General features: G+C 40.2%; 11 protein-coding genes across 17 annotated transcripts; 6 read left to right on the top strand and 5 right to left on the bottom strand.

Annotated features, from left to right (window-relative positions):
- Positions 1-46975: 46975 nt before the first annotated feature.
- Positions 46976-115870, bottom strand: LOC137273394 (histone-lysine N-methyltransferase EHMT2-like). 4 transcript variants are annotated; one of them, XM_067806044.1, is made up of 27 exons: positions 115610-115870; positions 93205-94467; positions 87736-87757; positions 87011-87058; positions 86156-86212; positions 84027-84125; positions 83189-83730; positions 81850-81981; positions 77019-77162; positions 76553-76752; positions 75885-76000; positions 75387-75453; positions 74540-74622; positions 73551-73780; positions 72537-72638; positions 71107-71211; positions 70227-70342; positions 69570-69608; positions 68295-68358; positions 67274-67377; positions 67005-67149; positions 65843-65920; positions 63665-63780; positions 63052-63138; positions 62845-62923; positions 62519-62694; positions 46976-50596 (listed from the first exon to the last, which is right to left on the bottom strand). In XM_067806044.1, the coding sequence occupies exons 1-27, from the start codon at positions 115616-115618 to the stop codon at positions 50437-50439; spliced, it is 4383 nt and encodes a 1460-aa protein (XP_067662145.1). In that variant the 5' UTR covers positions 115619-115870; the 3' UTR covers positions 46976-50436. The 4 variants fall into 4 exon arrangements, with proteins under 4 accessions (XP_067662145.1, XP_067662144.1, XP_067662147.1 ...); XM_067806043.1 differs by lacking the exon at positions 115610-115870 and adding an exon at positions 114450-114492; XM_067806046.1 differs by lacking the exon at positions 115610-115870 and adding an exon at positions 98323-98393.
- Positions 115871-138193: 22323 nt separating this feature from the next.
- LOC137273397 (vitelline envelope sperm lysin receptor-like) lies at positions 138194-146261 on the bottom strand. 2 transcript variants are annotated; one of them, XM_067806050.1, is made up of 10 exons: positions 146117-146261; positions 144876-144933; positions 144500-144539; positions 143606-143787; positions 143065-143219; positions 141903-142048; positions 141311-141392; positions 139991-140144; positions 138742-138790; positions 138194-138577 (listed from the first exon to the last, which is right to left on the bottom strand). In XM_067806050.1, the coding sequence occupies exons 2-10, from the start codon at positions 144930-144932 to the stop codon at positions 138243-138245; spliced, it is 1200 nt and encodes a 399-aa protein (XP_067662151.1). In that variant the 5' UTR covers position 144933; positions 146117-146261; the 3' UTR covers positions 138194-138242. The 2 variants fall into 2 exon arrangements, with proteins under 2 accessions (XP_067662151.1, XP_067662150.1); XM_067806049.1 differs by having other exon boundaries at positions 146121-146258.
- Positions 146262-152268: 6007 nt separating this feature from the next.
- LOC137273396 (ankyrin-1-like) lies at positions 152269-157049 on the top strand. Its single transcript, XM_067806047.1, has 2 exons — positions 152269-152343; positions 154610-157049. The coding sequence occupies exons 1-2, from the start codon at positions 152320-152322 to the stop codon at positions 156128-156130; spliced, it is 1545 nt and encodes a 514-aa protein (XP_067662148.1). The 5' UTR covers positions 152269-152319; the 3' UTR covers positions 156131-157049.
- A 4008-nt stretch (positions 157050-161057) lies between these two features.
- Positions 161058-181825, top strand: LOC137273389 (uncharacterized). Its single transcript, XM_067806018.1, has 14 exons — positions 161058-161138; positions 163745-163820; positions 165585-165796; positions 167792-167993; positions 168093-168242; positions 168709-168851; positions 169217-169442; positions 170630-170767; positions 172281-172427; positions 174630-174739; positions 175778-175976; positions 176689-176823; positions 179681-179851; positions 181481-181825. Exons 1-14 carry the CDS (start codon positions 161058-161060, stop codon positions 181753-181755), a joined length of 2265 nt encoding a protein of 754 aa, XP_067662119.1. The 3' UTR covers positions 181756-181825.
- Positions 181826-183608: 1783 nt separating this feature from the next.
- Positions 183609-190512, bottom strand: LOC137273390 (dehydrogenase/reductase SDR family member 11-like). Its single transcript, XM_067806020.1, has 7 exons — positions 190312-190512; positions 189390-189599; positions 187238-187332; positions 186944-187073; positions 186069-186158; positions 185243-185308; positions 183609-183896 (listed from the first exon to the last, which is right to left on the bottom strand). Exons 1-7 carry the CDS (start codon positions 190441-190443, stop codon positions 183855-183857), a joined length of 765 nt encoding a protein of 254 aa, XP_067662121.1. The 5' UTR covers positions 190444-190512; the 3' UTR covers positions 183609-183854.
- Positions 190513-192709: 2197 nt separating this feature from the next.
- Positions 192710-197346, top strand: LOC137272346 (thrombospondin-1-like). Its single transcript, XM_067804715.1, has 5 exons — positions 192710-192779; positions 195927-195949; positions 196186-196359; positions 196802-196999; positions 197116-197346. Exons 1-5 carry the CDS (start codon positions 192718-192720, stop codon positions 197265-197267), a joined length of 609 nt encoding a protein of 202 aa, XP_067660816.1. The 5' UTR covers positions 192710-192717; the 3' UTR covers positions 197268-197346.
- Positions 197347-203023: 5677 nt separating this feature from the next.
- LOC137272347 (properdin-like) lies at positions 203024-205112 on the top strand. Its single transcript, XM_067804716.1, has 5 exons — positions 203024-203085; positions 203910-203932; positions 204180-204353; positions 204574-204771; positions 204881-205112. Exons 1-5 carry the CDS (start codon positions 203024-203026, stop codon positions 205030-205032), a joined length of 609 nt encoding a protein of 202 aa, XP_067660817.1. The 3' UTR covers positions 205033-205112.
- Positions 205113-211309: 6197 nt separating this feature from the next.
- On the top strand, positions 211310-213285 carry LOC137271639 (properdin-like). Its single transcript, XM_067804075.1, has 4 exons — positions 211310-211397; positions 212364-212537; positions 212758-212955; positions 213051-213285. Exons 1-4 carry the CDS (start codon positions 211310-211312, stop codon positions 213200-213202), a joined length of 612 nt encoding a protein of 203 aa, XP_067660176.1. The 3' UTR covers positions 213203-213285.
- Positions 213286-217853: 4568 nt separating this feature from the next.
- On the bottom strand, positions 217854-219911 carry LOC137272345 (properdin-like). Its single transcript, XM_067804714.1, has 5 exons — positions 219833-219911; positions 219043-219065; positions 218602-218775; positions 218195-218392; positions 217854-218085 (listed from the first exon to the last, which is right to left on the bottom strand). Exons 1-5 carry the CDS (start codon positions 219892-219894, stop codon positions 217934-217936), a joined length of 609 nt encoding a protein of 202 aa, XP_067660815.1. The 5' UTR covers positions 219895-219911; the 3' UTR covers positions 217854-217933.
- A 5075-nt stretch (positions 219912-224986) lies between these two features.
- LOC137272344 (L-proline trans-4-hydroxylase-like) lies at positions 224987-231792 on the top strand. Of its 3 annotated transcripts, XM_067804712.1 has the most exons (10): positions 224987-225064; positions 225185-225230; positions 226799-226880; positions 227235-227316; positions 227677-227787; positions 228374-228465; positions 229169-229259; positions 230155-230284; positions 230422-230573; positions 231547-231790. In XM_067804712.1, the coding sequence occupies exons 2-10, from the start codon at positions 225218-225220 to the stop codon at positions 231646-231648; spliced, it is 855 nt and encodes a 284-aa protein (XP_067660813.1). In that variant the 5' UTR covers positions 224987-225064; positions 225185-225217; the 3' UTR covers positions 231649-231790. The 3 variants fall into 3 exon arrangements, with proteins under 3 accessions (XP_067660813.1, XP_067660814.1, XP_067660812.1); XM_067804713.1 differs by having other exon boundaries at positions 225026-225230; positions 231547-231791; XM_067804711.1 differs by lacking the exons at positions 224987-225064; positions 225185-225230 and adding an exon at positions 225493-225631 and having other exon boundaries at positions 231547-231792.
- Positions 231793-239784: 7992 nt separating this feature from the next.
- Positions 239785-262357, bottom strand: LOC137273388 (sulfhydryl oxidase 2-like). Its single transcript, XM_067806017.1, has 10 exons — positions 262055-262357; positions 259942-260042; positions 255873-256033; positions 249174-249264; positions 247135-247271; positions 245601-245825; positions 244517-244646; positions 241813-241929; positions 241177-241312; positions 239785-240670 (listed from the first exon to the last, which is right to left on the bottom strand). Exons 1-10 carry the CDS (start codon positions 262287-262289, stop codon positions 239985-239987), a joined length of 2019 nt encoding a protein of 672 aa, XP_067662118.1. The 5' UTR covers positions 262290-262357; the 3' UTR covers positions 239785-239984.
- Positions 262358-288358: the final 26001 nt, after the last annotated feature.

The raw sequence follows: 288358 nt of genomic DNA, 5'->3' as shown, positions 1-288358 counted from the left end.
TGTCCTGCAATGCAGTGTTTATCTGTGTGATATGGATGTCCTGCAATGCAATGTTTATCTGTGTGATATGGATGTCCTGCAATGCAATGTTTATTTGTGTGATATGGATGTCCTGCAATGCAGTGTCTATCTGTGTGATATGGATGTCCTACAATGCAATGTTCATCTGTGTGATATGGATATCCTGCAATGCAATGTTCATCTGTGTGATATGGGTGTGCTGCAATGCAATGTTTATCTGTGTGATGTGGATGTCCTGCAATGCAATGTTTATCTGTGTGATATGGATGTCCTGCAATGCAATGTTCATCTGTGTGATCTGGATGTCCTGCAATGCAGTGTTGATCTGTGTGATGTGGATGTCCTGCAATGCAATGTTTATCTGTGTGATATGGATGTCCTACAATGTAATGTTTATCTGTGTGATATGGATGTCCTGCAATGCAATGTTCATCTGTGTGATCTGGATGTCCTGCAATGCAGTGTTGATCTGTGTGATGTGGATGTCCTGCAATGCAGTGTTTATCTGTGTGATATGGATGTCCTACAATGTAATGTTTATATGTGTGATGTGGATGTCCTGCAATGCAATGTTTATCTGTGTGATGTGGATGTCCTGCAATGCAATGTCTATCTGTGTGATATGGATGTCCTGCAATGCAATGTTCATCTGTGTGATGTGGATGTCCTGCAATGCAATGTTCATCTGTGTGATATGGGTGTCCTGCAATGCAATGTTTATCTGTGTGATGTGGATCTCCTGCAATGCAATGTTTATCTGTGTGATATGGATGTCCTGCAATGCAATGTTTATCTGTGTGATGTGGATCTCCTGCAATGCAATGTTTATCTGTGTGATATGGATGTCCTGCAATGCAATGTTTATCTGTGTGGTGTGGATGTCCTGCAATGCAATGTTTATCTGTGTGATGTGGATGTCCTGCAATGCAATGTTCATCTGTGTGATATGGATGTCCTACAATGTAATGTTCATCTGTGTGATATGGATGTCCTACAATGTAATGTTAATCTGTCTGATATGGATGTCCTACAATGTAATGTTTATTTGTGTGATCTGGATGTCCTACAAAGTAATGTTTATCTGTGTGATGTGGATGTCCTGCAATGCAATGTTTATCTGTGTGATATGGATGTCCTACAATGTAATGTTTATCTGTGTGATGTGGATGTCCTACAATGTAATGTTTATATGTGTGATATGGATGTCCTGCAATGCAATGTTTATCTGTGTGATGTGGATGTCCTGCAATGCAATGTTTATCTGTGTGATATGGATGTCCTGCAATGCAATGTTCATCTGTGTGATGTGGATATCCTGCAATGCAATGTTCATCTGTGTGATGTGGATGTCCTGCAATGCAATGTTTATCTGTGTGATATGGATGTCCTGCAATGCAATGTTTATCTGTGTGATGTGGATGTCCTGCAATGCAATGTTTATCTGTGTGATATGGATGTCCTGCAATGCAATGTTCATCTGTGTGATATGGATGTCCTCCAATGCAATGTTTATCTGTGTGATATGGATGTCCTGTAATGTAATGTTTATATGTGTGATGTGGATGTCCTGCAATGCAATGTTCATCTGTGTGATATGAATATCCTGCAATGTAATGGTTATATGTGTGATATGGATGTCCTCCAATGCAATGTTTATCTGTGTGATATGGATGTCCTACAATGTAATGGTTATATGTGTGATATGGATGTCCTGCAATGCAATGTTTATCTTTCTGATATGGATCTCCTGCAATGCAATGTTTATATGTGTGATATGGAGCTCCTGCAATGCAATGTTTATCTGTGTGATATGGATCTCCTGCAATGCAATGTTTTTCTGTGTGATGTGGATCTCCTGCAATGTAATGTTTATATGTGTGATATGGATGTCCTCCAATGTAATGTTCATCTTTGTGATATGGATCTCCTGCAATGCAATGTTTATCTGTGTGATATGGATGTCCTGCAATGCAATGTTCATCTGTGTGATATGGATGTCCTGCAATGCAATGTTCATCTGTGTGATGTGGATGTCCTGCAATGCAGTGTTTATCTGTGTGATATGGATGTCCTGCAATGCAATGTTTATCTGTGTGATATGGATGTCCTGCAATGCAATGTTCATCTGTGTGATATGGATGTCCTGCAATGCAGTGTCTATCTGTGTGATATGGATGTCCTACAATGCAATGTTCATCTGTGTGATATGGATATCCTGCAATGCAATGTTCATCTGTGTGATATGGATGTCCTGCAATGCCATGTTTATCTGTGTGATGTGGATGTCCTGCAATGCAATGTTCATCTGTGTGATATAGATGTCCTGCAATGCAATGTTCATCTGTGTGATGTGGATGTCCTGCAATGCAGTGTTTATCTGTGTGATATGGATCTCCTGCAATGCAATCTTTTCTGTGTGATATGGATGTCCTGCAATGCAATGTTTATCTGTGTGATATGGATGTCCTGCAATGCAGTGTCTATCTGTGTGATATGGATGTCCTACAATGCAATGTTCATCTGTGTGATATGGATGTCCTGCAATGCAATGTTCATCTGTGTGATATTGATGTCCTGCAATGCAATGTTTATCTGTGTGATGTGGATGTCCTGCAATGCAATGTTTATCTGTGTGATATGGATGTCCTGCAATGCAATGTTCATCTGTGTGATATGGATGTCCTGCAATGCAGTGTTTATCTGTGTGATGTGGATGTCCTGCAATGCAATGTCTATCTGTGTGATATGGATGTCCTGTAATGCAATGTTTATCTGTGTGATGTGGATGTCCTGCAATGCAATGTTCATCTGTGTGATGTGGATGTCCTGCAATGCAATGTTTATCTGTGTGATGTGGATGTCCTGCAATGCAATGTTTATCTGTGTGATATGGATGTCCTGCAATGCAATGTTCATCTGTGTGATATGGATGTCCTCCAATGCAATGTTTATCTGTGTGATATGGATGTCCTGTAATGTAATGTTTATATGTGTGATGTGGATGTCCTGCAATGCAATGTTCATCTGTGTGATATGAATATCCTGCAATGTAATGGTTATATGTGTGATATGGATGTCCTCCAATGCAATGTTTATCTGTGTGATATGGATGTCCTACAATGTAATGGTTATATGTGTGATATGGATGTCCTGCAATGCAATGTTTATCTTTCTGATATGGATCTCCTGCAATGCAATGTTTATATGTGTGATATGGAGCTCCTGCAATGCAATGTTTATCTGTGTGATATGGATCTCCTGCAATGCAATGTTTTTCTGTGTGATGTGGATCTCCTGCAATGTAATGTTTATATGTGTGATATGGATGTCCTCCAATGCAATGTTCATCTTTGTGATATGGATCTCCTGCAATGCAATGTTTATCTGTGTGATATGGATGTCCTGCAATGCAATGTTCATCTGTGTGATATGGATGTCCTGCAATGCAATGTTCATCTGTGTGATGTGGATGTCCTGCAATGCAGTGTTTATCTGTGTGATATGGATGTCCTGCAATGCAATGTTTATCTGTGTGATATGGATGTCCTGCAATGCAATGTTCATCTGTGTGATATGGATGTCCTGCAATGCAGTGTCTATCTGTGTGATATGGATGTCCTACAATGCAATGTTCATCTGTGTGATATGGATATCCTGCAATGCAATGTTCATCTGTGTGATATGGATGTCCTGCAATGCCATGTTTATCTGTGTGATGTGGATGTCCTGCAATGCAATGTTCATCTGTGTGATATAGATGTCCTGCAATGCAATGTTCATCTGTGTGATGTGGATGTCCTGCAATGCAGTGTTTATCTGTGTGATATGGATCTCCTGCAATGCAATCTTTTCTGTGTGATATGGATGTCCTGCAATGCAATGTTTATCTGTGTGATATGGATGTCCTGCAATGCAGTGTCTATCTGTGTGATATGGATGTCCTACAATGCAATGTTCATCTGTGTGATATGGATGTCCTGCAATGCAATGTTCATCTGTGTGATATTGATGTCCTGCAATGCAATGTTTATCTGTGTGATGTGGATGTCCTGCAATGCAATGTTTATCTGTGTGATATGGATGTCCTGCAATGCAATGTTCATCTGTGTGATATGGATGTCCTGCAATGCAGTGTTTATCTGTGTGATGTGGATGTCCTGCAATGCAATGTCTATCTGTGTGATATGGATGTCCTGTAATGCAATGTTTATCTGTGTGATGTGGATGTCCTGCAATGCAATGTTCATCTGTGTGATGTGGATGTCCTGCAATGCAATGTTTATCTGTGCGATATGGATGTCCTGCAATGCAATGTTTATCTGTGTGATGTGGATGTCCTGCAATGCAATGTTTATCTGTGTGATATGGATGTCCTGCAATGCAATGTTCATCTGTGTGATATGGATGTCCTGCAATGCAATGTTTATCTGTGTGATGTGGATGTCCTGTAATGTAATGTTTATCTGTGTGATGTGGATCTCCTGCAATGCAATGTTTATCTGTGTGATGTGGATGTCCTGCAATGCAATGTCTATCTGTGTGATATGGATGTCCTGCAATGCAATGTTCATCTGTGTGGTGTGGATGTCCTGCATTGCAATGTTCATCTGTGTGATGTGGATGTCCTGCAATGCAGTGTTTATCTGTGTGATGTGGATGTCCTGCAATGCAATGTTTATCTGTGTGATATGGATGTCCTGCAATGGAATGTTCATCTGTGTGATATGGATGTCCTGCAATGCAGTGTTTATATGTGTGATATGGATGTCCTGCAATGCAATGTTCATCTGTGTGATATGAATATCCTGCAATGTAATGGTTATATGTGTGATATGGATGTCCTGCAATGCAATGTTTATCTGTGTGATATGGATGTCCTACAATGTAATGGTTATATGTGTGATATGGATGTCCTGCAATGCAATGTTTATCTGTGTGATATGGATCTCCTGCAATGCAATGTTTATATGTGTGATATGGATCTCCTGCAATGCAATGTTTATCTGTGTGATATGGATCTCCTGCAATGCAATGTTTTTCTGTGTGATGTGGATCTCCTGCAATGTAATGTTTATATGTGTGATATGGATGTCCTGCAATGTAATGTTCATCTTTGTGATATGGATCTCCTGCAATGCAATGTTTATCTGTGTGATATGGATGTCCTGCAATGCAATGTTCATCTGTGTGATGTGGATGTCCTGCAATGCAGTGTTTATCTGTGTGATATGGATGTCCTGCAATGCAATGTTTATCTGTGTGATATGGATGTCCTGCAATGCAATGTTCATCTGTGTGAAATGGATGTCCTGCAATGCAGTGTCTATCTGTGTGATATGGATGTCCTACAATGCAATGTTCAACTGTGTGATATGGATGTCCTACAATGCAATGTTCATCTGTGTGATATGGATATCCTGCAATGCAATGTTCATCTGTGTGATATGGATGTCCTGCAATGCAATGTTTATCTGTGTGATGTGGATGTCCTGCAATGCAATGTTCATCTGTGTGAAATGGATGTCCTGCAATGCAATGTTCATCTGTGTGATGTGGATGTCCTGCAATGCAGTGTTTATCTGTGTGATATGGATCTCCTGCAATGCAATGTTTATCTGTGTGATATGGATGTCCTGCAATGCAATGTTTATCTGTGTGATATGGATGTCCTCCAATGTAATGTTCATCTTTGTGATATGGATCTCCTGCAATGCAATGTTTATCTGTGTGATATGGATGTCCTGCAATGCAATGTTCATCTGTGTGATATGGATGTCCTGCAATGCAATGTTCATCTGTGTGATGTGGATGTCCTGCAATGCAGTGTTTATCTGTGTGATATGGATGTCCTGCAATGCAATGTTTATCTGTGTGATATGGATGTCCTGCAATGCAATGTTCATCTGTGTGATATGGATGTCCTGCAATGCAGTGTCTATCTGTGTGATATGGATGTCCTACAATGCAATGTTCATCTGTGTGATATGGATATCCTGCAATGCAATGTTCATCTGTGTGATATGGATGTCCTGCAATGCCATGTTTATCTGTGTGATGTGGATGTCCTGCAATGCAATGTTCATCTGTGTGATATAGATGTCCTGCAATGCAATGTTCATCTGTGTGATGTGGATGTCCTGCAATGCAGTGTTTATCTGTGTGATATGGATCTCCTGCAATGCAATCTTTTCTGTGTGATATGGATGTCCTGCAATGCAATGTTTATCTGTGTGATATGGATGTCCTGCAATGCAGTGTCTATCTGTGTGATATGGATGTCCTACAATGCAATGTTCATCTGTGTGATATGGATGTCCTGCAATGCAATGTTCATCTGTGTGATATTGATGTCCTGCAATGCAATGTTTATCTGTGTGATGTGGATGTCCTGCAATGCAATGTTTATCTGTGTGATATGGATGTCCTGCAATGCAATGTTCATCTGTGTGATATGGATGTCCTGCAATGCAGTGTTTATCTGTGTGATGTGGATGTCCTGCAATGCAATGTCTATCTGTGTGATATGGATGTCCTGTAATGCAATGTTTATCTGTGTGATGTGGATGTCCTGCAATGCAATGTTCATCTGTGTGATGTGGATGTCCTGCAATGCAATGTTTATCTGTGCGATATGGATGTCCTGCAATGCAATGTTTATCTGTGTGATGTGGATGTCCTACAATGTAATGTTTATCTGTGTGATATGGATGTCCTGCAATGCAATGTTCATCTGTGTGATATGGATGTCCTGCAATGCAATGTTTATCTGTGTGATGTGGATGTCCTGTAATGTAATGTTTATCTGTGTGATGTGGATCTCCTGCAATGCAATGTTTATCTGTGTGATGTGGATGTCCTGCAATGCAATGTCTATCTGTGTGATATGGATGTCCTGCAATGCAATGTTCATCTGTGTGGTATGGATGTCCTGCATTGCAATGTTCATCTGTGTGATGTGGATGTCCTGCAATGCAGTGTTTATCTGTGTGATGTGGATGTCCTGCAATGCAATGTTTATCTGTGTGATATGGATGTCCTGCAATGGAATGTTCATCTGTGTGATATGGATGTCCTGCAATGCAGTGTTTATATGTGTGATATGGATGTCCTGCAATGCAATGTTCATCTGTGTGATATGAATATCCTGCAATGTAATGGTTATATGTGTGATATGGATGTCCTGCAATGCAATGTTTATCTGTGTGATATGGATGTCCTACAATGTAATGGTTATATGTGTGATATGGATGTCCTGCAATGCAATGTTTATCTGTGTGATATGGATCTCCTGCAATGCAATGTTTATATGTGTGATATGGATCTCCTGCAATGCAATGTTTATCTGTGTGATATGGATCTCCTGCAATGCAATGTTTTTCTGTGTGATGTGGATCTCCTGCAATGTAATGTTTATATGTGTGATATGGATGTCCTGCAATGTAATGTTCATCTTTGTGATATGGATCTCCTGCAATGCAATGTTTATCTGTGTGATATGGATGTCCTGCAATGCAATGTTCATCTGTGTGATGTGGATGTCCTGCAATGCAGTGTTTATCTGTGTGATATGGATGTCCTGCAATGCAATGTTTATCTGTGTGATATGGATGTCCTGCAATGCAATGTTCATCTGTGTGAAATGGATGTCCTGCAATGCAGTGTCTATCTGTGTGATATGGATGTCCTACAATGCAATGTTCATCTGTGTGATATGGATGTCCTACAATGCAATGTTCATCTGTGTGATATGGATATCCTGCAATGCAATGTTCATCTGTGTGATGTGGATGTCCTGCAATGCAATGTTTATCTGTGTGATGTGGATGTCCTGCAATGCAATGTTCATCTGTGTGAAATGGATGTCCTGCAATGCAATGTTCATCTGTGTGATGTGGATGTCCTGCAATGCAGTGTTTATCTGTGTGATATGGATCTCCTGCAATGCAATGTTTATCTGTGTGATATGGATGTCCTGCAATGCAATGTTTATCTGTGTGATATGGATGTCCTGCAATGCAGTGTCTATCTGTGTGATATGGATGTCCTACAATGCAGTGTTCATCTGTGTGATATGGATGTCCTGCAATGCAATGTTCATCTGTGTGATATGGATGTCCTGCAATGCAATGTTTATCTGTGTGATGTGGATGTCCTGCAATGCAATGTTTATCTGTGTGATATGGATGTCCTGCAATGCAATGTTCATCTGTGTGATATGGATGTCCTGCAATGCAGTGTTGATCTGTGAGATGTGGATGTCCTGCAGTGCAATGTTTATCTGTGTGATATGGATCTCCTGCAATGCAATGTTTATCTGTGTGATAAGGATGTCCTACAATGTAATGTTTATCTGTGTGATGTGGATGTCCTGCAATGTAATGTTTATCTGTGTGATATGGATGTCCTACAGTGTAATGTTTATATGTGTGATACGGATGTCCTGCAATGCAATGTTTATCTGTGTGATGTGGATGTCCTACAATCTAATGTTTATCTGTGTGATATGGATGTCCTGCAATGTAATGTTTATATGTGTGATGTGGATCTCCTGCAATGCAATGTTTATCTGTGTGATATGGATGTCCTACAATGTAATGTTTATATGTGTGATGTGGATGTCCTGCAATGCAATGTTTATCTGTGTGATGTGGATGTCCTGCAATGCAATGTCTATCTGTGTGATATGGATGTCCTGCAATGCAATGTTTATCTGTGTGATGTGGATGTCCTGCAATGCAATGTTTATCTGTGTGATATGGATGAAATGCAATGGAATGTTTATCTGTGTGATGTGGATGTCCTGCAATGCAATGTTTATCTGTGTGATATGGATGTCCTGCAATGCAGTGTTTATCTGTGTGATGTGGATCTCCTGCAATGCAATGTTTATCTGTGTGATATGGATGTCCTGCAATGCAATGTTTATCTGTGTGGTGTGGATGTCCTGCAATGCAATGTTTATCTGTGTGATGTGGATGTCCTGCAATGCAATGTTCATCTGTGTGATATGGATGTCCTACAATGTAATGTTTATCTGTGTGATATGGATGTCCTACAATGTAATGTTTATCTGTCTGATATGGATGTCCTACAATGTAATGTTTATCTGTGTGATCTGGATGTCCTACAATGTAATGTTTATCTGTGTGATGTGGATGTCCTGCAATGCAATGTTTATCTGTGTGATATGGATGTCCTACAATGTAATGTTTATCTGTGTGATGTGGATGTCCTACAATGTAATGTTTATATGTGTGATATGGATGTCCTGCAATGCAATGTTTATCTGTGTGATATGGATGTCCTGCAATGCCTTGTTTATCTGTGTGATGTGGATGTCCTGCAATGCGATGTTTATCTGTGTGATTTGGATGTCCTGCAATGCAATGTTTGTCTGTGTGATATGGATGTCCTGCAATGCAATGTTTATCTGTGTGATATGGATGTCCTGTAATGTAATGTTTATCTGTGTGGTGTGGATCTCCTGCAATGCAATGTTTATCTGTGTGAAATTTATGTCCTACAATGTAATGTCTATCTGTGTGATGTGGATGTCCTGCAATGCAATGTTCATCTGTGTGGTGTGGATGTCCTGCATTGCAATGTTCATCTGTGTGATCTGGATGTCCTGCAATGCAATGTTTATCTGTGTGATGTGGATGTCCTGCAATGCAATGTTTATCTGTGTGATATGGATGTCCTGCAATGTAATGTTCATCTGTGTGATATGGATGTCCTGCATTGCAGTGTTTATATGTGTGATGTGGATGTCCTGCAATGCAATGTTCATCTGTGTGATATGAATATCCTGCAGTGTAATGGTTATATGTGTGATATGGATGTCCTCCAATGCAATGTTTATCTGTGTGATATGGATGTCATTCAATGTAATGGTTGTATGTGTGATATGGATGTCCTGCAATGCAATGTTCATCTTTGTGATATGGATCTCCTGCAATGCAATGTTTATATGTGTGATATGGATCTCCTGCAATGCAATGTTGATCTGTGTGATATGGATCTCCTGCAATGCAATGTTTTTCTGTGTGATGTGGATCTCCTGCAATGTAATGTTTATATGTGTGATATGGATGTCCTGCAATGTAATGTTCATCTTTGTGATATGGATCTCCTGCAACACAATGTTTATCTGTGTGATATGCATGTCCTGCAATGCAATGTTCATCTGTGTGATATGGATGTCCTGCAATGCAATGTTCATCTGTGTGATGTGGATGTCCTGCAATGCAGTGTTTATCTGTGTGATATGGATGTCCTGCAATGCAATGTTTATCTGTGTAATATGAAAGTCCTGCAATGCAATGTTCATCTGTGTGATATGGATGTCCTGCAATGCAGTGTCTATCTGTGTGATATGGATGTCCTACAATGCAATGTTCATCTGTGTGATATGGATATCCTGCAATGCCATGTTCATCTGTGTGATATGGATGTCCTGCAATGCAATGTTTATCTTTTTGATGTGGATGTCCTGCAATGCAATGTTTATCTGTGTGATATGGATGTCCTGCAATGCAATGTTCATCTGTGTGATATGGATGTCCTGCAATGCTGTGTTTATCTGTGTGATGTGGATGTCCTGCAATGCAATGTTCATCTGTGTGATATGGATCTCCTGCAATGCAATGTTTATCTGTGTGATAAGGATGTCCTGCAATGTAATGTTTATCTGTGTGATGTGGATGTCCTGCAATGTAATGTTTATCTGTGTGATATGGATGTCCTACAATGTAATGTTTATATGTGTGATATGGATGTCCTGCAATGCAATGGTTATCTGTGTGATGTGGATGTATTACAATGTAATGTTTTTCTGTGTGATATGGATGTCCTGCAATGGAATGTTCACATGTGTGATATGGATGTCCTGCAATGCAGTGTTTATCAGTGTGATGTGGATCTCCTGCAATGCAATGTTTATCTGTGTGATATGGATGTCCTGCAATGCAATGTTTATCTGTGTGATATGAATGTCCTGCAATGCAATGTTTATCTGTGTGATGTGGATGTCCTGCAATGTAATGTTTATCTGTGTGATGTGGATGTCCTGCAATGCAATGTTTATCTGTGTGATATGGATGTCCTACAATGTAATGTTTATATGTGTGATATGGATGTCCTGCAATGCAATGTTTATCTGTGTGATGTGGATGTCCTGCAATGCAATGTTCATCTGTGTGATATGGATGTCCTGCAATGCAATGTTCGTCTGTGTGATGTGGATCTCCTGCAATGCAATGTTTATCTGTGTGATATGGATGTCCTGCAATGCAGTGTTTATCTTTGTGATGTGGATCTCCTGCAATGCAATGTTTATCTGTGTGATATGGATGTCCTGCAATGCAATGTTTATCTGTGTGATATCAATGTCCTGCAATGCAATGTTTGTCTGTGTGATGTGGATGTCCTGCAATGCAATGTTCATCTGTGTGATATGGATGTCCTACAATGTAATGTTTATCTGTGTGATATGGATGTCCTACAATGTAATGTTTATCTGTCTGATATGGATGTCCTACAATGTAATGTTTATCTGTGTGATGTGGATGTCCTACAATGTAATGTTTATCTGTGTGATGTGGATGTCCTGCAATGCAATGTTTATCTGTGTGATATGGATGTCCTACAATGTAATGTTTATCTGTGTGATGTGGATGTCCTACAATGTAATGTTTATATGTGTGATATGGATGTCCTGCAATGCAATGTTTATCTGTGTGATGTGGATCTCCTGCAATGCAATGTCTATCTGTGTGATATGGATGTCCTGCAATGCAATGTTTATCTGTGTGATATGGATGTCCTGCAATGCAATGTTCATCTGTGTGATGTGGATGTCCTGCAATGCAATGTTTATCTGTGTGATATGGATGTCCTGCAATGCAATGTTTATCTGTGTGATATGGATGTCCTGCAATGCAATGTTTATCTGTGTGATATGGATGTCCTGCAATGCAATGTTTATCTGTGTGATATGGATGTCCTGCAATGCAATGTTTATCTGTGTGATATGGATGTCCTGTAATGTAATGTTTATCTGTGTGATGTGGATCTCCTGCAATGCAATGTTTATCTGTGTGATGTGGATGTCCTGCAATGCAGTGTTTATATGTGTGATATGGATGTCCTGCAATGGAATGTTCATCTGTGTGATATGAATATCCTGCAATGCAATGTTCATCTGTGTGATATGGATGTCCTGCAATGCAATGTTTATCTGTGTGATGTGGATCTCCTGCAATGCAATGTTTATCTGTGTGATGTGGATGTCCTGCAATGGAATGTCTATCTGTGTGATATGGATGTCCTGCAATGCAATGTTCATCTGTGTGGTGTGGATGTCCTGCATTGCAATGTTCATCTGTGTGACGTGGATGTCCTGCAATGCAATGTTTCTCTGTGTCATATGGATGTCCTGCAATGCATTGTTCATCTGTGTGATATGGATGTCCTGCAATGCAGTTTTGATCTGTGTGATGTGGATGTCCTGCAATGCAATGTCTATCTGTGTGATATGGATGTCCTGCAATGCAATGTTCATCTGTGTGATGTGGATGTCCTGCAATGCAGTGTTGATCTGTGTGATATGGATGTCCTGCAATATGATATTTATCTCTGTGTTGTGGATGTCCTACAATGTAATGTTTATATGTGTGATGTGGATGTCCTGCAATGCAATGTTTATCTGTGTGATGTGGATATCCTGCAATGCAATGTTCATCTTTGTGATATGGATCTCCTGCAATGCAATGTTTATCTGTGTGATGTGGATGTCCTGCAATGCAGTGTTGATCTGTGTGATATGGATGTCCTGCAATGCAATGTTTATCTGTGTGATATGGATGTCCTGCAATGCAATGTTTATCTGTGTGATATGGATGTCCTGCAATGCAATGTTTATCTGTGTGATATGGATGTCCTGCAATGCAATGTTTATCTGTGTGATATGGATGTCCTGCAATGCAATGTTTATCTGTGTGATATGGATGTCCTGTAATGTAATGTTTATCTGTGTGATGTGGATCTCCTGCAATGCAATGTTTATCTGTGTGATGTGGATGTCCTGCAATGCAATGTCTATCTGTGTGATATGGATGTCCTGCAATGCAATGTTCATCTGTGTGGTGTGGATGTCCTGCATTGCAATGTTCATCTGTGTGATCTGGATGTCCTGCAATGCAGTGTTTATCTGTGTGATGTGGATGTCCTGCAATGCAATGTTTATCTGTGTGATATGGATGTCCTGCATTGCAATGTTCATCTGTGTGATATGGATGTCCTGCAATGCAGTGTTTACATGTGTGATATGGATGTCCTGCAATGGAATGTTCATCTGTGTGACATGGATGTCCTGCAATGCAGTGTTTATATGTGTGATATGGATGTCCTGCAATGCAATGTTCATCTGTGTGATATGAATATCCTGCAATGCAATGTTCATCTGTGTGATATGGATGTCCTGCAATGCAATGTTTTTCTGTGTGATGTTGATGTCCTGCAATGCAATGTTTCTCTGTGTCATATGGATGTCCTGCAATGCATTGTTCATCTGTGTGATATGGATGTCCTGCAATGCAGTTTTGATCTGTGTGATGTGGATGTCCTGCAATGCAATGTCTATCTGTGTGATGTGGATGTCCTGCAATGCAATGTTCATCTGTGTGATGTGGATGTCCTGCAATGCAGTGTTGATCTGTGTGATATGGATGTCCTGCAATATAATATTTATCTCTGTGATGTGGATGTCCTACAATGTAATGTTTATATGTGTGATGTGGATGTCCTGCAATGCAATGTTTATCTGTGTGATATGGATATCCTGCAATGCAATGTTCATCTTTGTGATATGGATCTCCTGCAATGCAATGTTTATCTGTGTGATGTGGATGTCCTGCAATGCAGTGTTGATCTGTGTGATATGGATGTCCTGCAATGCAATGTTTATCTGTGTGATATGGATGTCCTGCAATGCAATGTTTATCTGTGTGATATGGATGTCCTACAATGTAATGTTTATCTGTGTGATATGGATGTCCTGCAATGTAATGTTTTTATGTGTGATGTGGATGTCCTGCAATGCAATGTTTATCTGTGTGATATGGATGTCCTACAATGTAATGTTTATATGTGTGATGTGGATGTCCTGCAATGCAATGTTTATCTGTGTGATGTGGATGTCCTGCAATGCAATGTTTATCTGTGTGATATGGATGTCCTGCAATGCAATGTTTATCTGTGCGATGTGGATGTCCTGCAATGCAATGTTCATCTGTGTGATGTGGATGTCCTGCAATGCAATGTTTATCTGTGTGATGTGGATGTCCTGCAATGCAATGTTTATCTGTGTGATGTGGATCTCCTGCAATGCAATGTTTATCTGTGTGATGTGGATGTCCTGCAATGCAGTGTTTTTCTGTGTGATGTGGATCTCCTGCAATGCAATGTTTTTCTGTGTGATATGGATGTCCTGCAATGCAATGTTCATCTGTGTGATATGGATGTCCTGCAATGCAATGTTTATCTGTGTGATGTAGATGTCCTGCAATGCAATGTTCATCTGTGTGATATGGATGTCCTGCAATGCAATGTTTATCTGTGTGATATGGATGTCCTACAATGTAATGTTTATCTGTGTGATATGGATGTCCTGCAATGTAATGTTCATCTGTGTAATATGGATCTCCTGCAATGCAATGTTTATCTGTGTGATATGGATCTCCTGCAATGCAATGTTCATCTGTGTGATGTGGATCTCCTGCAATGTAATGTTCATATGTGTGATATGGATGTCCTGTAGTGTAATGTTTATCTGTGTGATATGGATCTCCTGCAATGCAATGTTCATATGTGTGATGTGGATCTCCGGCAATGTAATGTTCATATGTGTGATATGGATGTCCTGCAATGCAATGTTTATCTGTGTGATGTGGATGTCCTGCAAAGCAATGTTCATCTGTGTGATATGGATGTCCTGCAATGCAATGTTCATCTTTGTGATATGGATGTCCTACAATGCAATGTTTATCTGTGTGGTGTGGATGTCCTGCATTGCAATGTTCATCTGTGTGATCTGGATGTCCTGCAATGCAGTGTTTATCTGTGTGATGTGGATGTCCTGCAATGCAATGTTTATCTGTGTGATATGGATGTCCTGCAATGGAATGTTCATCTGTGTGATATGGATGTCCTGCAATGCAGTGTTTATATGTGTGATATGGATGTCCTGCAATGGAATGTTCATCTGTGTGATATGGATGTCCTGCAATGCAGTGTTTATATGTGTGATATGGATGTCCTGCAATGCAATGTTCATCTGTGTGATATGAATATCCTGCAATGCAATGTTCATCTGTGTGATATGGATGTCCTGCAATGCAATGTTTATCTGTGTGATGTGGGTGTCCTGCAATGCAATGTTTCTCTGTGTGATATGGATGTCCTGCAATGCATTGTTCATCTGTGTGATATGGATGTCCTGCAATGCAGTTTTGATCTGTGTGATGTGGATGTCCTTCAATGCAATGTCTATCTGTGTGATATGGATGTCCTGCAATGCAATGTTCATCTGTGTGATGTGGATGTCCTGCAATGCAGTGTTGATCTGTGTGATATGGATGTCCTGCAATATAATATTTATCTCTGTGATGTGGATGTCCTACAATGTAATGTTTATATGTGTGATGTGGATGTCCTGCAATGCAATGTTTATCTGTGTGATATGGATATCCTGCAATGCAATGTTCATCTTTGTGATATGGATCTCCTGCAATGCAATGTTTATCTGTGTGATGTGGATGTCCTGCAATGCAGTGTTATTTTGTGTGATATGGATGTCCTGCAATGCAATGTTTATCTGTGTGATATGGATGTCCTGCAATGCAGTGTTTATCTGTGTGATTTGGATGTCCTACAATGTAATGTTTATCTGTGTGATATGGATGTCCTGCAATGTAATGTTTATATGTGTGATGTGGATGTCCTGCAATGCAATGTTTATCTGTGTGATATGGATGTCCTACAATGTAATGTTTATATGTGTGATGTGGATGTCCTGCAATGCAATGTTTATCTGTGTGATGTGGATGTCCTGCAATGCAATGTTTATCTGTGTGATATGGATGTCCTGCAATGCAATGTTCATCTGTGTGATATGAATATCCTGCAATGCAATGTTCATCTGTGTGATGTGGATGTCCTGCAATATAATATTTATCTCTGTGATGTGGATGTCCTGCAATGCAATGTTTATCTGTGTGATGTGGATGTCCTGCAATGCAATGTTTATCTGTGTGATATGGATGTCCTGCAATGCAATGTTTATCTGTGTGATATGGATGTCCTGCAATGCAATGTTCATCTGTGTGATATGGATGTCCTGCAATGCAATGTTTATCTGTGTGATGTAGATGTCCTGCAATGCAATGTTCATCTGTGTGATATGGATGTCCTGCAATGCAATGTTTATCTGTGTGATATGGATGTCCTACAATGTAATGTTTATATGTGTGATATGGATGTCCTGTAATGCAATGTTTATCTGTGTGATGAGGATGTCCTACAATGTATTGTTTATATGTGTGATATGGATGTCCTGCAATGTAATGTTCATCTGTGTGATATGGATCTCCTGCAATGCAATGTTTATCTGTGTGATATGGATCTCCTGCAATGGAATGTTCATCTGTGTGATGTGGATCTCCTGCAATGTAATGTTCATATGTGTGATATGGATGTCCTGTAGTGTAATGTTTATCTGTGTGATATGGATCTCCTCCAATGCAATGTTCATATGTGTGATGTGGATCTCCTGCAATGTAATGTTCATATGTGTGATATGGATGTCCTGCAATGCAATGTTTATCTGTGTGATGTGGATGTCCTGCAAAGCAATGTTCATCTGTGTGATATGGATGTCCTGCAATGCAATGTTCATCTTTGTGATATGGATGTCCTACAATGTATTGTTTATCTGTGTGATTTGGATGTCCTGCAATGTAATGTTCACCTTTGTGATATGGATCTCCTGCAATGCAATGTTCATCTGTGTGATTTGGATCTCCTGCAATGCAATGTTTATCTGTGTGATATGGATCTCCTGCAATGCAATGTTTATCTGTGTGATGTGGATCTCCTGCAATGTAATGTTTATATGTGTGATATGGATGTCCTGCAATGCAATGTTCATCTTTGTGATATGGATCTCCTGCAATGCAATGTTTATCTGTGTGATGTGGATGTCCTGCAATGCAATGTTTATCTGTGTGATATGGATGTCCTACAATGTAATGTTTATCTGTGTGATGTGGATGTCCTGCAATGTAATGTTCATCTTTGTGATATGGATGTCCTGCAATGCAATGTTTATCTGTGTGATGTGGATGTCCTCCAATGCAATGTTCATCTGTGTGATATGGATGTCCTGCAATGCAATGTTTATCTGTGTGATATGGATGTCCTGGAATGCAATGTTTATGTGTGTGATGTGGATCTCCTGCAGTGCAATGTTTTTCTGTGTGATATGGATGTCCTGCAATGCAATGTTCATCTGTGTGATATGGATGTCCTGCAATGCAATGTTTATCTGTGTGATGTGGATGTCCTACAATGCAGTGTTGATCTGTGTGATATGGATGTCCTACAATGTAATGTTTATCTGTGTGATGTGGATGTCCTACAATGTAATGTTTATATGTGTGATGTGGATGTCCTACAATGCAATGTTTATCTGTGTGATGTGGATGTCCTACAATGCAATGTTTATCTGTGTGATATGGATGTCCTACAATGTAATGTTTATCTGTGTGATATGGATGTCCTACAATGTAATGTTTATCTGTGTGATCTGGATGTCCTACAATGTAATGTTTATCTGTGTGATGTGGATGTCCTGCAATGCAATGTTTATCTGTGTGATATGGATGTCCTACAATGTAATGTTTATCTGTGTGATATGGATGTCCTACAATGTAATGTTTATATGTGTGATATGGATGTCCTGCAATGCAATTTTTTTCTGTGTGATGTGTATGTCCTGCAATGCACTGTTGATCTGTGTGATATGGATGTCCTGCAATATAATATTTATCTCTGTGATGTGGATGTCCTACAATGTAATGTTTATATGTGTGATGTGGATGTCCTGCAATGCAATGTTTATCTGTGTGATATGGATATCCTGCAATGCAATGTTCATCTTTGTGATATGGATCTCCTGCAATGCAATGTTTATCTGTGTGATGTGGATGTCCTGCAATGCAGTGTTGATCTGTGTGATATGGATGTCCTGCAATGCAATGTGTATCTGTGTGATATGGATGTCCTGCAATGCAATGTTTATCTGTGTGATATGGATGTCCTGCAATGCAATGTTCATCTGTGTGATATGGATGTCCTGCAATGCAATGTTTATCTGTGTGATATGGATGTCCTGCAATGCAATGTTTATCTGTGTGATATGGATGTCCTGTAGTGTAATGTTTATCTGTGTGATGTGGATGTCCTGCAATGCAATGTTTATCTGTGTGATGTGGATGTCCTGCAATGCAATGTCTATCTGTGTGATATGGATGTCCTGCAATGCAATGTTCATCTGTGTGGTGTGGATGTCCTGCATTGCAATGTTCATCTGTGTGATCTGGATGTCCTGCAATGCAGTGTTTATCTGTGTGATGTGAATGTCCTGCAATGCAATGTTTATCTGTGTGATATGGATGTCCTGCAATGGAATGTTCATCTGTGTGATATGGATGTCCTGCAATGCAGTGTTTATCTGTGTGATATGGATGTCCTGCAATGGAATGTTCATCTGTGTGATATGGATGTCCTGCAATGCAGTGTTTATATGTGTGATCTGGATGTCCTGCAATGCAATGTTCATCTGTGTGATATGAATATCCTGCAATGCAATGTTCATCTGTGTGATATGGATGTCCTGCAATGCAATGTTTATCTGTGTGATGTGGATGTCCTGCAATGCAATGTTTCTCTGTGTCATATGGATGTCCTGCAATGCATTGTTCATTTGTGTGATATGGATGTCCTGCAATGCAGTTTTGATCTGTGTGATGTGGATGTCCTGCAATGCAATGTCTATCTGTGTGATATGGATGTCCTGCAATGCAAAGTTCATCTGTGTGATGTGGATGTCCTGCAATGCAGTGTTGATCTGTGTGATATGGATGTCCTGCAATAAAATATTTATCTCTGTGATGTGGATGTCCTACAATGTAATGTTTATATGTGTGATGTGGATGTCCTGCAATGCAATGTTTATCTGTGTGATGTGGATGTCCTGCAAAGCAATGTTCATCTGTGTGATATGGATGTCCTGCAATGCAATGTTCATCTTTGTGATATGGATGTCCTACAATGCAATGTTTATCTGTGTGGTGTGGATGTCCTGCATTGCAATGTTCATCTGTGTGATCTGGATGTCCTGCAATGCAGTGTTTATCTGTGTGATGTGGATGTCCTGCAATGCAATGTTTATCTGTGTGATATGGATGTCCTGCAATGGAAGGTTCATCTGTGTGATATGGATGTCCTGCAATGCAGTGTTTATATGTGTGATATGGATGTCCTGCAATGGAATGTTCATATGTGTGATATGGATGTCCTGCAATGCAGTGTTTATATGTGTGATATGGATGTCCTGCAATGCAATGTTCATCTGTGTGATGTGGATCTCCTGCAATGTAATGTTCATATGTGTGATATGGATGTCCTGTAGTGTAATGTTTATCTGTGTGATATGGATCTCCTCCAATGCAATGTTCATATGTGTGATGTGGATCTCCTGCAATGTAATGTTCATATGTGTGATCTGGATGTCCTGCAATGCAATGTTTATCTGTGTGATGTGGATGTCCTGCAAAGCAATGTTCATCTGTGTGATATGGATGTCCTGCAATGCAATGTTCATCTTTGTGATATGGATGTCCTACAATGTAATGTTTATCTGTGTGATTTGGATGTCCTGCAATGTAATGTTCACCTTTGTGATATGGATCTCCTGCAATGCAATGTTCATCTGTGTGATATGGATCTCCTGCAATGCAATGTTTATCTGTGTGATGTGGATCTCCTGCAATGTAATGTTTATATGTGTGATATGGATGTCCTGCAATGCAATGTTCATCTTTGTGATATGGATCTCCTGCAATGCAATGTTTATCTGTGTGATGTGGATGTCCTGCAATGCAATGTTTATCTGTGTGATATGGATGTCCTACAATGTAATGTTTATCTGTGTGATGTGGATGTCCTGCAATGTAATGTTCATCTTTGTGATATGGATGTCCTGCAATGCAATGTTTATCTGTGTGATGTGGATGTCCTCCAATGCAATGTTCATCTGTGTGATATGGATGTCCTGCAATGCAATGTTTATCTGTGTGATATGGATGTCCTGGAATGCAATGTTTATGTGTGTGATGTGGATCTCCTGCAGTGCAATGTTTTTCTGTGTGATATGGATGTCCTGCAGTGCAATGTTCATCTGTGTGATATGGATGTCCTGCAATGCAATGTTTATCTGTGTGATGTGGATGTCCTACAATGCAGTGTTGATCTGTGTGATATGGATGTCCTACAATGTAATGTTTATCTGTGTGATAAGGATGTCCTGCAATAAATGTTTATATGTGTGATGTGGATGTCCTGCAATGCAATGTTTATCTGTGTGATATGGATGTCCTACAATGTAATGTTTATCTGTGTGATATGGATGTCCTACAATGTAATGTTTATCTGTGTGACATGGATGTCCTACAATGTAATGTTTATCTGTGTGATCTGGATGTCCTACAATGTAATGTTTATCTGTGTGATGTGGATGTCCTGCAATGCAATGTTTATCTGTGTGATATGGATGTCCTACAATGTAATGTTTATCTGTGTGATATGGATGTCCTACAATGTAATGTTTATATGTGTGATATGGATGTCCTGCAATGCAATTTTTTTCTGTGTGATGTGTATGTCCTGCAATGCAGTGTTGATCTGTGTGATATGGATGTCCTGCAATATAATATTTATCTCTGTGATGTGGATGTCCTACAATGTAATGTTTATATGTGTGATGTGGATGTCCTGCAATGCAATGTTTATCTGTGTGATATCGATATCCTGCAATGCAATGTTCATCTTTGTGATATGGATCTCCTGCAATGCAATGTTTATCTGTGTGATGTGGATGTCCTGCAATGCAGTGTTGATCTGTGTGATATGGATGTCCTGCAATGCAATGTGTATCTGTGTGATATGGATGTCCTGCAATGCAATGTTTATCTGTGTGATATGGATGTCCTGCAATGCAATGTTCATCTGTGTGATATGGATGTCCTGCAATGCAATGTTTATCTGTGTGATATGGATGTCCTGCAATGCAATGTTTATCTGTGTGATATGGATGTCCTGTAATGTAATGTTTATCTGTGTGATGTGGATGTCCTGCAATGCAATGTTTATCTGTGTGATGTGGATGTCCTGCAATGCAATGTCTATCTGTGTGATATGGATGTCCTGCAATGCAATGTTCATCTGTGTGGTGTGGATGTCCTGCATTGCAATGTTCATCTGTGTGATCTGGATGTCCTGCAATGCAGTGTTTATCTGTGTGATGTGAATGTCCTGCAATGCAATGTTTATCTGTGTGATATGGATGTCCTGCAATGGAATGTTCATCTGTGTGATATGGATGTCCTGCAATGCAGTGTTTATCTGTGTGATATGGATGTCCTGCAATGGAATGTTCATCTGTGTGATATGGATGTCCTGCAATGCAGTGTTTATATGTGTGATATGGATGTCCTGCAATGCAATGTTCATCTGTGTGATATGAATATCCTGCAATGCAATGTTCATCTGTGTGATATGGATGTCCTGCAATGCAATGTTTATCTGTGTGATGTGGATGTCCTGCAATGCAATGTTTCTCTGTGTCATATGGATTTCCTGCAATGCATTGTTCATCTGTGTGATATGGATGTCCTGCAATGCAGTTTTGATCTGTGTGATGTGGATGTCCTGCAATGCAATGTCTATCTGTGTGATATGGATGTCCTGCAATGCAAAGTTCATCTGTGTGATGTGGATGTCCTGCAATGCAGTGTTGATCTGTGTGATATGGATGTCCTGCAATAAAATATTTATCTCTGTGATGTGGATGTCCTACAATGTAATGTTTATATGTGTGATGTGGATGTCCTGCAATGCAATGTTTATCTGTGTCATATGGATATCCTGCAATGCAATGTTCATCTTTGTGATATGGATCTCCTGCAATGCAATGTTTATCTGTGTGATGTGGATGTCCTGCAATGCAGTGTTGATCTGTGTGATATGGATGTCCTGCAATGCAATGTTTATCTGTGTGATGTGGATGTCCTGCAATGCAATGTTTATCTGTGTGATATGGATGTCCTACAATGTAATGTTTATCTGTGTGATATGGATGTCCTGCAATGTAATGTTTATATGTGTGATGTGGATGTCCTGCAATGCAATGTTTATCTGTGTGATATGGATGTCCTACAATGTAATGTTTATATGTGTGATGTGGATGTCCTGCAATGCAATGTTTATCTGTGTGATGTGGATGTCCTGCAATGCAATGTTTATCTGTGTGATATGGATGTCCTGCAATGCAATGTTTATCTGTGCGATGTGGATGTCCTGCAATGCAATGTTCATTTGTGTGATGTGGATGTCCTGCAATGCAATGTTTATCTGTGTGATGTGGATGTCCTGCAATGCAATGTTTATCTGTGTGATGTGGATCTCCTGCAATGCAATGTTTATCTGTGTGATATGGATGTCCTGCAATGCAGTGTTTTTCTGTGTGATGTGGATCTCCTGCAATGCACTGTTTATCTGTGTGATATGGATGTCCTGCAATGCAATGTTCATCTGTGTGATATGGATGTCCTGCAATGCAATGTTTATCTGTGTGATGTACATGTCCTGCAATGCAATGTTCATCTGTGTGATATGGATGTCCTGCAATGCAATGTTTATCTGTGTGATATGGATGTCCTACAATGTTATGTATATATGTGTGATATGGATGTCCTGTAATGCAATGTTTATCTGTGTGATATGGATGTCCTACAATGTATTGTTTATATGTGTGATATGGATGTCCTGCAATGTAATGTTCATCTGTGTGATATTGATCTCCTGCAATGCAATGTTTATCTGTGTGATATGGATCTCCTGCAATGCAATGTTCATCTGTGTGATGTGGATCTCCTGCAATGTAATGTTCATATGTGTGATATGGATGTCCTGTAGTGTAGTGTTCATCTGTGTGATATGGATCTCCTGCAATGCAATGTTCATATGTGTGATGTGGATCTCCTGCAATGTAATGTTCATATGTGTGATATGGATGTCCTGCAATGCAATGTTTATCTGTGTGATGTGGATGTCCTGCAAAGCAATGTTCATCTGTGTGATATGGATGTCCTGCAATGCAATGTTCATCTTTGTGATATGGATGTCCTACAATGCAATGTTTATCTGTGTGGTGTGGATGTCCTGCATTGCAATGTTCATCTGTGTGATCTGGATGTCCTGCAATGCAGTGTTTATCTGTGTGATGTGGATGTCCTGCAATGCAATGTTTATCTGTGTGATATGGATGTCCTGCAATGGAATGTTCATCTGTGTGATATGGATGTCCTGCAATGCAGTGTTTATCTGTGTGATATGGATGTCCTGCAATGGAATGTTTATCTGTGTGATATGTATGTCCTGCAATGCAGTGTTTATATGTGTGATATGGATGTCCTGCAATGCAATGTTCATCTGTGTGATATGAATATCCTGCAATGCAATGTTCATCTGTGTGATATGGATGTCCTGCAATGCAATGTTTATCTGTGTGATGTGGGTGTCCTGCAATGCAATGTTTCTCTGTGTCATATGGATGTCCTGCAATGCATTGTTCATCTGTGTGATATGGATGTCCTGCAATGCAGTTTTGATCTGTGTGATGTGGATGTCCTGCAATGCAATGTCTATCTGTGTGATATGGATGTCCTGCAATGCAATGTTCATCTGTGTGATGTGGATGTCCTGCAATGCAGTGTTGATCTGTGTGATCTGGATGTCCTGCAATATAATATTTATCTCTGTGATGTGGATGTCCTACAATGTAATGTTTATATGTGTGATGTGGATGTCCTGCAATGCAATGTTTATCTGTGTGATATGGATATCCTGCAATGCAATGTTCATCTTTGTGATATGGATCTCCTGCAATGCAATGTTTATCTGTGTGATGTGGATGTCCTGCAATGCAGTGTTGATCTGTGTGATATGGATGTCCTGCAATGCAATGTTTATCTGTGTGATATGGATGTCCTACAATGTAATGTTTATCTGTGTGATATGGATGTCCTACAATGTAATGTTTATATGTGTGATGTGGATGTCCTGCAATGCAATGTTTATCTGTGTGATATGGATGTCCTACAATGTAATGTTTATCTGTGTGATATGGATGTCCTACAATGTAATGTTTATATGTGTGATGTGGATGTCCTGCAATGCAATGTTTATCTGTGTGATATGGATGTCCTACAGTGTAATGTTTATATGTGTGATGTGGATGTCCTGCAATGCAATGTTTATCTGTGTGATGTGGATGTCCTGCAATGCAATGTTTATCTGTGTGATATGGATGTCCTGCAATGCAATGTTTATCTGTGCGATGTGGATGTCCTGCAATGCAATGTTCATCTGTGTGATGTGGATGTCCTGCAATGCAATGTTTATCTGTGTGATGTGGATGTCCTGCAATGCAATGTTTATCTGTGTGATGTGGATCTCCTGCAATGCAATGTTTATCTGTGTGATATGGCTGTCCTGCAATGCAGTGTTTTTCTGTGTGATGTGGATCTCCTGCAATGCAATGTTTATCTGTGTGATATGGATGTCCTGCAATGCAATGTTCATCTGTGTGATATGGATGTCCTGCAATGCAATGTTTATCTGTGTGATCTGGATGTCCTGCAATGCAATGTTCATCTGTGTGATATGGATGTCCTGCAATGCAATGTTTATCTGTGTGATATGGATGTCCTACAATGTAATGTTTATATGTGTGATATGGATGTCCTGTAATGCAATGTTTATCTGTGTGATATGGATGTCCTACAATGTATTGTTTACATGTGTGATATGGATGTCCTGCAATGCAATGTTCATCTGTGTGATATGGATCTCCTGCAATGCAATGTTTATCTGTGTGATATGGATCTCCTGCAATGCAATGTTCATCTGTGTGATGTGAATCTCCTGCAATGTAATGTTCATATGTGTGATATAGATGTCCTGTAGTGTAATGTTTATCTGTGTGATATGGATCTCCTCCAATGCAATGTTTATCTGTGTGATGTGGATCTCCTGCAATGTAATGTTCATATGTGTGATGTGGATGTCCTGCAATGCAATGTTTATCTGTGTGATGTGGATGTCCTGCAAAGCAATGTTCATCTGTGTGATATGGATGTCCTACAATGTAATGTTTATCTGTGTGATTTGGATGTCCTGCAATGTAATGTTCACCTTTGTGATATGGATCTCCTGCAATGCAATGTTCATCTGTGTGATATGGATCTCCTGCAATGCAATGTTCATCTGTGTGATATGGATCTCCTGCAATGCAATGTTTATCTGTGTGATGTGGATCTCCTGCAATGTAATGTTTATATGTGTGATATGGATGTCCTGCAATGCAATGTTCATCTTTGTGATATGGATCTCCTGCAATGCAATGTTTATCTGTGTGATGTGGATGTCCTGCAATGCAATGTTTATCTGTGTGATATGGATGTCCTGCAATGGAATGTTTATCTGTGTGATATGTATGTCCTGCAATGCAGTGTTTATATGTGTGATATGGATGTCCTGCAATGCAATGTTCATCTGTGTGATATGAATATCCTGCAATGCAATGTTCATCTGTGTGATATGGATGTCCTGCAATGCAATGTTTATCTGTGTGATGTGGGTGTCCTGCAATGCAATGTTTCTCTGTGTCATATGGATGTCCTGCAATGCATTGTTCATCTGTGTGATATGGATGTCCTGCAATGCAGTTTTGATCTGTGTGATGTGGATGTCCTGCAATGCAATGTCTATCTGTGTGATATGGATGTCCTGCAATGCAATGTTCATCTGTGTGATGTGGATGTCCTGCAATGCAGTGTTGATCTGTGTGATCTGGATGTCCTGCAATATAATATTTATCTCTGTGATGTGGATGTCCTACAATGTAATGTTTATATGTGTGATGTGGATGTCCTGCAATGCAATGTTTATCTGTGTGATATGGATATCCTGCAATGCAATGTTCATCTTTGTGATATGGATCTCCTGCAATGCAATGTTTATCTGTGTGATGTGGATGTCCTGCAATGCAGTGTTGATCTGTGTGATATGGATGTCCTGCAATGCAATGTTTATCTGTGTGATATGGATGTCCTACAATGTAATGTTTATCTGTGTGATATGGATGTCCTACAATGTAATGTTTATATGTGTGATGTGGATGTCCTGCAATGCAATGTTTATCTGTGTGATATGGATGTCCTACAATGTAATGTTTATCTGTGTGATATGGATGTCCTACAATGTAATGTTTATATGTGTGATGTGGATGTCCTGCAATGCAATGTTTATCTGTGTGATATGGATGTCCTACAGTGTAATGTTTATATGTGTGATGTGGATGTCCTGCAATGCAATGTTTATCTGTGTGATGTGGATGTCCTGCAATGCAATGTTTATCTGTGTGATATGGATGTCCTGCAATGCAATGTTTATCTGTGCGATGTGGATGTCCTGCAATGCAATGTTCATCTGTGTGATGTGGATGTCCTGCAATGCAATGTTTATCTGTGTGATGTGGATGTCCTGCAATGCAATGTTTATCTGTGTGATGTGGATCTCCTGCAATGCAATGTTTATCTGTGTGATATGGCTGTCCTGCAATGCAGTGTTTTTCTGTGTGATGTGGATCTCCTGCAATGCAATGTTTATCTGTGTGATATGGATGTCCTGCAATGCAATGTTCATCTGTGTGGTGTGGATGTCCTGCAATGCAATGTTTATCTGTGTGATCTGGATGTCCTGCAATGCAATGTTCATCTGTGTGATATGGATGTCCTGCAATGCAATGTTTATCTGTGTGATATGGATGTCCTACAATGTAATGTTTATATGTGTGATATGGATGTCCTGTAATGCAATGTTTATCTGTGTGATATGGATGTCCTACAATGTATTGTTTACATGTGTGATATGGATGTCCTGCAATGCAATGTTCATCTGTGTGATATGGATCTCCTGCAATGCAATGTTTATCTGTGTGATATGGATCTCCTGCAATGCAATGTTCATCTGTGTGATGTGAATCTCCTTCAATGTAATGTTCATATGTGTGATATAGATGTCCTGTAGTGTAATGTTTATCTGTGTGATATGGATCTCCTCCAATGCAATGTTTATCTGTGTGATGTGGATCTCCTGCAATGTAATGTTCATATGTGTGATGTGGATGTCCTGCAATGCAATGTTTATCTGTGTGATGTGGATGTCCTGCAAAGCAATGTTCATCTGTGTGATATGGATGTCCTACAATGTAATGTTTATCTGTGTGATTTGGATGTCCTGCAATGTAATGTTCACCTTTGTGATATGGATCTCCTGCAATGCAATGTTCATCTGTGTGATATGGATCTCCTGCAATGCAATGTTCATCTGTGTGATATGGATCTCCTGCAATGCAATGTTTATCTGTGTGATGTGGATCTCCTGCAATGTAATGTTTATATGTGTGATATGGATGTCCTGCAATGCAATGTTCATCTTTGTGATATGGATCTCCTGCAATGCAATGTTTATCTGTGTGATGTGGATGTCCTGCAATGCAATGTTTATCTGTGTGATATGGATGTCCTACAATGTAATGTTTATCTGTGTGATGTGGATGTCCTGCAATGTAATGTTCATCTTTGTGATATGGATGTCCTGCAATGCAATGTTTATCTGTGTGATGTGGATGTCCTCCAATGCAATGTTCATCTGTGTGATATGGATGTCCTGCAATGCAATGTTTATCTGTGTGATATGGATGTCCTGCAATGCAATGTTTATGTGTGTGATGTGGATCTCCTGCAGTGCAATGTTTTTCTGTGTGATATGGATGTCCTGCAATGCAATGTTCATCTGTGTGATATGGATGTCCTGCAATGCAATGTTTATCTGTGTGATGTGGATGTCCTGCAATGCAGTGTTGATCTGTGTGATATGGATGTCCTACAATGTAATGTTTATCTGTGTGATATGGATGTCCTGCAATGTAATGTTTATCTGTGTGATATGGATGTCCTGCAATGTAATGTTTATATGTGTGATGTGGATGTCCTGCAATGCAATGTTTATCTGTGTGATATGGATGTCCTACAATGTAATGTTTATATGTGTGATGTGGATGTCCTGCAATGCAATGTTTATCTGTGTGATGTGGATGTCCTGCAATGCAATGTTTATCTGTGTGATATGGATGTCCTGCAATGCAATGTTTATCTGTGCGATGTGGATGTCCTGCAATGCAATGTTCATCTGTGTGATGTGGATGTCCTGCAATGCAATGTTTATCTGTGTGATGTGGATGTCCTGCAATGCAATGTTTATCTGTGTGATGTGGATCTCCTGCAATGCAATGTTTATCTGTGTGATATGGATGTCCTGCAATGCAGTGTTTTTCTGTGTGATGTGGATCTCCTGCAATGCAATGTTTATCTGTGTGATATGGATGTCCTGCAATGCAATGTTCATCTGTGTGATATGGATGTCCTACAATGCAATGTTTATCTGTGTGATGTAGATGTCCTGCAATGCAATGTTCATCTGTGTGATGTGGATGTCCTGCAATGCAATGTTTATCTGTGTGATATGGATGTCCTACAATGTAATGTTTATATGTGTGATATGGATGTCCTGTAATGCAATGTTTATCTGTGTGATATGGATGTCCTACAATGTATTGTTTATATGTGTGATATGGATGTCCTGCAATGTAATGTTCATCTGTGTGATATGGATCTCCTGCAATGCAATGTTTATCTGTGTGATATGGATCTCCTGCAATGCAATGTTTATCTGTGTGATGTGGATCTCCTGCAATGTAATGTTCATATGTGTGATATGGATGTCCTGTAGTGCAATGTTTATCTGTGTGATATGGATCTCCTCCAATGCAATGTTCATATGTGTGATGTGGATCTCCTGCAATGTAATGTTCATATGTGTGATATGGATGTCCTGCAATGCAATGTTTATCTGTGTGATGTGGATGTCCTGCAAAGCAATGTTCATCTGTGTGATATGGATGTCCTGCAATGCAATGTTCATCTTTGTGATATGGATGTCCTACAATGTAATGTTTATCTGTGTGATTTGGATGTCCTGCAATGTAATGTTCACCTTTGTGATATGGATCTCCTGCAATGCAATGTTCATCTGTGTGATATGGATGTCCTGCAATGCAGTGTTTATCTGTGTGATGTGGATCTCCTGCAATGCAATGTTTATCTGTGTGATGTGGATCTCCTGCAATGTAATGTTTATATGTGTGATATGGATGTCCTGCAATGCAATGTTCATCTTTGTGATATGGATCTCCTGCAATGCAATGTTTATCTGTGTGATGTGGATGTCCTGCAATGCAATGTTTATCTGTGTGATATGGATGTCCTACAATGTAATGTTTATCTGTGTGATGTGGACGTCCTGCAATGTAATGTTCATCTTTGTGATATGGATGTCCTGCAATGCAATGTTTATCTGTGTGATGTGGATGTCCTCCAATGCAATGTTCATCTGTGTGATATGGATGTCCTGCAATGCAATGTTTATCTGTGTGATATGGATGTCCTGGAATGCAATGTTTATGTGTGTGATGTGGATCTCCTGCAGTGCAATGTTTTTCTGTGTGATATGGATGTCCTGCAATGCAATGTTTATCTGTGTGATGTGGATGTCCTACAATGCAGTGTTGATCTGTGTGATATGGATGTCCTACAATGTAATGTTTATCTGTGTGATATGGATGTCCTACAATGTAATGTTTATATGTGTGATGTGGATGTCCTGCAATGCAATGTTTATCTGTGTGATATGGATGTCCTACAATGTAATGTTTATCTGTGTGATATGGATGTCCTACAATGCAATGTTTATCTGTGTGATATGGATGTCCTACAATGTAATGTTTATCTGTGTGATCTGGATGTCCTACAATGTAATGTTTATCTGTGTGATGTGGATGTCCTGCAATGCAATGTTTATCTGTGTGATATGGATGTCCTACAATGTAATGTTTATCTGTGTGATATGGATGTCCTACAATGTAATGTTTATATGTGTGATATGGATGTCCTGCAATGCAATTTTTTTCTGTGTGATGTGGATGTCCTGCAATGCAATGTTCATCTGTGTGATATGGATGTCCTGCAATGCAATGTTTATCTGTGTGATGTGGATGTCCAGCAATGCAATGTTCATCTGTGTGATGTGGATGTCCTGCAATGCAATGTTTATATGTGTGATATGGATGTCCTGCAATGCAATGTTTATCTGTGTGATATGGATGTCCTGCAATGCAATGTTTATCTGTGTGATGTGGATGTCCTGCAATGCAATGTTTATCTGTGTGATTTTAATGTCCTGCAATTTAATGTCTATCTGTGTGATATGGATGTCCTGCAATGCAATGTTTATCTGTGTGATATGGATGTCCTACAATGTAATGTTTATCTGTGTGATATGGATGTCCTGCAATGTAATGTTTATATGTGTGATGTGGATGTCCTTCAATGCAATGTTTATCTGTGTGATATGGATGTCCTACAATGTAATGTTTATATGTGTGATGTGGATGTCCTGCAATGCAATGTTTATCTGTGTGATGTGGATGTCCTGCAATGCAATGTTTATCTGTGTGATATGGATGTCCTGCAATGCAATGTTTATCTGTGCGATGTGGATGTCCTGCAATGCAATGTTCATATGTGTGATGTGGATGTCCTGCAATGCAATGTTTATCTGTGTGATGTGGATGTCCTGCAATGCAATGTTTATCTGTGTGATGTGGATCTCCTGCAATGCAATGTTTATCTGTGTGATATGGATGTCCTGCAATGCAGTGTTTTTCTGTGTGATGTGGATCTCCTGCAATGCAATGTTTATCTGTGTGATGTGGATGTCCTGCAATGCAATGTTCATCTGTGTGATATGGATGTCCTGCAATGCAATGTTTATCTGTGTGATGTAGATGTCCTGCAATGCAATGTTCATCTGTGTGATATGGATGTCCTGCAATGCAATGTTTATCTGTGTGATATGGATGTCCTACAATGTAATGTTTATTTGTGTGATATGGATGTCCTGTAATGCAATGTTTATCTGTGTGATATGGATGTCCTACAATGTATTGTTTATATGTGTGATATGGATGTCCTGCAATGTAATGTTCATCTGTGTGATATGGATGTCCTGCAATGCAATGTTTATCTGTGTGATGTGGATGTCCTGCAAAGCAATGTTCATCTGTGTGATATGGATGTCCTGCAATGCAATGTTCATCTTTGTGATATGGATGTCCTACAATGTAATGTTTATCTGTGTGATTTGGATGTCCTGCAATGTAATGTTCACCTTTGTGATATGGATCTCCTGCAATGCAATGTTCATCTGTGTGATATGGATCTCCTGCAATGCAATGTTTATCTGTGTGATATGGATCTCCTGCAATGCAATGTTTATCTGTGTGATGTGGATGTCCTGCAATGTAATGTTTATATGTGTGATATGGATGTCCTGCAATGCAATGTTCATCTTTGTGATATGGATCTCCTGCAATGCAATGTTTATCTGTGTGATGTGGATGTCCTGCAATGCAATGTTTATCTGTGTGATATGGATGTCCTACAATGTAATGTTTATCTGTGTGATGTGGATGTCCTGCAATGTAATGTTCATCTTTGTGATATGGATGTCCTGCAATGCAATGTTTGTCTGTGTGATGTGGATGTCCTCCAATGCAATGTTCATCTGTGTGATGTGGATGTCCTGCAATGCAATGTTTATCTGTGTGATATGGATGTCCTGGAATGCAATGTTTATGTGTGTGATGTGGATGTCCTGCAGTGCAATGTTTTTCTGTGTGATATGGATGTCCTGCAATGCAATGTTCATCTGTGTGATATGGATGTCCTGCAATGCAATGTTTATCTGTGTGATGTGGATGTCCTACAATGCAGTGTTGATCTGTGTGATATGGATGTCCTACAATGTAATGTTTATCTGTGTGATATGGATGTCCTGGAATGCAATGTTTATGTGTGTGATGTGGATCTCCTGCAGTGCAGTGTTTTTCTGTGTGATATGGATGTCCTGCAATGCAATGTTCATCTGTGTGATATGGATGTCCTGCAATGCAATGTTTATCTGTGTGATGTGGATGTCCTACAATGCAGTGTTGATCTGTGTGATATGGATGTCCTACAATGTAATGTTTATCTGTGTGATATAGATGTCCTACAATGTAATGTTTATATGTGTGATGTGGATGTCCTGCAATGCAATGTTTATCTGTGTGATATGGATGTCCTACAATGTAATGTTTATCTGTGTGATATGGATGTCCTACAATGTAATGTTTGTCTGTGTGATATGGATGTCCTACAATGTAATGTTTATCTGTGTGATCTGGATGTCCTACAATGTAATGTTTATCTGTGTGATGTGGATGTCCTGGAATGCAATGTTTATCTGTGTCATATGGATGTCCTACAATGTAATGTTTATCTGTGTGATATGGATGTCCTACAATGTAATGTTTATATGTGTGATATGGATGTCCTGCAATGCAATTTTTTTCTGTGTGATGTGGATGTCCTGCAATGCAATGTTCATCTGTGTGATATGGATGTCCTGCAATGCAATGTTTATCTTTGTGATGTGGATGTCCAGCAATGCAATGTTCATCTGTGTGATGTGGATGTCCTGCAATGCAATGTTTATCTGTGAGATGTGGATGTCCTGCAATGCAATGTTTATCTGTGTGATGTGGATGTCCTGCAATGCAATGTTTATCTGTGTGATATGGATGTCCTGCAATGCATTGTCTATCTGTGTGATATGGATGTCCTGCAATGCAATGTTTATCTGTGTGATATGGATGTCCTGCAATGCAATGTTTATCTGTGTGATGTGGATCTCCTGCAATGCAATGTTTATCTGTGTGATGTGGATGTCCTGCAATGGAATGTCTATCTGTGTGATATGGATGTCCTGCAATGCAATGTTCATCTGTGTGGTGTGGATGTCCTGCATTGCAATGTTCATCTGTGTGATCTGGATGTCCTGCAATGCAGTGTCTATCTGTGTGATGTGGATGTCCTGCAATGCAATGTTTATCTGTGTGATATGGATGTCCTGCAATGCAATGTTCATCTGTGTGATGTGGATGTCCTGCAATGCAATGTTTATCTGTGTGATATGGATGTCCTGCAATGCAATGTCTATCTGTGTGATATGGATGTCCTGCAATGCAATGTTCATCTGTGTGATGTGGATGTCCTGCAATGCAATGTTTATCTGTGTGATGTGGATGTCCTGCAATGCAATCTTCATCTGTGTGATATGGATGTCCTGCAATGCAATGTTCATCTGTGTGATATGGATGTCCTGCAATGCAGTTTTGATCTGTGTGATGTGGATGTCCTGCAATGCAATGTTTATCTGTTTGATATGGATGTCCTGCAATGCAATGTTCATCTGTGTGGTGTGGATGTCCTGCAATGCAGTGTTGATCTGTGTGATGTGGATGTCCTGCAATGTAATGTTTATCTGTGTGATGTGGATGTCCTACAATGTAATGTTTGTATGTGTGATATGGATGTCCTGCAATGTAATGTTTATCTGTGTGACATGGACGTCCTGCAATGGAATGTTTATCTGTGTGATGTGGATGTCCTACAATGTAATGTTTATCTGTGTGATGTGGATGTCCTGCAATGTAATGTTTGTCTGTGTGATATGGATGTCCTGCAATGCAATGTTCATCTGTGTGGTGTGGATGTCCTGCATTGCAATGTTCATCTGTGTGATCTGGATGTCCTGCAATGCAATGTTTATCTGTGTGATGTGGATGTCCTGCAATGCAATGTTTATCTGTGTGATATGGATGTCCTGCAATGCAATGTCTATCTGTGTGATATGGATGTCCTGCAATGCAATGTTCATCTGTGTGATGTGGATGTCCTGCAATGCAATGTTTATCTGTGTGATGTGGATCTCCTGCAATGCAATGTTCATCTGTGTGATATGGATGTCCTGCAATGCAATGTTCATCTGTGTGATATGGATGTCCTGCAATGCAGTTTTGATCTGTGTGATGTGGATGTCCTGCAATGCAATGTTTATCTGTGTGATCTGGATGTCCTGCAATGCAATGTTCATCTGTGTGGTGTGGATGTCCTGCAATGCAGTGTTGATCTGTGTGATATGGATGTCCTGCAATGTAATGTTTATCTGTGTGATGTGGATGTCCTACAATGTAATGTTTGTATGTGTGATATGGATGTCCTGCAATGTAATGTTTATCTGTGTGACATGGATGTCCTGCAATGGAATGTTTATCTGTGTGATGTGGATGTCCTACAATGTAATGTTTATCTGTGTGATGTGGATGTCCTGCAATGTAATGTTTATCTGTGTGATATGGATGTCCTACAATGTAATGTTTAAATGTGTGATATGGATGTTCTGCAATGCAATGTTTACCTGTGTGATGTCGATGTCCTACAATGTAATGTTTATCTGTGTGATATGGATGTCCTACAATGTAATGTTTATATGTGTGATGTGGATGTCCTGCAATGTAATGTTTATCTGTGTGATATGGATGTCCTACAATGCAATGTTTATCTGTGTGATATGGATGTCCTGCAATGCAATGTTTATCTGTGTGATATGGATGTCCTACAATGCAATGTTTGTCTGTGTGATGTGGATGTCCTTCAATGCAATGTTCATCTGTGTGATATGGATGTCCTGCAATGCAATGTTTATCTGTGTGATATGGATGTCCTACAATGTAATGTTTATATGTGTGATATGGATGTCCTGCAATGTAATGTTCATCTTTGTGATATGGATCTCCTGCAATGCAATGTTTATCTGTGTGATATGGATCTCCTGCAATGCAATGCTCATCTGTGTGATGTGGATCTCCTGCAATGTAATGTTCATATGTGTGATATGGATGTCCTGCAATGCAATGTTTATCTGTGTGATGTGGATCTCCTGCAATGCAATGTTCATATGTGTGATGTGTATCTCCTGCAATGTAATGTTCATATGTGTGATATGGATGTCCTGCAATGCAATGTTTATCTGTGTGATGTGGATGTCCTGCAATGCAATATCTATCTGTGTGATATGGATGTCTTGCAATGCAATGTTTATCTGTGTGATGTGGATGTCCTGCAATGCAATGTTCATCTGTTTGATATGGATGTCCTGCAATGCAATGTCTATCTGTGTGATATGGATGTCCTGCAATGCAATGTTTATCTGTGTGATGTGGATCTCCTGCAATGCAATGTTTATCTGTGTGATGTGGATGTCCTGCAATGCAATGTTTATCTGTGTGATGTGGATCTCCTGCAATGCAATGTTTATCTGTGTGATATGGATGTCCTACAATGTAATGTTTATCTGTGTGATGTGGATGTCCTGCAATGCAATGTTCATCTGTGTGATATGGATGTCCTGCAATGCAATGTTTATCTGTGTGATATGGATGTCCTACAATGTAATGTTAATATGTGTGATATGGATGTCCTGCAATGCAGTGTTTATCTGTGTGATGTGGATGTCCTGCAATGCAATGTTTATCTGTGTGATATGGATGTCCTGCAATGGAATGTTCATCTGTGTGATATGGATGTCCTGCAATGCAGTGTTTATATGTGTGATATGGATGTCCTGCAATGCAATGTTCATCTGTGTGATATGGATGTCCTGCAATGCAATGTTTGTCTGTGTGATATGGATGTCCTACAATGCAATGTTCATCTGTGTGATATGGATGTCCTGCAATGGAATGTTCATCTGTGTGATATGGATGTCCTGCAATGCAGTGTTTATATGTGTGATATGGATGTCCTGCAATGCAATGTTCATCTGTGTGATATGGATGTCCTGCAATGCAATGTTCATCTGTGTGATGTGGATGTCCTGCAATGCAATGTTTATCTGTGTGATGTGGATGTCCTGCAATTCAATGTTCATCTGTGTGATATGGATGTCCTGCAATGCAATGTTCATCTGTGTGATATGGATGTCCTGCAATGCAATGTTTATCTGTGTGATGTGGATGTCCTGCAATGCAATGTCTATCTGTGTGATATGGATGTCCTGCAATGCAATGTTCATCTGTGTGGTGTGGATGTCCTGCAATGCAGTGTTGATCTGTGTGATATGGATGTCCTGCAATGTAATGTTTATCTGTGTGATGTGGATATCCTACAATGTAATGTTTGTATGTGTGATATGGATGTCCTGCAATGCAATGTTTATCTGTGTGATATGGATGTCCTACAGTGTAATGTTTATATGTGTGATATGGATGTCCTGCAATGCAATGTTTACCTGTGTGATGTGGATGTCCTACAATGTAATGTTTTTCTGTGTGATATGGATGTCCTACAATGTAATGTTTATATGTGTGATGTGGATGTCCTGCAATGCAATGTTTATCTGTGTGATATGGATGTCCTACAATGTAGTGTTTATATGTGTGATGTGGATGTCCTGCAATGGAATGTTTATCTGTGTGATGTGGATGTCCTGCAATGCAATGTCTATCTGTGTGATATGGATGTCCTGCAATGCAGTGTTTATCTGTGTGATGTGGATGTCCTGCAATGCAATGTTCATCTGTTTGATATGGATGTCCTGCAATGCAATGTTTATCTGTGTGATATGGATGTCCTGCAATGCAATGTTTATCTGTGTGATGTGGATCTCCTGCAATGCAATGTTTATCTGTGTGATATGGATGTCCTGCAATGCAATGTTTATCTGTGTGATGTGGATCTCCTGCAATGCAATGTTTATCTGTGTGATATGGATGTCCTGCAATGCAATGTTTATCTGTGTGATATGGATGTCCTGCAATGTAATGTTTATATGTGTGATATGGATGTCCTGCAATGTAGTGTTCATCTTTGTGATATGGATCTCCTGCAATGCAATGTTTATCTGTGTGATATGGATCTCCTGCAATGCAATGTTCATCTGTGTGATGTGGATGTCCTGCAATGTAATGTTCATATGTGTGATATGGATGTCCTGCAATGCAATGTTTATCTGTGTGATGTGGATCTCCTGCAATGCAATGTTCATATGTGTGATGTGTATCTCCTGCAATGTAATGTTCATATGTGTGATATGGATGTCCTGCAATGCAATGTTTATCTGTGTGATGTGGATGTCCTGCAATGCAATATCTATCTGTGTGATATGGATGTCCTGCAATGCAATGTTTATCTGTGTGATGTGGATGTCCTGCAATGCAATGTTCATCTGTTTGATATGGATGTCCTGCAATGCAATGTTTATCTGTGTGATATGGATGTCCTGCAATGCAATGTTTATCTGTGTGATGTGGATCTCCTGCAATGCAATGTTTATCTGTGTGATGTGGATGTCCTGCAATGCAATGTTTATCTGTGTGATGTGGATGTCCTGCAATGCAATGTTTATCTGTGTGATATGGATGTCCTGCAATGCAATGTTTATCTGTGTGATGTGGATGTCCTACAATGTAATGTTAATATGTGTGATATGGATGTCCTGCAATGTAATGTTCATCTTTGTGATATGGATCTCCTGCAATGCAATGTTTATCTGTGTGATATGGATCTCCTGCAATGCAATGTTCATCTGTGTGATGTGGATCTCCTGCAATGTAATGTTCATATGTGTGACATGGATGTCCTGCAATGCAATGTTTATCTGTGTGATGTGGATCTCCTGCAATGCAATGTTCATATGTGTGATGTGGATGTCCTGCAATGCAATGTTCATATGTGTGATATGGATGTCCTACAATGTAATGTTTATATGTGTGATATGGATGTCCTGCAATGTAATGTTCATCTGTGTGATCTGGATGTCCTGCAGTGTAATGTTCATCTTTGTGATATGGATGTCCTGCAATGTAATATTGATCTGTATTGAATGTTCGTCTTGCAATGTATAAAATGTTGATCTGTGGTTGTTTTGAAATAGTATATTGTGTAATGTGATTTATTGGAGCTGTTTGTCTTGCACTTGCAGAGTAATGTTCGTGTGTTTAAGATGATATTCTTTCAGTGTGCAATCTTGTGTGTATGTCTGTGTATGTGTGTGTGTATGTGTGTGTGTGTGTGTGTGAGAGAGAGAGAGAGAGAGAGAGAGAGACACGAATGCCTGTTGTTTGTCTATTCGCTGGAAAGAACAAAGCTTAAAATGTAACGCATTTATAATAGTTTCCATAATGTGACACAGAAACGTGAATAACCATTTGGAAGATTCCCTTGAAAATAAGCTGGCAATTTTATACTAAGTGAGATTTATTGGTTTTCCGTTTGTCATTTAAGGATACTATGAGGATAATGTTTCTCGTTACCTAAACAAGGGAATGCTCTAAGACCTAATCTCAGCCTGCAAACTCAATAAAAACCCTGGCGGGTTACAATGAGATTGTCATTGTTGTCCTAGAAGCTCGTAGAGGGTACAGGACAGCAGACCTCGCTGGACCCGCAGATCACAAACTCCAGTGACGATGACAAGTGGCCATTGTGACAAGTAGAACGTGCTTTCTATGCACCTTCAGTGTCAGCGCCTGCATTTGTTAACATCAGCAATACGTGTCTGGACCAAGTCTACTCTGTAAGCCATGATCCAGGCAGCGAGACTGACATAAGGCAACATGCCTTCAATATGCATTTCTCATATATTAGGTCATTTACGTAATATATAATTCTCTTGGATCTGCAAACAGCTATTGCAATAGCTGAATGCAGATGACGAACAATTTCACATCCCCTGATGTAAATTGTTTCTGATTGAGAAAGAATACTTTATGAAGTATTTTGGAGACAATGGTGTCAGAACTGATTTTGTTTTAGAAACAACACAACATACTGTGGTGAACCGATTGGCATCAGTTTATACGAGACACAACAGAACACGTTGTCCTGTACGACTGGTTTGGTGGTATTCTGTAACTAATGGTACAGTATAGTTGTCCAGCACGACTAGTCTGGTGGCATTCTGTAGCAAGACGTTGCTCAGTATATTTGTTCTGTACGACAGGTCTGGTGGCATTCTGTAACAGCCAGTTGTTCTGTATAGTTGTCCAGAACGAGTCCCCCGACTTTCCATCCACTGCTTGTTTATGGACCTTTTTCAGTTACTGTTGTCTGGTGGAGTTGACGTGCTTAAACCACGTCACAGCCATCATACTATCATTTTTTGTGGGTAGGGCTTTGTTTTTTCTGTTATGATTTCAAAGGATTAATGTTTCACAAAACAACGTCGTAAGTATTTATTGATGTCTTCATCACTCATGGTTTCTCCCTGAAGCTTGGGAGCCATCAATCAAAGGTGAGCTCCTCTTTCATCGCCGAGGAATCTCACAACGATCTGTAGAGTTGATGAATAACAAATGTCATTGAATTCACTTTTTTACAAATAAACTGAAATAAGAGTCCTTCCTTGGCCATCCCTGTGTAGACAGTCAACAGCAGTGTTTTGGCGACATTCAGAAAGATGAAATAACCACCAGCACTGCTTAGCAGAGGATGCAATGTTTCAGATGCATCGTGAGGACTACAGAAGACCTGATGTAGATTAAATATATAGATCCTCTTCATGATGATTTGTGTGGGATGTTCTTTGTTTTGGAGCGAGGTGGCAGAGACTGGTGGTTTGAGATGGGTCCCCAGTTTCCGACCGTCCATTGGAAATAAATAGGTGCCCATTGGGAGACTTGAATGCTTCAGCTTATCGTGTTATAACGCGTCAGGGGAGGAGACCACTTTGATCTTCAAAAACCTGCAAGAAACAACTGTAAAAACTTAAGGTCGTGCAATGAGTTTGTTACCATACAATCAATTTCCGGAAACTTTTTCAGCGTAGTGTGGGTTTATTAAAAGACAAGTGACTGTAATACGCGTTGTACATACCGCTACAAAACACAAGTAGAGTTTCTATATTTCATTTCTCTAAAAGGTATTCGAGAATTAAATACTTAAATAAATTAAATTTCGAACGGCGTATCTACCGTTAACTCATAAACACACCGACAGTCTCTTTACATCTTGTAACAAGACCATTCCACCTAATTTTTATCTTAATCTGTTTATTATATTTATTATACATATCTGTAACACGGGTTGCTCTACACGTTGCTGTTATGGGCAGCCAAGTAATGTGTGATCTGAGAGTACAATAGAGTGGTCATTCATATTGACTACTGGTTCTTTAACTGTAGTGATTTTGTTTCAAGGAGAGATGTATTATGAAAGAATTTTAAGAAGAAAACTAATTTACAAGTTATATTTATTCGAACCTACACATTATGTTCCGAGGAACTGGTCATCTTTGGAAAAACGAAGAAGCTAATACCTTACTGAAGAACTCGTTAACAACAAGAAATTTAAAACAGGAACATTTTAAAATTCATTTCTTGACACTGTTTACATTTGTGACGATTTTTCAAGAGAGTCAAATCCGTCAGCATGGCCGTTTGTTGTTTAAAGCGTCCACTTGTTAGATTGCATATGTGCTTTATTTCCATCACTGGCTCTAGTGTTGCTGGAACAAAGCCGCTTATCTCCCTTCTCAATCACCGGATCTTGAACCTGGTTCTGGTAATGTAGTCTAGAAAATGAATTTTCACAAAGCTATCTTCGATTACTGATGTATTCGTGAATTTGACCAATGTTATATATAGATAGGTTATCACGCGAGTGTGTTTTGGGATGGTTAATATCCTGCATTGGGAATAAACATTGTACTTAGCGAGCCTTGACGATTTATCATACAATGTCATTCTTTAAAATTTTTAAAAATGTGATTTCATTTGCCACAGATCATGAAACTAAACTTCCTGAGATGTGCCAGTATATATATGACGTCACAAATGTGTGCGTATTAATACGTGACGCCACAAGCTCAGTGACGCAGTTTTCTACTGATCACTCATTTGACTGCGTTACGTCATGTAGTTCCCAGTCCGATTATATGTTATAAAGAGCGTATTGTTGTCAACAAATAATAACTAAGTTTGAAAAAAAACACGTGTGGAATTTGGGAAATTTTCAGTTAAACGTTTGAACAACAAATATGATGACAAAGTGTCAAACAGTTCGTTCGAGATTTTCCTGGCTGCAGTCCGAGTCAATGATTGCAAGACGCCTGCGTTTCGGTGCTGGTGAAGTCGTAATCAGTCCCATCTATCATTACGAGACAACAAGTTTCTGTCGTCAAGGCACTCACAGTATCGTAACTACGACCGTCAATCTGGACACGATCGCAGATAGATGGGCGTGACGCCATGTTATTTACAGTGTGAAAGTAGTCCCTAAAATTGGATATGACCTCTCTAATTTGCATCGGTATCCGTATACGACCCCAACGGATACCGAAAATATCCGTTGGTTTTATCCTGCCGAGAACACTACCCATTGTATGATTAATGTTCAGACATGCTCTATCTTTCCCCAAGCAGCCATTCTTAGTTCACTTGATCGCTGTCAGTATCCACTTTGAACTTTGACATATTCCAGAAAAAACGTTTCACATCACGCTGTACAATCCTGTTCGGAATGATGTTAAATGCAGCCGACTCTATCTCATATCAGCAAGAACATGGATTACATGCTAGGATTCAATCATGTACAATGCGGGACGGTAGGGTAGCCTGGCGCTTAAAGCGTTCGCTCGTCAAGCCTATGAACCGGGTTCAGTTTCCCATATAAGTACTATGTGTGAAGCCCATTTCTGGTGTCCACTGCCGTGATATTGTTGGAATATGCAAAACCTGGATATTTTGAAATTTTGCGTTAAATGAAATATTTGTATGGCAACTTCAGTTATTCAACATGACTGTATGCTTGATCTTGGACGACATGAGGTCACAGAGAAACCAACACGAAACCGCATACCTTCAATTAACCATCTCGTACAGGACAGATTAATGATAGGGCGTAGATGAGTCATCAATAGGGCGGGACGTAGAATAATAATTACATTTAATTCCATTTAATTCTTGTGCTGCAGAATATGTAGTCATAACAATCATTTTTTCTCTCCTTTTTCAGGTATCCAAACACAGCTATCACTAAACTGCAAGCATTTTATGTCAAAATATTTGTTTTGATAGCTTGTATCGTGTGCATGTCATTACTGAGCGTTGCATTACTGTGAGGGTAAATTCATTATCATTGTACTGGCCTACTATTCCGTTATCATCCTGAAAACAAGGCGACACTTGCCCACAACAGGGCGGAGTAAAGGAGATGTCGTCAATGTCTCTCCCGTCAATCGGTTAAATGGATGTCCATTGCTGTGTAATTCAAATCTATCCAAGTTGTTAACCTGCCATCCACCTGTTCGCTTGACACTTCAGGGTTGTAAGAGATCCACTTGACAAGTACATAGCCATGCGTGCCGAGCGCGCGACATATGATTAGCGTCGCGGAACATGTCATGTGCATTACTTCACAATGCTTGACACACATGTACCGCGCAGGTGACATTCCCGATTGAATAGAACGCTAACAGTATATGATAGACACACTGACGCACAGGAAGGAGTAGTGTCTTAGGCTGAAACACGTGGAATGTTGAAGTAAATGTAAATCCAGCGTGTCAACAATGCATGTGTATAGCTGGCAATAGTAACGTGTCACGCGTCATGTTAACAACTGTGAAAGTTTTTAAAAAAATGTACAAAAAGGTAAAAACACTTTAGTGTAACCGGTGTTAGCCTCCCGGGTTAGTCATGCAAGTTTCTATACCCTAAATTAAGCAATAAGACACGTAAGTTGGTCTCGACAGTTTGGAACCAGAACTCGTTATTGAACAGACACTAGTCACCGGAAATCTGGTGCCGGAAGTAAGCTCGGACCTGTTTCGCATATCTTACTACCGGGTGTTGCGCCTTGAGGGACTTACAGACCCTGTTCTGTTAGTGTGATGTTTGGCGTGTGTGGGAACAGAGAAACAATTTAGTCATTTGGCACATTCCCATCTCAGCGGTATGAACCGTGTGTTACAAGTGGAGGTATTGTCATATTCAGTTTCCACGGGGGTGGTCCGCAACCGTTAAGAATTACAGGTTCGCTAAGTCAGTATTTAGCGAGTAAGCCAGATAGTTGCAACACTTTATTATTTCGATAGTGTAGAAGGTCTTGCCCAACGTTTATAGCAACAATGGCCGGCCAACAATGTGTAATCCAGGGTAGCTTAATGGTAGCTACGCCACTGACTAAGAACAGACTAGTGAACCAGAAGATGCTATTTCTTTGAAGACACTGCTCTTCCGTCCTCGCAGGCAAAATACCTGTCATTTCGGTGAACATTTTAACTTACATGTTTGTAGCGAGAGAACTGGACTTTACTGGAATTTACACGACCGTATGCTATATGGTGTCCTGTATGCACAGAAGCCTAGTAGGGATGAAGACTCTCGGACCGCCATAACTTCACATCATGAACCTTATAACACGAGAAGAGCATACTCGTGGAAGGAACTCACAAGTTAACAAACAGTTTTCTGTAGTCAGCTTGTTCGAAATGAAATGTTCTGAGTTCGCTGCACACTGCATGGAGGCTACAGATGATGAGAGTCAATATTGCGTAAACATGTTAATGTCCAAGTTTTCAATTATCCTCGACATCTTAGTCAAGTAAAGAAAGTATCACGTGACACTGTCTTCCGGTTAGATGTCGCCATCTTGTCTCAACAAAACTTCCACCTGAAACAAAATCTAAGCAGAAAGTGTTTATTTCCAGGAAACAGACGTGATGTTGGAAGGAGGGCAATTTCCCGTGATCCGATGTTGTTGTGAGACCTGCTACAGCCTATCGCCTTACGTTTTATTCATGAACACGCTTTCTGAAGCCATCAGTTGTTATGAGTTGGGATCAGTCATTACCTCTGCCTGACGAGTGGAGGAAGCGATCGTCTTCATTTTGCTTCATGTTCAGGGAGGGGCTGTTTACGACCGTCACATTCATAATAGATGAAAAATCTGAACTGTTTTCACAGGCTTCAACCTCCTGTAAGTGATGACTTCGTTGTTTCTTGCATGTGTCCTTTTGATGTATTCCTGTTGCAGGACGAAACGTAGATCGGGAGTCAGTTGTTTGCTTGTTTCTTAGCAAAGAGCGTTGTGATGTAATCCTTCGACGAGACTGAAACAGATGTACGTAGATGGAAGATAGCTGTTTGCTACCAAAGGGCGTTGTGATGTAATCCTCAGTGCGAAGCGAGACTGAAGCAAGCCTATGAAGATCGGGAGTTACCCGTTTACCGGTAACGAAACATCAAGACAGGCAAAATGTGCGTAACTGGAGATGTTTGTGCAATTATTACCTGAGTAGAAAGAGATGTAAGACATTAAATGAGACTGGTTTCCGTGATCAGGCCTGTTAACTGAACAAAACACGGACAAACAAGAACCAACATCTTAGTATTAAAAATTATAATCTGTACATTTAAAATTTTAAAGTAGTAGGTTCCACCTTCTACACGTGATATGAGGAATATGCGCTCTATCGTGTCAATACTGAATATCTCCTGTAAGGAATGACCACAATGGCATTTCTTACTCGCGCAAGGTTCTCAAAAAAGAAATGTTTCAGCTAATCATTCCATGAGTCTCAATCGTCATGATCAGCTACAGTGCCTTTACCTGCTAGATAGTCGGTGGCCTGCACGAAAGCCTTGAACAGTCGATGACCTGCACGAAGGCCTTAACTACATGTATATGTACTTGGCAGTCGGCGGTCTGTACGGAAACCTTAAACAGTCCATGGATTGTAAGGGTGTGAGTGAGCGAGTAAGTTAGTTTTACTCCGCAATCAGCAATATTCCAGTTTATGGCGGCGGTCTCTAAATAATCCAGTCTGGACCGGACAAGCCAGTGATCAACAACATGAGCATCGACCTGCGCAATTGGGAACCGATGACGTGTCAACCAGGTCAGCGCGTCTGACCACCCGATCCCGTCAGTCGCCTCTTACGACAAGCACAGTCGCTTTTTATGGCAAGCATGGGTTGCTGAAAGCCGATTCTACCCCGGGACCTTCACGGGCTGTAAGGGTGTCTTAAACTTCTGGACAGTCCATGAACAGTACGGGTGCCTTTAATTGCTGGACAGTCCATTAACTGCTCGGGTCCCTTAAGTAGTCCATGAGCTCTATAAACGACTGAAACTGCTGAGCATTCAAGAACAAACCTACATCCCTTGTGTGTGGATGTATCTAAACGACGCATCTGTGGCGGATGCCTCCGGCCCCACTGAGTGATAATCACATCTCCATTACGCCTCCTCTCGACTCAGGTGTCTGTGATGTCACAGAGCTAGTAACATGTACATCTATTGTTGAAGTCAGACCAGGTAATTACACCAGCCTTACGGAAGACCAACATCCAAGAAGCAATGTCAGATCACATGACACCACGACCAACAGTCTACCAACCTCCCCGATCTTGTCCTCGTTAAAACAAAGATTCCATTATTTCCAGAAATCTGATATGGTAAAGATAAAGGCGTATGTGTGTGGTAACCAGGGTTACGGCATAAACAAAGAAGTCTTGGTATGGCTTTGTTCAAAGGACTACTATGAAGAGCCTCCCGCAACTCGCTACTCGTTATATCACAAGGTGAGCAGAAAATTATATGGAAGAGATCGATTCCCTTGATTACATCATTCCAACACTTTAACGTGATGTGATGAGGCAAACTGATGTTTTCATTTGTTAATGAGATATGTGAGCGTAGGAAAAGTGCGCACTGCTCATTGTTGGTGTGTCATGTGTTGTGTGCCATGGGCCCGTGCAGGTACACTGGGGAATGCGACAATTACCAGATTAGGTTTAAGCAAATGAAAAATATGGTGTAGGTGTTACCATGAATGCAGGACATGACAAGGTAGGACAAAGCTGGCCCGGTGTATATGGTATCAGGGACTAATTCTGTTGCTCTGAAAACCTAATCTAATGTGAAATTTGAAATCCTCAGAATTTTACTTTGGCAACTGAAAATTTAAGACTAGGAATTTTATTCAATTTATGATTAAAGATGTTTAAGAAACGATTCAAATCGTTATTTTTGGTTTGTATGACAAGTGGATAAGCACAATAGTTTGGAACAGTGAATAGGGTTTGCTAACGCGAGGGGCGCTAGCTTAGACCATGCGTTCCTGTTCTCAGCGTTTCATTTAATGGGCATATCCCATTGTAATACAAATAAAGTGATTTGAAATTATGATGCAGGCCACTATGACATGAGGTGCAGTGACTGCAGATTCAAAATTCAGTGTATACTGAGAAGACGGAGGGACATGCTTCATGGAACCATGATGTTAGTTCACTTGATGAGCTGGAGGCCACTGTAACAAGGGGTTGAGTGGCTGAGATTTAAGATTCATCCTTCACTGAGAACACAGGGACACGCTATATGGAACCACGATCTGTATTCACTTGATGAGCTGGAGGCCACTGCGACAAGGGGTGGGGAGACGCAGATTCAAGATTCATCACAGATTAAGAACACAGGTACATGCTACATGGAATCATGATGTTTATTCACTTGATGAGCTTGAGGCCACTACAGAAAAGCAGTAAGATGAGAAATGACAAACAATGATTTCAGTCAAGGAACATTATCTTGAATAATATAATTTCATCATTCTTAAAATATTTCATCATGTTATTGTCCTCCACAATCAGTTGATTTGCAGAGAACCAGCTACACAGAAAAGTAGGAGGTTCTAGCATTGTGTAGTCAGGAAAACCACAGACAACAACAGAAGAAAAAACATACTCAACAGCAAGTATGGCAAATTAGTATCAAAAGATAGTAGTTCTTGAAGTTAATAAAAATAAAATATTCCTAAAATATTTCTCAAAACATGATATTGGATCCTCCTGTTACAATACAGTCAATTACCAATTTTGAGTTCATGTCACTAAAAAATTGTGACTATGGTTAGCTTGGGCTAAGAAACACAGTATCAAGTAAACTATGCATATCATTATACAGAAACACTATGAAATCGCAATGCTGCTGATTATTGTCAATTTTAAAGAAATAATTTTATTGTATAATTTTCTGTGACAAGATTGCATTTGGATGCAATCAATTTCATCCAAATTATGCAAGTTTTTTTTTTAACATCAATGCCATATCATAATACCAATAATTACCAATATTGTTTCAGTTTGAATTCATACACAACTGCTGGTATAAGTCTGGAAAAAAACCCAATGAAAACAGCATGTTCTAGGTGTCAGAGTATATACTGAAGACCAGTAGCAGTACACACCTAAACAAAAAATCTTTTATCAAAATAAAAGAAAAAAAAAAGAAAAAAATAAGCGCCATAAAATATTTGGTTGCAAATGAATGAACACTGTTACTTATGTGCATGATTCCAGCAGGATGTTATCTATGTAAAAATATGACTCAAAAACAATACATCGTTGTCCCTGCACCTCAGGTCTGTGGCAAGAAATCCCTCCTACAAAACTTGCTATGCTGTTGACTATGGAATTCTGTCCCCTGTGTAGATCAAAGCCTCCCAAGAGGGGATGAGGCAACACTAAACAGTATTCCATAATCAGGACGACTTCAAAATAATAGTAGTGACTTTACAATGTCTATTTCAAATATACCAAAACACAACTACAGTGGAAGTATTTCATAGCGCTACGGCCAGATTATTTAAGAAGAATGAAACGGAAAAAGGTCTGGCATTGACTGTTAAGTTCTTACATCAAGAAGTGATTATTCACAATTTGTCAAGGGCTTCATTAAAGAAACCAGTGAGGGGAATAGATGAATCAATAGCAAAGAAGTGAATAAAATCTATTTCTAAAAGCAAAGTAGAGCAGACATGCTTCCCAAACCAATGATAAACACCACTGACGTTACACAGTACCATGTACATACAGGATATATAGAGCTATGTACATCGGCGCCATGCTACACACGTAACATCTGTGCCTACTACACAACTGAGGTATACACGGACTGCAAGGACAGGGCTGCTGATTCCCATCCCACCATCCGCCTCGTTACATACACCTGTACAGAACGTCTCTAAGATGAGTAGTGACAGTGTTACAACATAAGCTGTGATTCTGTGCCCGACTAATTTCATTACTGACAATGAAACTCAAGACTTAAAGCGTGTTTCTTACAGACTTCTAACATATATGAAGAAATCATTTAAAGGAAAACAAAGTGTTTAAAAACCTTCCAATTTGGAATGGCAGAAAAAAAAGTCAATTCTTGAGAGCCAGCTATCATCAGCTAATTCTTGAAAGTCTGTTTCTCATCAAATCTATGAACGCCTTTTACTTGAATTAAAATATGTATAGCAGAATAGAAGTTACTTGTAATAAATTGATACTGGTTTACGTCTGAGACATCTGGTAACCAACTTTGATGTACTTAACACCAACAGATGCAAAGTATATAACATGATAAATATAATAGTAGAAATGTTCACAAGACGCTCTTGCTGTAAGGCAAAAACTGTAGTGACACTTGATGCTGCTATGACATGTTCAAGCACGGTATACCTCATCTTCTCTCAACACACCAAAACACACCAGATGGGACAGTGGAAAAACAGACACTCAGGGGGAAAGGTTCACATCAAAAATCAAATATTTTTGGGTGTATATAGAAATATAATATTCATGTGTCAACTGAAAAGGTGAGTACACCAAAATATACTCAGAGGACTTTCACAATTTAAATCCAACTTCACGAAATTATTCCAAGAACTTGGTCACACATAAGATACCTTGTTGAAGAAACAAGATATCGGCATGAGCTGACCCTTCTAGTTCCTGAGGGTGGGGAGTAGGGCTGGGACAGATCAAAATTTTCTGCCTGATTACCCAACCCCTTACACTACCCAACTCCTTACTACTCTACCCTACCCCCCTACCCATTATGTTAATTCAAAACTTTGTGAGAATTGGCAATATATTCTTCAGCCTAGAGGCTACAATTTTGAGTTTTTCAATATGTTAGCCATGTATTACCCAACTCATTACCCACCCATGCAGGATATCTGGGCTACCCGTCTCTGCCCTAGTGGAGAGTCTGTGACATAGTTTGATAATGTGGGACTTGTCGGGTACCAGCTGAACATGGCTGTGTCAGACAACAGGGTAAATCTACACACTACAAATGTGACATCTTCCCACACTAATGTGTAGGATGTGTGCTTATTGATAGCCCTGCCCAAAACAAGGTTGTAACATTGTAATTTCACTAATTTACATATCAGATTGTTTCGATAAATGACAGTGTTAGGATGAAAGGTGATATGACCACAGACATGAAATAGATGACCAAGTCTGGCTGATGGATGTCAACACAAAGTGGCTTGGTCAGTGACAGATGGAATGTGACACAGCCATTTGGGAGCAGACACCACATCTGTGAACTTGACAACCTATACTTTGAAACAGCCAGGGCCTCTTAGTCACACAGCAACGAAATGGCACATATTTGAAATAAATTACACTGATGTCCCACAACACGACATGTACATAACCATTTCCAGTACGTATGTAATTAACAACACTGTCATCTGAAAAAGCGTGATGAAGCTGGAATCAATCAGCCTATACAATTTGACATTCAGGATGAGAATCTACATAGATGTGTTCCATTCCTACAACACTTAGACTTTAATGGACCATCAACATTCAACATGACATCATGATTGACAGGCACACTGTTACAATGTAATATATCATAACAATGAAATGTACAACATTTGTCTCCTCTCAATGAAACAGTAGTTACAATTGACAAAAGTCGCTATAAGAGCCGTTTTAATCCATGCACATCATACACTCAAGTTCCTTCATACTAAAGATTTAGTACAACACAAAGAATATTATCTGACGAATAAATGCAAAGGAGTATAAACATTAGAGTCTTGACGTTCGCCATTATCTGAACCAAGCATTGAGGGCGACAATTATTAATGTTGACCTTGACCTTAGTTGTCAGGATTGTTTGGGTCTTCCTCGTCGTGTCGGAGGCGATATTCCTGGAGAGTCTTGTGGATGGTCTCAGAGGAGTATTTGCATTTTGGCGACTGACAGGCGCATGTGAACTGTTTCCACTTGATAATCCAAAACTTTTCGCCATAGTCAAATCTGAAAGTAAAAAGCGCCATTGTTAATAGCTGATGTTAAAGTTTAATTATGCCATCATTATTACATAAAAAACAGCTTTAATTATATCTTTCAAAATAGCCATAAAAACTGAAATTACCGTAATTTGAGTTGTTTCTAATGAGTCAAGGTTGAAAAAGGTCTAATAACTTTTTGTTCCTCAGTAATTGAAGTAAAATGCTATTACATTGAGCGTGCTTCACTGTGGGTAGTGATGGTTTCCACACCTGATGTATGATGCAACATGAAAATCCTTGTTAATATATAACCATCAGAAGACGAACATATCAAGCAAATCTACGGCATGACCTTCACACATGACCTTGCTGGCAAAGGTTCATTTGGCTGACTACTTAAGGTTATTTGTCCATGACCTCAACCTTTGACATTTCTGACTGATCATTTGGCTCAATATTGGAAGGTCATTTGTGTGAATCAATCATTATATACCCAATTTATCATCCAGTTTCAATATATTTTAGTCTGATCTTTGACATATTCAATATTGACAGATTGGGAAGTTATTTAACTTGACTTAGATTTCGGGGGCGATGATCTAAACACCATATTTCATACACAGTTAATCAAAAGTAGTTTCAGTTCTGAGTGCTTGTGTTATTTTCAGTACTGCATTACACTGTGACATGAAGGCTGATGATGCAGGTTGTGTTCCTTGTTTAGTACAACATCCACAGCCACTGGTACACTCTCATTTCCCACTCATAATAACCAGCCTTACAACACTCAAGATTGAGACAAATGATTTTTCTAAATGTGGAGCCATCTTCCTAAAATACTTCACAACAATTTGCCTATCTAAAGTAGTTACAAACAAGGTCAAACATTCCATTTGGATTTACCAAAAATACTTCCTTTAAACACATGCCCCTTGGCCCATTACAGGACATGAGGACAGGCCAAGTTCTCGTGTACACTGTTACGGGGCACAGCCAATAACGAACATGCTATTATACACGTAATTTGATAAGTCACTGTCAATTAGTTTTCCTTCATTTTTGGGCACATGGTAATTGCTGCAGTCATTCAAACTTGCTGCTGGCTAGTTTGGCTATTATGCTCTAGTAATGTGTATTTCTCAACCTATTATGTGTTAAGGACTGTCAATTGTTGCCTATGAGGTACAGAGGGAGCACAGAAGTGTAGAGATGACTGGGAGAACTTGTACTTGTAAGGGTATGGAGAGTCTTGGTAATGTGTCTTGGTAGCAGGGAAAGGGTTAATGTTGGCGTCTTGGTAGGGGGAGAGGGTGAATGTTGGCGTCTTGGTAGGTGGAAAGGGTGAATGTTGGTGTGTCATGGCGGGGGAAGAGGTTGGTGTTGGTGTGCCAGGAGGGAGACAGAGTGAATGCTGGTGTGTCTTGGTAGGGTGAGTGAGTGAGTGAGTGAGTGAGTGAGTGAGTGAGTTTAGTTTTACGCCGCACTTAGCAATATTCCAGCTATATGGCGACGGTCTGTAAATAATCGAGTCTGGACCAGACAATCCAGTGATCAACAACATGAGCATCGATCTGCGCAATGGGGAACCGATGACATGTGTCAACCAAGTCAGCTAGTCTGACCACCCGATCCCGTTAGTCGCCTCTTACAACAAGCATAGTCACCTTTTATGGCAAGCATGGGTTGCTGAAGGCCTATTCTACCCCGTGACCTTCACGGGTCGTCTTGGTAGGGAGGAGAGGGTAAATGTTGGTGTGTTGGTGGGGAAAGGGGATGAAATTTGGTGTGTCAGGAGAGAAGGGATGAATTTTGGTGTGTCAGCACAGAATGGGAATGAATCTTAGTGTGTAACAGGGGAAAGGAGTGAGTGTTGGTGTGTCTGAGGGGAGAAGGGATGAACGCTGGTGTGTAAGTGGGGAGGAGTGATGAATGCTGGTGTGTAAGTGGGGAGAGGGGATAAATGCTGGTGTGTGAAGGGGGGAGGGGATGAATGCTGGTGTGTAAGTGGGGAGAGGGGATAAATGCTGGTGTGTAAGGGGGGGAGGGAGAAGGGATGAATGCTGGTGTGAATGCTGGTGTCATGGTTGCAAGAGGGATGAATGTTGGTGTGTCGGGAAGAGGGAGTGAATGTTGGGGGTCAGGTATAGGAGAGTATGACATCAAAACAACCCAAAAAACATACATATAAAAAAATAACAACTAATGATTGATAAACATTCCAGACGTAGGAACATGCCAGTGAATGGACATAAGCATGAAAAAACGTTTACAGGATGTGTTTGAAACTGGTTCTCTGAAGACATAGACATTGAAAGGAGGGGGCATTTATCCTTTCTCTCTGGTGCCTGAAGGGTGATATGGATGACCTAGAATATACATGATTGTTGTCAAACATCTTCCCTGAAAATACTGGTAAGCGACCAGGGAATCAATGCCCTGGCAGTCTTAGCTGTGGAAGTACTGCTAAATGGTGGATGTGACTGAATGTTTTACATTCCCTCAGAAAAGAATGCAATAACACAGGATTAATTCAGCTGATCAGAATGCATGAATTACATAGAACACAACTAAATCCTACTCGTATATAATACTTGCACACTTTCCCAAATTACTCCAAAGCAGAATATCATTCAAATCAACTCCTGGTTATTCATGCCATGTTCAGGTGTGTAAGCCATCACACGTACTCATTTCTGTCACGAAAAAATTGCAGAACACAATTCTACTCTCAATGGACATAAGGCAAAAATTTCAAAGATCTCTAAATCAGCTTAATTTGGCCATCAACTCAATCATCTTTAAAAAGAAATCCTCCCAGATGCCCTATCTGCTAGCATTAACACGCGCACACACCGCAAAACATGGCAAAGGATCAACTATCACCTACATTTGGATGAAAGTGTTTCAGGAGTTTTATTTTAATTAACAACTGTCACCATCTGACAGTGTCTCTGGGGACCACAACAACTTATCTCACAGAAAAGTTCACTTCAAACATGTTTCATAGAGTCAGTAACTTCCACAAAAACTGGCGAAATATCACAGTAGTTGCCAAGCTCTGAAATGGCAGGCCAAGCAGCAAAGAATTAATTAATCAAATTGCATTTCATCTTGCAGTCCCCAAGAAATTTCCTGTTGATTTTTAGATGGCACACCAACTAAAATCTCATCAAACAGTTTCTTCACTCTTGTGTGAGGGAGGCATTTCACATGCCTTTCATCATTAGCTTAGCATCCACTTACATTATTACTCTGCAAAGCACCAATAACAGGTCCACAGCCAGTGAGAACTCTGCACACCTTTGGCTGGACTGTCTACAGCTTGATGCGGTGTACTGTCTGCAGTTTGGTGACAAGTACATGTACACCTGCTATTTGATGACTAAGTACACTTACATTCTCAGAATATTGATGCACTGTACACCTCTCCAACTGTCTGCTGACAAGTACACCTCCATTATTAGCAGCTTGATGTACTGTACAAATGTTTAGCTGTCTGTTGTTTGGTGACAAGTACATCTACATTCTCAACAGCCTGATGTACTGTAATCTACATAAGTGCCTGCCACCCATTGTAGCTGGATTTGATCATCCCACTTAAGTGAGTGAGTGAGTGAGTTTAGTTTAATGTCACACCCTGCAATATTCCAGCTATATGGCGGCAGTCTGTAAATAATTAAGTCTGGACCAGACAGTCCAGTGATCAACAATGTGAGCATCGATCTGCGCAACTGGAAACCAATGACGTGTCAACCAAGTCAGTGAGCCTGACCACCCGATCCTGTCAGTCGCCTTTCCTGGCTTGCATGGGTTGCTGAAGGCCTATTCTACCCCGCGATCTTCAAGGGCCTCATCCCACCCAAACTGCTGTAGCAAATAATTCATGAATGACTGAATGCCACATTTGTGGCATCCACACTTTTTGCCTTGTTGCAGGCAGCAAAAGAATTCAATTTACTGTTACACAGCAATCTATGAGGGTACTAAGTACTAAGTACTAAGCCCTAGCACAAAGGACGCACAGTATAAAGTATTCATAAGAATACTTCCCATGTTGACAGCCAGCCTTTGAATCAAATACACAGCCAGGCAGCACATTAGTGCAGGTGTCAAAGTGACTTGCAGGGGCTTAGCTAACATTATAAAAAATATAGCCAAGACTTACACATGATTGTTGCTAAAAAGCTTAAGCAAGCCCTCAATACTACATAAATATAAAGCTTTGCAACTTATCAAGCCAACACAAAAAAATCTGGCTGACTAACATCTGACATGGTATTTTCTACTCATGATAATGGATAAAACCGGCTACCATACAGTCAATCTCCTATGTTTAAATCCGACACCATTCTTGCTGGTACTGTGCCATCTTTGAGCGAAGCAGAGTTGTCACCAGATAGAGATGTGGGGAATCAAACACTCAGCTTCGGCATGATGAGCAGGAGCTGTAACCACTTGGCTACCTGACTGCCCCACTGCTTGTTCTGAACAGGCATATGAAAAGGAGCAGGTGAGACCGAAAAAAATATGTGAGCTGAGGATACCTAAAGCAAACATCCCTGTTATAATACAACTAATGAGCATCAGTCTGAATGACCAAAGGCCAAAGAAATTCCAAATGGCAGGATGTGATTGAGAGCTGACAATGATAAAAGCTGTTGTAAGGTTGATGTCAACAGTGACTTGTCCCTGGATAGTTATGGCAGGTTGTATTGTCAGCTACTAATGTGCAGAAAGCTGTTACTCAACCTGGATGAACCAATCATGGATATGGCGGTTATCTATGGAGTGATCAGTCATATGTGTATTCTGCATGGTCTGAATTCCTGCTTCCAGGACTAGTGCGAGTGAGTGAGCATGTGTTTATGTTACTTTTAGCAATATTGCAGCAATATTCCGGCAGGGAACACCAAAAATGTTCTTCACAAATCGTTGGGGAATCAAACCTTGGTCTACAGGGTGTTGTGCAGAGACTTTAACCACTACGCTACCCCAGTGCCCGGAGTCGAACAAAATCACAGGTGCCAGGTGGCAACTGGTTGTTGTCCGGATGGGGACAGTGCCAGCACTGCAGCACCACAGCTTTTTAGCCAAGTGAGATAAGAAGCTGTAGACACCATGGGAATTGTAGCAACAGGTGCTTGCTTCTTTTTCAATCTCTTGTTTTTAGGCTTTCTTTTTTTTGGTGCATTTTAATACCCAACGCAAAACACGTTGTGGGGGATGAGAACAGGTTTATGCATGCCAAAATGAGCAACTGTGGAACACTGAGGATCAGCTGAAAACAAATGACCTTTCGAATAGCAATCCTTGCCCCAGCACTTTCAAAAAAAACTTTGATTTGTGAAAACTACTAAATCTCTGCATTATGGCACTACTGACACTGTGACTACTCACATGCAGCAAAGTAAATCTATTAAAGCACTAGCAGATTCTATGACAAAGACATAACCACTGAAGTCAACGTATCCCATACTATTTCCCCATATGGAGGTAAATAGCCTAACACTGACAGGTCCCGACAATCTATATGTTTCTGCCCATCAATATCTCATCATCAATCATGGAAGTTTAAAGACAAATGATTCAGAGTTAATGCTCACTTTCGAAAAGGTACAATATAAACAGATGAGTTACAAGTACTATATCGTACACAAACTGCAGAGATACTCAGCGACCAAACAGATATGTTACACTGACAAGAAAACAGTGGACTGATCAGTGTTTCCGTCATCCGGTATATACTGTATTTTGACAGGTACAAAGTTAGAATATCCAGTAATTTCAAAGGCTGTCAATCACCGTGTCAGGCATATTTTAATATCAATTTTCTAAATACCTCTGTCAGTTTTATTTCTTCATGAAAAACATTAAATCTTCACAATGACATTGAGAAGTTGTCAAATAGCAGTTTGGGAAAACCCCAAGAGACGAATAGCAGCATTGACACTTTACCATTCCCTCTACATTTCAGACTGGTTGTTAGGGTGCAAGGTCTCGCACACTAAGAAAAGCATGATCACTTGACCAGTAATATATACAAATGACCGGTATTTGAAATGCCAGCCAGTCACAATGTCCAGTTATTTAAAAAAATGCCCTCGGACACACTGTTCATCCCCTTCTGTGCAAAACTCGTGAGTGAAGACTGAAGGTGGTCAGATTAATGAGTCTGACTTTCCATTTGCTCTACTGCATTTCTAAAGCAATCCAGCCTTGATTAATGATTAGTAACAGCAGACACCAACAAAAGCTTTTTGTCTGCTGTACAATTGGAACTTCACTGTAAATCTATCTGATGTGGGGCACTGAACCCGTGAAGATCTGGGTTAGAATTGATCTTCAGTGACCCATGCTTGTCAAGAGGCGACTAACAGGATCGGGTGGTGATGCTGCGCAGATCGATGCTCATGCGGTTGATCACTGGATTGTCTGGTCCAGACTCAATTATTTACAGACCATATAGCTGGAATATTGCCGAGTGTGGTGTAAAACTTCAATCACATTGAAACCTGTTGATAATGGCTCAGTTATACAAACTTTGACATAGATAGTTTAATAATTTTTCCATGTAGTTTTTGACAAGGCTTAATGAGGACAAGTGACTCAATTTCTCTGTGCAATTAATAGAAAGCCTGGGTGTCAGGAACATACCTCACCAGCAAGTTTTGAGTTCAGTGGTTTATGATCTACATGAATCAGTAATGGAAAACAGGGCCTGCCCAACACTGTCTAATGAGTGTGTTCAACGTTTCAGACAGAAATACTTGATGGTTGGTTTTGTCCTATTGGAGCAGCCAAGTATAATGACAAAGCCTGACTGGTTAGGGAACAACGTACACGATGATTCACAGCACATTAACATATTCCTGACATGTACTGTTATTATGCAGCACTGATCAGCAACACTGCTAATAACACCTGTCTATTACTGTGTGAAGTGAGGAGTAATGAAAGGCTCCAAACACTGACACTGTGGCTGAATTATGACGACTTGTTGATCTGACAAGGCAGATGCATTAATTCTGTTATCCAGCATATACCAGACTTTGACCAATACAAAGTTTGAACATCTGAAAATTTAAAAGGCTGTTGGTCACTGTATCTGGCAAATTTTAAAACTCTGTCAAGTTTATTTTTCTAAGAAAAAGGTAATGACATGCAGGAGTTGCCAAATAAAAAAATAGCAGTTTTGGGAAATCCCAGGCTACAAATAGTGACGATGCATTGCAGTACCCTCTACAATTCTGATTGGTCATTTGGGTGCAAACTCTCACACACAATGAAAAACAGAATCACTTGACAGATAAAATTTACAAAAGATTGATTTTTGAAATGATAGCAAATCATCATGTCATGAAAAAGATCAGCCGAAACACTGCCTATAAAGGTGGTCAAGAAATAAATGCCTTGTGGTTCTGTTTCAAATATTGTCATGCAGAATCTTTTTGGTCATGATTCAAAAACCAATTTAACTACGAGTAGGAAGTAGTTTTGATCTTTTAACTTGATGAAAACAAACCATAACTTAATTGATTCTCAAAATAACTTTAGACTGTGATGTCACAATTTTAAAAAATGGTGGCGCCCTGTCGTGAAAATCTGCCAGTCTGAGTGTAAATGCTGTTTAGCATTGTTTTCACAGAGTTACAAAATCTAAACTACTTTGTACTGGTAGTAAAATAAGTATTTGATTGATAGACAATAGGATTTTGCATGACATTGCTCATAATATAACAATTTCACTCTTGGAAGCAAAGTGGGTTACAGAATTATTGTCACTTCGAGCACAACCCGAGGAGAAAATGTTACAAGTTGTGCCATGCAAAATCCTTTTCTTCATCAATCATTTACTACAACTAGTAAGTAGTTTTTTGTTGTTTTTTTAATTCAATAAAAACAAATCTAAACAGCATCTTCTCTCTGGGAAGCGAGGTAGGTCTCGAACCAGCTGTCTTAATACATAAAGGTTTCCGAAACACTCGCTTCGCACTCACAAACTACATATTTAGCAGAAACTGAGGAGTCCAGTGGAAATCTGTGCATGGTGACACCATCACCCAAAACCTGAAAGCATTTGACTGCAACACAACAATTTGGCATGTCTTTGCTGATGTCGGGAAATCTGCAAAGTGACGAGTTTGTCACACATTTTATAAACAACTAACCGAAAATCATTCCTCACATGTCATTGCAGGACTTTGCCAACAGAGTTACGTAACCTGTCTGTGGTTTCATTGGCAGGTTAGAGTACAGCTGACGACTTTTTTGCAACTTTTAATGGCCTGGAATGAATAGATCGATCAAGTCTGTCAATCAAAGCTGGCGCATGCGTCGATTTCGGCCAATCAGTAGGCCGGGCACGCATCGTGGATTTGTCAGACTTATTTCTGGGGTCAAACGAAGTCTCCGAAGCGATGACCTTCGAACTATGCCGTTCACACTCGCAATATCTATTGTACATTGCCACGATTTGATGAGTACCTTCAACAAACCTTTTGGGTGAAGACAAAAAAACTGAGATTGATCAAGGAATGCGATAGGCCTCCCTATCAGTTAATTGTCGGCACTGTCGTTCTGGAAACCTACGTCTGCTCGAAGTTGAGAAAGTGCATGAATTTCCACACTTTCGCACATGTGCAAAACCATTACCAATTAGATGACAACAACTGGCACTTTAAGGATTCGCAAGTGTCATAAACACGGATATTTTTTGTAACTATAAAATTGTTTTTGCTTATCGTTTTAGTCAATACTGGGCATTGGTTTGGTTAGACAATAAAGCTGGAACGAGATGGGCGAGAAGGCCGTGACACTATGTAAACAAATCTGATAGCGATCTGATTTCGGTTAGGGACGACCAACATGGCAAAACTTGTTACATTAAAAAACAATGTGATAATATGGTTGCCTTCGATCTTAGATATTCTTAAATTTGTCACACATTTTATGATGTTGTCAAGTTTCAAAAGCACAATCTGAAGGGTTACTGTGCAGTACACTATCTGTTAATAGCGCAAAATATTTGAAGAGTAATATTTTTTTATTCAAAGGAACAGTCAGCAGATGTTTATCACGCAATATCCAAAATATGAAAAGCATTTCAAATGATTGTCTATAAAACCATGCCTTAAATATTTCAGAATTTCCATAAAGAGATGTGGATTGAGACGAAAACTATGTGAGAATAGTCTAGTGACTTTCTAGAATATTGGAGGGAATTAAACCAAACTGTACTTCTTAACTAAGAGAATATTATTTGTTTCTAATTTTTGTTACTACATATTTTTTTCATGTAGGAGTGGTACATTGGTAAACTTTAGGAATAATACAGTCAGTAAAACTGTCATTTTAATTACTTCAATGGAAATGGTAGCAAGATATCTTTTAAGAATCTTGCATCCTTTAGTAAACGTTGAAAGGTAATAAAATAAATAGTAATATAGTCAATTATAAGTATACCTAACTGAGTGACATATTTGATTCATGTGGTTTGAAAGCAGTATCAGGGATACTTAGACAAGACTACAGACATGTCATGGCAGAGCAATAACTTGGCTCTAGTTTCTTGGCTCCTTAGTAACTTAGTTTCTGCTTTCAGATGTTTTTAAGAAACACAGTTGACTATTCATGTATATTGAAACACACACTTAATACAGATTTGATGTGATGCTTCTTGGAAATCACCAGCTCTTGAGGAGGTTACCAATGTTTTATGACTGAGCCAAAATGGTGTTTATCAAGATGGACAAATTGTTCAAGGTATGTTGATGAATGGTTATTTGGAAAATTAGCTTCATTTTAAATTGCACACTGGTTTGCAGGATGTGAATGCTTTAGGGCGTTTTCCTAAAGTTTTGTTATGACTTTTACCACTTTTTCAAACAACTTTAACATGTTTTGATGACATTAGTAAGTATTCCAGAAAAGGAAACAGATCAGATTTCGTGTTATGTCCTCTAGGGATATGGTCTCAGATATAATAAAACAAAGATTACTAGCGTCATTGTTTAAGAAGCAAAGATATACATATGTAATTTTATTATTATTATTTATTTTTATGTACATATGTAATTTTTTTGACAAAATGCTTTGAATTTTGGAGATATCCTTTACACCTTATGTCCATTACTAATTATCTCTGAAGAAACCTAGTTAACTGTTTTGGTAACTGTGGATCCTCTGTTCAGGGATTTTATTGTTTCTGAAAGATGGGTCAGTGTACAGGTGCAGAGTGTATTTTGGATCTTCAGTGTTATGGTGGTGTTATGTACCTGAACATAAACGCTAGCAGTTCATGAAGTCCAGGAATTGTGAAACTTTGTAAATTAGGATTCCACAACAAAGTACACACAGAAAAATAAATTGAATAGGATGATAAAAAAAAATATATTTCCATATATTAAGTGTCATTTTAGGATGGTGTACAGATTTGAAGAGGGAAATTTTATTGAGATTTACTGAAGATTAGCTGCTGAATATTTGCTTCTGAGTATGTTTCTGCTAGTATGGAAATATTTTTCTGGTTTGTTACTCAAAGGTATAAACCCATGCTTTCACATAAGTGACTGAACTAAATTTGAACATCGGATAAGAGATCGAACTGAAGGCTCCTCGCACAGTGTTGACAATCTATTTATAGATACCAAAACGATCTGCAACTTGAATATGTGGTTGTGATCCCGGTTATTATAGAATTACGATGGGAGTCTATAGGTAAAAAAACAAATAACATACTTCAGTTTCACTTCCCTGCTAGTATCTTAGACGGACGTGAAATGCCAGACAGATTAATTATTTCGACACAAAATACGCTTCCAACACTCAGCCGCTGGCCGAGACGATTTTTCATCGGTCATATAACTCATTTTCTCTCCCTAATTAAAGTGTGTTAAATAAGATATATTAAAAATAAAATACGTAAAACTTTCTCCTTTAAATATCATTCACAAACGACGGATACCGAAGTACCAGAAAGAGAATTCATCAACACAGTTCTCAATTACGTACGTTTCGCTGGAGGTGACGCCATTGCCAGAGGTTGTCCCCCCCCCCCCCTACGTCAAAAAACAATGTGGGCGGGGCTTATCGGCCCGGACTGGATCAGTCTATTAACCACATGTTTTCTAAGAATGAATCTGGTGTTCCACCTAACATTAACCATAAGTCTTTCATATGTAATAGTTAAAAGGGTGAGTGAGTGACTTAAGTTTTACGCTGCACTCAGCAATGTTCCAGCTATATGGTGGCGGTCTGGAAATAATCCAGTCTGAACCAGACAATCCAGTGATAAACAACATGAGCATCGATCTGCGCAATTGGGAACCGATGACATGTGTCAATCAAGTCAGCCAGTCTGACCACCCGATCCCATTAGTCGCCTCTTATGACAAGCATAGTCGCCTCTTATGACAAGCATAGTCGCCTCTTATGACAAGCATAGTCGCCTCTTATGACAAGCATAGTCGCCTCTTATGGCAAGCATGGGTTACTGAAGGTCTATTCTACCCTGGGACCTTCATGGGTCTGGTTAAAAGTGTACAAAAAAATGTGAGTTTATTCATTCAAGAGACTAGAAACTACATGCCATATAGAAGGAATATCGCAGAATGTGGTGTTATACAGCAAACAAATACTGAAATAAACAAACCACCATTCTATATCATTGGAAAAGTAGGGCATATTCCATTTTGAGTGTTAGCATACCATTGGCCCCTGCTAATGTATGAGAAAATGTAATATATACATATATATCTATACAAATGAAACATTTCCAAAGGAATGGAATAAATTGTCAATTTTTGCCTTAATTTCTCTTCACCATCTGTTTCTTCTATGGTTGATTAATTTGCATTTATTCATGCTTGTAAATCAAGTGTCCCCTACTGTTTTCTGAACGGAATAAAATCAAGATGCAACAAAAGCCACAGTGGCTGTGCTGACTAACCCGAGTTCCTCGTGAGCTTTGATCTCCCTGGATGAGAAGAAGCAGATGCGAGGGAAGCGCAGGTCTTGATGGTCGACGAACACCTTCACTGGCACTACATTGGGCTCACACAGGTGGTTTATGAAGCGACTGATGTTTCCATACTTCCGGGCATCGATACAGTAGGTTTCACCATCCTGTAACCGGAATTGCTGGCAATTACCATCTGTGTACACACGATGTTCAGATTTTAATAATTATAATTAATTAATTAATAATTATTTTTCTCACATTTCAGAATGGGACAACTAAAGCAGGTCCCTCGGCACCCAGACAGTGTAACCTACCTTGTTATCTAGGTCAAACAAATACGAGTCATCTTCCCTCCTGTCTGCCTCGGAGTCTGAGATGAGTTCACCGATGTATCTGATGGAAACAAGAGCCATGTATCAATAACCACTGACACTGGCAAAGGGAGACAACCTGCATGCAGGCTACTACAAAACAATGGCAAGAGGCTGTACAAGAAGGCTAATAGAACCAATAATACTCACTCGCAAATGAAAGTTCCCTGAGGAATATCAGTGAGAGTTTTTACCCCCCAGCCCCGCCCATTGGTCCGCACAAGCTGTAGTCGGCACCTGCAAACATAACAACTCTGTTACTTGATGCTTGAACATTAGGCAGTGAGTAGTTTGGTTATGCTGTTCCTACTGACAGTTGGTCTGCACTTAGTTTTTCAGGATTTATGTTATAACACAGCTGCCATGTCCCTAATTACAGGTAGTGTTGCGTTGTGATCTTCAACACACAAAAGTGAGGTCAACAGACTCGTTTACAGTACAATACAGTAATGTGATTCAATGTTCTGCTGGGATTTTTACAAGCTGTACATTGTGACAGGCTAGCATTTCAAATTTTGGTCATTTGACAATTTTACTGGTCAAGTGATACTGCTTTTCGTTGCGTCCGAGACACAGCACTCGTAACGACCAATCAGAAATGTAGAGGTTATTGCAACGTGTAAATGTCACTGTTTTTAGCCTGGCTTTTCAAAACTGCTATTTTTTGTTTGACAACACTGTGAAAACGTAATCTTTTATGAGAACAAACGTTATTAACTGAGGTAAATAAGAAAGTTGATTTTAAAAATTTGTTGTGACTCACGTGATGCCATTTTGTACCACCCGGTTGTTGCAGTTGGTCCAACACCGACATGCCTTGTTACATTCAAACAGCAGTGGGGGCTCCACAAGGTTGAAATCTGTTGTCAGATGGCCAAACTGCAACAAATATCACATGTAACGCAATTGCTATCCAGACAAAAGACACATCTACTTCAACAATATCAACTGTTTTTGAGTACTTGTTAGGATTACTATTGTTATCTGTTCTGATTATTATTCGCAGACTAAAATATGTACATACAGCAAAGAGACAGAGATCCTGGCTCAGTTGGACTGGTTAACAGAGTCAGTGAATTTACTGTTAAGCAGCTATTAGCAATTTAGAGATTTTAGCAATATTCCAGCAATATCATGGCAAGGGACACCAGAAATGTGCTTCACACATTGTGCCCATATGGGGGAATTGAACCTGGGTCTTGAGCAAACACCTTATCCATGAGGCTATCCCATCACCCCCTTCACAGTGAAACATAGAAATGTAGTTATAGCCTCTCGAAGGATAATTTTGTAAAATAATATCACTGTTCACTCAGCTGAAGGACACAAAATCTGTAAGACACCCTTTTTGCATTTTGCATTCACACACATAAGATGGTGGAAGTTTTGGGGATAAGTCGCATCACCTTTCTTTTGGAGAAGTACTTTTGGACCTTCTCATAACCAAGAAGGTAGAAGATACCCTGTATCTAATAGTGAGTGAGGGAGTTAGGTCTCACGCCACTTTTAGCAATATTCCAGCAATATCCCAGAAGGGGACACCAGAAATAGGCTTCAAATATTGTACCCATGTTGGGAATCAAACCCAGGTCTTCGGCGTGACGAGCAAATGCTTTAACCACATGGCTACCCTACCTCCCTATCTAGGAGAGATTTGAAACAATAAAGTAATAATGTTTAGATACAAGGGAACAGTTTCCAATACCGGTTTTGAATATCATTGAAAACTGGTACCCAATTAGATTTGGCTTCATTAATTTTTTCGGCGAATTGGGTGTGATGTCTTATTTTGTCATGTAGGTTATAATTATATTTGTAAGTGTTCATTTAGTGCATTATTATCACTGCTGTTATTAAACAAACCACAACATGTCAGGTAGACCACTCTGTGCTGTATGTCCTCAGATCACTGTAGTTAACACTGAAGTTGGTCATTACCAGGCTCAACACAAGACTTTGTCTCAGGATCCCGATAGCACAACCTCTTAAATTTTGCGCAGTGTTGGTCATCATTGAGACATACCAGCAAAAAAAGCTCTAAGTACTTGCTCTAGGTTGAAATTCAACTGTAACTGACTGAAGGGGCTGACCAAGAAGTGTACTTTCTTGAGTATAGTGAGTGAGTTTAGTTTTGCGCCACACTCAGCAATATTTCAGCTATATGGCAGTGGTCTGGAACAGATACTCGAGTGATCAATAACAAAAGCATTGATCTACACAAGTAAATACGTCGACAGCGACCCTTATCGACTGTTCCCGTTAGTTGAATGTGTCGTGTAGGTAACTGTTTCTTTAATCTTAAAAGTCCATTTACTTTCATTATTATCACTGCTGTTATAAAACAAACCACGACATGTCAGGTAGACCACTCTGTGCTGTATGTCCTCAGATCACTGTAGTTAACACTGAAGTTGGTCATTACCAGGCTCAACACAAGACTTTGTCTCAGGATCCCGATAGCACAACCTCTTAAATTTTGCGCAGTGTTGGTCATCACAGAGACATACCAGCACAAGAAGCTCTAAGTATTTGCTCTAGGACCAAGAAGTGTACTTACTTGAGCATAGTGAGTGAGTTTAGTTTTACACCACACTCAGCAATATTCCAGCTAGATTACGGCAGTCTGTAAATAACTAAGTCTGGACCAGATAATCCACACATTAACAGCATAAGCATCGACAACGCAACTGGGATACGATGATGTGTTAACCAAGCCAGGGAGTCTGATCATCCAATCCTGTTAGTTGCCTCATACAACAATATGGCTTACTGAAGATCAATTCTTATCCAGAACCTCACTGGTCTTTTGAGCACAGGGTACAATGAGTAGCAGAATAAGTATCCTCTTTGGCATCCAGACATTTTACAAAAAATGTGTTTTCCAATATGAATGCTAGTTTGCTGAACACATAAATGCTAAATACAGCATGAGTTTTTTTACCTTGTCAAACCAGCACTTGACGCTGCTTCTAGCACACACACAGAACTGGGAGGAGCAGTCATCTTTACACCGACAGCTCTGTAACACAATGTAACACACTGTAACACAATATCACACAATGTAAAACACAAGAAAGGTGGGGTGACATGTCACACATGGAAAAGCAGAAGTAACACAATGTTACATATGAGGGAAGCGGAATAACACAATGTCAAATCAGGAAGGAGGAACAACACGATGTCACACATGAAGAAAGTGGAGTAACAATGCCACACATGAGAGAGGTGGGTTAACACAATCTCACACATGGCAGGTGCAGTAACACAATGTCATACACAATGAAGGTGGAGTAGCGCAATGTCATACACGAGGAAGGTGCAGGAACACAATGTCACACATGAGAAAGGTGGATTAACAAAATGTCATACATGAGAAAGGTGGAGAAACACAATGTCATAAATTAAAAAGGTTGAGTAACAAAATGTCATACATGAGAAAGGTGGAGAAACACAATGTCAAATTAGAAAGGTGGAGTAACAAAATGTCATACACGAGGAAGGTAGAGTATCGCAATGTCATACACGAGGAAGGTGCAGTAACACAATGTCACACACGAGGAAGGTGCAGTAACACAATGTCACACATGAGAAAGGTGCAGTAACACAATGTCACATGAGAAAGGTGGAGTAACAAAATGTCATACATGAGAAAGGTGGAAGAACACAATGTCACATGAGAAAGGTGGAGAAACAAAATGTTACATGAGAAAGATGGAATAACACAATGTCATACACGAGGAAGGTGCAGTAACACAATGTCTCAATTGAGAAAGGTGGAGTAACAAATCACTGTCAAAAAACAAATATGCCTCAGCTAACATGAGATGTCTTATTAACTTTTGTTTTTGGGTGTCCAAAAGTTTGAGACAAACCTTTTCAGTTGGTCTACTGATTTCATATGGCTGTGCAAATAGTTGATTTTGTTTTAGTGAACAATTCATAAGCCTCAAATGAAAATCAAACAGACTGTACACTGAATCCAATAATAAATGGATGAGATAACATTAAGACCGAAGATTCCTTGTATGACTTTGATCTAATGAATCAATCTGCAGCGGATGAAGTCAAAGGTGACTGACTGGGGAATAAGATAGCACATGTACCTGTAAGCTTGTGATGACTCTGTTGATGTTCAGAGGGCTTGTTTCTATGTTCTCAGCAACATACAGGTAGTCTGTTGGAAACTGTTCATCATCTACTGCATTCACGCAAGCAATGGGGTTCTTTTCCCGCCCATAAGAGATGTCCCTGTGAGAAGAAGTGAATTACTGGTTGCTTACAAAAGATTGACATTAATGGGACAAGCAAACTACATGATAACAATGACTGAAAATACTTTATACAGATAAGCACATCCAATGCTGCGTCTCACCTATGAAGCAACTTTTCTGGCCGAGTGAGTTTAGCAGCAAATCCTTTGAGCTGCTTGTTGACTTTCAGCGCCATCCATGTAGAACAGGTCTGATCCGGACAACACTGGAACAACCAAACACACGATGAAAAAAACTTTCCTCTCTTGATTCACTCCAGCAAAATACAAGCGGTGAGGTGAACTGCATATTAGAATATTTTGCTCATATGATGATGTACATGTGTACGCATGTGTGGCTGCTTGTATTAGACCAAACTTCAGCTGGATTTATAATTCTAGTTCACTGAGATACCATCCTTCGGTTAAGGATGAGCCGACCAGCCCTAATTGCACCTAGCGCCTGACAGGGACAAACAAGAAACCATATTTGCATGTATTGTGGTATGACACGGCCAGGGATCAAACGCTCTAACCACTACACCATGGGGCAATAAAAAATGCAAGACAAAAGAGTAATTCATGAGTGCAAAATACTGTAAACAGATGCAGATATCAAGAACTTCAATACAAGAATGGCAACAGATGAAAGTGATTTCAGCTGAAAATCTGCAGAGCATCCTGAAGGTGAAACAATCTACCCAAGAAGTTACAGTTACAGCGGGACCTCAATCTCCTAATATTTTCTCCCCTGATTTAGCCAAATCTCAAGATAGATTGATTAGCATTTAAATTAGCAGATTTTCGCGGATTCACGGAAAATTGGCATCCATGACAATGTTTGATCAAAATATGTAACCTCAAAACTGTAAAAGATGGATCTCAATGTGTTCACTCTGACATTGAGTGTATAGCTTTGGGCTGACCTTAGTAATATTCCATGCACATGAGTGAGAGAGTGATTTCAGTTTTATGCCGCTTTAACAATACTCCAGCAAAATCACAGCTGGGGACGCCTGAAATGGGCTTCACACACTATTCACATGAATGTGAGGGACTTTCCCTATGACTGTGTTTCAGTCACTAATGTGAGGTAATGCTGAGACAAGCACATGATTTTCCACACAAGCACAGGCAGCCATACCGAGAGTGGAGTTTCGTTATTGTTGTTCCTCACTTCTACATCAGCACCACGGGCGAGGAGCAGTCTGGAAACAGCAAAACATTTATAAGGCCTTTTTTACTTACTTGTTTTTTTGTTGTTTTTTTTTTGTTTTTTTATCCATAAACAAAGAGGAAGGCAAAGATATCCAGATCCCTTCCAATGGGGTGGGGAGATATTAAAAACAGGGAATAAAGAGATGTTACATGCACACTTGAGTTACCATATATCATATACCAGGTGAGTGAGTGAGTTAAATTTTACGCCACACTTCGCTATACTCAAGCTATATGGTGGCGGTCTGTAAATAATCCAGTTTGGACCAGACAATCCAGTGATCAACAGCATGAGCATCAATCTGTGCAAGTGGGAACAGATGACATGTACCAACCAAGTCAGCGAGCCTGACCACCCGATCCCGTTAGTGGCCTCTTACGACAAGCATAGACAACTTTTATGGCAATCATGGTTTGCTGAAGGCCTATTCTACCCTAAGACCTTCATGTGTCTATATACCAGGTGCAGCATGGCAGTTGTGCAACCTGTTGCATTACCTTTCTCTCTGTTTCACTCTTTTAGGGAATATTTCACGTTTTTCTCCACTGTCTTTGTTTTCTATCAGGTAGGCGGCATATAAAGGCAAATTTGTTTGCAAAAACAATTGATATTTTTCCCACTTTTTTCACATTTGTTAGCAGATTCGCAATCCAAGTAATAAACAAGATGACAAAGTCATCAATATTCTCCGAAATGGCAAAATACTGTTCATGAATGTCTACTAATTATTGACAGTATGACAATGTTTTTGCGTGCATATGACACAGAAGAAGGAGAGAATTGTAAGGTTTTACAGTTCTGCTCTGGAAAAAAATACTACCACCAAATTCAGTTGAGGTAGAACTTGTTGACATGCAAAAACACAAACAGCAGTGACCTCATGACCCTCCAAATTGGTATGTAATACTTATAGTGGACAGTACCATGTGCGTCCTTGGCAAACTAACATAACGTGTGCTACTGCAAGGCTAGTTTATATTCCTTTCTTGCACAGCTCACTTTGTAAAAGGACATAATGGGTCAAGTAAAGCACGCACTCTTAAAAGCATAGTCAATATTCTTCAATATTTGGTTCTTGTGACCACAAATAATGAATTGAATTCATGAGGGGCTATTTATCAATTCACCAAATATTGGAGTCAACTGCAACAGCATTAGGATGCACAAAGAAATTGAAACATATCAACAATAAGTACTTACACTACACTCTCATAGTGGTTCTGTCGGGCTGCTATGTGTCTGCAAGAGGAAACAATAGTAATTGCATCACATGTACAGATTTACTAAAAAAAAGCAGAAATGTGTAAACTTCTGTAGACTAATGTTTAGTCTCTGAATATATAATTTTGATAGCAACAAACAAACCCAAATAAATTGAAAAGGAGTCCCAGGGAGAAAAGATATTGCTTAATTCAATGCAGAGTTTCGCAGCAGTAGGGAAAATAATGTGGTTCAGGCATTGTGACAGACTGAACCTTCTGGACTGCCATAGCAGCATGATGCCTGTTGGCAATGAAAGTTCAATTCATGCTTAACAATGAGTAAGTGAGTTTGGTTTTACGCCAGAAACACTTTAACCATAGACTACCCCACTGCTCCCCATGCTTAGCAGTGTCTGCAGCCATTGTTACAGCAACACAACGAAAAATAAAAATAAGTCGATATTTCTTGTGCGCCACTGTCTATCCAGAATAACTACAGTTCATGAGGAAAATATGACAGTCCATAAAAACAACCATCAGAATATTTGGCATATGGAAGGCAATCAGTCAACGAGACATTCACTGGAGAGCCTAACTATAATTGCTGACAGTCAGTGGATAAAGATAAAGCAGGAGTCCTGCAAAGCTCACTTACAATGGTCGATCTCCATGTTCATTGGGTGTGTCGAACTCACAGCCTGAATCCAAAAACATCTCTGTAATGGCAACACTACCAGCATAGGCTGCCCAATGTAGGCCTGTGTTCTCCTCCTGTCAACAGTCCACATGGTGACAAGGTTCATATAAGGAGAACCAATGCAAGTCTAGGTCAGTAATACAGTATATCATGAACAGCTTGAAACTCTCCACTTTACGCAGTCTTCGGCCTAAGTCAATGCCAGTGTTTACCCTGGACATGAACATTTTGGAGTTGTCAAGACTCCCTGGTGTCATGAGAGGACATATCAGTCATGGACATGTTTTTGGGAGTCAACTTCACTTTCATCAAAACATCAGCTTAGTTTAATAATGAATAAACACAAGGTAACACACAGGAAAACAATGAACTAGGTAGTTTCAAACAACAGCAAATTACAAGATTAAATTACCTGAAGCTAGGGCCCTGAAGTATTGTAGCAACAATGATGCAGGCTTTTAAATTCAAGGCGCTTTTGACATAATTTGTGCGTCAAATACACCGGTTTTAGCATCAGAGCAAATACTGATGAACCACACAGTCTGTTAAACTAGTCACACTGTAACATTGGCATTTAGTCATAAAAGTGAGAATGGTTTTATACTGATTTTTGTGCAGAAATATCACAGCAGGGAACGCCTGGAATGGACTTCACACACTGTGCACGTGAATCAAACCTGGTTCCTCAGCACGGTAAGTGAATGCCTTAACCACAATTGTACTCCATTCTATAATAAAGCTTGACAACACAGTAATGCAGGTAATGTTTGGGTATATAGTTCAGCACAACAACCCAGCTGACACAGTGGATGAGGTCGGAGTGCCCCCACAAACTTACATTATCCTTGACTGTTGGGTCAGCTCCCTGTGAGATGAGGTACTTGACAGTGGAAGTAAGCTGAGACTCCGCTGCCCAAATGATGGGTGTCCAGCCGCCATCATCCTAAACAGACAAGGTCAGGGGTAACTAAATATGGACAGACTGCTTCCTAGAGAAAGCTTCTACTTTTCAGGAAAATAGTTCAAGTAATTTTGTTTACAGGAACATGATAATTATTCACTTATCAAATAGATAAACAATGAAGCCACTCTTTTATGTTCTTCAGTGGGGTAGAATCAGAAGTGGAATGTTGTTACTAGAGAATAATGTCCTTGATGATGTTACAAGCGATTAAGTCACTGGGTGCTATAAAATTTTGGAATATGTGGTGTAATATGATTTGAATTGAATGTGTTTGGTTTGTCGAGTTAAGCTCACTGGGATGATTGATGTGTTTTTTTCTGTTTTGTTTTTTTTTTTATGCGTAAAAAAAGAGGAAGACAAAGATATCCAGATCCCTTCCAATGGGATATTAAAAACGGAATAAAGAGATGTTACATGCACACTCTAGTTACCATATTAGTTTTACGTTGCACTCAGCACTATTCCAGCTATATGGTGGCGGTCTGTAAATAATCCAGTCTGGACCAGACAATCCAGTGATCAACAGCATGAGCATTGATCTGCGCAACTGGGAACCGATGACACGTGTCAACCAAGTCAGTGAGCCTGACCACCCGATCCCGTTAGTAGCCGCTTACGACAAGCATAGTCGCCTTTTATGGCAAGCATGGGTTCCAACACTTGTCCTTATAATGATACTGATTAATGTGTTCACTCAATGCAAGTGCAACTGATTCATTTGCCCATTCAATCAGTGCCATACAAAACACATGCATATCTTAGATATTGTATCAATACCATCAACTTACAAGAGCTAGCATCATTTTCAAAACAGCTCATTGTCAGTTATGCAAGTTCAATTACAAGGGTTTGATTACAAGTCCCTTCCTACTTCATGTGGTGAAAGGTACTGGTGTTTTTAAGGATACAGAGTAAACATACTTCAGCAACTGGAACATGTGAGCGAGCGAGTTTAGTTTCAAGCCACACTTGCAATATTTCAGCTATATGGCAGCGGTCTGTAAATAATCCAGTCTGGACCAGATAATCCAGTGATCAACAGCACGAACTTCGATCTGCGGAACTGGGAATTAATGTCATGTCAACTAAGTAAGTGAACCTGACTACTGCATTCCGTTTGTCACCTCTTACGATAAGCAGGGGTTACTCAAGGCTAATATTCTAACTCAGACCTTCTCGGGTTACAACTGAAACAAACACTGCACGAAATGCAACAATGTATTTTGATGATCTTGTCTTCCCATGAAATCAGTATGTCAGAAACACAGTTCTAGAGGCCAAAAGCTGACAGTGTAAGCACTAACCTGTGCATTAGGTCCAATCTTGCCACTCTCCAACAGTAATTTGATGACCTCGGTGTGTCCAGCCTTGGCAGCATAGTGGATGCAGGTCATCCCGTCCTCCCCCTGTAGACACACGACCAGGATAGGCACATGTACTACAGTTGGTCACAACAAACATCACCTTGTTATTTGTTTTATGATTAAAGCAGTACTCAGCAATATTCCAGCCATATGGCAACAGTCTGTAAATAATAGTCTACACCTGACAAGGCAGTGATCAACAGCATGGGCATTGATCTGCGCAATGGGGACCTGATGACATGTGTCATTTAAGTCAGAGAGTCTGACCACCAAATCCTGTCACCTCTTACGACAAGCATTGTCACCTTCTGTGGCAAGCATGGGTTGCTGAAGACCTATTCTACCCCGAAGTGAGTTCAAGTCAGACATGTCAGTCTCTGGTTTCCACACTGGCAGGAATTACACGTCTTTAGAGATTTCACATCATTTATGGAATTCTTAATAAGCTGGTCAAATTAATACTGAAATTACTGAGGTGCACTGTTATGCTTTACCAAGGTTCGGTACAATTCAGCTCTGTTCTATAACAATAAATTTGATAAAGCATATACGTTTATGTGGAAAGGCACTTTCGGCTTTGTTGAAATTCCTAGAAAAAAATCTTCTTGGAACTGGGACCTTTACACGAATCGAATTAGCATGAGTTGCCAACCTCTGCAGCACAGAAACGTCGAACATGAAGCTACAAGAAGATGAATTACATGGAATAGGTGTGATATTATTCTTCATGAAAGTAATGTGTGTAAGGTGAGCAAGATGATATTTTTGGTACGAAAATCAAATGTAGCATATTATCAAAGTGAATTTGGGGGTCCCAAACCAAAAACAAAATGTCACAGTATACTGTTTCAGCCCTAGAATTACAATCTGTATAAACATGACTGTAGTTTCACAGAAAATTGCCTTATGAATGAGGAGTTGAACTGAACATAATCCATAAGTAGCTGCACATACCCGGTCATCCACCCTGGCCCCAACCTTCATGAGGTACTGTACAACTTTGGCCTGATTGTGTTCAGCAGCCATCATCAGGGGTGTCTTCAGTGTCTTGTCCTTCAAGTGAGTAGCTGCCCCTGCCTGGATGAGGATGTGGACAATTGCCAGATGACCGCTAGCTGCTGCCCCATGCAGGGCAGTCTCGTCATCATACTCCTCGTACTGATAATTTGGATCCACTCCATCAACTGTAATCAGTAATCCCTTATGCAGAAGAGCAGATCAACGAGCAAGTGAGCTTAGTTTTACGCCACACTCAGCAATATTCTAGCTATATGGTGGTTGTCAGTAAATATTCGACTATGGACCAATCCAGTGATCAACAGCATGAGCATCGATCACAATTGAAAACCAATGACACTTACCACTCATAGTCAGCAAGCCTGACCGATTCGTTAGTTGCCTTTTAAAACAAGTATGGTCAGCGTTTGCGGTAAGCATGGGTTGCTGACGACTTATTCCATCCCGGGTTCCTCATGTTCTACATCTACATACTATTCTTGTAATTTAAAAATATTATGAGCATGATACTATGGTCACTTTACTATCCAAGCTAGGACGATGTCTCGATGACAAAGTGATGCCAATTAGTTTAAGGATCCAAATTTGTAGTTTGACTATAATATTAGTACTTAACCAAATACTTATTCTGAGAAATATAATATTACACAAATCAAGAGTGCTGCTTTAATTTCATTCCAACAGCAAATTTCCAAATCATCAACACTACATTTCTTCTTGATGTCCCTTTTTGGTAAAAATGCATTTAATCAACGAAAATCTATGTTTTTTTGTCAGTACATCCAAATTTTAATGAATTTTCTTCTGAATTTTGCACAATTTCTATTGCAGTCATACTGGTGTAGTTTGACGCTAAAATTCACAGTGACTACAATAAAATCATAGCAGATGATATCTGATGACAGCCCAGTAAAGGTGGCACTCACTCAACATATAGAGTAGTTTCTCCAAGTCTCCCTCATAGGCAGGCATGTACATGCTCCTTGATAAATTCCTGTACTTCTTAGGCCTGAAACAGAATCAAAATAGTTATAGTTTGATAAACAAAACCATTTACAAACATAAAACAAGGAATTAATTAAGCTCTCATCAGTACAAAACAGTGATCCAAGGGAGGTAAAATGTCTGATTGAAGAATTCTACAGTTACCTCCCTTCATCTATAAACTCCACCAACACACCAGTCCCTAAGAACCAATGCATACACACACATATTTAATATCTACATAGCAATATTTCTTTTGAAGAATATTAAACTTACAGGCGGTCCAGAAAGAGCATTACCACCTAGAGCAAATTACCTACCACAAGAGCAAATCTTGTTGCCATGGAAAAGCAAAATTATTTTTTTCAGAAAATAAAAACTACCAAAAGGCACGAGTTCAGATCCAGACCTATCTATGTGTCTATGTGCCAGATTTTGTGCAAAAACCATTGAATGGTTCTAAAGATTTGCTCCAGTAAAGAGCAACAACAACAATTTGATAAAAGAAGTCCAAGTTGTTGCCAGTGCCATGGAAACACCAAAAATATTTTATTTTGAAACCCAAAATTACCAGTAAACTACCAGGCCTATGTTTGGTGAAGAAATATTGAATGATTTTTATGTTCTGCTCAAGAAGAGACAAATTTGTGCGGGCGGAGAAAGTCCATAAAATAATCTTTCTCCACCACTGCAAATAGCTGGGCAGGTTAAAAATGTAACTGTTTTTGTACTTCAGGCTGAATGCTAGCCACTGTGAGCCAATTGTCTCTACACATTATTGACACCAACCTTTCCTCTGTTAGGCTGGCCAGCATCTTCTCCAGTTGGTGATGAGATGGACCTAACGGGAGCCCCTCTGAAGACAGACAAAATACCATGATTAACATTTTATGCAGTATTCCTCTCATGACAATCAGATTACTCAGCCACAGAAACATCCAGCAGGTTTCATTTCAACACATTTTCTTTGCGCAGGAAAGTGTCTAACTGAACTCATAGCTCTTCATCAACGAAGTAATAATCCATATTTTCATCAAGGCTTATCACGGTGATATAATCTTTTTAGCAGAATGGGACACTGGCCTATCTAAGATTAACTAGAATCAAAGCACAGGTCTTTGTGTAAGTAGAACCTTCCTGAAGATACAGTCTTGTGTAAGTGGACCCAACCAACAGATGGAGTACCTATCTGAAGATGAGGTCTTTTGGGACAAAGGACCTAGATCAAGATAAAGGACCTAGATAAGATTAATGCTGAAGATACCTGTGTGTGCGAGCATAACATACCTGAAGATAAGGTCTTTGATGACGGAAGTGTGTGAGTTACAGGTGGTGTTGAATCTGTGTCCTCATTTTCCTTTCCCCTCAGTTGAGGATACACAAATGCTGGCTTCACCTTAGATCTGTAAGCAAATAAAGATCACTTGAATTCAAGCACATGCATTCATGCTGAACGTATGCCAGTGTTGAAAATTCCCCAAAATGTCACCCCGACAACAGGCCTGTCAACTCTTTAAAGTTACCAGTCCAAGTAAAATGCTGCCTGTTAGGAATTTTCTGGACTAACAAAAGCAAAAAGATGGTAAATGTGAGGAAAGACTGCTTGAGTGTCGCCATATTGTCAACTTCAACCAAAGCTGTCACAAGTACATGCCTAATATGGGCTCAGGTTGGATAATTTCGATCACTTAATCAATGGCAAATATGGACAGCATCACAATTATTTTATCAGAAAATGTGAGGAAGAAAAAAAAACTTTGGTCTTACATTAAGTTAGAAATTAGTTTGTACAGTAAAACACAAGTATACAGAGTAAGAGCCTGACCAGCAGGTGAGGTACTATTTAACACTGACCATCTGGCCGCAAAACAGAATGTCCCAACTGTCGAGCATAGGCATATGCCACAAATACATTACAGGCCACAGCCCTCCCCTAGCCAGCGTGCAGCACTCACACTGCCCTCCTTGAAGTGTTCTTGCCCTCTGGAATGGCCATGGGCTGTGGGGTGTCACTGTAGCCCAAGCAGATTTCCACTTGAGATGACTCTTCCCCACAATGAGGACAGTAGTACTTGCCATCTTTCAACACCTGGCACAGTTTGTGGAAACTGTGCACTGACGTACCTCCCTCCTTCCTACACTGGTAAAACTTGCCCTTAAACATCAATTGATCAACATAAAATATTGACAGATTTAGTAATCATATAGGAAACAGATTCATGTGAGTTATTCACATTCAGACTTGAGATTATTGACTTGGGCAAACCTTTCTCTTCTACATAATACTACATGCCATATAAAAGGAATGTTACTGAATGAATCCAATATCCCTTACCTGATTTGAGTTGTATACTACAGTTTCTGCTGCCTGAAATCACACTAGACATTTATGACACTTAAATGTCTACCCAATCAGCTTACCTGTGTACAGAAATGTCCACAGCCTGGGCAGCACTGATGCAACTTGAGCCGTTTGCGATGGGCCTCACACACTGCCATGAAGGGGATCTTGACGGCAGGCCGCACCAACTGGTTGTTGCTTACCTTATTGCAGCAACCCATTACCTACAGCAGAAAAACATCATGCACGTAACACCAAGAACAGCTTAGTCTTTTTTTAAAAAAAATTATGCAGTTTAAGGATTTGTGAAAAATTTAGGTCAGTAGGGAGAAAAAACAACCATGTGGAGATGTTAAGTATATCATGTTGTTCTGAGGACTTGTGTTATTTGCTTAAGTAAAACATAAATGTAATTTTCTGAATAAAATTGATATTTTATACTTATCCTGACTCATGCTTAATTGCTTACTCTCCTCTTCCTGGCAAAGGTAGTGGAACACCTGAAATCTCTTGAAGTTCCCTTCTAAAAGAAGCAGATGTAAAATCCACACTCACCCATGTATTACCTCCCTTGCCACGCACATGGTCAGCTGACTACCATGATACGTCACTCTCTCCTATAATCGCCCGACATGAGAATACTAGAATTCAGCGTGTCTGTGAGGGGCGGCTGTGAGGGCTTTCGCCATGAGTCAGGATAAGTATAAAATATCAATTTCAGTCAGAAAATTACAGAATTCGACGGATATGGTGGTGGGTCAGACCACGATGGATTCTGCCATCTGTTCCAAATTACGTCCAATAATTTCCCCACTAACAGGAACTTGCAACGGTGATAATTCGGTCCTATTCTTCTCATATTCATTGTAGAATCACATCCAGTCGAACTTGTCTTCCTTAGATGGCTTTATTGACTGGCATGTGATAACATCAAAAGTAACTACTTATGCTAGTCTGTTTAAGACGTGTGCATGGACTTTCCACCAAAATATTCCGCAGAACATCTGGCTTCCACAAGTCACGTGATAAATTGGGTGAGTTAAGTCAGTGTCGTCAGGGAACTGTTAGTTGCTGAGCAACGACAAGTGACCCAAACTGATGAATGCCAGAGACCTCCTCTGTGACTTGTAGATAATGGTTGGTAAACACCGTGTTTGACTTCCAAAAGCAGCCCTCCATTATAGTTGATAGCGATCAATTCTAATGTAGCGCTAGTGTAGAGGCCAAGGTTGTGACTTCGTGTAGAGTGGAGGCTTATGGAGGATCCAATCCTGCTGCTTTACATGCTCTAAGTATTAGAGTTCTAATCCACACTGAGATAGTGGTGCGGGATACTTTCGTGAGTGTCTCAGTAAAGATAGGGACAAATAGGCGTTTGCGCTGTTGTCTTCTAGACTTGGTATGTGCAATGTACATTGTCAAAGTCAATGCTCTGACTGGACATAATGATAAATCTTGTGTATCGTGAGGTTCTAAGATTGAAGACAAGGCAGGGATACGGAACTGCCTATCCAGTTAACCTGATTCTTTGCTATGAAATCATTGACCAAAAAATGAGCTGTTTCTTGGTGACTTGTATCAAACTTTATTCGATTTAAGTCTAGACCATGAATTTCTGACATTCTTGCAGCAGTAGCCAGGGCAAGTAAAAATAGTTTTTTTTGAGTCAACATTTCAATTGAAATGTGGTCCGATCAAGTGGTTCATACGCATTACTTGTAAGATGCTGGAGTACAATACTAAGGTCCCATGCTGGAGCTCTAAATCTGTGTTGTTGATCTTCCAACTTGAACGAATGTAGCAAGGCAAGAGGCTCTGGAACTTAAGTCAGCTTGGTCCTCGTTCCCAAGGTGACGACTGAGCTGAGAGCTGCTAAGTATGTAGATAATGTAGAGCCTTTCAGACCCTTAAAGTTAAAATGACGTAAAAAGCATAAACAATCTGCTATTTGAGGATGACTCGCCTTGTTCGACGAAAATCCCTTTTTTCTGTGTATGTCTCAAAACGTTTCCGCTTGTCGACATTAAGTGTGCGAGTGGATTTGGAAGGCTATGGTGACTGCTTTCGCTGCTCTCTCCGAATATCCTCTGCATTTCAAACACGTCTTAACGTATGCATTTGCTTTCTGTGGGGATGGATGAGAAGATTTTTCCACTCTGGTAATTGTAGTGTTGGTTGTCCTAGCTCTTCTATAAGTGTTGGAAACCAATCTCTTGTTGGCCAGTATGGCGCAAACACCCTGTTTGTTTGTCTGATTTTCTCGATAACTTTTGGTAACAATACTGGAGGGGGAAACGCGTACGCATTTATTCCTTCCCATGGAATACTGAAAGCATCCGATCCCAGGCTAAGGGATCTGATACTGCGACACAAAGGTTGTTGTCTGTTTGTTGAATCTTGTTACAAATAGGTCTATTTGCAGTGGACCCGTGAAGGTCCCGGGGTAGAATAGGCCTTCAGCAACCCATGCTTGCCATAAAAGGCGACTATGCTTGTCGTAAGAGGCGACTAACGGGATCGGGTGGTCAGGCTCGCTGACTTGGTTGACACATGTCATCGGTTCCCAATTGCGCAGATCGATGCTCATGTTGTTGATCACTGGATTGTCTGGTCCAGGCTCGATTATTTACAGACCGCCGCCATATAGCTGTAATATTGCTGAGTGCGGCGTAAAACTAAACTCACTCACTCACTATTTGCAGTGATCCGAAAGCTTGACTGATTAGTTGAAACGCTTCCTGATGCAGCATCCATTCTGTTGTAGATGGACGAAGAGGATGAGACAGGGCGTCTGCCATGACTTTGTAGGCTCCTGATATGTGACATGGTTTTACCTTAAGATTCAGACTGTCGACTAACTTGAACACTTGAAACGTTAGGTGCAGTAGAGATAGTGATCTCATTGACCCTTGTTTGTTTATGTCAAAAGCTACTGTTGAGTTGTCTGTGTGGATCATTAATAACTTGTCTCTCAATGCTGTCGACCAGTGGTGGATGGCATGAATGACCACTTTTGTTTGCAGCTGGTTGATGTGAAGAGCCTGTATCTCTTCATTCCAGATTTCTGCTGCTACCTCGTTTCCTAGATGAGCTCCCCATCGTTGTAGAGATGCGTCTACATAGAGGTGGTTGTTGAATATCGGATCTAACATTTAGGTTCCTACAGAGAGAGTAGAGCTTGCATTATCATATCTTGAATCTAGACCCCCCCGGTCCTTCGGAACTACAACCTGATTCAATGTAGTGATGAAACGAATTCCGAGGAATTTGATATCTTGTTGAGGTGCCAGTTCCGACTTTAGGTGATTTACTAACCAACCCAGTTGTATTGGTAGCCTGATTGTGAAGTCTTATTGTAGTCTGAGTTGATTTTTCCGTTGATGCGCTTGTATGCCGTCGTCCAGATAAAAAGCACTGCATAGCTGCCTGAGGTGTAAATAACTGACGATGGGTTTGGTCATCTGTGTAAATAGCATGGGGTTGAAGATATTCCAAACAGTAGGACTGTCCATAGGTAATGCTGGCCTTTGAAAAGGATTAGATTCTCAAGTCATTCGAGCCGAGTTAGTAGCCTGATAGTGAAGTCCAACTGTAGCTCCCATGATGAGCTTGTATGCCGTGAAGATGCATCATTCTTTGTCTTCAGATCATCAACGCTGAACTTGTTGACATTCCAAAACGTCTATTCATAGCTGGCTGGCTGTCCAAACAGAAACTTCACTTCATTGGTGTAATCTCTATGGCGTCTAAACAATCAAATGATGCTGTAGACTGCTAAACTAGTGTGTAAACAACATCTTTCCACCGTTGAATAGCTGTAGGTCAAATGTAGACAACATGGAAAATGGACATCATATTCTGCGCAGGGCGTTGTCTGTTGATCCTTCTTCTAAGTGACAACAATTGACAGGAACATTCATTCTTCCTCATTCGCAGGATTACTGACCTTGAGATGCGAGTCTAAATCAAGCCCGTCCAAATGTCATCTATTTTGAAAGATCGCTGCGGGGACTGCTGTAAGGACTCCTATGAGTGCTGGGTTAGATGGAATCCATGGATAATGAGACTAAGTCCAGACCATTCATGATCCACAATGTGACTTCCGAGTCCGAAAATAGGGCTTCCTCCGGTGACAAATCACGATGTTGTCTAACGATTCCAACTGTGTGAGTCTAAGTCTGAACGGGAGGGTGACTGCATACGACATCTTCTATGAATAGGGGGGGTCTCAGACTAAGTCTCAGTGGATGAAATATGTGTTAGAAAAAGGCACAATAATCACAAATTTAGAAAATAATAATAAACACATACAAGCCAAAAACCACATACTATACAAATTTAGTTAGAAAAACCAAAAGAATGAAAAACTTATCCCCGTGTACGGGACCCCAGGTGCCTCCATCCGCCCTCGTCGGGTGATAGGGAGAGAGTGAAGTATCATGGTGGTCAGCTGACCATGTGCGTGGCAAGGGAGGTAATACATGGGTGAGTGTGAATTTTACACCTGCTTCTTTTAGAAGGGAACTTCAAGAGATTTCAGGTGTTCCACTACCTTTGTCAGGAAGAGGAGAGTAAGCAATTAAGCATGAGTCAGGATAGGGAAAAATAATAGTTTCAGGGAATATTTGAAAGGCATAACATGCTATTTTTCTTTCTTTAAGGTTCACTTTGTTTTTTTATCAGGTTGGCAGCATATAATGGCAAGTTCTTTCAAATAAAAACATATTGATTTTTAAACCCATTTTCTTCACATTGCAGGTCGGAGGATCTGTAAACCAAGCAAAAATACTAATACTACTACTAATAATAATAATAAAAGACCTTCATTATATGCACACATAGATTCATGAAAACTGGACGTATGGTTGCTGATGCGATTGTGACTTTGCAATGTCTGAATGGTGTACTCACCTTGCCATCCACAGAGTCCAGAGCCTGGCAGTACGTGACGCCTGATGTGAGCTTGTTGAAGGAAGCACCATTGATCTTACAGCAGCACAGGGGAATGATGTCCTTGTCTGGGGATAAGCCCATAGCTGATGTCTGGAAGCAACACAAACATACTCCATCTAATATACTGAACAGCAAAAGAAATGCAAATTAAAAAAAAATGAAATCTCATAAAAGTAAGTATTCATTCTTATGTCTTCTATTTAAAAACTTGACAAAAAGAGAGAGTTGCGTTTCTTTTGATATTTAGTATGTGTTTCAGGTCTGACTTTTTCCTTCTGCTTAGGGTATGAGGTACAAAAATAAAACCTATCAGAATACACCAAGCATCTCCTCAGTCTGCACTGTGCACCGCAAAAAAGCAATGAAGCCTTAACATTTAATTTCACAAAATGTTCTCATAAATAATTCCACACAGAAATTGTGTCTTGTAATCAGAAAGTAGCTGTGAGATGAGAACAAAGGCCATGTGTGACATGTAAGAGATGTTCGCCTTCTTGCACCAGTTGCAATTTTAATATAAAAAAATAGCTGCACCAGCCAAATTCAAGTGGCACTGTTCTTATTGCAATATGTAATGAAAGATATATGTTACTGAATTATTCAAAGTATAGAAGAAAAATGAGATGAAATAATTATGCTTGTGATGTTATGATTTATGGTTGATATATTTCTCAAATATTGACTTGCACCTGGTGCAAGTTAGATAAATAACTATGTTGCACTTTGTAAAATTGTGTTGCCCCAGTGCAAGTAACAAAACACTAAAATGTACCAGTTCAGCATTTGAGATATGTATGTATGATACTTGGTGAAGAAACAGTGAACGGTTTTAAAGCTTTCTTCCCCACACAAGATCACTACCGCCATTTCAGGCAGGGTCAAACTTGTTGCCATGGAAACGCTGCAAATACTTAAATGTGAATTCCAAAATTACCAAAATGCACAAGTTCAACACCAGAAATATTGATGTGCCAAGTTTGGTAAAGAAACATTGAATGGTTTCAGAGTTCTGCTCCAGGAAAGAGCACTTCCCCAAAACTGAACTTGCTGCCATGGAAATGCCAAAATATTGTATTCCGAAATCCAAAACTACCAAAGGGTACCAGTACATCACCAGATGTATCGATGTGCAGAGTTTGGTGAACAAATATTGAATGGTTTTAAAGATCTGCCCTGGAAAAAGACAAATGTGCACGCACACACACAGTGCCAGAGTCCATTTTAATACCCCAAGCAAAACGAGTTGTAAGGGATAGAAACATATAAATGACATCATATTCATTAAGAAGTAACTTACAGGACAAGATGGTGGGTGGGATGAGTTATCACATGCAGTTCCATCTTCTGGAGTTTTAGGTGGGGTGACAGGATAACAAAGACCATTGGGTGTGGAGGCCACCTTGGTCTCTCGGCCATGTGGAGCTACAATCTTCTCCCCATTGCAGCAGTCAGCACCACCTTCCTGCTTCACCTGGCCTAACACTGGCATTGTAGTCGCACTTGTAGGACCTCGAGGTGGGAGGTATGATGGGGACCCAGACACCAGCAGGGCACGTAATGCTTCAGAGTTTTTTGGGCCACATGGTTTGGGCACAGAGTTAACACTCTTACTAGCTGCCAACTGGCTGGACAGAAGTGCCAATTGTGAGGATACACATTTCACAGTTTTCCCCATCCCCGGGGTGGGTGTGTCTGTGTTTGGATGACTAGTGGGCGTGCTGGTCACACTTTTCGGTAACAAGGACTTGAGACCAACAGGGGTAGGTTGATGTTCCGACACAATGGTGACGACTGGTGTGATTGGACATTCCACTCCGTCCTCTGTCTTCCTCTTCTTACCTGCAAAACACCATGACAATATTTCCATGTCAGTAGCCTTAATAACCACAGAACCAACACTGAACATAACTACAATCTGGCATGTTCAAGTCACTGCCTTCTTCTGCATGTCCTTGAAATACTATAGCACAATCATGACAACATATATAATACAACACTGATTAGGTCATGAAAATTTACGTTACTTGCCACATGAATGTACACAAATGATGGAAATTTTTCTTTTAAAATTTGATTTGATCCTTAAACACACTGACATTAACTTGATTAAGATGAAGATGTAAGATGAGACAAACCTGACAAGGAGTTGGCTGTTTCACCTGGGTTGGCCGCCTCTGTTGGTATCGTTGTGGTGGTGGTGCTGGTGGTAGTGGTGGCATCACACAGCTCATCTTCTGTAAAACAGCAAAGAATTGGAAATGATGTCGGCAATATTCCGGGGATGTGTGTAAGTGAATAGGTTCCCTGCTTTGGACCTACACCTAACAGTCATCACTACTACATCAGCACAGTAGGTACCATGTTTTCTTGGGTGTAGTGCACTCTTTAATGTGGCGCTCTGTTGGTTTTCTTTTGTTCCTTTTAGAAACCGTGGAAACTGCATTTGCAAATTTCACATCAAATGTGAAAAGACGTAACTTGCAACTTAAGTGATGACTAATATATCACAAATGTAGACTTCTGGGAGTTTTCAAGAAATATGCAGTCATGAGTAAGTGAAGAGTTTTCTACAGTCTGTTTGGGTTCAAATGAAAACAATAAATGCTTAAGTAACTAGAAACAGAGTTAAGTGCACAAAACATTAATAAGACACATAGTTTTGAAACCTCTGTACCCAACAGGATCTGAAATGTGATGTTTTATGATCAATCATGGAAATGGTTGTTTAAGAAACTATCATGTAACATTGTTCTCTTTTCACTCTTCACACCAAGGGGTGACAGGTAGTTGATGGAAGAGCACAAGCACCCACTTCAGGTGCAACTCAGCAAAGCAGTCTACTAGTCAGGACATGGCCGGCTCTGTTCCATCAGCCTTTTGTCACAGCCTCATTGAGAAAATAGTACCACGTGGCATGAACATCTTCAAAGTGAATCTCTTCCATTTTATCTCTTTTAATTCTGATAGAGTGGGAACAAGATTTATCTGTAGTAACACACCTATTCAAAGACAGATCTGAACAAAATTTCAAAGTGGCAACTCGACCACAGGAGCAATGAAACTAAGAAGAGGAAAGAGCACCATAAACCATATCAACATACATCCCAATTACCAAGAGCTGGGACGAAAGTGATTACCAGTGACAGGCTGTTATGTGTCAAATGGTCAATGACAGCTGATTGAGTCCAATATGGGGAGAGAATGTTGGATTGTGCAGCGTGATTGTGTCAACTGGGATCAGAAAATAGTGTTTGAATTTGAAATGTACAGATGTGTGATAATTCAAAAAGTTTAAATAATGGCAATTTAGAAGAACAAAAACCATGTCGGGAATCACAGATTGTCGAATAGTCCAGATGTCAGATTACACTGATTCCACTGCATTGTTTATATTGTTCAACTGCACCATATTTACTGAAAAAAAAACTCATTCCAAAGAAAAATGATGGACATTACTGCTTGACACAGTATTAGATGAACCAGGGCAGTGAACGCGTTTGGAGCAAGTAGGTGGGGCAAGTAATGTGGACGAATACACGGGTAGATTGGCGGTTAAGCACATGCAATACATGCTGACCGTGGTGTAAACTCAATGCAGCTTCTGTTTAACATGCGTCCTGCAGACACCCTTCGCATGAGGAAATTGAATTTGTCAAGTTGTAAGCGACAACCTGTTTCACTCATTTTTCAAATGGAATGTTCTGGAGGGCCTTCTCATATATGCAACCTGGGGTCATTTATCAGGTTGTGGCTCATCTAATACTGGTTAATCAGCAGATATCCATCTGCTTATTCACTCTTCAGTTCTCAAAATCCCGAAACCATTAATAATTTAGCTAAATACTTTTTCCATGTGTTTAAAGAATGAGAACTGTAGACTCAACATTACTGTTAAATAGCATTGAATATTTAATGAATATGCAGAATGAATCATATGGCCTTTAATATGAATAAACATGTCTATAGATACCTGAATTCATTGTATGATGATGACATAGTTGTTCTGTCTGCAAATAATACTAAAATTATTTTTTTGTAAAAGTACTGACTAGCCTTCAGATGAGTGAGTGAGTGAGTATAGTTTTACGCCGCTTTTTAGCAATATTCCAGCGGGGGACACCAGAAAATGGGCTCCACACATTGTACTCATGTGGGGAATTGAACCCGCTAGGCTTTAACCACTAGGCTACCCCACCACCCTCTTCAGGTGCGACTTGACATTATATATAGATGTGCTCTATACTCAAGATAATACACCATGTACCTTGTGTCTTCCTCTTCCTGAGACTCTTTCTGAACTCAACTGATTCTTCCTCCCCATCTGAAGCAACACATCCACATATGATACAGTCAGATTGTGAAATCAGTCATTTTGTGACATGACAAAGAGGGTCAGCCGTTTAGCATCACTTTGTGTCACAATAATCTAATATACTTAGTCATATTATGAAATTTCATTTCTGACATAATCTAGAAAAGTGGATCAAATTTCCACATAATTTATTGTCACTGACAGTCAGGCCTACCATACAAACAGTAAAGAAATCATCAAAACATAACTCATATACACCAAAACAGAACAAAAATCACCAAAAATAGGAAAAGAAACTTCCAAAGCTGCAACAATATCCTTTAAAACCGAAACAAACTCTCTGTAATGGAAAACAAATTGTTTGAAATGGAAACAAAACTTATGTATCAGCTACAACAGTGTCCGAGAACGGTCGTCAAGTGTACAAAACGGGAGTCAATGTCAGCGCATCAAAAAACAGCAACCATAGTATCATGAAATGGCATAAATATTGTCAAAGATGGCATCAAAGGTGGCGGCGAGGGGAGACAAACAAGCTCTTGTCAATAATGTTTTTCATCACCCCGAGTCTTATCTGAGAAATTTGATATTGGGACGCAGTGCATCAACACCCATTGTATTATGCTTCAAACCGATGTTCATACTTCTCAGTGTCAGCGAGCCTGACCACCTGATTCTGTTAGTCGCCTCTTCCTGTTAGTCACCTCTTCCGACAAGCATAGTCGCCTTCTATGGCAAGCAAGACATATTCTATCCCGACCTTCAGAGGCCATACTGATCAAAGTAAGCCTACAACATTCCACTTACCGACACTATCATGCTTATCGCCATCTATGGAATCTGAAGTATCTGCTCCTGAAACAAGGCACCACTGTGCATTATGTGCATACAATGTGATTTGGTTGGTTGGTTTCTTGTTTTATGCCACACTCAGCAATATTTCAGCTATACACCTGAGGCCTGTAAATAATAGAGTCTGGACCAGACAATCCAGTGGTCAACAGCATGACCATCGATCTACACAAGTGGGATACGATGACATGTGGGAAACCAAGTCAGCGAGTCTGACCACCCATTAGTTGGTTGCCTCTTAAGACAAGCATGGGTTAATGAAGGCCTGTTCTTACCTGGATCTTCACAAGTGCTAAGAACATGAACACACAAGAACTTCCAGTGGTTCTCCAAGTGTTTCTGCTGGCACTATTTTACAACTAGACATTGAGACTGGCTTGCATTTCAAATATCAGTCATATGTACATTTTACCCATAAAGTGATCACGCTTTTCATAGAGAGAGACCTTGTACACAAAAAAAACCATTCAAAAATGTAGAGGGTATTACAATTTCAGTCTAGAGTTTTCCAAAACTGTTACTATTTATTTGACAACACCTTGATGTCATTATGAAAACATACTTTTATTCCATGAGAAACAAAACTGACAGAGATAATTAGAAATTTGATTTTGCTATGGTTTCTATCCGAGTTACTAACAGACTACACTTGCCAGTAAACATTGTAAAATCCAACTCACTATCTGACAGATTCCCCTTTGCCTGAAAAGAAAAAAAAGAGAGTATTTTAGCACAAACATGATTACATCGTCAAGACCATGGATACACATTATATATATAGAAACTCAGAGCAAAACCACCTGAAAATTTGGTTCTAATATTTGATCAGTATTGCATTCACATTAGGAGTGAAATGGTACAATGCGGTATTAGTAGAACCGCAGTATTTGGCCTTCGGTTTGGTTTACTGCAATGGAAAAACAATTCGCTATTTTCGGATTTCGTACCATCATGTTAAAAATCTTTTTATAGCTTTTCTAAAAATATATATAGAAATCTTGCTTTTCTCTGTGTTTGACACTGTTTCATTTCATTCAAACTAAACGAAAATTGAATCAGATCACTTCAAGTTCTCACATGTCATTCAAAGTGCGTCATTACACACACAAATAATTACATTTACATAAGAGTATAAATGACCTCACCATGCAGCAGTATATGTGGCTAACCAATTTTATGGTGTTCCCATGCCTTTTGTTTGTACTGTATATACAGAAAACAGCTGGGAATGTTAGCCATCAAAGGGCAGTTTGAAACCGTTAAAAGCCTCTGCTCTTGAAAAATAAACGTGAACATCCCTGGTTATCTGCAATGTAATTCAGTAATTCTTGTGATTTTTGTGTTCCTTTGTGATGATCACTTGCCATTTGCTATCCAGTTCTTACGTGTTGTGTACCTTTATTTTATTTATTTAACATAATTTATGTAATTACAGTTTTGTTCATTCAAAATATCAAAGATTATGATTAAGTTTTAGCATGTTTTTAATCAAAGCAAGGTTAAGTTTGACTGTTGTCAATTTTCTGCATTGTGATCATATCTCATATACCGAACTGAAACAGACCAAACCAAAGGCTATACGTACCGCACCATGGTGAGAGTATAGTGTTTCACCTCAAATTCACATGTAGTGTGACTGAAATGTTCAGACGTACACTGAAAGATTTGACCTAAAACTGTAACATTATTGACTTTTCAATATAATGTCTTTCCACAGTGACAAATTTTGCCAACAGCGCTGAAGGAGTATGAACAGAGATGCTGACAAAATTCGCCAACAGCGCTGAAGGAGTATCAACAGAGATGCTGACAAAATTCGCCAACAGTGCTGAAAGAGTATCAACAGAGATGCTGACAAAATTCGCCAACAGTGCTGAAGGAGTATCAACAGAGATGCTGACAAAATTCGCCAACAGTGCTGAAAGAGTATCAACAGAGATGCTATTACTACTCCAGCTCTGTATTTTGATCAGAAACTGTGTTAGTATTTTGGGGGTCAAAATTAGTATTAACTTTTCCAAAGAATTTTCACATTCAATAAAAATATAAATATATACATATAGATACAGTGTTTCTGGTGCCCTGACGCAGAAAACCTGCATTTTTGATGCACAAATGATCTCAAATACGAATTTCAGTGAATTTAAAAGCTTGTGTCATTGTTAATGCAATGCCTGGGCCCTTAGTTCAGATAATCTTAACTTGTAATTTGCTGTTGATTAAAAAATGATTAGTGTAATGTTTGCCAGTTGACTGTTCGGTGATGATCAAAACCTGCCCTGTCCTACCTTTTTTGTTCTTATTTAACAATCACAGTTGATGTCTTGATGAAAGTTCCAAACAGACGTTGACTCTCAAAAACCTGTCCATGATTCACTCTTGTGACTCCTAAATTTTTAAGTCAAGGGGAAACAATGTAGACCTTCTAAAAAATAGTTACTAACATTGTACGCACCCATATTAGTAGTCAATATCCACATACAGCTTCATACTTTAAAGAATTAGTTGAAATTGATTGTGCATATAGTATGTATGCCGTCTGATAATTGAATCTTTTGGTATTTTAAAAAAAATTCGTATGTTTCAACTGCTATCATAGTAGCATATTATGATATTTTGTGTTGTTTTTTTTGTAACAAATGCAATAAAATCGTGCAAGTTGGTATCGCATCATGCAAATTTCAGAGAGGTCCTTCTAAGACATGCTCTAAAACGAAATAGAACAAGTTCCATATACTGGAAGTCCTGAAGAGAGTGAGTGAATTTAGCTTTTTGTCACACTCCACAATATTCCAGCCATATAGCGGCAGTCTCTAAATAATCGAGTCCGGACCACACAATCCAGTGATCAACAACACTAGCATCGATCTACGCAACTGGGAACCAATATCAAGTGTCAAAGTCAGCAAGCCTGACCACCCAATCTCGTTAGTCGCCTCTTACAACAAGCATGCATGGTTATGGCCATTCTGTTAACAACACAGCTGAATTTACGCCGTAATATTTTTATTCCTCGCATCATGACATACATTCTCTTCCCATAGTGGTTACTTCTCACATCTTCCTACGTAAACCTCTGTTCTAATACGACCCTTTCATGGTGCGAGTGTTCAAGACTCGTGATTGGAGGCAATCAGATTAAGTAGTGCAATCAGCGACCTTGTTTCAAAAGTGATCGTTCGAAAGATCTTGGTAATTTCCAGATGCATCGTGAAAACCTCTTCCTGCGCGTGATACTCAAATGTTTCTTCTAGACAGAACTCAGTCATGTCATATTTGTTTCCCCACATTGTTTGCATTTGTCAAGTTGAATCTAAGTCGATGTAACACGCGTTCTGATTGGACAGAAAAATGGGAGATAAATCTGTTGCCATTTTTTGCCGTTAGGGGGATTTTGTGAGAACCGCGAAATATGGCCGTATTAGAACAAAAGTTCGTAGGAAGATATGACAAGTAACCCCTGTGGGAAGAGAATGGGTTATGGTACTGACGACCTATTCTATCCCGGATCTTCGTGGGTACAAATAATATCAAAACCTCAGCTGCTATGATTCAGGTACACTAATGACTAAGGGTCTATTTGATTATTAGTTGAATGCCTACAACTTCTTTCGCAAAGCTACATGGTCTGTTATACATTATATTGTTGCTTTGCATTCTTGTATGTTTGTAAGTGAAAGTCGTATGTGCCAAGAACATGCATCGATGTTTCCAATAAATTAGTCTGTTCCTACCACTGCAACAAACAATGTACGACTTAAAAGATAATACACATTGTCACTGTGTCAATGGGGATGGTTTCAACATTGTTTTTCATTCTTCTGCTGTATTACTATTCATTAATGTTTATATTTGGAAAACATACAGAGAGCATCATGAACTTACTATAACATTAAGTGGAAATAAATATATACTAAAACATAGATAAACTTTTTCTTGTACTCATATCATGTCACAGCAATATCTCAAGACAGGCTAATAAAAATGAATTATTATTTAACAAATAAACTCCATCCAAATGCACTAGTGTGATGTGATATGTTAATGATATACTGTCTTATTTTACATTAATCTGATTTAATGAGCTTTGGAGAAAGAAGTACCGTTCAGTACAGAATGCAATATGGAATTTGACCTTATAATCCATACAGCACTCCTGTATAACCATCCTAAGTTAACATGGGTATTCAACAAAAACAAGTATCAACTACTGAGATCAGTATTTGACACACAATACAAAACAGCAAGCTTCCACTGAGGTCACATGACAAATATACATTAACATATGAACCCAACTTAATCTAAAATAGAATGTAAGCTACAATAAACAATGACAGGCTGTTCAATACTGAAGCAGGGCTATCAAACACTGATAAACAAAATTCATGTAGAATTCTAGTTTCAGCTTAACAATGAAGAAGCTCTGTGTGACATGCTGAAAACCTACTTGGTTCCAACAACATTTCAAACATGAAAGGCCTAAATGTTTTTGGCACATAAAACTCATAAAAAATAATAAAAGGTTTCTGATGACCATACATACTTACAAAACGATGGATAAGTGGATCTAAGCTTAGATTTGGCCATTTCTTGCCAACATTTTGCGAAATTAACATGAAATGAATGCCTATTTCTTTGTTTCTTGTCTTTACTTTGCCAAGTCCATGAAGACAAACTTGAAAGAGTGTCCAGTCATTCTGAATCTTTTGTGCTACAGAATTAAAAGCAACAACAATGAATGTTTTGCAGTACCATCGGCTTTTGGGAGGACTGTTAGTTAGTGCAAATGTGACTCCTCCAAAAGCCAATACAGAAAACTTCAGCTATCACTTGACTAACTGCCTACATACAAAACACAAAAACTGTCATTTTGAGGCTGTCCTATTCTCTCAACCTTACTTTTCTCTCAGGAGACCCCCAGTACATCTTTGACTACATACAAAACACATCCTTACCTAAGGCTGTAGTACATTCATTACCCAACACTAACAGTGGTTTAACACTGCTTCTGGCAATGTGTCAGCAATATCATGGCCCACAGGCAAGTTAAATCTGACAAGTTAAGTCATCACGAAATTTTGATTAACCCAATATACCCGTAATGCCATTAGAAAAACCACAAATGACTTCCACACTCCAGTCCAAAAACGCTGACCATGTGCAACGCTCGATTCAAAACTGACTGGTGACCTGACATACATGTCACTCCTTCATCCATGAGGGAGACATCCTTTGAACATCCTATGATCCTAAAGGAACATCCTCTGCACTTAAAGGATGATGACTTTCTGTGTCTGTTTGGAAGTGATAAGTCTACCAGACTACCAAGTCAGAATTTTTGTCACCAAGAAATATGATATAACAATTGAAATAACTGAAGTGGAAAGGATCTGTTGTTACAGCACACTTAACACCACTGTGAAGGGAGGGGTTGACATACTACAGGAGTTCAGCTGTAAGCTTTCACATGCAACAGCGCAATACAGAATACCTTGAGACTATGTACTCTAATGTCATTCCTGACTACTTTTATACAACATACAGAAACAGTGATCTTGTTTTTATAAACAACAAATGAATTGTAGCAATTTTCTGAAGACACTACATGTGCATACTAAAATGAAACATGAAAATCACTCTTACCAATTCAACCAGCAATCATTTATCTCGAACTTGGCATTGCTTATAGGACAATACACATCTTGTAGGAAATATCATTCCCTGTCTGCCATTACTAAATGTGTGCAAGAAAGTGAGGTAAACATTTTTTTTTTAGCTCTGATAAAACATGGGTATTAAGGAGAAACACTGCAGAAAAGGAAACCAGGCCTCAAACTTTATGCATAAATATTTGTATAAGGATTAATTTTCAAAAGACACTGCCAGTCCTGTAAAAGAAAGACCAGAGTGTGTGTTGCTTAAGCCTCCATCAGTAACCACGTATATGATTTCTGTTACCGCTGTCAGTCAGTCAGTCAGTCAGTCAGTCAGTCAGTCAGTCACCTATCCTGGACAAGGTAAAGGAAGTGGTGTGGTAGAGTCAGTCATCAACAATCAAAGAGGTATTCACAAACATCAACCTCCTGTAACCACATAATCTCTTTTTTCCAGGGACACAAGGGTCACGAGAGAAAAACACTATTACTCACATCACAATCTTCCTGCTGCCTATTTTGTGATTTCCGCAATGAGTTCAGCAAGTCCATGACACTTTTCCCATGCGGAGAAGTAGAAGTCCTAATTTTTTTCCGAGCGGTTATTTTTGTCTTTGCTGCTGCCTTGAAAGCTAAATGGGAATTCTGTGAGAGAACAGCCATAACGTCAGTGGCACTGCTGTCTCCCTTTGGGGTACATTCCGTGCTGCTGTTGAAGATGTCATCACTGTCAACCCGCTCGTCATCTATATCGTCCAAACTAGCATTGCTGCTCACACTATGGTTACAACTATTGTCTAAACTATCATCCAGTTTCTTTAAATATTTTTTCTTTTTCTTTTGGCCAGGGAAACTGTAGTTTCCTGCCTTAAACTTCCTCTTCTTCTTCGCCTTCATTCCGCTCTTTTCCTCAGTTCGACTTTCCCCAGCAGAGTCATTGTTATTGTTCATGAGATCCTCTTCGCTGCCATCCTTCCTAATGGAATCAGATTCTATAACCTTATCACATTTTAAAGCACTTTCCAGGTCAGCCAGTTTCACTGTTCTATTAGTTATAGGTGCTAAGTTAACAGTCTTTATGGAAGTTTTAGCTGATGATTGAACAGATTTTCGAGCTTTCGGCAATGTTTTTGTAACACTTGGTTTTCCTAAGTCTTTAGACGAATGTGGAACAGTTGAATTGGTTGAAAGCTTCAATGTTATTTCTGAGTCTACCTTTTTCTCCTCAACAACACCATTTGTGAGCTCAGTTCTTTCTGTTTCCACAGCTGCACCATTGTCTGTAGACAAGGTGTCATTTGTGGACTCGGAGCTTTTGGAATCACAGTTTGACAAACAGGATATCCCAGAATCAGTCCCATCATTGACTTCACTCTCAGAATTGATATTAAGCTGCACTTTGTGGAGACTGTTGCCTACTGGACAATTGTGAGGTTTGTCTCCCCCTGGCTGCAGCCTCCCTGGCGACATCTTGGCACGGGGCTCCCTCTTCAACATCTCTTCTTTAGTGGGCTTTGATTGGTCAATGGTACCCACATGATCTATATATGGCGTGCCATTAGTTGGACTTTTTTCAACTTCTTTGGGTTCACTCTCATCTGCAGGATCACTTGTCTTATCAATCCCATCCCCCATCTTCATCCCCACAAAGTTTATCAAAGCAAGATCATCCTCTGATGAGCCATTCAATACATCCTGGCTAACCGTCTCTGCACGTTTCTCATCCAAAGGTACTTCATTCGTTTGTGAGGGAACGTTCTGAAACAGGAAAGTAAAAATAAGAAAATCATAAAACTTTAGTTGAAATATTTTATAAGTGAAATGAAGAGTTTATATTAACTATAGCTCAATGTGATTATTTGCATGAGTATGCAAATGAGCTGACAAGTATTTTAGGTATATTTCGTCAATTTATCAGCCCCCTTGACATTTACTCTATGATGAATCTGCAATGTCGGAAGTAGAGCTGCCGAAGCAACAATTGATTATGGCCAACTTGTAGGAGAAGTCACACTAGATCACACAAGACTGGTCAACCATAGGCAGATGTCATTGTGTAACTGTTCTGAAGGGTGTGATAGGACACCAGAAAAGAAATTTAGGTAGTGCCTTTGTGAAAGTAAGTGTGACGATATGTCTTTATGATCTCATTAAACGCTAAACATTACAACAACCATCACTGCATGAAATTTAGTAAAATTTCATCCGGACCAGTGAATGATAAGTCTAGATTAGTCCTGGTGGCCTGTGAATTGATAGTTAACTAAATCTATGAATGTTGTTTTGGACCAGTAAGTACAGATCATTGTCCACTCACTGGTGCTGTAGTCAAGAGGAACTTCAGCATGTTTCTTTCCCCGAAATATGCAATTTCAATTTATTGTTTAATAAATCAGTAAACACCATTATGCCTATAAACTTGTGGGCTGGATTTCATGAACAGTATCATGACTACAAGAACAGCTCAGCTCTAAGTTTATGCCTTCACTGCAGTATTCCAATACTGTAAACCAACAATCACCATGTTCTTTGATCTGATTGGTTGAAAAGCATGATTGAATGGTATTTGATTCCAGGCAGTACTGCAAGACTATTCGCAGCGTAGTGACACTTACAAATATTGCATACAATTATGCTGTGGTGATGTCAGCAGTGGTGACATCATTCAAATCATTCTGTGACTTAAAGTCCAAATGACATCACAAAAGCAGCAGTTCCAGATGCTACCATGGTAACCAGCTGAAACAGCCAGCTGATGACATTTCACTGCTATACCCACACTTGATGTAAATGAGTGCAGACAGTAACACCTATGTGGTCCTTTTGGTTCACTTTTGTGTTTGAAGCACACCGATATTTCATTTGAAATGCCAAGGTTTCAAATGAAATATTCCCATGCTTCAAATACTCCTTAACATTTGTCAACACATGTTGTTTATCTCCTTAGTCTCACATTCAAAACAATGCTTTCCACTTGCTTTTCAGCTGCCTGACATTCACACTTATCGATGGAAATTTGTGAATGGACAGCAGTCCCTTCAACTCTTGCCTTCATTGCAATATTCGAAACTTTTCCCCTGATTTGATGTGATGAAAAATATCAAAAGTGTATATGAACACTTTCCATCCTTGTTATGAGTGAAATGTACAAGCACAGTGAGTGAGTGGTGAATTGTAACGTTTGCCTATAAAAAAAACTGTATCATCTGTCATATGCTAGGCATGACCTTCAGCTGATATACTTTGTGGAGGCACTTGGTCATGTGCATAGAACTCAGGTCACAAATAATGTAAAGTTAGGCAATGTTGGAGAGTCCTCACATGGGTGACCATGTTTGGCAGCTTGACTCTTTACAGTGTCTAGGATGTCAGTCCTCCACAACGAGGCACATGTGATACATGTGGTCTTACCTTGAGCAATTGGGTTTATTCATAACTTCCTGTTTACCAGGTACCCAATGGGACAAAGTCAGGTGACTATATATAACCCTTTAGTGATTAAAAGGCAGCTTGGGTTATCTATGGTTATATTAATCAGATTGTTTGGGTGCTTTGAGCATGCACTGTGCATGGAGCAATGCCCATGATAAATGGACTATTACTTCTAAGCTCTACAACAAATGTCCCACAGTGGAAGGTATGTCAGTCCGAAAATTAGCATCAATTGCACACTGCTCACTCACCATGCAATTTATATGCTAGTGCAGCAACTTCTGCAAACAAGTTTATGTAAAAGCTCCATGGCATGAATGATATGAGATTTGATGGTGCTGGAAATCAAGTGACAAACTACCAAACAAAATGGATAAAACTGACACATCAAGTCTAATCCATGAGTTAGAAGCCTAATCTAGAACATTTCAAATCCCAGGTTTGGGTTTATAGACAAAAATGTGTCCTATCTGTGATGTCCTGAAAATGAGTCTCATGCTTACTGCATAGTCACAAGGGTAAATTGATACAGCAAGCTCACAATATATAGGTCACGATATTAATATCAAGTTGTGGGGAAACTTGTTGACTAAATATTTCACATCAGATTCATAAAGAAAGGCTAGCCATAAATGCAGATACAAGCATCCATTTACCACTGTTTACTACTTAGCACTGGTGTACCAATGTGCTACTCCACCCCTACTTACTCACTTGAAAATGAAAATGAAACTAGAAGAACATTGTCACAAAGATTGTGAATTGTAACACATTTTCCTGTTCCTGTATTTCAATCCTCAGCTGACCAATGAGCAGGTGCTCACATAAATCACAGTACATGATATACAAAGTGAAGCCCTGCATCTCAAGACCTATGACTTCACACATTAGCCCCTGCTTAGCAACTAATCAATAATCAACAAGTGACGTAAGTTTTCATACCAAGCAGTCTAATATTATTTGTGCCCTAACACAGGGTGGAAATCTTTGAAAAGAACACTGAGAAACACAAGGGTAAGAGTGAGACTAAGATACAGGTGATTCTGTCGGTGAAGCCATGGAACATTCATCGGTCAGTATTATCAATAACATCACTATTTTCTGTGACTTTATTCTAACAAATACATTACAGGAACATGAGGCCATTATAGAATATATCTTCAGCATTTTGTGGAAGCAAACAATCTCATGTATTGAGGGACTACACCTGTACTAGAGGTTTACAGCCTATCAGTAGCATACCACAGCAACAGCTTCAGCCAAGGCACCACTCTGACCACTATGTCCTTTAATATGATGCAATCGCTGACAACATGGATACTACTGCTTTCAGTTTATGCCTCAACCATGTGAACTGGGTACTTGTCCTTTAACTGCCTTGCATTCTTTCAGCAAGATATATTCTGAATTGAAATAGGTCTGCTGATACAGCTTCTTGAACACTGCTTGTGAGTTACAAATATAACTGACAGGTTATTAATGGATGGAAACACAGCGTATGGTCTCTTCCTCCTAAATGATCTGTCCAACCACACGACCTCTATGACTGGAAGTTGAACTGTTTTAGAGGAAATCTTTGTCAAGGGCATGTGAGTTCAAACATGACTCTGGCATGTCTGGCAAGCTGAAGCTGTGCTCCCATCATACAAGGATAATAACAAATCACTTGTTCTTTTGTATCATATGCAGTGATCTACAACATGTTGCATCTGTGATCATCTAAAGATCCAGCCATGTCGTTGAAGGACTATGCAGTCAGTGATCAGCTAGTGAGGCTTTCACAAGAGTAGAAGCTATGGAGGCGGAAAGTAGGTCACTGCAGGCTGTTGGTGGTCGCTGTAGACTGGTGGCTGGCTGACTAACGCCATGTCAATATCAATACCACTGAAAGAAGCATCACATCAGAACAGCAATGAATGCACTTACTCATCCACAAGTCAGACAATCCAAGCCCCACAGCTCACCAATGTCCTCCCTTGCCTACAGGAGAACAGATATGTGGGTCGTGGTGAGAACCTGTCACACCAGCTAAGTCACAGTGACACTCTACAACACCAAGATCAGGAACACTATCAACCATCTCCTCCTGATTACTGAACAACCAGGAACAGAGGATAATCAATCTCCTGTCAGTCATGTGTATATTTATCTGTACACACAGACACAAAGACAAACACACACCTGTTAGTGTAAGAATCACAGCCCCAAAGCACCATGTAGGCTAGGTATAGTCCTTAAATCCTCAACCATTTCCACATTCAGCTGGCTTTGGAGTTGGAGGATGGGATAGGTTCTCCAAGAACTGAGTCTCGTTCATAATCTAAGAGACACCAACTGACAAGCCTTTCATCGATGTGACTTGCTTTTTGTAACTTGATACAGAATGTTGCTGAGTGTGAACACTACAAAACAAACAAAATTTCTTTATAGCAACAAGAAAATTTTCAGTGTAATTTAATAATAAACACAGAAGGTATTGTTCGACATGAAGGACAAATTACATATTTTAGCTCTAAGGTAGGGGTGGCAGCTAAATTATTTCATAGCAAATCTTGTAACATTCAAATAAACTGACTGATGACTAATTGTTCAGGTTATAGGACAGCTGACTGAACAACCAGGTATGATATACTGATGAAAATGATGTATTTTGTATAAGAACACATAAATCACATTGAAAACAGATAAATCTGCTATCTGGATGTTCCCAGAGTTTACTAAACATATAAATGGCAGTTTTTCATTGAATGATATCACTCCCTAGTTGGGAACATCCTCTCCACCAGTCAACACTACCAACAGTCCTTAAATGTTTAAACCTGGTATCAGAGGATAATTGCAGAATTTTATCACAGAGCAACCATCAGTCATAACGGTGGAAAAGCCAGGCAGTAAGTTTCCCTGCCATATTTGGCAGTATTCCAGTAATATCACAGCAGGGGGACACCAGAAATGGGCTCCACACATTGTAGCCTCGTGGGGAATCAAACCCAGGTCTTTGATTTGACCTGATAAGCGAACACTTTAACCACTAGGCTAACACACACCACCATCACCACAGGGTAATAGGAAATCACTGAACACAGAAATGATCACATGACCCAAGAAAACCGTTCAACAGAATTCGGAGTGAGTATCACCATGACTACATTTGGTGTATAAAGCACTATTCAATGAGCATCTAAGTCCAACTTATGAACCAATCTGTAAATTATCTATTTATTTTCATATCTATATCAAGTCCTTTTCAAAGCAGCAGCAGTATTACAGTACGTTAGTGCTTGGCAACCATCAAGTCATTCTGAGCTTCACTGCCATTCACTCTGAAAACAAACTTCAGCACATTTGGTCCTAATGAGGTTTCCCATTTATCAGTTGTATAAGATTATTTTTTAAGTAGCTTATTAGGCTAGACCAATTTAGTTCTTGTTTTATGGATCCATCATATTCTTTCAAAAGAAAGAAAACCCCATAAAAATGAATGCTCTCCACTCAAACCCCCTAAAAGAAAATTTATAATGTTTTCACACTCACAGGTCAAGATTTTTTTAAGATTGTATTTTGCCCCAAATACACTTAAAAAACTGCCCAAAGTAAAATACTTTTAGCCTTTAAAAGGAATATCACTTTGACAGGCGATATTTATTTCTTTTTCCTCCTACCTATAGCACTTCTGAGTGAGTGAGTGAGTGAGTGAGTGAGGTAGGTTTTACACTGCTATTGGCAATATTCCAACAATATCACAGGAGGGAACACCAGGGTTTTCTGAGGACAAAAATCTGTAAAACAAGAAATTAGCCTTAGGGTGTAACACAACATTCTATTAGGAAATGAAAAGCAGTCCTAGTAATGAAGATGTTGCAATTCAACATACAGATGACATTTATCAGCAACATAAACATTTTACATCAAACCCAGTTACACATGACTATTACCTATAATACACAGATGTTACAGTGATTTCCTCTTAGGATGAAATTACCCATAATACACCAATACAGAGATTCCATCTATGGTTGATAACCTATGATGCAAGATGTTACAGCAATCATATTTTCATTTTTTGTGACGTGAACATATTGCTACAAATACTATTTTCTTGGTACCCACTTAGACTAACAACTAGTGTCTGAAATGAACACATTTTACAGGAAAAAAAGCTCACAGATATATATATATATATACATGTAATGAAAAGGAGCTCTGAGAAATGTTCTAGGCTTGCGTGGGCTTTCATGGATATATTTGCTTCAGGGTCTGTATGTCAGACTAGTACTCACTGTAAAAGTCAAGCCAATACTGCTGGCAGACAGAAACATTTGAAATTTAAAACTATTTTGATAATGTTTCTTTTAAATAATATATTATCATATATTATTATATATACACAGACACAGACACACACACACACATTCATAACTTATGGAACTGAATACCTGCTGTGCATCCTTCAAAAGCCATTCTTTTTTCACAAGAAAAACTTGTGATTTACATCCATATGTTTCCAGCAAGAAAGCGTTTATTTGCAGCTGCTTGCTCAGAATGATGTCAAACATTACTGTTATCAGTTCCAGGATTGTCCTATGTTTTGTGGTATTATCGGCCTTATGCTGTCCAATGACATGTTTTATCATGGTAAGTGAACAATCTACCAGTGTGCCGAGTTAATAAACTTAAGAAGCAATTCAAACAATATCCTTCTCAAACATCATGGAGTCTTCAATATGTTCATTGAAAATATGATAAGTGTGGTCACAGTTTTCTTGAATTCTGAAAACTGTTGATCGAGAAAATGAGCTTCACAAATTGTACAGACAGTACAATTTACTGTGACTCTAACCTAGGTCTTTGGAGCATCTAGCAAATACTTTCACCATGGGGCTACCCACCTGTTTGGTAAAGAGCTAATGCCACACATTCTTACAATAGTTGAAAACCAAATATTGTATCGTGTCTTTCCATGGATCTAGGGACCCTACAGAAAATGCTCAACAGCAATATTTAACTGTTTTCATTACAACTTTTGCAGTATTTTCACCAACCAGAGGTGTTTGTTTTAAGTAGTCATGATTATCTTCAGTTATGAAAATAAATGTTATTGTAATTGATGAAAAAACAAACTGTGCTTTCTCTCTCTCTCCTCCCCCTCTGTCCCATGATTCAGAGCTACAGATAAAGTGCATATCTACTTACATTATACAGATATTTATGTGAAAACTCAAAATTCCAATTACGTTTATTGTGTACAACTACACTTGAATTTTTGTAAATACTCTATAAATTGGATATTACATGCTTCACACACAAATGTCAAATCTCGGCTTGCATACCACTGGATAGATAAAATATTGAAGACTTTTGGGAGATTCTATTTCAGCACACATGAACTTGGCAACCTTTTTCCCCTCTCACCTTACAGATCAAATATAAATAAATAACAAACACATAAACCAACATATAAATTTAAACATATTTTTACAATTAATGGATAATGGCAAAATACCTAAATGAGTCTGAGTGAAGTGGGTACAATATATCTGGTTACTCAAAAGAAACTTGGCATACCCCAACTGAGATGATTCCAAGCGAGTACCTAACGCAATAACCCAAAAAGTTATCTGTAGAGATGATGATTATTGTGGTACCTGCAACAGCCCAGCCTGCCACACTGATACCGAGCAGTCTTAGGATGAATGAGACAGACTGACACTCCAACGGACAGGACTTGCTAGAATTCTGAGCTGAAGGACATATTTTTTATCCAGACAAAACATTCATGGGCAGAACATTCCCCAGGTGACAAAATCATTTCTAAATGTTGTAAGTCACTGAGGTAGATATGACAGGAGAATGTTGAATGTTGCCCTGTCAATCCAAGGAGACACATGGTACCTATTCTGAACAAAAACAACAACTTTCAACTTTATTTCATCCCAGCACATCACACTATTCAGGATTTTCGTCTAAATTCAGAGATATAAACAGCAAAGATATTTGGCACATTGCCATAACTACTCTCCTTCCTGAAGGACAAGCACAGGCGGACACAGTCAACACAGCTTTCTGACCTTCCATCCTCCACTAACAGCACATGGCACACAGACCCCGCCCCTCCCAAACCCTGCCTCCTCTACCCGTATCAGTGACCCTTGTAACTTCCTGCTTGGGTCAGACCAACCTCTGCTTGTTTAACTCTGGTCCTGACATGGTCTAACTGCCTTATGCCTGCCCATCTCACTGTGCCATTGACACTACCCACAGCCAGCCAGTAAGCACTGTAAGTAGGTCACCTAAGTAGAGAAGACATGCTTTCTACCACAGTGACAGACACCAGCCATCTTCTCTTTACCAGCAGGTGAAGCTGCAGACATACAAAGAGGGAGGTTCATGGAACAGCAGGTTTGCTGTATCCTGGCCAGTTCAGCTACCAAGGCAAGGATGAACTGTATTATGCAGAGCAGGTCTATGCCTCACTGAACTGACAGCAGTTAAATCAATGAACACTCATGACTTTGCTGTCACTGGTGTTAGGTCCTTCAGCTGAAGAGGTAAATGTTACAAATTGAATGAACTAAAATATGATATTGACACATAAGATTCCTGAGACAACAATGCTGCTGGTGGATAGAAAGACAGCAGCACAACTGGCATCTTGATATGTCTACTTAGGTCTAGTGCAGTTCCTCTTAGATTAGACTTTACCATCACACAAGTTAATACCAGTTGGATAAATGAGGGTAACATTCCTGGTGTTTTATTTTTTGTTGGGAAAACCCAATGCAAACACTGTTAGGTCACTGCATTAAAGACACAATGTTGGGTCTGACAATGTTCACTGTAGAAAACCACAAATAGGAGCAAGACTCATTATGAGGTCTAACACTGCTTTTACCACTGTTCAAGCAACATAAATGCAAGGGACACCAGAAATGCTTCACTTTCTACCCATGTAGGGAATGGAAGCTTGAGGTCTTCAGTAAATGAGCAAATATGTTAACCATCAGACCACATCACTCCTTAAAACGTGTAAAATCATTTACTTCTTAACAGACGTAACACAAAGTTTTCAAGAGTATGAATAAGCATCATTAACCTATAAGAAACTTTTTTCATAGCAGGGTTTATCAACTCTCCTTGATACAATGACATCCAGTTCAAAGACTGTTTAATTCTTTTAGACACATTTCTAGAAGGAACAAATAATCATCTTTACTTCATAGGTACATTTGAAATAAAAAAACCAAACTATTTGCTAGTATGAAAAACTGTATGTTATAAACACAAATACATTGAGAAACACCCACATTACAACAAATTAACAGGATAGCCTCGATTTGACACTGGTAGGATCGGTTTTGGTTTGATTATGTTTTTAGCTACATTCCAACAAAATCAAGGTGGGGAACAGTAGAAATGGCCTTCAGATATTGTATTCATGTGGGGAACTGAACTTGAGTCTTTGGTGTGACAAGTGAACGCTTTAGCAACTGGGCCACCCCACTGCCCTGATTCGACACTGAAACTGGGGACAGGCCCTGCTGAACCTAGGGAGGACTTAATCTGGCTTGTTTTAATCTATAAGTATAAGCCACAGAACAGATACACTGATTTGTCACTCTCTCTGAATGAAGACTTCAAAAATGTTTGTAGATTTGAGTCTGTGCAATACTGACCAGTGATAAAGATAAGCAACACACATCACAGGGGTGGAAATAACCCATTGCCTGACATTCTTCTGTCGGGCAAGCAAATTTGTTTATCATGCTGTACCGGTGTCCACTTGACTTCCAGTGTTACTTATGTACTTTTATGCAAAATCATTGGCCGGCATTGTGAAAGATAATTCAGGCAAAGTAAAACTGACAGGAGAAAATTTACCAAGACCTCTTCAGTTGCAAACATATAACCGTATGTAAATATAGAAAATTCCAATACTGAACAAATAAAAAAATCAATATTGCCTGTCAAGGGCTCTTAGTTCATTATCCTACATAAAAGGGAGTTGTCACTGTAGTAGATTTACTTGATTAAAACTTGGAACATACCCACTGAAATAGAATAGTTATACCTGTAACCTTCAGGTCACTGACAATTCCAGTAATTTTAAAGACTACATGCAACTTTGCAGATTCCGATACCTTTCGGTACGCACTTACCGAAACAGATCATCAAAAATGCCAATTCAACCTATAAAGTTGGGAAAAGTGGTTTCAACAGCTGTGCTGCGCTGCGCTCATAACGCATGCACAGTCAACAGGTTCGCGGGGCTTGAAACAGCATACATGCCCGGAGTATGAGGTTGTGAGCAGTAGTATTATCCACAAACAAGTAAATAATCTACTCGTTACATAAAAAAACTTGTTGATTGTGGTAAGCAGACTCTGTCACAGAGAACGCTAAATGTCTGCCTGTCTGTCTGCTAAAGACATTATGCAATACATAACTTCAATCATTCACCACATGCAATTTGAACTTAACACTATCAGGCTATACCTCGTAAACAAAATAAATTGATTTATGACTTGTGCACCAGAGTCCCATCTCTGCCACAGTATGTAATTTGGCAGGTGTGATACTTGTTAATATGACATGTTTTTTATACCTGTGGGTTGCAAACAAAGTACATCCATTTTTCTGATGGAAAATGGTGCAAACTCTTGTTAGTTTCAAGTCTTGCTTTGTACTTGGACAAATGACAGTTTCCAGCCACTCAGTAGTTCGCTATCTATACTGAGATGATTTCTGATTTGATCAAACGCAATTCAGAGAACATATATTTACAAAACATCTCTACATACATTCTTTATTGATAACAACTTCTTCTAGGTATATGATTTTGTTTGACAACGGCATATGAATCCATACTGAAACATTGCATGAAGTACAATAAAAGAAGTTGTTACCCATAAAGAATCTTACTTTCTTATGACTCGCCATACTTCTAAAATGCTCATCTGATCATATTTCTGTGCACAGAATGAGGCCTCAGCATATCAGCAAATGAGCCAGCCAATCGGACACACCCACCCGCTATGACTGTTTTCGGTCTCCTGAGTGCTTCTTTTCGAAGGAAGCAAGTCCAAGAACAAAATATTTCACTGTTGAATCTCGATTGTACGCTTATGATTTTGTTTATTGTTTTTTAACAAGCAGCAATGTATATCATGAATAAGTGATAATTGTGTTTAAAATATGTTAGATTTTTTGGTTGCATGTGACCTTTCAGGATGATACAAGGATCCCACAGTAATGCATTGCTGACTGCATTCTTCTACCATTCAAACACATAAAAATGGTATTTTCATGCATGGAAAGTTTTGTACACTCAGCTAACCACAAACATTCAGATAGGTTTCAGTACAGCTGCATTAAAAACTTCAATAACTTTCTATTCCTGACTTTTTTTATAATCGCACATTTACATGCAGGTGACCTTGAACTTTCTGAAAGCAAACCAAAGACTATATTACTTGAAGGTTACATGTAAACCAGGTTCAGTTAACAATCAGAAATGGAACCTCCTTTTCCTGACATCGGGGATGTAGGTTTCATTGGAATTTACACTGTCAGATGTATTGAAGATATTTCCCATTAACGTCTGTAAGTTGGCTTTTTCAATCCTGAATCTCAAAATGCTTCAGTTTAAACATGACATTAACTGGATGACACTAACTACTTCCAACCAATCCAGGGATTTTGCAGATGAGGACTTTCTTTAATTGAAATGAACTGAATCAGTACTACTACCCCGTGGAGATCGGGGGTAGAATAGGTCTTCAGCCAACCATGCTTGCCACAAAGGTGACTATGCTTGTCATAATAGGTGACTTAGGGGATCAGGTGGACTTGGCTGACACGTTATCGGTTCCCAGATCATTGCTCATGCTCTTGATCACTGGATTGTGTGATCCACACCTGATTATTTACTATCATAACAGAACTTTTGAAGAGATGTCTTCAAGAAGCTTTTAGAGATCGTAAATAATTAGGATTTCCTTATTACCCAGGGAATATCATTTCAAAGGGTTACATCAGCTTTCAGTAGCATTTATGAATCAGCATCTTTAGAATATAGCTTCATTATGGAAAAATGAATGAAAAGAAAGAAAGCTATGTTAGAGGCAAATCAGAACATATTTACACTGAAGCGGGGTATATTACAAACAGGACTGATTTGTTTATGATGGGCTGACTGCTGTATACAAAGACAGGTGTGTGGTGACTGCTGTATTCAGATACTGGTGTGTGGTGACTGTTGTATCCAGATACAGGTGTGTGGTGACTGTTGTATATGTGGACAGATGTATATGTTTACAGATGTGTGGTGAATGCAGTATACAGGTACAGGTGTGTGGTGACTACTGAATAAAGGGCATGTGTATACACAAATTGTTTTTCAGTATGGCTGCCAAGACCTGTGGTACCTTACTTATGTTCGTAATGACACAAGTTCATCATCTACTGTTACTGAAGAGTCCAAAGTTAAAAACTCTGGTTCATAATGACTTGACATTCTTTTCAAATTCGCTACAGAGTAATTTGTGGTTGCAAAATTGCTAGATGACATTACTACATTCATGCCAATCTTGTCATCACAGATACTTCTCCAAACTATTTATCATCTAAACAGAAGTTTCATTTGAATACATATTTCACCAAAACAGACAACAGACTTGGTACCTGAGATCAGTGAGCACATGCCTATACTGTCATTCACACATTCACAAGTGACCGTGGTGACTATTATAAATTTTTTAGCAATTTGCTGTAAAAAACCTCCAGTGACATCATTCAATTGTCTCGCCATGTTTTCCTTTCAGGGAGTGAACATCTGCAGGTTGTCCCGCGGACATTCTCCAAGAAATACTGGGGATTTTCTACAGAACTGCCCACAGCGCAAGGATGTTTTTGCAGAATTTCCTGCAGCCCGTTTATTATCTGAGGAATAGCTGTTGACTTTGAATTATTTTACTTGTTCCAAACATTGAGATATCTTTTCCTGCTATTACTGAATACAATAATAAAATATCATATTATTGAAAACTTCCAACATATTGTGCTGATGCCTGGTTTTTGAACCTTCATCCCGACACCGGCAGTGTGTGCAGAGCATGTGCATTAAGTGTACAAGGCAGGGTATTAGCTGCCAGTCACACCCCAGTTGATTTCAACAGTAAAAATCAAATACTAAAATCATATCTAAAGTATATCTTCAGTCAGCTCAGAAGCTGGATCAAAACCACCTCCTCAGTTATGTTACAAAGAGTAAGGCCATGACCTCAGGAAAACAGGATGGACCAATCGCCGTTCCCAATTTCCCTCAGTCGCTGGCTTACTTTTTCAGACAGTTTTGATCCTTTACTTTAAACTCAACTACACTGTTCAGTGTGCGAAAACAAATAACTGCAGTAGTGCATTCCCTTATTAGTATGTAAATACTGGTCATATATCAGACTAGTCTTTGCCCAGGACAACACTCAATACACAACTGAATGAGCACAGCATTGTTCCATCCCAATACTCATGATCAGTATTGATTTTGTTTCCAGGAACTCATCAAACTGAACATGCAAAGCACATACCAATTACTAGTTATCTGAAGGCTATGTAATAATTTTCTCCAAGATGGCAACCATACCTAAAGTATATGTTCGGTCGGATCATAAATTAGATCAAAAGCTCATCAGTTTCATTCAAAAGGCTACGTAATAATTTATTCCAAGATAGAAACAGTATCTGCTATGCTGTTTTGCTATGAGTGAGTGGGTGATTTGTGTTTCACACTGCACTCAGTAACATTCTAGCTACATGGCAGAGGTCTGACAATAATCAAATCAGGATCAGACAATCCAGTGATCAACTGCATGACCACTGATCTATGCAAATGGGAACCAATGACATGTCAACCCTGTAAGTGAGTCTGACCACCCGATCCTGTTAAACTTAGTCACCTCTCAAGAAGCATGGGTGACTGAAGAACGATTCCAACCTGGATCTTCATGGGTCTATTCAGCTAAGCATTTGTGCAGGACATAATTAAACATGCAAGCCCCCAACTACTCTCAACAACAGTCAAAAAATAAACACAATGAAACATTTCAACAATGGCAAATCCTTTATATGTCACATAACACTTGATGAAAGTAAACTTACATAGTATATAGACAGGCACCTAAACTTAATGTTCTGGAAGACACAGAGTTACAGACTGTCAAACATCTAACTTGTCTGAAGGTCAGCCTTCAGTGTAGATACTGAGCGTTATTGTATTCAATTGTTTTTTGACAAGTGAACTGGCTTTAATGTCACTTTGAAAAGTACCAAGATTTATCTCCTTGAGTCACCATACTGTGACAGAAAGTGGTGCAGAACTCATAAAATCTCTCAGTTTCAGCTGTTGGAGACACTTGTTTCAGAAAATCAAGGTAATATCACATCTAACTTAACATCAGGAGTAAGTTAGTGAGTTTAGTTTTATTTCGCTCTCAGCAATATTCCAGTTGTATCACAGAGATCTGCAAATTATGAAGTCAGGACCAGACAATCCACAGATCAACACCATGATCATCGTTCTTGGCAATTGGGAACCAATGATATGTCAACCAAGTTAAAGAGCCTGACCATCTGAACCTGCACATCACATCTTATGACAAGCATTACTGAAGACCAATTTTAACCCGTTTCTTCATGGGCAAACAAGCATGTGTTACTGAAGACTAATCCTAACCCGGATCTTCAAGAGTTATCACTACGAGGATACACAAGGGCTTCCCAGCTTGGAAGGGTGTTTTACACTGACCACTTAGCACTGACAGAAATTGACATGTTCCTGGGATGTTCAGGTTTATTCCTATGGTATTTCGATATTTATTTAGAACACTACCTTACTGACAACCAAATGAAAAGCAAATGGAAACATCAGAATCACAAGATTTTCCAGTACTCCCTGGATCTCCAACTCCTGAATTTCCACATATCTCGAACCTAATCTCTGGTCACAACCTCTTCCTAAATGTTTATCATTATTTTTGTATTTGTATCTCGAATTCAAGATAGACACACACACGATATCTCGAATCTGAAAATTAGTCCCTAGATCTTCAAATTATAAAAAATTTGTATCTCGGTATTGAACTGTACTCCCAACAAGAAACATTTTGCAGACATGTTCCATGTGCTGTCAAAAAATAATTAGTTGTATAAACAATTACACTTACATGGTTGAATAACGTGAGGGTTAGTTAAATTATTGAGTTCACCGTGTCTCTGCCACTTTGTTTAGACAATCATCTTTGAGGCTATGACATGTGAGCAGTTAACCAGCTTCATCTGCCTCACATGGGTACATCACAAAGACGGACCACGATACATACGGATTAGGTAAACTGCCAGTTTGTTGACGATAACTTTTGGGGCTATAAAAGTGCCCTGCGATTGGAAGTGGTCAGTCATTTTCTTGCATCATGTCAAGTGTTGATAATTGTGAGCAATCCGGTGAAGGACGTAGTCATCATACTGGGGGTATCTGGATCCAATGTATCAACATCGACACCGACACAGAAGAGAAAATTAACAGTGCATTCTGCAGATGTAAAGTTGGCTTCTATCAAAGCTGTTGAGAAGGTGATGCCAAAAATAAACAGCTGCTAAAGATTTTGGCATACCGCTCAACACCCTGTCTATGTATCTTGTGTGTGATGGTTATTATCATTACTGTCAAGTGAATAAAAAGAATGAAACAGAGATGTTTTGTTCATGTTGTCATATACAGGTTCAGTGTATATGTAGTCATATGTACACACTGTGCAAATATACAATGTATTTCAATCTCCAATCAAACGTTATCTCAAACCTGTCTTCAAGGTTCCTTGGGGTTCAAGATCCAGGGAGAACGCTACTGATAATCATCTCAAATATCTTTATGATGCCTTTCAAACGATATATGTGACTGTCATATAAATATGATGTCACACAAAGATCATCAGCCATTTTTTCTCAGAAATTAACTAATGTCCAACATACTGTCGATCATGTATTAAACTGCTTATAGGACTGGTTACACTCAAATTCTTAGAAAAATCAATGTGTCACTGTGCAAGACTCGGGTATGAATTTCAAAAGGTAGCATCTGTGAAAATTAAAACATTCATAACAAAGCTCATAATTATTCAACAAAGACATAACCAAAAAAATCACAACATATTTTATCAAGAGAAGGCAAGGCAAGCAATGGACAGTCTTTGCACAATACATATAAAATACTTGAAGCAGCCAAATACAATTACAGGCTTTAGTTCATAAACTGTAAATTTCCCTCACTTCTTCACGTTTTATTCAGTATCTGGCAAAATGACTTTATTTCATCACAACATTTACGTAAGATATAATTAAAGACTGAATTTTCATAACCTCATTAATATGTCAGATTATCAATCTCTCAAGTCAGCCCTAGTCACTGGAGCTAGCTTTTAATACTAAAGTTTGCATTACACAAAAAGGTGTGGCAGTATGTGACTAGGTCTTGCTAAGAAATGGTGGCCACAGAGTCCTTGTATGGGTGACCTTGGCAGCTTGACTTTCACTCCTGAGAATTTCAAAGACTTCTCTCCTGTTCTCCAACAGAGCCCACGTGACATATGTAGTCTCTCCTAAGTGAGTTAAATATTGCTTCTGTTCACCTAGCAGCATAATTTAAGCCATGGCTGTTGAAATGTTTTCTCACTAGCCTTACTGTTACTAGATTCTTGTTCTTTGGTAACCTACTCCATAACAGTTGATAGTACCGTTCCCTTGATGTTTATCACTTTCATCCCCTTTTGCTCTGCGAACCTTAGGGAAGAATTTAAACAAAGAACTTGTCTCACTTTCGTTGTTTCTTCGTTTATTTTTCATTTGTGGTTAGCTATGTAGAATCACTGTGTCTGCACAATGTGAAACAAGTGTTAGCAATATTACAGGGGATACAATAGTTGACACAATCCGTCAAACACTGACATTTACTGTACTATTGAGATTTGTCATTCAGGAAAGATTTAGCTGCCTACCTATATGAAAATAACCAAGCCAATGTGAATGATATAAAGACAAAGTTACATGTAAAATGTTGCAGCCTACTTGGAACACTGAGTGGCAAACGTACAAACAAGTGCCTAAATCAGGAAATAGGTTGGGAGGCAAGGGTCAGAAGCTCTTCCTTCATAAACATACCCGTAAACTTGCCAACTCAGATACACACATTTTTACTGAAAAATGTAACAGCAGGGATAGACATTAACATGAAACAACTAGATAATTCAGAATAATATTGGGTTTGAGCACCTGTTTTCACTGAACTACCTTGAAAAGCACATGAAAGCATACACAGTTTGCAACATTTTGGAATGGGTGTCACCTGCTTCCTCAGAAATGGATATAGTTTTCATCATTATAGGGGATAAGCAGGGGTTCAAGAAATCCCATCGCCTGACACTCGGGACAAGTCAATTTTCATTTCTGGCAATCAAATAATGGTATCTTACTTGTCCGTGGACTACTAAATAATTTCCACTTATGGTTTCAAACTGCAAATAAACTTGGATTTCATTTCATAATGTAGCTATTATATTTCGCAATAATAGTAACTTAGTGCTATCGTTTTTTTAAATTTATTACTCTTTGATAAATAGTCCTGTAAAGACTTACATCAAACATTGTGTCATAAAATCAGGGCAAGTGGAAAATTAGTCAGGACAAGTTACTTTCTTGAAGTCACTTTCCCTGTGGCAAGTTACTTTTAAAAACCAAATTGAACCCCTGGGATAAGGGGTTGAAAAGATACGTAATTAGATGCCACAGTTAAGGAAGAATACAAAATAATGTCTGAAACATACCTAGTTGTGTAAAGGATGACATTGATGCACAATGTCTGGGACTTATTGAAGATTAAAAGTTTGGTTTTCAAACGGGTATATGACATAATTTAATTCGTCATGATATTCAGGGCTCCAGATAATTTTTCAAAATGAGGAGTATGTATGCCTTATTTTTTCAATATAAGAGTACTGGGAAAAGTTAAGAGTACATTTAGATTACTGAGTGAGTGATTGAGTTTAGTTTTAAGCCGCACTCAGCATTATTCCAGCTACATGGCGGCGCTCTGTATATAATCGAGCCTGGACCGGACAATCCAGTGATCAACAACATCAGCATCAATCTGCACAATTGGGAACTGATGGCATGAGTCAACCAAGTCAGAGAGCCTGACCACCCGATCCCGTTAATCACCTCTTACGACAAACAGTCGCCTTTTATGGCAAGCATGGATTGCTGAAGGTCTATTCTACCCTGTGACCTTCACAGGTCACATTTAGATTACTGAATGGAATTTAATGGCGGGTAAGTAATCTTTTATTTCGTTTCATATATCAGCTACAACATTGCTACCCTTTTTAAACAGGGCAACAAACAATTAAGCAGTACATTCTCAGATAAATATGTCCGCATTTGATTCTAAGACCATACATCATTGCTGTGGTGGATATCTGCTATTTTTCGGATTTTTTTCCTACCATGTTGTGCATATTTTTTATCTGTACATACGCCGATATAGCCCTTATTGGGAGCCATGATATTAATGAAACACTCTGTAAGCTGCTTACATTACTATGAATAGTTGCATCTTATCTCAAGCTTTCCTCTTGTGCATGTTGATGGAAAGATTTGGTTCTTGAACAGATATGGGAAAAAGACAACATAATGACAATCATGACATGTCACACCAGGAACGAAACACACATCAAAATCAAACCAAACATTTTATGTCTTATGAACTTTTCTAGAGCTAAAATACATTTTGTGTTCTTATTTCACCACTGCCACACTGAAATAAAAAAAATCATCAAATCGTCATCTGAACAGCTTTTAATTTAAGGACATGTACCATATGATCGACAGTCAATCTCAATTGAGTACAACAATATTTTTTTAAGTCTCAATATGGATAACATGTTACTGCTATTGTCTCATTTCCCAGACCCCACTAGTCATACAGCTTATAAGTTATAGACAGGTGGCATTTGAAAAGGATCATTTTAAATGACCATTTGGTTTTTTACTTGGTCATTAAAAAAATGTATTTAGTCAACAATGTAATGCAAAAGTTGCCATGTAATACAGACATGTCATTCCACTAGTATGCTATTTACTATCACGGTTTAAGTACTGCCAGGGACAGTGGGGTGTGCCTATTGTTAGTGTCCACTAATCAGTGAAGACCAGGGTTCGATTCTGGACATCAGTTCAATGTGTGAAGCCCATTTCTGGTGTCCCCCGTCATGATATTGCTAGAATATTGCTAAGATCAACATAAACCTAAACTCACTCACTACAAAATTGCGATGTGTCATTCTGTCTTCATCAGCATGTTTGGCGAGCAATACTAAACAAAGCATACTACTGTATGATGCCACTAATATGCCACTGAACAGGCTGAAGTCACTAAATATTTCATTGACACAAAAATTCTATTTTGACCATTAAGAGCATAACATAATGCATTATGAATCCACACATTTCTGAGACATAAATGGTAAAATTGAACTCTATGGCTTATGTAGAACATATCTGCATATGTATCATCCATTAATTAGCATTTTATGACTGCTGTGTGGCTTAGAGTTAGAAACAAAACGTTGACGCATCAAGAACGGCCTTGTGTATCTGCCGAAGGTCAGGTCATGTTCATTTCTACACCACGGCATTGTCCTGTAGCCACACATGACCTCAGGTCACCTGCTGACCAACGAGCGAGAAAACATGAAATCAACAGTTTCATGACTACTCAGGGCGCATGTCAACAAAAGACCACAACATTCCATATTTATATCCTGATAGACAACTCGTAACAAGGGGCAAATAACATAAGGAAGAAACTTGGTCGGTGGTCAAAGCCAACTTTTGTCAACAAAAACAATATTGCAGATTATTTGCAAACGCAGTTTTATGACACTCTCCAAAAGTAGTTCAAAGTACATGAAGTTGAATGGCAAGATAGAGGATATAGTCACCATTTTGCGACAGTACGCAAAACACGAGAGTCACCCTTTTGCTGTGTTGACAAACCCTCTGAACACGCGAGACTGCTACTTCTTCGCTTTCCGCTTGGAAAATCTCGCTCGCATTGAGGTGAGCAAATGGTAATAACTACACAAATACCGAATGTTGGGAGAGAAGGGTAGAGGAGGATCCGCATACAGTCACGCACTCAACGCGGCTACACTCAAAAAGCTAGTCATACAGTTACTTTGGAATAAAATTTGGTTAGTTTGTACCTGTTCCTTTTCCCCACTGGAGGCCGCCATTAGAGACAAAGGTGAACGCATGCGCAGAGAGACTCTTCTGTACGCCCAAATTTCCCGCGCTTGTTGGGATCAAATGAGTAAGAACACAAGTACAGTATGCATGCAAACAAATAAACAGTATAAAAATAGTTAGCACATATACGATTTATGTGTCAAGAATATAGGACATCTAAAGTAAATGCGGGCCAAACACATGTATGTTGAAATCGTCTTTTATATATCCGTGAAACGGTTAATGAATTATTATTAGACCCTAATTCCAATATGATTAGAGAAACCAACAGGCACTGACATCTTTGATTATTTTATGCTTTGTGTTATGAGGCTTTTGAGAAAAAAAACACGACTGATTCTTAAATATAAAAGCATTATTTCTACAAGCGTGTCAAAGGTTTCTTTAACGTATCTCTGTATGAAACATGGCACTCTGTCCCACCATATAGTCAGAATTCTTGAATATGTTAATAAATCATAAGGATCTGAAAGAAGTAACATGACGTTTTCATTATATTAGGTACGTCATATGTACAGACAGTTCCGTGTGGTAACAGAGTGTGAGAGTCTGAGAAGTATTCCAAATGTAGATACGGACACAAGGAATTAACGGTAGAAATTTCCGCCACGGGTACATATAACGAAAACAACTCATTCTTTTCACAAGTTTATTATTCTTTAACAATTCATTGTCTCAAATTCTGATCCATTTCCGAAAACACGACGAACAGTTTAGACTAGTTGGAGAGGTCGTTGTCCATGAAGAACTCTGAAAATCGAGCACGTGACTGTATAGCTCTCACAATATAGATATCGAGGTATAAAGAACCCATGCAGTTTCAAGTGTACAGCACTAACTGATTTTATTTACACCTCGGACAACAGAATCCCATCTCTGCAAACCGTGGTTAACTATCGACCTCCGAGTCGGCTGTGAAGGTGTATATGGTTCTTGCTACAGGGTACCTCGGACCGCTACAAACCCCGCACCACCGTGACCTACTTTCCTCGGAGCGAGACGGACACTGTTTGATAACAACACGACTGCTCGCATTTTAGTCGATGCTGGGCAGCTTGTACTCCCTGAACAGTGACGAATATCTTTGATCAATTCATGTTGCTTTATTTCTACATACCTTCCACATTGATAACTCTTGATCAACTACTGGTTGTCCAGATGCTAAGGTGTCGCGAGGACCCGCGACAGTTCACCAGCCTTGTAGCCGTGGGCATCGAGGGTACAGTGCGCTTGTTAGTGTGATAACAACGGCACTATATGTATCAATTAATAGCGTCGGGGACATAGTACATTTCACAACGTCTTACATATCAAAGATTCTGAGACATTCAGACAAGCTCTTTAAATATCCGTTATTTGACTCTGTATCTGAACTGGTGATACATTATGACACCATATTCAGCAGGACGTTTCATAATTGCTGTAGGGGTCGTTGTCGGCAAGGAGTACTGCAGATGTGTACCCAACGTACGTATCTGTATGCAGAAAGGTACCCTCGCCAAAATCAAGATACAGAAACGCACTCTAATACAAATCCATTTTGCACTGCTTCGTTAACTTGATCGGAACTGCCATACAGTTGTAATAGATTTATTTGCGTTTTATAAGAGACGATCACACACATGAATATTTCGCGATGCACAATATCACTTGCAATCAGTTGAACGGGAACAAGTACATATGGTTTCGGTTGCAGAATATGGACTCGTCCGTCGTTTAGGATACGGGTGCGTTTTTGTAGTTTGACTTTGTTCAGGGTACATTTCTGTATACAGGAAAGGACGTATTAGTTACCTGTTCGGAGAACGAGGTCTTCAGCTTCACTATACTGTGATTTATGAACATAATACAACTGTGAATATACACTAACCATCACCTTGAGTATGTATCTATTCGTTCTCCTCGCTCTCTCGGGTCCAAGACAAACACCATGTGCCTGCTCTTGCAATCTTTTCATTATTATATTTTTGGATGTATTCACAACGCGCGACCCATACAGAACAGTACAGGTTACTCACTTACTCCGTCTCATAGTCTGTGAACCCCATCATTTTGCCCAAAGCCAAGTCACTCCTGCAACGCTAAAGCCCTAAATGTAGAAATGGTCTTCAGCAACCCCGCCACAAATGGCGACTATGCTTGAAGTGACTAACGGGATCGGGTGGTCAGGCTCACGGACTAGGTTGACACATGTCATCGGTTCCCAACTGCACAGATCATACTGTTGATCACTGGATTGTCTGGTCCAGACTTCATTGTATACAGACCACCGCTTTATATATAAATCTATTGCATTATTGCAGAGTGCGGCGTAAAACTAAACTCGCTCTCTCCCTTAATGAAGCAAGTTTGGATTTCACCAGTCAATCTCCCAGATCACTGAGTCTAATTTTCAATTTATATGAGTTTATTTGTCAATAAAAATATGTATATTCAGGGAATATATAAGCGTTAGTTTCGTGCCACACCTCTTAGGAGGACACTCCAGTTGCTAAGAGGGGACCATTTGCACCGGGTGGTCAGACTGCTTGACGAATACCATCGTATTCCAGTAACGTATTCAATTTGGTGTAGATGTATACTGCTGACTTTAGTGTTAGACAAGCAAACAGCCCTTACTAAGCCATCAAGCCCTTACTTTGTCGCCTAGCCCTTTCTCTACACATGATACCCTGGCCTTCTCATGACCTTCCATTCTTGAAGCTAAACTGAACGATAAGTTATCATAGAAAGGATACTGAAATCGTTTCTTTAATCGTCGCTTCATTCACATGATGGAAAGCAAATTGTCGGATTAACAGTACATTCAACTAATAAAATCAATAAATAATAAATAATAATAATAAATAATAAAAATCAGTGATAGGTTTGAAGCATAAACATAAACCGGCTTGTCTCTTTGAAACAAAACAAAACATGTCGACGGTGTAAAGACAGAAGACAAATGTATCTTCAGAAATTATATACAAACATCTCTGTTTTGAACTGTCCTGTCATATAGTTCACGGTCAAAATCAATGTATAAATCATACTTATCTTTATATACCCAGAAGTATTATCTTTCTGTACACAGTTATTGAACATTCCGTTTCTAGATACCCAGTTCAAAACTTGTGGAAAAGCCCACGCCTCAAAGACCAACTGTGCACAATTTCATTATTACATGTTTAAGTTGTCGTTACTGTGAGGTTGTTTACAACGCAGTACAGACTTCCACCTGGGACTCCAGCTATTAGATGGAGGCATGTACATCCCTGAGTCTGTACTAAAGTCACAGAAATTTTATGAACAGACTATGTGATTCTGTAAATCTACATAACCTAATTTACCTATATTTAATTCCAACCAAACCGAAAAAAAATAATAATTAAAATATAAATAAACATTTAAAAAACCGCAGGTAGTAAGCACGTTTTCTATTATATCTGTCAGGAACCGGAAATACGGAACACATGAACCATGTTGTTTAATATTCTAAGGAACAAACTTGCTGACCCGCCCACCCACACGCGCACACACACACACACATACACACACACACACACGCTAAGTTCACGAGTACAAACTGATACATAATGATGACCCCCTACCTCTCGGAAACAAAATGGAAGACTCCCCTTCCCCGTCTTGAAATCATCATCACGCTCCCCAACCCCCACCCACCCCTAACCATAAATTATGCACGATCCCTAATTCTTATGTTATTTTCACCCACCCCTGCCCACACCCACCATAGTGCTGGTTTGAAACTCACCTGAAAAAGACCCAGTAGGATCATATTGACATTATATCTTAATGCGCATAAATTTGTTTATGAAAACGCGAAACATTTACCAAGACTGTTATGCTTGTGTATTTGTCAATTCAGAACGACCTATACCCATATCAATACTGCTACATGCACAGGCTCTTTCCACCTTATTGCGTCCACATCTGGAACGTTCCGTGGTATTTCCATTTAAAGCTTCATAACCCCATTTCTATTACAGATTAACACTAATTGTTCATATTCAGCGAGAAAAGGGGTAAAAGAAAATCTTTTGAAATCAATAAGCGGCAGACTGCTATAAGCTACCGCATTGCTATATCCCAATCAACATGGAGACATACCGGTGGAATGTATCTCTGTATATGTGGGTTAAAGTTATAACGTATCGTGTTACATTCGTTTTCACACAAGATAGAGATTACACCAGTTGCTACCTAGAAAAATGGATGGATCCCCAAGATATGTATTTTGCAGACTTTCAACAGATCAAATCTAATTGATGTCGAAGCGAAGGTGCCATCATATAAGCATGACGTGCCTCACAAATGGACAAGTGCAACTGTCACTGTGCGTTGTAAATCATTCAAAAATGACGAGTGACAATAGTGACGAAGATTGGCCCAAACAATATTTTACACAAAATATCTGAACGGCCTTAACATCACGATGATGGCAGTATGAACTTCCTTGCTCACGTATATACGTTTGTCGACAATTATTATATCTAACTTTCACACGGAGAAGTGCTTAAACATGCATGAATGTCATCTTCATAACCATTTACACTGAGCAAAAACTAACCCCCTAAACACAAACACTGCATTCAGCTCAGTAGAACTGATTTCCCTTCAGCCATTCATTCGTCAACACCATGACTATTCACCATAAGGGCCAACGTTAAAGGATAACCGTGGCCCGGAACGTGCGTGTTGTAAAGATGCGCGCGACTGTCTGAACCGGATATTACGTACGTGAGAAGGCGAGTTGAAGCAAGCGGACTGTAAGAGCACCTTTGACAAAGTAGACAATAGTTAGATTTCAACCGCTGGAACCCGTTTTGTTCAAATTCTTTTCATGTACCGTAACAACGCACTGAAAGAAGGAATCAGACGTAAAATCTCCGTCGGTTTTGCAAGCATTACCTAACTGAAAATGTTTGAACACAATCCATTCCTCATTCTGTGTACGCTGTTCATTCACGCTCACAAGTCTAGCCATGGGTTAACACTTTCATAAGGCACAGTTTCAACAAACAATCAGCTAGTCAGAGACAGCAAATATAAGTGGAAAAAATCCGTTCCGTTATGAGAGGAAACCGCTTTCAGAGGCAGCATCTGTAAAGTGAATTCGACCTTGTCAGAACCACACGTCAAGGAATGATTATCAAACATCCATTAAACCAGGCAAAGGTTAGGCGTATCTTACACCAACGAAGGCACTTGTGTTATATTTGGGATTACATTTTAGTACATTTTCTTTGATGACTCGCTGTTGAATGCAGCTGTGATAAACACATACAAAAGCAAGTAAAAAACTGTTCTCCTGGGAAAAGACCCGCTTGAATTATAGCTGCGATCTTTACCTGACCATTTTTGTCACTGATTTGACGAACGTGGAAATGCCCTCAGCATGTCTATCACAAATTGTTTGGAAGTTTCATCTGAGGCCCTGGGTGTCATAGCCCTGCTCAAATAACTTTTCGTCAAGATTCATTTCGCGTTCTCTGAAATCTTCCCAGCCTGCTTGATTGTAACCAACAGTCTGTTGAGCATTAAGCCCGGGTAACAATACATCTAAGCAATAAATGGGTTGTTTGTTGAAGGAATGATCAGGTGTAAATCGGAACCTGTTTTTTGGTCAGCAGAAAAATCATTCAGAGTTATACACGCACAACGTACGAAAGTATTACGATCTGCAACCGATAGAAAACTATCACCTTCAACAGTAGATTGTATTTTACGTGCGAGGAAAATGAGGTAAGTCCCCTGAAATCATGGGAAGCGAGAGAGCAATCGACGAAAGTTTGGTTATCTATCACATGTGTTTGCTCAGTAGATGAAACCAGTGAGTGAGTGACTTTACCTTTAGACGGCACTCAGCAATATTCCAGTTATATGGTGGCGGTCTGTAAGTAATGGAGTCTGGACCGGACAATCCAGTGATCAGCAGCATGGGCATTGATCTTCGCATTTGGGAACCGATGATGTGTCAAACAAGTCAGTGAGCCTGACCACCCGATCCCGTTAGTCGCCTCTTACTACAAACATAGTCGCTATTTATGACAAGCATGGGTTGCTGAAGGCCTATTCTACCCCGGATATTCAGGGGTCGTAACTAACACTAATGTGGGTAAATGAAGACTTGAGTATTATGAACATGTCAGAAATGTGTTATTCGAATTCATCTAAAATAGGAAAAGAAAATCACTGTAGATTTGTTTGCTGGGACTTCAGCCTATAGGTGTTGTGAAACGATAGTAACAAAACGCTTTTCTTCTCTTCATTTAGACAGAAATTACTTATTTGTGGAAACAAATGGCAACATGAGTTACAATGAGTTACATCCATTTGTTCACATTCAAACAATTTAGGGGAAAATCTTTGCCACCCAAATAGGTATGATAAACGTGCAACTTAAAACGATTACTTCATCTCCTGAAAAATGAACCGCTACTCTTACAGAACTCTTTAGCTTGCTGTTAATAATTCGATTAGTGTTTTAATTCTCAGATTCATGCAAGGATGGAGTCAACTGTCTTTCATCTATTAGAGAAGAAAATGTTTCGTTACATTTGCGAGTTTATGAGAAACAATATAAGGTGCCTTTGTTTTTGTTTCTTGTTTGTTCGCCGCTCCCATCGATATTCCACCTACTTGATGACGGGTTGCAAGTAATCCAGTCTTGACCACATAATCCACTGACTGACACAATAAGAATCGATTCACGATTTATCAGCAAGTCAGGGAGCCTGACCACCTGATCCCGTTACGACAAGCAGTTCTGACCCGGATCTTCACTGGCTGGTGTTACTGCTGTTAAATGTCAGTTCACTGAATGGGCACTAATGGGATTTCGTCACAAACACTCACACGAATAATGTTGAACAGATGAAGGGACAGATAACTGTTGGGATGATATCATTCTCGTGGATGTCTTTCCGCCTGAACCATTATGTAACTGAACCCCACACTGTACGTCATTACCGTCACACGTTTGTGTGTATTTTAGAAGCGTCAAGGGGAAGTATCTATTGGCAGAGAAGAAGAGGCTGGATAGGCCCAGTAGTTAAAGCGTTCGCTCGTCACGCCGAAGACACGGTTTCGATTCCTCACATGGATAGAATGTTTGGAGCCCATTTCAGGTGTCCCCCTCCGTGATATTGCTAACGTTCTTTCCTTACGTGACCAGTGTCTGGATGCGACCATAGCGAGATACAGGGTGTATTTCGTCATTTAAATCCTTAGTTGACCAGTGTCTAGATGTGATCATTGTGAAATATAGAATATATCTGGTCATTTTATATCCTTAGTCGACCAGTGTCTGGGTGTGATCTTTGTGAGATACAGAGGATATGACGTCATTTTATATTCTTAGTTGACTACTGTCAATATGTGATCATTGTGAGATATATTTTTTATCTCTTCATTTTGTCTCATCGTTTGATCAGTATCCGGATGTGATCATAGTGAGATACAGTACATATCTGCTAATCGTTTTCTATCCTTGGTTGACTAGTATCTGGATGTGATCATAGTGAGATACATGGTATAGCTCGTCATTTTATATCCGTAGTTGACCAGTCTGGGTGTGACCATAGTGAGATACATGGTATAGCTCGTCATTTTATATCCTTAGTTGACCAGTCTGGATGTGACCATAGTGAGATACAGGATATATCTGGTCATCTTATATCCTTAGTTGACCAGTGTCTAGATGTGATCATCATGAGATACGGGGTATATCTCGTCATTTTATACCCGTAGTTGACCAGTGTCTGGATGTGATCATAGCGAGATACAGGGTGTATTTCGTCATTTACATCCTTAGTTGACCAGTGTCTAGATGGGATCATAGTGGGATACAAGGTATAGCTCTTTATTTTATATCTTTTGTTGACCAGTGTCTAGATGGGATTATAGTGAGATACAAGGTATAGCTCTTTATTTCATATCCTTCGTTGACCACTGTCTAGATGGGATCATAGTGAGATACAAGGTATAGCTCTTTATTTTATATCTTTAGTTGACCAGTGTCTAGATGGGATCATAGTGAGATACAAGGTATAGCTCTTTATTTTATATCCTTAGTTGACCAGTGTCTAGATGGGATCATAGTGAGATACAAGGTATAGCTCTTTATTTTATATCCTTAGTTGACCAGTGTCTGGATGTGATCAAAGTAAGATACAGGGTATATCTCGTCATGTTCTACTCTCAGTAGATCAGTATGTGAGGAAGAAAGATTCTCAAAAGGTTATATGTCATGTAAACATCAACAGACCAATCAGTGAACTTCATCTTCAAACGAATTCTTCTTCCCTAAAGCTGCTTAAAAAAATAATAAATGTTTCTCGGGCACATTTTTTTTTTCAAAGTGACGAGGGCGGTAGGACTTTTTTCAATTTTTGATAGAAAAAGAGTGACGCGCGAGTAACACATTTTTATTTATTTATTTATTTATTTATTTATTTATTTATTTATTTATTTATTTATTTATTTATTTATTTATTTATTTTGGTTGTCAGAAATACAGCTTTGGAAGAAAATCACGTGATAATGAGTAATAGATTCTGTATATACTCGTTCTTACAGACACTCATTCCCATAGTGGACAAATGGATGATTGGGACGTGGCCATGTCACAATTACTCTTTTAAAACGGCAATACAAAATTGTTAAGTGCACAAATAAAAGTGACGCGCCGATGCCCGAGAGACATTTCATTTTTCTTACTCAGCCTAGTGAACTTCAGGGCTTACACTACGTGGTATGCGAATGGAGGAGTGAGTGAGAAGGGTTTTATGCCGCCTTTAGCAGCAATGTCACGGCAGGTTACTCCAGAAATGGCCGTCACACATTGTGTCCATGTGGGGAATCAAACCCGGGTCTTCAGCGCGACACTTTAACCACCAGACTACCTATAGAACATATAGAAAAGGGAATGTGTTGAGTGATTCGATAATGTGGGAATGAAACCCACCGGTCATCAGATAATTGCACAATGTCATATACATAAAAGTACATTAGTATAATGCCTGATATGTATTTACTGACTTATCGATACATGGTAATTAAAGCATGACATTGGCTGTGAAATTGTATAACAAATATCAACTTCACACGTACTTAAACAATTCATTTTCCTTGTGTGTAATCCGCTTATAAATAACGCATTAACAATTCTTTCCCACATGGAAGGAAGTAATCTCTATATGTGCATGTCATTTGCTGGATCCGCCGTCTGCTCAGGCAGCCACACCATACACGGGTGCTGCAGACGACTGTCTGTATAACTGTATAACTCCCCACTAAACCAATATAATAGATCTATTATATGGTCTCTGACTAAACATCATCCTTAACTGTGGGATCAGTGAATGAACTTTGACGTTAGGTCAGCACTGTCCCTTCACTAATCTGTCTAATTTCCAAGCCCTCCCTGCAACATGCTACAGTTAAATCAAGCAAGTCTATATTTCCTCAAGTTCAGAATCTCTGGTCTCTCTGGGGCTCCTTTTCAGTATGTTACTATCCAAATGACACATATTCAGATACTAACCATTAGTCTATAGCCCTATATCATCATCCTCATACCTATCGGTCCGCCACGTGAGAGAGGTTGATTGTGCTAAATGTGATCCTCAATGCGATTACCACAGCGGACACCTAAAAAAAAATCAACAAAAAAACACAAAAGAAACAGAAAACTTCAGTTTCCTTCAGCTTATTGGCATATACTACTTTGACTTAAAGACATAAACCCATGTTTGAATGCATGTCTGCTATAAATCTACAGACAAATTTCATGCTTAATTTTTCAAGTAGAACAGCGTTGTCCTTTCGGAAACAAGGTATATCCTTGACTCATGGGCCTACTGGCCGCAATGACGTCACTTGACTGCACTGCATACATAACCCACCCAAGGATGCAGAGAGAGGCTTCCTCCTCGACTGACACTGCAGCAACACAGGCTGCTTCAACATATTTGTGTCGAGAACATTCAAATAATGGGTTTCTGTAGCAACCCTACGTATGGCATAGGCACACATGCAGTGCACACTTGAAAAAAAACCATACCGTATACATTTTCAAGCGATGTAGTTTCTTCTTAGTACATGAGCAGTTTTTGGCCAATATTCCGCGTTACCTGATTATTTTGGGCAACATTTTCTAGTAGTCTGCACATGCAGACGATAGTTGATGGAATACAAGAATATGTCAGCAGTAAGTAAAACTACACTGTAATCTGGCTTGCTACACGTTCAAGCAGAAATCATGCACACTGCGTTCTACTGATATTACAAAGTCTGGGGTCTTCGTTGATTACATTACAATGTTTTGAAAGCTATACGGGCGGTTTGTACCGGCTCGCACAGGCTGTAACCGGTTTGTGTTATATAGTAAAGCATCAAGGCGAATGTGGCTGTGCCGTGATTAGCAATGGCGGCTTGCTGTGCGAACAGCCTTCCTCGCTGCCCATCAATAGACCTCAAGTCATGTGACAATGACGTCATCCCCGCACTACAAGGTTATTGTTTCTATCTGACACGGAAGTTAACCAATATCAATCAACACCACATGTATAGGAAGGGCATTTGTTCATTTGTTCAGACTAGATACATTACTTCTTATTTACACGAACCAGCGAATTTCATTTTTATGTTGATTCTTAGTCATGTTTTGAAGTCGGCAGATTCCTTCTTTTGTATGACGCTCCACTCAGCAATAGTACATGTACATATAGGCTATATATCTTTTTCTTCAGCGAGACTTCGAAGACTGAAATGTGTTCTATCACAGATCATGTGTAATCTTAGCATATGGTCAGCAGTCCAACCCAGAGATGCATTTCTTTGCTGCTATTCACAGATACTGAAGTCTGTCTAACAGTTCCTGACTAACTTCACGCACTGAACGTATAAATTCACATTCATCATGTGCTCGCTTATAACGTCCATTGTTCTCTGCAGCCTCTGGTCTTATTGCGTATGTATTACACGTAATGTGTGTAATTAGAAGAAAATTCACCCTGTTGTGCACAGACCACCTTTACAGACTGATTACAAGTATGAACCGTGTATGTCTCCTTCGTCCAAAAATCGTAGCCAGTCTCACAGTCCCCGAACCACATTACTTCCCCAAACAGTCAAGCCCTCCCTGTCTTGCCATAGAACTAAATTAAGCATATCTAGATTTCCTGAAACCCTAAATATTCCAGACCTGCATGGGATGTCTTCTGTATGTATGTTTCAGGGTCAGTGTGACAGACTACGCCCATATGTGATGCGAGTTGATCACTTGTTCTTATTCTGCAGACGTTTGAAGGTCCGCTGTTGAATAGGTCTTTGAAGTAAACAACGCATGCTTGCTATAAAAGGCGACTACACTTGTCGTCGGTTCCAAATTGCGCAGAGCAACGCTCATGCTGATCACTGAGTTGTGTAGTCCAGACTATTTGGAGACCGTCGCCATATAGTTGGAATATTGCTGAGTGCGGCATAAAACTCATCTCACTCACTCACCTATCCTGAACCCATCCACTCCCGCCATGCACTTACGTTGTTCTTCTACGTGTACGTGACTTACATGTAGTCAGCCATTTACATAGGGCAGCTGTTGTACGAGTACACAGGGCATCTGTTGAACAGGTTTACATGAGTCATCTATGGTACAATATTGCGTAGACATCTACATTGCACTATAGCCAGTGTATGAAACTCCTAATATACCCAGCAAGTCCACAGGGCTGATAACTGAAAATGTTGCCGGCCCTGTCAACATGTAGCCTGCCTTGTATTTAACACAGGAAACTGAGATAAGGTGTTGAAATAATGCAGTAAATAAACTGATGTGTAAATGTTACATGTTATCAGAAAAGACCAACACTGTTCATTAGCCGAACGCATTCACCAGACCAAGCACATTTATAAAGTGTTAGATAAAATTGTTACGGTTTGAATGATCACGAACTAAACAGACATCACAAGCTATCACATTTGTAAATTATTTAGGAAATATACCCCGTAGTGATTGACATGGTCAAATGTATACCCTTAGAAAATGTATTGACTCAAAGGGCTAGCTATAAAGTAAAGTTGTAAGCCCGCCATGTAACTAACAAGCAGCGGGCCGCCGGCCAGACCCTATTTCAAACACTGCTATAACATATAGTCAATATGATATATTATCACACACGAAGGAAGACTCTTGTATGTTTCTGATGATTCGAGGTGACTGTAGCTAGATGGACTGGGTTAGTTGATACCATGAATGCGTATGTTAATAATAGGACACGCTGATGGCGCAGGCTGCCCATGTCGCGGATTTGATTTGTACCACACAGAAGTCACGTTGATTATATCATTGCATGGTACCTATCGATCGTCACTTCATTCAGATGTCTGAGCAGTTAAGCAACACTTGGTCTTAGCCTGAAGCCACTTAGATGTTAAATGCAAAACACAGTTAGAAAGATTGAACAGTTGACCATGGGACCTGCATCATACGTGCAGACAGACAGACAGACAGACGGACGGACGGACGGACGGACGGACGGACAGACAGACAGGTAGAGCATTAGCATCTCAGACGCAAAGACGTAGATCGCGATCGCAGCCATATAAACAAACCAGTCTTGTAATTGTCACCAATAACGCACCACTCAGTCTGGCATACAGATCCTGAAACAACTATATTCAAAAAGCCACAACTATGGAACATGTGTCTTTATAGATTTCCACTTTCAGGAAAATAAACAGGTTTTCAGGGCTCCTTTTCTTCATATTCTATTTTTATTTATTATGAAGTGTTTCACCAGTAAAATACATTCATTTAAGACACTTGTTAGTCTACACACAAGTTACATGGACGACTGGTATTCTCACAGCGTCTAGTCTCTGGGTGGCACTCCAAAGTTCAGTAAAAGCACTCCATTTTCGTAGAATATGGACTTCGAAATATTTTTCACACCCGAGGTGGTAGCTGAACTGTCTTGTGGGTTCAAAGTTTCCGTTTCATTCTCTTTTTTCACTACCCGTGAAGGTCAGGGGTAGAATAGGCCTTCAGCAACCCATGCTTGCCATAAAAGGCGACTATGCTTGTCGTAAGAGGCGGCTAACGGGATCGGGTGGTCAGGCTTTCTGACTTGGTTGACACAAGTCATCGGTTTCCAATTGCGCAGATCGATGCTCATGTCGTTCATCACTGGATTGTCTGGTCCAGACTCGATTATTTACAGACCGCCGCCATATAGGTGGAATATTGCTGAGTGTGGCGTAAAACTAAACTCACTCACTCACTCCTTTGTATATTTCAGATTTCCTTACCGTTGTTCTATTTATTTTTATGTTGTTTTAACTACTTTACAAAATTCAGAGCCTTCTTTGCTGCTTTATGGATCGATGTGTACACATGTTCAAGATTTTTCCTGCTCTCGAATCACCAGGTGGTGGACATCTCATTAACTGATTTAGCGTGCATATCATGTGGCTAATGTGAAAACGCATACATTATGTACCTGTTTAATTTGAGACCCGAGGTAGAATATAGGTCTAGCGTCAGTAACTCGATCATGCTTGTTTTAAGAGGCGACTAACAGGATCGGGTGGTCAGACTCAATGACTTGGTTGTCATCGTATCTCAATTGCGGAGATCGATGCTCATGCTGTTGATCACTGGACTGTCTTGTTCACACTCGATTAATTACAGACCGCCACCATATAGTTGGAATACTGCTAAGTGCGGCGTAAAGTTAAACAATTTGAAAACACCAGTACGTCGATTACAACGTCCGTGAGCTACAGTCAACGACACTTTTCAAGCACAGTAGTTAAAAGTCTGAAAACCTCAACCTTTCCAATTTCGGCTGTCTTGCACAGAATGGATTGCAGTTTGATATTAGGCGAGATTACATGTGATTATATTGAAAAAGGAATCTTTGCAATATATTTACCTTGTGGCACATGATACATACGTTTATAAAACCAAATGTGTCTAGAAATCCAAACTATTAATATCCTAACATTGAGACGTCTAACTTGCCATTACTTGCCAGTTCGCATATAATTTTAACACAGCAATGTTTTTTGTAATATGATGTATATATTGATTTATATAGGGATCAGAAAAACAGATACTAACATCTACAGTGCCATACGTACAGAAAGGCATGATGTCTACACGCATTGACCTAAGGAATGTTAAGGAATTTAACAGGTACTACAGACTCCAAACGGTGCGCACATAAGCCAGTGTGGAATGGAATCGGCAATGATCTCCAGAATCCGGTACGATACGCACCCAGTCCCCATTTTACACGACTTCTGACGTGGTCCAGCTTCTAACGGGATATGGGGTAATGATGCAGTTCAACGTGTCATAACGACCTGCTGTGGATTCAAGATACAGGAAGACATCTTGTGTTTCAGTTACCAGGCGATATCACTATTCACTTGACGGAGCTCGCAGTCTTATCACAGGCCCAGCTACTACCCAGCATACAGAAATCCAACCCCGCATTAATTTTTAGATTCAATGCAGAATCATTTAACAATTATTTGATAACAATGCATGCTAAAATCGAACTAGTTGAGCAAGCATGGGAGGACTCTTTTGGCGATTTATATCGTGTCAGGTTACTTCTCAGGTGTAACAGTCGTGTGTGTATCGAGAACTGATTCAACAGACTCTCCCGCGGGCCATCTGCCCAACTGTGCAGCCCTGACCTACTTAGTACTCCTACTATGCTAACGTACAGTATCTGTGCTGGCAGGACACACAGCTGCAGATACACCCACATTCTCCCACCCCCAATGATACATTTACGCCTTCACCATAATTTATACAAACATATCACGACGTATGATCAAATCACATATTCAAACCATACTTTAATGACATTCATTTCATGTTGATGGGAGCAACTGTGGAAAATTACGTTTGGCGAGTTTCATTCTTCCAAGGAAATTGTAAATGTAGCTTCTCAATTGGAAAGCTGTACATAGAAGTCGCGATCATTAGTGCTTGCCGGACATGTGAACTCGGGGGGAGGTATAACAAATGCTGGAAGAGCCTTGGCATGTATTACCCACAGTCCTTTGCTCGTTGTGCAACATATACGGATGTCGAAAAAGTGCAGATTGCATATTGCCATTGACCTCGATAAAATGAAACATTGAAAATGAGATAAACTTGAAGTATGTCGTCATGTAAACCCTGCATGCTACCCATTGAGATTCAACGTACTGCCTCGGTCCTCACTTTGTCTGTGCACTAATGGCGACATTAGGGCTACATGGGCATGCAGTAGAAGTTCTGTGGCCGAGTCACAGTCTCTCACGCTGCTCAGTGGTGCATATTAATGTAGTGTAACAGAATAATACTCTTACTGAGCACGTTTACTGTGTGTTTGTGAACAATGGTTCTGTAACTTTGCACGGAGTAAGATCCAAGTGGTGGTTGATGCTCTATGCAACTGAAAAGCAGAAATATGGCCGTGCTACAGTTTAACCAGGGTAAACATAGTGTCCGCAAGAAGTTGAATTTGGGTGAGGGATTCAAGGAAAGCTGAAATGTTTCATGCGAGGGGAAGGAATTTCATGCAACATTCCGCTCCAAATTAGTAACTGTGTATCTTTTAATGACGTATATAGGCTTGACTGTAGAAGTGAATTAAGGGTTGATTGCAGACTTGCATTGGGATGACTGCAGCGATGTAGGGTTAACTGGAGACTTGTTTGACGCTTAGTATGTGAAAATATATAATTTTGATGACACAAAAATTCATTTGAAGTTGAAAATGAGCCTGAAGATATCTGTGACTTAGTTCATTTAGGGCTTTAAAAATAGCATTGCAGGGAGGGCTTAATTGTCAGTAGGAAAATAACGTGGTTCAGGGATCGCGAGACAGACTAACCGGAGACGTGGGTAAGACTGTTGCCATTCTGCAGCATTACGCCACAACAATCGACAGTCAGCAATACCCCATCGCGTTATAAGATAAGTGACCCTGTCATGTTGGGGAGACAAATAGTACAGACAGAACGTTCAACGCACATACGCAATGATGCATTGGAAATTAATATATGTCTGCTCGGGAGAACAAGCATGGTTTTACGCCGATTTAAACATTATATCAGCAATATCACCACGGGGGTCACTAGAAATGGTCTTCACACATTGTGCCCATGTCTCCCACACCCTGAACCATAACATGAAGAATCTCGACTCAAGTTGAGATTCATCGGGGCAATTTAGATTCCTTTGGCTGCCTAAAAAAATTATGAAAATAATAGACAATCTTCCTTACAGTAAATGGGTGAAATAGTGGTGCGCACGACTCGCTTCTAAGACGAAAGGCGTCATAAACATACTCAACAAATTCCTGTCCGAGCGTCATCTGACACATCCAGCCCCATATTGTCGATAAATGACCGCTTCATTGGTGCGGGCTTTTAAATTCCAATTCTCTTCACCTTTAGAGACTGTTTTTCCTGTTTGGCGATTCTTCGTTTTTCTTTCCAATCGTGTTTTGTAGAATACACGGGAGGTCGCCCTCTTAGAGTCGAGCTGGTCTTTATGTAAAGGTGTGTATTAACTGCCCTGTTCAAATCATTACGATCAGTTCATTGACAGACGCGTGGCAATTAAGCCATTGTCTTCGTGTAAGCCTGACAGGTTACAATTAATGCTTTATATTTAGATAGTATTGAGGGCATGCTCAAAGTTCATCGCAAAAAGCATAGCATTTCTTTAAAAATGGCAGCTATGCTGCTGATTGGGAAGGTGGTATGTGTTTGAGCTCAAGACAGACCATTTTATGAAGTCAAACATGTTGAACACATGTGTATTGGAAGTCGGCAGATATGGAATGACTTTCACGTGTGGCGGTCAATGCGTTTTCCAGAATTCGTTTTCTGTCCGTTTCTTTGGTGACGGTTGGCTCGGCGTCCACTTCGTTGTATTGTGTAGCAAAGAGTTATGTCCCTTGTCGATGATCGAGACAAAGACGTTCGCGCTGTAACATAAACAGTATTAAAGACAAGCTACAATTTACCTCACGTTGTACACATATACCCTTGTTTAGGGAAAGTGGCCGGTTAGAATGTAGGGATCAGCATCAGTTTTAACGTTTATATCGCCTAAACCGACAATGATCAATGCAAGGGAGCAACAGTCCAGATGGGGATGTATGCAGTTCTGTCAGAAAGTATGGGTGCCTATGTTTAACACCCATGAGAAGTAGTTGCCAAGTGAAGTGGGGTTTAACGTCATACCTAAATATTTCGCTTATATAACGGCATGAATGCGTGTGTATGTGTGACTGCTTGTACTAGCCCGGACTGAAGCTAGTTTTATAGAACTAGCTGACTGCGATACGATGGCGGAGTGAAGCATGAATACCCGACTCAGACACATTATACTGACTCCGAGCCGACCAGACCTTGTACCCATTTATGCTGAATGCCAACAAGGACCATCTTTCCTCGGTCCCATGACGAACGATAGTAACACAATGCATTTTCTTGTACATAATATATTTGTCAGATTGTGCCGTCAATAAATTATAAACATCTTAATTTCCAAAATATTAAATGATTTCCTCTGTCGATGAACTCACAATTTGCGTATGACATGAACACCGTCTTGTAGACACAGGCACTGTATTTGACAAAGATGAAGCAACGTTATGAAGGTTCTTGTTTATTGGACCTGTGACGATCAGGGTTGGTACGGGTCTTCAGCAAACCCATGTTTGCCGTAAGAGGTGACGAACAGAATCGAGTGGTCAGGCTCGCTGACTTGGTTGACACGTGTCACAGTAGCCCAGCTACGTACATAGATGTTCCCACTGTTGATCACTGGATTGTCTGGTCCAGACTTTATTTTTTACAGACCAGCTATATAGCTGGAATATTGCTGAGTGTGGCGTAAAACTTAACTCACTCACCTACTTTTGTGTATCGCATATAGCGACGTTTCGATGTAGACTGTTACATCGTTATCAAGCGAAAAGCTAGTTTCATAACGATGTAAGAAACCTCATCGAAAGCTTGATAATGTAAGAATGAGCATCGAAATAAGGGTTCGTCCATAATTTATGGCTCGAGGTAGGTGGAGTGATAATGCTATTTATGGAGAAGTATGCACAGTGTGATAAATGTAAATGTTTTACAATCAGAAATCATTTTCCAGTAATTTGCTGAAAATTAATTGTAATGCTGGTCATGCATTTGAGCAATTCTGGGGTCATTGGGTTCATGTCTGGAGAACGGGTTGGCCAAGGCTATAGGTTGACATTAACTTTGAGCAGGTGTTTTTGAACAATTCTGTAACGCGTTGCATTGTCCTGCTCTTGTCCTGACTCTTCTAGGCTGCTGTGGTTGTTATCGAAAAACACGAAATCTGCCAGCCTAAACCGACTTTCATCTGCAGGGAGCACTCTTAGTCACGTCGCTGTCACCGACGTAAGTCCATATCCATTGCTATCCGCGTTGATGGTGTCGACGTCCACATTGTGCACCACTGGCTTAGCTCTCCCCCAAATGAACTGTTTACTGCTTGGGTCTGGTCACTCAAACGAATACTAGTATTCGTTTATTGGAAGGAATACGTATCAAGTTTATTTTACTTGGCCATAGCTTGTAGGTTTATCAGAGTGTTAGATACAAACTTAGTATTGTGGATTTGGTAATGTTATTGGTTTATATATCCCAATAAGTACGCTAGATTCAAAGCAAAACAGCTACTAGTGGTCTGTTCCCATTTCGCTGATGTTTTGAAGGCCGTGTTTTGAGACACGGGCAGACTGCCATGATAAATGGTATCTGCACATATACATAATATTTTGCAATACTTTCAATATAGCCGACCTGTGAAGGCCCCGGGGTGGAATAGGCCTTCAGCAACCCATGCTTGCCACAAAAAGGCGACTTTGCTTGTCATAAGAGGCGACTAACGGGATCCGGTGGTCAGGCTCCCTGACTTGGTTGACACAAGTCATCGGTTGCCAATTGCGCAGATCGATGCTCATGTTGTTGATCACTGGATTGTCTGGTCCAGACTCGATTATTTACAGACCGCCGCCACATAGCTGGAATATTGCTGAGTGCGGCGTAAAACTAAACTCACTCACTTCAAGACCGCCAGGATGTAACAGTATAATAATCTTTTTATGCAGATTAATAGTTTCGTTCCTGGAAAGTTTTCTATATACGTTGCTAAGTTTCTTAATCCTATTACATTCTTTATATACTAGCCACATAAAGAAACTGTGCATTGTCAAAATATTATCACAGTTGATAAGTACGATAACAATGTCAAAGGTACATAAAAACGTTAATGGAGGGATCATGAGACCATAACAAGTCGGGAGAATTTCAATTGAAAAGTCAATTACAATGACGTCACAAACGGGACAGGGATCAAACGACCATGTCACAAGCTCAATAACGGGTATGTCCACCATCGGCATTGAGAACAGCAGTGCGTCGACGACACATAAAGCTTATCAAACGTGCATGGAAGGCTTGTGGGATGTCACGCCAGATTCTCTCAAGTTCTGTTGCAAGGTCAAGGACGTTATAAGGGGGATGAGGGAGACGACATAGACGTCGATCCATCTCGTCCCAAACATGCTCTATCGGGGAGAGATCCGGTGAATTTGCAGTTGAAATCAGTAAGTCAACGTTGTGGTGTTGTAAGAAATCTATAGCCGTATGAGGGTGGACATTGTTCTGTTGGAATGTTAACCTAGGGCCATCATGTTGCAGAAAAGGAATTGCCACAGGTCGAAGAATCTGATCAATGTAGCCCACACCAGTTAGGTTGCCCTGAACAATCAGCAAAGGAGTTCTTTGGCGTGCTGTTATTTCACCCCAAATCATCACGGGACCACCAGCACCACCACCAAAGCGATTCCCCTCTAAGACACAGGTCTGTGCATAACGTTCTCCCACGCGTGTATAGGCAAGTGGACGTCCATCATTATGGAAATGTTAAACCTGGACTCATCTGTAAAAACAACATTTCTCAACCAAAACAAGGGTCTGTGGACATGATATTTCGGCTCTGCATTCGACGAGCTTGTCGATGACGTTGTATCAGGATAGGTCGTATGGCGGGACGTCGTGGTCTGATCCCGTGATGACGTAAACGTTGTCGAACTGTGCTGGGGTGAATACGGTGAAGTCCTGGGATGGTCCGGGCAGTCACTGGGATGGTCACTGCAGTCTGAAACCCGTGGCGAAACCCTTATCAATTTGTCCTGTCTTGGCGTTGTTACACGTGGACGTCCTGAACGTGGCCGATCGATGATGTCATTTGTGTTCTGGTAGCGTCTCACATGTCATTGAGACATTCCACGACGGACCATCTCAATGGCCTCATCAAGTTGTGCAGACGTTAGCCTTGGCATGCTATGCTTTTCAATAACCGTATAATTTTTTGAACGATCGCAAGGGCAGGGGTTGAGCATTCCAAAGTGGCAATATTGTGTGGCATTCATTTGCTCTGTTTCTCTTTCCCGGAATGCGCGTGCAACAACGTATTGCACGTCTCAAGGACGAAACCAATGACGTCACGGAACATGGCACGTGCATGCATGTTGGATACATGTCACTTATCTGTGAGTTTAAATCTTTATGTGTCTACACGAATGATATTGAAGAATTTAGATTTTAGATTTTTGTATGCAGAGTTTCTTTATTGTGCCGAGTATATAATATACAGTCAATTGGGTTGGAAAGTGTTTTGAGAGATGTGCCAGCTGGAGGAGATGGGTTTAGAGTAGGTTTGAAACTTGTGACATTGTCACATGATTTCAGATTTTCGGCTGCTGTGTGAGAAAAAGACCGTTCGCCACAAGCCTTTGTTGTTGTTCTTGGAGTTTGCAACAAGTTCTTTGATATTTTGATATTTGATTATTTCTAGAAAATAATTGTAGAATTTTCTAATGTGAAAGTTGTTTAAAATGATTTTGCTGTAAATAGTTATTTTTTAATTCACTGTAGGCTGGGCATTCAATGATGAAGTGATACTAATTTTTTGACTCGTGAAGGTCCCGGGGTAGAATAGGCCTTCAGCATCCCATGCTTGCCACAAAAAACGACTATGCTTTTCGTTAGAGGCGACTAACGGGATCCGGTGGTGAGGCTCCCTGACTTGGTTGACACAAATCAACGGTTCCCAGTTGCGCAGATTGATTTTCTTGCTGTTGGTCACTTGTCTAGTCCAGCCTCGATTATACACAGACCGCCGCCATATAGCTGGAATATTTCTGAGTGCGGCATAAAACTGGACTCCTTCACCTTTTAATTCATCGCCGTTACATTTTACGCACCTTCCCTGACTCCGTTCTGCTCGGTTTGTTGCCGTCTTTCCCTGTCTCGACGTGTAGAGTGCGCGATGACTGACGGAATTTACATAGTGTTCTGTGCTTAATATTACCAACTTTAATCAGATAATCTTAACTTTGTGTAACATTTTAAATTCTTTGTACACGTAGGTATTGGGTATTGTCGTAACTAAATTGGCCATAATGCTACATAAATTGTCCCGAAGTCTTCGTCTCGAAAGAAGAATGATCGAAATTTTCAGAGTAGGGATCATTTAAGATGAAGCTGAAACCATTATAATCCAGTGCGTGTTCTATCCCCTTCATCCATCTGATGGATAGATTCTCCGCCGTTCCATAAGCGCTATTGAGAATGCAGTTTTCAGTTTTCGTCAGGTGTACACAATATTTGATCATATTTATCTGTCGATCGATGTTAAGTGGGAATCTTCCTACATTCCGTTAGGTTTAAATGCGAACCTATGAATTGTAATCTAACTCAAAAAGTAAATAAACATAAAGTGAGTGAGTTTAGTTTTACGCCGCACTCAGCAATATTCCAGCTATATGGCGGCGGTCTGTAAATAGTCGAGTCTGGACCAGACAATCCAGTGATCAACAACATGAGCATCGATCTGCACAATTGGGAACCGATGACATGTGTCAACCAAGTCTGAAAGCCTGACCACCCGATCCTGTTAGTCGCCTCTTTCGGCAAGCATAGTCGTCATTTATGGCAAGCATGGGTTGCTGAAGGCCTATTCTACCCCAGGGCCTTCACGGGTCTTATTTTCTTGTAGTCTTTCTAAATATTCAACCACGGTCCATTTCTATACACACTGCCGAATGCTTTCTGGAAGATAACAAGAAGTATGTTTTCTTAACTTTTAATGAACTTCCTCTCTGCAAGACGGCATTGCAAAAATACCTTCTGTGGTGTATCCCTGTTTAAGGCCAAACGGAGCGTCTGATATGTTGTCTTTTCATATTTGTTCTATTATTTAAAACTAATGGGGTCACGTCTCTAGTGTGTATTCTCTTGGTCCTTTCTTGTGTGTCGTTACAATGTAGCACTGTCCAATTTTCCGGGAAGCCGCCTTTACCTAACATCTTATATCTAAATAGTTTGACGGTGATGGATTGATTAAGTTTTACGCCGAACTCAGCAATATTCAAGCTGTATGGCGGCGGTCTCCGGGAAGTTCAATAATGATATCTAATGATTCCACCAGAATTTCGTCTTCTGTTTGTTTTCCTTGTTTAAAACACATCACACTTGATTTCAATATCTACAAAGGGTTGCTGAGAAGACTGTTCCCATTGGGGATATCTCCGAGTCAAGAAAATGCATGACAAGAGCAAGTACTCGGTAACCAGTTGTAACACGGTTTCCGTTTTGAACCCCATGAAGGCATTCTTGTGCAGAAAACACACCACATTTGGTTTCCCTATTTATAACGGGTTTTCGATAAAATCTGTCATCTCTGAAGAACCTCAGACCTACACAACCCTCACTTTGCGGTGGGGTACAGTAATGTAGGTTTACGCCGCACCAAGCAATGGTTTGGGGTGTAATCACAAATGGGTGAGCGAGAATAAGCATGAATGAAAAAAGGTATTTTGTATTGCGTAATGTTACTTGGCTACACTTGTATCAAATGCCCTAGTGCCGTGATTTGTATTCGTTCTTTATTAGCATGCCTGTGCATTTTCTCTAAAGACGACACGAAAGATACAGAATCGTCTCAAAGTGTGGAATAGACAAAGGCACACACACACACACCACTGTTAATGTGTTATTTATCCCATGTATTGTTGTCTTTGTATTGAATGGGCCTTGGGGTAGCCTAGTGGTTAAGGCGTTTGTCACGCCTAAGTCCTGGGTTATAGGAGTTCCTATGTGGGTACAATGTGTAAAGCCCATTTCTGTGTCATGGTCTGTTAGCATCACAGTAGCGTCTATTATCTATATGACACAAGCAGTTCTTTTAAATTGTTGAACCAATGGCAACCCATCACGATTAAACAGTGAGACCTAAGTTTGTATCAGTCATGACTCCGACAGTATAAAGGCTGCACAGACCCTCGTGTCTTGGCGACAATTAAAGATATAAAAATATGTTTTGAGATGAACTGCCCAACTCCAAATGCTTCACAGTGCAATAACTCACGACGTAATTGTACTGTAAAGCATTTCAAGTTGCGGGAGTGAAATTATTTTTTGTAATCTTTAATCCTCGCAAACACACGAGGATCTGCAAATGGTACCACTGGAATACATGACTGCAGCGTTGAAAGTCAACGTGAACTTCTGCAGTGGAACAACAGCACACGTCAAATGATGCATCGATGTTGTATCAACAGAAAAAGCAAATATCATGATTAATCACAGAATTTATATAACCCTCTACAAGAAAGGATGGAACCAGTTCATGAACTTGATTTTTCGATTCGCCTGTCTCGTCTGCTTGCAAGGACCAAACCTCCGACCAGACCTAGGGTAACGCACGCTTGCACTAGCAGAAGTCCAACAGCCAACAGCCCATAGAAACCATCGCGGTCTTCAATATTCAGGATGCTTGAGTCGTCCTGCACCGCCCGACACACCATTCCCCGACTGGACATCTTGCACGACTCGGGGACGACGTCAATGCCCATGTCAGCAAGCTCTTGCATTCTCCGAGCCATGTCTCGTCGACTTCCTCCATCTTCCAGTCCATATATGTTTAAATGGTCAGACGATAGGCTGATTTCCGAAGGGTTTTCTGCAACAGACCAGCACTGCCTCTAGGAAAACATGAAATGTAGTACTAAAGAAAGGCTTCACTTGTTTTCAAGCAGTTCGGTGGATCATTAATTTGTGCTGCAGACTGGTCTCGCGGCGAGCTGTCCGCACCAACATCATACCTTAGTGCATGGCGTAAGTTACCTTCATGGAGTCTCGTGTCCCGTCGCCGTCTTTCAAACTTACAGGAATCCTGCAAAGAACCAAGGTTCAACTTGGAGTTAGTGAGTTTAGTTTTACGCACCCAGTTATATGGCGGTGGTTTGTTTCTGGACTAGACAATCCAGGAATCCACGGACACTGATCTACGCAACTGGGATAGTTGCTTGTGATGACTTGTCATCATTGTCAGCCAGCCTGATCACTCGATCCCGTTTGGTCACTTACAAGAGTGAGTGAATGAGCGAGTTTAGTTTTATTCCACCTAAATGGCGGCGGTCTGTAAATAATCGAGTCTGGAGCAGACAACACAGTGATCAACAACATGAACATCGACCTGCGCAACTGGATTACAATGACATGTGGTCAACCAAGTCAGCGACCCTGACCACCCGATCCTGTTAGTGGCCTCTTGTGACCAGCATAGTCGACTTTTATGGCCAGCATGGGTTGCTGGAGGCCTATTCTACCCTGGGCCTTTATGGGTCCTTGAACGAACCCGGATCATTCACGGATCGGTTTTAACTAGGAAAATCTGGAGCAATAAGTCAGTTTGGGAGCTACGAGCATGCATTGTACATCGAGTGCATTGAATGCATGATACACTGACTGATCATTTAAACATTACATTGTACATTTGTGAAACAGTGAGTTTTACACCACATTCCGCAATATTCCAGCTGTATGGAAGCGATCTGTAAATAATGGAAGATAATTCAGTGATCAACGGTATGAGCATCGATCTACACAAATGGGATACAGTGACCTGTGGCAACCAAGTCAGGGAATCTGACCACCCGATGCGTTCGTCGTCTCTTACACGCATAGTGGCCTTTTGTGGCAAGCATGGGTTGAAGACCTATTGTATCCCGGATCTTCACGGCCAGAACATGAGTCGGATAACGACTTGGACAGCCGTAACTTAGTATGTGGACAAATCTGAGCGTTTCAGCTTAGTTTTATTTCACACTCAGCAACATTCCAGCTGTATGGCGGCGACCTGTAAACAACTGGACCAGACAATCCACGGATCAACTGCATGAGCACCGATCTACACATCTGGGATACGATGATATGAATCAGCCAAGCCAGGGAGTGACCAACCGATGCGTTAGTCGTCTCTCTTAAGTATAGGTTACTGCACACCTATTCTAACCCGGATCTTTAGGGTTGTACAAATCAACTCCCCGCTATCTGATAAGTCACAGTATCTAGTTACTTAAGTTGGCCTTACACCGTCACACTTGTTCTTGCAGGATGTGAAATTGCACGTGAAGGAAATAAAGGGTTCATTCCTCAGCTTGAAAGCACCAAAAAATGGACTTCTGATAATTACACCTCTGGTAATAAAGCCTTGATTCCTGGGAAACACGATACCATCACCGCACCTGCAAAGACAGACTGATACACAAGTACCGTTCATTCATTCATTCTAGTTGCCTCAAAACCTACCTCAGTTGTTTCGAAATAATCGCAAGAAATGATAGCAAAGACAGTGACCATTGGAATAGATCTTCAGTAGAAAGGCAATGACTGCATGTATTTTGTCAATTTCAAATTTAAGATGGTGCATGACATGGTTACAGGTGACTACTTAGCGGAACCTCGTCTGTATCAAGGTATCTGGATAGGGTCACGCCACCAGTGAGTTTAGGTTTAGGCCGCACAGCTGCATCACGGCGGTCTGAATAATCGAGTCTGGATCAGACAATCCAGTCATAAGTAGCAATTGTAACTCTGCGCAATTGGAACCGATGACATTCAACCAATTAAGCAAGTCTGACCATCCAATCCCGTTAGTCGCCTCTTACAAGCATAGTCGTCTTTTGTGTCAAGCATGGGTGGCTGAAGACCTATTCTATCATGGTCTTCATGAGTCGAGGGTCATACGACACAAGACTAAAACCATGTTTTTTTAAAAAAAAAGCGTAGATGGATTTGACAAGCATGAGAAACAATTGCTTCTGTATACCACGTATGAACGGCGGTTATATTTGTATCTTTGAATATCTAAAATCGAACTTATTTTCACAAAATACATCATGGTATCACCATTATTTGTCGAGCAGTAATGATATATATCTATATACCTGCAAAAGAAAACTGCCATTTTGTGAAGTATTTAAACGGAGGACAAACATGAACGCTTATTCATAATCTTTTTATATTTCATTTTTTCAAAGTGTTTCTTTTGCTGTTCAGTACAATTAACTATGGATAGGAGTTCATTGTTAAAGTGGAATGGTAACGGTAAATTGCTACAACCACTTTATATCAAAGGCTAATTGAATTTAAGTCCTGAACCACAAAAAAGTATAAAGTATTAATTTGGTAAAAACATCTTCCCGTGTCAGCACGTGTAAACTGTCTCAGCAAGATCTAGATGGGCAGCATAATTAGGGAAGTGGTCAGCAAAATCACGGATCTAGAATTGCCAGTTTGACGCAAGGTATCTCAAATGGTATTTTTTTTATCCAAAGTTAGACTACCAGTTACCGCTGCCATACTGGATCATGCAATGCTATAAAAAATAGGACGGAGATGCTTCACTTACCCGCCACGTAAAATGGGGTATGACATTTTCCCTGCCACGGCGTTACAGCTGACTGCACGAACACCCTTCTCCTTGTTGGCAGCTGTGGATTATTAGATGTTGACATTTTTGACAACAGACATAATTTGGCGTCACTTGTCAGCTGTTCAAGTATACCTGTCGGTACTCCACAAGGCTGAACTGTCAGACATGCATTTGGCTGTTGTGTTTGAGTTTGAATTGAACATGGTGCTGGCGTGTTTCAACACTCATGTTATTCGCTGGTTTTGACAATGTTTCATTTCACACAAACCCAACTAATAAATTGCTTAAATTAGTTAAATTAATTAGATTAGGCTGCTTCACTGTATGTTCTAACATGCCGTTAAAACTGCTCATTAAGCACAAGAAAAGTAGCATTTACCTTAGAGTATACATCACCTTACAACGATTAAGTTTACATATGCCTATCAAACCTTTTGTCTCTCGCGCCCGGTCATCCTTATTTTGATATCAAATACAGGGAGAATGTAGTGTCATTTTCCTCGTATGTCCATATTCGTTACCCTATGGTAGCAGAATGTTTGAAATGTTTCCTCTCCCCCGACTGTACCTTTCATTCTGGCCCACAGCTGAACCTTCCTCCCGATGGCGACATGAGTCTTGATAGGCCGGCCGTAGATGTCCGAGACTTTCAGAAAGTACGTCGATGTAGATGGAGGACCCATCTGCTGCTGAAGCTCTGTAGGTCCTAACAAACTGGGAACAAAAATGAGCCAATTCCTTCCAATGGGGCCTGGCTTCCCATGTATATAATTTAATAAAACGTTAATTACAATATCTATTTACTTGTCACGAGTGAATGTTGTAACGGAGAAGCGACTGGGACGGCCAAGTGAGCGAGTTTAGTTTTACGCCGCACTCCGCAATATTCAAGCAACATGGAGCAGGTCGAAATAATCGCGTGCTGACCAGACAATTCGTGCCAACCAAGTCAACGAGTCTGACCACCAGATCTCGTTAGTCGCTATGGCAAGCATGGGTTACTGAAGATCAATTTTAAACTTGTTGGTGTCAACATGAGTGTCTCGCACTCGCTGAACAACATTTTCCCTACAGCCTAGCCCTCCCTGTAGTACTAAAGCTCAAGATAAAGCAAGTCTAGATTTCCACATGTTCATGAATTTCTGCTGGGCCTTAGGCTCTTTTTTTAATTTAAATAGGTCCGTTTGCTTGCTACAGTGAAAATTATGTGTTCAGAGACTAAGCATTAGTCTAGTGTCGGCAAAGATAGCGGTGGCAGATGCCGTGGTTTGTCCGCAATGCGACACTATTTCAGATTTTTAGATTTCGGCTAAAGAGTGAGGAGTTCAGTTTACGCCGCACCTGGCAATATTCCAGCTATATGGCGGCGGTGTGTAAATAATAGAGTCTGGACCTGGCAATCCAGTGATCAACAGCATATCCATCGATCTGCGCATCTGGGAACCGATGACATGTGAAAACCAAGTCAGGGAGCCTGACCACCCGATCCCGTTATAGTCGCCTCTTACAAGCATAGTCTTATAACAAACATGGGTTGCTGGTGGCCTATTCTATCCCGTACCTTCACAAGTAGATCGGATAAAGAGCCAGCAAAGGGAGGCAATAAATTCATCGGACTGAACCATAGAAGCCTCCAGTGTATAGTGGGGGATATCTTGAAAGACTAGTCTAGCGGAAGTACAATCTGAAAGTATGCCCCATGGCAATCCTTTAGTCCAAGAGAATCCTACCCTTCTTTAGTCTCATGCTTGACCGTTTGGTTGACGGCATGAGGGTCGAGCGTGCACGTGATCAGATACTGTTCCTGTTTGGTCTTAACCATCTCCCTGGGCTCGGACCATTTGATGTTCAGCAGCACCATCCGGATGCCAGCGTGTTTGCGGGTCTATAAATAGAATATGCTGATATTAACTGAAAGTGCCATGTAAATTATTGTTGATTCCAATTTTTATGCCACTGAGCGAATTTTATTTCAAGTAACAGCAATATTCTCCCCAAATCACCGTGGGGAGAACGCCTTGTAGTTGCATAAAATGCCGAGTTGTATATAGGCGAAACCACAGAACTTAATACATAGTGGATGGCCATTTTATGCACAAACCTGCATCATGGTCAGTTATGGACATTACTGTTAGCTGCAGCATATGAAGGCACGTATTATTTGTTATTTGGTAACTTTTTTTATCCGACTGCTAATTGTTTTGGTCACCAAAGTTTCACAAATTTTGCCCAATGTCATTGACGAATGGTGTCAAATGGTTTAATACGGACCTTGAACACGCACTTCTTCTTGGGGTCTCCCTCATAGGCTACCTTGAAATTGTAGTTGACGTTATCAGAGGACTTGATGGCTATTATCTCGCCCTTGCACTCCACACTGACACCAACGTTCAGGTCTGTGAGAATGGTCACCTGACTGTCCTCCTTCAGGGTGGCACCGCAGGTGTGCTTTACTGGACAAACACCGTTAGCAGTCACAATTACTGAACAAGCACCGTTAGCAGTCATACTTACTGGACCAACACGCCGTTGGCAGTCATACCTACTGGACACACACCGTTAGTAGTCATGCTTACAGGACAAAAGGATCGTAAACGGTCAACTACCGGACAAACACCGCTGTTAGTAGTCACAATTACTGGATAGTCACTGACTGAAGTTGGGGAGTTCCAAACTGAAACATCTATTACTGTTTCTTCTGGATATGTTGTCAATGTATATAGTATACAATATGTATAATATACAGCAAATGTTCCCCACCTAATATTTGATTATGCATCAACGTTTCCAAACGAAAATGATTTCTGTTACAGGCTTCCCAAAACACATTACATGGTTGTAGCAGTGACGGAACCCTTGGGGGGCCGTGTCCGGTTCTCCTGGAGAAGACCATATGTAAAGCGTCATATATACACCGGTTATGAAATGTACCCTACTGGAGTGAGTGAGTTTGGTTTTACGCCGCTTTTAGCAATATTCCAGCAACGTCACGGTGGGGGACACCAGAAAATGGGCTTCACTCATTGTACCCATGTGGGGAATCGAACTCGGGTCTTCGGCGAGACGAGCGAACGCTTTAACCACTAGGCTACCCCACCGCCCCTAACCCTGCTTGAAGTAACCCTCCATCGTAAATCGATGACATAATATACATGTTCCACTTACCTTCGAGCACGTAACCGGGAGGAATCGCGAGCGTCATGTTCTGAAAAGATACAACACACATCTGCAAATGGGAAAACTGGCTCGCGGTGGACACTCGTGTGATTAGATGTTTCCAAAACTAATTTTTGGAAACCTGATTTCCAGAAACATTGAACGCCGTGGGATTTCATGAGCGAAGACAGTTACAAGACTTCTTAAATCGGCTAGTCACGCATTATTTGTTTTGTACGTACCAATAACGTCTTTTTTTAAAACCACGTCATGTTACACAGTGGCTGCGTACAACGTAAAACACCAATGATAAATGCTTTGGAGGCAAGTAAATTTACACTCTTATGACTAGTGTTTTAAAGGGATGTTTGTAATTTGAACTTACCAACAGCAACAGCAGTTGCAGCACCGTTACCACAGCGGGGAACATCACCCCGATCATTCTAAAACGAGATGCCATGTGTCAAAGACAGGCTGCATTATTTTGAATGTAATAAGCTGGTAGAACAAAAGTTCACTGCTGAAACCTTTATTACAGATGTCTGTGACCTGATAATACACACATATTGAACACATTAGTGCAGTTTAGTTTTACGCCGCACTCAGCAATATTCCAGCTATATGGCGGTGGTCTGTAAATAATCGAGTAAATAAGATGTCGTCCTTGAAACGTTTGTTAACGTACACACTTCCTATCAAAATTGAAAGTTCATTATCCCCTACTTTTTTTGAAGAATATGTTTTGTTATGATTATTTCTAGGTGTTAGGTTTAGGGTTAGGTTTTGAGTAAGCTTTCTACAAAACCATTTATTCATAGACATAGAATAATTATAAAAAACGTAGGTTACTGGAGGAAATCTTTCCCAAAGGCACCCTGGACATAGATTAGCCTCTCGCCTTAATTTATTGACTTTAATATACTACGATTTAGTGTTACAGGTTTCAATGAACGTATCTCAGTTTCCGCGCCTTGTTAATAGCGTGTAATATAAACAATCTAAACCAAGAATTCATTATCGTTTCATTCTCGCTGTCGTCGTCATGTAATTAGAAATAAGAAGACTTCAGCCCGCATCCCCACTAAATTTTAACGAGGAAACAAATGTCCGAGTGGCATTATTTGAAGTTGAATATGTCTTTCAGTTTGTTCAGATAAATTAAACATGTAACATTCATCCTTATCGGATGGGGAATATATATTCAGGTGATATGATTCTGAGTAGAATAGAATTTGGGGAGGGGGTGGTGGAGGGATACGGGTGGATCTTTACATTCAGACAGTTGATTGTTGAGGGTGGAGGGTGGAGTAAACGTACACTAGCTTAAACAATTTGAGGCTTTCACCATGAACACATGTGAGAAAATCGTATGTGGCATTCAACTTTGTTTTTATGTACGTGAACTGTAGCAATGCTTTCCGACAGCGGCACATTTGAATAGATCTTCAGAGACTCGCGTTGCATTCCTACATAAAAATCTTAAGTAATAATTTTACAAGTAGCTCTAAAGAAGTTTTATTTTTTTACATTTCTTTTTTGACAGTATTGGACATTGATTCCAAAACATCCATGCTTACATACACAAAATAGACCTGTCCGAAGAGAAGCTTCCTGACTTTGACATACCTACCTGGCTCCTCGCGTCCGTCCGGGGTACTGGCTGGACGAGACAGAAAGTGCGATCACGCCTTCAGTCGTAAAGGTTCCCACGTGGTGCTCGTGCATCACGAGATGTGACGTATTGTTGCAGTGAGTGTAGCTTATGGAAGCCTCTGAAGGCCATCACAGCACTGATATTTCCGGTTAATGCCACCATGACACTTGCACGAATTTGGCCCCCCGCACTGACGCGCAATTTGTCGTGGCAATGCGTGTTATTTAGATGGTACGCGTGAAAGCGTGAAGTCTAGTTTGCGCCTTGCTCGCGTCCTGTTTACACACAAGTTACGCACCTGACATGCAACGCGTGACCGAAAATGATGCGCATTGTCACTCACTGGCACGCTATCGCACGACCTATTTACGTCTAGGTCAAGTATTGTTGGCGCATTGTTTATTTCTAGTGTACGACTCGGAACGCACGACATGGGCATGTATTGCCACATTCATTTCGCGCATGCGTTAAACAGTCGTGGTATTTTATGGTCCCGCTTGACACCACGCTTTAAAAATAGCAGGCATCATCCCAGCTTAATGTACTGCTGTCGACCAACAAGATGTTGAACAGCACAGAACAGGCTGCTGTTGCAGAAACGGACAGGTGTCTACCAACAAGGAACATCCAAGAGGCTATACACACATTACCCCGACTTGTTCCAAGAGATTGTGGAGAAGTTAACCCTTCATCTTGAGGAGAAGACCATATTCAGGAGAGAACTGCTGGATGTGGGACCCAAGCTAGCAACCGCTCTTCGCTTCCTTGCCACTGGTATTCGTATGCAAGTCTACAGCACAGCTTCAGAGTTGAAGTTAGTAAACTCTGTAAGTTGTTACTAGAGGTCTTCAAAGCCATCATGTAGGTCCACAAGCACGATGTACCCGGGTACCAAATTGACAAGGGGTGGAATGAGCTTTCTGAAGGTTTTAGTTGCAGATGGTACTTCTACAAGTGTCTGGGGGGCAGTGGATGGCGAGCGTACTTCTGTGAAGAAGCCTCCCAAAGCTGGATCATTCTACTACGACTATAATTTCTTCAACACCATTATTACTGATGGTAGATGCTGGATACAGGTTCCTTGTTAAGGTGGGGGTACAGGGTGGTGCTTCAGATAGGACATGGAAGAACTATACTATATATATATATATATATAAGTGTGTGTGTGTGTGTGTGTGTGTGTGTGTGTGTGTGTGTGTGTGTACGGACGTAAACTATGCGGGAACTCGTCGTGCCGTGACCACGTGAACACGTCGTGACAATGCTCAAGTTGTGGCAATGCTCAAGTCCCACCCGCCCACTTCACGACAAGTTAGAAGGTATAAGCTTTGTGCAATTTCCCGCGACCATGTCACACAGTACGTGGTCAAAGCGGGTCAATGCGGGACAGGGCTGGAAACTGACAAGTTTTCATTTGCACCGCCCAAAGTGTTTCGGAGTAGGCTGCGCATTGTTCGCGACTACTTCACGCAAGTGGCACGAATATTACGCGTGCCAGAAATGTAAAAAATTTTAAATTTCAAAATTTTCTTTGGGCACTGGTACGCAGTTCCGCACAGTTAATGCACACTTCACGCCAGTATACGCCGTTTACTCACTGGCACGCAAAATTGCGTACCAGTGCGGGGACAAAATTCGTGCAAGTGCCAGGGATTCACCCTCTACCTCTCTCACTCTTCCGATGGCGGTAGCTTGTGTAGGACCGAGTCTCGCTCTGACAAGATTGATATTGTTAACAAAGATACACACACGCACGACAACCACCCGGTCGCTTCATACGTACTGTGGTCGACCTTATCTAACCCGTGACCTTTACTTAAGAGGCACACTGTGATGAGGGAGTTTGGCTCAGTTTTATCCCACTACAAAACTGTCTTCTATTACACCACGACATACGTCTGTATCCGGGTCCTTTGTCTACACACATTTCACCACGTTGTGTGTGAGTGAAGTACGTGTAAGTGCGATCTGTAAATAATCGAGTCTGGACCAGACAATCCAGTGACCAACAACATGAGAATCGATCTGGGTAATTGGGAACCGATGAGATTTGTCATCCAAGTCAGCGAGCCTGGCCATCTGATGCTGTTAGTCGCCTCTTACGACACACATGGGTTATTGAAGATCCATTCTAAGCCGGATCTTCACTGGGTCTGTGAATATGTGTTTGTGTGTGTGCATCTTAGTATTTACATGTACGCATGTGTGCGTGTATGTTTCTTGTATGTGTGTTATGCACGTATGCATGCGCGTACATGTTCAGTTAACAGTAAATACAAACGTTCGTATGTTTGTATTGTATTGTATGACAACGAACATAATCGCTCTGTATCACTTCTGGCTCTAACGGTGATTTTACGCAGCTTCACCGCCTCTATTTCCGACCTCATTTTCAATAAAGAGTTGCTTCCCTTAGACCGGTGACCACATACACGCACGGAGCACTGCCACAGCTGTTGTCTGTCTCAAAAGATCTACAAGAAATATCTACATGAACTAGGGCAATGCAAAAACTTGGCAAGATTTACACTAGGCATTATTGCAATTTCAGGAACGCCTGTGAAAGAGGGAAAAATCCTCTGTAGATACAATGTACATATATCCATCAGCTGAGTGCAAACACAAAAGAAGCGGTGGAGTAAATTGATGTAAAAGACATGCATGTGGGTCGGTAAAAGCATCACATGCCGCTGGAATAAAGTAAGTGTGAATTATTTGATGTCATGTCATTGTTTTATGATTTGTTGTGTTCTCCTTTATCACTGTTTAACTGTTGACAGGATAATTTCGAAATCTGCATGATTTGACTCAAGTCAAAGATATTTATTGTACTTTAGGCCTCTGCGCACGTTATAGACATTTCACAAAGGAGATATTGCTTCTAGGGATAATAACATTTTTCACATAAAAAACTAGGTTAAGTATTTTCCTTTTACATGGAAACAATCAAGCTGAAGGATATTTTAACGGATACTTTTTTGGGACATATTGTTTTCTTAATCTGCATGATATGGGCATATAAAAGCAAAGTGAATTTTATCCTCTACAGCCGAGTTTCATAATGAACATATTCTGAAACGTCCCTCAGTTGAAAAACTATCTGCCTTTATTTGCTGTATAGTCTAACAAGCACAACTGAAAGTTGACAAATGTGTGTCTGATATCTCCAGGTAGAGAGATATAATTCTGGTTGAATTAAGCTCTTATATTATCTGTACAACTGATATATTGAAATATTGTTTGGACAGGAATGCCATTCTTGGTAATACAGGCTACCAGATAGTATAACAACTAGTCTTTTATTATCTGTACAAGTGATATCTTAAGCTATTGTCTGGAGAAGAATGCCATTCTTGGTAATACATGCTACCAGACAGTATAACACCTCGTCTGATATCTGTACAGCTGATATCTTGAACTGTTGTCTGGAGAAGAATGCCATTCTTGGTAATACATGCTACCAGAAAAACATCTAAAAAAACAATTAGTCTCTAAAATGAACACATTTGGTCGATAAAACAGTTCATAACATAAATAAATAAATAAATAAATAAATAAATAAATAAATAAATAAATAAATAAATAAATAAATAAATAAAAATACAATGAAAAGAAACCTCGAGACTTTCTGCATTTTCAGAACTGTGGAATTCTAGACTTCCTACATATTCTACACTTGCACGAATTTCCTGGATATAATTTGTTTCAGGGTCTGTTTGACACACTAGGTTGTGCGCTACTGGTGACAATTACACATGACTGGTTTGTTTATATTGCTGCTATCTTCATCATTGCGAGCGAGATCTTAATGGCCTGTCTGTCTGTCTGCACGGATGATGCAGGTCACAGGGTCAACTGTTAAATTTTCTGAATGTGTTGTGCAGCCTCTCTGGTTTCACTGCACTGTATTAGTTTTATGTCACTCAAGGTGTAGATTGAGATGACATTTATATCTAAGTGGCTTCAGGTCAAAATTTGCGTCACAGACATATGACAAATGAGACAGACTAGTGAGTAGATTAATCAAGTGGCGAGCAAAAGAAAGTACGCAGATGTAATTGTTGCTGCATCCCCAAATTTGCGATCTAAATTGTAAAATTATTCATAACGTTGATTGTATAGAACGCAACCATCATGTTTAATTTGCCAAAATGCAACCAATAATATTTGTACGTGTTTTGCACGAAGTTTCGCAAAATTGTGATTATTGTTCCATTCACGAACATCTTTCGCACTTTTCGTAGGAATTTTGTCACTTGACAAAATTCGTAAGAACGGGCCACAGGAATGTCACAAATATGTTTCCAACAGCGATATTGCAAGGACACTGCGTTGCACAAGACAAATCATAATTCAGCTGTTTATCCGTTTCAGTATGACAGGCAAGACATATGATCTACCCAAAACTGGACGTTCCAAAGTCACAACACCCACAAGAAGATCGTTATCTGCAGACTATTCACTTACGCAACCGGATGTTGGCGATGACGTCATCAGCAGCCTCATCATTGGGTAATTGCGTGAGCTGATTCACAGTGACAAGACAACTTCGTGCTGCTGGCATACAGGCCTGCCGACCACTGAGTGGATGGCCTTGACCTTCCAGCATCGTAGAAACCGTCGCAGAGGTCATCACTACGTATACGTCGCTGTTCATTGATACAATGTCATTTTGCTGATACAACACGTCTATTGCAGTATGCTTCAACATACATTTTCCATTTCATCTAAACGTTTGGTTATTTTTAATATCTTATTGGAAGAAACACAACCCGTGTACTTTCTTTTGCTCGTCAGTTTATTAGCAACAGTTTGATTTAGTCACACAAATCCAAAGCCATGAGAAAATAACACATTTATAATGATGTTGTTTTACCCATAAATGTACAAGTATGCTAGTTTGGGGATTCTTTGCTCGTGCATTACACGGATGTTTAACCGACATTTTAAACACTCGATTTGTGAATTTATATGTACTTACAATGAGTATGCACCCATCCACAAGGTGCACGCTTAAAACATGTGTTTACACAAATGCCCTGTATAGTAAATGGCAACGACGCCTCCATCAAATGCGCATATTGCGATCTTGTAATGGTTTCTCAATCTGTTTTCAAATAAATAATGTTTTTTTTTCAACTTTAATTTAGAGTATAGTCACGGTTTCTTCTCAGTGCTGGTTCGAATCTCTTTCAGTCACAAAAAAAAAATAAATCAAAACTTAACACTAGCTAGGAAAATAGGTCACTTTGGACAATCCTTCACTTCTGTATGAGCAGCATCTCTCTCTCTCTCTCTCTCTCTCTCTCTCTCTCTCTTTAGAGAGTAGAATCTTTTCCATCTGGGCCCATCTGCTCAAGCGTTCCAGTTTCAAACAACTGTTGATTGTCCAGTTATCACCATATTCATTTTATTATTCTTACATATTTATCTCCTTTTGCATGTTTTTAGTAATTTCATATTTTATGTTGTTATTCATTTGCATTTTTCTCAAGCTATGTGATCCAAAACGAATTCACTTTGAGGCGATAATGTATTGTCTGTCCTCATCTGGTTCCTCGTATGCGGGTATTTCAAGCTGTTGGTTTATGTGCAGTACAGTCTCTTTGGGTCTTCTTGCTGGTGTGTCTTGATTAGCAGTAGTAATATTTTGTTGTTAGATACTGCAGAGCTTCCAACCCCCAAAGAAAACAAAAACCTGGAGAAGCCGGGGTCCAGGGGCTGCAGGCCCCCGCCGGGTCCAGGGCGGAGAGCTGGTGGGGGGTCACGGGAGCGAAGCCCCCCTGAAGCTGAAGAAAAGTAGTGTTTTTAAACCCTAAAAGTGCTTTAAAATTACCATGCTGAGGAAAAATAAGAACATAAATTTTGGAAAATACAATCTTTTCAATTTTTAAAAATCGTGAGATTATCAATGAGAGCGTGACAAATGCTTAAAAACCGTGAGTTTCAAGCCAAAGGCGTGAGAGTTGGCAGGTCTGGGTACTGCGTGTTTAGAGAGGACAACAACACACCGCGTCGTCAACTGTTCTCGGAGAACCAGTCCACGTGTCCTTGATTAGTGGAGTTGCGCATCTCCAGCATGGCAGTAAAGGCGAGGTAGACAGTGTGTGCTGGAAATAGCCCTGAAATCAGATCCGGCACTGGCTGCTGGGAAGTGGGGTACAGAGGGGCGATCATGTCGGAACAAACTGCGTCTGAGGTAAGTACGTTTGTTTGTAAGTTTGTCCAGATGCACTGATAATACAGGTACGTGTTGCTGAAGCTGGGGTGGACATGATGGCAGGTTGATGATGCTAGTTCAACGTGTGTAAGTGGTCCCTGGGTGTACAGTTGCAGTAAATAGTCATTGTAAACAGTACAAGGCATCCAGATGTCGAGGTGCTTTGTTCCATTGTGTAATCATCTGCGATGTTCACTTCAGTGATGAAGCCTGTGCCACCCTTTTCCCGGACTGCCTGATGCCGTGGGTGAAAACACGTTTTGTTTACTGTTAGTAAGCTGTGGCGGTGAAGGTCATCGCACATGTGCAAACTGTTCATTGAAACCCATCTTGTTTGGACATAATAGTCTGTCTCACAGTCCCTGATCCATATTATTTTCAGTAACGACGAGCCCTCCCTGCAATGCTAAAAACCTAAATGAAGAATAGATTTGCCCTGGCTCGTCTCCTAACTCTCTGGACACCTTTCAATGTTAATGGGTGTATTTGTTACTATCAACATTATACATATTCAGTGACTAGGCATTGGTCTTTGGCATACGTTAGTGAATGAGTATGGCTTTACGCTGCTTTTAGCAATATTCCAGCTACATCACGACGGGGATCACCAGAAATGGGCTTCACATATTGTTCCCATGGGAGAAACGAACCCTTGTCGTCGGCGTGACGAGCGCAACGCTTTGACTCCTGGTCTACCCAATCGCATGAAAGTGGTTCCGCTTTAGATGATGCTGCGTTTAATACGATCTACTGGATCTGGCTGGATTGTTCTGGATCCCAGCGTTGTGCGTATGCGTGTGTGTGTGCGTGTGCATAAGTATGTGTGCCCGCGCGCGTCTGTCTGTCTGTCTGTTAGTTTGCCCGTGTGTGTGTATTGGAGTTGCAACGTTATGTCAACAGTGATAGATGGGTAAATCAACCTGTTTCCCTGTAGTGTACCCCCATCCTACAGCTATATGGACTGTATGATCGAGTGTCTATGTGCTTGTGTTTCACTAGACTTGTCAATTATTACACGAGTTGTATGAAACCAATTCCACATGGAGACAAACTACGTGTTTTGCAATTCCCGCATTATAATTAGTAGAAGTGAAGAAATTATACCTTCTGCATATCGAGAACCATATGAACGGGTCGGGGTAAAATAGTGACAACCCACACATCATGATTTTTCCAGTATGATTGTATTTAAAAGTGGGCTGTATTACTACATGAACCAGTGAAAGTCCCGGGGTAGAACAGGCCTTCTGCAGCCCATGCTTGCCATAAAAGGCGACTATGCTTGTGAGAGGCGACTAACGGGATCGGGTGGTCAGGTTCGCTAAGTTGACACGTGTCATCGGTTCCCAAATGCGCAGATGGATGCTCATGTTGTTGGTCACTGGATTGTCTGGTCCAGACTCGATTATTTACAGACCGCCGCCATGTAGCTTGAATATGGCTGATTGCGGTGTAAAACCAAACTCACTCAATTATTACTACATGGACATCAGTTATTTGGAAGCTTGCCGAGTTGCATCCTCGATATCTCCAGGTCATCCTCGATATCTCAAAGTCTCCACTATACCCTGGACGCATCTACGGGTCGGCCCGATAATTTTATTACCTCCCTTTGCTGACTCCGCTTTCTCACGGTAGCCAATCAGAGTGGTCGCCGTTATAACAGAATTTGCCAGTGTCATAAAAGGTAGCAGTTGCTACGCCGTGCGACTCACAATTTGGGGAAATCATACATGCAACTTTATGGGTCCGAAAACTTTTTTAAAACACATAGAAATCCATCTAATACTTTCAGAGAACCTACGCATGGTTTGTTTGCCAAGTTTAATCGGTTAGAGAATTTAAAAAGCGAAAGTGAGTTGTGACTGGTTCGCTCAAATTCCCAGCGTAGGCACCTGATTGGATAAAAAGCCAGCCAAGGGAGGTAATAAATTTATCAGGCTGAGCCGTAGATGCATCCAGGGTATAGTGGAGACTTTTCGGAGCGTAGACCCTGGAGATATCGAGGATGGCCGAGTTGCGGAGGCTGGTGTGTTTGACGTCAGCAGTGCATTAATGTAGCAAGAATAAAAATACACTGTTTGTTACACACTTATGTTATACACACAATTCTTTATCTACAAATATTAAAGCAGTGGAATTGAACTACGAGTATTTATGTTTAACAGTAAGTTGTAAGAACGTTTTGAAATATTACATTCACTCTACACTGACTTGTAACATGAATGCAATCTTTCACTTTCAGCGTGACAAACCAGACGACGACGATGACCATGGAGGAGGTGAAGGTGAAGGACATGACAGCGACGACAAAGGAGAAGGTGAAGGACGTGATGACAGTGGTTCGGAGCGATCATCTGTTTTTGACCCGGACTATCTGTTGCGTCTTTTGGCAGACTGTATCAGTTATAAGTCATCTCTACACGACATCGGCATCATTCTTAGGTGTGGCAACGTCGTCAACGGCTCCGTCAAGAGAGGCCTGCGTCCACTTCACTATGCAGCCTATTCCGACTACGCCGAATGTGTGAGGTTCCTGTTGGAAAAGGGGGCTGAGGTGAACCAGCCGGACGACATCGGCTACACGCCCATACATCTGTGTGCCAGGAAGGGAAGCTTGGAGTCAATGAAGATACTCATCGAACATGGCGCTTTGGTGGATTTCTTTACAGATGATAACAACATAGATGAAAACATGAAGACTCTTGGCTACCACACGATCGAGCCCTTGAATCTAGCCATAGAAAACAACCATGTCGAGTGCATGCGACTTCTTCTGGAAAAGGGTGCCAGACCAGATCACAAATATTTTATGGGTTATGAAATAAATCTAGTTCCTTTGGAGAACATCGAGTGTTTAGAGTTACTTCTGCAGTTCGGAGCAGACCCTAACGTGTGCAACAGATGCGGCGTAGCGCCATTGATGAAAGCTTGTAGACAGCACAACCTGGCGGCCGTAAGACTCCTGTGCAAATATGGGGCAGATATAAACCTAACGTGCTCGCCAAGATTTGAGCAGAAAACAGCGCTACATTTCGCACTCCAGAAGGGCGATCTAGCTATCACGTCGTATCTCCTACGTCATGGGGCTCAAACAGGCCGCCCTGCAAACTATAAGTATGCTGCTCTGCACACGGCTGTCACTGCCGATCGCCCAGACCTATGCGACATACTCATCAAATGGGACGCTGCAGTGGATGAGGTCACAGACGAGAACACCACACCGTTGATGCTAGCGTGTGCCACTCCCCACCTGAAGCAGCAGAAGGAGATCGTCGAGGTGCTGCTAAAACACGGGGCCAACCCCAACGCTCATTCCGACGTCCTGACCTACACCTCCCCATGCCTCGCCCCCCTTACCGAGTACCTTCGGTGTATCTCTGACTCAGTGACTATCGAGGTGCCTCGGCTGCTGATCAAATACGGCGCCAACGTCAGTTTCAAGGGATCTTCGTCAGTGACGCGAATGAAAGACCCTTTCGGAATACTTCATTACCTGCCCAACAGTCGCGTGGCAAATAGAGAAGAGATCTTCCACCTGCTGGTCGAGGCAGGTTCAGTCTTTGACCTGAGCGCTATCCGACTATCCACGGGACTGACTATCTACGAGCGGACACTTCTGATGGAAGTGGGTTCCCGTCCGTTACCGGCTCGGCAGCTGCTACGTTTGTTCTTGAGGAAACACCTGGCAGGCAACTTGCCAGAGAAGGTAGCGCTTCTTCCAGTGCCGGACATAATCAAGAAGTACATTCTGTTTGAAGCATAAAACTTACTTTTGTATGTATATTTGCTAAATAGTGGAGTGAAAAGAATAAGCAGAACTCCGATCTTGTTTACTGTTCAAGGCTGTTTGTTTAATAAGTATTCGCATGCCTCACACTGAGTATAAGTGACCAGACACCACCATTGAGTCACTGGTATAAACTGGTGAACCGATTCTAACATTAGCCACTGGTATATACTGGTTAAATGACTCCACCATTAGCCAGTGATAAATACTCGTTAACCGACTCCACCATTAGCCAAGTGATACATATTCTGACTCACTGACTCACTGGTTCACTGACTCCACCATTAGCCACTGGTATATACTAGTCAACCGACTCCACCATTAGTCACTGGTACATACTAGTTAACCTCTAATCATAGTTACTGCTTAACCGACATAACTCAAATTCACTAGCATATATTCGATAAGTGAACCTCTTACCACTAGTATATATACTGGTTAACCGTGTCCAGCGTTAACCGTGCAACTGGAGCTGTCTGTGATATGATATTATTCTGTATAGCGTTTGTGAGACATGCTGGCTTGAATGTCAGTAAATATTGTTCAAGAGGTGTAAATAATCTATATGAAATAAGTTATTTCTCCAAGAACATCGTCCACTGAACCATGAGGACACTGAGATTTTTTTGGAATGGAATGAATATTTTTTTGTTATAAGAACTCATGCAGTGTGAACCTACAACAAAGCATAATTACTTTGAAACTTGAAATGTCATCAATTTGGATAGTCACGTGTATATCAGAACGGAGAAAAACACGTTGTATTTGGCGATATGAGACGATGGGAGGTGGTTCACTATCAGATGCATTTTACTGTTACCGAAGATGTATAGAACATGCGGAAATTATCTAAATGTTGAATAAAAGGATAGGCAATGTCCTTCCAAACACTAAATATTTTGCATTCATTTTTTGTATATTGTTTGTTGGTATATACTATTGTGCAGCATTTTATACTTGTCATGAATGTATTGCCACCAATACACTGTGCCATTAAGAGAGTGTTCAAATGGAATTTGTGTTACATTTTGGTTTTCACTTTTTCAGTAAAATACAGATTCAATGTAATTTTAGTGGTTAAGTCATAATCGGAATCCGGGATTCAAACCCATATTCTGCAGTGACTTGGTTTCGTATCATGGACAGAATATTGACACATTGTGAACAGACAACTCCAAAAGCCTTCTGGCTTACTTCACCCGGCGTGCAGCTGGTCCAGGTACACAATGGAATCGTTGTACAGTTGTAAAGGTGCAGTCTTACTTCACCCGGCGTACAACTGGTTGAGGTACACATGGGAATCGTTGTACAGTTGTAAAGGTGCAGTCTCACTTCACCCGGCGTGCAGCTGGTCCAGGTACACATGGGAATCGTTGTACAGTTGTAAAGGTGCAGTCTCACTTCACCCGGCGTGCAGCTGGTCCAGGTACACATGGGAATCGTTGTACAGTTGTAAAGGTGCAGTCTCACTTCACCCGGCGTCCAACTGGTCCAGGTACACATGGAAATCGTTGTACAGTTGTAAAGGTGCAGTCTCACTTCACCCGGCGTGCAGCTGGTCCAGGTACACATGGGAATCGTTGTACAGTTGTAAAGGTGCAGTCTCACTTCACCCGGCGTGCAGCTGGTCCAGGTACACATGGAAATCGTTGTACAGTTGTAAAGGTGCAGTCTCACTTCACCCGGCGTACAGCTGGTCCAGGTACACATGGGAATCGTTGCACAGTTGTAAAGGTGAAGTCTGAATGCTGAGAAATGTTTACTAAGCAAAACTGAAAACTTGACACTCGGGGTTTTAAACTAGAATTTAATTCTGAATAATACTGAACATCTTGACATGAAAGGAAAATAAAAAAATCTCATTCTCGCCGAAACTCTTTAGCAACGATAACGTTCAACATGACGCTCACAGCCGTGAGAACTAATCGATTGATGGTTGTGGCCTCCCCAAGCGTCTCTTACAGCCATACAAGGACTCTTCGAGGGCCTGAGAACATTAGTAAACACACCCCGAGTAAGAAGTCTCCCGGTTGGTAGGCCACGATCGAATATTGCTTTCACTTTTCCATCAACTGTGAACGAGACCACTAAAAAACCTTATGTCTAGATCTTTAGGCACGGATCGTCCAAGCGTCGGAATGTTTCGTCCATATGTAGCATTATCCGGATATGTTTGAAATAGAGGGATCTGGTCAAAGATTTGCCTCTGTTGTTCACATTTCATTTAAAGTACCACCGCCACCACCACAAACAACAAACTAAACACTATTTGCACTATTTTATTACGGAAGTTATTCATATTACATTTTTCAGCCTTTTTATGAATTTTGACTTCAGTCCAATTTTAACTTTGACCTCGGTCCATTTGATTTGTTTTTCGGTCTATAGTCCCTCGACCTATTTCACTACAACCCGAACAAGATAGTGTTACAAAGAATGTTTCTATGTTGTCTGTGTGTGGATTATCGTGTTCCTTTTCTGTTAACATTTTTGTTGGTATACATGCTGCAAGCCTGGCAAAAGTTTCACTTCAGTCTCAATTTCCGCTGATCTGTTACACCAGCAGTACTCAGCAAAATGTTTTGACTTGAATTGGGTGATAGGTTCTAGAACATTTTTTTTAACAACTTCCAAATGTTATAAACTAGTTAAAGGGGCACTGATGCGGAGCGAATAATGTTTCTCGCCAACGGTCTAATTACGGAACCAAACTGCAAATTGGTCAGCGCCCGCTCTTTCGACCGGGACGGACAAAGGAACTAGGCTCCTGTCCAAATTAGCAGAATTTTTCACCCAAAAGAGTCAGGAGGCCGGTTGCCCATCATATGCCATTATTTAAAAATATCCATGGTATTCCTTGTCTGATCGTAACAAAATATCCCAGCAGTGTAGTTTGCTTGAATGGTATAGTTACTCAATTTGATCCTATTTCTGTGTTTTTAACCTCGATATTTAATCATGTTACATGAAAATATGATGTCTACAGGCACGTAGCAAGCCATTTATTTCAGTACGGAAGATTGCAAAGCTTTATATTTAGGTAGTTTTGAGTGTTGGTTGAGCTGTGATAGCAAATATCATACGTAAAGTTTGGTAGCTATGGTAGCTACAATGGTTTATTATTTATGATAATAAAAACACACAGTTGATTTATTTGAATTCGTAAACAATAAACGATGACTTTGGTAGAGAAATCTGAAAATTGTCTTACGTAACAAAAAAACCCTTATTTCACCTACTTACCCAAGTACACAGCAAATGCCTGTATGTATTACTTATGTAACGAAATTCCGTTGGTATCCTCAAAACAGTTTCGGCCCATATGTATTTATAACAGGTATAATTAGTAGTAACACCACTCAGGTTACACAACAAAGGTTCCCATTTGGCATTTCTCCTGTCTGGAGTAAATACTCAACATTATAAATTAAGGTCTGTATTGTAAATGTATTGTATGTTATGTAATATGTGCATGTAAGTGATGCAAGCGGGTTTATCAGCTGAGTTACAAAAACAAACATCGATCAAAGGATTAACCGATAACACACTGATTGATTAATTGCTTTTGTCAAAAGGTAGTGTGTGTAGATGACTACACCCTGTCGTAAAGTGCGATTGTAAAAACAACATCCTCCCTTCAAAGAATTAACCACCCTTGCGTTGATCGATTGATTGCTCATTATTGGTTAACTAAATTATTTAGAATAGCGGACATCATACAGTTAGTTGCCAGGTGTGCTATCTTGGGTGACCAATGAGAGGTTTATCAGGTTTTCACCAACGAAAAACGTGAAACGATGTGTTACTTTTTCGCAAATTAGACAGTTGTGTAAGACACGCGACACAGAGCAGGATTATTTACCAGCTGCAGATGAATGGAATACGATTTCTTTTACGTGGATATTGATACATTCCTGAACAAGGTAGTAGCCTGACATTGTTGCTATAAAATTAGTCTGTTTTACATTCATTATTTGCATTTTGTTTAAATTTATTTTTTGTAGCATTCAGCAGAATCGATATGACAGAAAACACACACTTGATCGCGTATGTGTGAAATAGGATCCACATTGGCAATCTATACTATGTATAAATGTTGCTGTTATGTTAGAAATTTAATATGAGTATAAGCAGACCATGTGTTCTTTTATTAATTTTCAAAATCATACAAATATGACAATAAACTAATTAGGGTTATGAGACAAAATATAGAGACGTACATTGGCTTCGGTATTTTTCCGTCCTAATAGTTTTTTACCAGTTCTACCACTGGCAGATGATTAATCTTCAAAGTGTTTCATTTGTTTTCATAATGCGTTTGTAATGAAGTTGATCTGTCTATAATTAAACTATCAGTTGCACATACGGACTGCGCAGCAGAAGTCACGAACCAGTCACGAATTCTGGGATATCATCCGGGTACTCACTGGAGAAAAACAATAACAAAAGTTTACATCAGTCCACGGAAATTGCTCCGCATCAGTGCCCCTTTTAACTACACGTCCAAATTTCATTTTGTCAGACTTTCCTTTGTTTTTCAGTTTACATCTGATATTTATGGTAGGCTGTCTATGTTTATCATCAATAATCTACCGTAAAAAAACATATGTTCCTCCAGTTTGCGCAGCTGACTTGTAAAGATGTCAAGTTGGCCAGTTTTCTGTCAATTTGAAAGACAAAAAATGCACACTTTTGCTACAAATAATGCTGTAAAAAATAGCGTTTTAACACATTAAGTACTTTCTGGCCGTACTATTTTCAATATTCTAAATATTGAATACATAACATTCAACAAGATGTATTTCCTCATTTAAAAAAAACGCACTCTTCGAGGAAACGGACAACTGGATTGCTTCAGACCACGTGACATTCCTCGGAACTGAGTGTTCACGTGATTCATCATATGACACTCAAAATGGCGACGTGTAGCGCGCTATTGAGTTGTTCGAAAACGATATATTTTTTTATTGTCGTTATCGTTTTGGTAAGTCATTAAATTGTTCATTAAGATGCTACTGTGAATGAACACATGTGTGAATTATAATTCTTCCGCTGACAATCAAAAGCTGACCTTGTTCTATTAATGATTTCGTGTCTTAAGGGGGGGGGGGCGGGAGAAACTACGTCGTATAGAACAAATATATGGATGACAACTTCTTTAATACTGACCAGGAAGTTTCGATACAGTCATTCACTCTTGGAAAACGATTCAAGTACCTGTATCGAAACGCCGTGACCTAGTATTAATGAAGTTTTCATCCATACATCCTTCTTCTCTGTGACTTCCAACTTCTATATATGCAACTCAATTAAGCGAATGTGTTACAGCACTTTTGCATCAGGGTTATTAGAATATAGGAAACCATTAAAATCTCGACCTAACAAACCTGGGGTTATGACATAAATTTTTTGATTAGTTCATGATTTATCATTCATCATGTACACGCACTTTCCAAATGAAGATCTTTAGAATCGCTTTTGTGTAATATTTAACACACAACTGTGACAGATTTACACCAGAGACCATATATACTTGTGTGTGGTCAAGGTTTACACTGAGAAAAGCAATGCGCAGATGAATCTCAATATTGTCAGTGATCGAATGGTACTGATCAATGTTGGTTCAAATGTGGGTGACATTAAAATTTTGTTTGTAGCAGTTACCGACCTGTGAAGGTCCCAGGGAAGAATAGGCCTTCAGCAACCCATACTTGCCATAAGGCAAGTATGGCGTCTAACGGGATCGGGTGGTCAGACTCGCTGAATTGGTTGACACATGTCATTGGTTCCCAATTGTGCAGATCGATGCTCATGTTGTTGATCACTGGATTGTCTGGTCCAGACTCGATTATTTACAGACCACTTCCATATAGCTTGAATATTGCTGAGTGCAGCGCAAAACTAAACTCACTCACTCACTCATGGTAGCATTTACCATGGTGTTATCCATTTGGGGTGTAGAAACTTTGGAAAGATTATATTTTTATTGGTTATTTTTATTAGTTATTCTATGCCAGGGAATTATGGGTCTGTGCCTGTGCCTGTGGCTGTGACTGTGGCTGCTATGACAATCATTAAACTAAACCTAAATCCTAAGCCCTTGACATATAATTTCTAATAAATAGAATACATTTCAAGCAGGGTTTATGAGTGGAACTCTTGCTGAAACTTTGTGTTTTTGTTGATTAGTGAATGCTATTTTTATAAGCAAGAAAGAAAATGAATATATAGAAGAAACATTCTGCATTTAAATAATTTGAAATCTTCAGCACCTCAGCTGTACACAGAACAAATCTCATGATCTTTTAGTACTTGCACTTGTTGCTTCATTTGCAGAATCGACTTTCAGCCAACATTGCTTAAGCATGCAGAGTTTAATGTGTCTCGACATGTTTGACAGAATGTTGGTCATCAAAGTATCAAAGTATTTCCAAACAACAGCTCAGTCACCTGTTTTAACTTTCTGTATTTGCTGTTTCTTGGGAAAGAAATTTGCAGTGAAATACTAGCTAGCTCTTGTGTAACTTTCACTTTGAATGTGAATTACAAAAGTTGGTAAGTGTGAACTTATCGGAGCAGAATAGTGACTCCTACAAGTTCTCATGATCCTTGTGTTCCCATGCTGTGAGACTTTCCCTGGTTTGGGCCAGGTTAGGTCGCTGTGGAACATTCCCTGGTTTGGGCCAGGTTAGGTCGCTGTGGAACATTCCCTGGTTTGGGCCAGGTTAGGTCGCTGTGGAACATTCCCTGGTTTGGGCCAGGTTAGGTCGCTGTGAGACATTCCGTGGTTTGGGCCAGGTTAGGTCGCTGTGAGACATTCCCTGGTTTGGGCCAGGTTAGGTCGCAGTGGAACATTCCCTGGTTTGGGCCAGGTTAGGTCGCAGTGGAACATTCCCTGGTTTGGGCCAGGTTAGGTCGCAGTGGAACATTCCCTGGTTTGGGCCAGGTTAGGTCGCAGTGGAACATTCCCTGGTTTGGGCCAGGTTAGGTCGCAGTGGAACATTCCCTGGTTTGGGCCAGGTTAAGTCGCAGTGGAACATTCCCTGGTTTGGGCCAGGTTAGGTCGCAGTGGAACATTCCCTGGTTTGGGCCAGGTTAGGTCGCAGTGGAACATTCCCTGCTTTGGTCCAGGTTAGGTCATTACCCTCCCGTCTGTCTTTATAAACCAAACCAAACACAAACACAATAACCAGCTTAACATCAGTATTCAGAATGGTATTGTGTACTCTGTTTTAGATGTATTGGATCCATGTGTAAATTAGGTACATACAGTTTTGGAATGTTTAAAAAGCTATGAAATGCCAATGCTCTGGAAAATCTTGTATATATTTTGTGGTTGTTTTGTAGAGTGAGTACAAGACACTGTGTTGAGGATGTTTAGGACACTGTTTGTGTTATGGTGGTACAGGACACTTGTGTTAAGGAGTAGAGGACACTGTGTTGAGGGAGTACTGGACACAGTGAGTGTGTTTGTTTGGGGAGTATAGGACACTGTTTGTGTGAGGGGAGTACAGGATACAGTCGGTGTTTGTGTTGAGGGAGGAGGACACTGTTTGTGTTGAGGGAGTACAAGACACTGTTTACATGCAGGTGGCACAGCCAGTCCACTGTGAGAAGGCAGCCAGCAATGTGGAGAGAGTGCACATCATATTCATGAACCACCTTGGTAAGTAGTAGTGCTGTCATCAACTCTAACATATTATCTGCTGCTTCAGCAAGAGTTTCAACAGCTACACGCAGTTGCCCAGGTTGGAAGCTGGAACAAGACTGAGCATTGTCTCAAAGTTAGTAATTAGCAGATTGAAATCATGATCACAATGTCAATCTTGTGGACCAAGGGTGACAACTGGCACACATGACTGGCAGACATGAGTGTCTCTCAAATTGGTGATGAGCTACACAGCCCTACGGGTGTTACAGTTAGTGGACAGACGATTCAACACAGATGAAACCTGTACGCCGGATGCCTAAATGTTCTCCCACAACTGACAAGCTAAGCCATCATGTCATGCATGAATGAGTGAGTGAGTGAGTTTAGTTTTACGCTGCACTCAGCAGTATTCCCGCAATATGGCAGCGGTCTGTAAGAATCAAGTCTGGACCAGACAATCCAGTGATCAACAGCATGAACATCCACCTGCGCAATTGGGAACCAATGACATGTGTCAACCAAGTCAGCGAGCCTGACCACCCGATCCCGTTAGTCGTCTCTTACAACAAGCATAGTCACCTGTTATGGCAAACATGGGTTGCTGAAGGCCTATACTACCCGGGACCTTCACAGGTCATTTTTGAATGAATCAGGTAGTCAAAGATTACTTTGAATAGGTGTGGCAGAGACAAAACAAGTGTTGACATGCAACTGACATTAGAGAGAATGATGGTTTGGGGGGTGGATGAGTGAACAAGAGGGCAAGGATCATTGTGACTGGTAAACATCTTAACATGATATATACTGTACACTAAAGAAATGTAAGTTTTTTTTTTGTCAAGTTTTTAAAATAAAAGACATAAACATGAATGCTTACTTTTATGTGGTTTCATTTTTTTAAACCTGCGTTTCTTTTGCTGTTCAGTATATATTCATAGACAGTAATGCCCTGGCACCATCTTTGTAGCACAGGTGGACATCATGATGAACTTGATGACATCACACTGCTATGACTTTGCTGCAATGCAAGTCTTGTGGTAGGTACAGTGTTGAGACATTTTTCACTGAAAACTAATGAAGATTGATTTTTGATGATAAATAGAATCTCACTCTCAGATCTTGTAATTTTGTCAACCCATGGTGATATAATTAATTTCAGTAGACACTTGAGGGACATTCTCTATATACGAGTGAATCTATGCAGAACCACTCAAGTCAGTTTGACCCTGAAATCCCGCACACTCACTGACCTATCCCCAGACACAGAATATTTTATCATTTGGGGAGGTCAGTACGAGGGGGACAGACCAGAGACACAGGAAGACATTCAACTGCTCAGCTGAATATGGAGTATTCTTTTATTAAAAATAACCAGCTGTTAAATGATTTTCTAGTTAATTTCACATACGTTACTCTCACATGTGGTGTAATTTTCATATGATTTTCTCCCATAAAGATTCATGTAAGAATTGATCTCTAGTAACCGATTACTATCCTAAGAGACAACTAATGGGACTGGGTGGTCCAGCCTTCTGTCTTAGTTAACATATTATCATCGCACACCAATTGCGTGAATCGATGTTCATGCTGTTGGTCCCTGGACTGTCTGATCTAGATTCAGTTATTTTACAGACCGATGCTATATAGCTGGAATATTGATGAATGTCTCGTAAAACTATACTCACTCACTCATATGAACTTTACTGAACAGAAGATCTAATGCTTCAAGATCATTGTGCCAGTACATAAGATGCAACTTGAGATATTTGCACTTTTCAGATGCAGGTTACAATGGTATTTCCCCTACAGTCGGTTTCATCAACAATGTACTGAACACTTACTTCCTACTGTACTTTCCCCGAGCGGTACAGTTGGCCCAACAACTAAGGCATGATGGGTATGAAGAAACCTTCATCTACACCACTCATCCATGGCTGGTCAGCCTGTACCTGGACTGTCCGAACCTGACACTCAGCAATATCAAACTTGCGGTAGGTTTGGGTGACAGTATTGTTGAATGTCCCAGGCATCACACTAGTGGTAGGTTCTGTTGACCCATCTGTTGAATGTTACAGACATGACACTAGTGGTAGGTTCTGCTGACCCATCTGTTGAATGTTACAGACATGGCATTAGTGGAAGGTTCTGTTGACCCATCTGTTGAATGTTACAGACAATACTCTAGTGGAAGGTTCTGTTGATCCATCTGTTGAATGTTGCAGACATGACACTAGTGGTAGGTTCTGCTGACCCATCCGTTGAATGACACTAGTGGTAGGTTCTGTTGACCCATCTGTTGAATGTTACAGACATGACACTAGTGGTAGGTTCTGCTGACCCATCTGTTGAATGACACTAGTTGTAGGTTCTGTTGACCCATTTGTTGAATGTTACAGACATGACACTAGTGGTAGGTTCTGTTGATCCATCTGTTGAATGTTGCAGACATGACACTAGTTGTAGGTTCTGTTGACCCATCTGTTGAATGTTACAGACATGACACTAGTGGTAGGTTCTGCTGACCTACCTGTTGAATGACACTAGTGGTAGGTTCTGTTGACCCATTTGTTGAATGTTACAGACATGACACTAGTGGTAGGTTCTGTTGACCCATTTGTTGAATGTTACAGACATGACACTAGTGGTAGGTTCTGTTGATCCATCTGTTGAATGTTGCAGACATGACACTAGTTGTAGGTTCTGTTGACCCATCTGTTGAATGTTACAGACATGACACTAGTGGTAGGTTCTGCTGACCTACCTGTTGAATGACACTAGTGGTAGGTTCTGTTGACCCATTTGTTGAATGTTACAGACATGACACTAGTTGTAGGTTCTGTTGACCTATCTGTTGAATGTTACAGACATCATATGAGCTGTAGGTTTTGCTGACCCATCTGTTGAATGTTACAGACATGACACTAGTGGTATGCCCCAATGGTAAAGCTGTTGTATATAGAGGTATGTACTGTCTTCCTAGTACCCCAATGGTAAGGCTGTTGTATATAGAGGCATGTACTGTCTTCCTAATGCCCCAATGGTAAGGATGTTGTATATAGAGTTATGTACTGTCTTCCTAGAACCCCAATGGTAAGGATGTTGTATATAGAGGCATGTACTGTCTTCCTAGTACCCAAATAGTAAAGCTTTTGTATATAAAGGCATGTGCCGTCTTCCTAGTACCCCAGTGGTAAGGCTGTTGTATATAGAGGTTTGTGCATGTCTTCCTAGTACCCCAGTGGTAAGGCTGTTGTATATAGAGGCATGTACTGTCATCCTAGTACCCCAGTGGTAAGGGGGTTGTATATAGAGGTATGTACTGTCTTCCTAATGCCCCAATGGTAAGGATGTTGTATATAGAGGTATGTACTGTAGTCCTTGTACCCCAATGGTAAGGATGTTGTATATAGAGGCATGTACTGTCTTCCTAGTACCCAAATAGTAAAGCTATTGTATATAAAGGCATGTGCCGTCTTCCTAGTACCCCAGTGGTAAGGCTGTTGTATATAGAGGTTTGTGCATGTCTTCCTAGTACCCCAGTGGTAAGGATGTTGTATATAGAGGTATTTGTATGTCTTCCAAGTGCCCCAGTGGTAAGGCTGTTGTATATAGAGGTTTGTGCATGTCATCCTAGTACCCCAGTGGTAAGGGGGTTGTATATAGAGGCATGTACTGTCTTCCTAATGCCCCAATGGTAAGGGTGTTGTATATAGAGGTATGTACTGTCTTCCTAGTATCCCAATGGTAAGGATGTTGTATATAGAGGTATGTACTGTCTGCCTTGTACCCCAGTGGTAAGGATATTGTATATAGAGGCATGTACTGTTATCCTAGTACCCCAGTGGTAAGGGGGTTGTATAAAGAGGTATTTGTATGTCTTCCAAGTGCCCCAATGGTAGGGATGTTGTATATAGAGGTATGCACTGTCTTCCTAGAACCCCAATGGTAAGGATGTTGTATATAGAGGTATGTACATGTCTTCCTAGTGCCCCAGTGAGAAGGATGTAGCTGCCTTCAGGGAAGCAGTCATGCGTGGAGACATCACATGGCATGCTGGTCCTATGAACATGCAGCCGGAGAACATGAACCAAGCCTTGTTTGAGTTAAGTCTGAACATCAGCCTGGATTTGGATGCAGAGTTTGGTATCAAGAGAAAGTATGCCACACTGAGTCAGAGGGATGTCCCAGGTACGTAACCCAGAATGTACACATGGTAGGGGGAGATAACTCCTTCAAACACTATGTAATGAGGCAAGTTGTGTTGAAACATGCATGCTTTCTGTGCAGGCATGACAGCAGCTGTGGTCCCCGTTCTCAGCAAGTTCAACATCATGGCTGTATCAGTTGGTGTCAACCCTGGCACAAGCCCTCCTGCAGTCCCCAACCCTTTCGTTTGGAAGTTCCGTGACTCTCAGGTCATTGCTATGTGGAACAAAGGTGAGATGTGCAGGTATTCAAGATATATGTTTGAGATAACTCAATATAAGGGTGAAGTGTTGGGTATAGTTCAATGCAGGGGGTGAACTGTTGGATATAGTCTTGTGTAGTGGTCAGTATATGGTAATTTGAAGGAATCTTTTTTTTATTCAAATGATATTTGCTTTCCTTGACATAATAAACCATATAACCCTGATGAGGGAATGTAACTGGACCTGGCCCTTTTATTGAGTAAAAACTTTTATTGCCTGTAGATGCATTTGGTGGGTGTATTTGTGGTTTATCATATTTGTTTGCTGTTGCAGTATCAGTCTTTGTGATATTATCTCATCTGGACTTGATTTAAGACTTGCTTTTGGACCATAGTTTTTTGGCCAGTCACTTTATTGCACCCATTCATTCTGTGTTTATATTGATGGGATATCCCAGGTTGTATATGTCATCTTCTGTCATCTTCTCCTGCTAGGTGGGTACCCCATAAACCCAGGACCCACCCCGGCCGACCCTGAAGGGATGTCAAAAGAAAACTGTGTCATTGTGGATGGGTTCACAGATGTCCTTTGTTTTGCATTTAGATCCGACAACAGTGGGCCACCTCAGAGTGTCAATGTAAGTGAATATCCACTTAGCACCTGTCTATGCAGGCTAATAAAGTAGGGAATAACAAACATATGATGGATTGAGGGTATCTCTGAATGTGCTGACAGTCTTTGGACAGATTGCTCAAATATATATAGTTGCTCTATTAATGAAATGTCTAGATTTTCCAGAGGCAAAAGGCGTAACATCACTTTTCCATCTTGGAAAGTATGAAATATCAGTCACTCTGTTGCCCCTGAAATGCCCTTCATTTCTTTTTGTTTCAAAAGATATTCCCACACATACATGTTTTTATCGTGAAATTAATCACAGTTCATTTTATTGTGAAGTTAATCACAGTTCATTTTATTGTGAAATTTAATCCTGTTTGTCAGGAGATTCTCAGCAATTATGAAGTAGTTCGTGGAGAATTCCCGGGTGCCAAGCTGATGGCGTCAACATTTGACAACTTTGTGGAAGCACTTCAGCCAATCAAAAGCCAGCTTCCTGTGGTGGAAATGGAGGTTGGTGACACCTGGATACAAGGCATCTCCTCAGACCCAGTCAAGATGGCCAGATACTGGGCCTTTGCCAACAAGTTGCAGGACTGTGTGAGGAATGGTTAGTATATATGAGTAGTGTCTGGTAGTGTTGGTATTGGCATACAACCTTTGATACAATACATGACTTCAGCTGTGGTATGATACAAATCCTGGTACAATGGTGGCAGTATGATATGTTTCATGATACTAAAATCTTTAAATCTAACACCAAAGTCTTTATTTATTGAACAAAATCAAAACAAAACCATTTCAAAGTATTTCATCAGATTCCACTTGCGTTATTAAGTATTTGTTCACATATAATTATGTTTATACATGAACTTTGTGAATGTAAATAAAATGGGTGTTTTACATATAAAGTTCCTGATGCATCAATTTCAGAGAAACGTAATGAAGGAAAATATGTATTCATAGAGAGCTAGATTTTGCAGACCACACAAGAAAAACAGATTTAGAGTTATCTCCCTTCCATCCACTTCCATTTACAAAACATCAGTATTTTCTGTGCATCATGTTGCATTTAGTGTTATTCATGATAAACAAGTAACTACTGTGAAGTACTGAGTGAGCTGCTATTGGCAGTGGAGTGTATTGCAGTGCATCTTGCTTGTACACGGGATGCACTAAAAATAATAGAAGAATGCTCAGCCAATCAGACAGCTACATTTATGTGAGAGGTAAGATAAACGGCTATGTAAACCTTTGTATCGATTTACTGTATCTTGCTCCATGGTTGGATGCATCAATACGTATCAACGGATCATCACACCACTAGTGTATGAGGCAGACCATGGTTAGCAGTGGTTGTCTTACACTGAGCCAATCAATGTACCACGCTTACAACCGAGTAACATTTTCCATGTTACTCACTGGAAATGTCAGAATGTGGGAATTTGAGTGGTACATAAGTTTTACTGGTTTGGCTGTTGCCTAACTCCGGTACTCGTTATTATGATCCAATACACATGCTTTGAACAGTCCAGAATGAACATTGAGGTGTTTGGTAAGATAAATACATTGTTTGATGGTCCCTGGTTTGATGGCTCCTCTGCGTTTGATGGCTCCTCTGCGTTTGATGGCTCCTCTGCGTTTGTCTATGTTCCCTTCACCACAGTTCACTCACCATCTAAATGGACCACCTTTATATCCCACTGGTCAGTACCTATCCAAGATCTACTGTGCTTAACACTTTGTTATCATTTGCATACCTTGGCTTCACTAATGATCTGTGACCTCTGTAACCAGGTCAGTGCTCGGGAGATGACCCCCGGATCAAGGCGGCTGTCCGATACCTAATCAAACTGCCAGAGCACACGTGGGGCCTGCCATCTGTTGGAGACCTGGTTAACTGGACAAACACAGCCTTTAGTCGTGCAAGACGTGGTCAGTTTTGTATTGAAACATGATACTTTTATTAAAATTGTCCTGAGTTTCATGTACACTACTCAAAATAAGTAAAAGATCACCTGATATATTTTTAGGGTTAGTTAGTCTGAATAGGCCATATTCTCCTGACTTTTTCTAAAGGTTATGCCAGAGTCTCATGAAAAAATTCAGGCATTGTGTAACTTCTTTTGAGTAGTGTATAGAAATAGTTTTTGTTGTTGCTTTCCAGGAAAGACATGCATCACTTCTCACCACTTCTACCACAATGTTATTATTCCTTTTCACCACCTCTATTATAATGTTATTATTCCTTTTCACCACCTCTACCACAATGTTATTATCCCACATCACCAACTCAGTTGCAATGTTTTTATCCCTCATAACCACCTCTACTATAATGTTAATATTCCTCATCACCCCCTCTACTACAATGTTATCCCTTGTCACCATCTACAATGTATTATCCCATGTCACTAAATCAGTTGCAATGGTATTATCCCTCGTCACCAACTCTATTGACGTGTTATTATCCCTCATCACCACCACTACTACAATGTTATTTTCCCCTTTACCACCTCTACTACAATGTTATTATCTCTCAAACCACCACTACAATATGTTGTTATGCCACATCACCAACTCTTGCGATGGTATTATGCCACATGACCAGTTCATTTGCAATTTTGTTATCCCTCATCACCAACTCTATTGCAGTGTTATTATCCCTCACCACTACCACTACTGCAATGTTATTTTCCTAATCACCACTTCTACTACAATATTATTATCCCTTAACTCCACCCTTCTACATTGTTATTATCCCCATCACCCCTCTATTACAGTGTTATTATCCATCATCACCACCTCTACTACAGTGTTTTTATCCCTCATCACCACCTCTGCTACAGTGTTATTATCCATCATCACTACCTCTACTATGATGTTATTATCCCTCATCACCACCTCTACTACGATGTGATTATTCCTCATCACCACCTCTACTACGATGTTATTGTCCCTCATCACCACTTCTACTACACCTCTACACCTCTAACTCTACTACAGTGTTATTATCACTCATAACCACTTCTACTACAATTTTATTTTCCTCATCACCACCTATACTACAATTTTATTATACCTCATCACCACCCTTCTACAATGTTATTGTCCCTCATCACCACTTCTACTACACCTCTACACCTCTAACTCTACTACAGTGTTATTATCACTCATAACCACTTCTACTACAATTTTATTTTCCTCATCACCACCTATACTACAATTTTATTATACCTCATCACCACCCTTCTACAATGTTATTGTCCCTCATCACCACTTCTACTACACCTCTACACCTCTAACTCTACTACAGTGTTATTATCACTCATAACCACTTCTACTACAATTTTATTTTCCTCATCACCACCTATACTACAATTTTATTATACCTCATCACCACCCTTCTACAATGTTATTATCCCTCATCAATCCACTCCTCAATCTGCAGGAATAAACTACAGGAACTGTGAGATTGCATGGCTGGAACAGCGCCAGTTCATTGACTTTGCATTCTCCAGCCTCCAGGACCACCCCCTGGCATTGGCAGTGAAGCAGGAATGGGAGGAACAGACCCCCTTTAGACCAGATCTCACAGGTGGGTGGGCTTGTGATATAGACCCTGACAATTTTGGTGACCTCATTAAAAATGGATCTATACTTTGTATTGATGTCTGTCTGTTAAGATTTAGTGACAAAAGTCTACAGGAGGTCATATCATCTATCAATGGAGTATACCTGTGATTTAGAATGACAATAATACATACGTGTGTTACCTGTATTTACACACTGAGATGAGTCTGTGTGCACTGGACAGCTTCAAACATACAGATGCAAAGGTGAGCAAATATTGGATGCCATCATATCTGATGTTATTGTGAGGTGACATCCAGCAAAACACCTGGTGCGACTATCAGCAAGGTGGTGCTTACAAAACCATTATCAGCCTAAAGCACATACAATGGGTTGTCTCAGACAGTCTTTTCAAGATCATACATGGTTAAACTATATAATCATTGATGTGCATTGTAAATCCCCTGGTTGGGAATTGTGAATCCTTGGGATGTGGATTGTAATCGCTACTCTGGGATTTACATTTGATATGTAAAGATGACAGTAACAATGGAAATGGTTTGAATATGTTTTCTTTTGTTACTGAAGTCAGTTGAAATTAAACGTCAATGAAACACATTTGATTGATGGACCACGGTTCGTGGCTGCCACACTTGGCATCACCTCTGTACCACAAATGGTGATTCTGTCTTCTCTCGTCTGTTCTTTATGTTCTTTATACTTCCATAGATAGATAAGCTGAGCTATTTTTAACAATAAAATTTATGGCTCTAATGCTACACTTTCTTGAAAACTTTAGTTACAAATCTGCAACCAATTTTGAAACCTGGGCGTATTTTTATTACTGCAGACCCAAGATGCTTTTAATCACAAGAAACCTCTCATGTTCTCTAACTTCCACCATAGCAATAATCCTTGTGCACACCACTTGCTGTGTTTTTACGAGTAGCCTTCCTGGTTCAAGCTGTGCTAACCTAATCACTGTGGATGTGCTATGGGGCAGCACAGCACAGCTGTTGAAACCACTTTCTCTCCCAGTGCTGGGGTGAAATTAATGAATCGTTTGAACTCCAATTTCATTGGCTTTTTTGTTGCTTTATTTTTCAACTTTATAAGCTGAATTTGCATTTTTGATACTTTGTTACTGTAAATCTTCAAAGTTTGTTTTGCATTGCATATGACCTTTAAAGGGTGGTTGCTTTTCTTTCTGCCGACACCAAGCTCTTGTTTCACTGTGTCCTGCAAGGTTTTGTGACCAACAGGAGTACCATGATACCATTGCGTTTCCTTTGGGATTTTCAAAGGTGTCAAATAAAACTCATCCTTCCCCTTTTCACTCAGTGTCTTCGGGCTCAAACAATTTATAACCTCTAAAAATGTGCATCCACTAATGTCTTGATAACATATCACTTTTGCTACAATTAGAACTAAATAAATTTGGTAAAGCAATTTCCATTTATTTCACATTAAACAAACAGGGTCTGCTGTCATTGCTGCATGTTGGTGTAGCAGCGCTTTTTATTCATAGTGTAAAACCAAGTTCAATCACGATTTGCAAACATAACAAACACCATGTTTCATAAACGTCATATGTTAAATGTTCGTTTGTTCCAATGTTGTCTGAGTCTTGCTGTTGAATGCCGCCTTAACACATCTTCACCTTTCTTCTGTTTCATGGACCCTTCTTTTTAAGGATTTCCCTTAACTTCCTCTCTATTCTGAACTACCCAACCCATTCTTTGGGATTTTCCCTATTCTATTTATAGATCACATCAAAGAGTTCCTTTGATGTTGTACCTGCTTCATTATAGGCTGTTGTGTCCTCTGACCTTACTTCCTTTGGCTACCAGTTTTCCACCTCACTCCACTTGCTGTTGTTGAGCTGGAAACACCTTTTCCCTTCCTCAGGCTTGACTCAAAAACAGCTTCATCCTTCACTTCAATAAAACCCTCAAATCATCACAACTGTCTTGTCATCCTTAGCAACAGCCCAGAGGTGGACCCAAAAAACATGTCTACATTGGAATCCACTCTGAACAGGATTTACTGCTTCTGACACTGTGCACTGTATAATTTGTGAAACTAAATCTTTGTAGAAAGCATATTGACCCCTTTTTGTTTGGTTTACTAGCCCAAGTAGCTCAGGTTCAGTCTAAAGACATAGTGTGGATTAAAAGGTGTGTTGTTTGAGGGAACTGGGTGTTACATATGTTTGTTTATATTTCAGGCTACAAGCTGGTAGTCAACACCACCCAGGTGTTTACATGTAATGATGGGATCAAGCTGCAGTTCAGAAAGGACGGGTCATTGGTGGAGCTATATGATCCCTACAACAGGGTGAGCCCTTCGCTTCACATCATCTGGCTTCTTTCTTATCACTGAAGTTTGGGTCATTGTTGCTGCAGCAGTGCCTCAGTGCATTTCCACATTTTTGACATGCTATGTTGAGTGAGTGATTGATTGAGTGAGTGAGTGAATGAGTTTGATTTTATGCTCCTTTTTTCAATATTCCAGCAATATCATGGTGGGCGACACAGAAATGGGCTTCACACATTGTAGCCATGTGGGGAGTCGAACCTGGATCTTTAGTGTGATGAGGCAATGCTTTAACCACTATGTTACCACACCACACCACATGCCATGTTGAAAACACAGTTAAAATTTACAACACCCAGAATATCCAATTCTTTGCACCCCTGACTCCATCAATAAAGCTTTGGGCACATCATTGTGATGTGACTGGTCGAGAGTACCCACATACAAGTGAGGAGTAGGTTGACAGTAAACCCTGTAGCCTATTTTTTAAACTTTTACAGTCCACCATCTTTGAGATTTTCTTCATGTTTTCTTTTTGTGTAAAGAGTGCAATATCTTGGGACAGCTCATACATACTCGACCCCTGGGAACCTGGTACAAGTCTTGTACAGGGAAGAAACCTTTCAAAATGTCCCTCTTGACCACAGGACCAGTGAGTGGACAGTAATTAGTGGTCCTGTATGTACCTCATTGGTCCAAAATAACCTTCGTATATTTACTTAACTATCAACGCAAAATTCACTGGCCACCAGGACCACCTCAAACTTATTTTGTGGTCCTGGTGAATTTGTACTAGCCAGGGACTACAGCACCAGCATAAAGATTAGGTGCCTGACTCTGAGGGTGCGGGTTCGAATCCCGGATGGGACTCAACCGAAAAAAGTACTAGAATTTGTACTTTACTAAGAAAGTGAAATCCCAAATATGACATATGTTACCAGCATAAAGATTGCACATTGTAATACATTCCTGCTTTTTTGTAGATTTGGTCAAATATTTTTCCTTTTGGCATATCTGTACGGGAAGTTGCCATTATAACCACTTGTAATTTACTGGTAGGTGAGGTGGGCCTCTTCAGAAAACCCAATGGGTCAGATCCAGTATGTCACTTACAACGAGACAGACTTTGTGTATATGGCCTCCGTGTACAACTATGGAGGGGGAGGTGCAGGTTATGACAAACCTAATTCCACCAAGAATGCCAACCCAGACTCCAGACAGTGGAATTACTTCATGGACAGTCTGTATGAACGGATGTGTGAGTGTGACAGGGGTCTTGATCCTTTGTTCAGGGGTATTTTGTAAAGAGTTAGTTTTTGATGTTTTACATCTAATAGATTTTATATTTTAGAACATGTCTGCATTTTGTGTTCCTGAAATTTGAAATATTCTGCGTTTTATGTTCATCGCTGTGGCTTCTGATTGAGCCAAATACATCTGGGCTCTTTTGACAAAGCGTCAGCCACGTCTTATAGACGTGCATATAGTTGACTGTAGAAGGGGATGAACGCAGTACGCTTTGAAAGACCTTACTTGACCTTAGTTAAGTGTAGTTAGACATATTGAAGCATAGTTTATAATAGATCACCACACTTATGACCATACTTTGAACTTTGGCCATGGTTCAAAATATCTCTTCTGTTACCTTGAATGCCAAGAGCCAATTGTTACTGTAGTTTGAACATGTTTGACCCTAGTCTCCCCAGTTGACCATGTCTGACCCTACAACATCATTGTGTTGACCATAGTACAACATGGCACTGTAATCAAACTATGGTTTGCTTCATTAATCATTATGGTCCAGTGGAACAATGTTCACGACTATAGGATGTAAGCAGGCCGAAGACAGCTCCTTGGGATGAACTCAGCTAGTTTTCTATATGAAACATTGTCAGTAGTCACTGGATTCTCAAAGATGTCCTCCCAGTGTAGCAAGAGTGTGAACTGGTTGCTTGGCTTCTGTACATCAGCAGATAATGCCAGCTGTGACTTGATCATGAGACTGAGGCCAGCAGACCCAGAGATGTATCTGAAGTATGGAGCTCCTCTTGAGATCTGGCTGCATCATGTCACACACGGAGTAGATGAACAACACTTAAATGGAGGTATGTAGTTTAGTATTACAGGGACATGTGTAGCTCAGTGTTACAGTGACGTGTGTAGCTGAGTGTTCCAGTGACATGTGTAGCTTTGTGTTACAGTGACATGTGTAGCTCAGTGTTACAGAGACATGTGTAGCTCAGTGTTACAATGACGTGTAGCTCAGTGTTGCAGTGGCATGTGTAGCTTAATGATCCAGTGACATGTAGCTTATAGTTACAGGGACGTCATGGTTTCTGCATGTTCATGAGTACATGGTACATGGTACATGGGTATGTTGCAAGGTACATGGGTGTGTTGAAAGTTAACTTGAGTTCACAATGATGTTATGGTAAATATGGGTCAACAAAATGTCACAGCTCTAGCTCTTCTTGATTTGTCAAGTGCCTTTGACACTATTGACCACAAAAGTCTCCTTCACAGACTTGAGACTCGTATCAGCACTGCCCTTAAGTGGATTCAATCCTATCCTCTTTCCGCACCCAGTCAGTTAAAATTCCTTATGTCTCCTCTCAAAAATCAGCTCTGTTGTTTGGTGTGCAACAAGGTTCAGCTTTGGGACCATTTCTTTTCACAGTTTACATCCTGCCCGTTGGAGACATAATTCAAAAACATTTTCGAGATTTCCATCTATGTGCAGGCTCAACTCCATGTCAGCTTCCAATCATCTGAACTTTCATGCAACCTCTCAAAACTGGAACAGTGCATTCAGGAAATCAGAATGTGGATTGTATCTAACTTTCTCATTTTGAATCCAAACACCATCTCAGACAGCTAGAATCTGACTCTATGTGTCTTCACATTGGTCATACTGAGGTTTAGCCCTCTCACAGTGCATGGAATCTGGGAGTAATTCTTGATTCCACCATGTCCATGGAAGCCCATATTGTTTCTGTCAGCAGAGCTTGCTACTTCAGCATTTTCATTATCAGTAGAGTATGCCGCTCTCTTGACACTCAAACCTGCAAAACGTTGATACACCAACTGATAACTTCAAAACTTGATTCAGACACTTTAAAGAATTCAGAACTCACCGTCCTGATGTATATCCCATTGTTCCTGCTATGATTATATATCTCCTGTGCTTCAGTCACTTCACTGGCTTCCTATCTCTTCAAGAATCATCTTCAAACTCCTTGCCCTCACTCATGACTCTCTACAATGAAACTATCTCAAAGATTTATCTCCGCTTACTCATCTCAGCAGAATCTCATGTCCTCCAATGACTCTCGGCTCAACCAAGATCACTAAATCGACTCTTTTGTAAGCCCACAACTCTGGATTTGCTTCCCCAAACCACAGACATACAACCACTAAAGATGCCTTTAAATCACTGCTTAAGACTCACCTATTTCTATCTGTGTATCAGTTGATATTCATTCTGTGTTTTATGAATATATATTCTGTTTTCATCACTGTATCAATACCACTAAGCATCTGTAAGGTGGATATTAGGCACTTTACAAATGTGTTATTATATTATTATCATCCCCGCAACTTCATGGGATGGATGTTTGATATGTATGTCCATCCCATGGTCCGTCCGTGCGTCTGCCTTACTTTGTCCAAAGCAGATCTCCTAAACTATTTGCGATAACTTAACCAAACTTGTCACACATATCAAGCATGATCTCTAGATATACCTTTTGGGGATTAGACCCACACATAAATGTTACTTTTATCGATTTCCATGGAATCATCAAGCTGTGACTATGGCAGATGATGAGGATGTTACTTTGTTCAGAGCAGATCTCCTAGACTATACCTGCCATCTTCATTAATCTTGTCACACGTATCAAGCATGATCCCTAGATGTGCCTTTTTGGGATTGGGCCCAGATATGAATTCTGTTTTGTGCGGAAACATGACAGGCTGAGACTAAGAGGGTGTCAGCTAAAACTATACATTCTTGCTTCATCAAACCTGGCACATATGTCCAGCATGATCCCTAGATATGCCTTTTGGGGATTAGACCCAGATATGAATTCTATTTTTCTAGCTTTACGTGGGAACATGACTTAGGCAGTGACCATGACAGATGACGAGAATGTCATCTTGTCCAGAGCAGCCCTCCTAAACTATTCATGCTTGCCTCATTAAACGTATTACATATATCATAAGTCAAGTATGATCCCTAGATGTGCCGTTTGGGATTAGACCCAGATATGAGTTTTAGGTTTTGCGGTTTCCATGGAAATATGACTTAGGCTGTGTCTTTGAGGATGTTATCTTGTCTGGAGCAGATCTGCCAAACTTTAGCCTTATTAAACTTGGTACACATGTTCACCACGTTTGCCATGATTCCTAGATGTGCCTTTTGGGGGTTACACTAGTGTGTGAATTTTATTTTGCGTAGTTTCCATGACAACAAGTTTGACTTTGTTTGAAATTGGTGCTTGTGCTCTTTTCTGGGGCAGAACTTTAAAACTGTTGACTATTTCTTCACCAAACTTGGCACATAGATAGGTCAGGTGGTATAGTGGTACCTTTTGGTAGGTTTGGATTTCTGATAAAAATATTTTTTGCATTTCCATGGCAACAAGTTTGACCTCCACTGAATTTGGTGGAAGCTTTCTTTTCCAGAGCATAACTTTGAAAACTTACAGTAGTTGCCTTCTGCTATGCCATATGCATACCGAAACATTGACATACTGTAATCATAATCAGTAGACATATTCATGAAGAGTATTTTGTGGTTGCGGGGGAAATTGATGACTTTGTCTTCTTGGTATCATTAAAAGGCCTGTAACATATTTCAGGATTGATGTGACTGTCAGCCAGTTTACATAGGGACACATCTTGTGGTGTCTGCATGTTCAGGAAGGTAGACAGGTATGTTGAAAGGCCTGCGGGATGTTTCAGGGATTAATGTGACTGTCCAGTGGTTTGAAAAACCTCCCACACGTCTGGCGGAGTCCCTGTCCTACGGTTTCCAGCCCACTTCCCAGCCCCAGATGGACTGGTACGTCTCCAAGACAGGGCAGATGGTGGCTGCAGACAGTGTTGTCCTCAATGGCAGTCAGTATGTGCATGGTGAGACAATCTTGTCACCTTTACTTTACTTGTCCTCGATATCTCCAGGGAATACGTTCCGATAAGTCTCCACTATAGCCTGGAGTTATCTATGGCTCAGCCTGATAAATTTATTACCTCCCTTGTCTGGCTTTTCATCCAATCAGGTGTCTACGCTGGGAAGTTGAACGAACCAGTCAGAACTCACTTTCACTTTTTAAATTATCTAACCGATTAAACATGGTTAAACAAACCATGCAGAGGTTCTCTGAAAGAGGTAGAAAGAGCTCTTGCATATATTTTTTAAAGGTTTTGGACTTATAAATTTGTCTGTATGATTTCCCCCAAATCTGAGTCGCACTGTGAGCAAGCCTTTGCAGTTGCGACGGCTACGTTTGTTGACACTGTCAAGCTCGGTTATGACGGCGGCTGACTGGCTACTGTGAGAATGCGGAACCAGCAAAGGGAGGTAATACAATTATCGGGCCGACTCGTAGATGCGTCCAGGGTATAGTGAAGACTTATCGGAACATATTCCCTGGAGATATCAAGGATGTACTTTACTATGACTGTCCAGTGGTCCAGTGGTTTACTATGAACTTTCAAAATGTCTTCTCCAGTCTCAGACTTTACCCATCTGAGAGCTATGGCCTGATTGTCTGTGCATGAATGTTGACTTGAAGGAGCCTTCACATTTGGCCATGCCAGAAAAACAGCTCACTGTAATGGCACATGAGACCACAGGGGTTCAAATGACTGTTTGAACAATAATTTTTAAAAACAAAAATCTAGACTTTTGGAATATATTGTTTTCATATGTTATGTTTAATATACATTTCAGATTTGAACAAAATCATTGAGGAGATGAATATTTTCGAAAATTATACTGCTACATTCGTTGCATCAAATATGAGTGTAGAAGTATAATTTTCTAACATACTCATTTCTTCATTTATTTCATTCAAATTTGAAAAATGTGTTAATCATATGGTTATAAACCATATGACTGAACATTTAAGTTATAAACCATGTAAGTTATTTAACATGTGATGAAACATGCAAGTTAAAAACCACGTGAGAGGCCATGTAAGTTAATAATCAACTAATGGACCATGTATGTTACAAATCATGTAACTGACTATCAGAGTTGTAGTGAGTGAGTGAGTGAAGTTTCATGCTGCACTCAGCAATATTCCAGCTATATGGTGGCGGTCTGTAAATAATCGAGTTTGGACCAGACAATCCAGTGATCAACAACATGAGCATCGATCTGTGCAGTTGGGAACCGATGACTTGTGTCAACCAAGTCAGTGAGTCTGACCACCCGATCCTGTTACTCGCCTCTTACGACAAGCATACTCGCCGTCTATTGATTGTTGTTAGATAGACCATTGAAAAACATAGGGGAAATTGGACTTACACTACTGATGATGTGCAAATGATGAAACCAACAAGGAAACAGATGCTAAACAGAAATCTAGGGAAAATTTTAAAATTGGTTCTATTAGTTCGAATATATTTAGCATGGATGCATGTTACATTTTCTCATATGCACTGGCGCTGGCGAGTGGCATGATCGCAAAATGGAACATCCCCTACCTTTTTTGAATGGTATATACACCTGGAGTAACAGTGTGTTGTTTGTTTCAGCTACTGACCAAGGGATGTATTACACAGTCAGTGATGGGAATGGCCTGGGACTCTTGTCCTCAGAGGTCCCTGTAGTGTATGTAGGTACCAAGGGCCACCCTCCGTCCCCCTTCCCCGTCCCCCTCAACACCATCACACAGCAGGACATCACCAGCATGGCCTTCAACTTCTACAACAACATCTGGAACACCAACTACATTTTGTGGTATCCGTACCTTGACGGAGATGAAGACTTTAAAGGGAGATTTCAAGTAGAGTTTATAGTAGACAAGTAGAGGTGTACAGATCATGGAGTGTTTTTATTTTTTGTATCTTTATTAAAATTCATATATCTTTGTTCAGATTGTATACATGTTTTAGTTTCGACAATGCAATACCATCAATGAGATGCATAATGTGTAGTCATTTAACAATATATGTTTTCACTGGTCATAATGGGGACATGGGTGGATGTACTCTTGATGTTTGTTTATCATAGACAAACATTGAAAGTATGTCAACCCATCGGCCCTGAGGGACCAGTGAACAGCATATTTATCTTACCATACACCTCCATGTTACTTTTGGAGTGAGTGAGTGAGTGAGTTTAGTTTTACTCTGCTTTTCACAATTTTCCAGGAATATCATGGTGGGGGACACCAGAAAAATGGCTTCACACATTGTACCCATGTGGGGAATCGAACCTGAGTTTTCGCTTGAACCACTAGGCTACCCCATCGCCCCTTGAATTGTTTGAAGCAAAGGTACAAAACTATTTGCAGCCACTGCTAGATTTTGCAGACGACAAGAAAAACAGATTTCCTTTCCATTGATTTGCATCTGCAAATTTCTGTACATCATTATGTGATTCAGTGTTATTCAAGTTAGAGAATTACTACCAGGAAGTACCAAATGAGTTCGTCATTCCCTGTGGGATATAAGGAAAATGTTACTGCCTTGTAAGCAGGGTACATTAAAAAAATAGAAGAGCACTCAGCCAATCTGAACGTGACATTTACGTATGAGGGAAGTAAGGATGGGAAAGCCACATTAACATGGTGCTCCAAATGGCTGCAAAAGTTGATCCTAATGGACTTGAGTTTGAAAATGCAATGTGCCATTGACATCAAGTGATCTGCCATTGGCACCCAATGATCAAGAAAAAACAGAGCACCTTTGAGCTGCTGAGCTGGATATTGCGTGCGTGCGTGTCTGTGTGTCTCTGTGTGCGTGCGTGTGTGTGTCTGTGTGCGTGTGTGTGTGCGTGTGTGTGTGTGTGTGTGTGTGCATGCGTTCGTGTGCGCTAACGTAGGTAGGTAAGTAGGCTCAGATGGATGGGATAAAACAGAAGTATAAACTAACAAATGAAAAGTATACACTGCATTTCTTCTCACACTCATTTGTTTTCTCCTCTTCTTGTGATTGCTTACATGTGATGATGACTGTTATCTAAAACGAGGGGGTTAAGAGGTTAGCCAACTGCAGGGCAGGCTAAATGATTGACAATCGGAAACATTGTCAACCTGCCCCAAACCTTCAAGGATGCAGCTGGTCTGTACACCAGATTAAAACGATGAAAAAGGGGGATTTTTACTCTATGCATATGTTCAGTTGATATCTTACACACACTGATTGTATAGGAGGACATAGTTGTATTAGGAGTGTGCTCAAGGTGTACTGAAGCTGGAATACATGGCAGCCCCAAGTGGAGGACACAGTCATGGTGCAGCAGACGTTCCTAACCTTACAGAGAAACCTGTCTTTCAATACAGTCCTAGAGATTTTAGGGTCTGCAAGTGCCTGCTGAGCTGAGCTGTCCCATAAGGACAAGATCTAAACGTACCCACTGGACCAAGCAGCCCCCATAAGGACTAGATCAGAAAGTACCTGCTGGACCAAGCATCCCCGATAAGGAGAAGGTCAGAAAGTACCCGCTGGACCAAGCAGTATCCATAGAGGCAAGGTCTGAAAGTATCTGACAGAGCAAATATAAAGGTCTTTAGACCAAATATAAATTTCTTGCAACCCTCCACCCATAGAGTACACTCCTTTGTCGTGAACAAACTTGAATTTCGACGTTCCAACCACTGTATCTCATATACTGGTAGATTCCATAGAGCATAAGGAAAAAAAACTACTCATCACATACTTGTATCTGCATTTCTATTTAATATGCAAGTGGAAACTAATACATATGTGTCATCACTTCTTACAGCAATAGGTTCGTATTCTTCACTGCTGAACAGGAGAGGATGCCATTCCTAGTTAAACACATCTTGCCTCCTGTGTCTTCAACAGGTTTTGAATAAATAGCATTTGTGGTAATCGCTTGATAAGACTTTTAATTTCAGCTGGTCACGTGTCAATCAACGACGGCTGCAGATGAAGGTGTACATCAATCCAGCTGATCGATTGGACGAAGCCAGATATCGTCAATCTACCAACAGAAGCAGGGTATATACAGGATGTGAGGTGAAACGTCGTAGTGAAAAATATTTCGCTCATATGATGACCAGAATGCGCGTGTGCGGATGGTTGTACTAGTCCAGACTTAAGCTGGTTTTATAGAACTAGCTCACTGAGATACCATGCGTGAATACACAACTCACACACGTTAAACTGACTCCGAGCCGGCCAGTCCTTGTTGTACCCATTAATGCCGAGCGCCGTATCTTGACGTTAACGTCTTTTCGTATGACACAGCAAGCGACCTGCCGCTGTTCCAGGTACATGAAGGTGTATGAGTGAGTTTAGTTTTACGTCGCAATCAGCAATATTCCAGCTATATGGCGGCGGTCTGTAAATAATCGAGTCTGGACCAGACAATCCAGTGATCAACAACATGAGCATCAATCTGCGCAATTGGGAACTGATGACATATGTCAACCAGTCAGCGAGCCTGACCACCCAATCCCGTTAGTCGCCTCTTACGACAAGCATAGTCGTTTTGTATGGTAAGCATGGGTTGCTGAAGACCTATTCTACCCCGAATGAAGATTTTTATGGATATCAACTTCTTTATGTCAACTTCTTTATGTGTTCTCACATAAAGAAGTTGATATCCATAAAAATCTTCATTCTTATGTATTTTCACTTCTAAATGACATTCAAAGAATATTCTACCCCGGACCTGGTACATGAAAGAGCCATTTTCTCAGCGTCAGTGTGGTACAGTAAGATCATTTAACGGTTGTCATGATATGTGCACAATGATGTCAGAATGCCTGGCATGCCGGCATTATATTTGGAGATTTACAGGACATAAATCCATAAACATTGCGTTCCTTCGAATATTGCTTTAACAACGTTGCCATCTTGATACGACTGGGTATCGCTGAATCGCAACATGATATTTTGACACCCCGACCCTACCCAACCCTCCATATCCAAGATGGCGTATTTACTAAAGAAGCGACATAGTCCATGAAGTACTGTTTCCCATGGATGTACATCCCCCGAAGATCTTGGTCTTCAAGAACTGACTGACTGGATCGGGTGGTCAGAATCGATTACTTTGTTGACACAATCAGTTGTGTAAGTCGATGCTTATGCTATTGAAAACAGGATTGTCTGGAATGTTTACAGACCGTAGCCATATAGCAGTAATATTGCTGAGAGCGGCGTAAAACTGTAGTCACTCACTCACTCTTGGATGGACACTTATAAGACGAACATACCAAAGTATAATGTTTGAGGTAAAGCGGATTGTCCCACAAGAAGCCGACCTCAGGATAATGTTCATTCGTGACCTACACTGCAGTAGCTGTACACTCCATAACCCACCTGTGCACGTGGAGGAGAACTGAGAGCGTAAATGACGGCGTCAACAATGTCGGACGGCTGCAGACACTGCAACATTGACAATATAGTCAAACATGAGTCAATAGATCTTTAAAAAGGGATGGGTTTAACGATGGTCCTGTATATATGACAACTTAAAGGAGAATATGAAAGAATTGCAAAAATTTGCTGGGTGAAAGATAAGTCATCAGAAACATATACCCAAAGTTTTAATTACAAATTATGCATATTTACGTCTTAATCGTGAAAACAGTTTCTGTTATCTGAGATTCGGTCATTATGCATATTCTGCGGGAAGTCACGTGACCTTTCCGCTCGTGACGTCAAATGTGTGTGCGAAGACCAAGCTCCACAGTAATACAAGTCGTGTTGATTCAGTCGTTTTTGTAAATGGTACGATGGTTCATTTTGCTATCTGGGGATGCATCGAACAGTGAAAAGGGCCATCATTCTTCAAGACAGACTTAGGCAACAGAAATGTTCCGATCATTCCGAGTCAGGCGCGCTTACTTTCAACACCAGTTGGCATCGGAATGCACTCACCACAGACACACCTAAGACTCTACTAAAGTACAATGAAAACATTGAAAATGTTTAAGCAGTCTGATTGTTTCAGATTTACACCGATCTAAAAAAATTAAAATAAAACGAAAGTTCCCGAAATTTGCGGAAAATTGTCATGTCTGCGTGTTTCAAACGTACGCGTCATACAAAATTCACCTATCACAGAAATATGGGTTGTGAGACATAACTTAGATATCTAGTGCACAGAGTTTCTATGATAGGCTGCTTCTGTGTGTGGACTTACATCGTAGGAGCTGTAGAAAGCCCGAGCTTTAGCATCGTCATTCAACATTCTGTTCAGGAACTCCGTCTCCACATTCCCCGGGCTTATTGACTGAAAAGAGAAGTATTCGTTTTGGGAAAAATACCATTTCTGACACAAGGCCAATTGGGACAACTAACTGCAGTAACTGTGTTAACCATCAAACATATCTTGTGGACTTCTCAACTGCGAGGTACTCACAATATGAAGTAAGAAATCTGAAAGGTCTGTTTTACATCGTCAGCGGGGTTATGGCAAGTTGATCTGTGTGAGAAATTGTAGCTTTGTAATGTGAATGTAGACTTGGTCCCGTCGCTATATGGGTGGATATAGCAATCCCCATAAGGACTAGGTCTGAATGTACCTGCTGGACATAGCAGCCCCGATAAGGACAAGGTCTGAAAGTACCTGCTGGACCAAGCTGCCCCGATAAGGACAAGGTCTGAAAGTACCTGCTGGACCAAGCTGCCCACATAAGGACAAGGTCTGAAAGTACCTGCTGGACCAAGCTGCCCACATAAGGACAAGGTCTGAAAGTATCTGCTGGACCAAGCTGCCCACATAAGGACAAGGTCTGAAAGTACCTGCTGGACCAAGCTGCCCACATAAGGACAAGGTCTGAAAGTACCTGCTGGACCAAGCAGCCCACATAAGGACAAGGTCTGAAAGTACCTGCTGGACATAGCAGCCCCGATAAGGACAAGGTCTGAAAGTACCTGCTGGACCAAGCAGCCCACATAAGGACAAGGTCTGAAAGTACCTGCTGGACCAAGCAGCCCACATAAGGACAAGGTCTGAAAGTATCTGCTGGACTATATGGGTGGAATACTGTCGATGTGTTGTAAGACTCAACCTACCGTAACCTTGGCAGCAACCTTATCTTCCCTGAACTCAGACCTCATCCCATGCAGTATGGCCGTAACAGCGTGTTTGGTTGCAGCGTAGAAGTGGTTGCTTTTGTGGACCTGGACTCGGTGGCCTGACAGGCTGCATGAATGGAATTAAAAACACCTGTAACGCCATCTTGATTATGGTTATACTGACAGATCAAGCATGTTGTATTGTTCATATATTGTGTTATGTGTTGTCCGGAACAACGTTGTCCTTCATTCTGCGGGTTGAATCATATGCAGATCAATGTTTCGTCTCACCTGTTGATTAGGAAGAAGTGACCGTCATTGACACCTCGTTCCCTCTGAGATTTATAGGCTTCACGGGAGCAGATACAGAGCGCTAACACATTCACCTGGGGTACAAGAGCATGTACATAGTGATTACACATTCACCTCAGGAACAAGAGCAGATACATGGCGCCAACACATTCACCTAGGGTACAAGAACATATGCAGAGTGATAATACATTTACCCGAGGTACAAGGGCAGATACATAGTGCACACGCATTCACCCGAGATACAAAGGCAGATATAGAGTGCCGACACATTCACCTGAGGTACAACAGCAGATATTTAAATTCCAGTATATATATCCACTGGTCGACTAGTCAGTGAATGTTTTGGGGGTCAATGTTTAAATATACTAATGTAAGATCCGTTAAGGTCCCGGGGTAAAATAGGTCTTCAACGACCATGCTTACCATAAAAAGCGACTACGCTTGTCGTAAGAGGCGACTAACGGGATCGGGTGGTCAGGCTCGCTGACTTGATTATCACATGTCAGATCGATGCTCATGCTGTTAATCACTGGATTGTCTGGTCCAGACTCGATTATTTGTACAGGCCACCGCCATGTAGCTGGAATGTTGCTGGAGTGCGGCGTAATGCTAAACTCACTCACCACTAATATAAAATAGCCACTTACCTCAGGCAAGTGTTCTAAATTACGTTTTGCAAAATATTCTATACTGTTGAAAATTCCTGTTCTGACATAAACTGATGTATTATAAAATATACGTTGATTAAACAGATTATTGTTATGATTTCCATAAATGATAAAAACTCAGTGAAAATTGGCAAATTTTTAACAAAACGATGCACCAAAACATAGCCGTTCACATGCACGACAGAAATGCACATGCGTTCAGAAATGTGATGAATGATACTCGTCTGCATAAGGTTTGCAGTTAGTTTAGAAATTTATTTGAGGTAGTTTCGAGTGAGTCTGAACTTTAGTTGGGAAGTAAATATGCCACTCTCATCGACTTGTTAAGTAGTAATGCACTTATAAATCGGCAATATTATGGCCTGATAGATCTCGAGATGGCCGGGTGTAAAAACCTTGGAGTCAACTTTGTGTGCAGACTCTTTCCGTGTTCGCACAACCCCTAGTGTGCAGTACACAACCCTGTACACTTAGAAGAACTAACGAATCCGTTGGTATATGACCAGATGGTGGCCACATGAATACGTGCATACACCAAGTTGCGGGTACAGCAACGTGCAGTGAACTTGGACAACGTATTGTCACTATGTGTCTCAGTCCACCCAGCTGTGAATTGGGCACCTCGTTGGTATGAGAGAGCCACATTAAACTCGGTGCGCCTAGTTGCAGCAAGAGGTGTATACTCCCCAGTGAGTTGAGATTGATAATGCGAAGTGACGTAGGGACGGACATCGAGGGAAACAAATACCAGGGCCTTGAGCAAGAAATAGTTGCATGGATATGTGCGCTATATAAATATCCTATAAAAATAAAAAGATGTTATTTTAACTTTTCTTAATCTTAGTTTCTACATTCAAATTTTGTGGGCAAGTAAATTTCAGGTATTACAAGCCCAACTGGCAACTGGAAACTATTTGGCTGCACTAGCTTGTTTCAAACGTCCAGTATACTAATTGAATTCAATGTTCATGAATTCTGACTGAATTCAAAACAGTCAAAATAACATCAGATCAAATTTGAGTCTGGTTTTATCACGGACGTTTACACAGATAGGTTTCACTGTACATCTAAAATGTTAATATATAGATAAAATATTGATCCGTCACTATTCATGTGCACACCATGAAATTTTTTTATAAAAAACCAAAAAAAAGCAACAAAAAAACCAACAAAAAAACAAACGCTTGCCGTAAACAGGCGTCTTTGAGCGAAATTACTAACACGTTATGAATAAAATAATCATTGTCTAATTCCATATACCAGCATACAACTTGGTTCCCAAATACCATCAAAGTGGAATATCCCTTACTTAGTTTAATTTATATATGACAGTCTCCCATCGGCGGATACAGGAATTTTGAAAGTGGGAAATGTTTCACAACGCAAAAATAAAAAGAAAAAAATCTTCAGTCTTCTTCCCATAGTTCCTTGATCCACCCATGTCTCCACAAGTGAATACGTACATCTAACATTTCCCGCCACTGTTTTGTGTTTCCTTCCATCAACGAGGTGTCATGACCCAATCCGGCATTGTTGACGCAGACGTCAACCCCACCAAGGTCAGGGTCAGACTTTATGTTTTGGAACATTGCCAAGATGTCCTCCTCCTGTGTGACGTCACATTTCATTGGTTTGAGTGTTCCTGGCTCGTCTTTCAACTCGTCGGCGATTTTCTGCAAAGTAAATATATTTAAAACAAACTGTCTTACTAGCTGATGTTCATACAAAGGGGTGTAAGCCAAGTGGTTTGAGCGTTGGCTCGCCACGCGAAGACCCAGGTTCGATTCCCCATATATGGGTACAATGTGTGAAGCCCATTTCTGGTATTCCCCGCCGTGATATCATAAGTTGCAGGATCTGTAGCCCTGGCTTGCCACGTTGAATACCGGGGTTCGATTCCCGACATGGGTACAATGTATGAAACCCAGTTCTGGTGTTCAACTACCGTGAACTTGCTGGAATATCGTGGTGTAAAACCACATTCACTGACTGACTGACTGACTGACTGACTGACTGACTGACTGACTGACTGACTCACTCACTCACTCACTGACTCACTCACTCACTCACTCACTCACTCACTCATGTTCATATTTAAGGGGTACAGTTTTTACAATGATACCGGTTGTGTTATAAAGTAACACCGGTACGCCTTAAGTGGTCGCGGTGCTTATGTCGAGCTGAAATGTCAAGTGTGTGCTTTTCATACATCTCTCATAAATTCAACCTCTAACATGTCTTCAACACTGCCCTCTTACGGGAGCAAAGGCTCCACAGATTGTTAATGTTAATTTTGTAAGTGGTATGGCTATAAATAACAACAAGAGTGTTAGCTGATAACAAGATACGCAGAAACGGACGTGAGAGGTCAGTCTAGAATATCACCTGAATTCGCTCGACATTGCGAGCACATCCCACGACTTTCATCCCATTCTTAACCAGAGATCGGCTGATTGCTGCTCCGATCCCCACCGAAGCTCCAGTTACCAGGGCAACACGACCTGTCCATCGTTCCATCTCTGCTGAAGAGAAGAGATGAATGTCCCACAATTACTTACAGCAATGCCTACTCCTGGCTTATCAGCCAACAGTGACATAAAGACGTGTTCTGGCATGTTCTGCAGATATCAGTCCTGTAGGCGATCGTGCTTTTCAAGTGGATGTGAATATAGGACAGGCATTCGCTCCTTTATTGTTAAACCAAGAGCTACCGGAGGGCATGAAAGATATATACTGACGGCAAAAGAAACGCAACTCTGGCTTTTTGTCAAGCTTTCAAAGAGGAGACACAAACATGACGGCTTACTTTCATAATATTTCTTCTTTTCAAAATTTGCGTTTCTTTTGCTGTACAGTATACTTTGAATCATGCATGTAAACGCAAAACAAGATTGATAGTCTATCTTCTTCCACAACAGGGGCGGTGGGGTAGCCTAGTGGTCAAAGCGTTCGCTCGTCACATCGAAGACTCAGGTTCAATTCCCCACATGTGTACAATGTGTGGAGCCCATTTCTGGCTGATATTGCTGGAATATTGCTAAACCCAACCCAACCCGTAAAACCCAACTCACTCACTCACTCTTGAACAACAACAGCATGACAGTGTCAATAGCACAGTGGCCCCTAACTATACACTAGGCCGTTACATGCACATTTCAGTCTGCTATACTCCCTGTGATACGAGGTCTATGTATCAGACGAAATGGACAGAATGAAACTAAAGGCCTATAAAGAAATATGTCGATACAGAAAGACATTGCTAAGGCTTGTTCAATTCGAACATACCTGAAAAAAGAAAATTATAAATGTTTTAATTCAACTTGTCTGGATCAGTTTAAAGTTGATAGTGCATTTATATTATTATGGAATCCAAGAAGGGACATTATCGCGTTGCCGCCCTCACAAAAAGCGCATAGTGTCAAAATTCACCAAAACCTGACAACGTGATAACGGGACTTTTTTACCACGTGCCGCGCTGTGGCACTGTCGCACTGTCGCTCTTGGAATAGTTTTTTTGTATTCACGTAAAGGCGAATATCAACTGGTCTGATTCGCTAGATTGGCTGATGTATGTCATCGTATCCCAATTACCAGGATCGATGTTCAAGCAAAGGTGATTCTCATTTCAGCAGTATCATAGTACTCTGGCCAAGTTACGTGAAAACGGTTTTTATTTCATCAATATCGTAGCACCCTGGTCAGGTTTACGTGAAATTCTCATTTCTGCAGTATCGTAGCATCTTGGTCAAGTTTACGTTAAATTGATTCTCACTGCAGCAGTATAAAGTCAAGTTTGCGCGAACATGATTTCAGGAGGATCACATTTTCTTGGTCAAGTTTACGTGAAAGTGATTCACATTTCATCAGTATAGTAGAACCCTGATCACGTTTACGTGAAAGTGATTCACATTTCAGCAGTATCATGGCATCCTGATAAAGTTCACGTGATTCACACTTCATCAGCATAGAAGAATCCTTTCAACTTTACGTGAAAGTGATTCACATTCATCAGTATAGTAGAACCCTGGTCAAGTTTACGTGGAGGTGATTCACATTTCATCAGTATAGTAGAACCCTGGTCAAGTCTACGTGAAAGTGATTCACATTCATCAGTACAGTAGCACCCTGGTCAAGTTTACGTGAAATTGATTCTCATTGCAGCTAGCACCCTAGTCCGGTTCACTTGAAAAAGGTTCCCTTGAACTGGGAGATATAAAAATTGCCCTATGTTTATGGAAGATGGCACAGAATGTTGAGAAATACCATATGTGTTCTCTTATTTGCTATATTTGTATAGTTTGTTTTCTCCAGGTGAGACTCAACTCTCCTGTCCGTCTGAGGACAATAAAACAATTAAACGTGACAAGTGACAAGGTGCAATAAATATAATAAATCTGACCAAAATTTCTTACGCTGCAAAATTGCCCTTTCAACAACAGGTTTTGTAACACGGTTGATGAACAACCCTCAGCTGAAGTGCCACCGTGTTCATACAAATGGTGCAACGCTATAAATCAGATCTCGCCGGAAGGCGACCTTCGGCCCTTCTTGCCCACAAACACACTACAAATCCACGTTCGTTGACGTCAGAATGTGCTTTGGAATCAACCTATTGATATATATCATTCCAAAGCTCTTGTTCTTGTTCATATTTCTGTCATTTCAACACGTTCTGTAAATATGTTTTTAAGTACCTCTTCACGACAGTGTCACTGCTGTGGCGGGGTGATTTTCCTATAAAAAAGACAGAAAAGGTTAACAGCAAGCTACAACTATTGTCAACTCTTCACGATGCAAGCTGTGTGTTTTGCCGTGGTGGTCGTTGCTCTCCTTGAGATCGTGTCTGGGGCAGCGTAAGTAGCGTTCGGAGCAGATCCGTCACTTTTTATTGAACATTTTTACACCACGTTAATGAACATTGTAGAATGTGTTGATAACGATATACCCCGGGGGTTTTCCAGCTCACCGTTCTTGCCGTACAAAAAGATGTGTGCTTTTCGTGATAAGCGAGTTCACATACCATTTTCCAGTTGCTGCATTTATATGGTGTCAGATAATTTTTTAAGAAACAACAAGAAACCATATGAGAATTTCACAAAAGTAGAGCGTTCTTCCATTCCGGAGGACCTTTAGTTCTACTTCCTCTGGCAATACAGGAATCTGTCTGATTTGTCAACAATCCTTGACCTCAGAAATTTTCTAAATAAATCTATATCAGAACTCAAAAGAAATGATGGAACAATAGTTAAAGACCAAGAGGAACTACTTAAAGAAACCCCAATGTTTTATACACAGTGAATTGCAGGAGGTTTTTAACATAAAAATGAATGTCCATAGATATCAAAGCATAAAGACACGTGAAGATCCGGGGTAGAATAGGCCTTCATGAACCCATGCTTGCCATAAAAGGCGACTATGCTTGTCGTAAGAGGAGATTAACGGGATCGGGTGGTCAGGCTCGCTGATATGGTTGACACATGTCATCGGTTCCCAATTGCGCAGGTCGATGCTCATGTTGTTGATCACTGGATTGTCTGGTCCAGACTCGACTATTTACAGACCGTCGCCATATAGCTGGAATATTGCTGAGTGCGGCGTAAAACTAAACTCACTCACTTACTCTTCACTGCTTCACTGTTCTCTTACATTTGATGAGCTTAGCCACTTCTCCAATATTTATTAATGCATCAAAATGTATCAGGAACAGTAAGGGTAGTAGGTACTTTTATCTAATGACATGATCAAAATATATACATGGCGGGAAACAGATACACTAAGTCGTAATCAAAATGGTTAGGGGTGAAAATGCCATATTATATCATACCTATAAGTTTTACATAGAACTGGTAATAAAGAAACTGCTTTTTGCATGTTTTGTTCACAAGAACCAGAAACATTTGTTCACCTTTTCAGTGAATGTAGCAATGCAAAAGAAATAAGGAGTGATTTAACCAGATGACTTAAAACTGTAGCATAAGATAACAGTTAATTTAACTTATCTTATCATTAAACGCCATATATCTTGGTAAACGAGTCATATATATACCGAAAGGTTGAAAGAAGCAATTACAAACTTCAAGCACGAACACAGAGAGATACGCATATGCTATGAAGCAATAAAATATAGTGCCTTTTTAAGGTTTTATAAGCTCTGGTCATCATTCTATAAAGAGAATCTGATATTTTTAGCTTATATTTATGACGTGCTGCATTCTGATCCACCCATACAATCTTTCAAGTAGTCACATCATACAATCGTATAATATCTGTCAAGTTAATGAAACATGTGAAGCATGTCATTTATAGGTGAGTATTAGCATTCAAGTAATACATCTGGATATATCTTCTGATATTTATTAAGTAATAAAAATGATAACTTTGGATTCATGTAGCAGTATTTAGGGATGATTGCTCAAAAGCGCTTCTACATTGACTGGAGTTTATTCAAACACATCTTTCTTGAACATATATGTGCTCAGATGTTTCTTTAACGTGGCGACATCCTGAGCGTTTCTGATGTCAGGAGAAAGACTATTCCACAGTTTAGGTGCAGCTGCTGCAAAGTATCTGTCTCCAAACGATGATTTGCGAGATGCTGGCACACAACACATTCTGTTCACCCGAGCGAAGAGGTCTTGATGGCCTGTAGTTGGTTTTGAGACGTTGCATGTACTGTGGTGCAAGACTACACAATGCTTTGAACACAAGGAGGTGGATCTTGCTACTGAGTCCTACTCGATACAGGCAACCAGTGGAATTGACGGAGAAAGGGCTTCTGTTATCAAATTATCTTTTCCTTGTAATGAATCTTGCAGCTGACTTTTTTGCGAGCTGTGGTTTGTTGACGAGTCGTTTAGAGAGACCAAACAGAAGAGCGTTACAATAGGCCATATGTCATAGGACACAGGACGTGACTACTGTTGATGCAGTTTTGTTATCAATGTATTTCCTGATCTGACTGATATATCTGATACTGAGGTACTTCTCGGGTAATCGTCACGATATGGCTGAGATATTGCCGATGTGACGTTAAATATTAACTCACTCACTCACTTCTCGGGGTAGACTTTGTTCATATGGAACTTACAGTTGACCTTTGATTGAAACATATCTTCAAGATTTCTCACGTCTCTACTTGGCATGATCGGACATCCTTCAATATTCAGGGTTGTGTTGTTCTGATTTTGCACCTGTCAGCAGACGTTTAGTCATGTCTCTATTCAGGTTCAAGAAGTTGAAAGCCATCCAGATGCTAATATCAATAGCGCAGTCAGTTACACAAGCAAGGGCTCTCTTGGTTGACAGTTCTTCTCTTGGTTCGAATGTCAATATAACTGTGTATAATCGTCATGAGAAATGGGCAGATAACTCGTGTGATCTGGCAATATCACCCAGACGTGAGGTGTATATTGTAAATAACAGGTTTCTGGGCACAGAACCTTGAGGGACGGCGTCTTTGAGTAGCACTGTTTGTGAAAGTTTTTTTATCTTTCCTGGATAATATATTCTTGTGAGATACGACTTAACCAGGAATACGCACTTGAGATTACACAAATCTCACCATTAGAACTGACTGGTTGACAGTGTCAAATGCCGCGTTTAATGTGAAATGGAAATTGATGCTTATACATTCGATAATGTATTGAGAACATTGTAAAATGACATGTTTGATATGGAGTGGAAATTGATGTTAGTACTTTCGACAATATATGGAGAATGTCGTATAGACATGTTTAACAGAATGTGGAAATTGATGCTAACACTTTCGTCAATGTATGGAGAACGTTTCATATACCACATTAAACATGAAAAGAAAATTGAAGATTATGTTTTCGACGATTTATTGAGAAATTGAAGTTTATACCTCAGTGTATGGAGAAGGTCGTATGTAAAACACATTTAACATGAAGACGAAATAAATAAACACACATAAAATCCCCAGTCCTTGACCTTGACGTTAACCGTGCCCTTCAGTTGGTTTTGAATTTCATGTTTTTCAGAGTCCAGCCGGAACAGAGGTTCGGTATGTTCAATCCCCTGTGCATTCGTTCGACTAACGGTTCCAAACATAATTCTATACCGATGTCAGTAATAACAATACCTTGATTGAGACTCACTCACTGAAGTATGTTGAGTTTGTATTTTCGTAAGGACAGAAAAGAAGCATTGAAGTTTAATCTTCTTCTATTTCATAATCTCTACAAAATCTCTCAGTCTAATAACAAATGAGTTGTCAGCCTGAAGACTTGATGTTCGCAGTGTTTGGCAAATGGTCCGAATGGAGCGAGCGTGTAGGGGATTGCAGTGTTAGCTGTGGGGGAGGCTCACAGACAGTGGTGAGGACGAGGAAGTGCCAGGGCGGTCTGATCTGTAAACCCATCACCGGCGGAATACAAATCTACACACAGGCCTGTAACACCGACAGCTGTTCAGGTGAGATGACCGTTAAACACCGGGTGTTCACATTCCTATCATGCTGTTCATGATGTTGTAACCACAGCTCAGTTCCCAACCAACAGGGCGGTGGGGTAGGCTAGTGGTTAAAGCGTTCGCACGTCACGCCGGAGACCCGGGATCGATTCCCCACATGGGTACAATGTGTGAAGCCCATTTTCTAGTGTCCCCCGCTGTGATATTGCTGGAATATTGCTAAAAGCGGCGTAAACCTAAACTCACTCACACACCCAACCAATACGGTATCAGTGACGTTACATCTCTGAGGCTTATGTGTAACAGGCGTTGTGTAAAATGAGGCCACATGGTGTAGCTGCAGGTGACATAGTGCTTGTCTGAAATGTTGACATACGGTTCCGTACTTCACAGTTGTGAAAGATCGATACTAATGTTATACATTCCCTGGTTCCTTGCTTCTCAGTGGATGGAGGATGGTCTGCATGGGGAGAATGGGCCGCCAGTGACGGCGAGGAATGCTCGGTGTTTTGTGGAGGGGGCAAGGTCAGACAGTCTCGACAGAGGACATGTGACAACCCAGCATCTCAGAATGGCGGTGCTGACTGTGAAGGAAACAGTGTGGAGCAACGAGTAACCGACTGTAACACACAAGGATGTGGAGGTGAGGTTCCTTTGGACAATTTGCTGTCACTAACACAATAGTGGACAGTGGACAGTGTACAGTAAGTTCTTGCTGTGGCAATGACTAGTGTGTGAAGTATGTGTTTTGTGTTCCAGATTATTGCCCAGACAGACAAGTGAAGTTCTTCCCTCATCCTACCAACAGAGGACGGTACTACCAATGTGGGAACCGCATTGCCTACCTCATGAGGTGTCCCGAAGGTCTCGTATGGGATAACGACATCTGGACGTGCAACTTCGACAACTGAGACGTCATATCACACATCCCGCTAACTTGATGTCACATGCGCATGTACTTTCCTAATAAAGCAGAGTTTGCAACGTAAAGATCATTTTATGTTTTATGTGCTCCTGATCTGTACGTAACTGGCTTACTAAATCTGAAATTGTGGTCACACTAGTGGCTGTCTCATGACGAAACCATCATGTGTTGTGTTTTCAACAAGAAAGATATTCACAGACAAGTTCAGGTTCCGAATCCAATACAATATGTCACCGTCAACCGATTCCTGCACATGCTCAGACGATTCTTTTATTGATAAACAGACGGCTTTATACCGAACGTGCAAGGGTGAATATATGCTACATGTACAATGCAACTTAGACAAAGTTCTGTATGAAAGATTGTGTGAGGCTGGTTTTCTAAGCGCCACTTTGTGGATAGTCACACCAGGTGCTTTGCTCCATGTCACCTCGCAATAAAAGATGATAGCATCCAATACCTGCTCAGAATAGCTAGACAGCACCTCTGTGTTTGAAGCCGTCCAGTGCACACAGCCTCACCTCCGCTTGTAAATACAGAGAACACACACACACACAAATTATTGTCATTCTTCAGTTAATTACAGGTACACTCCACTGATGTATGAGTCCAGGCTTTTGGTCGGAAGTGTGGCTTTGACCAGTTGTTAAGTGACTGCTTGGACATTTTGCTCATAGACGATACTCCATCGATAGCGCTATCACTGGAGGACAAAGTGTGTTTGGCTACAAACCCAGAACATTGTCAATATGCATAAAGGAAAGTTTCTCTTCGCTGATTGTTCGTGTCTGCCTCACATTCCGAGGTAAAACCTCAATCCCTCTTGTCAAATCCCAAACATTTCACTTATGTCTGTAAAACATCACTGCCTTTGGTAAAACCTCTCCCATTCCTCTCAAACGGAGTGACATGACTACAAATAGTCATTTTTCACACTTATCAGGCTTGGCTGGATATCAATGGCCATCACACACATCATTGTCGTTTTTATGCTACAGTTGTCTCCCCAATGCAAAATGGTCCCATTTGTGCTATATTGTAGTCCAGTTCGCCAGACGTATTACTGTAGGCAGGTAGAGGAAATTAGGTACACCCACCCCTGCAGGGGTTGTGGTGCAGTCATACCAGCAGCATGAAAGCTAAACCACCCAATGTTTAATTCATGAAACACTTCAGACAGTAACAGTGTTTTAGTACATTACTCTTTCCATATACATGTACACAAGGTTAAAGAGCTAGGTCAGCTGGTTTAATAGTAAGCAATAAGACATCTATAAATATTGCTATAGATATTCTGAAACAAATGGCAGCATGGGCATCGCTTCTAGGGTTTACAGACGGACAAACTCCTGGCCCCTGCTATCGACAGAGTGACATCCGACATCTAACTTCAAGCCGTCCAATCATCAGATACAGTCTAAATGGATAGCACTTTCACTTCAAACTCTCTGGAACGAAGTGTACATTTTCTATGTACAAAATTGATCCGAGACATCGTCTGTTGTTTGTGCTGTGCATCCTGATCGACCAACTTCAACATACTGAAGACTCTTCAAGATCCTCAAGATCCTCAAGAGACTATGCGGCGTGACTTGCTACCAACAAGAGTGCAGACAGACTTTTTGAAATTGCTGCTGTCAGTGCTGCCCAGTCTGAGTTTCCTGAAGCCAAGGGTTGTTTCTTACACTACAGTCAAACCATATGGAAGAAGACTCAAGAGCTTGGTTTGGCTGAGAAGTACAAGGAAGTACCGGCAGTAAACACTTGGATAAGACGATCAGCAGTCCTGCAGTCCTGCAGTACTTACTCCCTATTCCGGAAATACAGAACATCAGAATGGATGTGATGGAGGAAAGTTCTGATCTCGACAGGTCTGGCGACTTTAATGACAACATGCTAAGCAGCTGGGTGGACGATGATGCCAGGCTCTCACCTCACATCTGGAATCATCGTGAGACAGTCGGCCCGAGGACCACCAACAATCTGGAGGGCGTTCACAACTGACTGAACAGATCACTGCCACGTCGCTGTCTGAAACATAATTCGGCCGATAGAAGTCTTAAACTCGATTAATGATGTGAACCACATTAATCTGCCAATTTACCAATTTACACTTATCAGAGGGGTAGACGAAGTACGCAGTCTAGACTACCAGTTGCCCGACTTTCATTTTTGTGGAAGTCGCGGTGGCTGAGCGGGCAAGGCGGCTGACTTTGTGTGCTGGCGATTAGGTCCTCTGAGGGAGTGGGTTCGAATCTCGGATGGGACGCAACCAAAAAAGTACAGTACTAGAATTTGTACTTTACTAAACATGTGAAAACCCCAATATGACATATATTGCACATTAATCTGTAATTTGAATTTGACCATGGATTGCTCTAATGTATACAGGTTAATGTTATATTCTCCAGATCATTTGAACAATTTAAAATGTGTAAGTGAATTTGACAATGACATGTTCCACTGCACACACAAGTTACTGTTTTATATGTGAAGTCATGAATGAAAATAATAGATGAATCATGTAAACATCTTTCCTGTCTATACATTTTTGATTTGTGCTTTATGTATAACCATAGAGAGACCGTATGGAACTAAAGATCATCGTTTAAGTCATTCGTACTAGTGTAGTACAACTGGGACGCATTGCAAAAGGGAAGGACACATTTCAAGTGCTTATAATAGGTCATCAACGTACAGTTAAAATGTGACAGCTCTCAAAACACAGCCTTGACTAACACCTTTTTACAGGAAATGGAGAAGATGCAACTCCCTCTATTTTAACACAAGATTCCATTGAAGTATATTCAGTGCGTAAAATACCATTACCAAAGTACGTTTACCATTGTACCAAAGTGGTGGAGTATATAAAATAATCCACTGAACTATATTCTTTACAAACCCTTTTCGTTCTCTAGAAGGGCCCAGAGTTTCTTTTTCTAAAAAAGCTACATTTTCTCCCTGTTACTGCATCTGTTTCAGCGCCAGTACCTTATGCAAGCCAAGTTGGCACTATTTTTTCTAAGATGACTCAATCAGACAATTTGGGGTTATTCACAGGTAATGTGAAGGATATTTTCTTTCACCTTTTCTTTTGTGAATGGTACCCATGATTAAAACCAAAAAGTAGACATTCATCATTAACAATAGCATTGTAGAATACTACTAGGTGATTAATACCACATCTATCGTCGTACATTAAATGTTCATTAACAACAATATCGGGTCCACTTGACTTGCCGTTGTTAAGTCGCCGAATAGAACACAATAGCTCATCAAATGTAAGAGAACACTGAATCAGTGAAGAGTGAGTGAGTGAGTTTAGTTTTACGCCGCAATCAGCAATATTCAATAGCGGTCTGTAAATAATCGAGTCTGGAAAAGACAATCCAATGATCAACAACATGAGCATCGATCTGCGCAATTGGGAACCGATGACATGTGTCAACCAAGTCAGCGTGCCTCACACCCGTTCCCGTTAGCCTCCTCTTACGACAAGCTTAGTCACCTTTTATGGTAAGCATGGGTTGCTGAAGGCGTATTCTACTACGGACCTTCATGGGTCTGAAGCAGTGTATCACAAACATCACGAGTATTCTCAATTTGAGATACAAAGTTATTTACATAGTCCGTAAAAAATCTGAATCAAGATTAACATCTGTACATGTTAGGGAAAGGTCTTTGAAATATATAGCAAATAGATCACATTTACCTTCCTGAGTATTTCAAGATGTGTTTTCGGAAGTGAAAGCCTGAATATATTCCTGATAACGTTTCTACATTTGGTAGCTTTAAAGTACTCTTGTATACCTAGTTCATAAATTCATTTGAATGTAAGATCATAATCATATTTCTTTGATGGAGGATGTCGTTTTCTGAAAATACGTTTTGCTTCTTACTACCACTACCACCACCACCACCACTACCACTACTACTACCACTACTACTACCACTACCACCACCACTACCACTACCACCACCACTACCACTACTACTACCACCACTACCACCACTACTACCACTACCACCACCACTATCACCACCACCACCTCTACCACCACTACCACCACCACTACCACCACTACCACCACTACCACCACTACTACCACTACCACCACCACTACCACCACCACCACCACTACCACCACTACCACTACCACTACCACTACCACTACCACTACCACTACCACTACCACCACTACCACTACCACTACCACCACCACCACTACCACTACCACTACCACTACCACCACTACCACCACTACCACTGCCACTACCACCACTACCACCACTACCACTACCACTACCACTACCACTACCACCACTACCACTACCACTACCACTACCACCACCACTACCACTACCACCACCACTACCACCACTACCACTGCCACTACCACCACCACCACTACCACCACTACCACTACCACCATCTCTACCACTACCACTACCACTACCACTACCACTACCACTACCACCACCACCACTACCACCACCACCACTACCACCACGTCTACCACTACCACTACCACTACCACTACCAAAATAAGCATGACTGTTGATTGTACATATGTACGATCACCAACTCCTGCGTTTTAATGATTCCACAAGACGTTAGAATTCATCAATAATTGGAAATTAGAGGATTATGGCATGAAGAAGTCTTTGGTATATTTACTTAATTTTGTGCGGGAAAGTAAGGAATTCGAGTAGCTGTTAGCTGTTTCCCGGATGTTTTACCAATAGCTTTTTCAATAGCAAATTTCCACGAGCAGGAATTAAACAACATTGCATTGAAAACTGTAAAGTAATGACTTACTAAACTGTCATCTTGATAAACCTCCCTTGTAGGACCACCAGCACGTGGTACAGGGTATGCCCCTTCCTCGTCCCGTATATTACTTGCATTTGCTTTGAACAAAACTGCGGCGCTGTGTCAAGACGATCAGGTCGATAAATGAGACCAATATTTCCATAAAGCGCGTCTTATCTCACGAAATGAATACCTTGACTAAAAGCATAATTTTGGGACAATATGTCGACTCGAGCTGTCTGTAAACATGCTTCATAAATCCTGCAGTAGACCAAAATCAGCAGCGCAGTTCAGATCCATATGGTTGTGCAACTTTGACTGGACTATGCTCAAACTTTTTGTTAGTCCCTCAAAACCTCCGAATTTCCATATGGTTAAGCCAGTCACATGATTTGTTAGTCAATAGGCCAGAATAGTATGACAATCAATAAATAATCTCAAAAACTGATTAATTCTCAAGAGTAAAGTTAAATGTGATTTATTCAAAACCAAACAACAAATACTCTAGATGACACTTTGAACATGCGTACACAGCTTTCTTTTTAATTTATTGAATTTAATTTTAGAAGATTTTTGTGATTATTCAAACAAAACGATATGTTCACTTCTGTCCCTTCGCTGGTACAAAGCGATAAATCAGACATTACATAATCGAGTATTACGTCACCCCTCGATCGTTCCCACTGTACACCCAGACTGCGATCGACAATCTGCGTGTTGTGCAGTCGGTCAAGAAGTACGACTAGCTTGACGAAATTAATTAAAATTAATCTCCAATGCGCCTTCTTTTATCTCAAAACGTTCTGTAAACATGTTTCGGATTGCCGAACTACGACAGAAGCACTTTATGAAATTGAAAGTCTGCATGAATTTCCTATAAAAGACAGAACAGATTCGTGGACTGGCACAACTGTCGACAACTGTTCACAATGCAGATGTTGTGTGTTGCTGTGGTAGCCGTTGCCGTCCTTGGCGTCGTCTCGGGGTCAACGTAAGTAGCGTCTCCCAATACTGCTATACCGAATGCCTTCAGCACCACATTTAATAGTTTCCTACCTCACACATAAATGTCATTTACTGATTCGATGAGCCAGGCTGTGTTACCCCTTTTACAAGCGAGTAACATTTTCTATGTTACCCGTGAGAATGCCAGTTGTGTGTGTTCGGTAAGATAAATACGTTGTTCAGTGGTCCCTCGGGAACCACATATCCTATATGTTTCTTTATGTTCCCCTCTCCCATGAACAGTGAACAACTTAAAATATTTACCAATTACCACCTTTACCAATATTTACCAGGACTGAGCGTGTAATGCTGTAGGAAGTGATGTTATAGATTCGAGAAACCTTCCCAAAGCAAAATGGTTTAACTCACACGCATTGCTTACACTTGCTTGTTTACGTCACACCCAACAATATTCCACTTGTATGACGGGGCTCTGTAGCACTTACTCCTCAGTCGTTACAGATTGTTCAAGATCAGTTTATACGCTGATCTTCATATTGGTTACGTTATTCCTTGCTGTGCTGTGCCAATGCCCGAATACTAAATAATGACATACAAGTTGTTCATGCTACTGAAGTTCGCTTGTCCAACAAGGAATAACACAAATACAAGTCTACTGAATATATCTCTTACGATCTATCAAATACCCATACTGTTATCATTACAGAGTGCGGCTTCTCACTTCCTCCAGTCTTAGTATGTGAATACAGGAATCTGTCTTCTACGTTCTAAGAATACTTCAATTGCATCACTTCCTTGACCTTTCTAAAAAACTGCAATAGTGTTGGTTTTCATTTTCGCCATTTTCAGAATCTCGCCTGACCCAAAGTTCGGTATGTTCCATTTCCAGTGTCTTTACTCACAGAATGGTTCCACGTAATAAACCATATGTATATCTATATATTGTGCCAACAGTTTGGTAATGTGATCCCAGATAATTCCTTTGCAGTTCAGAAAGGCATTAAATGAAACTTTGTAACTTTATATCTTCTTCCATGATATAATTCATAACTTCTACAAAAACAAATATGTATGTGTCTGGGTATGGTAACAAATGAGTTGTTCCCTGAACGTTCGCAGTGTGGGGCACATGGTCCGAATGGAGCGAGAGTGTGGGGCAGTGCAGTGTTAGTTGTGGGGGAGGCTCGCAGACAGTGGTGAGGACGAGGAAGTGCCAGGGCGGTCTGGTCTGTCGGCCCATCAACGGCGGGAGACAGGAATACACACAGGCCTGTAACACCGACAGCTGTTCAGGTGAGATGACCGTTAAACACCGGGTGTTCGAATTTCCATAATGATATTCATGTTGTCGACACCACAATTCACTTCACAGTCAATGCGGTCTACACGAAGTAAAATCTGCGAGACTTCATCTGTGACCGGTGCTGTGTCATATGAGGCCATATGTTGCGAGGTATCTGAATCCCAGTAGTTGATAGTAGTGCTACATATCTCCTACTTCTGTGCTTTTCAGTGGATGGGGGATGGTCTGCCTGGGGAGCATGGTCCGCCATTGACGGTGAGGAATGTTCAGTGTTTTGTGGAGGGGGCAGGATCAGTCAGTCTCGACAGAGGACATGTGACAACCCAGTACCCGGGAATGGCGGTGCTGACTGTCAAGGAAACAGTGTGCAGCGACGAAGAACCAGTTGTAACACACAAGGATGCGGAGGTGAGGTTCCTGTTGACAATTTGCTGTCATTAAGAAGCCATTGGACAATGAACAGTAAACTCTTGCTGTCGTAATGACTAGTGTGTGAAGTATGTGTTTTGTGTTACAGGTTATTGCCCAAACAGACAAGTGAAGTTCTTCCCCCATCCTACCAACAGAGGACGGTACTACCAATGTGGGAACTACATTGCTTACCTCATGAGGTGTCCCCAAGGTCTCGTATGGGATAACAAAATCTGGACGTGCAACTTCGACAACTGAGACGCCATATCACACATCCCACTAACTTGATGTCACATGCGCATGTACATTCCGAATAAAGCAGAGTTTGCAAAATAAAACCTGTTTGATGTTTCCTATTTACCAGAAAACATATAATAATATGGTTTAGTACATGGTCTCTCTGTTTATGGTGTGGGTCCAGGATGACAAACTATCCTTCATGTTAGTGTTTCACGTGGTACTCCTCCACTGCAGGTAAAAGTCTTACTTACATCGAGAGATCTAAAACAGTGGTGACACATTGTTATCGCTTTGGTTGTGTCATGAAAATAGCAGTGCAAGTGCACATTTGACTTTGTTTTATGTTCTTGTATTCAACAAGAAAGACATTCACAGACAACTTCAGGTTTCGAATCCAATTCAATATGTCACGATCAACCCGATTCGTGCACATGCTCAATCAATATTATTGACAGATGGTGTAATACCAAAAGAATATATGCCACTAAAACAAAGCGCTCTATGAGAGACTGTATGGCTGTGTAACCGCCACCTTATCGATAGTCATACTAGGTGCCGCAAATCACCTCGGAATACCTGCTCACACTATCTGGGCAGCACGTGTGTGTTTGAAGCCGTCCGGGGCACACAAGTTGTAGGGGTTGGATTGTGGGAATCAACGTACACGACTGGTTGTAATACGTGGAAACTTGAATCTTTTGAGATATAGAGATGGCATCCCATGGCAATGCCATTCCTTCGCGAGCAACAACAGGGAACATTTCTGCAGCACGACAACGCTCGTCTCCACACAGTGTGAATTGTGTGAACTTGAAGGAGTGTAATAGGATTCCGAATGACGTCATCCGTCGTCACGAGACGCCGAGTCTGGGCGTGTATTGGTGCTAGAAGTGGTCACACTCGTTACTAAGGATGTGTATAAGTAACCAGAGACATTCAGTGACTGACTCCTGATGTATCTGTGAACTGTGCTATTCCTACACCTCTGTCCATTACATAACGCGTGCTCTTCATCTGTGATGAGGTTCTCATCGACAATTCTGGTGCACTATTCCAAACGCTGAATTCATTAAATGTACCATAACTTATAAACATTGAATGTTTTGATTTTATTTTATCGATCATTAATAAGGATGTTCCCATTCTCTTGCCCTCTGGTGTATTATTGTCATTCTTCAGAGAATTACAGGTGCACTCCATAGATAGATGAATACATGCCTTTGATCTGAAGCATTGGTTTGTCCAGCCTTTAAGTGATTTGCCTTTTTGCCCTTTCACGAAGGGTAGGACATTTTGATCGGAAATGATACACAATCCATAGCACTATCACTGGAGGACAAAGAGAAGTAGTATTCTCATTTGAGTGGTGAGCATCTTAGCATGTTCCCGTGATGGTTGAAGATGTCACATGTCCCCACCCGCACCTTGGATATTGCTGAGTGCAGTGTTAAACAACAAACAAACAACGTGTCCTCGATTCTCGTCCAGTGGACAGTTCAGGTTACTGAGTACTGAGATATTCCTTGTTTGGTGGCAGGCAATCACTACTATGAGCAGTTATGTGTCCATTTTCACGAATCATACCAAAGCCCGATGCTTTGTTGTTTCCGAACCCGTTTTTTAAATCTGACCTCCGATATTGTACTACTTCTCATCTTTCAGCATCTTTCAGAATGACAATACCAGAGATTCAGAAGCATCTCACGTGACATGGCAGGACTTGATCAGGTTTAAGACAGTGAAAACTATAAACTGTGGTCCGTAAAGCAGTGCATAGTGACATGAATGTAATGACATTCGGCTTGTTGACCGACCTGTACATGCTCGAATCTTATCCAGGCGGAAAAGACGATTATGGCATGAACGACTGAGTGGCACACTTACTCTTAACATTTTTGAAGAGAAATTCAATTGGAATTGAAAAATGTTGAAAAGTGCTTGAAATCCCTTCCCTTTTCTGATCCATCTAGGCTTAAGGTAGTGTCATCTGGAAATTGCTCCAGAATATGTTCTGTATTGCCCACTCTTACACCCTTAGTACAAGGATCTCTACACACTGGATAAAGATATAAGGAACTACTGGTTGCCCCTGGGGACAACCCCTTGCTATTGGAAAGAACGAACTTCCCTCTGCATTCACTAAAACACCATATTCGGCCCCATCAAAAAGTACTGTAACTGTATTAGTAAAACTGAGGTGAGCCAGATGTTTGTGGGTTTTTGTATAGTCCATCAAGACTCCATCGTAAATTACTCGGGCTAATTCTCCCGTACACCTTTTTGGTTTTTATGAATTATTTGTGACAGATGTTTATTTATAAATTCTATTGGCTATTGGTCTCCATATTTAGAAAATGTTTAGGCCTATTTTGGTAAGCATGTTAATAGTTATTGTCATTGTGTGGATGAGAAAAAATACCGATTCATAATCACGGCTTCATCATTTCTATTCTATAGCTATCTTGGCCATTTGTATTTGTATTTCCAAGAGCCAGAAGTATATTTCATCATGTGTTAATTGCCTTACTAGAGGTTTTGCAACTTAGTCATGATCACTTAGCTTTGAAACATCGAATTCAGAAAATAAACAACTACACACTGATCGTTGTAAACAGTTTTCGTAGCAATGTTTTGATTCTTCTAATATCTCTTTTTGGTCTTTTAATACATTTCCAACACTTTTGTGCAATTCTTTTATGGAATTGTTTAGAAATTTTCCATATTCCAAGTGTCAAATATTTTTTTTTCATGCCTGATTAATTTTGCTTTAGATTTGATAAACCCTCCTCGAGTTTTTTGCATTTTCTTATTCTTCCAGGTTCAGTTCAACTACGTGGATATCTTCCAATATTAATAGTTTCTCTTTTTTAGTTTTGAACTAACTCAACTTTTTCTTGTAGCTGCTCAAAGGCATCCATCGCTGGATATCAATGTCAACGGCACGTCATATTATCAAGCTCAACTCATACTACTCTTGCAGTCACTGGGCGTAGCGAGTTAGTTTTGTCGCCGAGCTGGGTTTCCCATCCTTACCAGGGACCCATTCACAGCTGGTTGGACTGGAACATGCTGATCACAGTAATTTGTCCAGGTTTACTGAACCTTGCTGAACCCGCAACTAGGTGTTAGTTTTGGGTGTGTGTTTTGCACGTATTCATGTGGCCTGTGTTGTGTACTGTACACTAGGGGTTGTGACAACACCGAAAGAGTCTGCTCAAAGTTTTGCACCCGGTCAGAGGTGGGCTCGATTATGGCACCTCCAAGCTCTGGATCACTCACTAGCCTGACGCCTTAGACAGTTCGACCATCTCGTCCCCCGTTCTATGCGTGTCTCGAGCGGGTAGAAGTCCCGTGATTATTAATTTGAATACAGTATAGAATGTGCAGACAAGGTCGACGATTGGTAGAAGCAGAAGTTGAACGGTTAGACTCGATGCCTGGGGACTGCTTTTTCAGTTGTTTCGAGCAGTTTTAGGAAACGGGTTTTGGAAACAACAATGCATTGGGCGCTCGTATAATTCTTAATACAAACAGGCCAAGCGAAAATACAGCTTCATAGTACCGTGTTCTTCCACCAAACAACGAAGTTCTCATTACTCTCAGTAACCTGAAGTTTCGACTGGAAGAGATACAGTGTTTGTTGTTTAATGGTGCACTCAGCAATGTGACATCTTCAACTATCACGTGAACTAAGAACTTCATCTATCAACGGTGCGTATCTGTAATTAACTGAAGAATGACAATAATACATATGTATGCACAAGCGGAGGTGAGGCTGTGTGCACTGGACGGCTTCAAACACATAGGTGCTGCTTAGCTAGTGTGAGCAGGTATTGGATGCCATCATCTCCCATGGAGCAAAACGCCTGGTGTGACTATCCACAAAGTGGCTCTTACAGAAACAACCTCATACAATATTTCATAGAGAACTTTGTCTTAGTTGCAACGAACATGTGGCACATATTCTTCCTTGCTCACTTGGTATGAAGCCGTCTGTCAGTGACTAAAATCATCGTTTGAGCATGAATCGGGTTGATCGTGAAATATTGAATTGGATTTAAAACCAGACCTTGTCTGTGAATATCTTTCTTGTTGAATACAATAACATCAAACAAGGTCAAATGTGAAACACTTGCACTGTTATTGTCATGACTCAACCAAAGCGATAACAATGTGTCACCACTGTTTAAGATCTCTCGATGTAAGTAAGACTTTTACCTGCAGTGGAGCAGTACCACGTGACACACTACCATGAAGGATAGTTTGTCATCCTTGACTCACACCCATACAGTCTGTCATAGAGCGCTTTGTTTTAGTGGTATATAATCTTTTGGCATTACACCATCTGTCAATAATATTGATTGAGCATGTGCAGGAATCGGGTTGATCGTGACATATTGAATTGGATTCGAAACTTGAAGTTGTCTGTGAATGTTTTGTTGTTGAATACAATAACATCAAAGAAGGTCAAATGTGAAACACTTACATTGGTATTTTGACACAATGACACGACCAAAGCGATAACAATGTGTCAGCACCATTTTAGATTTCTCGGTGTTAGTAAGACTTTTACCTGCAGTGGAGCAGTACCACGTGACTCACTGTTACGGTGCTGATCTTAACAACCTTAACTAGAGGAAGGTCCGTAAATAACCTTAACCATGGGTTCAAATATGTATAGGTAATTTGTTTCCATCTTCTGGTAAAGGACAGCCTCAAGAATAAAAGTTTGATTTGAAGTTTATTATTATAACAACAACAGAGCTACATATGAGGTAACAATGAACATGAGAAATAGAATGTAAATATAATTCACACAATGGAGATATAATAAGCCACTAACGTGGTATCACACCTGACGCATAAACTTGCCCAACCGTGCACAAGTGTATAGAGTTTAAGGAGATTTACATTACTCCTAAAATTTGACTTCTTACAAAATACACTGAGACTTATTTGAGTGCTTACATCACCTTGCACAAGCGAACAGAGTTTTAGAAGATTTACATTGCTTTCAAGAATATTTACTCGAAGCCAAGGTATTGATTTGATAGGAGTCAGTTAAAGAATAGGTGAGATAACTTATAGTTTAGACGGTTTTGTCTAAATATGAAAATTTGACAAGTGAAGGATATCAAAAGATAGTCGATTAGGGATACATAAACAGTTAAAAGACTCTCAGTCTACCGTGAATTATTCCGAAATTGAATACACCTCAGAGGATTTTTACCGTGTTCCATATATATAAAAGGTTAAAGTATTCTTATAATAGGATTTGCAACACTACACATCTATTACACCCGATAATATGGCATATAACAGTACTGGACCTACCGTGACATAGAATCACATCCAACACATAATTCCCATAAATATTCGGTCAGTGAATATAACACCACACACTGGTAGTTCAATCCCAAAATGGAATAAAGTTCACCCTATCTGATTATCCTGACGGTCTTGATTAAGGAACGCTGAATCAGCGACCGACTCATGTCGACATGCACTACCACTACCACTACCACTACCACTACCACTATTTCGTCTCACGAAATGAATACCTTGACTAAAAGCATGATTTTGGGACAATATGTCGACTCGAGCTGTCTGTAAACATGCTTCATAAATCCTGCAGTAGACCAAAATCAGCAGCGCAGTTCAGATCCATATGGTTGTGCAACTTTGACTGGACTATGCTCAAACTTTTTGTTAGTCCCTCAAAACCTCCGAATTTCCATATGGTTAAGCCAGTCACATGATTTGCTAGTCAATAGGCCAGAATAGTATGACAATCAATAAATAATCTCAAAAACTGATTAATTCTCAAGAGTAAAGTTAAATGTGATTTATTCAAAACCAAACAAGAAATACTCTAGATGACGCTTTGAACATACGCACACAGCTTTCTTTTTAATTAATTGAATTTAATTTTAGAAGATTTTTGTGATTATTCAAACAAAACGATATGTTCACTTCTGTCCCTTCGCTGGTACAAAGCGATAAATCAGACATTACATAATCGAGTATTACGTCACCCCTTGATCGTTCCCACTCTCCCGGACTGTGATCGACAAGCTGCGTGTTGTGCAAGTCGGTCAAGAAGTACGACTAGCTTGACGAAATTAATTAAAATTAATCTCCAATGCGCCTTCATTTATCTCAAAACGTTCTGTAAACATGTTTTGGATTGCCGAACTACGACAGAAGCACTTTATGAAGTTAAAAGTCTGCATGAATTTCCTATAAAAGACAGCACAGATTCGTGGACTGGCACAACTGTCGACAACTGTTCACAATGCAGATGTTGTGTGTTGCTGTGGTAGCCGTTGCCGTCCTTGCTGTCGTCTCGGGGTCTTCCAAACATGCTATGCAATTACAAGCGAGTAACATTTTCTATGTTACCCGTGGGAATACCAGTTGTGTTGCCTGAAAACAGTTGAAAATGAACATCGAGGTGTTCGGTAAGATAAATACGTTGCTCACTGATCCCTCAGGAACCACTGGTTGACCATATATATGTTTCTTTATGTTCCCCTCTCCCATGAACAGTGAACAACTTAAAATATTTACCAATTACCACCTTTACCAATATTTACCAGGACTGAGCGTGTAATGCTGTAGGAAGTGATGTTATAGATTGTTTACGTCACACCCAACAATATTCCACTTGTATGACGGGGCTCTGTAGCACTCTTCTCTTACGCCTCAGTCGTTACAGATTGTTCAAGATCAGTTTATACGCTGATCTTCATATTGGTTACGTTATTCCTTGCTGTGCTGTGCCAATGTCCGAATGCAAAATACTGACATACAAGTTGTTCATGCTACTGAAGTTCGCTTGTCCAACAAGGAATCACACAAATACCACAAGTCTACTGAATATATCTCCCACCATCTATCAAATACCCATACTGTTATCATTACAGAGTGCGGCTTCTCACTTCCTCCAGTCTTTGTATGTGAATACAGGAATCTGTCTTCTACGTTCTAAGAATACTTCTATTGCATCACTTCCTTCACCTTTCTAAAAAACTGCAATAGTGTTGGTTTTCATTTTCGCCATTTTCAGAATCTCGCCTGACCCAAAGTTCGGTATGTTCCATTTCCACTGTCTTTATTCACAGAATGGTTCCACGCAATAAACCATATGTAAATCTATATATTGTGCCAACAGTTTGGTTAAAATGATTGTTTTGATCCCAGATAATTCCTTTGCAGTTCAGAAAGGCATTAAATGAAACTTTGTAACTTTATATCTTCTTCCATGATATAATTCATAACTTCTACAAAAACAAATATGTATGTGTCTGGGTATGGTAACAAATGAGTTGTTCCCTGAACGTTCGCAGTGTGGGGCACATGGTCCGAATGGAGCGAGAGTGTGGGGCAGTGCAGTGTTAGTTGTGGGGGAGGCTCGCAGACAGTGGTGAGGACGAGGAAGTGCCAGGGCGGTCTGGTCTGTCGGCCCATCAACGGCGGGAGACAGGAATACACACAGGCCTGTAACACCGACAGCTGTTCAGGTGAGATGACCGTTAAACACCGGGTGTTCGAATTTCCATAATGATGTTCATGTTGTCGACACCACAGTTCAGTTCATAGTCAATGCGGTGTACACAAAGTTAAGTCTCCGAGGCTTCATCTGTGAAAGGTGCTGTGTCATGTGATGCCATATGTTGCGAGGTATCTGAATCCCAGTAGTTGATAATAGTGCTACATATCTCCTGCGTCTGTGCTTTTCAGTGGATGGGGGATGGTCTGCCTGGGGAGCATGGTCCGCCATTGACGGTGAGGAATGTTCAGTGTTTTGTGGAGGGGGCGGGGTCAGCCAGTCTCGACAGAGGACATGTGACAACCCAGTACCCGGGAATGGCGGTGCTGACTGTCAAGGAAACAGTGTGCAGCGACGAAGAACCAGTTGTAACACACAAGGATGCGGAGGTGAGGTTCCTGTTGACAATTTGCTGTCATTAAGAAGCCAGTAAACTCTTGCTGTCGTAATGACTAGTGTGTGAAGTATGTGTCTTGTGTTACAGGTTATTGCCCAGATAGAGGAGTGAAGTTCTTCGCCCACCCTACCAACAGAGGACTGTACTACCACTGTGCGAACTACATTGCTTATCTCAGGAGTTGTCCCGGAGGTCTCGTATGGGATAATAAATTCTGGACGTGCAAGTTCGACAATTGAGACGCCATATCACACATCCCGCTAACTTGATGTCACATGCACATGTACATTCCGAATAAAGCAGAGTTTGCAAAATAAAACTTGTTTGGTGTTTTCTATTTACCAGAAAATATATAATAATATGGTTTAGTACATGGTCTCTCTGTTTATGGAGTTTGTCCAGAATGACAAACTATCCTTCATGTTAGTGTTGCACGTGGTACTTACTTACATCGAGAGATCTAAAACAGTGGCGACACATTGTTATCGCTTTGGCTGAGTCATGACAATAGCAATGTAAATGTTTCACATTTGACCTTGTTTGATGTTATTGTATTCAACAAGAAAACCATTCACAGACAAATTCAGGTTTTGAGTCCAAATTAATATGTTACGATCAACCCGAATTCCTGCACATGCTCAATCAATATTATTGACAGATGGCGTAATACCAAATGACTATATGCCACATGTACACTAAAACAATGCTCTCTATGAGAGAGTGTATGAGATTGCCACTTGGGTGTGTAACTAGCCGCAAATCACCTCGGAATACCTGCTCACACTATCTGGGCAGCACCTGTGTGTTTGAAGCCGTCCAGTGCACACAAGCTCGCTCCATTCGTTTGTATTACGTGTACGCATTATAGAACATGCATACATAAACTCATAGGCACAAGAAAGTAAACACATTTTATGTTGAAATTTTGGCAAAAGTTGTCCAAGTGATTAAATCCTTCTAGGATCCTTCGATCGATCTATCAATAGAGAGAGAGAGAGAGAGAGACAGAGTGTGTGTGTGTGTGTGTGTGTGTGTGTGTGAGAGAGAGAGAGAGAGAGAGAGAGAGAGAGAGAGCAATTGTGTGAGCAATACCATTCCTTCACCAGCAACTGCATGGAACACTGCACGACAGCACGACAACGTGAGGCTCCACACAGTGTAAATTGTCAAGAACTTCTTGAACGCCCAGAATTTCCAAGCTCTTCCGGGGCCAGTACGCTCATCCTAAACCAAGTATAGCACTTGTGGGATCACCTACATTACCAGGTGAGAAGACAACCACGATCCCCAGCTAACCGACAAGAACTTGCAGACGCTCTCAGGAAGGAGTGTAATAGGATTCCGAATGACGTCATTCGTCGTCATGACACGCTGAGTCTGGACATGTATTGCTGCTAGAGGTGGTCACACTCGTTACTAAGGATGTGTATAAGTAACCAGAGATATTCCATGACTGACTCCTTTTGTATCTGTGAACTGTGCTATTCCTGCATCTCATTACATAACGCGTGCTCTTCATCTGTGATGAGGTTCTCATAGACAATGCTGGTGCACTGTTCCAAACGTGGACTTCATTAAATGTACTCTAACTTATAAACATTGAATGTTTTGATTTTATTTTATCGATCATTAATAAGGATGTTCCCATTCTCTTGCCCTCTGGTGTATTATTGTCATTCTTCAGAGAATTACAGGTGCACTCCATAGATGGATGAATACATGCCTTTGGTGTGAAGCATTGGTTTGTCCAGCCTTTAAGTGATTTGCTTGTTTGCCCTTTCACGAAGGGTAGGACATTATGATCGGAAATGATACACAATCTATAGCACTATGACTGGAGGACAAAGAGAAGTAGTATTCTCATTTGAGTGGTGAGCATCTTAGCATGTTCCCGTGATGGTTGAAGATGTCACATGTCCCCACACGCACCTTGGATATTGCTGAGTGCAGTGTTAAACAACAAATAAACAACGTGTCCTCGATTCTCGTCCAGTGGACAGTTCAGGTTACTGAGTACTGAGATATTCCTTGTTTGGTGGCAGACAGTCACTAATATGAGGAGTTTTGTGTCCATTTTCACGAATCATACCAAAGCCCGATGCTTTGCTGTTTCCGAACCCGTTTCTTAAACCTGACCTCCGATATTGTACTACTTCTCATCTTTCAGCATCTTTCAGAATGACAATACCAGAGATTCAGAAGACTCTCACGTGACATGGCAGGACTTGATCAGGTTTTAGACAGTGAAATTTCATGGTTAACTGTGATGGTATTATCTATAAGCTGTGGTACGTAAAGCAGTGCATAGTGACATGAATGTAATGACATTCAGCTTGTTGACCGACCTGTACATGCTCGAATCTTATCCAGGCGGAAAGGACGGTTATGGCATGAACGACTGAGTGGCACACTTACTCTTAACATGTTTGAAAAATGTTGAAAAGTGCTTGAAATCCCTTTTCTGATCCATCTAGGGTTAAGGTAGTGCCGTCTGGACTGTAACTGTATTAGTAAAACTGAGGTGAGCCAGATGTTTGTGGGCTTTTGTATAGTCCATCAAGACTCCATCGTGAATTACTCGGGCTAATTCTCCCGTACACCTTTTTGGTTTTTATGAATTATTTGTGACAGATGTTTATATATAAATTCTATTGGCTATTGGTCTCCATGTTCAGAAAATGTTTAGGCCTATTTTGGTAAGCATGTTATTAGTTATTGTCATTGTGTGGATGAGAAAAAATACCGATTCATATCCACAGCTTCATCATTTCTACTCTATAGCTATCTTGGCCAGGGCTTTGAGCGTTTGTATTTGTATTTTCAAGAGCCAGAAGTATTTCATCATGTGTTAATTGCCTTACTAGAGGTTTTGCAACTTAGTCACTTAGCTCTGAAACATCGAATTCAGAAAATAAATTTTCCAAACTAACAACTACACACTTATTGTTGTAAACAGCTTTTGTAGCAATGTTTTGATTCTTCTAATATCCCTTTTTGGTCTTTTAATACATTCCCAACACTGTTGTGCAATTCTTTTATGGAATTGTTTAGAATTTTTCCATATTCCAGGTGTCAAAAATGTTTGCTGTTTCTTTTTCATGCTTGATTAATTTTGCTTTAGATTTGATAAACCCTCCTCGAGTTTTTTGCATTTTCTAATTCTTCCAGGTTCAGTTCAACTACGTGGATATCTTCCAATATTAATAGTTTTTCTGTTTTTGCTTTGAACTAACTCAACGTTTTCTTGTAGCTGCTCAATGGCATCCATCGCTGGATATCAATGTCAACGGCACGTCATATTATCAAGCTCAGCTCATACTACTCTTGCAGTCACTGGGCGTAGCGAGTTAGTTTTGTCGCCGAGCTGGTTTTCCCATCTTTACCAGGGACCCATTCACAGCTGGTTGGACTGGAACATGCTGATCACAGTAATTAGTCCAGGTTCACTGGACGTTGCTGAACCGCAACTGGGTGTTAGTTTTGGGTGTGTTTTTCGCACGTATTCATGTGGCTTGTGTTGTGTACTGTACACTATGGGTTGTGACAACACCGAAAGAGTCTGCTCAAAGTTTTGCACCCGGTCAGAGGTGGGCTCGATTCTGGCACCTCCAAGCTCTGGATCACTCACTAGCCTGACGCCTTAAACAGTTCGACCATCTCGTCCCCCGTTCTATGCGTGTCTCGAGCGGGTAGAAGTCCCGTGATTATTAATTTGAATACAGCATAGAATGTGCAGACAAGGTCGACGATTGGTAGAAGTAGAAGTTGAACGGTTAGACTCGATGCCTGGGGACTGCTTTTTCAGTTGTTTCGAGCAGTTTTAGGAAACGGGTTTTGGAAAAAACAATGCACTGGGCGCTCGTATAATTCTTAATACAAACAGGCCAAGCGAAAATACAGCTTCATAGTACCGTGTTCTTCCACCAAACAACGAAGTTCTCATTACTCTCAGTAACCTGAAGTTTCGACTGGAAGAGATACAATGTTTGTTGTTTAATGGTGCACTCAGCAATGTGACATCTTCAACTATCACGTGAACTAAGAGCTTCATCTATCAACGGTGCGTATCTGTAATTAACTGAAGAATGACAATAATACATATGTATGCACAGGCGGAGGTGAGGCTGTGTGCACTGGACGGCTTCAAACACATAGGTGCTGCCTAGCTAGTGTGAGCAGGTATTGATGCCATCATCTCCGACGTTATTGCGAGGTGACGTGGAGCAAAACGCCTGGTGTGGCTCTTACAGAAACAACCTCATGCAATCTTTCATAGAGAACTTTGTCTTAGTTGCAACGAACATGTGGCACATATTCTTCCTTGCTCACTTGGTATGAAGCCGTCTGTCAGTGAATAAAATCATCGATTGAGCATGAATCGGGCTGATCGTGAAATATTGAATTGGATTCAAAACTAGACCTTGTCTGTGAATATCTTTCTTGTTGAATACAAGAACATAAAACAAGGTCAAATACAGTCTGTCATAGAGCGCTTTGTTGTAGTGGCATATATTCTTTTGGTATTACACCATCTGTCAATAATATTGATTGAGCATGTGCAGGAATCGGGTTGATCGTGACATATTGAACTAGATTCGAAACCTGAAGTTGTCTGTGAATGTCTTTCTTGTTGAATACAAGAACATAAAACAAGGTCAAATGTGAAACACTTACACTGCTATTTTCATGACACTTCCAAAGCGATAACAATGTGTCACCACTGTTTTAGATCTCTCGGTAAAAGTAAGACTTTTACCTGCAGTGGAGCAGTACCACGTGAAACACTAACATGAAGGATAGTTTGTCATCCTTGACTCACTCCATAAACAGAGAGACCATCTACTAAACCATATTATTATATGTTTTCTGGTAAAGGAAACATCAAACAAGTTTTATTTTGCAAACTCTGCTTTATTCGGAATGTACATGCGCATGTGACATCAAGTTAGTGGGATGTGTGATATGGCGTCTCAATTGTCGAAGTTGCACGTCCAGATTTTGTTATCCCATACGAGACCTTGGGGACACCTCATGAGGTAAGCAATGTAGTTCCCACATTGGTAGTACCGTCCTCTGTTGGTAGGATGGGGGAAGAACTTCACTTGTCTGTTTGGGCAATAACCTGTAACACAAAACACATACTTCACACACTAGTCATTACGACAGCAAGAGTTTACTGTTCATTGTCCAATGGCTTCTTAATGACAGCAAATTGTCAACAGGAACCTCACCTCCGCATCCTTGTGTGTTACAACTGGTTCTTCGTCGCTGCACACTGTTTCCTTGACAGTCAGCACCGCCATTCCCGGGTACTGGGTTGTCACATGTCCTCTGTCGAGACTGACTGATCCTGCCCCCTCCACAAAACACTGAACATTCCTCACCGTCAATGGCGGACCATGCTCCCCAGGCAGACCATCCTCCATCCACTGAAAAGCACAGACGCAGGAGATATGTAGCACTATTATCAACCACTGGGATTTAACATATGGCCTCACATGACACAGCACCGGTCACAGATGAAGCCTTGCAGATTTAACTTCGTGTACACCGCATTGACTGTGAAGTGAATTGTGGTGTCGACAACATGAATATCATTATGGAAATTCGAACACCCGGTGTTTAACGGTCATCTCACCTGAACAGCTGTCGGTGTTACAGGCCTGTGTGTATTCCTGTCTCCCGCCGTTGATGGGCCGACAGACCAGACCGCCCTGGCACTTCCTCGTCCTCACCACTGTCTGCGAGCCTCCCCCACAGCTAACACTGCACTGCCCCACACTCTCGCTCCATTCGGACCATGTGCCCCATACTGCAAACATTCAGGGAACAACTCATTTGTTACCATACTGAGACAGTTACTGCTTATTTGTTTTTGTAGAAGTTATGAATTATATCATGGAAGAAGATATAAAGATATAAGATACAAAGCTTCATTTAATGCCTTTCTGAACTGCAAAGGAATTATCTGGGATCAAAACAATCATTTCAACCAAACTGTTGGCACAATATATAGATTTACATATGGTTTATTACGTGGAACCATTCTGTGAGTAAAGACACTGGAAATGGAACATACCGAACTTTGGGTCAGGCGAGATTCTGAAAATGGCGAAAATGAAAACCAACAATATTGCAGTTTTTGAGAAAGGTGAAGGAAGTGATGCAATAGAAGTATTCTTAGAACGTAGAAGACAGATTCCTGTATTCACATACAAAGACTGGAGGAAGTGAGAAGCCGCACTCTGTAATGATAACAGTATGGGTATTTGATAGATCGTGAGAGATATATTCAGTAGACTTGTATTTGTGTTATTCCTTGTTGGACAAGCGAACTTCAGTAGCATGAACAACTTGTACGTCATTATTTAGTATTCGGGCATTGGCACAGCACAGCAAGGAATAACGTAACCAATATGAAGATCGGCGTATAAACTGATCTTGAACAATCTGTAACGACTGAGGAGTAAGTGCTACAGAGCCCCGTCATACAAGTGGAATATTGTTGGGTGTGACGTAAACAATCTATAACATCACTTCCTACAGCATTACACGCTCGGTCCTGGTAAATATTGGTAAAGGTGGTAATTGGTGAATATTATAAGTTGTTCACTGTTCATGGGAGAGGGGAACATAAAGAAACATATAGGATATGTGGTTCCCGAGGGACCACTGAACAACGTATTTATCTTACCGAGCACACACAACTGGCATTCTCAAGGGTAACATAGAAAATGTTACTCGCTTGTAAAAGGGGTAGCACAGCCTGGCTCATCGAATCAGTAAACGACATTTATGTGTGAGGTAGGAAACTATTAAATGTGGTGCTGAAGGCATTCGGTATAGCAGTATTGGGAGACGCTACTTACGTTGACCCCGAGACGACGCCAAGGACGGCAACGGCTACCACAGCAACACACAACATCTGCATTGTGAACAGTTGTCGACAGTTGTGCCAGTCCACGAATCTGTGCTGTCTTTTATAGGAAATTCATGCAGACTTTCAATTTCATAAAGTGCTTCTGTCGTAGATTGGCAATCCGAAACATGTTTACAGAACGTTTTGAGATAAAAGAAGGCGCATTGGAGATTAATTTTAATTAATTTCGTCAAGCTGGTAGTACTTCTTGACCGACTGCTCAACACGCAGCTTGCCGATCACAGTCTGGGTGTACAGTGGGAACGATCAAGGGGTGACGTAATACTCGATTATGTCATGTCTGATTTATCGCTTTGTACCAGCGAAGGGACAGAAGTGAACATATCGTTTTGTTTGAATAATCACAAAAATGCTCTTAAATAAAATTTAATGAATCAAAAGAAAGCTGTGTGCATATGCTCAAACTACCACCTGCAGCGTATTTGTTGTTTGGTTTTGAATAAATCACAGACTTGGTCTTGAAAATTAAGCAGCACAGTTTTTGAGAATATTTTTGATTACAGTGATATCCTGATTTATTGACGACCAAATCATTTGAAAGTCTTGACTATGAGAAGTACTGTTCAGTGGATATATTCATCTATTTCATTGTTATGAATCAAATGTATGCGTCGAAATACTACCTGCTTGACATTCACAACGTGTGAAGCGTATATTTATTCCCCTTACTGATGCAGGTCCTGACAGTCATTTGAGTTCCGATTTTATGAGTGAAGCGTCTTTTCTAAAATATTCATAAATTTTATTTTAAAAAATCGTTTACAATTACACATATGTTTGCGACTGAATAATGTGTCAACTGTGGTTCATTCCATAGTGGCCAGGTACGTAAGTCCCAAAACATTCTATGTAAAATTTATTACTGCCAAACTTTTAATCGTAGTATATTTGTTGTTTTTAATAATGGCTAAATTTCAGTATTATCGCCAAAGGCTGAAGGGATGGTATAAATCCAGCTAGCGTCCGTGCAGGTAGCAAAGGTATTGTAAGTACCCATAGACCCTAGTATGGTGATCTACCTTCTGTTGTTGGTGGTCTATAGCCTGTGTTTTATATCGTATTGTCCTCTTTAATGGTAATGTTTTAGCTTTTAGTGCTAGTTATCTGTGGTAGCCAAGTGTTTTAACTGTCCTCCGATGACAGGTGTTTACGTTTTCATTTTTAAATTTTAATATTGATATAAATTAAAGTTTCTCGTCACGACATGGCGGCAATATTGCCGATGTGACAATAAGTTATAACTCACTCACTCCTTAGTGACCAACTATGATCGGCAACTCAAGGTGGATGCGACTGGCCAGTGTTGACAAAATGGACATCAATGGCCCTAATTAACTATCACATTACCTTTGATTTGCCCTGGTGGTGTAACACGAAGGGGACAGGCTAGATACAATTAAACTTGTAAACATTCTGGTCACCATCCAACCAGGTCTGATTGTTAATGCAATGTTGTGAGCGAGTGAGTTTAGTGTTACGCCGCAGTCAGCAATATTCCAGCTATATGGCGGCGGTCTGTAAATAATCAAGTCTGGACCAGACAATCCTGTGATCAACAACATGAACATCGATCTGCGCAATTGGGAACCGATGACACGTGTCAACCAAGTCAGCGAGCCTGACCACCCGATCCCGTTAGTCGCCTCTTACGACAAGCACAGTCGCCTTTTATGGCATGCAATGTTATGAGGTATATAGATCAAGAAGTTGTTCATGAATAAATTTCAGTTGAGCATACGTCACAGGGCCCACTTGCACAAGCGATCTTAGCGCTACGACTATCTTAGGCCTATGTTGAAGATCGATTCGTGCAAGTCAGCCCAGGTCAACAATGGACGTGTGCATCGAATCCTAGATCCCAGATCCTGCTTGCAGTCAAACCTGTCGTGTGGGATGTCAGGCAGTTACTGCTGGGGAATTACTAACTTCTGTATTCCGAGTTAAAGTCTTTAAGAAAAGTAGGGGAACCTGAGCTTTGAAGTCGGGTAGAAAGAAAACCCATTGAGGAACGTTACAATGACAGTCATCTTGTGTATGCAGCATCATTTCACGTTATCACCACACGCAAACACAATGCATGGGAAGCACGTGCACAACCTGGGTGCCTCCTACGCGTGCATGGGGTGTCATTATGAATCTTGGCGTTTTTCAGGCAGGTCGATAAATCACTGAAGAGCAATTTTCCGATAATTGTTTTGCATCTGTGCATCACACAGTTGTTAGTGTATGCTTCCAGTCGTTTACATTGTTTGAATTTGCAATGCAGCTTGTGCAACATGATGAACATTTACGTGCAGCTGGAATGGTGCATACTGTTTCCAAGTCAGTCATTAACAGACTTTGGAACAGATACCAACAAACCCAAAATGTTGATGATCGACCGCGTTCAGGTCGTCCAAGGTCAACATCAAAAGTACAGGTCCGTTTCATTCGTAACCAGGCTTTAAAGGAATCGAGTTCAAACGGCAAATCAAATTGCAGCCAGTCTTAATCAGGCTATTGGTGTTCTGGTCAGGCGATTGGGAATCGGCCCCGTGCAGCTCCTTTGCATCCTCGACGGCCCCGTGTTGTACCCCCCTTGACTGATCGTGACAAAGACAACAGTGGTGTAGGACACGTAGACGCTGGAGAAATCGTCGTTGGTCGCGTGTCATGTTTTCAGACGAGTCAAGATTCACCTTGGACTTCCTTGACAGGAGTGGTCAGGTCTGGCGAAGAAGAAATGAACGCCATGCTAACAACAACCTGAGACCACACGATCGATTTGGAGGTGGGTCAGTAATGGTATGGGGTGGTATCACTATGACTGACCGAACCCCTTCTCATGTTGTGCAAGGAAGGGTCACAGGGCAATACTACCGAGACAACATACTGACCCCCCTTTGTTGTCCCCTTTGCGAGGCAGGTCGGTCGGTCGTCAGTTCATCTTCAGGATGACCGTGCCCATGCACGCCGTGCACGTATCGTCAATGATCACCTCCCGCAGCCCAACACCTATCGTATGCCATGGCCAGCTATGAGCCTTGACCCCATCGAACACGTCTGGGACATAAAAGGGAGGCGTGTGCGTCAACATCAAAGGCCAACGACTACGCTGGATGACATCGGCCTTGCACTACAGGATGAATGGAACAGGCTCCCCCCAAGAGCTATTGGGAGTCTCATACGCAGTATGCCGCGTCGTCTGGATAAATGTCTGACTATTCAGGGTCAAATCACACACTACTGACTGAAAATTGTAGACCCAAACTTTTTTTGTCACCTAAGGGTAATATCGCCGTAAAGACAAGAGTTTTTTTATGGATGACATCTTTTGTTGTGAAGTCACGACTTCTTCATCAGGTGAATGAAAAAAAAGTGTGTATCACTTCTAAATGCCCTTCAAAGACAATATCTCCGTAGCTCTACAATCTTTAAAGATTATGTGGCTTGGACCTTCCGGAACCTCGGCTTCATTGTTTTTCAGGAATGGCGAGTTACTAAGACACTACTCTATGACTCTACGTCAGTATCTGTGCACAACTGCTTTTTTAATCATTTGTGTGAGTTTCGGCCATCATCCTGAGGCAAAGGAGCCCTCTGTTTCTAACTTCTACTCTTGCCCTGCGGACCAAACTGAGCGTCAGCACATCCCAGTCAAACCTGCACCACAATGGAAATTACGTTGTCCATTTCGATGTATAATATTGCAGGATTTACGAACGCCGGCAAGTGGAATTTCTAGACGGTCATTCAAATCTGCTTACTGGCATTAATTTGTTCAACTGATACATCACGTAATTTACGAACAGATGGCAATTTTTAGTTCACTTTATCTGACTCTGACCCGTTTGATATCAACGGGAATGTCGTTTCATTCTACAGTATGTAATACATACGATAGGGCCGTGTATTGACATCAAAATTGTATTGCAATATAAAACTGCGACATGTATTGCGATAGGTATTGCAATTATAATGGGACCTTAACTGTTTGACAGTGAGTGACACTAACTGTGCATGTTAATCACAATTTATAGCATTACAGTATGTAGTTTCGTAATTGAATAACGAAGGAAAACAACTGCTGTCAATAAAAGTATGTGTAGATTTTAATTTAAATCATAAAGATTATTACAGAAACTTCAAATATGTTCTTTACCCAAAATATCGGTTCCCAGAAAAAATATTGTAATACGTATCGTTTAAAGAGCGTATTGCGATATACCGGTAATACCGTGCAGCCCTAATACATGTATACGGGATACATTGCGATATACCGGTAATACCGTGCAGCCCTAATACATGTATACGGGATACATTGCGATATATCGGTAATACCGTGCAGCCCTAATACACGTATACGGGATACATTGCGATATACCGGTAATACCGTGCAGCCCTAATACATGTATACGGGATACATTGCGATATACCGGTAATACCGTGCAGCCCTAATACATGTATACGGGATACATTGCGATATATCGGTAATACCGTGCAGCCCTAATACACGTATACGGGATACATTGCGATATACCGGTAATACCGTGCAGCCCTAATACATGTATACGGGATACATTGCGATATATCGGTAATACCGTGCAGCCCTAATACATGTATACGGGATACATTGCGATATACCGGTAATACCGTGCAGCCCTAATACACGTATACGGGATACATTGCGATATATCGGTAATACCGTGCAGCCCTAATACATGTATACGGGATACATTGCGATATATCGGTAATACCGTGCAGCCCTAATACATGTATACGGGATACATTGCGATATACCGGTAATACCGTGCAGCCCTAATACACGTATACGGGATACATTGCGATATATCGGTAATACCGTGCAGCCCTAATACATGTATACGGGATACATTGCGATATATCGGTAATACCGTGCAGCCCTAATACATGTATACGGGATACATTGCGATATATCGGTAATACCGTGCAGCCCTAATACATGTATACGGGATACAGTGTGCTGTGTTTAGCGCAGGTTCCAGTGGCTTTGATGTTGAGACACGCGTGTGATCTACCATATGTTAAACCGTTACGCGTGTTTATGTGCCCCAGTAGGTCAAGGTTGTCTTTATAATCTGTCAACATATTCACCTGCAGTTGTACATATCTCCGTGTCTATCCCTTCCAGCTGCCAGGTCAGGTATGTTGGCAGCTGTACACGAAATATATAAACTTGGTAATGTACAGTGATGTGTGTGGAAGTACACGTTGGTAGTTGTATTACACGTGCTCAACTGCGTCATTATTTTCTCTTTTATAGCACACTATTTTAGTGGAGTTCTCTGACACAGCAATGCCCCTAAAAGGTGAGATTCTATTTATTGAAACCCCTCTATTATCCCTCTATCTTCCGTTTATTCTTTGGGTGCTCGTCTATGCGTTATTCTATCTATGAGTGTGCACAGTTTTCACAATAAATATGACAGACTGCAAACTGAGATGTGTGATAGGCATTTAGACGCTGATAAGGTAATACTAGACACTGATAAGGATGTGCAACTTCTGCATTATTTACACACGACGCTTCTGGGCTAATACTTGCCCCTTCATCTGGTGAAGGGCAGTTTTGTAGTGATAAACATTGTTGAAACAACATGGCATTATTCACAAACTAAACTCATAAAAGTCTCACTGGATTCCTGCTTATGTGTGTCTGAGCTGGGTTTCTACTTATCATGGATGTCTGAGCTCAATCTACTCACCTCATGTATGTCTTAGCTGGACCTACTCACCCCATGTTACGTCTAAGCTGGACCTACTCACCCTATATATGTCTGACCTGGACCTACTCACCTCATGCGTGTCTAAACTGGATCTACTCTCCACATGTATGTCTCAGTTGGATCTACTCTCCCGATGTATGTCTGAGCTGTATCTAATTACCTCGTATATGTCTGAGCTGTATCTAATTACCTCGTATATGTCTGAGCTGTATCTAATTACCTCGTATATGTCTGAGCTGTATCTAATTACCTCGTATATGTCTGAGCTGTATCTAATTACCTCATGTATGTCTGAGCTGTATCTAATTACCTCATGTATGTCTGAGCTGTATCTAATTACCTCGTATATGTCTGAGCTGTATCTAATTACCTCGTATATGTCTGAGCTGTATCTAATTACCTCGTATATGTCTGAGCTGTATCTAATTACCTCGTATATGTCTGAGCTGTATCTAATTACCTCGTATATGTCTGAGCTGTATCTAATTACCTCGTATATGTCTGAGCTGTATCTAATTACCTCGTATATGTCTGAGCTGTATCTAATTACCTCGTATATGTCTGAGCTGTATCTAATTACCTCATGTATGTCTGAGCTGTATCTAATTACCTCGTATATGTCTGAGCTGTATCTAATTACCTCATGTATGTCTGAGCTGTATCTAATTACTTTCTGTATGTCTGAGGTGGATGTGCTCACTTCATGTATGTCTGAACTGGATCTGCTCACCTTCTGTATGCCTGACCTGGATATACTCACCTCATTGATGTCTGAGCCGGGTATACTCAGGTCATATATGCCTGAGCTGGATTTCTACTCATCTCATGAATAGGCCTTCAGCAACTCATGCTTGCCATAAAAGGCGACTAAGCTTGTCGAAATGTCATCGGTTCCCATTTGCGCAGATCGATGCTCATGCTGTTGATCACTGGATTGTCTGGTCCAGACTCGATTATTTACAGACCGCCGTCATATAGCTTGAATATTGCTGATTGCGGCGTAAAACTAAACTCACACACCCCCACTCACAACCTTCCTATCATAGCAGGATAAGGAAGATGTGTGCTGATCCCGATTTGAAACCATTACTGAACAATAGCAATGTGTGGTAGATATCCACGTATGATTATATATCCACTATGTTTTGCAGACTACAACTTCGAGGAGGACACGTTTACTGTTACGGACGATATGCAAGAATGTTTCAACAACAACGGTTATTTACTCCTGAGGTATTGACTGTGTATTGGCTGTTTTATTTTTATTGATATATACTGAACGGCAAAAGAAACGCAACTCTGTTTTTTGTCACGTTTTGAAATATAAGACATAAACATGGACGCTTACATTTATGAGATTTCATTTTTTTCGAAACTTACGTTTCTTTTGCTGGTCAGTATACATTTCGTATGCTTTAAACGTACGAGAAATACGCTAAGAATGTCACAAATACGTAGATATTATGACAACCAAACACATACACGTGCACTCTCTGTTATAAACGCTCGCACATGCACACAGACATACACACATACATAAGTACTCACCGTCTGAAGGGCTATATTTCAAGTTTTTCCTTGTCGTAGGGGACTGTTGAGCCACAGTGAACTGAATCGAGTGATGGACGTGGTAGAAGACAATTCCGTCATCGATAAATTTGCTTACGGTGTAAGTGTTCTTTGACATTCATGGTTTCCTTGAAGTTTGTCTTGTGGTGTCATCGTCAATATCATGTTCTTTACTCGTAAAGGTGTTTGTGTCTTGTGTAAAGTATAGAGCTTTCTTTCACTGTAAATGTGTTCATCGATGAAACATATACCCAGTGAAAGGAAAAAGGGAACACATGAAAGCACAGGGTATGTATTGCAATGTGAGTGAAATTCTGGAAATAAATAAAGGAACACGTGTACTTTCACGCGTTACCTTATTTGTTTCCGTGAGTATATAAACAGCTTTCTCATTGATGACGCTGCTCGAGTGGTAAGGTTCAGCATTTCATAACAAAGCACTGGCTCTTCTCTGATGCAGAACAAGGATGACAAAGACCGAGAGAGTCGACTGTGTTTGTGGAATCACCCTGGGAATGACGTCACCGGAATGGTGGCTCGATGCAGCAAGGTTGCGGGGACGTGTGCAAAGGCAAGTAACCCTGGCCACATTTAGACAATAACCAATGAGCGACGGGGAATGACCGGCTGTTGTCCCTGTTATTCACAAATGTTGCGTTACTGGTGTGTGTCCGTGAAGACTGTACATACTACATATACCCCTCTGAAGCCCTTACGCTGAATTAAGAGTTATAATGTTTTGCTTCCATTGTGCTCTTATGCATATCAAATGAATCGCTGAAAGCCATATTCATCCATTCATTTGTCTTGAAAGGAATGCATTTTCGGAAAATGTTCATGCTGGCAATTGTGCAGAAATGTCAAAAATGATAACTAGGAATTTACGAATTGTGATGGACAGTCTCTAGATGTTAGCAGATAAAGAACATTCGGTTTAGGTCAGCGAAATTAAACCAGCAATAGTTTTAATAAAATAATGGCATTCATACACAACGATGTGGCATACTACAATAAGCGTTTTTAAAGTCACCTCGAGGTGTTGTAACATTGACAGATTATATCCCTCCTTATATTGCTTAAGTATAACGGCGCTGAGGTAACAGCGGTAATATTCCCATGATATATAGTGAGTTAATGTACCGTTATCTATGTTTAAGTTGTTGTCTGGGGAGGTATACCATTACCACACCAAGCTGATGATGAAAGAAGCAAAGACAGGAGGTAGCTTTGTCTGGCATCAGGATTATGGGTAGGTACACCACCCACCCCACCCCGTGATTAATCCGGGGAACACTTTGTGAAATGTTATAATTTTATTTTGTATGAACACCCCACTCAAATACATTATTCTGATCCCAAGCCGACCAATCCTTGTTGTCCTCATTAAAGCCGAACGCCAGTCAGGGACCAACAAGTACCGTATTTTAAATAACGTTTGGTATGACGCGGTCGGGGATCGAACCCCGCGACCTTCCGCTCTCCGGGCGCACGTTCTAACCACTACACCACGGATGCGGTCCAAGCTGTCCAGAATTCATAACATACATCGCAAAATATCAGGCATACATATTAGATAATTGCATACTAGTCCCATAAAGGTTGTCCAAAATGCAGGTTTGAGTTTTTTACTGTAATTGTCCAGATTCCAACTACTGGTACCAGAAAGACTAGATCAAGGTTTCAGTTACTGGTACCAAGAAAGTGGGTGATTGAGTTTAGTTAGATGACTAACGTGATCGGGTGGTCAGGCTCGCTGACTTGGTTGACACATGTCATTGGTTCCCAATTGCGCAGATCGATGCTCATGTTGTTGATCACAGGATTGTCTGGTCCAGACTCAATTATTAACAGACCACCGCCATATAGGTGGAATATTGCTGAGTGTGGGGTAAAACTAAACTCACTAACCCACTCTGGTGCTGAACTTCACTGACCCGATAGGTGTGTTTCAGTTACTGGTATCGGAACGGGTGTCTCTTTCCTGATATGATGACTGTATTCATCGCGCTGGACAAATGTACCCGGGAGAATGGCTGCCTGCAGGTAATGTACAACCTGCTACTAGGAGTATGTTATACTTTCAAGAAAAAGCAGGGGAACTGTACTTTCAATGTACGATTGTCGAAATTGGGAGATATATGTGATTGAATCAATGTTGATACAATAATAATGGATGTTTTGAGAATGTATCACCACATGGATTTCATTCAAAGGAAAGCTGTTCGTTCAGTTATCTCCCTTGTTAGGTGAATGAAGTATGACATGAACATTTCAGGTTTACGATTTTCAGTCAGTAGTGTGTGATTTGACCCTGAAATCCCTGACCGTGCACAGATGCAAGAACATTATAGGAAAAAATGGTCTACAGTGATTTATCGACCTGCCTGAAAAACGACAAGATTCATAATGACACCCGATGCCCGTGTAGGAGGCACCCGCGTTGTGCACGTGCTTCCCATGCATTGTGTTTGCGTGTGATGAGAACGTGAAATGATGCTGCATACACAAGACGAATGTCATTGTAACGTTCCTTAATGGGTTTTCTTTCTACCCGACTTCAAAGTTCAGGTTCCCCCACTTTTATATTTTGGAGAGTATATATATTCGGGTGTGTCATACCTATAAGTACAACTAAGTAATTTCGCTCAGCAATAGTGCAGCTATATAACATCGGTCTGAAAGAAATCGAGTCGGGACTAGAGAATCCAGTGATCAACAGCATGAGCATTGATCTACGCAATTGGGATTCTATGACCTGTGCCAGCCAAGTCAGCGAGCATGACCACCTGATTCCGTTCTTCACCTCTAACGAAAAAGGGTACTGAAGATCATTTCTAGCAAGGATCTTTACGGGTACCCGGCAGTATGAAAGGTGTCGTAGTTTAGTAGTGTACTGGTGGCTGTTTAAGCGACGATGTAGTTGTGTTGTATATTTCAGATATTATCCGGTTCACATCTGTGTGGACGTGTAGAACACGGTATTGTCGGCCGTCAGATAGGAGCTGATGTGAACCGAGTGTCGGAGATCAGCAAAGTGTGTGAGCATCTCTATGTGGAGCTAAATCCAGGTAAATCGGTACTTTCTCTTGCCATAAAACCTCTGTGGTGATACATCGGTTTCTGAACATACCATCACAAGAGACGTTAGTGCCTGCAGTTTCTGAGTGAAGTTGTTCCACTTTGTGGTTCTCAACATATCAAACAGGTGACGCCTTGTACTTCCACGGCAATGTTCTACACACATCCAGTGCTAACATGAGCAGCATGAGGAGATGGGCCTTACTGTGCGCCTACAACAAAGCCAGCAACAACCCAGTGATGGAGCATCTACACCCATATTACACCCCTCTGACACAGGTACAGTAGTATGAGTCAGTACATCTACACCTGTATTACACCACTGTTACACAGGTACAGTAGTTTCAGTCAGTACATCTACACCCGTATTACACCCCTCTGACACAGGTACAGTAGTATGAGTCAGTACATCTACACCTGTATTACACCACTGTTACACAGGTACAGTAGTTTCAGTCAGTACATCTACACCCGTATTACACCCCTCTGACACAGGTACAGTAGTATGAGTCAGTACATCTACACCTGTATTACACCACTGTTACACAGTAGTTTCAGTCAGTACATCTACACGTATTACACCTCTCTGACACAGGTACCATTATGGATCAGGGCCCAGTACTTCTAAACCCGTATTTCACCCTTCTTTAAGTGGCATTTTAGAAGTTGGTATCATGATGATGAAGACTTGAGAAAGACGTTATCTACCCATAAAAGGCTTCATCCCCGTATTACACCCCTCTGACACAGGTACAGTAGTATGAGTCAGTACATCTACACCCGTATTACACCCCTCTGAAACCGGTACAGTAGACTGAGTCAGTACATCTACACCTGTATTACATACCTCTGACAAAGGTACAGTAGTTTGAGTCAGTACATCTACACTCGTATTACACCCCTCTGACAATGGTACAGCACGTATAGTCAGTACATCTACATCCGTAGTACACCCCTCTGATACAGGTACCGTAGTTTCAGTCAGTACATCTACATCCGCATCACACCCTCAAACACAGGTACTGTAGTTTGAATCAGAGCCCTCTTTCACAAAGCGATCTTAGTTCTACAATGGTTGTAACTCCCATGCTCCAACAAAGGCTTAAGAAGTCATAGCGTTAAGACGCTTTGTGCACCTAGAACATCTTCATATGCAGCTATTATATGCCACTGCTACTAGGATTGAAACATCTGTATCTGCAATTCACCATTGTAACAAAATGAAAGCAACCGTGTGCATCTCGGGTTGCAGGTGGCCAACACTGCCATTATGGAGTGTCCAGTTCCCTGGGACGCCACAGGGAAAGATCTGGTTACAAAGGACAGAAGGGAGAGGTTCGTTATGGCCAGTTAGTTGCTCTGGAAATCGATTATCAAACAATGCATTACCAGTGCCAGAATAAGGTAAAGTCACATTGTCATGCAAGTTACTCAGATTACACTGTAAATGGTCTTATGTGCACATCAGTAATAAATTCTAGTCTTGTATTCGCCAACATCCTTCGCGTCATACATTTACAACCATACTGGCAGGTCCAATAAGAGACGGTTTCTGTGGATTGCATTCAAACGTTATTCATCAATGCTGCGTAACTGATGTGTATTAAGGCAACTTCTGTAAATACAGTGTACTGTGTATGAATTACATGTACACCTCTGGAGAATTGTGGACATGGTTTTAAGCCAGTATTTGCAATATTCCAGGAATATCACAATGGGGGACACAAGATATGCCCGTTTTAGATATTGTACCCATGTGGGATTCGTAAATGTGACGAGCTCACACTTTCATGTGAGATTAATATTTCATTTTTTGTTTATATTGTGTCATTAAGCATATCAAACGAAACACTGAAAACCAATTCCTGAGTCTTGAAAGTTATATATTTTCAGAAAATGTTAATGCTGGCAATTGTTCAGATACTGAAATGTCAAAAATATTAACTAGGAAGTTATGAATGGTGACTGACAGTCTCTGGATGTCAGCAGCCAAAGATCATTCAATGTCTGGTAAGCGAAGTTAAAACAGGCAAGAGTTTTAATAAAATAATGGCATTTATTCACAACAATGTGACATGCTACAACAAGTGCTTTTAAAAGACACCTTGGGATATAATAACATTGACAGGAATAATAACATACGTTCAAAACACAAAACATACAGACTGTATATTCAATGCAGTGACTTAGATTTAGGCTCAGACGTGAGTGCAACTGTATCTACACAAAATGTGGTGTCAGCATACATTACTGGCTGATCATATGATGTTACACCCTGTAGGTTATCAACAGATAAAGGATCAGTGGTTTATAGAAAACAACTGCAATTGTAGTCATGTTAAAGGGGATAACTAAGGCTTGCTACACTTCTAGGAATATTTCAGCAACATGATGTGGTACATCACATACAGGTGTGACACATTGCACCAATATAGTTTAAAACCTGTTTCTGGAGTGATGAGATAACACTTTAAACAACAGGCTAATCCTCCACCCTTGGATAAGCAGTCTTCAAAGAACCTAACTAAATCACTTTGTTCCACTTGAACATTTTGGAGCTGTTTTGGAGCTGTTAGCATTTGTATTCAAATATTGTTTGCATAAACTATAACAAATAAGACACACCTTAAGAATCTTAGACTTCAGTTATGAAAATGAGGTACATGGTATTTGCCTAGAACCTTATGTCTTCGTTCAACAGGAATAGAATCATTGAATATATCTCTTTGGGATGTCTGACTTGATGGTGTATCCCAGTAAACGAGGATACAAATATACCACAGATATAGAGGATCTCAACTATGTGTCTGATGATATCAATTATATAAACACAAGTTGATAAAGTTACTGATATCCAAGGTTTGCCGAGGATATTTTACAAGAAGTGTTGATACATTTGACATCCGAAGACACGAGGGTGAGATATGATTTATCATTGAAAAACGCTCTTTAGTTTTCAATGAAAACTATACATCTCTGAACACGGTATCGCCATTAGGCTTGCTGTGCAGTGATGTCATAGCATTATGATGTCATCAAGTTCATGCAGTTATAGCATCATCATGGCATTGTACAAAATCAACTGTCAAAACGATATCTCTTTAGAGGGATCAATTGATCTCACACAAACAATATCACCAGTTTTGGATGAAAAAGGTATATTACACCGTGATCACCAAACACTTCTTCCATAGGGACTGGACACTTCAGAGAGTGAAGTGACTGAGAGACAATAAGATCAAAACCTGAAAAGGCCAACCCAACAAGTGGAAGACGGGAAATATTGAGTTTAGTGTGAGTGACTGAGTTTAGAGTTATGCCCCTTTTAGCAATACTTCAACAATATCAAACTGGGGACACCAGAAATAGCATTCACATACTGAAACCATGTTTGGAATCAAACACAAGTCTTTGGTGAGAGGAGCAAACATGTTAACAACTTGGCTACTCCACTGCCTCTATTGACTTTAGAGAAGAAATGCAGAAATCTAAAATAGTGATGACATGGTACAGTTTGTTGATTAGATCTGGTTTTACATGGTCTTGTGAACTCACCATACTTCACGTCATTGTTAGTGGTGTTCTGATGATTGAAGATAATAAAAATCGATCGAAAGGATTAAAAATACTCATCCATTGTAAAAAACATTTTTGATCAATAAGAATTTTGTTGTTTTACTATAACACACTTGAATGAAGAAAACTACCCATTCCATTTAACGAATATTTACAAACACGCATTCTACTGCATAAGGCTGTGCCAATCATAAAAGTTTTACCACTGTATTTTACAATATCTTTCTTGCATGTGTGCACTATCATTGCATGAATAAAAAGTTAGAAAAACACATTAAAGAAAACACAAAAAAATGTGGAAACACCCTAAATGCTGGTGATAACATTAAAAATGTATATATTTTCATAATAATCGATAATCGTTCACCACCAGTCCCATGATAATCGATAGTGGATCTGGTTTCCAATTACCAACACTAGTAATCACCACCTACTAATTCATTAGTATTGCATGTCCCTGAAATACAACAAATTTGATGAACTTGAGGCCTTTCTGACACTTTCGGTCAACAACTGCAAGTATTGTGGTAACAGAAAAGATGATTACATGTAATAATTAGACAAATGATGGACGAAATTTTGCTATCTATGTTCATTCAGAACTTTTCCTGTTGACTCTGATTATACAACAGACTAAAAAAATATTCTTTTCATTGCACATCTACATACATACCTGAACGCAACCTAAAAATAAAAATGTGGTTTCAGTAAAGTAAAAAGTAAACATAAACTTGTTACAAAAACAACCAGTGTGAAGTAGCTACTGGCCAGATTACCTGAGGCTATTAAAAATCCAGTCAGTTCAGTAAATCTCCACAGTCGTGTTGTAAATACAGCACTTTTTCTGACTTGTTAACCTATAATACATACATCTTGCAAAATTATAACTTGATAAAAACGTTCATCATATTGGAGCAAAATTTTTAACAAATTCAGATGTGTTTTCTTATCTGTTTTTAAATGGTATTTTTGTTTTGTACTAATATGCTTAGTTTCTACATTCAATTGTTGGGCGAGTGAATTATTTTGTGGGCTAGTAGCTTTCAAACATACCTAGCCTGACTGGCTAGTAAAATTTGGAACCTATTTAGCACTCAGAAAACAACAAAAGTTTTCAACAGTCAGTAAAACCTAACGTTCTACTCGCCATAGAAGGAATATTGACTTCATATTTGCATAGACCTGTTTGCTGTTTGATGTCTATGTGGAAGAGTTCTGAGTTGTGTGAGAGATTGGACATCTATCGACTGCATATTCCTGTCAGTGGGTCACACAACACACTCCTGGTGCACGCACACACACACAATCAATAGCTGGTCACCTATCTACGAACTTCATGTCTGGATGTATCAAATGAAATGAGAGATTGACCTAGTGTTTCATCAACAATAAACTCTAAACATGCAGCATTTTATGAAACAAAATTCCAATTCAACAAATATCTGCTGCACTTAAAAAAATATGGAAACTAAAGAAAACAATTAATAACAATTTATGAAAAAAGTTCACAAAGGATTGCATTACTGTTTGACATTAATAAAATGAAAGTCAAAGGTGACACTGAGTGCCAGATAATAGGCAAGTTGTTTCGGATTATTACTTAAAGTAAATCAAAGAAAGAGTGAAAACTGACATACTGTTCGGAGACCAAACACTGAAGTGTTTTGTTGTCAAGACATGATCACCATTCTTTTCTGGGTTAATGTGTCATTCTAAATGCCAAATACTTATCAAACCTAATTTAATCCAAAAAAAGGCAATTTGGTGCAATGAATTTGATAAAATGAACCCCCAAGATAAATCAGAACATATTATTATCAAATCCCCAAAATTATATGTAAGAAAGATTGCTGCTTCACTGTATGTTTAATGCAAGAAAGTAAAGAGCAGTTTGAAGTCATCAAAGTTCAGGGTGAAAAAGTATAATTTATCACACTACACATGATGTAGCCTACCTGTAGGTGCGGAAGACCTGGTATTCATATCACACAATGATGGAGATACATCAGGCATCTGTTTTGTGAACAGACACCTGTACCTCACACTGCGTTTGGTTCTATTCCCTCAAATATTCAAAACTATTTTGATAATCAACACACTTAAAAATGATTGTGGTGGATGTAAAGGTTAATGGAGGACATAAATGATCACGAAAGCTTCACCATGGATTGTCAGCTGATGTACATGTTCACTATTACAACCAGACACCCAACATCACAGAGACAAAGGCAACAGTACATGGCACTATATTGTTTCCAGATGTACACTATCCATCATAGTCATGTCTAGAGTCATGTCTTAATAGAAATGTTAGCGGACAAATCTGCACATCTAACCTCCAGCACTTCATCTCTTGAAAGCACTCATATCATACAGGGCCCTGTTTCACAAACTCTTAACTTGTAACTTTTCTCATAGCATTTGCACCTATATTACAGAATACCAGGTACAAATGCTACGAGAAAAGTTATGAGATCTTAGGCTTACGAGAGTTTTGTGAAACGGGCTCCTGGTTATTTGGCTGTAACTTGTAAAACATTTTCTTCAGAAGCATTTTTTGTAAACTTTCAGCTAAAATCTCCATACAAAAGACGCCAAGTCAAGTTTCTAGTACTGAGTACTATAAACATGAGTGGTAACTGCTGGATACCGTTGTTACTTAACCATATCTAATACATCACTGAAACACAAAGATGTTACACGTGCTAGGGTATACGCCGGCTTACTTCCAGATGTCAGGTATGTCAGTCTGAAGTTGTAGCTAGTCACTAAATGATACCATTATCAGTATTATACAGACACAGTCCTGAGTACCATAGATAAGCCGATCTCATGGGTAAGTCGACACCCCAAGTTGACCCTTAAAATCAGTATCAAAATGGTTTGTTTCATACATAAGCCGACCCCTGCAATGGGGGTCCTCATTGCAGTCATCTCAGACCACAGTCGCCATTTTGGATGTAAAACATAAGCATGTTTGGTGAGAATAGTATCTAATAAAGATTTTGCTGGCTCATAACGTGGAAACTTGTGGTGTTCTTTTTATGTTCAATATCATAATGATCATTATTGTTACATGTTTACAATGACAACCAACACACAGACCAGACACCAAGCATCACAGAGACATAGGCAGCTGTGTTTGGCACTATATTGTTTCCAGATGTACACCCTACAAAGCATATCGAGTCAAATCTAGAGTCATGTCTAAATAGAAATCTTAGTGGACAAATCTAATTTTTCTCATAATGTCTAAAAAAGTTGCAATCATATGCCCATCCGATATATATAACTTAAGCCCGCATTATTCACGGCAATCATTGACATATTGCGGCAATGAAGCGTAGCTGGCAGAAAATGGTAATTGGTACGAATGAGTTGTGGAAATCATGTGCATGATGAGAAACAATGGAAAATATGTAGCACTGTTATGTTGCCCTTGGTTGCCACCGAGATCAGTGGATCCTATCAACAATGTGTAGCAGCAGCAGGGGTTAAATAATCCCATTGCCTGACACCCAGGACAAGTCAGTTTTCATTTTAGGCAATAAAATAATGGTATCTGACTTGTCCACAGACTACTAGATAATTTCCCCTTTTGCTTGCAACTGCAAATAGTCTTGGAATTCATTTCATATCTGCTCATACTGAAGCTATTAAAGTTAGCACTACTAATAAAGTAGAGCTAGTAGAGAGTGAAAATATCACTCTTCTATAAATAGTCCAGTAAACATTAACATCACGCATTGTGTCACAAAATCAGGGCAAGTGGCAAATTAGTCAGGAGTTGTTTTGCCCTGTGGCAAGTGACTTTTCAAAAATACTTTTGAACCCCTGAAGCAGTCTACACTGACTGCTTGATACAACAATCCCACAGGGAAGCTAGGATACAGGTACATTTCACACTAACTTCCTCATCTTCAAGAGGAACACAGACAAACACTTAAGTACTTTGATAACATGTTAGGTATTAAACTGTTTGAAGACATCCTTTCTGGAATTCATAAATCTCATTAAAATCATACCTTTGTGCTTGGTAACAAATATCATTAAAAGTGCGTGCTTGCTGCTACAAAGTTCTGAGGACGTCTCATAACAGGTCATGTCAGAACTGACCTTTCCCAAACTGTAACCAACCATGATATCATTAACCAGGCTATCTGGCAGCTCAAAAAACCTTAACCGATTAAAAATAGCTTTAGGAGTTTATGGAGCCACTTTCAAAATGAAATCATACTTGGGATTACACTTGAATATAATATATAACATAGGTTACACTTGACCACTTTCTAAATGGCATTGTGTAAACAAAAAGGTTAGAGAGTATGGTTTTACATGGCTTTTAGCAATATTCCAGCAATATCATGGCAGGGGACACACATTGTAAATGGGTACCCATGTGTGAAATCGAACCTGGGTTTATGACTTGCCTAGTGAATGCTGTAACCACTAGGCTACGCCCATATAACGAGAAGAAAATCCATGAAAGTCTAATATATGACAGAAAAGAGCTGGGTCTGATGTGACCTAAAATGTGATGTCCTAAGATCTTTGTTTAACACTAAGCTTTCATCTTAATGAGACAGAGAATTCTTGTTTTGAGCAGATGCATACAAACTTCAACAGAAAGCGGATTTCTTTCTTTCACACTTCCAGCATTTCCACACAAAATTGCATCTGGTAAATAAATTACATTGTCAACAAGCCGTGGTATGTATCGTGGTGGAATGTTGAATAAATACCCAAATGTACAACATGGCAACAACATTGAGTGTTATTTACACACTGGACACCAGGGTGGTCAGCTCTAGCCAACAAGTCATCACTCCATAATGCTCACTGTTTATGACTATGTCCACTTCTACTTAGATAAAAAATATTATTAATAACTCAGCATTTTCATCAAATTGTAAAATAGCAAAAATGGGTCTGAATGGACAATATTGCACACAGGACCTCAACAAAACTGGGTCTTACGTTTACTCACTAATCACAACATTCTAAAAGATGTAATGTTTAGTATATACACTGGACAAAAATAGTTAGGGATATGTGTAAATTTTGAAATTATGAACATTGATCCATCCGTTCATTGACACATTGATAAAATATCAATCATAAAAATACCAATATCCCAAATTTATTTTGTCCAGTATATCATTGTCACGTCATATAGCTGGTGTATCATACATTATCTTACCTCACACATAAATGTCACTTTCTGATTGGTTGAGCATTCTTCTATTATTTTCAATGTACCCCATGTACAAGCGAGGTGTATTGCAATACAACCTGCTGCCAATATCAACTCATTTGGTTCTTCATGGTAGTTGCTTTTTGATCTTGCAATCTGTGCATCATGCACGATGCACAGAAATTACTGATGTTTGGCAAATGGAAATCGATGGAAAGGACATAACCCTGAATCTGTTTTTCTTGTCATCCACAAAATCAAGCAAAGGCTATGAAAACATTTGACTCTCTTTCCAATAAATAAGTTTCGACAAAGCATTCAAATGTAGTCCCTGTGAATATTAAGAAAGGGAATTTCATTGCAGCGACGTTACTCATACCTCTGGAAAATACAGCAAGATGCAAGATTCGAATTGTTTGATTCACACAGGTTGGCTTAAGTATACGATCCGCTACTCATGCTTAAAACAGTTCAAAATCAACATTGAGGTGTTCGGTAAGATTAATATGTTGTTCACTGGTCCCTCGGGAAACATGGGTTGAGGTACCCTCAATGTTTGTTTATGTTCCCTGAGCCTGCCTGAAGGCTCAGGGAACATAAACATAAACAAACACTGAGGGTACCCCAACCCATGGTCCCTGACGGACCAGTGAACAACTTTTATTATGCACAATCAGTTTTCCCAAACGCATTAGAAAGCAAAGAGTCTGACAGACTAGAGAGGTTACATACACCTTTAACCCTTAACAACCAATCCTTGCACACTGCCTTTACAGAAGCCCCATACCACTATGCTACAAAGTAATGTGAAGGCAGCACTGGACTACTGATGTACATGACACACACCCATTGTCTCGAGATACCAGTCACATGTGTTCCTGTATAAAACAACTGGTAGCTCTTGTAGTTGCATTTCTTCATCATACTGGCAGACAACCACAAGGCTTCCAGTTTCGTCGTATTGTGAAGTGATAGTACATTAGTAAAATGATTACTGCACACATCACATAGAACATCATGCACATGCCGAGGTCGACGCCATTGAGTCCCCAGCCTTTCCGCGACGGGTGGTACTGCTTGTCTTGGTGCATGTACTCTTGAGTGTCTGCTAGACGAGCCCGCTCCCATATCTGTCGCTCCATCTTCTGCTGGTATGCCACCTTTTTCTGTTTTCTGAGCGAGTGAATTTTCTCCAGGTCCTGAGCACGCTGGTGCTTCTCCCACCAGTCCAGTTCACCCTTGCCTCGGACCCTGACACTTGTCTGTTTACTGTCACTGACAATATTGTCTTGTCTATAGAGCCCTACAAGGTAGGTCAACACTTGAGCCTCATCCCAGCCTGTCCCACCTGTGTGACACTGGGGACATGCTGTCCTTGAGGGGAACTGAATCTTGGGGTGTTGGGGGTCCTCGGACAGGTCTCCATGGAGTCGTTTGTTGGCCTTGTTGTGTGCCCGCCACAACCATAGCACAGTGTCAGACCCATCATGAACCTCCTGCTCCACAGTCGAGGCCATCTTCATAAAATTCTTCGAACATTCTTCACACCCAAAAAAATTCTTCATGTAGCCACTGATACCAAGCAACACTTCTTGAGGGTTGGTTCCTGAAACACAGATTTTCAAGACAGCATATATTGTGAGCTTCTTCAAAAGGAGACAGGGGAAGAAAAGAGAATATCTGTTTTCATAATTTTACATGAGAGGTAAGAGAGTGGGTAGATCAATCATAATGATATTAAAGGTTTAATACAGTGAGTGAGTGAATGAGTGAGTGAGTGAAGTTTTATGGCACACTCAGAAACATTCCAGCTATAGGGCACCAATCTGCAAATTGTCAAATCTAGATCGGACAATCCAGTGATCAACAGCATGAGCATCATTCTACACAAATGGGAAACGATGACCACCTGATCCTGTTAGACACCTCAATTCTAACCAGGATGTTCAGAGGACTGTGTTAAACATGAGGCAGGTTGCATTAATCCTGACCATCACTGTGATGAATAGTGAGTGAGAGAGTGAGTTAAAATTTACTGTCACATCGGCAATATTTCAGCCATATTGTGACGAGAACCATTAATATTATACATATACTATGATGAATACTTACTGAGATGAGATAGGTGAGAGGAAACTGTAAGTGTATGAAACAGTGTCCACATGCCACATGGGTAACCACGGAAACGTGTTTCACTGCCAGCACAGCCTATCCACGTCACATCATCAGGTAGGAAACTTCCTTTTGTCTGATAACATAAAGATTAAACAAATGTCATACACATGTGACATACAGATCATGCAGTAGATCATGTACATCTCTTAACATACAGATTATACAATATATCACTTACACCTGTTAACATGCAGATCCATGTTTGACCTGAACATGTACCTGTACATGATCTAGCTATCATGACAACCCTGTGTGTAGTACCTGTACATGATCTAGCTATCATGACAACCTTGTGTGTAGTACCTGTACATGATCTAGCTATCATGACAACCCTGTGTGTATTACCTGTACATGATCTAGCTATCATGACAACCCTGTGTGTATTACCTGTACATGATCTAGATATCATGACAACCCTTTGTGTATTACCTGTACATGACAACCCTGTGTGTATACCTGTACGTCATGATCTAGCTATCATGACAGTTCTGTTTGTATACCTGTACATGATCTAGCTATCTTTGCGTATAACTGTAGGGCATCTAGCTGTTATGACAACTTCATATGTACTACCTGTAGTGCATCTAGGTGTCTCGACCACTCCTCTCCTTGCAGAGGGCCTTGTACATCATTCAGCCACTTCTTGACATTGACCAGAAATGACATTATCTCTTCCCGTCCAGGAAAATACTGAAAAATATCAGAAATATATGTCAATGAATATTGTTAAGATATTCCTTGATACTCTCATGACTGTTTCATCCAGAACAGATGGAATGGAAGCGGATGTTTTGCAAGGAATGGAATGCTAGTACAATTCAAATACAGACTTAGGACTGTCAGCAGGATCAGTATAATCACAGCACTGATCAGGCAATGTTAAAACAATCCCAGCAGTTTTCAAGAGCTGAAGTATTTCATCAAAGTTCTAAGAAAATTCAAGTACTTATCTGTTTGCACTGATCAAGGCGCTCATCAAAGGGAGACAACTGACTGTCTGCAGAGTTGTCTCCCTTAGAACATTCACATTTTCAATGTGATTCCCATAGCAACACATTAGTATTAAATTCAGTTGAAACAAACAGACTTGCCAAAAACAATAATGTCTCTGAGCAGCTGAACTTTAATGGATAAAATCTTGTACAGATGCAATAGTTGTCAAATGATTTCTGTGACATCAGAAATGACAAAATTGAGCTAAAAATATTGACGGCAAAAAGAAACTTTTTCCTTCAGCTGAAAGACCAATTTTCAAAATAGAAAATCTGAGTGAACCAGTGTATATTTCCTTTCTGTTTAAATGACCCTGATGACTTGGTAGTGATATCTGAAAGCATGTAAGTTTGAAAACCTCTTCTTTTCACTTCTTTTTCCTTCTTTAAGCCAGACCTTTGATTGCTAAATACATTGCTAAATAAAAGGAAATGTTATAAATTCAGCTTCTCTTCCAATGTAAGTTATGGCTCATAACACAAACTTAAGCAAATTGTGATCATTGATAGGTTTTAGGAATTGAGGTAGTAAACACTGTGATGGATAAATACACTGCCATTTACAAATATTCATACTTGTAATAGTTCATATTATCAAAAATAAGATAAGTTTCAAAGCATATATCTCAGTGAAAAATCTGTCAAATTCATCTTTTTTAACAGCATGAGGTTCTGTCAGTCAAAATACATCAGAGGTTTTAAAATCAAATTTAACATTTATGGTTCAATTTAAACAGTAGTTGCCAACCCAACTGAAGCCACAGTATTCTTGGAAACTTCCAAGAACTTGGAACATCAAAGAAAATTCTTCAAAATAGAAGGTCCGTTTAAAAAGTCACAATTTAAGTCTCATTACGATACTGGTTATCCTCCTGAAGTGCAAGACTAAAGTCAGACCTGCAAGTGTCTAACACATGACAGGCAAAGCAGCACATGCCCACCATCAGTTCCAGTGAGCTGCAACCTTTCTACAATGTCTGTACTTAAATATCACCAACAACAGTGAGAGTCAAAACTTATTAAACATCTATGGTGAAACCATGTGAACCACGACAAATACCCATAACATAAGATAAAAGTAAAATGGTAAATACACAAACTCATGAGGTCATTGCAAATCTGTCATTATCCAATGAAACACATTAAAAATAAGAAAAAAATATATGATGAGGACATACTGATCTGGGGTAGATACAGCTTTTGAGAAAGGAGGGTGCACACTCTTGAGAAAAAGGGGGTGCACACCTCATTTTCACCTGTTTTCAATGGTCATTTCAGAAACTTTCAGGACAAAATACTGATACATAACTAAAAGAGGATTTACAGACTAAACGGTAAAGGTTCAGAAACCATGACAATACAAGGAGTGTTCCATGATGTCTCTCACATCAGCAGTGAGGGGGAGAGTGAATGTGCACAGGCACAGCAAGATAACTCTATATATCAGAACAAGGACGTCAATCCCTGTCTGTTTGGCTATGGTAGGAAAGTTAAAGCACTGTGTAGCTTTGAACACTCCTGTTTATTACAATAGATAAGCCAAATTTTGACGACTAAAAAATGCAGTTGTAGAAGGGGGCAATTTATCTACTGGTAAGACTTTCGTCAAACTTCCATTCTTGTGGGCAGTAAGTAAAAAACCAATAATGTTATGTTCGCGTGAACGAAAACGAGGAAACGACCTGTCAATGAAGATGTCAAATTCTATGAGGTTTGGGGACAGAATGAAGTTACATGCAGATCTGAAATGTTTACTACTTGACATTTAGCGAAACAAACTATATGTATGCACTGCATAGTCATTTTCTGTAAACTACACTTCATTTCAAAACGTGAGTGGAAGCAGTATGATTGTGATTTCTATGAATAATTCGGACCAGGTAATTATTGGTAACTCCCAGTTGTCTTGGTCCATTGCAGGGAGTAGGCTCGTGTAAGTAACTTACCATTTTGATTTTAAGGTTCTAGTAGGGCTTCGGCTTATTTATGAGATTGGCTAATCTACGGTAATATATCCTATCTCCATATTCCCCCCTTCCCCCCAAAAAAAACCCCAAAAATGGCCAAATCATTATTCATCTTCTTCCAACCTTACTTGTACCCTTTGAGAGGCACCCACCAATCAATGTGCAAGCACAACCACAAAGTCTATGATAAGAGATACGTCCATCATTCCACTGAACTCACCCAATATGTAGCACGCAATCTTACTGCGAGCAAACACTCATTTTGGAAAGGTTGGTCAGAAAGTGGTCACTAAATAGATATATCTTGAGTGGCACTACCTTCACAAGAACTGTTATATAGTTCTTCAGCGCTCTTACGGCTTCTTCATCAATTGAACTCTTTATGGCCACCTCTTGTTTCAAGCTGTAGTGTAGTGCTGATTCCAAGTCTTTCATGTGTACAAGTGCACTGAAACAGCCAGAATAATTTTCAACAATAATATATTTGACAATGCAGTTTTTTTCATGATGCTACAAAGAGTCTTTGATTGGCAGATAATACACAAATTGAAATAAGTTAATTTTAGGATATATTCTTCATGAATGTTAAACATTTCAAGATGTATGTGAATCTAAGGAGTGAGGGTATGGTTTTACACCGCTTTTAGCAATATTCCAGCAATAACACCAGAAATGGGCTTCACATTGTACCCATGTAGGCAGTTAACCCCGGGTCTTCGGTGTGATGACGAACAATATAACCACTAAGCTACCCCACCACCCCTATGTTGATCTAAAGGTGTAGAATCATCCAAAACAGAACAGATGGAAAACACATGAAAGGACTGTGTATTACGTGACAAAGACACTGGGCTGACTGCAAGAAGCTCTGGACTGGAAAGTGATTGGCTTGATGCCTCCAAGGCACATATCTATATAGTAACCTAGGCTTTGATAAACACTCGCTGGTGGTGTAAAATAGTGTAGTGAGACCTGTCCTCTGCCTCTTTTCACTGATCTTACTGTTCCTCACTATCACTCTTGTTCAATCCTTACGTCTCTGAAGGTCTGTCCTCTGTCTCCTTTCCCTGCTTTTACTGCACCTCCCAATCACCTCGTATGTCCAACACTTACATCTGAGGAGGTCTGTCCTCTGTCTCCTTTCCCTGTTCTAACTGCACCTCCCTATCTCCCATGTTCAACACTTCTGTCTGTGGAGGTCAGTCCTCCATTTCCTTATCTTCCTCTTACTGCCCCTCCCCATCGCCCTGTCCAACACTTATGTTTGAGGTCTGTCTTCTGCCTCCTTTCTCTGATGTGACTGCCCTTCACCATCTGTCTTGTTCAACACTTATGTCTGAGGTCTTCAACCTCCTTTCCCAGCTCTTAATGTCCCTTCCAATCGCTCTTGTTCAATACTTACGACTGTGAAGGTCTGTCCTCAACCTCCTTTCCCTGCTCGTACTGCCCTTCACCATCACCCTCATTCTTCATTTCCTGGTCTTCAACCTCCTTCTTGTCACCAACCTTTACAGAGTTGTGATCCTTCTCGTTCTTGTGCATTGTGCTATTGCCAGCAATCAGCTTCCCACTGAAGGCTTGAATAGCACTTACAAAGTTTGCCCTATCTCGGATACCATTATCACCCCTGCAAAATAAACATTACTGAATAAACAGACAAATGTCTATAAAATGTTGATCTTTTGTGATGGAAAAAAACAATGACTGAACACGTCACAGCATCAGTTTCCCTGGCAGTCAGTGTTGGTCTGAACCATAGAGCATGACCATCTGATTAAAAGAGCTATTTCTGAAAAGAATGTAATACTTCCAGTCCATATCAACACACCCTAAAAACCCCAGCAAATGGCACAATATAGAGCAAAATACACACATATGTAGCTGCATTTGATTACCCAGAGACATTTAGCTCCAAAATAAAAAAAAAAGAAAAAAAAAAAAAAGAATGTAATACTTCCAGTCCATATCAACACACCCTAAAAACCCCAGCAAATGGCACAATATAGAGCAAAATACACACATATGTAGCTGCATTTGATTACCCAGAGACATTTAGCTCCAAAATCAAAAAAAAAAAAAAAAAAAAAAAAAAAGTTTTTAGAAGAAATGCCAATAATGCACTTGAATGCAATAACAAAGCAAGAAAGAAAGGGTCAATGTGTACAGGAGTCAAAATTCAAAATATCACAAAATACCTCTATTACAAGTTAGTTTACATACCATATATATATATATATATATATATATGCTGAAATGTCTCGGAAAGAGGAAAACAAATTACATTTTCAATATGGCTACCCAGCAGCCACAGCGGAGATAAGATCAGGGCACACAGCTGTGAGCAATTTGACAGACCACAATCCCGTGTAGTTGTACCTTTATAACCCTAATGGTTGACTTGCTTGAGAAGTAACACCATTACAGAACAACTAAGCATTCATGTCTAAAGCTTCTCTTATAACAGAAAGGATGCACCATGCATGTGAGATGCAGACCCAGTTATATTTTGAAGTGACTACCTCTGAGATGGTTACTAAATCTTGTGACTGCATATCCACTTATCAAGATTTTAAATATATGTACCAGTTACACACTGAGTGAGTGAGTGAGTGAGTGAGTGAGTGAGTGAGTGAGTGAGTGAGGTTTAATGTAGCTTTTAGCAATCTTCCAGCAACATCATGGCAGGGGGCACCATAAATGGGCCTCACACACTCCATCCATGTGAGGAATTGAACCTGGGTCTTTGGTGTGACAAGCAAACACTGTAACCACTACGCTAACCCATCACACCAGTTACAGAATGAGAATAAATGTAATGTTCAAAGAAAATGTTAACAGTCAAATATGAAGAATTACTGTTGGATAACTGATAACTAATACATGACCTAGTTAACTGCTCTGCTAGGTCAAGGACCTACCCTGTTGGCAGCACTTACACAATAACTTTCTTGTATATGCCATCCTTGTTGACAGAGTAGAGTGAGGGAAAGGTATTGATGCCAAACTTTATGACATCTGCTTTTAACATACGTCGCACCAGGATGCTGGGCTGGTTCATTGTGTCCAAGATAACCTGTAAGACAATGGGTGATAACATTGGTTGGTGTTGATTTACATCATTTGAGTAGATATTATAGTCTTATCCCTGGAATCTGATCCCACTAACAATATGGCTTCTGTCAACAATATTGTAGCTGGGAACCAAATCCCAGTATTCCCACCAACAATCTACAGCTGGGACCTGATCTCACCAACAATACATCATCAGCCATCCATACTACAGCTGGGACCCATTCTTACCAACAATACTAAAGCTGCAATCCACTCCCGCCAAAAATACTACAGCAGGGACCTGACCCCACCTACAATACTACAACTGGGATTTGGGTTTGCCCTCATATCGCCTACACCTTATATTGCCTACACCCTAATGAAAACAAGTTTACACACCGGTGAGCACTATGCAAATGCTGTCTTACCCATAAAGTAATGGATGCAACCATTTCGGGTGCACCATGAGAGAATTGAAAACAGACAATGCAAGCCGCTTTAACAATGTCAGCCTGAGGACATCAGCATGTTTATTGCGGTTATTCAACATTATTCACTGACAATTACTGATGTAATTTAACAGCACATCAGTCACAATATTCAACAAACAACCTTGAACATAGCACAAACTGCTTTAAAATGTCACTTTCACATCATTGTTCTAGTTCATGATCAGATGTTTTTTAATTCACTGGGAACATCTTAACATTCACAAAACAGTGAATGATGTATGCTTGCAGCCACAAGCTTGAGGCAAACAAAGAACGTTTCATCACTTGAAAAGAAGGTATTCCAGCATCTCGGTTGTAGCAAATACCAGCAGTCTGTTGCCATCGTTTACACAGAGGAATTTGACTTCAGCTCTAGCATTCGGCAATTGTGGGACGGACCTGGTTCTGTGCCTATACAGGGTTGCCTGTACACTGGGAAATGATGGTGCAGCCATGGCGACATCTTCATCAAGGAGGTCAAGTTCTGAGCTGTAGATCTGCTGCACTGGTGATATGTCAGTATGGACTTGGTGTTTCAGACGGCTGAGAAGTCTGAAGTTTTCTTGTGGCTGTGAACACTGGATGACACCAAGTGATCTCCAATAGTAGTGCAACGACCATTGCATCCTCTGACAACACACTTCCAGTGGGTAGCAACTTGATGTTTAACGTTCAGTCTGTATCGGTAGCCTGCATACAAAACCTGTTGACCACCTCTCTGTGATGTCTCAAACTCGACTCTCTGAAGATTTGCCATTTTGATACCCATAGTATGAGACACATGTGTTTTTATACTTCAAGGCAATTGTCTTGGAGAATATCCAACCAATTTTAAGAATATCCAATCCCTATTCGTAAATTTAATCTTAGTTATCTTATCAGTAAACCTTCTTTTGAAGTCTTTACTCGAGACAAATTGAGATTATCTCACTTAAAAAACAACATGAAGCAGGATCATAACCTCTAACAGTTGTTAAACAAACACATTTGGATAATCTCTCTTCTCTAAATGTGGGCTATCCCATTCTCCTAATAGGGGTGATAGTATATGACATTATGTTTATTCTAGGCGAGATAAGGTGTAGGCGATATAAGGTGTAGGCGAAGTAAACACAGGCCGGGATTTGACCCCACTAAGGATACTACAGCTGGGACCCAATCCCCAAAACACTACAGCTGGGACCACCAACAACACTACACATGGAATCTATTCAAACCAACAACACTACAACTGGGACCCGATCCCACCAAAAATACTAGAGCTGGAACTCAATAATACTGCTGGGTATTAACTCCACCCATATTAGAGAGCATCAGTCAGCAATATCATGAATATGCTCATGTTGGGACTGTTACTGTCCATGTGTTGCTGGTTGTGACTGTATTGCTGACACTCATTTCAATAAGCTAATCAATATATCCCTTTCCCATACCTCTTTTCCCAGACTTGACTTCGGATCTTCAAAAATAAGGAAAACATATTCATGATGCTCTTTAGCTTCTGTCCAGATTTCTTGTATGTTTCTGAAATGGCAAGATTGCAGTTATACATTTGAAAATAGAATCTTAGAATATATACAGAGCATATGGCATCCTCGGTGATCTCCAGGGTATACTTTCAGATATATCCCCACTAATACCCTGGATGAATTCACACTCCATAATTATATTACCTCAATTTGCTGGGTCTTCTCACAGTAGCCAATCAACTGAGCTTGTCAGTGTCAACAAAGACAGTGGCCCTCAAGGAAAGGTTTGCTCGCTGTGTGACTCAGATTTATGGATGAAAATCATAGAGACAAATTGTCAGGTGTGAAACCTTAAAAAACACATAGATGCAAGAACTTCTTCTACCTCTGCAGCAACTATGTTGCCAAGTTTAATTGGTCAGATAAAAGAAGTGAAACTGCATCATGATAGAAAATGTTTGATTGGTACACTCAATTTCCCAGCGTAGACACCTGGACCCCTTTCAACAAAGCTCTCGTAAGCTTAAGATCTCGTAACTTTTCTCATAGCACTGGGACATCCCATGTCATAGCATAAGAGGTACCAATGCTACGACGATAGTTACGAGCTCTTAGACCGATGAAAGGTCAGTGAAAGGGGTCCCTGACTGGATCATAAGTCAGCAATTGGATGTAATAGCATTATCTATAGATACCATAGAAGCATCCAGGCTGCGAGTAGATACCTATTAGAATGTATACCCTGGAGATTATGGAGGATGGGTATGGATGAATACACAAACTCAGAAAACAGCAATGAAAATCAACAAAAAGTGCCATATCACTGCAGCTCAGCTGGATGTTTACTGAATATTTAAAAACAAAAACAACACTGAACAATATGCTGCCACCATTGACATATGAACATAATGCCTACAAAAAACTGCTGAGAACAGACACTAAAATCTGACAGATTTAACAAAATATTATATGAGAAACAAACATACATGACTAAGAATGCATGACATGTTCTTTGGATAAAGTTTTTTTTAATCCTATTAAAAAATGCCATACATGATTAAATCGAATTGCCTCAATTTGCCAGTTCTAGAAAGCATGGTGAAACATAAAATTTAATACTGCATTTCCGACATCTTCACACAAAACAGTGGTGTCCTGCATCAGATTATGTATGGATCAGACTATGCTGAGATGGACTCCTAGTAAAAAGCTTAATACAAAACCGAGTGATATGTATACAGACTCAAGCTGTATAGTCAGAAAGCTTAAAAATTCTACACCATCACTAGCTCAAGGACATGTCACATTATGTAAATCTGCAGCTCGTGATACCTGAAAACTGGATGGCTGTAACAAGAGCTCAACTATCTCTCAGGGTGTTTAGTATCATACCATTACACAGACATGTTGAAAATATGTACTTAACAGCCTAAGTAAACATAAGCTCAGTATTATACATTACACTGCTATACTGAGTCTAACAAACCTTAGCAGAAGCTAACATCAGACACCCCTTATGTTAATTCTTGACACCAAATTTGCAGGATATGGGAATATATTCTTCAGCTTGGTGGCTAAAATTTTAAGTTTTTCAACATCTTAACTTCGAAATATGTTGAAAAGAAGTGATTATAAATAATGTCTAAATCTTCAAAGACAATACAACTTTTAAATCATGAAAGAATAACATTGTTTAACCTGTTAGCCACATAATAATAATTGGTCCAGGAATAACTGAGACAGGTACCCGGGTACAACTCATTACCCATCCACCCCAGATATCCAGGTTTACCTGTCCCAGTCCTAGAATCTAACAAACTCTAGTAGAAGGTCACGTCTGCTAACCTTTGAGCAACCTATCACTGTCCAGTCAAACGCAATATAGTCAAACAGATTTAACCAACCAAAAAAACCTACTATTTAGGGTTCAGCAGGACTTTAAAAGTGTTTCGGCATTTTCTCTGACTTGTTGCTGATCTCTCAACAAACAAAACTTTGCATAAAACAGTGATATTTGAATTGCAGTATACATGGGGTTACTGGTGACATGGTTGCTGTTAACGTATATTTCCACAAGATGACATCCTGGATTATTGACAAAAAAAGGCGACTGTTTACTCACTGTTGTGAATAATGCCTCCTCCATGTTTATCATTCGAAAGCGGACCTGTGAAAGTCCGGGATAGAATAGGCCTTCAGCGACCCATGCTTGCATAAAAGGAGACTATGCTTGTTGCAAGAGGCGACTAATAGGATCGGGTAGTCAGGCTTGCTGACTTGGTTGACACAGGTCATTGGTTCCCAATTGCGCAGATAGATGCTCATGCTGTTGATCGCTGGACTGTCTGGTCCAGACTTGATTATTTATTGACCACTACCATATAGCTGGAATATTGCTGAGTGCAGCTTAAAACTGAACTCACTCACTCACTCGAAAGAAAAGTGCAGAGGATAGCATTGTGAATCATTCAAGTCCAAATGTTTTTGAGGTAAAATTTCAAAATGTATGTGCAAATGATAACTTCTGTGATTTGATAAGCTGTGTTCTCAAAGCTCAATTCAAAAAGTTAGCTGATGTGACCTTCCTTTAGAGTTTGCTAGACTTAGTAGAGGAGTGTGACAAATAATAACATCAAGCCTAAGTTTAATTTTACTCAGACTGATGTACTTGGCAGCTTGAAATGACAATCTGAATACTTCAACAAGAAAACATGAGGGCTGTGTTAGTAGTAGAGAAATGCATCGCATATCAACTAAATCTTGACAATCATTCAAGAATTTGATTGAGAAGTGCACAATGGTTAACAGTCCTGTGGACCGGTGGCCCAAACTATTACATCCTCCAGCCATATCCCTGAGTATGAAGTAAGGCCCGCCTGACCACCTGAGACAGGCTAGATTTCTGATGGACGGTCTAAATTCACAGCTAGCCAGTCCAAACGTCTGGTAAAAAATTTAGATGTTCCATACATTTAACTAATTTCACAATATCTTGGTGAAACATTTTTAAGTTACCAGCCCTGACGTCTGGCTGGGTTATTGGCTCATCTCATACTGAATATCCCTCAAATACTACTTGGCCAAGAAGCTGTCCATTCACTTCAGTGAAAAGAACAGCATGTTTCAAAGCCTTCGAGTACACCTTGGTACTTCATTGTGACAGCAGAAACTTTGATCTGACTCAAAATTGTTGATGTCTCACAACTCTATCTTTCATAAGATCCATGACATCTCTTGCATCTGGGATTGCCTCCATTCGGTGGTTCGAGGATCAACCCACTGACTACAAGTTCGCGGGTCCAGATACACATTAAGCACTTTTTATAACCAGAGGGTGCAATAACAGGACTAGCATGCATACTTTATCAAATGCCATATTACAACCTTTTTCCAGAATTTCAATTAGGATCTGGTTATCAATTTATAATAAATGATCACAGTTTTACATTATAGTCAAGTTAAAATGTTAATTTTCATTCTAACCCAAATAATGTTGTTCACTGACTTCCAAACTGATTTGCATCAAAATTTACTTTTTCAGTATTTTGAAAATGAGGGAATTATTGAATCAAAATGGTCTAGCCAAAACATCATAAGGAGCTTGCGAAATTTATGCTGGTCCTGTGGACCCAGGCAAGTAAAAATTTTTTGGACCACTAAATGATAAGTTTGCAGTGGTCCTGGTGGCCAGTGAATTTTGTATTGATAGTTAAGTAAATCTGTATGTTATTTTGGACCAGTCCTGTGGGCTAGTGGGAAAGGTTTCTTTTCCTGTGTAGATGATGTACATTTCAAGAAACACCTACAAAAACCTGAGTTTGACTTGTAATTATCAATATTTTCATCTAAAAGCCATACAAAAAGTTCATTAAACTATTTTTAACCACTATGCAAGTACTATAAGCAATAACCTAGATATGGACAAAAGAGTAACGATCATTTCAACGATTGCAGTGTAGAATCCATGTGGCAAGCCAGCTGCAGCTACTGATGTGCAGGTAGTAGTCAGTGTATCTAGTTTGTCCATATGATAATATCAGTGTGCACCAGCTGGTGAAACACTCAACCACCTGTTCCTCACATGCTTAACAAGCTAGGGATATGATAGGATCATTTGATGACATGGATGCGCAAACTGACTGACAGAAAACACTGGATATTTCTAAGGTGCATACACGAGGGTGTCCATCATTTGTAGTGCAGGGTAATTTTTTGCTATTATGAAAAGATGGACACATACACAGGGTGATGTTCATCATTTTATATAATAACATACTTAAAGATTATTTCTAAACTCTATCAAGAAATCAAAGGACTGAGTGCCTGAACAGTTCTGAGCCTGACAATGATGGATGGCTCCACACCTCTTCTGTCAAGTTTGGTCAGAGGTGGAATTCTGACAGAGCCAACTGTGTTCTTAACAGAGGATGATCAATGAGTTCATAGCCATTGTCATGCTTTGCATTCATAGCAAGAAAAGCACTAATGAAACGCATTTTAAATATACATGAATACTGATGCATGATTAAAATATATATTACAGGGCCTGACTTATGGAAATGAAATCTACTTGCACCCACTGCAACCTTAGGCAATCACCTACAGGCAAAGACTGTACTACAAGAAGACAGTCATCAATATCCCCTGCAATGGCAAATACTCTTCATGAATATGTTACAAGTTATGACTGTCAAATATTCTGGTGTGTACATAGCAAAGTAGAAAGAAAGCACTGAAATATTTTAAAGTTCTGTTCCAGAAAGGAGCAATACCACCAACTTCAGTTGAAGCCAACATTGTTGCCATGGGAACTGACAAAAAAATATTTCAATGAGAATTCCAAAACTACCAAAAGGCACCAGTTCACCACTAAATATGCGCATGTATGAAATTTTGTGCAGAAACAGTGAACGTTTTCTAAAGTTCTGCTTAAGAAAAGAGCACTACCACCAATTTCAGTCAAAGTCAAACTGATCACCTGATCCTGTTAGTCGCCTTTTATGACAAGCATGGATTACTGAGGGCCAATATTCTAACCCAGACCTTCACGTGTACCTGGTTTGGAACTGGTCTTCAGTAACCCATGCTTGTCATAAGAGGCGACTAACGGGATTTAGAGGCTTGGATGTCACATGTCATAGTACCCCATTTGCATAGATCGATGTTCATGATGTTGATCACTGGATTGTCTTGGCCAGACTTGCATCAAACAAGAAACAAACATATCTTCTTAAAGCCCTTCATGTTGTAGATTAGTCAGAATTTTACAGTTATCAGAATGGTACACAAAGCCTACAGTCTAGACTATCAGCTGTCTTACTTCCTTTTTTGTGGAAGTTGTGGTGGCTGAGTGGGCTTGATTGCAGACTTTGAGTGCTGGCGATTAGATGCTTGACTAATCTTTGAATATGTTATCCCTTGAGGATCTACTGTTATGGGTGGTTCCTCCCATCTTGAGAAGCTTCCATATAAATGGGTTTTCCAGATTCACCCAAATTTTCTGTGAAGTTGTCACATTAGGCAGTTTTCCATCTAAGGTTGATGGTTGCACTTGAACAGCTTTGAGTGGAATGTTCAGAACCTGACATTCAACAGCAGAAGCAAGAACCTTTGGTGCCTTTACCTCCACCGAGGTTGATACTGTGCTTTTCAGGACGCTTGCAAAAATTGGAGGACTGAGTCTTCTGTCCTCAGTTTTCAGAATAAAGGGAAACAAGTCAAAATTGTTTCCTCTGAATATACTCCCTGAACATGAAGTTCATTAATGTTTCCACTGTATCTCAAATCAAGGGAGAGAGAAATATTGCACATTCTGCACACGATATTCTCTCATCAAAACTGTCATTCTTGAGGCAAAGATATGACTGGAAGATTGGACTATAAATAGGTCAAGGGAAAAACGACCTAAAGATTGGACTATAAATAGGTCAAGGGATTTTATCTGGAGATTATTACAAGGAGGCTGGATGGTACATATGAGTGTGACTTCTTTCATAGTGCACAGGAAAATGCAGCATTTATAAACAAGATGAGGGATTGCTTTTTCATAACAGTGATTTGTCTAAGGACATTTTCTTCTCCTGGTTTCTGTCTCCTGCCTCTATTAGATGTCCATTTCCTTAACATTCCAAACTACAACTAGATTTGAAAACACAGAATACCCTCAATAGGAAAGAATTCTTTCAAAATTTCGCACTAGACAACAATACGAGTGAGTGGACAATAATTAGTGGTTGTGTCTGTACCTCAATGGTCCAAATAAGATTCGTAGATTTACTTGACTATTAATACAAAACTCACTGGCCACCAGGACCACTGCAAACTTAGCATTTAGTGGTCCTGGCGAATTTTTACTAGCCAGGGACCACAGGACCAGTATAAATTTCGCTTACTGCTGTAAACTGTATCAACTCTACTTCAGATATGATGCTTATATGTTAATACTTGTAAGCAGTATCATATTCATGGTTCGAAGTGCTATCTATCTGAGACCTCGATCACTTAATATTAAGTGGTCCTGATGAATTTTTACTAGCCAGGGACAAAAGGACCAGAGTAAATTTTGCACACTGCTCAATGTCACTGGTTGTGTAATACATGAGCAGTCTATGAAAAATTCACTGTTTTTCACACATGTAGATGATTGTGAAACTGTGAAACTACCTCAGTGGCTGTAGCCTTGGCCAGGATGGTGGAGCTGTGGAATTCACTGAATCTAGGCACTTGAAGGCAAAGCCTACCAAGCGGTCGAAATCCTGTCCCCCGGCCAGAGTGTGTGTTGCTGTTTTAAAGGAGGCATCTTTGTTGGCATGGGGCGTAAAGAACTGCAAATAGAGGAAGCAGAGTTATTGAATCATTATAACACTGCTGATGGTACAGATACTGCACTCAAGATTCACAATTGGGACTATTTCTTATTGACAACATCACAAATAAAACCAGTTTCTCATTGCTGCTGAACATGCTCATCAACTGTTGCTCTTAACACAGTGTATAAGATAGACATCAGTTGTGTGTCAGATATATAAACGTTTATGTCATCCTAAACACCTTGTCCTAGACAGTCACTAAAGTAATGGTGGAAATAGAAGAAAAAAATGTTAACACTTATCTACAATTTATGTGTAAGAGAGAAATACCCGTCAAACTAAGTTCGGCCTAACTACAGTCTCAGTGGTTGGGAGATACCACACATAAAAATGGACTATACTGAAGAGAGATTTGAGCAGAAATGAGCCATATGTTATTTTTTAAGAATAAAAATTTACTATATGGAACAGACCATGGCTATATACAAATTAGTGTGCGATGATGTTGTATTACAAATGAACCTTTTTAATCATTCATTTTGAAATTACACTTAGTTTCATAAGTTTAGTTTCAAATGGTATCTGACATAAAAAATAATAACTTTAGTACTAAAACTATTAAGGATGTAGCTACCATGGGGTACCACAATAAAAAGAAAGAATTAGGTGGAGTCGTCTGTCTCAAAACCAGGATGGGTGCTGAGGCAGTGGTTGGGGTCGGGCTGGGGGTCACAGATATCAGCTACGGTAAGATAATCCTTTATCAGAATAAACATGGGAAGTAACAACATGTCTTAACAATTAACAAATAATGCCCAATCCTGTCGATCTTCAGGTGGTCATGCCGCCTACATATTTTGGGACATATTATAATAAAAGAATAAGAAATTAAGAATTAAGCTTTACATATCTGAACACAAACTTTATGAAAGATAAAAACGTAAGATGTTATTCAATAGATGAGACATATTTCACAAATGAAAAGCATAATATATTTTTGAGATAACTCCTTGTGCCCTTAGGCAGCATTTGAATTTCAAGCCAGGTGAGTCGACAGTCCATTGTCATGTTTGACTGAGCGACTGATCTAGTAGATCTAATAGACCGTTCTAGTCTGTCAATCAAAACTGGTGAAATAGTTTCGGCCAATTAGCAGTGTGGGTACACATTGTGGACTTATCAGACTTATTTCCTGGGTCAGACGATGCCTCTGAAATGATGTGCCTCGAATCATGCCATTGACACTTGCTACATCTATTATATATTGCTGCGATTTGATGTGTATCTTCAAGTTCAACAAAACCAACACAATCAAGACAAAACAAACTGAGGTGGATCAAGAAATGTGATAGGCCTCACGATCAGTTAAACTTTAATTGTTGACAACATCCTTCATGAAACAAGGGAGACTGTAATAACTTTCTGTTGTAGATTATCCTGATGAAAACCTACGTCTACTTGAGGGTGAGAATTTGCACAAATTTCCAAACTTTCGCATATCTGGAAAATCATTACCAATTAGATGACAACAAACAGCAGTTTAAGACTTCACAAATGTAATAGACATGGACAATTCTTGCAACTGCAATATTGATTTTGCTTCATGGTTTTAGTCAATACTGGGCATTGTGTTGGTAGACCATAAAGCTGAAATGAGACCTGCGAGAAAGCCGAAACACAATGTAAACAAATCTGACGGCAATCTGAGTTTGGTTAGTGTTGACCACAATAGCAAAACGTGTTACATTAAGGAACAATGAGGTGGATGGATATTGTTGCCTTTGCTTGTATATATTCTTAAATTTGTCAAAATAAAAACGTACAATCTGAAGGTCTACTGTACAATACAGTATCTATAATTTGGTGAAATATATTTCAGGAGTAATAACACCTTTTTATTCAGACGGACAGTGTCGGCACATACCTATCATGCAATATATAAAATATTAAAATTATTTCAGACATTTATCGATAAAACATGGGACCTTGTGGAATTGAATAACCATACTCTTTTGTGGATCGAGATGAAAACTATGAGAGAAGAATAGTGACTTTCAGGAATATTGGATGGAAAGCAATAAAATTATATTCCTTAACAAAGAGGACATTACTTGTTTCGTATTTTTGTCACAACATAATTAATTACACATATAGGAGGTACACTGGTGTATTTTGAGAGTAATATAGTAATTAAAACTGTCATAATAATTAATTCATTGAAAATAACAGCAAAATAAGTTTCAGAATCTTGCGTCCTTTAGTAAACATAGAAAGGTAATGAAATGAATAATAATATCAACTATAAATAATTATACATACTTGACTGACATAATAGATTCATGTGGTTTTAAATCAGAGCATAAGGAAACAAAAACTATATACACATCATGATAGAGCAACCACTTGGTACTGAATTAGTTTCTTAACTCCTGCGTTCCTTCTTTCAGATATCTCTCTTTTATCTAAATAATATATTTACCCAAAAATTATTCTGAAGTGAAGATTGCTGGTATAATAACACCATTCTTTCTTAATTAATTGGAAAATGACCTCCATATTGAATTGTACATGGGTTTGCAGGCGGTGAAAGCTTTAGGGCATTTTCATGTGTGTTTCCTAAACTTCTGTTATGACTTTAAGCACATTTTTAAACAATTTTAATATATTTTTGATGGCACTCGTAGGTATTTCAGAAAAGGAAACAGTGTTTTGTCCTCCAGGGATATGGTCTCAAATCTAATAAAACAAAGATTATAACTGTTTAAGAAGCAATAATGTCCAAATGTAATTTTATTGACAAAATGCTTTGTATGTATTCTTTGCACCTTAAGTATATTAGTAATTAGCAGTTAAATATCTCTGAAGGGAGAGAAGTTTATTTTACTGAGTGTACTTCTGTTTCAAACCTATTAACTGGTTGGATAACTGTGCATGCTCTGTTAAAAAATTTCACATCACAAGTTTCCTATTTCTGGAAGATGGGTCAGTGTACAGGTGCAGACTGTATATTGGATCTTCTTTGTGTTACAGTTGCGTGACATGCCAGAACATAAATGCTGGCAGTTCATGAAGTCCTGAGTTGTGCATGTTTGTAAATTAGGATTCCACAACAAAGTACACATAGTAAAATAAATTGGAAAGAATGATTTAACAAAACCATTTCCATATTTTCGAGAGAAAATATGCTTCCTACTCTCATGCAGCAGCTGGCCGGGACGATTTTTTATCAGGCATGTAACACCATTTCACTAGCCAATATTACAATCTGTCATCTAAGTTACATTAAAAATAAAATACAGAGAACTTTCCTCTTTAAATATCACTCACAAAGAATGAATACCACAAGCAGAATTCATCAACACCATTCTCAATATTGATGACGGTGATGCCATTGTCATTTGTAAGTGGTTGTCCTCACCTATCGTCAAAAATGAATTGTGGGGGGCTTATAGGCCCCCGACTGGATCGGTCCATTGTAATCCATAATCTGATCTATTGTTTTCAGCAGCTATTCACATTTGTTCTAAGTTTGCCTGATTTTACGACTAAACATTCTTTTCTGGATATCCCATTACGCTTCCCACTCAACGCCCAGATATGAATTATTTTGACATATACTGAAGACAAATCGTTTGGGATATATGCAAATTTTGAAATTTTTAATAAAGATGTATTTATTCATTGACACACTGACAAAATATCAATAATTAAAATACCAATATCCCTAACTTATTTTGTCCAGTATACGCTATTTGCAGGTGCGTAAACTGTTTTTAATTTCTGACAGTCAAATGTCTGTCTGTTCCTTTCTTTCCACGTACATACTGATGTTGCCCCAGTCAGAAGTCATGTCTGTCTGTATGTTACTTTTCTGCATGTGCATAATGATGTTATCTCAGTCACACAGATCTGTTTGTACATACCATCATGGTAGGGTAGCCTTGTGTATTGAAGGTTCGGCAAAGGTCACTGTTGTTGGCATTGGAGCAGTCCACAGCTCCCACAGACAACACCCGCCCCCAACCTGTCAAGAGTGAGAGAGTAAGTTAAAAATTAACACAACATCAGCAATATTGTGACAAGGAACAATTAATCTTATATTTGGTAAATTGTACAAACCTGTCAATGAAGGACAGTAAAATAACTAGCCCAGTCCATAGATGTATTCAGCTGCATAAATATGATATAGTTAATCACTCCAGTCTGTTTAGAAAAGCAGATTAATAATCTTCTATAGGGACAGAACTGACATTGAGATCATGTGTGTTCACACTGAAGACTTCTCATGCTTGAAAGATTTAATTTTACTTTTCCATATTTACATCTTCACATCTGGGTTTTAAAGTAATAAAAAACATACAGTAAGACTACAAAATACTGGATACCTAATGCCGTCTTTCAGTTGAAAACTATACAACTGCACAAAAAAATTGCACAATTCAACTCAAGTTTTTAGCAATTCGCTATCTTAGAGTACCTACTTTTTTAAGCCCTTGGATATCTGTTGCTATCTTCTTTCGGGTTAGTTTAAAGAATAGGGTTAGGGTTACAAAATTTTCCCACAGTTGCCTAAAACTCAAAGAATTCTATAGCTGTGTTTTTTCAAAGATGCATATAATTTATTTGGGTTAACTTACATTTCCTTATGAAAATCAATGGGTAGTTTCACTATCTGGAACTTGTCTCAAATAATCCAATTGTAATGGCTATTTTTTTAGGCTTCTTTATTTTTTCTGATTTTATAGTTCATGCTTCCCTGTATTTGGACACATGGACAGACAAGTTTATTCAGTAAAAGGACACAGGCCCATCATACAGTCATTTGCATATCGTGTTGAATTTAGTGCACATGCTGTTTAAAAGAAGTATTTCTAGTGTGCTGAAGTACATAGTACAGAAACATACTAACATCTTTTATAACATAGTCATTACTTGTTTTCATAACAATAATAAAATTGGCATTTGAATCAAAATCAGCCAAATAATTCTGAATATATCTTAATCTTAAATTAAGTGAGTGTGAGTGAGTGAGTTTAGTTTTACGCCGCTTTTTAGCAATATTCCAGCAATATCACGGCGGGGGACACCAGAAAATGGGTTTCACACATTGTACCCATGTGGGGAATCGAACCCGGGTGTTCGGCATGACAAGCGAACGCTTTAACCATTAGGCTACCCCACCGCCCCTTAAATTAAGAAAGCGTTCACACTTCAAGAGTACATGAAATTCATCTTCAACAACATTTTTGTCATTCAGTTTATAAAATGAACATAACCTCTCATTGTATTTAGCTGTATTGTATCTTCCAGTTTCAACTGCTAACTGCCCTGTATTTGGAGGAGCGTGCAACTCTAAACAATATAGCTGGTAGGTATCCAAGAAATAGTGTATCCTATTCAGGATGTGTACCCAGAGACCATGCACTGATATATAGTCCTGGTGTACCAAATATACATGGATATAATTTCATTAATTTTCATTGAACACCTAGAATGAACAAAGGTTGGAATATTAACCCTGAAAATGACTGTTTATTTTGTCTCACAATGAATTCAGCATATATCCATAACTATCCTGTACGGAAGTGTATACAGGGATTTACAGGATGCAAATTCCTGCTTCCTATATACGTAAAAATTAATAACGGACACGACAAAATTATTCATGCACCCACAAGGACATAGAAAAAGTCCATATACCATTTTGTAAAAAATCCGATCAAATAACAAGAAGTTACAACTGGGTTTGCTACAAGCTGGGTTATGAATCATTTGCAAATTAATTACCTTAACAATGTGATGTCATGATACGTACAAAATAGCATGACAGTGACTGAATTACAACATTATTACAACACAGTATTAATGATAATATTTAAGCGTCCTGGGACCCCCATTTTGCAGGACCCCTGAAAATTAAAAAGAGTCCACTGGACCCTCACATACAGGAGTCAAGGCAGAAATCCTTATATATATGATTACATAATCAGATTATGTCACCAGGAAGAGCTTTATAAAAATTAAGATGTCCTTTACCCTTGGCGTATGTAGCAAATTTCTTCCATGTCGGTGCGAAGTTGATGCAGTGTCCGCACCAGCTGTTATAGAACTCTATCAACCAAGCATTCTCTTTGTCCAAAAACTGATCGTAGAAATTTTTGTTGTTTAAAATAATCACATCGTCAAAATGTGAATAAAGCCCATCTTTCTTCGTTTGACCTGCACATTCGTTAAAAAATATGAATGTCATCAGAAACAGGCAGGCCTTCATCTTCCTGCATCGGACATCGCTCGCTGTCAAACACTGCAAAACGTCAACACACTGCTGAGCGTGAACCGGTAAGTGGTATTATCATCACAACTCATATCAGTAGTAGAAAGAATTTATATGTTCTAATAATAAAATCAGAACGTTGAGATAAAGCAAATTCACATTCTATCAAACATGAATAAATGTAAATATTTATAGTAATGTGTTGATATCAGTTGACAATGATATTATTCTAAACCAAAGAACAGTGCCAAGTTAAACATTAGTTGTTGGAATATAACATACGACTTTTTCTGATCCCAGTCGCTGAAGAGTTCCAATACAAAGCCACGTGGTAATACGTGCCTCGAGCCACATATTATTAGCGTCATTATTTCCGTGACCATTGCAGCTGATTGATTTCCGTCATGTAACATGTTTACCGGCACGGACGAGGAAGCGATCGATTTATCACAACCATAGTAGACTTCACAGGTTGGCTTGCAGTTTGGGAGCATTTTTATTAAGAATACATGCATGCATAAATTTATCTTTGTGCAATGAAATTGTAAAATCCGTCGGCATACGCCAACAGAAGCGTGGTTTATTCAAGAGAACACAATAACATAGAATTTTATTGGTGATAGTTATTTTATTCACAATACATATGCAAAATATTAATAATGTTCTACCAGCTAGCACACTGCCACAAGTTTGGTGATTGTTGTTCTATTTACACTGCATTTGCAAAGTATTCCTAATGTTGCTTAACTCCAGTCTGCATACTGCCATTTAAATGATATATCTTTCATCTGCTCCTGAAATTGGTTATCTAATAAAACATCCTTCTTTTCTAGTATGTGAGTATGCTTTTCCGATATTTTAAGACAAGGTTCTCAACTTATACGAAGAACATCTGAAGTGTTGCAGAGTAAAAAGAATATCGTCTCTGGATTGATTTAATTAATTAACTTCAAGGAGAGTGGCTCATTATGCAAAAGGATATAGCTAAACAAGTCGAGTTTGCTTTTTTCTAAATTTAGCTTTAATGTTTATTACAGAAAGAAATATAGTTGCTTATATATTACGTTTCTACATCGCGTTAACATATTACAGTTACCAAAGTGTATGAATACTATTGACTGTATATTTTTCAGTTTCATGCGAAAAGAAACCCACATCGCTCTCACTGTAATGGAGTTGTTGGTTGGTTGATTTTATAGTTTAAAGGCGACGTGGGCCAATAAGAGGCCTACTTACGCCCGGCTCATAGGCTTGATTTATTATATAACACATGTTATTTCATCGCCAAAAGGAGTCGCTTAGATAACAAAAAAGATACGTCAGAACTATTAATATTCATATGGATACACATATACAGAGAAAGAATAACCCCTGCTTCGTTTTACGGATTAAAACATAAATAATCACCTCTATTTCTGCAACGTGAAATACTCATTCATTAAAGAGTTGTCAGAAAGATGACTGAAGAAGTAGTTTATCTATATACTGTTATCATTAGTATTATATTACTATTATTATTTGAGACCCGTGAAGGTCTGGGGTAGAATAGGCCTACAACAAACCATGCTTGCCATAAAAGGCGACTATGCTTGTCGTAAGAGGCGACTAACGGGACAGGGTGGTCATGCTCGCTGACTTGGTTGACACATGTCATCGGTTCCCAATTGCGTGGACCGATGCTCATGCTGTTGATCACTGGATTGACTGGTCCAGACTCGATTATTTACAGACCGCCACCATATAGCTGTAATATTGCAGAGTGCGGCGTAACACTAGACTCACTCCCTCACTCACACTCCCTCATTACAGCATGGCGTTTTATTGCAGGTTATTTGCATTTGTGGAAATGTAGCAAACTCACTCACTCCGTATTATATGTGTATTTATAGCGCTTTATTCCACAACACATTCATGCTCAAAGCATTTCTTTGTTTTTTCCCCAGATTGGATGTCAATATCAGCGGCACATCATATATTACCAATCTCAACTCTCTGGGGATCATACAACTCTTTCAGCCACTAGGCGCACCCAGTATGACTTTCCCATCCTTTCGAGGTATCCATGCACAGCTGGGTGGAGTAGGGCACATAGTGACAGGACTTTACCCATGTTTACTGCAGGTTGCTGTACCTGCAACTAAGTTTTGTTCAGTTACCAAGTGATTCCTTATATATCAGATTCATACCCCTTTAAGTCGAAGACACATGTACTGTCAGTTCTTGTAATTAAATTTCACAACCAAAACGTGTTCTCTACAGTAGTTTAAAGGAAGTCAGTAATATATATCAGAGCTAAAATGGTAGGGATGATGAAAAGTCGAGCAGTGGAATACCTGTACTGTGGCAAGACGTCAATCAGGTGACTGTATAATTTATGCACATCACTTGATAGGCTCACAACAACATCAGCCAATCAAATGGGAGCAGCATCAAAAGCAACGTTCATGTCACCTGTCAATCAAAAACGATGTGATAAGAACCAGAACTGATTACCTGAGAACTTGTACAGTTGGAAAACAATGATACAAAATTCAAGGACATGAAATTTGTGAAACACAGGCGGGAGAGCCTGCATAGGGTCCCACATAAGTCTTATACCTAGTCCTGAATATATACTAACACGCATAAACAACGCAAGTTTTTTTTATCCAAGCAGGAAGCAATCTCGGAACCCTAAATTGATATGAGTTCTTGGCATATAATGAGGCTTGTTGGTGTTATCAATAATTTCGCTGCGGTTTGGAAAGTCCAAGTAAAACACATCAACAGAAGGGATCATCAACATTAGTATAAGACTGCACAAAAGTTGGGTCTGTCACTCGTTGTTCAACAATGCAACGTTTAACTCAAATTGAAAGAAACCAGGGTATCGGACGTTTGAAAGCTGGGGTGTCTGTCCAAAATGTTGCCCGTCATTTCGACGTAAGCAGTACCACGACTGACCGTCTCCAGGATCGATATTTGTAGCGCTACACAGACCTTAGATGACATTCCTCGGAGTGGTCGTCCAAGGGTCACACCCCTCGACAAGATCGGCACATTTCCAGTCAACACCAGCGAGATCCGTTCTGGTCAACCCCTCCACCTTTCGAAAATTTAATAATGCCATCAGTTTTGATAGCCGGAGAAACGTCTACACTCATTTTTTTCTGTCTGTGCGACTCCTGCATTTATTTCTCGTATTTAATATTGCAAATTACGTACACTCATTCTTGCGTATACATACACGTGTGCGTGTGCGTGTGCGTGTGCGTGTGTATCTACAGGTAGAGATGATCATACAGAATAATCTAATACAATCGCAATCTCTACCAGCAGAACCTCAAATCTGATCCTACTAGTAGAGATGTGCAATTCTACTCTTATGCAAGCAGGTGTAAATTGCGAAAAAAACCCAAATCATATACTGTAGAATATAAACCTAACAAATGTATCACAATAGTGAGTGTGTTTTATTAGATCCATGTCACCCTTTTTCAAACCTGCCTCTAGCCAGTAAGTAGATCACAGGGTGGAAGCGTTGTCCACACGAAACGTGGAGTTGCCACTAAAACAAATCCATTGTGATCCGTCTGTGATCAAAGGGAGACAACTCCAAGTCGTTTATTCGATCAACCGTCTTTCCGTGACTTGCAAGAAAAAATGACTACCTGTAAAGTTATGCGCGAAAATACGCCAGACGCGTTCTTCTTAGTGTGGACAGCGCTTCCACCCTGTGGAATAGGTCTGGCGTACTTTCGCGCATAACTTTACTGGTAGTCAATTTTTCTTGCAAGTCACGGAAAGATGGATGGTCGAATAGACGACTTAGAGTTGTCTCCCTTTGATCACAGACTCGTCGATTGCGCGTGTTGGGTTTAGTACTGCGGTCTGTATGTCTCACACACTGCATCGTTTACTCTGAAGTTATTAGCATTTTTGTTGTCCGTTAACACTATATTTTATCCTTCTAAAGATATGATATGCAAGAATTACCCCTCTCCCGATAAAACATTCTTTGAGGAGTATTTCTCTCTAACCTTTGGAGTGAGTGAGTTAGTGAGTCAGTATGGTTTTACTCCAGTAATATCACGACGGGATACTCCAGAAATGGGCTTCGCATATTTTACTCGAGTGGGGATCGAACCCAGGTCTTCGGCTTGACGAGCAAACACTTATCCACTAGGCTACCCCATCGCTCTATAAACCTGTGGATTTCATTACCTATGGACTCCAAAATCCTGTATGCACACCAGTCCGCCCTCATATCCCTCACCCCATGGTTTTGTAAGTGTCGTATCCGAGTTATAAAAGCTGTCTGTCCAAATGACTACAACGCTGAATTTCGTTATGCCAGATATGACGCAAGGAATTCGCCAATTCCTCCAGAATGAAACTAAAGTTCATGTAAAGGCAGTGGTCACACAAGTGTCAGTTCTCAGTATATTGTAAACAGTGCCGGTTTACGGTAGGATGTCATCCATTATTATACAGAATGTATATTATCCGATGGCATACCATTATCCGAGAGGTACAGAATGACAGACTGTATTTCATTTTCTGCATTTTTTAAAAAAGAAATGTTATACCCCGATGTGATGTAATGACTAATATCCCTTTCACCACATTACCTGCATATGTAAAAGTTTGGATCTGGCTTTGTTGTTGATAATTTCTTCAAACTAAAATGGAAACATTGGACATCGAGGATATAGTTACTTTTAACACCCCTCGTATACACTACCCATCTCAAATTATTTATCTCAGTGTACTATCTCTAACACTGTCATAACTGATATTATTACGATTTGTAAACTCTGTCTACTCACATGTACATCAGGAAGCTAAAATACTGCTTCAACATGAATTTCATCTCAATTATTTATCTCAGTGTACTATCTCTAACACTGTCATAACTGATATTATTACGATTTGTAAACTCTGTCTACTCACATGTACATCAGGAAGCTAAAATACTGCTTCAACATGAATTTCATCTCAAATTATTTATCTCAGTGTACTATCTCTAACACTGTCATAACTGATATTATTACGATTTGTAAACTCTGTCTACTCACATGTACATCAGGAAGCTAAAATACTGCTTCAACATGAATTTCATCTCAATTATTTATCTCAGTGTACTATCTCTAACACTGTCATAACTGATATTATTACGATTTGTAAACTCTGTCTACTCACATGTACATCAGGAAGCTAAAATACTGCTTCAACATGAATTTCATCTCAATTATTTATCTCAGTGTACTATCTCTAACACTGTCATAACTGATATTATTACGATTTGTAAACTCTGTCTACTCACATGTACATCAGGAAGCTAAAATACTGCTTCAACATGAATTTCATCTCAATTATTTAAAATGAATTATTAAAACCATCTCAACAACAGCACGATTTTATTCCCATCTCATCTGTATGCAGTCTAATCTTTCCTTTGGGTCAGTTCATTATGCCAGGTAGGTAAATGAAGCGTGTTGTTTTAACTAATAGAAGTGGTAGTGGGCTGAAGGTGGTATGGACTGTAGTGGTTTGGGGAGACAACCAAACTCAGAAATGAAACACTTACGTGTAAATGTTTGAAGGAACGTGTAAATGTTTCAAGGAAATACCAGGACACTAATTGGCTCGAGACCTGGTTGATCTGTTCATGCATGTCATGTTTTTTAATACTGGAATGCATGGTGGACATATCGCGAGTGTATGCGGTCTGGCGTGATCTCGCGAGACCGAGTAGTGAGGCAGTCAACCACGGTGTGTTACCTACCATGCCACTTCACACTGCAAGTATACTACAAAAATACGTCGTATTTTCCCAAAGTTTTGTATTTTCGCTCCCCTTACCGCTTCTTTCCAATTTCAAAATTCAAACAACAATTAATTTTGGAAACTTCCCCTTCAGATTGTCCTATCTTTCTGTCATGGTCACCCTGCTTTGGATCAAACACAAAATGGCCTGGCAGGCACGCGTGCGAGGTCGAAAAGCGCTCCTAAAATCACTTATGAACCCAAAGGGTTACTTTTCAGTTTTGAGTGGGTGCATTCACACACGCTATAAAATGACAGCATCTGTGTAAGCATCTTTCGTGGAGGAGTGAAGGGCATTTGATAATAATTATTGGTATGTCATAGTAGGTACTATACGACGAAAATGCAATGATAGATTTGTTGGCTTCATTAAAGAGTAATTTTCACTCTGAGTACATCACAAAGATTTTTAGACGTCGTGAACTACATGTTGTTTCCGATGCTTATGAAGCTCAGGGACTTAACTGGATTGAAAACGAATTGCTGGAGAGCGTGGCACCATGTTTGCTGGCGATATCAACTCTATCTATTAAAAAATATCACTGTCCTTCAAATAGTGAACTGTAAATTTTGAACTTTATGTATTTTTTGTACTGTGTTCCACACCTTTGGCATCGACGTGCGTGAATGTAGTTTGGAAACATTTTCTCCAAGACTGACGCTTAATCTGTTTACTTGCGCATCGACTTTAACTTTATTCCAATGTCGTCGAAAATACGTTTCTACTTAATTCCTACACTTTCTGGCCTGTTTGCATCCATTACTGTACCGTGGTTTAAAGGTACCGTTTACACATGAACTATTGTATTGTATAAACTAATGTAAATTCGAAACGTTGAAAAGATTATTGTCATGAGTTCAGTGAGTGATAAAAAACAGTGAAAATTGGCGCGTTCGTAACAAATCTTTACACCAAAATGCAAACGTTCACATGCACAGTATTTGCACATGCTTTCAGCGATTTGATGCATGATACCAGTGTAGTTCCTCTGCATAAGGTTTGCAGTTGGCTCCCCAAGTTAGTGGAGAAATCTCTGTCGAAGGAAGATCATCGCCATGGTGACAATGGCGTCACCTTGGATATTCTATACGTGGTTGTAAACCAGGCGTTGGCTTCTTGCTTTCCATATCATGATCTCTGATATATGGATCTATCCACAGGCATTTATGTGTGTATTTAAAAACATATCGTGGTATTTTTTCGATTTTGACCCCGTGAAGCTCTGGGTTCGGGTTAGAATTGATCTTCAGTAAGCCATGCTTGTCGTGAGAGGCGACTAATGGGATTGGGTGGTCAGGCTCGCTGACTTGGTTGACCAATTGCGTGGATCAATGCTCATGATCTGAATCAATGAATTATCTCGTCCAGTCTCGATCATTTACAGACCGCTGTGATGTAGGTGGAATATTGCTGAATGCTTTATTAAACTAAAACTCACTTATTCTCGATTTGGAGATGATGTTAGTACCATTCTCGACTCACACTTGGTCTCTGAATATATTAACATTAATAACAAACAACCCATTGAAATTGAAAAGAGCCCTAGGGTGACCAGAAATTCAGAACCTGGGGAAATCTAGATTTGCCCCTTTTAGGCTGTAGCATTACAGAGAAAGCTAGACAGCCGGGAAAATAATGTTATTCCGATACTGTGGGACAGACGAGTACCATTCTATAACTGTGCGGTACTCCACATAGGTATTTGCCCACTGAGGCAGATTTGCTGCAGTTACATGTGGTTGATCATGTTTGCGTCATCAACTTACAACTTCAATCAAAGCAAATTAACTGAATATGACAAAGTGGTGATGTGTGGATCAAGTGTTAGATAAGACACGTGACGATGCCAAATATTCCTGTGTAGTTCCATATTGACCTTACCTGATTGTAGTTGTCATTAGACACAGACTGATGTGTTCTCGTGGGACGCGTCGTGACAACGCCTGTGACAGATAGTGTTATAACATTTGCACATGTAATGTGTGGCTCTGGTGAGTGAGTCAAATTCACAAATCAAATATCTCCGCCATATCGTGATTTGTGGCTGCAAGAAAGGAAGTTTGATTATCGGAAATACTTTAGTTACATGATCACAAATAATCGCATGTTCTAAATATACTATCCGAAAAAAGAAACCCATGGACGATTTGTAATTTTGAAAAATGTATTAATTACCTTTTGTGTTCAACCAATATCAGAATAAGTAACAAATGTGTTGATAACACAACGCAACAGATATCACATTCCAGTTGAAATTGTGCAGCAAATAGCATTCATTGTCTGACAATAAAAATGCAGATTACTTTCTGAAATTGGCATTCGTTTTTAGTCTATTTGTGGACGAGTTTGAAAATAAAATATTTTCGCAACAGGTTTCTCGTCTGTGCGTTCCTTTTTGGATAGTATATTTACCTGTATACTGACAACGTATCTTACGTACTATCTGTTAGCATCCTTCTATGATTGTAATGATATTACATGATACAAAAATACTTTGTTCATCAAGTTAATGAATTCTTAAAGCATTTAGTTTGTATATAAGTTAGCTAATAATATGACAAAAAGTTTTTTTCAAGCGCAATTTACATGTGCCTCCTTAAAGTCTTTCTAGGACATTTAAGCACAATTTACCGTATTATATTATGTAATGCTCTTATATAATATCCTATACGCTTTTAGCAGAATGGCTGTACATTCTACTAAGTGTTTTATTTATATTGTTCATTTAATAATTTATTCAGTAATGGGTGGATGACAGTTTTTGATATAATTATTTTGAATGCCTTGATTATACCTACAGTAACTGTGTCTGTAAATTGAATACTGCATTATTATTTACCTATATGCGACCGCAGTCTAAGTGTCATTATCATTAGCAAGTCTAATGTACACACGTACCTGCGGCAGCAAGACTATTCCTCTTAATGCTGGGACCCGTGAAGGTCCCGATGTAGAATAGGCCTTCAGCAACCCGTACAAGCCATAAAAGGCGTTTCTGCTTGTCGTACACAGAGGCGACTAACAGGATTGACTTGGTTGACACATGCCATCGGTTTCCAATTGCGCAGATCCATGCTCATGCTGTTGATCACTGGATTTTCTGGTCAAGACTCGATTTATTGATTTATTGCCGCCATATAGCTGGAATACTGCAGAGTGCGGCGTAAAACTACCCACTCATTCACTCACTCTTAATGCTGGTATTGACAAGAGCAATAATGCAGGATAGCAATTTTGCGGGAATGTTTAAACAAAGTTGTTACAGTAAATGCGATATTCATCTCGAATTGAGTCATTACTATTATACTCGTAAACACCATTGCGTCATCTGCTTGTGTGTATAGCATCCCGGTAATTGACAGTTCTACTCGCTCTTATGGATAAACAACAAGGTGGGCATTATGAAGTTAGTCCCTGAGAATTGATGCAACGTCTCCACAAGGTACCCGTGAAGACCTTTAGTAACAGATAATTCTCGTAAGAGGCGATTAACGGTATCGGGTTGTCAGGGTCGCTGACTTGGTTGACATGTTGTAGACTGCGTATATCGATGCTCATGTTGTTGATCACTGGATTGTGTGGTCCAGGTTCCATTGTTTACAGACCACCGCCTCATAGGTGAAATATTGCTGAGTGCGGCCTAAAACTAACCTCATTAACTCACTCTACAGGTATCAGGATATTGAATTTTCTTCCCATTTCAGTTAAAATATTGATGACATTCTTGGACCGTTGAAAAATTATCTTCCGTACCAAGCAGTCTTTCTTCAACTCAGGACCGCCCTACCTTCAATACCTGCTGACACATTACTCTCCAGAAAGACCTCTACTCTCATCACAGCAACTGTTACTTACTGTCCCGAGCTTTAATCTAAAATCATTTGGCCGAAGAACCAAGAGGCTTCTCTGTGGAACTCTCATTAAATCAACCCCTTCCATGAGTACATTCAAAACACGACTCAAGACTCATCTATTCCTCCGCTACAAGTGACTTTTAATCAACTGTACCTGCCATCTGTATACAGGATTAACTTGAGCTCAGGAAGCGCTTTGAACATATCCCTCTGACCTGGAAAGGCGCTATATAAATGGTCTGTTATTACCGTTGAAAAATAATCATACTCGACTAGCTGAACGTTGACTATCAAACCTTGTGTTGTGACGAAAAGAAACATTGGGATTCCAGGTGATTTGACTGACAAACATCAACGAAACAAGTGGACAGAGCATACGTTTCACGTATGTTTCTCAGCTAGTGTTGCCATGACGATCATACAAACATGACTCTTTCTTGGAAAACGAATAACTGGTATATGTGACAAACGCAATATTTTATGCACTAAACTTATCCAATAAATATCGGCCGCACTTCTCCAAAAAATCTTATCTTGTCCGTTGTACATTTTTTTTATACAGAGCAATAAGTTCCTCCCATTCTAATCTAGGCCATTAACGCAGCTCTAATTTTCTTTTTTGTCTGTTATTACGACTCACTCAATACTCCATGGTAGGCCACACTGAAATATTTGAAATTGTTTCCAGCAATGTCAATATGAATGAAAACCTACATAATATCTGGTTAGGATATTCCGCCTTTGAAACAAGCGCCAGTCCTCTAGCTATCAGGTACGTACCGTGACAACAGTACAGGGACGAGGTGGTGAACGATAGCAGACTCCAGCTGTCATTCTTGGACACCATGGCGACCTGCCAGACGAATGACGGTTGTGTCAGTAATTTTCTCAGTGATCTGCACAATTTGTTTTTGAAACGCTGATTTCATAATATGCTACTTTCTGAAGGCAGTTGATCCTAAATGTTTACAAATGATTTTTAAGGAATATTTCAAAGAAATACTCGAAATTCTAATTCTAATACTGGGATCACATGCAGCACAGGCATGTGTTGGTTGTACTGAATATACTGAAGGTGTTCCACTGCGTTGAGACCAGTTTAAAGGCTGGTGTTGAGGGCAACATTTCTACACTAAGTTGCAGTGCCGATAATCGCCGGAACTGAGTGTGGTGGAATTCAGTTCCTCGACTGCAGTCCAAATAGCCTGGCTCCTTGCACTGTATGAACACAAGAGATTACCATTAATCCATCATTTCCGGATAGGGACGGCGCGGATAGAGTCCGCACTGCTATCCAGCATGCTCCAGATGTATTTGACAAGCCGCGAAACGTCCAGAATGTCAAACAATCAGAATAGATGCATAGATTCTACATATCAGGAATTCCACCTTTGAAAATGAGGGATTGAAAGGCAGTTCGTCCGTACGTTTGCAACTGTCAAATACATCGGAACATATTTACAAAATAATTTGTTGGTGCGAGGAATATTTACGTCAACGTCGTTCCGCACGTGCCAAATTCGGCGGGAATCCTCAACATCCGCCTCCAACTCTTGTCGGCTGGCCTTGCTCTGACAGGGCGGCACGTGCAACTGTCGTCTGCAGGCTGGAGCTAGCAGCAAGAGCAGAACAGACTATCAATCACAATGTCCACTTGACTGGCGTTGGAGTTGCATCCCCGACTTGTAGGCAGCACTCGGGTAATTTATGATAATAGGTGCACAAACGATCACGTCCTGGGTCGCAGGTGACGGGTGTACAGGCGCTCTCAGATATACCTTTAGAAAGCGTCTGCATGACGCCAATATTACGATGCGCTGCTGCCGGTCTGTGGAAACAGCATTAAATCTCAGAAACCTGTATATGTATCACGCTGTGTATAGTAAGACACAACGCACATGTAGGTTTTGCATTTGGTTGTTTGAATAATTTAAGAACTTGAGGAACAATATGCTTAGGTGAGTTTAGTTTTACGCCGCACCTAGCAACATTCCAGCTACATGGCGGCGGTCTGTAAATAATCGTCTATGGACCAGACAATCCAGGATGTGCATCGATCTGTGCAGTTGGGAACCGATGACTCGAATCAACCAAGTCAGCGGGCCTCGATCCCGCAATATGTTTACGACGTCGTTTGAAACTTTCTACAGCATTAAGTAAACCCATGGACCTGGTAAATCGTCATGGACAGCAGCGTGACAATATGAAAACGTTACTGGTATCGAATCTATGTCTATGATGCGTGTCCACACCTCACAGTGAGAAGAGGCGGTGAAGTAGTCTAGAGGTTAAAGCGTTCGCTAGTCACGCCGAAGACCCAGGATTGATTCCCCACATGGGTACAATGTGTGAACACCATTTCAGTTTTCCCCTGCCGTGATATTGCTGGAATATTGGTTAAAGCGACGTCCCGACTCACACCAAAGGGGATTTTGTAGTATCATTTTAAATAATGAATAGTGTATTAGATAAGAAGTCAGAACATATATTCTGAGCAAGATTTGCTTTAATGGATCGGTTATTGGTTGAATCTCAGCCATGTTTCATACTTCGCCAGAATGTCCAGAATGAGGGTGTTTGGTTTGTGATCTTTATTATCCCAAATGAATTTAAATAACAACATTATAAAGTTAGTGCATGGAGTTTCAGTATGCAAACAGTACATGTACACGTGAATGACGTAACGACATGTAACTTTCTTTACCTTTTCTCTATCTAGACAAATTCTGCTGGTTTTGTCCAGTCTCTTTCTAGCATTCATGACCTTTATTCTGACATTGCGGTGCATCCCTTCAGCTTTAGTTTATTGAAGACAATGTCTTTCTTATAGGATAGAGTGACTACTGGTCAAATAGAAGTCGACAAACTCATTTTATTGATTTGTTCTCAGTATTATTCAATTTGGCAAAGCGTTGCATCCCTTCAACCTTATCTATTGGAGACAAGGTCTTTGGTATGGGGTACAAATAACAGACCCAAAGCGTTGCATCCCTTCAACCTTATCTATTGAAGGCTGTGTCTTTGTAATGGGTTACAAACATCAGGCCAAAGAACTTAAATGAATATCAGCCAGAAATGATCTTCACATATTCCAGTAACATCACGGTGGACACAGGAAATGGTCTTCACATATTGTACCTATGTGGATAATCGAACCCGGGTGTCCTGGCGAACGCTTTAACCACTAAGCTACCCACAGCCCCGAGTGAAAAAACATAAGATACTGTACTCCTTTGTGAGAGGAGGAGATAATTCCCCGATTCAGTTTCTGCTGTATACCCACGACAGGAGTCCTGGCTTGTTATTATTCTGAATAAACTGTGTTTATTACGATAGTTGCTGGGGGGTAATGGGTATTGATACTGGAGAAATACAAGCAGACACGACAACCTTGATTCATTACTGTCACCTCGCATCACAATTTAGGAGTAGGTTTGGGTTATTCTTGTGACGCCATTACGATTCCTGGAGGGATTATGTCATAACTACTTACCCTGATTGTTTGCGACACGCAAACCACACACGTGCTAAACATAGGGTCGCTGACGGCGCTGTTTGTGTTGACTCCGTGTGCATGGCGTTCGCACTCACACCGTTCAATGTATATTTTAAGTACGCTTCGTTACACTCGAAACAATGCTGGCGTCAATGGCACGTTACCGTTTGCGAGCAAAACGTTCATTACAAATACGGTGACGAAGGTTGGGTTTGAATTTATGATATTTACATATAAGATGCAATGTTTTATCTTTTGCCCAGAAACACCCTGTTTATATTTCTGTGTGCGATATTTTTCGTGATTTGTTGCCAGTTGGCGAAATGGTTTCCAAATTTTGCTTGCCAGTGTCTTAATGTTACTAGCCCGCAAAATAATTCACTAGCCCGATTTTTAATGTATAACTTAAGCAAAATATTACGCATAGGTAAGCTGCTACTATGATAAACATTTATTTCAAGCCATAACCTTGCATGATTTAAGAATGTATAACCTAACTGGTCGGAGGTGGTGATATGTTTACAAATTGAACCAATGGAAATTAACTATCCAGTGACTGTGGAGATTTAATGGCTCGGCTGGATTTTCACGAGCCACGAGCTAGCGGGCCAGTGGTATTTCGCACACCCTGTGTTGCACGTTGTTGCCTTTATTACAGGTTGCGTTTTTGTGCTTTTTGTTGAGTTGTATTGCATGTTGTATACACTCTCTTCTTGTGTTGCCACTCACAAAATGTAAACAAGACATCAAATCATTCAACTAAAACTCGGAATATGCCAAGATACATGTACCAATGAACGCAAGAGAGCACTCGTGTCTAGCCCCTGTGTGTATATGTCCGTTCCTTCCACTACCAAGACCAATGGACGACAGTGTGTCGTAATTGGCTGTCAGCTGTTGTCGGCTTTAACGAGACTGACGGGATAAAGTCATCATTTGTTGAGTGGAACTATTTGTAGCATTTCAAGTTTGTTCACGTGTTAATCCGTGGTATTAAATGTGTTCCGGTCGGTTTAGTGTCAGCTTTCTCCAATTAGCCGACGTTAACATTACATGCATCATGACCACTGAATGTGTAACTTGTGTGACACATCACATAGGCTGTGTCACGCCATAGGAAGTGAAGAAGACGAAGAAGCTGATGAAAAAAAGGCTGATGAAGAAGAAAGAGAAGGTTTTATTTACGGGCGACTCGGACAGAGCGCCCTTATTCTTTTTAACATGTGGGCACGTGTAGAATATTGCATACATTCTTGTAACGGATTTAAGGGAATTTCTCCCACAGCATTTCGAAGTGAGTCATTACTCGTACACACTGCACCCAAGACGAAAGCGTAGGTTTATCATATAATTTAAATATCAATACCAATAATTTATACCACGAGTACATATCTGTTGTGCACGGGAGTGGATACTTAATCGTGAAACTTGTCTTTGCAGTTATTAATGGTCATCTACTGTTTTTGTCAAACAGGTTGTAAATGACACCTCCAACATGAAACAAACATGAATATTACCTTTAATTATTAATTATAAAAACGCCTAAAAAATATTTATCTGTAGAATTGAATGGAAGACAAATTCTCCAGCCCACCTGTACACTTTCCGTCTTCTCCGTACATTGTAGTAAATGTCGTTATTTTTTCGCCTGTATTATCACTTTCTCAATTCCACCAGGCGTATCCTACGTAATGTTGGATTAAGTGATGTTCTAAAGAACCCATCCGGGTATTCCATGCCATGGCTAGTTTCAAGTGTTGAACGAATTCTTAAAGATCAGTTTATTCAAAATTGGAGATGGAATATCATGGCAAGCCCAAAAAGCATTTATTATTGGTGAAACAAACACTCCCCACATTTTGAAATATGTCCTGTCCTTCCTGTTCTAAAGTTATACCAGAGCTTTTGACATTCCGAACGAACGTCAAACCATAACGTACCGTTTGAGACTAGTAGCTGGAGTGGAGTACCCAGAGAAAAACAATTTTCCCTCTCTGCAACTCAGCAGCAGCAGCAGCTGATGAGTTCCATTCTTCTTAAAAGTGAAGCCTTCATTTCCGAAAGATTGTTACCCTTAATCAATTTCTACAGTGGCCTTCTCAAATGCACAAAGAACCAACAGTTTACTTCTAATATACATTAGAATTGTAATGTAAAATAATTAGAATTGTTTCCAAATATAAATCTAATTTTAAACATTAATGCTTTTTCAATTTGTTATACAATATATTTTTATATCTATTACAAATGATGTCGATGTCACTTTGTACATCCTTGCTATCTTGGTATATATTATATTCACTTGCATTCACTTGTCTCATACCACCGCCGGTGGGTTTTCGAGAAATACAAGTCGAAGCTGTCACGTGTAATGGAAACTTCAGGACATCAATGTCCACTGATTGATGTCTGTTCCTGTTGAGACACCTGACAGATTGAACCGGGGAGAGCTGTCGCAATCTGTAAACCGTATCACTCATTCCGAGCTGTTTTCAAAATATTGGTCCAGCGTTAAGAATATTTCCGGGGATATAGAAACCCAGAACTACTTTCCGAGAAACCCAGATTCACTTTCCTTCGAAACCTGAGCCTATATGTGTCCGCGTCCTTGAAACCCCCTCCAAGCAATCCCTTTTATGTCTAAATGTGTGAATAAAAGATCACTGTTACTTGCTTTATTCGTAATGGAACAGGATTGCACAGGTTTTTCAGGTAAACCGAATGGTTTTGAATGATGTAAATATCAACAAAATATATCATTCATATGTGTTATAAATGGATCGAAATCTGATTTGCTGACACTCGATGTAGCTATACTAAGCATGTAATCGTGCAAACAGTTAGAACGACACAACAAGCATGTACAACATTTCTCACGGAAACAGATAAAAATGAACCTGCTTTGTTTGGAATACCATCGGAAGTTATTCACTGATGACGGCACCCCCTCCCCTTCCTCACTTCCCTTCCTCCCGTTGCCTCGGTGCATGGCTTTATCTAGTGTTGCATCTTCCTCGCGGGCTGGCTAATTGACGTATTAATCAATCATCGGCAGACTCTCATGTCGGTTGCACTGACACGTGATCAGTGTTAATAACTGTGACGACTGGCCCCCACTTAACTAGACTCGCCAAGAACGCTCCCCGTCCTCGGTACATAACACACACACACACACAAGGAGCCTTGTATGTACTCCTGAACGAGCAGTATCCCTTGTCTGTACGGTCTGTTCGGAAGGGAAAAACATTTAACCACCACACTTGCATTACGTTTTTCATTATTAATACAATCACTTAGCTAATGTGCCTTGCTAGGAGGGGGAATGCAATGACTGAGGCGTTATTAATTGTCATGATAAAGAATTCAGTGACAGGGACATTATTAACTGTTATGATAAAGAATACAATGACACAACCAGAATTACTTGTAATGATAAAAAACTTCAATGACAGAGACAGTATTACTTGTTATGATAAAGAATTCAAGGACAGATTGAGACAGCATTACTTGTCATGATAAAGAATTTAATAGCTGAGCCGTTATTGCTTGTTATGATAAAGAATACAATGACAGAGACATTATTGCTTGTTATGATAAAGAATTCAATGACAGATCGAGACAGTATTACTTGTTATGATAAAGAATTTAATGACTGAGCCATTATTTAATTTTATGATAGAGAATACAACGACAGAGATATTCATGTCATGATAAGGATTGAGGCATTATTACTCGATGTGATAAACAAAATAAGGGTCAAGGCATTAGTACTTGTCATGACAACAATATTGAGGCATTATTACTTGTCGTTGTAAACACTACAAGGATCGAGAAATCTTTTTCACGTGATAAACAATATACAGTTTGAATCATCATTACTCGTTGTGATAAACAATATACAGTTTCAATCATCATTACTCGTTGTGATAAACAATATACAGTTTGAATCATCATTACTCGTTGTGATAAACAGTATAAGTTTGAAGCATTATTACTTGTGGTGATAAACAATATAAGGATAGAGGAACCGTTACTCCTCGTAAGAAACAGTATAAGGATTGAGGCATTATTGTATGTTGTAATAAACAATATAAGGGTCGAGGAAGCATTACTTCTCGTCATAAACAATATAAGGATTGATACCTTATTACTTGTCATTATAAGCAATGCAATAACTGAGACATTATTATTTGTCAGAAAATATAATATCATCATCGACCCGGTTTTGCTTGTCAGTTGAAGCATTATTACCTATCATCATAAGCGTTACAAAAACTTTGGCCAACCATATATACCACAGCTACAATATTTCCTCTGATACAAACACCCTTACAGAATCCCATTATGGTTGTTTAAACGTGTCCATGAAAACGATTATTCTTGTACATATGTATTTCCAGTCACATGCCGGTATGGGCTTTTCGCACAACTTGATAACTTCTCAAAGTCTTGGCTGTGGGTTTGAGATCACTACCGACTACTAACAGAGTCATCTAGAGGTGCTGCTTTCAGACAAGGAGGGACCCTTCTGCCGCTGCTTGTAACAGTGTGATAATGAACTCAATAGGAATGTGCACTTTTTGTGAACATCACATAAAGGAAGAGCGATGTTCACCCTTTATGTTCATCTTCCGAAGGAAGAGGAATTGTAAGTACTATGTGCTCGATAAATAAAGACGTTGTGCACTCTCCATGCTCATCCCCTGAATAAAGAAGAGATGTACACTCTCTATGCTCATCTTCTGATGGAAGAAGAGAAGTGCACTCTCTATGATAATCCCATCTCACAGGATATTCGAAACTTCTCACGGTGCTTTCCCTTCAGACCGAATCTTTAAAATATTCAAAATGTGAAAGAAAACCAAACTATATTTCATCCATGATACGTGGGAAGGGTACTTTTTGTCGTTACTGATACAATATACATATAAGCACACATTTCTGGGATTATCTCTGTGAAGTGACCATGGCTCAATTAAATGATATTAATTAAAATGTTAATCACGTATTAGATATTTTTCAGTTAATTCTCTCGTGCAGTGTAATATAGAAAAGGTTAAGCCGATTTTCAGACTTCAACCGTATCGCTGAAGGATATAAAACGGGAGTTCCAAAAAGAGTCCTTAGAACAGAACCGAACATGGCCATAAAGTCGAACATAGTATCCATTTGTTTACCCTTTCACCTAACCAAGCGATTAAGTTGTAATAAATTGTTAAACGGAATACTATTAAGTATTTTATTGCTCATTAAAACGCACAAACAGAAAGCTGGTGTTTCGCTAAGTCCGTTGAGCCACGTGTTTGAGGTTCGGAGTAATCTTGTTCTTTGGAACAAAGAGGACATGGGATATTCCATGGCGAAGAGAGAGCGGAGTTTTATGGCCCCAGATTTCAATCTCCTACCAAGTGCATAATGTCTTCATACCAGTCCCCGGTGCAAGGTGTGCTCGCCAGATGGCGTTTTATCGGAACATGGTCACGCGCTAGTGACATCATAATAGAGCAACGGTTCCGCTTGGCTGGAGTCGAGGACGGTGGCTGCTGCGTCCACGATACCCATCCAGTGGGGAGTTTATTGTTTGACAGGAGCCCGTGATAAGTGGCTACATGATCACGTGGGACTGCTAATGATCTTCGTCAAAATGTAATGTTGATTATCTTTATGTCTGATAGCGAAAATGTGCTAATATCGCTTGACTGCTAGGAAGCGAGATCTGGCTGCTTTTCCTGCTATGCCGTCCATGTGTGGCCAGTAGATATGATGTGTTTATCACGACACATGTACTTTTGGGATGCATGTGGCGATCTGTGGCGACTTCAGTTTGAGCAACACTTCACCTGGCTGTTTTCAAAGTGATGCCCATTTTGGTTTTCATAAATTCCACACTGACTCTAGGTTGACTTTTAAAAGAGCTGACAATCAGGTCAGTAGATGTTTCCATTGAATATAATGCCATTGAGTCAGAGCATGTGGCGTAAGAATATACAATGGACTTCCTCTAAACCGACATCGGTCGGGACCGTTAAATAATGTCGGATTAGAGGGATGTCGGTTTAGAGGGTGTCCACTGTATTCAGTTGTCATGAAACTAAGGAAATCTAGACTTGCCACATTTTCTAGACTTGCGTGGGCCTTCTTGGATATATATACTTCAGGGTCTGTACGACAGACTATCCAGGATGGTAAACCAATGGTTGACAGCATGGACAACGATCCATAACATCGGGCACGATGACATGCAGTGTCAGGTTGTTGTTTGACATTGGAAAATTCTATGCATTTTATGAATTGGACATCTCATGAACAAACTTATTTTACATTATTGTATGATATTTTTCTGTAAGTCGGGCCTTCTACTCACTGAATGAAAAGATTAACCTTTAACCTATATGACATCATAATCGGCAGTTATTAACCTTCAGTGGGGATGGTTGTACACTTTAATCACTACATTTGTACACTACATGAAACATGCTGTCATGTCCCTCTTGGATCTTGACCTGTCGTACATTGAATCTGTAGTGTGACGTATGATGCAAGTGGACAGTGTCCTGTAACGTATGCTGTAAGTGGACAGTGTTGTGTGACGTATGATGCAGATAGACAGTGTTCTGTGACGTATGATGCAAGTGGACATTGCCCTGTGAAGTATGGTGCAAGTGGACAGTGTCGTGTGACGTATGATGCAGGTACACAATGCCGTGTGACATTTAGTGTAGGTAGACAGTGTCGTGTGACGTATGGTGTAGGTAGAATGAGTCGTGTGACGTATGATACAGGTAGACAGTGTCGTGAGACGGATGAAACAGATAGTGTCGTGTGACGTATAGTACAGGTAGACAGTGTCGTGCGACGGATAATGCAGGTAGACAGTGTCCTGTGTCGTATGGTGCAGATAGACAGTGTCGTGTGAGGTATGGTGTAGGTAGACAGTGTCCTCTGACGTATGGCGCAGGACATTGATGTGTGACGTATGATGCATGTGGACAGTGTCGTGTGATGCAAGTGGACAGTGTCGTGTGACGTATGATCCAGGTAGACAATGTCCTATGACGCAGATAGGAAGCCTTCAGTGACCTTTGACGTTTGATTCAGGTAGAGAGTGTCGTGTGACGTATGATGAAGGTAGACACATGACACATGATGAGGCGTTTTTGTCGGCAGAGTATCCTGTGACGTATGGTGTAGGTAGAATAAGTCGTGTGACGTATGGTGCAGGTAGACAGTGTCCTGTGACGTATGATGTAGAGAGATAATGCTTGTAGGTAGACAGTGTTGTGTGATGCAGGTAGAATGTGTATAATAGAGGTGAACAGTGTGATGTGACGTAGGAAAAAGGGAGATAATTTCACATGGATGTATGATGGAGGGTAGTTAACGCCACCTTGCAGTTGACCTGTCATCTATGTCCGTATTTATAAACGATATACTAAGTACAATAATGAACAAATATACACAGTATAGTTGCACATCGAATGTTAGGCTAAAGTTTATAAGTATTTCAGAACACAGCTATTGTTAATTTCCTATTGTTATTGTCTTCGTATTTCACCATATATGTATATATACACCTGGAAATTAATCAAGCAACACCCCAATTTTTTCTATTGGAGCAACTTTGAAGTGTTCTGACAATCAAAATATGCCGGGTTGATATAGTTTGACACTTTTTTATTCAACAGACGATCTCTGACAAACAACTTAAAGGGAAAAAGTATCAAGACTTTGCTTTATTGCAACGAAATCCAAATTCTTAAAACTGTCTTAAATTCATGAAAAAATGGACACAATTTACTATTCATCCACAGACGTTGTTGTCAGGTGTATTAACACAAATGTCACATGGAAAGAAAGAACAGTCATCTGAGAGTCTGCACACCGACTTTCATCAATATCTAGTGTGTCCTCCCTGCGCACGCACCACCGATTCCAGACGCCTCCTCATTCCTTGGATGAGTCTCCGGATCTGATTCTGGGGGATCCTGTTCCACTCCTCATGCAGGGCAGCCGTCAATTCGTTGAGATTATGGACTGGTGGGTCTCTCTGCCTCACACGACGGCCAATAAAGTCCCACAAATGTTCAATGGGGTTGAGGTCAGGGCTCATGGCAGGCCATGGAATTCTGTCAATTGCATTTTGCCGCAAAAAATCATTTACAGCATGCGCCCTGTGAGGTCTAGCATTGTCGTCCATAAATATGGGTCTCGTTGCCAGAGGATGGTTCTCAAAATGAGGTACCACAGCCCTGTCAAGAACCTCCTGTTGGTAACGAACACCGTTAAGGTTGCCACGGATGGTAATGATATCCAACTTGCAGTTCATGGAAATGCACCCCCATACCATAACGGAACCTCCCCCAAAGGCCACAGTCTCCTGGATGTTCCGTGGAGCCATTGCTGTGTTCCTCTGCCTCCAGACCCGAGTACGACCGTCCACCATGTGCAGCAAGAACCGGCTCTCATCTGAGAAATGGACCTTCCTCCAAGAGGCAATGTTCCAGTGCAAACGGTCATTACACCAGGCCAGTCGGGCTGCCTTATGGGCTGGAGACAGTCTGGGTCGCTTGATTGGCCTCCTTGCCCGGTATCCTGCAGCTTTCAGACGATTCCGAACAGTCCTGTTCGAGATGGGTCTCCCTGGAAGCCACTCCTGTCTCAACCGAGAGCTCGAGTCGAAGGACCTGCGCCGTACAAGTCTCAGTAAAGCTCTGTCCTCCCGGACTGTGGTCTTCCTGGGTCTTCCTGGTCTAGGCAGGTCTTTAACTTCATTAGTGGCCCGGTATTTTTTCAAAAGTTTTGAAATTATGGAATGATGTCGTCCGATTTGAGTCCCGATTTGTCTTAGAGACATACCAGCATTCCTCATGCCGATTATTTGCCAACGAGTGGCCTCTGATAATTTCCTACGTGCCATGACATTGAAATGAATGAAAAACCGAATGCAATCGACAACCTGCGCTTGTAAACACCCCAGGGAAAAAGTGCATTTTTCGAAAGTTGAGGTTAAAGCAATGCACGTGCGCTGTGCAAGCTTCACGCGCGTCATATCAACCCATGAAAAGCTCATGCTGTATGTCAATACATCAAAATTGAATAATCAATCATCAAAATTACTTCGTTAAACTTTGTTAAGTTTTTATGTGTCTTTGAATTTGGTGTTGCTTAATTAATTTCCATATGTATATATATACAAAGTAAGCGAGTGTGGTGAAGTCGGGAATCTGAAATTTGAACAATTACGGCATATGGTAAGGTCCATAATATTCTTTACTACTGCGATCCGAAACAGTTCACGTGAAGATCGCATTCAGCGTGATGACATCACAACTTGATTTCCCAACGATAGTGGCTAACGCGTAGGATTTGACGTCACAGCAACATGTACATACGACAAAGTTCATTTGCATCGTCTCGACTTTTATGACAAAATGGGACTCAACATAGTTTAAAATAGTTCTCTCCTAACTAACTGGCGAGGCTAAGGGAGCGCTAATTAAGCACTTTTTAGGGTCTGTTTTGTGTCTGTTGCAGCGCCATAATCCTACAATTTGTAACGTGAAGGAGCCTTGATGTCGCAATCAGCTCCTGCCGTATGCCGGGAAGGTAAAGATAACGGTCTCCGATATGGCAGGCACAACGCTTTTAATTTGAAATGGTCTGTAAACAGATAAAAAAGAATCGACATAGCGCTGGAGAAGATGTGCTAGGGATCAGCGTTTTTGAGATGAAGCGGGGATATACGCGTCCCTCTTTAAGATCAATGTCAAAATGTGGCGGTACCAGCATCTAACCATTAACTTTGATAAATCGGGACTAAGAGTTATGCGGACTGTGGAGAGGCCTCGTATAGATGAAGGCGGCGAGTGTAACACCACCCCCGAGTGGTTATCGCACACAGACGCGAACTCGTCACGATAAGTCAACCTGGCTTTGCCAGTCTTTAGTTGTGTCTCGTTATGCTGATTAGCAGATATTGATAAACGCCAGATAATAGCGGCAGAGAAAGTTACATCTGATGAATATCTATAATCAGGTAAAACCAACTGTGAAATAAGTAATAAGCGTCCACGTGACATCACGCTTTATGCAATTCCCAACATTCCTCGCTACACATTTCACAGAGAGAGAGAGAGGGAGAGAGAGACAGAGGGGGGAGAAAGAGAAGGGAGAGAGATTGAGATAGAGAGGGGAGAGATGGGAGGGAGAGAGGGACGTGAGAGAGAGAGAGGGAGAGAGAGGGAGGGGAAAGAGAAGGGAGAGAGATTGAGATAGAGAGGGGAGATAGGGAGGACGTCAGAGAGAGAGAGGTGGGGAGCGCAGAGAGAGGAGATGCTGAGCAAGAGAGGGGAGATGGGGAGGGGAAGAAGGACGGCTAAAGAGAGAGAGAGGAGGGAAAGAAAGAGAGGGAAGTGGAGAGAGAGAGTGGGGTAGGAAAGTGAGAGAGAGAGGAGGGAGGGAAAGAAAGAAAGGGGAAAGGGGAAATGGAGAGAGAGATAGAGAGAGAGATAGATAGAGAGAGAGAGGGAGGTATTGTTGGATTTTGTGTATACGTGGGCTTAAGTAAAATGTGAGGCATATATCCAAACACACTTTTCTCTACAGTATTGTTATATTGTTAACTCATGGTAGCTGCCGACCTGGGTTCTCACTGCTGTGTTTGATTATTACAGCAGTTTCGGATAATTACTGCTGTGTCGACCTATTAATTGATGTGTCTGATTAATACTTCTTTTGATGTTGGACTATTACTGATATAAATGTATATGATTACTTTTGCTTCTGGTGTAGAAGGGCGGTGGAGTAGCCTAGTGGTTTAAGCGTTCACTCGTCATGCCGAGGACCCGGGTTCGATTCCTCACATGGGTACAATGTGTGAAGCCCATTTCTGGTGTCACAGCCGTGATATTGCTGGAATATTGCTGAAAGCGTCGTTGAAGATTATTACTTGTACAGGTGTATAGTTACTGCTGTGTCGATCTATTAAAGATGTGTCTGATTATTACTTGTACAGGTGTACACTTGTTACTGCTGTGTCGATCTATTAATGATGTGTCTGATTATTACTTGTATAGGAGTACACTTTGATGCTACGGTCTGTTGTAGGGGGTTTGGATTATTGGATGTGTTGGTATTTTGATACAGTTGGTGTAGTTAATGACTGTTGTAATAGATTGTTGTCAGTGTTGGAGTATGGTATGGCGAGGGTAGTGTTATGTCGTATACTGCTCTCAATGATAAACACCGTAATAAAACCACGATCACTTCATATAGACATATCTGAAAGCTTATAACATTAATATCATGAAAGAAACCGATGCACACAAAATATATTCATGCTTTGTAATGCCACATATATGCTTTGGACATTTACAGTTCTGTTTGTTTATATACGATTTAATGACCAGGGACTAGATTTTCGAAGATCTCTATAGTTGTAACGTACGACTGCCTTAGCGCTAAGACAGCTTCGAAAATCTAGGCAAATCATGTTGGTACTATCGTTAACATAATACCTCTATATTGGGACAAGGATCGCTCAGGGCCCTCTAGTGGGTTTGACCAGAGTAGAACTTAAGGCATGTTATAGCTTCGTCATTTCCCCCTTCATTAAACTTGCATGACTGTGACTGTTCTGAAGTACTGTTTGATGGTCGTAGAACTTAATTCATTCACTCACTCTTTGTAATTATTTTTGGAACCTGATTTGAAGCCAGATGCATATGTAATACAGGTGTGAGGTAAAGAACGCAGAAAAGTCTACGCGTATATTTAACGACGCCGGACCCCATACCGACTACTGTCTAGCACATTAAACATTTTGAAAACACATCCCCTCTCTCTGTTTTCCTAGTTTATGTATCAAGTTTACGTATGTCAAAGTAAATTGCCTTCCCCCCAGGATATGCAACTGAACCAAGTCGACCCCCGTCTTCTAACAAGCGCGGTGCTAGCCTATGGCGCCAGTGTTGCACGTGCCCATGTGCAGAGTGAGCGAGGTGGGCGGGAGAAGCCAAGACGAACGCGGCCCAGTTTTGGCAGTGGCAGGAGGTTTCTGAATCTACAAGATCCTACCATAGAAATGTTTCTGTTTACGTTTACAGGTTTACCGTGTTCGCAAATGGATTCTTTGTTCTCTTATCTGGTCATTCTTTAAGAATGATGCAATTGCATTAGCAGAAATTGTCACGGCCGATCAGAGAGTGATTTGTTCAATAGTGTCCATGTAAATTTATTTATTATTTTCGAAATGTGTAGTTACGTTACATATAACACATTGTCACATCTCAGTAATCTGGTGATACTCTGTGGTTGGCAATAATTGAGGAATCGTGTTTTGTCTAAGAATAGCTGACTATCATTTTAATAGATGCAGTGTTATACGACAGATCCAACCGGGTACTATATGATTGCCGATACAGTTGAATGGGACGTAGATAACGTGTAATCAAGATAAGGGTGATCGTGATAACTTGAGGTTGCAAGACTTAGTGTCATCAGGAAAACAACCGCAATGTTGGACCTTCAGTCACATGTGGCATTAATGGTAATTAATATCCGTGGACAGCAAATCGAAAAGATTATGTGTCTGCACTTCCGTTTTCAATTACACACGGATTTGTTTTTGTTTTAATGATTGCTTACTGCAAGTACAAAGTTGTTTATGGAGTCATACTGCGTGAAAAGCAGAGTCGCATCTTGGAGGCGTCCTCCACAATGTCAAAATAGAATCTTGCCATATCATATACCACTATTGACAGTAGTTTAATATATATTGGCCAAAAATAGTTAAGGATATTTGTAAATTCATCAATAATGATGTATTTATTTATTGACATACTGATAAAATATCAGTCATAAAAATACCAATATCCCTAACTTACTTTGTCCAGTTGACTCGTTGTTA

The sequence above is a fragment of the Haliotis asinina genome, chromosome 2 (genome assembly GCF_037392515.1).
Source record: "Haliotis asinina isolate JCU_RB_2024 chromosome 2, JCU_Hal_asi_v2, whole genome shotgun sequence".
Lineage (NCBI taxonomy): Eukaryota > Metazoa > Mollusca > Gastropoda > Lepetellida > Haliotidae > Haliotis > Haliotis asinina.
Note: the sequence above shows the minus strand (reverse complement) of the source record. Positions and strands in the feature narration are given on the sequence as shown.

What these genes read in the sequence shown, in the direction of transcription:
- LOC137271639 (XM_067804075.1), top strand. Translation starts at nt 211,310, where the DNA reads ATGCAGATGTTGTGTGTTGCTGTGGTAGCCGTTGCCGTCCTTGCTGTC. An exon ending in TAACACCGACAGCTGTTCAG is followed by an intron (nt 212,538 to 212,757) that starts GTGAGATGACCG and finishes TGTGCTTTTCAG; the next exon opens with TGGATGGGGGATGGTCTGCC. An exon ending in TAACACACAAGGATGCGGAG is followed by an intron (nt 212,956 to 213,050) that starts GTGAGGTTCCTG and finishes CTTGTGTTACAG; the next exon opens with GTTATTGCCCAGATAGAGGA.
- LOC137273397 (XM_067806049.1), bottom strand. Translation starts at nt 146,215, where the DNA reads ATGCACGAGCACCACGTGGGAACCTTTACGACTGAAGGCGTGATCGCA. An exon ending in TGCAACTGCTGTTGCTGTTG is followed by an intron (nt 144,540 to 144,875) that starts GTAAGTTCAAAT and finishes GTATCTTTTCAG; the next exon opens with AACATGACGCTCGCGATTCC. An exon ending in AGAAGAAGTGCGTGTTCAAG is followed by an intron (nt 143,220 to 143,605) that starts GTCCGTATTAAA and finishes TTCTATTTATAG; the next exon opens with ACCCGCAAACACGCTGGCAT.
- LOC137273390 (XM_067806020.1), bottom strand. Translation starts at nt 190,443, where the DNA reads ATGGAACGATGGACAGGTCGTGTTGCCCTGGTAACTGGAGCTTCGGTG. An exon ending in CACTTCTTCCTAATCAACAG is followed by an intron (nt 187,074 to 187,237) that starts GTGAGACGAAAC and finishes CCATTCATGCAG; the next exon opens with CCTGTCAGGCCACCGAGTCC. An exon ending in AGGTTGCTGCCAAGGTTACG is followed by an intron (nt 186,159 to 186,943) that starts GTAGGTTGAGTC and finishes TTCTCTTTTCAG; the next exon opens with TCAATAAGCCCGGGGAATGT.
- LOC137272346 (XM_067804715.1), top strand. Translation starts at nt 192,718, where the DNA reads ATGCAAGCTGTGTGTTTTGCCGTGGTGGTCGTTGCTCTCCTTGAGATC. An exon ending in GAGATCGTGTCTGGGGCAGC is followed by an intron (nt 192,780 to 195,926) that starts GTAAGTAGCGTT and finishes CATGTTTTTCAG; the next exon opens with AGTCCAGCCGGAACAGAGGT. An exon ending in CCAGCCGGAACAGAGGTTCG is followed by an intron (nt 195,950 to 196,185) that starts GTATGTTCAATC and finishes TGATGTTCGCAG; the next exon opens with TGTTTGGCAAATGGTCCGAA.
- LOC137273389 (XM_067806018.1), top strand. Translation starts at nt 161,058, where the DNA reads ATGACACTCAAAATGGCGACGTGTAGCGCGCTATTGAGTTGTTCGAAA. An exon ending in TCAGCAATATCAAACTTGCG is followed by an intron (nt 165,797 to 167,791) that starts GTAGGTTTGGGT and finishes ATGTCTTCCTAG; the next exon opens with TGCCCCAGTGAGAAGGATGT. An exon ending in GAGTCAGAGGGATGTCCCAG is followed by an intron (nt 167,994 to 168,092) that starts GTACGTAACCCA and finishes CTTTCTGTGCAG; the next exon opens with GCATGACAGCAGCTGTGGTC.
- LOC137273396 (XM_067806047.1), top strand. Translation starts at nt 152,320, where the DNA reads ATGTCGGAACAAACTGCGTCTGAG. An exon ending in CGGAACAAACTGCGTCTGAG is followed by an intron (nt 152,344 to 154,609) that starts GTAAGTACGTTT and finishes TTTCACTTTCAG; the next exon opens with CGTGACAAACCAGACGACGA.
- LOC137272344 (XM_067804711.1), top strand. Translation starts at nt 225,604, where the DNA reads ATGTCTGAGCTCAATCTACTCACCTCAT. An exon ending in AACGGTTATTTACTCCTGAG is followed by an intron (nt 226,881 to 227,234) that starts GTATTGACTGTG and finishes TCCTTGTCGTAG; the next exon opens with GGGACTGTTGAGCCACAGTG. An exon ending in GGGAGAATGGCTGCCTGCAG is followed by an intron (nt 229,260 to 230,154) that starts GTAATGTACAAC and finishes TGTATATTTCAG; the next exon opens with ATATTATCCGGTTCACATCT.
- LOC137273394 (XM_067806043.1), bottom strand. Translation starts at nt 114,479, where the DNA reads ATGGCGGCCTCCAGTGGGGAAAAGGAACAG. An exon ending in ATAACGAAACTCCACTCTCG is followed by an intron (nt 67,378 to 68,294) that starts GTATGGCTGCCT and finishes TGGTTGTTCCAG; the next exon opens with TGTTGTCCGGATCAGACCTG. An exon ending in AAAGCTCACGAGGAACTCGG is followed by an intron (nt 50,597 to 62,518) that starts GTTAGTCAGCAC and finishes TTTTACTTTCAG; the next exon opens with ATTTGACTATGGCGAAAAGT.
- LOC137273388 (XM_067806017.1), bottom strand. Translation starts at nt 262,289, where the DNA reads ATGAAGGCCTGCCTGTTTCTGATGACATTCATATTTTTTAACGAATGT. An exon ending in CCAAGGCTACAGCCACTGAG is followed by an intron (nt 249,265 to 255,872) that starts GTAGTTTCACAG and finishes TTGCCATTTCAG; the next exon opens with AAACATACAAGAAATCTGGA. An exon ending in ATATACAAGAAAGTTATTGT is followed by an intron (nt 245,826 to 247,134) that starts GTAAGTGCTGCC and finishes TTTATTTTGCAG; the next exon opens with GGGTGATAATGGTATCCGAG.
- LOC137272347 (XM_067804716.1), top strand. Translation starts at nt 203,024, where the DNA reads ATGCAGATGTTGTGTGTTGCTGTGGTAGCCGTTGCCGTCCTTGGCGTC. An exon ending in TAACACCGACAGCTGTTCAG is followed by an intron (nt 204,354 to 204,573) that starts GTGAGATGACCG and finishes TGTGCTTTTCAG; the next exon opens with TGGATGGGGGATGGTCTGCC. An exon ending in TAACACACAAGGATGCGGAG is followed by an intron (nt 204,772 to 204,880) that starts GTGAGGTTCCTG and finishes TTTGTGTTACAG; the next exon opens with GTTATTGCCCAAACAGACAA.
- LOC137272345 (XM_067804714.1), bottom strand. Translation starts at nt 219,894, where the DNA reads ATGCAGATGTTGTGTGTTGCTGTGGTAGCCGTTGCCGTCCTTGGCGTC. An exon ending in GGCGTCGTCTCGGGGTCAAC is followed by an intron (nt 219,066 to 219,832) that starts GTAAGTAGCGTC and finishes CGCCATTTTCAG; the next exon opens with AATCTCGCCTGACCCAAAGT. An exon ending in TAACACCGACAGCTGTTCAG is followed by an intron (nt 218,393 to 218,601) that starts GTGAGATGACCG and finishes TGTGCTTTTCAG; the next exon opens with TGGATGGAGGATGGTCTGCC.